Raw genomic sequence first — 251,330 nt, 5'->3', positions numbered from 1 at the left:
TAAAACAACCAACCAACCAACCAGAACTTTTTCAGTACAAATTGTGACAGCTTAACTGGCTAAAGTAATCGAACACATAACTTTAAATGATATGAATACTCTAGATGATTCAATTCCTTTTATAAAAGTATCTTATACTTTATGCTTCAATGGAGACCATTTTCTTCAACATATATTGATAAAATTATCTTGCATTATATACGTACAGACTTTTGTTTTACATAAATATGGTACTACACAGGAGCATGTTTAAGTCGGCCAGTTACAACTAGACATTAATTCTCATGTAAAACAAAGGGTTTTACTAAATATGTACGGTTGCCGCTGACTAAAGCAACTTAGACACAGGCGATCAACTGGGTCCGTCAGCGTAAAATATCGTAAAACAATGCTGTAATGAACAATAAAATGAATTTACTCAGAAGTTTCGAGAGGTTATGTTTGGCAAATATCTTTTCACGTCAATACCTAAAGATATTTACTAAAGAAAACTCCCGATTTTTATTAAATATTCTATATAGCGTTCTACTAAGTCTGTCAGCGAAAAAAATGTCATTAAAATAAACAATAACACTTGAGTCACAGGCACGATTATTTTTCGCAAATTCTTAAGAGTTTTTTTCACCCTAGCGTGCCATTTAATTTTTTTAGTCTTTGTAAAAATAAAAAATAAAAATACAAATGTATTTCTTTATTAGTTAAATAAAAACTAAACAAACAACTTTTAGCCGAGTTTTTTTTGCAAATTAAATTTTACAAGTGACCTTAAATTTGAATTTGTTTAACACAATAACGTAACACTAGAAAATATTAAAAAGTAGAATTCGTTAAGAGTCTTTGTCTAAAATAAGTTTTTAATTTTTTATTAGGGGAATTTTTTTTAAATATGAATAAAAAAAAAAGTTTCCTTAATTTAAAAGAAAAATATTTGATTACTTTTTAAATGATGTTAGTTTTTTTTATAAGTGTTTTCTTTTTAGTGCATTTTTCTTTCAAGTTTATAAAACCTGAGCTAATTTTTGACAAATAACAGGTTTTGCCAAAATAGGGGTGGGGGATCTAGTTCTCCCAGCCATGTCATACTGGATTGGGGGGGGGGGGGAATGTTAGTCTTTAAGAATTTCAATATATATAAATAGTTGTATTTCTATTTTGTTTGGTATTTTTTTGCATAAGACTCATCTCCACAATTTTCTTTAAAATGATGACTTCTAGGTTTTCAACTATGCTGAATACGAAAACCTTATGTAAATTTTGTGGAGACAAGTAGTTTTTGAGATATAAAGACCTGTATTATGCTCGGTTTTTCACTGGCGGCCATATTTGTACACTCGCAATAAACAAATCTACTTTACAATCGACACTGCCACCTAGTGGAAACAAATCCACATTGTTTTTTCACAACCGAAAAATGTGTGTACAAGAAAACAATTACGACTATTTTCACTTGTTGAAGTAATTTCAAGAACAGCTTTCGGAATAAAAATCCCCCCAAACCTCCCCATGTTAAGAACAGCTTTCAGAATAAATATGCCATTGTTTTTGGGGGGGAGGGGGGATATTTGCCCCAAATTTACCTGCGGTAATTGTTAGCATACCCAAAAAACCTATAAAAGTTGACATTTCGAATGTAAACGGCGAGTTGGTGCGCGTACAAACATTGCGGTGCATAATGCAAGTTTATATCTCTAAAACTACTTGTCTCTGCAAAATTTACATAAGATTTTCGTATTCAGCGTAGTCGAAAACCTATAATGGTCGTCATTTTAAAGAAAATTGTGGAGGTGAACCTAATGTAAAAATTTTACCTTTTGTTTACTTTCTGGCTTAAGAAAAAAAAGTTTATTTTTCGCAAATATCTTGAGGTATGAAGATAAAAAAATATTGGAAAAACCTTCACTGAAACTTGAGTAAATTCATTTTATTGTTTATTTTTATAATACAAGATTTTTTGCACTGACAAATTGTGTAAATCACCTGTATCCAAGTTGCTTTGACTAATTAAACCCTTAACGACTGAGACAACTATTTTTTTTATATAAATCTAAAAATATATTTGCCAAAAATAACCTTTCAATTGACATGAATTAATTCATTTTATTGTTTATTTTAATAATACCACAACAGATTTTTATGATATTTTGTGCTGACAAACCCAGTAGCAATCTCGTGTAAAAGTTGCGTTTAATAGCAAATCAGCAGCAGGAACATATAATCGTACATTATTTCATCGTAGAATTTCAGTAAACCTCCTTGTACAATCAAAATCCGGCACAACTAAATGTCCGATTCGGCTACTGCTGATTCAAGCAACTTTACACGTTTCTATATGACAAACAGCAAGAGTAGTCAGTCATATTTAGTGAAACAAAAGGTATATCTTGTCCTACTTCGTTATTGAGCAATTTTGTATTAACCTCGTAAAAATTGACAGACAATGGATACCCACTGTAAGGGTGCCTGCGCGTGGAATTTTTTTTTTTGTGGCAAGAGTTGCTCAATCTCCAACCGCACATCTCCTGAGTCTGCTGTTTAATACCAGTGGCAAGTGGAGGTTCAGGCCGATTGGAAATAATGTAGAGGTAAGTGGAGAGCACATACAGCACCTAGTCAAGCTCCATCTGCTACCAGCCAGGCTCAACGTTGCTTAACTTTGGTAATCTAACGAGAATTGGCGTGTAAAAATGATTATGCCGTATACACACAGACTGATTGATTCTTCTTGACAGAAGTTTGCCATCTCTTCAGTTTACTGTTGTGTAGCTATGTGTACGTTGGTGACTTTTTAATCCAGCTTCAGTTCAACAAAACCATTCACATACGGCATAAAAACTTTGTTACGATGAACACTATGAATCCTCGAGTGTCATATTAGACCATTTTCAGGTTAGACCACAGGATTATATATATATATATTAGGCACCACCAAAACTGGGGGGGCAGGTCAGTACTTTTTGACGGACCGTCTTTTTAAAAATCTACCAAAAATCAGGTAATTATCTGATCAATAAGAAATTTTCAGCGATTATTAGAAGAATGAACTTTATAACAGTGTACTTATTTTTCATAAACGATATTTATATATATATATATATTTTTTTTTTTGCTTACAACCCCCCCCCCCCCTGTTTTGAAGTGGGAACAAATATGCTTAAAATAATCATCTGAAACTGAACAAAACATATTGTGTTGTTGTAAGGGACAGAATTATAGATTAAAAAAAAAATAAAATAAAATTGTTTGCATACCTTATTTTGACGTCTGAATATCAGAACTTCGATTGTGTTTAATTATCCCGCTTTTGAGTTTTGAAGTGTGAAATTCGGTGAATATGTTAAGTAAAATAATTAATTTAAGTTAAGTAAAACAAAAAAAAATTTTTTTTTTATATTTATACGAAAAAAGCCATTTTAAAATTTTTGACAAATAAATTAATAATTTTTTTTTAGCGAGCCGAATAATGCATGACCATTATTAAACAGAGCATGCTTTGAATAATCGATACCAAAAAAAAAAATTCGATAAATATTGTGCCCTTTGTGTTAAAAATAGCATCATTTTTTTCGATCTCGTTTGAAAACGTTTGCCGCCTTTCGACTACGGTGGACCAAACGCGCTGAAATAATTTTTTTTTTTATTCTGCTTTAAATTGCCCCCTCCCCCCATTTTGGGGAGCCTGGCCCCCACACACATACACATTAAAAACCAAACTCGTACAAATGGTCACCCATCTGGTACTGGCCAGCCTCAGCTTAATAATACATTGAAATTTTCGTCACTGAAAAATAAGTTTTTTTGGCCTGTTTGGTCTTCCATAGTTTTCGTCTCATCAAAAGAAAACGTAAACAGAGTCGATCTGAACTCTACGGCGACGCGAAATATCTGGTTACCTATATGAATAAGTGAAATTATTTGAAATTCAGGTACTTATATTATAATATTTTAGCATATTCTCTTAGAAAATCATCCTAAATCTTAGTTAGACAATAAATGAATAAATAAATTATTTCAAAAACCCTTTTTTTTAAATATTTAAGTACGTTTTTTGTGCAAGACAAAAAATATCAATTGTTAACTTTTTGGGAAAATTTAACATTTAAAATTGAATTAAAAAGAGTAGAAAAAGTTTTACATTATTCTGTTTTCTATATGATAAAATTCAGGGTTTTATCTTTCTGGAAAAAAAAAAGTTACTCAGAAATAATGGATTTTAATAAATGTAATTTAGTTTTAAAAAACAACAACTTGATTTTGCGGCCATTTTTGGCGGTGCCTAATATATATATATATATATGTATATCTCCACATGAAAGAAAAATGGTAACAAAAAAACAATTACATATGAGTAATGAAAAAAAAAAAAAAAAAACAATTTTTTTTTTCTGGTTTTTCATTTTCTAAGAAGCTGAGAAAAGAAAAAAATGAAAATAATTATACAGAAACAAGGCAAGTTCATTAACATTCTGTATATATGTGCATTTTTTGTCTATATGTAATGAATTTGTCCTTGCATATTTATATATACACGTTTGTGCGTGCGTATGTGTGTGTGTGTGTGTGTAATGAATTTGTCCTTGAATATATGCACGTTTGTGGGTGTGTATGTGCATATGCATACACATATATACACACACAAACATGTGCATGTAGATGTGTGTGCAATTAAGTGGAAGGAGAGAAAATAACAAGATTCTAGAAACAACCCTTCATTTTTATTCAGTTTTTTAATTTTTTTTTTTTTATTTTTGTTTAAATATTGTTTTTCTTCTCTCTCCATTTCTTTTATTTTTTTTTTTTCCAAATTTTTTTTTTTTTTTTTAAAGGACTTGATGCTAATTTATCATTTTCTGTCCAATTTTCTAGTTCATAAAAACAATCATTACCCTAAAAGGGAAGAGACATCTTTTATTTTAAAAAGGTGACAGGTGGGCTCTTCCCTCTGCTCCCCCTTTATTTTTTTTTTCTTACTTTTGTCAACTTCTCTTACAGAGGAAATTATGTTTGTTTCATATATATATATATATATATATATATATATATATATATATTCCTCATGAAAAGGTGGAAAGCTTACTGTGAACTTGCTTGTCCATCAATCTTGTAGAAAGTCCGAAGAGAAAAAAAAATAGAGCAAACGCAGTTTCCTCACAGTTTAAAGAGATTAAGAAAGTTAATGGCTGGACTTGCTTCTGCAAGAGAGAGAGAGAGAGAAAGAGAAGGGGTAAAAGGAAAGGAGGGGGGGGATTGAATCTAATAAAAAAAAAAAGGTGGAAGGGGGGGGGGGCAACTTTTCTCCATTTCAGATTTAATGTCCTAAATTTTCGATCAGGTTTTGAAAAGTACAACAGGAGAGATAAAGTATGTTCTTTATGTAACCGAACGAGTAGAAATCGAAGAAGGGGGATGTCTTCATGAATTTTTTTTTTTTCTTTTTTATTTTTAAATATAAACATGATGTATTTCAACTAATTAGGGGTGGGTGGGGGAGTGATTTAAGTCCTTTCCAGGAGTTTTTTTTTCTTCATTTTATTGTGTGTCAACATCTAAAAAGGAACAAACAAAAACCAACATTTTTTTCTTTTATGTACAAAAAGTGTAGAAAAAAAGAAAAAAAAAAAGCCTATCAAATATGTCCGATTTTAATCCACAAGTAACCAGCAGGGGGAAGGGGAGAGGGGAGTAACATTGCTCTGCACTTACAGAGTTAACAAGAAAAAAAAAAAAGAAAAGAAAAACGTCATAAGCACATATTCAGCCAATAAATGTGTATCTGTGCCTTGTTTTTTTTTTGTTCTTGTTATTTATTATTCCTTTAGAAATAAAGGAAAAAAAGAAATTTAAAAAATTGAGGGCAGGGTGGGAATTATTGGTTGGTTTATAGAAAGTTTTTAAGTGGCTTGATGTCGTTTTGGGGGCGTTTATCTTTTTATTTTTGCGTGCTTGTTGTTGTCAACATGATGAGTAGCACATCATTAGTTTAAAGCATGCGTCTGACAAACGGGCCGGGACGTGGTGGACGGGGCTGTTATAGAGTACACGCATGTACGCACGCAGACACTTCCCAACGAATCGACAAGAGACAAACGTGCAGTAGCCAGACTGTCTTACAGTTTATACAAATAAAATCCAATCAATGTTAAAAACATGGGCTTGGATTCTTATACTGTTTTCCTCAGCATCATTTCATAGCTGTACCCTACGTGTGTGTGTGAGTGTGGAGTGTATGTGTCTCCCTGTGTGTGTGTGCGCGCACGCCATCGTGGCAATCAGAGTTACAATCCAGGCAATTAGCCAGATTAGACAGGCCAGCAAATCATAGTGCAAGTCTAGAATTCAACCAATTAACAACAGAAATATAGAAAAATCCTTATGATGTATTTAACCGGTACAGATCAAAAATGGCATGAAAAAAAAAAAAAAAAAAACAATTTAACTGAGAAAGCAATAAAGTGTCTTGATCCACCATGTTGAGTACAGGGAGACAACTCAATTCGAACTACCGATATTTTAAAATTAACATTGTAATGTCTACAATACATCATGAATTGTTAAATTTTTATATTATATATATATATATATATATATATATATATATATATAAAGACTAAATTTGCTTGAATTTTAGAATATGACATTTTCATTCTTTTGTAGGGATTATTCTGTATTTGATTTTTTTTTTTAATTAGATCGAATTCCTAATAAAAACCAATCACACTCGTCAGGATAAATTGATATTTTGTTTTTAACAAAAAACATCAACATTTATTTAAAAACTGTCCTTAGCTGTCATTTCAGAGAAGAAGAAAAAACTTAACCAGAGAAACAGTAAAATAATAGTTACTCAGGATTTTAAAAAAGTTGGGGGGGGGGGGTAGAAGAAGATGCTAACATAAGCTGCTGATCAAAAAAAGTAGAATTGAATTTTTCAGGCAGAAAGTCTCACTAATTCGTTATCAAAATTCTCGTTTCTATTTTATCGTTTAGATGCATGGTTCTTGAGTGAGTCTGCAGATATAATTTGTCATCCGTGTAAAATAAATGTTGCTTGATAAGTGTTTATTTCAAGAAACTTTTTTTTGTTTTTTCCTCTACTGCGTAACAGACTAAGAATAATATGGTGCTCGTTTAAGATTTTAAATAAATGTCCTCATAGATTTCGGATTTATTTCATCCTTAAACATTTTCCCATCAGGTTTAAACTTTATGTGCAATAAGTTTTAAGTTTTCTACAATACACAGAATTTTTTATACAATTTCTAATATTTAATCATCAAGATACAAAAAAAATTTTTTTTTTTTAAACAATGCATGGGGTAAAAGGTTTAAAAAGGAATTTGAGAACCACTGGTTTAGATAATGAAGAGGTGAAAAAAAAGGGAAGGGACATTAACTGAATTGAAAAGGGGAAAAACGAGCAACTAAATGAGAAGGTAGAATAATGGATGGACAGCAAATGGACAGCCGATTCAAGAGTGAAGGGTTTTTTTTTATTGCTTTGTATTTGTCTGTGAGAGGAGGAGGAGGATTGATGTGAAGAGTTCATATATTAAATTGTTGCTTGCATTGCCATTCAGTGTTTGGCAATCAACAAGTGAGGCCAGCGTTGGTATATATATATATACACATATATATGTGTGTATATATATATATATATGTATATATAAATAAAATGGAAACACAAGACACAGATTTCTGCAAAGAAATAACTGATGCCATCGTCGCAGCCATTGCAATTGGCAGACTTCATTTTTCTTTTGTCGTCTTGTCACGAGCCACTAAAAGGAGGAAGAGTAGAAAGAGGAGGAGGAGAAATGCTCTGTAACAGTCCGGATAGTGCTCATTAGTTGTGAATCTTAATGGCCTTTTCAAGGTAGTTATAACGTGATCGCTTCGGAGTTTTATTAACATGATCCAATCCTAACCAGGGACGAGTTTGAAGACCGCCACCTAAAAAATAAAAGTAAAGAATAAGGACATTTTTTTTAAATAACATTTTTTTTAAATAACATGTTTTTAAATAACTCATGAAAAAAAATTTCTATTCACCAAAAGAAAATCTTTTCTAGATTCAATGTTAGAATAATGAAAAAAAAAAATGTTTTTTTTTCAAAATATGAACACAGGCCATTTCAATCTGACATTTGACGTTTCTCATCATTGGTTCAGCATTCGTTTTTACATGCTGGCATGAGTTACACCAATGGCTTTTAGAGATTCATTTCCAAACTAACTTATCTCTGGCCAAGTCTTTATTCCTTTCTCCCACATCTCTTTTAGCTCACTCCTGCAAACTAACCTTGCTATCTTAACTGTTCTACAACCAAAGAACTTATCCATTCTTTCAATGTGACCAAACCAACAAAGTCCTCTGTTGTGCACACATCTATATTATACTGTCCAGATTTAATCTCCCTCTGATCCATGTTTGTCTTCAAGACTCCCATCACATATCTACTGCACCATTTTCATCATTTCACTTCATGCAAAGCTCTTCCAGTTTGCGCTTCCATGCAACATCACACGACATACACGTCTAATCATGCTGGTTAGTAATGGCAGAAGTTCCCTGAATGCATTTCCATCCACTCAAAACTCTTGCAATCACATTAGCACCTGTTCCACCCTGTATTCCAATGTTATCAAGATAAGTATGGGTCAGAAAGCTGAAAGCTTAACTGGCCTACAGCCAGACGTTCATTTCTGCACCTACGTGATATTTAACTTAATTACCAACTCATTCATTTCTTTTTCATTGCTAAATTAGAACACTTCTGATCACGTCATGGCACAGCGGTAAACTCAACTTTTCTTTCACTTTCTTTTCCGCCTTTGTGGGTTCAAGCCCGCCTGCCTACTAAGCCCCCCCCCATCTACAAACACCTAGGTACCCCTACTAGTATGTATGTATATATATATATATATATATATATATATATATATATAAATATATATATATAATATACTAATCAGAAGGATGCGATGGAAAGCATATTTCTTTCTAAAGGGAAAAGATGAAAGGAACAACCCGACGGACGACCACGGATTCATCAATAAGGATACAGCTCCAATTGTTGACCTCCTGAACAACTTCAAACTCCAAAACTAAAGCATTACCGACCGACCAAGCACCCCACCTCCACCCTTTTCTCTTTCCACTTTTCTTGCATTCCTCCCGACATCATTCATTCCACCATAAACTTTTCTGTAAAGTCTGAGGAGGCTACATAACAGCAAAAAAACGGTTGCGTAGCTGAAACAAAAATGTAACAGAAAAAAAAAAAAAAAAAAAAAAACGGTAATAAAAATAAAACGTATATATATCAAAGGAAATTTACCTGAAATCTGGTGAGGTAAAAATTTTGACAAATTTAACTGGAAATCTGAATCCCCATCATCTGGGATGTAATCTTGTCGTCCCATAATCACAACTGCAAATTTGTACTGTAGAGAAAATACAAGAAAAAAATTAAAGCAAAATGTTACAAAATTAAAAATGTTACAAAATTAAAAATGTTACAAAATTAAAAATGTTACAAAATTAAAAATGTTACAAAATTAAAAATGTTACAAAATTAAAAATGATTAAAACAAAAAAAGCAGATTAGGAAGCAATCTATGAAATGATGAAATCTTTGTTGGCTTTAAAAAAAAAAAAAAAATAAGTGGGGGGAATCAGTAAACAATTGTTTTATCTTAAAAAAAATAAATAAAAATACTTACTTTCTCAAATTCCTTATCAACAACATCCAATTTTTTCCGTATTCTTTCTTTCACGGTGGAAAAAGGTTCATTCTATAAAAATAATAGAAATGACCAAATGAGGTAATTTCTCTTAATAGACACTTGGCGAGGAGGTTAGGGTTAAATACTATTTCTAATAATTATTAGCTGTGTCACGGTATTGCTCCAAGGAAATATTAAATGAGTAACCATGTTATATCATATGGAGAAAAAAATTGATATATAGGGTATTTAGATCAATGAAACACATTCAACTTAGTCTTTAGCTGAAAAAATAAAATAGCTGGTAAAGGGTCAAAATTGGTTGATTGGCAAGTGTAAATGCACTTTATATCCACCACACATGCGCAAATATACGGTTAATTACATTAATTTCATAAGTTTTGATATTCATACGTCCTTAGGCCATATGGTAGTGAATACCGTTGGAGAGCTATAATATTTTGGTTTCGATTGTAGCCATCACATTGTTGTTTTTTTTTTTTTTTTTTTTTTTTTTTTTACTTCAAATCACAACTATATATATATTGGGTACAATATAATAATCTATAGAAAATTTGCTTTATAATAATAAATATGAAATATGCATAAATTAAAATATATTTAACCATATTTTATGACTGAGCAATGCTGGGCAGATTACTAGTTGAAAATAAATTCAAGGCATAAATAAAATTTAAGTTTTTCTTACATGTTTGATTTTTAAAAGAAATGGTGTTCCAAACGTGCAGAAGAGATCCTGAAAAGAAAATAGAAAATATTTGGTAAATCACAAATTGAAGATTACAAAGCTTGTTGAATTTACTTAAAAAGCAAAACCTGGGGTAGGGGGGGGGGGGGTAGGTAGGAAAATAGAGTTTTACAAATAATAATTGAATAAAATTAACTATATTAAAACAACTTTATTGGTAAAAAAAAGATTAAATTAAAAAATATTTAAAAAAATAACCATCAACAGAATTTGTTGAGCAAATAATTTCTTTAATCGTTTGGATTTTTCAAACTATTCGTTTTGGTTATTATCCTAGTTTCAGGCAATTAAGCCCCCGACGGTCTCCAGATGTGTTCAGTCAAACTTGGGAATCCTTGAACTCTTACACACGGACAAATTAAAAATGTTAATTAACAATCATTTTGAGATGACAATGTCCTGGATATTAAATGTGTAATCCTAACCAGACTGGTGATAAGAGTAACATAAATAAGCACGTCCATCAGATCATGGTTGATAGAATGAGAACAATCTACCCTTGTTAATTAAAAAGTTCAAAATTCATCACACGTTCAGAGTTTGAATAGAAAATCCGCAAGTTGAAAAAAAAGACATCTTATGATAGTTGAAGGTTACATCATCAACCAAGATGAGAATTGTAGTTTGACTAACGCAATAATTAAATGGTCATTTCAAAAGTTGAAAAAAAGAAAAGAAAAAAAAAACCTTGTGAAAATGAGCAACTGGAATCATCATTTCATCTTCAGCCAGGGTAACTTCATCTTTTGGAATCTCTTCAATTCGATAAGTTTTTGCTGTTGCTGATGTATTTGTAAGATTCTCCAGCAAAGTTTCTTCTTTCTGAATGGCATGAATCTTGTAACTAATAATTTCTAATAACCTGCACATGACAAAATAAATAAAAATAAAAAAGGGTCCGAACATTTTAAATTATGGAAAAATTTTTTAAAAACTCGAGAAAAAGATGCTGATAGAAATATTCTAGAATTTTCTGATTTTAAAATATGAAAACTGATTACTAACACTTTATGTAACACGCTTTAACGTTACATTGCAAATATTTTATTAAACATTGAATGAAAGAGGAAGGTGATGAGCATCAACTTACCGCAATCGTTTGGATCCATCTTCAGAATATTCTACTTGTTTCTTAGCTTCTTCCAAAAGATCTGCTACTTTACCATTTTTATTAGGATATAATACAAGTTCTTTCTATAAATTGAAAAATATAGAAATGGAAAAATTTCTTTGAATAAATTAAATATAAATAAATACTAAGTAATGAAGTACAGTCTGTTCATTTCTTTTCATGAATGTCTCAAAATTGGAACAATTCCAATTTTGAACAAAAATTCCAAGTCCATGCCTCAATATACTAAAATTTTGATTCCCAAAACAGATGAAATGTTAATTCTTCTGGCTTTCAAAATCAAAATCTGAATTTTCATTTATTTAATCTAGTTTGGTTTTGTTTTCTTACTAACTAAATTTAAAAAATACATGCTAAATTTATTTTCAAATATTAAAAACTGTAACAAAATGGTAAAAATATACACTGAAGTTTTAATTCACGGAGAATATTTTTTTTATAATGAAACAAGGTTTTCTATAAGACAGTACAGTTAGCATCAAAAACAATTGGTGCTTAATAATCTATATATCTTTAAAAGTGAGAATGTGTGTGTGTTAGGACAACTCAACCTATATACTGAGCGAATATTTCATATATAGGCTATTCAGACATGTGGAAAACTTTTTAATCAGTTTTCATCTGGAAAAAAGGGCGGCTAAGGGGTTAAAATTGAACAATGAGTACTTGGAAGCCATCGGATTTTTATCTGTTAACTGTTTCACGAATGCGCAAGCACAAATCGTTCACATGACAGCTTCCTTATGTTAAGAATAAGTAGGTTTGAAAACGCTTTTTAAAGATGGTGTCAAGCTGACCTAATGACGATCGTATTTGACTCACTGTCTAGATTTTGACCTCAGAATAATGGGTTTTTTTTTTTTCACTTACAAAAAATGAACAATTGTTTAGAAAAAAAACATAATACTTGCATGCACGTCTCAGTTTCTTTCTAGTTTTTAATTTATTTTTAAAAGGAATTTAACGTTACATTTAATACTGGACAATGCTGGGTAAATATGCTAGTTTTGTATATCAACGTGTTCAATTATGTCATCCAAAATTCCTAGAAGAAACAAAGGAAAACTTACCTCTTCTTTCAAATTATAATTCACCCATATACATTTAATCTGTCTCTTATTTTCCAACTCATTGATTCGTATACTGAGCTGAAATGAAGTGAAATATACAACCGCATTAGCCTTTAATCTTCAAATATTAAATTTAGAAAAAAATTTGAATTCTTTTTCTAAACTATAAGAATTTTTAAAAGCGAAATCAATCTTTTAAATTACCTGTTGATAATAAATTTTTTTGGGCTGCCTTGGTTTAATGTAGAATATCAGATCTTTCAATGTTCCATCGAAGGTACATCGAATTGGATTACCAGGTCCATCTCTATATCTGAAAAAATGATTAATTATAACAACTGTTCGACAGAAAAGGTAAAATCGTTACAAAAAATGTTGAATATTCTCACTTTTTGTATGCACAACATTTCAATCGATATAATCTCTGAACTCGGGAATCTTTGTCAAGCAGTCATGGCATTTCAATTCAGGTCATGTCTATTATAACCTTGAGTAAGGATCGAACCTTCAAACCTCCAAAAGACTCATTTAGAAATGATTGTTAACACTTCATGGCCGACAGAATGAGAATATTTTACCCTTAGATTAAATAATTGGCTCAGTTCAGAATTCTATACAAATACACAAAGTCAAAACAATGCAATTGAACCTCAGAGGTTACGTTATCAATTTTTCACTATTATGCCAGAGCTACCCCCTCCCCTCACTAGATACCCAAGTTCTTCTAGATGCATCCAAAATGTTAAAGATCCTGTGAACACAATAATCAAGATTTGCATTATAACTAATTCCATCAATCCATGTCTAAATAACTGTGGGACATAAAATTCAAATTAACTCCGCTGATGTTATCTCCCCTTCTCATTCACACACAACCTGCATCACGAAAAATGCAAAAATTCATTTCATGAAAAATTCTTATTTACATGGTTTCTCTTCAAATGTGTCCTCAGGCATCAATATAGCACAAACACCCTGAAAAGAGTTCCCCAGACGTGGCTGAACATTACCAATGGAAACATGAGCCATACACAGTTGATTATTAGGGTTAGGCGGACATTGTATTTTGTGTCTAGGGCCGACTCGTCCATGTCCAAAGCAGCGGCCATTTGAAATTGTAACGAGTATCAATCAATTTACTTGGCTTCCCACAAAGGCTAAGTTACACACGAGAATAGGATACACTGGATTGTCACAAAAATATTACCTAATATCAGAACAGTTACTACACTGTGCTCCTAGTCAAAAGGTCATGACAAGAAGGTTCCGTCTATAAACTCAGCTCCAGTACTACAGCAAAAAGGGAGCATTTAGTGTGCATGCTTTATGGAATGGACTAGACAAGGACATCCCGCACTACGACAGTTGCATCTTGATGATGCAGAAGTGTTCATGAAATAAATGTCAACATAATATGGACGAACAACAATACGGTTTTAGGCAAGTCCATTCTATAGCAGATATCCCAACTATAATCTCTGAACGTACATACCATACACTAGACAAAGCAGGGGACGTTAGAGCAGTAGTCCTAGATATATCCAAGGCTTTGGCACGATCTTCTCAGGAAAATCAGATCATACAGTATCACTGAACGAATACTTATATAATTAAATCCTTCTTAAAGAAAAGAATCCAGGTTGTCCCCGACGGTTGTACGTGTAAACAATGAAATAAATGCAGGTGTACCTCAGGGATACATCCTTGGAACTCTTATTATTCCTAATATTCGTAAATGACCTCCCTGATAAAATTGTCTCTGAGATGGGTCTGCTGATGACACCACGCTCTATAACTCACAAGAGGAAATCAAATAAACACATATCTAAGGAAACGGCAGAAACAGTAGAGGAAGACCTCCAATCTGTAGTGGAATGGGGACATAAATGGATCGTCACATTCAATGCTGCCAAGACCAAGACCAAGCTTGTTTCCTTCAATAATTACAAGAAACCTTCTCAACCACCAATAACTATGGCTAAAGATATATTACCTGAAAGTACTTCTTTCAAACTCCTTGGCTTAATGCTCACTGGGAATTATAAGTTGGAACAGATATATCAAGAGCATTGCCAAGGCCGCTGCGAGGAAGGTGGGCTCTCTCTATCATGCTAGAAATTTACTTGTGCCTGAAAGTATCCTGTACATCTATAAGGCCACCATACGTCCATGTATGGCTTATTGTCACATTTATTTGGGCTGGTGCATTTGCTACTATTGTATCAGTCTTGGAAAGGGTTCAAAAGAGTCACCAACCTGATAGGCCCTGAACTGTCATCTAAGCTTCAGCCTCTGTCGAATCGATGAAATGTTTCATTCCTCTGCCTGTTCTACAAGTATTTTAATGATGGATGCTCTGATGAACTACTAGCCTTTGTACCCTGTCGACGTAAATACCCCGACAAACCCGAAAAGCAGCAAAATCCCACCCCTAGACAGTAGAGATCCCTAGATGTAAGAAAGCCTTCTACTCTAATAATTTCTTCCCCAGAATTGCTGGACTTCGGAACTCTCTGCTGGATTCCTGCTTTCCCAACTGTACTGACATGCAGAAGCTCAAGTGTAATGTGAACAGACATCTTGCTGCTGAGCTCCCTACATAGTACCCTACAACCTATGACCCCAATAGTAACCACTTACATCAAAGTGGCACTGTGCTTTGTTTGGGGTAAAAAAAAAGAATAAAAAATAAAAAAATTAGCTAATTTAACTACTGTAATTAATATTCATTTAAATATAGGAGAAACCATCGCTGTAAAAATGAACAATAAGTCTGCCGTCAAATTAATGTTGTCAAAATAAAATTATAAACAAATGAAGGGGAGGGGCTTAATATTTATTTGTTTAAATGTTCAAGAACATATTTAATCAATCTGAAGTATTTCATTAAAAAAATAATCATTTTTATTGAAATAAAATCATTACAAGAGATTGTCCAATTTAAAACTTAAAGATTTTTTTTTTTTTTTACAATTCTAGTCAAACAATTAACAATATAATTCAATTAAATTTTGCAAAAATAATTTTTTTTTTTTTTTTTTTTTAAATCAAAAAGTCGGGTCAAAAACAACAATCTTACTTCATACTCATGTTTATTTCTATAAAAAAAACAAAAAAAAAAAACTTTTCTATAAATATAAAAGTGAAAATGCTTGTGTGTGTGTGTGCGTTTTCGTGTATGTCCAACAAAGGCTTTTTTTCCAAGAACCGATCGGTCACCTCACAATTTCTTAAAACTTTTTATATCGCACCTAAACGATAGTATCTACGAGTTAACAACCGGGGTCGCCTGTCTATTTAATTTGCAGACTTTCAAAAGATAAATATTCAACAATTTTCGATCACCGCATGTGCATTAAGCTTTTTCGTATAAAAAAAAAAAAAAAAAAAAAAAGCGAACAGACTCACGGTAAATAAAACACTGTTCCACACTCAAAGTGGACGTCATTAATTCGTCAAAAACGGACACCTGCCAAGTCGCACATTTTTTGCCACACTTTATTTTCCAACTGTGCGTCAAGGCTCCGTTTTTTTTTTTGTTTTTTTTTTAAACAACCAACGATTTTTGTTTTCATTTACCCAAAAACACACACACCTACAAACACCCGGGCAACACCGGGTACTCCCCGCTAGTGCAAAATAAAGACCAAGCTATCCTCAGAATTTTCTGAACAGTTTACGTGAAATGCCAGAAAGCTCCGAATGAGAATTTTGAGATTTTTTTTCCACGCAAATAATGGCCAATTTTTTTAATGAAAACTTATTGCTCGTCTTAACGAAGATAATTTAATTAAAAATTAAGTTGAAGACATAAAAACAATATTGTTTTGATTGTTACAAAGAAAATACAAGGAATAATCGGACAGTAATTACAAAACTTAAAGAAAATTCAAATTATAAAAAGAAAAAAAAAAAATCATTGTAAGGTAAGTTTCATGAATAATTTTTGAATAACAATTTATAGAAAACCCAATTTTTTAATGTCTTTTTGTTCAAAATCAAGATAATTTTTTTTATAAACGTTTTCTTAAACGTTGGCTGCTACGGTTTCATTGACTCAATGTTTTAACTTTCAGTGTTTTAAAAAAGCCCCCAAAATTCTAATAAATCTTTATTCTGCATAGTACCAAACAGTTTAATTTTTAGAAATTTAAATTTCAACATTTTTTCATAAAATTTATTACAGCAAAGCAAGTTTTTTGGAATGATTTTTCTTACAAAAAATTACATAAAAAAAGGGGTTGAGAGGAAAATAATGAAATAAAAATACAAGTAAAAATGACTCTTGGACAACACCAGGCTAATAAAGCTGGTCCTTTAATCTATATATATAAAAACAAAAATCTATGTATGTATGTTTGTTCGCTTTTTGTGTATGTCTGCAAAAGGCTTTTTTTCTCGACCTTCTCACTCGGCTCACTTCTTAAAACTTTTTATATCATGTCAAAATGATAATATCTACGACTTAAGAACGGGAGTCTTGTGTGTATTTAATTTGCCCAACTTTCATGCGCTATTTTTTCCAGATATTTTGATCGCATGTTTCTTTCGCTTTTCAGTATAAAACAAGCGAAAACTGGCTTGCAGCCGCGTCATGTTTCAAGGTCAAACATCACGCGACCTAAGTTTCTCGCACCTGTCAATTTGATTTTATAAACATTAAATTAAGATGATTTTCATTTCTCTTCTCTCGTGGCTGAGATGGTTAGGTCCCAGGGTTTTTTTTCCATTTTGTTTCCACCTCCACGTCAAAGGTTCGGGGTTCAAGCCTACTTTCCTACTAGAAAGTTTTTTTTTTTTTTTTACACCTCCAAAACACACCCGGCCAATGTTTTTTTTTTTTTTTTTTTTTTTTTTTAAAACCGGGTTGTTTTGATCACCCCCCAAACACACGCCGCTAGTCTATAATAAAGACCAATGTGCTCCCATCAAGTCATACAAAAGTTTGCAAATAAAGAATGTGCTTTTTCTAAAAAAGCTTCAAATAATGAAGGGGTGAAAGCAAATAGTAATTCACACAATCACCTCAGCCTTACTGTGCCATCTGTAATCTGAGGATTTCTTTTAGAAATCATCCACTGTGATATGTCAATGATCGGCATTTTGTTTACTTTTTTCTTCAAGTCATCGGAAAAGATAATTTATATATGAAAAATTAAATTACTGATTTAATTCTATGATCTCCTGTAATAGTAATACATATTATACACATTTAGTGTGTGTGTGTATATATATATATATATATATATACATACACACACACACAAATTCATACATACATACATACGTACGTATATGGTAGCTTCCTCGCGTCATGACAGACTATGGATATCCATTGTAAGGAGGCCTGCGTGTGGAATAATTTTGTGGCAAGAGTTGCACAATCTCCAACCACGCCTCTCCTGAGCCAACATTGTTAAATACCAGTGGCAAGTGGAAGTTCAGGATGACTGGAAACAATGCCAAGATAAGCGGAGAGCACATACACCACCTGTTATGCCTAAATGGTCACCCATCTGGTACTAGCCAGGCTCAATGTTGCTGAAGTGTCAACATGATTATGTTATGTAGATACATATATGTCAACAAATAGTGAATGTGAACACTGGCTAAGCATACACCCCTACCCTCTCTGGAGATTTTGACTGTACACTTGTCTGTTCCACTTTTCCTTGGAAACTACTGGCCAATCTGGATGAACTTTATATGGACTTTTGTCATAAGGTGCAGCGAACTAAGTATTATGGTATCAATTTGATGCATAGGGATTAATAGGGATGAGCATTTAATGCAAAAATAAGCAAAAAATGAACCATATCTTACTATCATTCAAAGTCAACAGGCTCTAACTTTTGCCAGTTTATTTTATTTTTTTAAAATTTAGTTTTAAATAAATTAAAAACTCATTAAAATGAAGTGTTTGATTAGTAAAGTTAAAAGGTTAAAAATATTTTCATAAACCAACGAAGCCGTTTACCCTTGCGTTTTGAAGAACTGGAGCAAATATGGATCCGTGGCCAAATGTGCAGCCACAGCATTTGCCATCTGATCGTAGTTCATGCGTGAGGATAACTCCAACGTGAATCCGGGATCGTTTGGAATAGTTTTATCACAGAAGTTTACTTCTACTCGATAGAAGAGGTCCCTTTAAAAAACAAGAAAAAGCAAACATAAAATAGCTTTAAAAAAAAAAAAAAGTGTAATATTTAAATATCGAATGACCTTGAATATTCTTTTTTATTAGTTTGATTAAAAATACGATGTCTACCTGAAATAGTCTTTGGCTGTGGCGAGTTCATAATTTTCTAAATCTGGTTCATCCCTTTGAAAGACAAAGATATCACCATCCATAAGTTCCTCCATCTTCTCAAAATATTGATCCACATCAATTCTTTCCATCAGATTTGGTTTAATTTCCTGCAGAAAAGAAAATTTACAAACATGATCATTCTTTGTTAATGAAAAATAAAAATTAAACCATAACCAAAGGAAGAGAGAGAGGGAGACGAGGGGTCGAGAGAGAGGGAGACGGGGGGGGGTCGAGAGAGAGAGAGAGAGAGAGAGAGAGAGAGAGGGAGGGAGACGGGGGGGGGGGTCGAGAGAGAGAGAGAGTGAGGGAGACAGGGGGGGGTCGAGAGAGAGAGAGAGGGAGGGAGACGGGGGGCGTCTAGAGAGAGAGAGAGAGAGAGGGAGACGGGGGCGTCTAGAGAGAGAGAGAGACGGGGGCGTCTAGAGAGAGAGGGAGACGGGGGCGTCTAGAGAGAGAGGGAGACGGGGGCGTCTAGAGAGAGAGGGAGACGGGGGCGTCTAGAGAGAGAGGGAGACGGGGGCGTCTAGAGAGAGAGGGAGACGGGGGCGTCTAGAGAGAGAGGGAGACGGGGGCGTCTAGAGAGAGAGGGAGACGGGGGCGTCTAGAGAGAGAGGGAGACGGGGGCGTCTAGAGAGAGAGGGAGACGGGGGCGTCTAGAGAGAGAGGGAGACGGGGGCGTCTAGAGAGAGAGGGAGACGGGGGCGTCTAGAGAGAGAGGGAGACGGGGGCGTCTAGAGAGAGAGGGAGACGGGGGCGTCTAGAGAGAGAGGGAGACGGGGGCGTCTAGAGAGAGAGGGAGACGGGGGCGTCTAGAGAGAGAGAGAGGGGGCGTCTAGAGAGAGAGAGAGGGGGCGTCTAGAGAGAGAGAGAGAGAGGAAGAGGGGGCGTCTAGAGAGAGAGAGAGAGAGAGGAAGAGGGGGCGTCTAGAGAGAGAGAGAGAGAGAGGAAGAGGGGGCGTCTAGAGAGAGAGAGAGAGGAAGAGGGGGCGTCTAGAGAGAGAGAGAGAGGAAGAGGGGGCGTCTAGAGAGAGAGAGAGAGAGAGGAAGAGGGGGCGTCTAGAGAGAGAGAGAGGAAGAGGGGGCGTCTAGAGAGAGAGAGAGGAAGAGGGGGCGTCTAGAGAGAGAGAGAGGAAGAGGGGGCGTCTAGAGAGAGAGAGAGGAAGAGGGGGCGTCTAGAGAGAGAGAGAGGAAGAGGGGGCGTCTAGAGAGAGAGAGAGAGAGGAAGAGGGGGCGTCTAGAGAGAGAGAGAGAGAGGAAGAGGGGGCGTCTAGAGAGAGAGAGAGAGAGGAAGAGGGGGCGTCTAGAGAGAGAGAGAGAGAGGAAGAGGGGGCGTCTAGAGAGAGAGAGAGAGGAAGAGGGGGCGTCTAGAGAGAGAGAGAGAGGAAGAGGGGGCGTCTAGAGAGAGAGAGAGAGGAAGAGGGGGCGTCTAGAGAGAGAGAGAGAGGAAGAGGGGGCGTCTAGAGAGAGAGAGAGAGAGGAAGAGGGGGCGTCTAGAGAGAGAGAGAGAGGAAGAGGGGGCGTCTAGAGAGAGAGAGAGAGGAAGAGGGGCGTCTAGAGAGAGAGAGAGAGGAAGAGGGGGCGTCTAGAGAGAGAGAGAGAGGAAGAGGGGGCGTCTAGAGAGAGAGAGAGAGGAAGAGGGGGCGTCTAGAGAGAGAGAGAGGAAGAGGGGGCGTCTAGAGAGAGAGAGAGAGAGAGGAAGAGGGGGCGTCTAGAGAGAGAGAGAGGAAGAGGGGGCGTCTAGAGAGAGAGAGAGAGAGAGGAAGAGGGGGCGTCTAGAGAGAGAGAGAGAGAGGAAGAGGGGGCGTCTAGAGAGAGAGAGAGAGAGGAAGAGGGGGCGTCTAGAGAGAGAGAGAGAGAGGAAGAGGGGGCGTCTAGAGAGAGAGAGAGAGAGGAAGAGGGGGCGTCTAGAGAGAGAGAGAGAGAGGAAGAGGGGGCGTCTAGAGAGAGAGAGAGAGAGGAAGAGGGGGCGTCTAGAGAGAGAGAGAGGAAGAGGGGGCGTCTAGAGAGAGAGAGAGGAAGAGGGGGCGTCTAGAGAGAGAGAGAGGAAGAGGGGGCGTCTAGAGAGAGAGAGAGGAAGAGGGGGCGTCTAGAGAGAGAGAGAGGAAGAGGGGGCGTCTAGAGAGAGAGAGAGGAAGAGGGGGCGTCTAGAGAGAGAGAGAGGAAGAGGGGGCGTCTAGAGAGAGAGAGAGGAAGAGGGGGCGTCTAGAGAGAGAGAGAGGAAGAGGGGGCGTCTAGAGAGAGAGAGAGGAAGAGGGGGCGTCTAGAGAGAGAAAGAGGAAGAGGGGGCGTCTAGAGAGAGAGAGAGGAAGAGGGGGCGTCTAGAGAGAGAGAGAGGAAGAGGGGGCGTCTAGAGAGAGAGGAAGAGGGGGCGTCTAGAGAGAGAGGAAGAGGGGCGTCTAGAGAGAGAGGAAGAGGGGCGTCTAGAGAGAGAGGAAGAGGGGCGTCTAGAGAGAGAGGAAGAGGGGCGTCTAGAGAGAGAGGAAGAGGGGCGTCTAGAGAGAGAGGAAGAGGGGCGTCTAGAGAGAAAGGAAGAGGGGCGTCTAGAGAGAAAGGAAGAGGGGCGTCTAGAGAGAAAGGAAGAGGGGCGTCTAGAGAGAAAGGAAGAGGGGCGTCTAGAGAGAAAGGAAGAGGGGCGTCTAGAGAGAAAGGAAGAGGGGCGTCTAGAGAGAAAGGAAGAGGGGCGTCTAGAGAGACAGAGGCATCTAAAGAAAAGTGTGGTCTAGAGAGAGAGAGAGAGAGAGAGAGAGAGAGAGAGAGAGAGAGAAAGGCCTCTCTCTAGTCCTAGATAAGTATTTTTATATAAAGATGTACCAAATAATTTCGAACATCTCATACTGCACTTGTAAAAAACTTTCACTCTTTAATTGCTAGGGAAGACAAAAAAGCAAAACTTACTTCATATAGAATCAACGGTGTATGAGGGGAGAAACCAGCTTTTCTACACAATTCAGGCAGGATTTCAGCTGTTAAAACAATTGAATGATGAGAAAAGATTAAAACAACTTTTGAACAATAAACAAAAATACAAATTTGAATCAAATGCAAAAGTCCTTACCAACTCGTGTTGAAATTGGTACATAAAGATGACCACAGTATGATATGCTTTTTGATCGAGGATCGTACAACTTGAGAAAAATAAGGACATCAGCTGAAAGGAAGAAAAACAATTATATAAATATGTCACATGCTAAAAGTTATTTTAATGCAATTCCTTATAAAAAAAAAAAAAAAAAAAAATCATAAAAGTGTGGAAAAACAAAAACAAACTGAATAAAATTGCAGCTTGCATGAAGACTGACTATTGGATTCTTTCTAAAAGTTCTCTTTCGCTTTTCGGATTACCTTTGAAAGAGTCTTTAGGCAAGCTGTAATTTTATTCCCAGTTTGTTTTTTTTCTATATTTCCTTTTTCAAAGGAAATGTACATTTTTTGCAATTAATGACTATCATAAATTACAGTTTCATCTAATGCCTTAACCAACATATTCTAGCTTTGCTACAATTATAATTTGCTGATTTCTTTCTGTCCTCTAATGAGAAGAATAGCATCTTTTTTTTAAATTCTGCGGAATAAGGACTTCGGAAAATGTTTTTGGAGTATTCAGTCGAACAATAAATTTAATTGTAAATTTTAACTTAGTCTTAATTTCTTTTCTCATACACACACACACAAACACATATATATATATATATATACACACATACATACTAGCAAGTAGACCCAATGTTGATAGGAATTGAATGATAATCAAATCGATTGCCTGCTCTAATTGGGGACCTACTATGGTGCACTATAAGGAAACCTCATATGTCTCCCTGCAGTGATCTTGTCCACAATACATTAGTCTACATTGCACTGTAGAGAACCTATTGTTGATTTTATAACAATACTTTTATATAATGGCTTTGATTTAAAAATTAAATTACAAAAGTCAAGTATCATGCTTCAATTGTGCTCTAAACAGAAACAATCATTCTGAACACACCAGTCATATCAAAGAACCTACTGTTGATTTTATATGCCTAGCCTTTCAGCTTGTGCGGTAGTAAAACTTCTAAAATGCATGTGATGTTATGCTGTATAAGGCGTCAACTTTAGTCCAAAGTCACTTGTTCCTGCTTTCATCTGATTTTTTTCAATTATCGATACTTATTGAAGAGAATTTTTTTTTTTTTTTTTTAAATTCAATTTTCACCCCAAACAAGGCACAGTGCTACTTTGAAGTAGGGGCTACTATCGGGAACATAAGTTGCGGGAGTATTGTAAAGGAATAGGAGTAGCAAGATGTCTGTTCACATTACACTTGAACTTCTGCATGTCAGTACAGTTGGGAAAGTAGAATCTCGGAAGGGAGTTCTAAAGTCTAATAGTTCTGGAGAAGAAACTATTGGAGTAGAAGGCTTTCTTATACCTAGGGATCTCGATTGTGAAGATGTGGGATTTTGCTGATTGTCGGGGGGGGGGGGGGGGGTATTCGCGTTGAGGGGGTACAAGGGCTTGTAGTTCGTTGGAGCATTCACCATTAAAATACTTGTAGAACAGGCAAAGGGATGCAATATTTTATCGATGGGACAAAGGCTGAAGCCTAGATGACAGTTCAGGACCTATCAGGCTGGCAACTCTCTTTTGAACCCTGTCCAGGAATGAGACAAGTAGCAGATGCACTAGCCCAAACATGATAACAGTACTCCATACATGGGCGAATGGTGGCCTTATAGTTTTCTAGCACAGTAGAGAAAGCCCACCCTCTTCACAACAGCCTTGGCAATGCTCTCAATGTATCTATTCCAGTTCATGTTCCCTGTAAACGTTAGGCCAAGAAGTTTAAAGGAAGTACTTTTGGGTAATGTGTTTTTGGCCATTGCTATTGGTGGTAGAGAAGGTTTCTTGTAATTATTGAAGGAAACCAGTTTAGTCTTAGCAGCATTGAATGTGACCATCCATTTTTGTCCTCATTCAACTACAGATTGGAGGTCATCCTCTAGTGTTTCTGCCATTTCCGTAGATATGTGTTTATTTGTTTTCCCTTCGTGCCTGTTATAGTGTGGTGTCATCAGCAAACATATCCATCTCCGAAACAATCAGGGAGGTCATTTATGAATATCAGGAATAATAAAGGTCCAAGGATAGACCCCTGGGTTACTCCCGCATTTATATCATTGTTTGGATTTTTCTCTTAAGGATTTAATTACATTATGTATTCTTCCAGTGATACCATCTGATCTAATTTTCCTTAGAAGACCATCGTGCCATACCCTGTCAAAAGCCTTAGATATATCGAGGGCTACCGCTCTATCCTCCTCCGTTTTGTCTAGTGAATGGCATATACATTCAGAGATTACAGTTAGGATATCTGCTATGTAACAGGCTTGCCTAAATCCATATTGATTGTCAGTCAGGAGTTTAGCAGCTGTAAGGTGGTGGACTAGAGCTTGATTAATTCCGCTCTGCAAGATCTACCGCAGATGTGCTAAAGGTTATATCCCACAGGATTACTGAATCTCTTGACAAAGGCTTCCTTTCTAGGACAATTGCTCTTAACATATCAAAGGCCTTCGACAAGGTATGGCATAAGGGTCTACTTAGCAAGATTTCCAGCTACGGTATAACTGGAAATGTTTTCTCAATCATTAAATCATTTCTCTCCGATAGGCTCATAAGAGTAGTGGTAGATGGACAAAAATTGGAGGCCTGCAATATAAATGCTGGAGTCCCTCAGGGGTCAATCCTGGGCTCAACTCTCTTCCTGATCTACATCAATGACCTCCCTAAACACATACTTAAATCATTCGTTGACATCTATGCTGATGACACGACCATCTACGGCAATACATCAAAGGCTGTAAATGACAAAGTTCTGATTCTCTCTCCTCTGATCTCGAGCGCGTGGTTCAGTGGGGGAAGATGTGGCTGGTTACCTTTAATGCATCTAAAACCAAACTCCTATCCTTACATCATCAACGATCTGATCCCCATCTGGCATCAATTGTGATGGATGGCTCTCGTCTGGGTGAGGCTCCGTGTTTTGACAAGCTTCTGGGTTTGACCTTTACTCCTGATCTGAAATAGAACACGTACATCAAGTCTGTTGCCAAGTTCGCTGGAAAGATGGTGGGATCCTTCTACCGCTCCAGAAGATATCTCACTACTGATGCAATTCTCTATCTATATAAAAGCCAAGTACGTCCAAGGATGGAATACTGTTGCCATATCTGGGCAGGAGCTGCTAAAAACAGCCTATCCTGCCTTGACAGAGTACAAAATAGACTTTGTGGCTTAGTGGGGGATGTCCTTTTCTCTACTCTGCAACCTCTCTCCCACAGAAGAGACGTTGCGAGCCTATCCTTGTTTTATCGTTATTTCCATGGCAGGTGCTCCTCTGAACTCCAATCTCTGGTCCCCCCCTCACCAATCTTTCACGAAAAACACTCGTCTAGCTGAATCCACTGTGAAAAATTTTCCCCACTCTATATCTGTGCCTAAATCAAAACGCAGATTCCATGAACAAAGCTTCTTTCTTAGAACTGCATGCCTGTGGAAGTCTGTTCTGTCTGCCTGCTTCCCACCGGACTACAACTTGGATGTCTTCAAGTCCAACCGTAACAAATTCCTAATGAACCGCCCCCTTAGGTAGACACTTTGTCAAATCTCCACACTAACGTAATGTACTTGCAATAACCCTTATCCTTGAGTGGCTTCCGGGCCTTGATAAGTGGTGATCACTGTATAAAAAAAAAAAAAAAAAAAAAAAAAAGGACTCAAATATTTTGGTGAAAAGCGGGAGAAGATTAATGGAGAGATAATTTAATGGGTCAGTTCTTTCGCCAGAATTCTTGCAAACTGGTACCACAAAAGCAGTTTTTCAGCAGTCAGGAAAGCAAGATTCATTAAGACATTTGTTGTAAAGTTTTGAGAGAACTGGATCAACTTCAGTGGAGCATTTTTTTTTAATAGCACAGCTGGGATGAAATAGGGTCCACATGTTTTTGAGGTGTCTAGGTTTTTTATAATACCATGAACATAAGAGATGATTTTCAAATCGTCTAGTGTGGCGTCTGTCCGCAAAGGAAAACCAGTTTGATACAAACAAAACCTATCTTTCTTAGATATGTTTTGTATCAGGCGCATAAAGTACACTTGTGTGAAATTTCAACAACAAAAAATGTCCCAGTTGTTTAGGAGTACATACGGAATGAACTCATATATCCAAAGTTTCATATATGAATGAGAGGATAGATGGGAGCAGCCATTTGCTTTTTATGTCAATCTTAGCAACGAGCTGGAGGACATTTTTCCACATTTTATATTGAAGAGTTGCATTTTTCTCATTAAATACTGGCTTTGTGTCTCCTTCCTACCTAGACTCATGGAGATACCAATAAACACTTACACTTCTTATCAAACGGAGGCAAACCAGAGCTGGTACTTTCGGGTGTGAGAGTTTCAACAAACACAGTCCATGGGTTATCATTTTCAGCCAATTCTTGCACCTAAAAAAAAAAAAAAAAAAAAAAAATTTAAACAATCCTTTAAATTATTAATCATTTAAACATGATGGAAATTTTTTTTGGAAAAGGAAACATTCTAAATACATTTTTAACATTAGAATTGACATAGATTAAAAAAAAAAATCCTTGGAAAATTTAATTGGTCTTTCAACTAAGTGACAATTCATTTTTTTGTTTACAGTTTTTGATAAAACATTAATACTTAATTTTTAATATCTCGCAATCTTTATACACCCGAAAAGAACTGCATAAAATAATATTTATTTTTAAATAAATGATTTCCAATAAAAATTTGAATGAGTAACTTCTGCATTTTTCATAAGACACACCTGAAGAAGGTTGGAAATTACATTGGCTGAAATGTTGTGAAAATAACATCAGAGATAGCAGTTTTAATGATCCGAATTACCAATCCTCATTCCAAAACAAAGCATAAAAATATATAAATAAAAAGTTACATTTTTAAAATGTACGAATGCAGATAGTTTCTGAAGACAAATGAAGTCCGGAGGAAAAAAAAGAGAGAGGTACTTACAGTTTTATTAATATCTCCTTCCAAGTCCAATATTGTTGGCCGAACTGTTAAATTCTCTCGAGACTGGAATGGCCATGGCCGAATTTTTTCAATTGGATATTTCTGATGGGCCAAAAAATAAAATTAGGTGGACATTATTCAACTTTATCTCAAACTAAAACATCTGTTAAAAGTTTTTTAAAACAGCAACATCAAATATTTCCAATATAAGCAAATAGCATAAAAAATAAAAGTAAATTTTCCTTCACTTTCAAATCATAAAATGAGAATCAAAATGGACTTACTAAGTTTTCAGACAACATTTCCATAAATTCCATGAGTGTTGCCGTTTTCTTGACTTTGAAAATCCTACAAACAAAATTTTGTCATCATGAAAAGAAAATTTTGAATTAGAACTTTAATATTAATTATTTATGAAAAGAAATAGAAATTTAATATTAATTATGAAAAGAAATAGAACTTTAATATTAATTATGAAAAGAAATAGAACTTTAATATTAATTATGAAAAGAAATAGAACTTTAATATTAATTATGAAAAGAAATAGAACTTTAATATTAATTATGAAAAGAAATAGAACTTTAATATTAATTATGAAAAGAAATAGAACTTTAATATTAATTATGAAAAGAAATAGAACTTTAATATTAATTATGAAAAGAAATAGAACTTTAATATTAATTATGAAAAGAAATAGAACTTTAATATTAATTATGAAAAGAAATAGCACTTTAATATTAATTATGAAAAGAAATAGAACTTTAATATTAATTATGAAAAGAAATAGAACTTTAATATTAATTATGAAAAGAAATAGAACTTTAATATTAATTATGAAAAGAAATAGAACTTTAATATTAATTATGAAAAGAAATAGAACTTTAATATTAATTATGAAAAGAAATAGAACTTTAATATTAATTATGAAAAGAAATAGAACTTTAATATTAATTATGAAAAGAAATAGAACTTTAATATTAATTATGAAAAGAAATAGAACTTTAATATTAAAGTTCTATTTCTTTTCATAATTAATATTAATTATGAAAAGAAATAGAAATTTAATTTTTTTTTCCAGGGCTTTGTTGGTTAATTTGTTCGAATCATTTTTTTTTATTTAGGGCTTCGTTCTTCAATACCATTACCATAAAAACTTTCCACACCCGAGCAACACTAGTTACCCCTGATAATACATTTATATACTTGAATCAAATGCTACTCTTATTAACTCCTTTGAATATATATATATATATATATATATATACACACACACACACTCCTTTGAATATATATATATATATATATATATATATATATACACACACACACACACTCCTTTGAATATATATATATATATATATATATATATATATATATATACACACACACACACACACACACTGAATTACTTTCCCTTATGTGTTACATGCAAAGTAATAGCTTTTAACAGACGGTGAAACCATAAGTTTTGAGTTCATGGTGTATATATATATATATATATATATATATATATATATATACACACACACACACACACACTACTAATAAAAACACTAATTAAAATTTCAAAGTTGGATCTAAATTGTATTATGAATCAAATTGATTCTGAGTAACCAATTTTCGGTTTACCCTATACTTTATTACAATTTATTAATAAAAAAAAAAAAAAAAACTAAATCCCATCCAATAGTTCTAGAATATTTAGAAATTCATAAATTGTTGCTTTATAAAAATAATCAGTTTAAAAAAAAAAAAAAAAATCTAATAGAAATCTGAATTTGACATTAAAGCAGAGATAAAAAAAATGTCACTCACCTGAAATTAGTTTTTTCTGGATCGAATAAGTCGTTACCCTGATGACCACAGAAATGATCGGCAGTGACCACCTGAACATTCATGTAGAGATGAGCTTCTGTTCGTTCCTTGCGTTTCTGAGCTTCCACACGTCTTCATATGTTGATTTAAAAAAGAAAAAAGATTTAAATAAAGATATGTGAAACAATCAAGTCCGATATTGAAAACGTAAAGGGGATTATGATCACGTCAAGGAAACATCTTAAAAACTGGCAAGATAATACCTAAAGTTTTAGTTCCTGTCTATTTACAAACTCCTTTTTTTACGATAGACACACATAATTGGATATATTTTAAAGTAAATTAGTATTTAGATAAGCTATTTCATTTTGATTAAAATGGAAGGATAACACATTGTGGGATCAAAGTTTGCACTTGACATTCATAAAAATAAAATTTTCTACTTTATACGCCGGTTTTAGTACTAGTGATACTTGTGACTAACCTGGTAAGCAGCTAAATCACACCCCTTCACTGCTGGAAAGCTTCTACTTTAACAGTTTCTTCCTATAAACTACTGAACTTTGGAATTACCTCCCTGCTTCCCTTACAGTACTGACATGCCAAGTTTAAATGTAATGTGAACAGATATCTTGCATCTCAACTCCCTTAATAGTGCCTTCATAGACATTGCCTCCTCATATAGTAGCTGCTTATATCCAAGCGACAATGTTTCGTTTGGACTTAATAACAGTACCAAGAAAAAAGAAAAAAAAATGTTAACAAGTATTTCAAGAATTGAACGAGTGCACAGGATTCTCCGTTATAACCTTAAGAAACGTCGGTTGTCCATTGAAAAACTTCAAAAACAAAGTTAACATTTCAATGTTGCTTCACTTATATCACGTCTCATAACTTATATCGCGTCTCATCCAATTCTTTTTTTGTACAAAAACCTCAGAAAATGACATTCAGTCTGAAGTGGAATGGGTATATAAATGGTTGGTAACATTTAATACTACTAAGACTCATTGTTCAAACTATTAGGCTTATTAATCTTTATAGGTAACATGAATTGGAAAATATACATTGTATATATTGCCAAGGCTGCTGCCTAAGTAGGCTCCCTATACTGTGCTAGAAAATTACTCACACTAAAGAGTATCCTATCTATTTATAAACCCACAATTTGCTCAAATATGGAGTCTTTGCTACCACATCTGGGCTGTAGCATCTGCCACTAGGCTTTCACTCTTAGACACGGTTCAAAGAAGAGTCCCAAATCCAAAACTATCAGCCAAGCTATTGCTGCAATGTTGCATCCGTGTGTCTGTTTTACAAGTACTTTAATGGAATCTACTCTGATGAACTCGTATTTGTGCCCTTACGACGTACATACTCCAGACAAACAAAATCCCACCCCTTCACTGTTGAAGTCCTTAAATACCGGAAAGTGTCCTACTCTAATAGTTTCTTCCCTTGACCTGTTAGACATTGGAATTCCCTCTCATACTAATAATCCGCAGAAGTTTAAATGTAAACAGACACCTCACTGCTGAACTTCCCAGACATGATCTCAAATAGTTGCTCCTTATAGCCAAGTGGCAATATGCCCTAAAAAGATAGTGTTAGGGGCCGAGTACATGAGGACAGATGGGCTCCTTATTCAATCCTGGACAACGTCAGTTTATCCTGCTATTCTATATAAGAAAATATTTTCCATAGATCACATGATTTAGTAGATTTGTGTTGTCAATTATGCACAAAACTCAATCAGAAAGTGTTAAAATTATAATTAAATTACGGTTTTCATTTAATTTTTACACAAGATGTGCCAGTTCAACTTGAAAGTAATTAAAAAAAAAAACTAGAAAATATTCTTAAAGAGTTGAAATGGAACTTACCGTTCTTCTGCTAATCTGTTCTTTAAACTTTCAGGAATGTCGGTTTCTATTACTTGTTGTAAAACTTCTTCTAGGGAAAAAGAAAAAAAAAGGTTGCCAAATAGATGCAATAAAAAAGATGATGTAGGGATAGGGTTATTATGACTTGGTACTGGCCTTCTGAAATTGTGAATGTAAGACAAAAAATGTCCTTAATCTTTAAGTAAAATACAGCTATGTTCACAACAGGTATACACTGAGTATGCACGTCTCCTAGATCTTTTCCCCACAACTTGCTCCGAGCTATGTTCATTTTCCGTTCTGTTTCTATTGGGATCTTCCGACCATTCTGTTGTATCAGTTAAGATAAAAAAATGTAATAAGTCCTCATACATCGTACAGTATACAGATACTCTGTGGCTGACTGGGATAATTTTAGTACATTTATCAGCTTTACCTCTGCGTTTCAAAAATATATTAATGTCCTCTATAGTATCAGACCTGACAGAATGGTTAATTGTAGGTATAGATCGTTTCATACCCTCAAAAAAAATTCCAGTAAAACCTAACAGCCAGCCGTGGTTTTCTCCAGAATGTGCTGCTGCCATTGCGCCCGGAAATCCCTTTTTCCATTGCTTTCAACATAACAGATGTACTGAGACTAAAGCTGCTTTCAGGACTGCCAGCAACTACCGTAAAAGAGTAATGAAGAACGCAAGAGAGTTTTCAGTCTGTCAAGTCCAAAGCGGTTGAGCAGCGGCTTGGTTCCCACCAGTTTTGGCAAATAGCAAACCGGATCCTAAACAGAAGCGTGTGCTCTATTTCAACCATCATCAATGGACCTGTCAGCATCAGCCAAAGCCAAACTCTTAACCAAGAACTTTACAGCTAATTCTATCCTATGCGAATAAGGCTGCCAACCCCCAATATTTCCTCCTGTATCAGAAAACACGCTATGCAATATACAAATATCTGTGTGATGTTGCCAAGTTAATCAAACACCTTGATTCCAGTAAAACAAAATATTCATTCAAACGATAGTGCTGAAAAGTTTCAACCCAACCTAGCTCTCATACTTACAAAGCTGTTTAAATATTGACTTAAGAATTATTTCCCAATAACCTGGAAAATCTCATCTGCATGCTCTGCATTTAAGCCTGTTGAACTCTACCGCTTACCTGTTTCCCTCCTGACTTCAGCATGGATGTGTTCAAGTCCAACATAAACAAATTCCTGACAAACCGCCCCTTTAAGTAATGACACTTTATCAAATCTCCAATACTAATGAATACTGCAACACTATCCCATTGATTACTGTACACAAAATTACCCTTATCCTAGAGTTGAACACTACAAAACTAGTGAAGTAGTTGGTCGTCAATTACAGAATCAGGATTCGTTAACCTTATGTGACCTAACTCGGACGTTTTTGAGAAGAATCCGTCTCAACCTGACCAGCGTGATATGTACAAGTGACTAATAGTCACAAAATTCAAATTAATATTCTGTAAATTTTTTTATGGTTGTAACAAAATTAAATTACCCCGACCTCCATTAAAATGAAAAAAAAAAAAAAAAAAAAAAAAAAAAAACTAAAATGCATTGTGGTTGATTTATTTTTGTAATTGATTTCAACAAATATTGAATTAACAGTGGATAAAATTAGAATACAAGTCAGGTAGAGACAACAAAACACATACGAGAAGTGGAATATTTAAATTTAGTGGTTGTCCAGAAACACCTGGCCCCATATTAAACAAAAACACAGATCTTTATGATGTACGTACCATGATGGAACAAAAAGATCATATTCCAAAAATTATATTAATCGATGAAGTTGTTTTATTTTTTTATAAAGAAAATCATTTTTAAATAACTGATTGATAGGAAATCGTAGGCATTACAAGAATGATTTTTTTTTTTTTTTTTATTGCATTGTTACCCCAAACAAGGTGCAGTGCCACTTTGATGTAGGGGGCTACTATCAGAAGCATAAGTTGCAGGAATATTGTGTAGGAAGTTGAGCAGCATGTCTGTTCACATAACACTCGAACTTCTGCATATCAGTACAGTTGGGAAAGCAGGAACCCAGAAGGGAATTCCAAAGTCTAGTAGTTCTGAAAAGAAATAGAGTAGAAGACTTTTTTACATCTAGGGATCTCTACTGTGTATGGGTGGGACTTTGCTGCTTGTGGAGTTTGTTGGGAGTATTTAATCGAGGAGCTTGTAGTTCGTCCAAGCATCCATCACTAAATACTTGTAGAACAGGTAGCGGGATGCAACATTTCGTTGATGGGACAGAGTTTGAATATTAGATGACAGTTCAGGACCTATCAGGCTGGTGAGATTTTTCAACCGTCCAGGAGTGAGAGACTAGTAGCAGATGCACCAGTCAAATGTGACAACAATACTCCATACATGAGCGAATGGTGGCCTTTTAGAGGTACAGGATACTTTCAGGCGTAAGTAACTTTCTAGCATGATAGAGAAAGCCCACCTTCTTCACAGCGGCCCTGGCAATGCTCTCAATGTATGTTCCAACTCATGTTCCCTGTGAACGTTAAGCCAAGGAGTTTGAAAGTACTTTCAGGTAATGTATCTTTAGCCATACTATTAGTGGTTGCGAAGATTTCTTTTTAATTATTAATGGAAACGAACTTAGTCTTGGCAGCATTGAACATTACCTTCCATTTTTGAGTCCATTCAACTACTACTTCCTCTAGGGTTTCTGCCATTTACTTGGATGTGTGTTTGTTTTCCCCTCGTTCCTGTTTTAGAGCGTGGTGTTGTCAGCAAATATACCCATTTCAGAGATTATTTCATCAGAGAAGTCATTTATGAAAATCAGGAATAATAACGGCCCAAGGTCTAGCAAGTCTGAATTATTATGGAGTTATTTACCCTTGTTTTTTCAAGATGGTGACGAGACTCCCTCTTTTGCTTAATCATAAATTTGATTTTCTAAGTTAAAAATGAAACTAATTGATCAATTTACTTAATTTTTGGAATATGACATTTTCATTCCGCCATGGGTACATACATTATACATATTTTAATTTTTGTTTTTTAAAATAGGGGAAATTCTGAACAGGGGCCATAAATTTTTTTGTACATGTATTCCTCAAATTTTATGAATAGTGTAAAACATTTTGCATTTACTTTGCAACAATTGCAGTTACTTGCGTTAATTTGTGACAGCTTTTTGCATATCGTTTCATCTTGTCTGACAGGAGACATTTTTGAACAAGATAAAGCCACAGATATGCCAAGTATGTGGTTTCAGAAAAAAAAAAAAAAATGGTCTTATTTGAAACCAGATTATAAATACAGACTACAAAAATCATAAAATGGTGGCAATCACAAATCGAATTTGTAAACAATTTAAATGTGAATAACATTTTTATAAGTATTGGTTTTTATTTTACAACAAATTCTATCATTTTATTTAGAACACGTCTATTAGATATCTATTATAGAAAAATCTTGATTCTGTGTGTGCATCCAGAAAGGTCAGAAACTACACATGATGCAACTTACGAATCACAAGATTCAGTATGACCCTGATCAGGTTATGGTGATAAATAATTTTTATTTCATTTAGAGGTTCCCATAAACAAAGTTGAGATTTTTTTTTTCTTTTTCATTCTTACAAAACTCAACCAGTCTACTGTGAAAATTTTTTATCTCGTAAAAGGGCTTCTGAAACATACCTTCATTTATAGAATCCAGTAGTGTATCTTTGCAAAACGATATTTCTTGCATAGTCATGCTACCACCAGCTTTTGGGCAGTCTATCTTTTATAACAAAGACAGTTCATAAAGCTACAGTATCAATACGATAACCAAGCTGTAATAGCTTTCAGGTAATCCATCTTTCATGGCAAAGAACATACAGTAAAATCACCAAACTGGTCTTTGCAAGATGCATTACATGCTAAAGTAATAATTTTTTTTTTTTTTTTACTCCATGGTCACTAAAAAGTGGAGGAAGATAGAGTAATAAGAAGTCTTTATCACCCCTTCTCAGGTACATGCTATTATAAAAAACCTAGACACCTCAAAAGCATGTGGACCAGATCTCATCCCGGCTGTGCTATTAAAAAAATGCTCTGCCGAGGTTGCTCCAGTTCTCTCCAAACTTTACAATGCCATAACGAATCTTGTTTTCCCGACTGCTGGAAAAACGCCTCTGTGGTACCAGTCTTTAAGAATTCTGGTGAAAGAACTGACCCACTAAATTATCGCCCCATTAGCCTCCTCCCACTTTTCGCTAAAATATTTGAGTCCTTAGTTAATCAAGCCCTAGTCCAGCACCTAACAGCTGCTAAACTCCTGACTGACAAACAATATGGATTCAGGCAAGCCCGTTCAACAGCAGATATCTTAACTGTAGTTTCTGAACATATATACCGTTCATTGGATAAAACAGGGGAGGGTAGAGCGGTGGCCCTTGATATATCTAAGGCTTTTGACAGGGTATAGCACGATGGTCTTCTAAGGAAAATTAGATCATATGGAATCACTGGAAGAATTCATAATGTAATTAAATCCTTCTTAAGTAATAGAAAAATCAAAGTTGTCCTCGACGGACATACATCCAAACAATATGACAAATGCGGGAGTACCTCAGGGGTCTATCCTTGGACCTCTATTATTCCTGATATTCATAAACGACCTCCCTGATAATATTGTTTCGGAGATGGGTATATTTGCTGATGACACCACTCTCTATAACAGATATGAGGGGAAAACAAATGAACACATATCCAAGAAAATGGCAGAAACACTAGAGGATGACCTCCAATCCGTAGTGGAATGGGGACAAAAATGGTTGGTCACATTCAATGCTGCTAAGACTAAGCTTGTTTCCTTCAATAATTACCAGAAACCTTCTCTACCACCAATAGCAATGGCCAAGAACACATTGCCTGAAAGTACTTCTTTTAAACTCCTCGGCCTAACGTTTACAGGGAATATGAACTGGAATAGATACATTGAGAGCATTGCCAGGGCTGCTGCAAGGAAGGTTGGCTCCCTCTACCGTGCTAGAAAACTACTTACACCTGACAGTATCCTATACCTCTATAAGGCAACCATTCGCCCATGTATGGAATACTGTTGTCACATCTGGGCTGGTGCATCTGCTGCTTGTCTCTCGCTCCTGGACAGGGTTCAAAAAAGAGTCGCCAACCTGATAGGTCCTGAACTGGCATCTAGGCTTCAACCTCTGTCCCATCGACGAGATGTTGCATCCCTCTGCCTGTTCTACAAATACTTTAATGGTGAATGCTCTGACGAACTGCAAACACTTGTACCTCCCCGACGTAACTACCCCCGTCAAACCCGACAAGCTACTAAGTCTCATCCCTTTACAGTAGATATCCCTAGGTGCAAGAAAGCCTTTTACTCCAATAGTTTCTTCCCCAGAACTGCGGGTCTTTGGAACTCCCTTCCGGGATTCTGCTTTCCCAACTGCAATGATATGCAGAAGTTCAAGTGTAATGTTAAACATCTTTCTACTCTTCTCCCTTCATAATGACCCCGCTAATTAATTCCCTAATAGTAGCCCCCTGCTTCAAAGTGGCACTGTGCCTTGTTTGGAGTGAAAATTGAATAAAAAAAAAATTTAAAAAAAAGATGCATTACATGCTAAAGTAATAATTTTTTTTTTTTTTTTTTTTTTTTTTTTACTCCACATGGTCACTAAAAAGTGGAGGAAGATAGAGTAATAAGAAGGTGCCATGCATAAACTCAATGGTGCTTTTTTAACTACTTCATTGCTATTCAATTGAACATGGAGACAAGGAGGGGGGGGTCGTTATGGAGAGAAATAGAAAAGACAGGTTCTTGATTATAATAGCAAAATCCAACGGCCAGAAAATTGAGTCATTATTAAAAAGCAATAACTACTCATTTTTTATGTCATTTTCAAATATAAGCAATGTTATTTTCTTAACTGTCATGTTGCAATTAAATATTACTGTATTACTACAGAAAATAAGTATTTCCATAATTCAAAGAAAATATTTCATCACGTTTACCGTTAACGTATGTAAATACAAGGGAAATAACTCATTTCTCCCAAATTGGCCAAAGTTCTTAAAGTTTCAGAAATCAATTATCACCCCTGCTTTGTGTGCTATTCAGTATATTATAATGTAACTTGCAAATATCTCGAAAACTGTTTTCTTTAATAATTTTCTACTTTATCGTTTTTCATAATTTTTGGATGTTTTCATTACTGTGACATGACAAATACCATTGGTTTTACTTGAAATTCAATATTTCAATTTTTAAATTTTGCTATTATAATGAAGAACCAAAAAGATGGATGGTACAGCAAATTTTTTTTTGTTATAACTGGGATGGACGGACGGACGGACACACACACACACACACAATACAAAGCAAGTACAATGAGATCTTACCCATTAAACTTTCCCTGATATAGACCAACATGTATGCATTTGTACAATGTCTCACTGTAATATCGTCATCATGGCTACCAAAATTATGATCAATTGCTTCTGGCTTTGTACACTTGGAGACAACATCATCATCAAATTTGCACCACTGTAAGAGATGAAAAAAAAACAAAAAAAAAAAAAAACATCACATTCAAATTTTTGAAATACTAAAGAGAAACTAATGTGTGTGTGTGTGTGTGTTTGCATTAATATTCATATAAAATCAAACAGTTACATTTGTAATTTTATTTCTCATATATAGAAATTAAAATTTCTAAAAAAATATCTCAATAATTACATTATATTAAGAGCTTGATGCTCTAAGAATCTAAAAAATTGTAAAAATCTATTTTTTGGTCTCGCATGAATTTCACCTTTTTAAGACCAAATACTGAATTATCATGCATTTTATGTACAATAAACTGAAATCTACTAGATTCGTCTTAAAATGAATAGAGTGCAAGATTTCTTTGATATTATTATAGATCAACTCTAAAATATTAAATTCTACCAATCAAGAGTGCATAAACAAAGGGTTGGCTCCCAACAGTTTTGGCGCTCAACAGTTTCCTGAATCAATGCGTGGCTTCTATCATAACCATTGTCAATGAACCAGAGGTGTGATTTCTACAGCAGCCGATAAAGTCAAACTTTTACACAGAAAATGTAAGATTCCATTTTCAATCAGAACTGCCTACCACCTAAATTTTCTATGACGGAAAACATTGAGCGGAATCCCGATATCGACATTTCTGAATTTTTTTTAATGAGAATGGATTTTTTTTTTTATTAATGTTCTTATCCTGTGTTACTTTGTATTATTTTTGGCGTAGTGGATAAAGTACTTGGTGAAACTCAGGATTACATTCTTCTGTGTGGATGATATTTAAAATACAGCTGCTAATTACTTCGGACTTCTACCCCAGTCATGGCTGACGGACGGGGAGAATGCTACTTCCATGAATTAAATAAAGGGTTCCATCTTAAATTCTGTGCAGATTCCCAAGTTCGACAAGATAAACTGAAAGTCGTAGGTTACATTCATACAAATAAAGCCAATGCCATAACTGGAAACGAAAATTAAAACAGATTTTCATGGTTTTCTACTACTTTCTTATAAAGCTTAAAACATTGTAACAAAACGATGATAGTTTTAGCAAGACATTTAATTCTAGTCTTTATTTTATAAATAAAACAGTATGTGCATAAATTTTTAACCTATAAACGATTAAACTACTAGTCACATAACACTGAAAGAAACAGGAAATAGTAATCATACACCAAAGATGGTTCATAACGAGTAAAATCTTTGTTTGGATGGATGAATAATGCATACAGAAATACGTTAGAAAGTTGAAATGTAAAATATACATTTCAACTTGCCGACATTTTTATTTTTTTTGCAGATGTACAAATTCATTGATAACTTTAAAGTTGTTTAATTTTAAATCTTTATCTGTTGATAGCTCAAATGTTTTTGTTTTGATTTGTTATTTTTCAGATAAGTTTTAACGTTCGTTTTTCTGTTTTCTTTTTTTATTTCGCTTATTCTTAGGTTTTCATTAACAACCACACACACCTTCAAACACTCGGGCAACGCCAGGTACCCCTCCGCTAGTTAAATTATAAATTAAACTAAAAGCTATAACTAATTTTGGTAGGGTAATGTTTAAATCTAAAATTTTTGGATGTAAATAGCTTTTAAAACTTTGAATCTTAATTAAATGACGATTTGGTAAAAATGATAAAACAGTTTAAATCATTTTCTATTTCACAGTTTAAATGCTTCCAAATTTCATTCATATTTTTTTTTTTTTTAAACAAAATATTAAAATGGTTTAGTTGTACAATAATTGATATTGTTTTTACTTTTATGACACGCCAACCATCTAAATTATTTTGCGCCATATAATATATTTATGAAATAGTCATTTGATAAGTTCCGGTAAGTTATGTGATTATATCTTTGGTTTCTCCTATAGAAATTGAAAATAATTTCAATGAAACAGAAATGCATTCTAGTGGAGTTAATGTCATAAAAAAGGTATTTATTTTATTTCACACTATCAAATTTTTTATTTTAACAAATATTCAATTAATCTCAAAACTCACTATATCTGTCATTTTTTTTTCAAACCAGGTCTCGTCTCATACAGAAGGTCGCAGAGCAATGCAAGTCAAATGATAGCATTTTTTGTGGACTGTTTTTTTATAAGTCTTTACGCAGTTAAAACAGTTGCTAATGGAAATAGTTGATGCAGTTCTGATTTGAAAGCTTGGAGGGGAAGGGGCTAACTATTTTTTAAGGAGCTAAAATGTTTTTTTGTTTTTTTTTTCAATCTAATCCTAACGATAACAATCCTTCACATGCTTAGTGTCATTTGTTTGTTTTTTTTCCACAGTATACAAATCATATATTACTTTTGCTAGTTCTCCGACTGATTTAGAATTCTCCAATATTTTGGATCGACTGTTCTGTGAGTACTGAAATCGTTCAGATATTCATTTATTGCATGTATCCCCCCCCTTTAAGTATTAGAAAAAGTTTTGTTTGCAAATATATTTTGATTAAATTGTTAATTTTTCTTTTAATCACATAAATTAGAGTAACACTTAAAAAAAAAAACAAAAAAAAACTTCTTACCTAAACCATGTTTTAGTAACAAATTTAAAAAAAAAATAAAAATGGCAATACGGCATATTCATTCATTTATAATCTAATTTATAAAACCATGTCTGTCTGTCCCCACTTTTTCCAAACTGCATTTCATGAGTTACAAAGTGGCGTAAGATGGGTCAAATGTCTGCATTTTTTGTTGACCATTTTTTAATGAGTTTTTAGCAGGTAAAAATAGCTGCTAAAGGGTCAGAATTGAAGGAAATTGGAACGTGGCAGGCATAAGTGAACCGAAACTTCTCTTGTATGCACAACTATATATTTATACGTTAATGTTAATTCATTTAACTATTTCTTATCCAACTGACAATAGCTTAAATGATAACGACTAAGGCTGGAACACTATATGTTTGGGTTTTGATTCTAATTGATGGCATGTTTTTTTTAACTTTTGAAATCACTACTATATATTGGGTACAATATAATAATCAATAGAGAATTGGCTTTATAATAACATATACAAAATCTGCATGAATTAAAATATCATTTAAGCATATTAACTGATTGGACAACGCTGGGTACCCCCTGCTAGTAGTAAATAAATAAGATTAATTAAATGCCTAAGTAACAGTTATTTAAAAATATCTTTTCTTATAATTTTCCTAATCTACTAATTGTCAACACTTACCTTGCCATCTCCTTTCGGATTTATATACACGACATAATGGCCTCCATGGTTGTCACCACTATGTACCAGAACTGCATGTAAAACATAATTGGCAGGGGTTTTCTCTTTCTTTTGTAAAAAAGTGTCCAAGTTCAATCTCTCTGGAAATTCAAACCTAGGTGGAGGCAAAAGACAGTTTTGTCATTTTTTAAATTCTCAGAGTAGAATCAGAAAATATACACGAGCTAATGTTATTTTAAAATATTTATATATTACACGAAAGGGATTTAAATTACACGATATTAAAAATAAATTTTAATTTTTTTTTTATTTAAAACAAAATCCCCTAAATCACAAGTATTCTATGCACAAACACCTTTTACTTCTTATCTCGCTTGTTAGTGGATGGTGATGCAACAAACATCTTTTTAAATATTTTCACAAATTTTTTTTTTTTTTTTTTTAAATAAATAAATAAAAATTAAAGTAAATAAAAAAAAAAAAGCTAAGATCTGGAGAATAAATTGATATGTTCCATTAATTTCCTCTTATCATTATTCATAAGTATCTAATCTTTTATAGTCTCAAATGTAAATGCCTTCTTCATACATATCGGAGAGTGAATAGAGGAAGGACTAGCTTAATTTTTAGACTTCATTCAAAATGCTGGATGCATTTTTATGAACTCTGCCTCTGAAACGTTTCAACTGTTCCTGAACTTTGGTTTCTTTTTCACAGAGACTGAATCTCCTGAAACTGTTTAAACCATTAACACATGTTGTACGGAGAGAATGGATCAATGCTGAATCACATTTGAAAACCATGTTACACAATGTGATCAAATTGATTCTGCAAGTGTCACTTGTTGAGGACTCGGCATTACAAAGGAATATAACTGAACATTGCTGAAGAAATGATGCAACAAGATCGTCAAAATGATTATGAACTAATTTTATTTTTAAATATTCAATTCTCTTGAAATTTTGCACAATTGTGTGATAAACGTTTTTGGGTTTTATGTTCATTCACTTTTGCAAAGAGTAAACTTTTGCTTTCCTTATTTTGTCCTTTAGTCCTCGCATGAGCAATGTTTCTGACAAAGGGAGAAGAATTGCTGTTTTCCAAGTCTAAATCTATCCATCTAACACGTGAAGCATTTTCTTTCCTTTTCTTAGTTCCGTACAAATTCAGTGATTTTTCTTAAAAAAAAAATAAAATAAAAAATATAAATTTTTCTAACCTGTCATTAATTTTGATATTAGCATCTGCTACAGGATCATACATAAATCGCATCAATTGAAGATGCAACACGGGAGGGAAGTTAAGGAATATCACCCCTTTCTCAGCATCCTGAAAATCAATAAAACAAGAGAAAAATACATTTTTTGCCTAAAGCATTAATTTCTCAATGGAAATCATTTTTTTGAGGGAACACACAAAATATAGAATAGGTTGTAGCAAATAATTATTTAAAATTAAAATATTAAATTTATAAAGTTCACTGTTAAATAAATCTTACATTTTATGAGATGCTTTTTTTTTTCTGGTTTGGAATCTCTTAAAATTTGAAACTCTTTTCCTTTAAATTCACCCATTTGTTGATAAATCTTTCAGCATCTTCGTGGGGAAAATAAGTTTATTCAAATAAACTATTCACTCACTTCCCTCTTTAAGTGAGGAATGGGTGATAAGAATTCAACAGGGGTCATAAATTATTCACATTGGATTGAAGGGAGCCATGATCAGCATAAGATTGAGAAACACGCTAAATTAGAAGACGATAGAACTGAAGAGAATCACGTTAAATATAGGTCACTTATATACTTACTTGTAACCCATGTTCTCCTGCATCATATTTGTTATCTCCATCAAGGCTTTCTACTTTAACATAATCATTAAACGATTCAAAAACTGAAATGAAAATATTTTATATGTCAATTTTATATAGAAACAAACATATCAGGTAAGAAAATAGAAGGAAAAAAATGTGCTGTGTTTAATTCTTGTAAGTTATTTTCAAAAATAAAAATCTAATTTCAAAATCTAATGTGTTTCTGACTTCATTTTGCCTGCATCTATCATCTGCAGCAGTTTGTATAAGGTTCTGCCCGCCACCATACATGATAATTGACCAGGGTGAAGCTTGGTCATTTTGAGATGTTGGTGAAGGGTATCCAACCACAATTGTTTTGGTCATCCTCTTAGCCCCCCCCCTCCCACATCCATTATTAATTCCATTTTCACAAGACTGAAAGCAGTATATTGTTGCATCAGTCCAAACAATTTCCGATTTTGTCTGAGATCAGCGTAACATTACAGACTTCACTACATTTGGCCCAAATTAAAGTCAGACAAAATCTTTGTCTCCATAACATAACCTACCCTTCACAGATGGCAAAGCCAGATCCATAATAAATAACAGATTATGCTAGTCTGGTGAATCTTGGATTAGTCAATTACTCATCTGTAGAAGTGATTTCACTGGGGATACTACACCTGTTATTGTTTTTTTTTTTTTTTTTTTTTTTTTTTTAAATCAGCAAGTGAAAGAAGTAGATTTTTTTTTTGTCAGTCAATTCAACTGTTTTCATATTGTAACCATGACTAAGCTAAAATAAAAACATTAAGATCCTCCCTTGCAGGTTTGGTTAGAAATAGTCAAAGGTCAAGAAGAAGCCCATGTCAGTCTCATAACCAACTGCAAACCGGTGAATTTCTCTGGAGCTCTGATGACAGATGTGATTCATCAGCCAGAGCATAATTATCATAAACTTGTTTGTTACTTAAAAAGCAGCTTAAACAATCTGCTCAACTGTCACAGTAAAGGGAGACAAACATGGTCAATTACATTACATTATATAGAAAAATCACATTTAAAATTTTAATATTTTACCTTCAAAATATTTTTTGGAAGCCAACTTAAATGACGAGACCATAAAGAATATTATATCATCATATACAGAAATAAAACATTTTTTTAAAAAAAAATTTATGATCTTCATAATCTTTGCATCTCTTTGAAGCATGTGGTAATACAAAAGTCTTTTTTTTTTTTTTTACATAGTTCTTTTTTATTATTGTATCCTGCAAAATCTTTCAAGGTTGAACAGTAGAATAAGTAGGTAAGCTTTATGATGACTACAATGTTCTTTGCATTTAAATATGTATGTTTGTATTAGTTTTAACTTTTTAATTGCTAAAAACATGGCAACATTTAACGTGCTTTCCATTAACAATTACAAGAAACTTTCTTAATCGTTGATTGAATGAAGAGCTTTCAGGTAGTGTATTATTAGTCATGGCAAACTCCTTATCATTCACAGGCAACATGAATTAGAACAAATATATTGAGATTACCAAGGCTGCTGCAAAGAAGATGGGCTCCTACCATGCTAGAAAATTACTCACACTTGAGAGTGCCCTATATCACCATTTGTCCATGTATGGAGTATTGCTCATGCATCTAGAATTAATCTTTTACTCTTAGACAGGGTTACAAAAAAAAAAGAAAAAAAGAAAAAAAAAAGTCCCGCACTATCAACTAAACTCCAACCCCATCACTGATATGTTGCATCCCTGTGCCCGCTTTACAAGTATGGAGTGTGCTGACAATCTCTTAGTACTTGTACTCCTTCAACATAAGTACCCGACTAATCTAACAAGCAGCAAAATCCCACCCCTTGCACTGTAGAAATCCCTAGATACCTGAAAACCTTCTACTCTCATAGTTTCTTCCCTCAAACTAGTAGATGTTGCAATTCTTTCCTGCTTCTGACTAATGACGTGCAGAAATTAAAGTGAATAGACATCTCACTGTTCAACTCACTACATAATGTCCTTGCAGATTTGATCCCAAATAGACATCCAAGTGACACTGAGCCTTGTTTGGGGTGAATAATGGTAGAAAAAAAAAAATGCAGGTTTGATTTTTAATGTTTAATATAAAAACTTTTGAGTAGGATCCAAAGAAAAATAAATGTTCATAATGTCACGAGGGAGATAAACCTGCCAGTTAACATTTTATTCGAAAATCAGTTCAGATGTTACCGAGATTATTTCACTCGTGGTACACGAAAATAGGCAAATTAAACAGATTTTTTTTTTTTTTTTTGCTGTAACAATCAGTATTTACATTTCAACTTGTGATATATTATTAAAAAGAAATGGTTTAATGCAATAAGTTGTTTTAAACTAGTATTTTAGGATTTTCTCAACATTAATAATTCATCTTACAGCATATCAACATTTGGATTATAAAAAAATTCTAACTAAAAATGTTTGAGCTTCTGATCTTTCATTGTTTGTTCATCAAGTGAAATTTATTCACTTTTAACTTTATAGAATTTCATATTTTCACGTATTTCACGTTTCTATTCTTCATAACAATTAAAAGGTTATCGTATTCACGTTTCTAAATCGTAGTGAATCAAAGTTTAAAAGTCGTTCTATACACACAATGTTTGACTGAAGCTGTTTTCAGTATTTACAGCTAAGTGTTCTATCATTCCCAAACAAAATGGAACAACTATACAAATAAAATTAAAAATGCTATCTGAAAATTATTTTCTAGTTTACATTTTCATGTTAAAAAATACAAAATTTTTTCATAAAAATAAAATATTAGTATTAAGAGTGAAGAAAGGTCTACAATTGTTCGACACAATGGTAAGAGAAATTGCTGTAGTGATCGATACTATAAAGTGGTGTTTTTGCAACATATTTTTTGTTATTAAATATAAAAATAAGCATAAGTAAAAAATTTGAAGAAAATAAATAATTTCTCAGCAAAATTTTAAAGATGAGGATGATAACGTGCGTAAAAGACGAAGTACCAAGTAAAGTTCAGTTTTAAACGAAACTTTTCTACAACTTGAAAGTTCAATCCTCAGTGTGACCGATACTAAAAATACAATAGCAAATTATTTAAGATTTCTAACCAGCCATAGCGGATAGGATGAGAATAAGAATGTGAATTCAATAAAACGTCTCATTCAAAATTCTGTGCAGACTTTAGAGTTTGATACGATGCACCTGAAGATGATCAGAGGTTACATTGGCTGAAGAATCCAAATCTAACATCTTTAATTTGAACAACATTAAAACATTTTCTGGATTAAAATATACTTTTATGCTTGTTTATATTGAAGGATTTTAATTTTTAATACAATGTTATCAATAAAATTGTCATGTTTCATTATAATAAAACCACCCACTTCCAAGTAAAAATTGACATTTTAAAAGAAATTTATTATAAAATATATTTCCGACTATTTAATGTTCTGCTATTTCTCCATCTGAACGACACTGATGATGATTATAGAATGCTAAAACTGCACTCGTATTGAAATATACAAATTGATAATGTGAAAACTATCCTGAACTTTAGATAAACTATTTCTTTTTTATTGACATGTAACATAACAGCTAAGGTGTTGGTAACAATCAGTTCTAAATGAGAATTTTCTCTGGGGTAAAGATTCAATCTTTAATACAACTAAGAATAACAAATTAACACTTCTGGAATGGAAGTAATTTACCTCCATTGATTAAATGAACAGTTCAGATTGAAATTTTAAAAACATTCAAGAGTTTGACATAAAAATTTTAAAGTTGGAAAAGATGTACCTGAAAAGAGTTAAAATTACACCTGAAAGCTTGTAAAAATAACTAAGATGAGAATAATAGTGCCCCTTTCTCATATATATATATATATATATATATATATATATATATATATATATATATATATATATATATAAATAAAAACACTATTATTCTCATCTTAGTGGTTATTGTTATATCATGGATTTTCCCATCAGTCTCGACGTACGAGGTTCTAACAAACATCTCTTTACGATTGTTTCTACGAACAATAATTCAGGCGAAGATGGCACTTGAGTCCTGCTAGAGACTTGCAAACATGGCCATAGTTGACGCAGGTGTGAGGATTGAGAAAATTTGGGAGAAATCGTTGCTGGTATATTTGCATTTGCTTATTTTCTTAGCTTAGTTTCCTTTAATTTGTGAGTACAAGCTGTGGAGAAGTGTTTGATTCACCGGTGACAAATACTCTTCCAAGCACTTCTATCACTAGCACCGAGTTCAAAATTTCTGCCATTGATCTGGACAGCTGCAAGGTTAGCTCTCAATTAGTCTTCCTAACGAAGCGAAGGTTGTCCAACATTTCGGTTACCACCCTCAAGGTTACTATACATGAGTTGTTTCAGTAACCTTCTATTGCCTATGCGAATAACATGGCCTGTCCAGCAAAGTTGTGATTGAATCAGGAAACCTATTCCACTGATACCACAAAGTGCAAACAAGTTTGCATTGGATATCCGGTCTTTAAGAGTAAAACCACGAATAATACAGAGACATCTCATTATATATATTTATTGCATTTTCGCTCCAGATAAGGCACAGTGCCATTTTGATGTAGGAGGCTACTATTTGGGACATAATTGCAGGGATACTATGTAGGGAGTTGAGCAGCAAGAGGTCTTCACATTAAACTTGAACTTCTGCCTGTCAGTACAGCCAGGGAAACAGAAACCCAGGAGATTCCAAAGCCTAGTAGTTCTAAGGAAGAAACTATTAGAGTAGAAGGTTTTCTGGCATCTGGGGATCTCTACTGTATAGGGGTGGGATTTTGCTGCTTGTCCAGTTTGTCAGGGGTATTTATATCGAGGGGATATAAGGGCTTGTAGTTCGTTGGTGCATCCACCATTAAAATACTTGTAAAACAGGCAAAAGGATGCAATATTTCGTCGATGGGACAGAGGCTAGCGGATAGTGCAGGACATTAGGTTGGCAACTCGTTAGAACCCTTTCCAGGAGTGAGAGACTGGTAGTAGACGTACCAGCCCAAATGTGACAATACTCCATATATAGGCGAATTGTGGCTTTGTAAAGGTACAGGATACTTTCAGACGTAAGTAACTTTCTAGCACGGTAGAGAGAGCCAACCTTCCTCACAGCAGCCGCGGCAATGCCCTTGATGTATCTGTTCAACTCCTGTTCCCGGTGAATGTTAAGCCGAGGAATTTGAACGAATTACTTTCAGGTAATGTATCATTAGCCATAGCTACTGGTGGTTTAGAAGATTTTTTGTAATTAAAGGAAATAAGCTTAGTCTTGACAGCATTGAAGGTCAGCATCCATTTTTGCTCCCATTTAACTACAAATTGGAGGTCTTCTTCCAGTAGGGTTTCCGACATTGCCTTAGATATGTGCTCATTCGCCCCCCCCCCCCACATGCTTGTTATAGAGTGCGGTGTTATCAGCAAATATACCCCTCTCAGAAACAATTTTATCAGGGAGGTCGTTTCTGAAGATCAAGAATGATAAAGGTCCAATTGTTACATGAAAGGGCTATCCCTTTCTCATGTAAGCAAGAAGATAGACGAGATAAGTGAAAATGATATTAGGAAAAAGTTAGAATCGGACCCTGTAGGCAAGTGGATAATTGAAATCCGAGGAATGCAGTCCCTTGTTAATTCTTTTAGAAATAGTTAAATATTATTTATGTTGGAAAAAAGCGATTGTACATTCTTTTAGAATAACTGGATATTAAATATCTCAGTTAAAAGAATGGACAATACGATTTAAAAATATTGTTTAAAAATAGGTTAGATATTAAACTTCTGACGTCATAAACAAAGGAGATTTCTCAATATATGAATAGAGAGTTCGAAGTTAGGATTGATTTGGTTTTGATTTGGCTTAACGGCATATCAACCTTTTTCAGGTTATTCAATGCCAAACTCAGGATTTAAAAAAAAAAATTATGTATTTAAAGAACTTTATGACGTCGAGTATCAATCAATTCTGTATAGTTCAATAGTTTTGTTTGTTTTAATATCTAACAATCTTTTTTTTTTTTTTTTTTTTTTTTTTAAGTTTTATATATCCTCATATATTCATAAGGTTTAGTTGGGTTGATTCAGAGAATGATTTATATTTTTGTAAAGATCCTTGTTACTCTTAAAAAGGATAATATTTCCTCTAGACAGTTGTTTTCGAAAAGTTTCTTCATGCTGTTGTGTTTGAGGTATTGTTTTCTATCTTTATCTAGAGCTCTACATTCCACAAAAAGATATTTAATGGTGCAAGTTTTCTGGCAGAATGGGCATTGTGGTTGTTGTTCTTGTTTTAGAATGAAGGAGTGTGTGAGTTTTGTATGGCCAATATGTATTCTAGTTATAACGACTTGTTCTTTTCTGGATTTGGGGGGAGTTTGTCTCCATTTTTCCAGTATGGGTTTAATTTGGTATAATTTGTTATTTGTGTTGTTATTCCATTGTCATTGCCATTTTGCATGTATTAATTGATTAATTTTGGGTTTGAAGTCAGTATATGGTATGTTTATTGTATCTGGTTTTAAGTTTAGAGCTGATTTGGCCGCTAAGTCGGCTCTTTCATTTCCTCTTATCCCAATGTGACTTGGGATCCAACATATAAATATTTCTTTGTGTTCGGATAATGAATCAATTCTATTTGTTAGTTTGATGATTAGTGGGTTTTCAAGTTTTTTGTTATTCAGAGATGTCAAAACGGAAAGTGAATCTGAAAAAATTAGGAATTTCCTATGTTCATCTTTTTCTATAATGTTGAGTGCGAGGTCGATGGCACATATTTCGGCAGTAAAAATAGAGCTTTCTGTTGGAAGAGCTTTTTTAAAGAGTTTTTTCATTCGACACTGCAGCACATGCCACTCTATTATGGTCTTTAGAGCCATCGGTGAAAATAGGTAGATGGTCTGGATATTTTAGGAGAATATCATAGGCTTTTTCGTGGTAGATATTAGGGTGGGATTTCGCTTTTGGGAGTTCATTCAAGTTTAAGATTACTTTTGGTTTTTTAAGTATCCAAGGTGGGGTTTTAGGTAGTATATGTTCTTGGATATTTTCTACAGTCATTTCTGATTCCTGCAGTATTGCTTTCATTCTAAGACTAAAGGGCTTCATGGCCTTTCTTTTTGCTTCAAATGCCTCTTTATATCTCGGATTGAATGTAGCTTCATATGCTGGATTATTTCGTTGTGCTTTTAATTTAGTGTAATATTGTGCACCCAGTTTTTGACTCCTTATATTTATAGGTATTTCGTTGGCCTCTGCATGGAGGCTTTCAACTGGGGATGTTCTAAAAGCACCGAGAGCTAACCTCAGTCCTCCATGGCAGATTGGATCTAAAATCTTTAGGTAGGACTTTCTGGCTGATTGGTATATAAAACTACCATAGTCGAGTTTTGATCTTATCAAAGTCCTATATAATTTCATTAGTGTTTCTTGATCGGCTCCCCATTCTGTATGGGCTATTACCCGTAGTAGTTGCAGTCTTTTGTTGCAACTATTTCTTAGATTCTTCAGGTGGGGGATGAATGACAGTTTTTTGTCAAATATAAGGCCCAGGAATTTGTGTTCTTCTACGGTGGGGATTATTGTTCTTCCAAGCTTCAATGTAGGATCATTATGAAGTTTTCTCATGTGACAGAAATGAACGCATTTGGTTTTTGATTGGGAAAATTTATATCCATTTTCCATTGCCCATTTGTCTAATTTATTTAAGCAGTGTTGGAGTTTGAGTTAGGATTGATGAGGATCAGATAATCCGAGAAGATCACACAGTGATAGAGTCAGTTGGAGAGTGGGAGCCCCTTAAAGGCGAAGGGAGAAGAGTAGACGATGTAGTCAAAAAGACTTGAATTCCTGACTTCATCAATCGGCCGACAGAAGAATAAAGAAATCAACAATTTCGTAACTGTTGTCTCATATTGTCTTTACAATCGAAAAGGTAAATGTGTTTTGTCTATTCATCTATAAACGAACTCTTGTATAACCCCCTTACAAGTAATGCCCCTCCTCCATCATCAGTAATGTATGTGTTAACAAGAATTATCCCAGTCTGTTAGAAATGTCTCCCTCCATATTTATCATCACAATTGTCATGATGTACAAAGAATTGTTATGTCTTCCCCTCATCATCATCTGTTCTGAGTCCCCGTTATATATGTCTGCGATATGAACCCGCTACACAACACAAGGATTGACCCTTGAGGATTATATCATTGTTTTCACATACGACCATCGAGAACAACCTGGATTCTTTTGTTATTTAAGAAGGATTTCATTAAATTAAGTAATACCATATGATCTCATTTTTCCCTGAGAAGACCATTATGCCATACGCTGTCAAAAGCCTTATATATATATCTACGGCTACTGCCCTACTTTCCCCTGCTTTATCCAATGCATGGTATAAACGTTCACAGTTAGGATGCTGCAATAGAACGGGCTTGCATAAATCCATATTGTTGATCGGACAGAAGTTTAGCAACTGTAAGGTGGTGGACTAGAGCTTCATTAATTATGGACGCAAAGCATCAGTTTTGTGCGATTCAGAATATATTCCTCTCCAATTTTTTTCCAGATTAAAAACATTATTGATGTCTATACTGGTTTCAATCTAGGGAGGGAATAATAGAGTTAAAATAAAACTTCAAATCAGTTAATTATAGCCATCAAAAATTTTAAGAATTATCGTTTCATCATGTGATGCTCAAGTAATCAAAGAAATAATGAACAACAATTCCAAGTAAAATTTTCTTTTTGTATTTGCTGTGAAAAGCACTTACCATTTTTCTTCTCTTTGACATTAAGTTGGATATCATAAAAAGGTTCAATCCTTTGGGAGCCATAATCTACATGTTTACACTTTATGTAAGACTGAAAAGAAAAGCATTTTACAACGTTAAATAATCTCAATAACAATCTTTAATAATTTTACATTTTAATGAAGTAAAAGATAAATCTTAATTTATAGAAAAAAAAAGGGTGGGGTTACTTCAAACAAGACAGTCCTTATACTTAGAATATTTATAATTGTTATACATCCAGAGATGTGGAGTCTGAAACCCAAACAACAAACTCCTGATATTTTTCAAGGTCCAAGTCCGGTCTAAAATAAATTATCTCTAGAAAAGTTTGGCAAGTTATATATATATATATATATATATATGCATGTAAAGAATTCATTCCTAAACTAATTAACAAATCATTAAGATTTTTGGAAGCAAACTTCAGTGTAAATAGTTCAAATCTGATGCACAGTTTAATTGTACAGATCAAAAGGAATGGTAGTCATAAAAGTTAAAATTTTTTTGGAAATTTCAACAATAAATATTGGACATCAATTAATGATGTGTAAAGTTGATTTTTTGTAAAATTCAAATATTTGCATCAAATTTAATTCATAATTGATCAACAAAGCAAAATTTCCTAAGTTTAAATTTCTTCATGTTTGAACCTTAAATTTGGAACATTTTCTAAAATCAGAATCATTTAATGGATTTTAATAAAAATTATACATAGGATCCTAAACATAAGAATGTACAAAAATTGAATGTAATGTAAGACATTGATCCTAAACATAAGAATGTACAAAAATTGAATGTAACATAAGACATTGATCCTAAACATAAGAATGTACAAAAATTGAATGTAATGTAAGACATTGATCCTAAACATAAGAATGTACAAAAATTGAATGTAACATAAGACATTGATCCTAAACATAAGAATGTACAAAAATTGAATGTAATGTAAGACATTGATCCTAAACATAAGAATGTACAAAAATTGAATGTAATGTAAGACATTGATCCTAAACATAAGAATGTACAAAAATTGAATGTAATGTAAGACATTGATCCTAAACATAAGAATGTACAAAAATTGAATGTAATGTAAGACATTGATCCTAAACATAAGAATGTACAAAAATTGAATGTAATGTAAGACATTGATCCTAAACATAAGAATGTACAAAAATTGAATGTAATGTAAGACATTGATTCTAAACATAAGAATGTACAAAAATTGAATGTAATGTAAGACATTGATTCTAAACATAAGAATGTACAAAAATTGAATGTAATGTAAGACATTGATCCTAAACATAAGAATGTACAAAAATTGAATGTAACATAAGACATTGATCCTAAACATAAGAATGTACAAAAATTGAATGTAATGTAAGACATTGATCCTAAACATAAGAATGTACAAAAATTGAATGTAATGTAAGACATTGATCCTAAACATAAGAATGTACAAAAATTGAATGTAATGTAAGACATTGATCCTAAACATAAGAATGTACAAAAATTGAATGTAATGTAAGACATTGATCCTAAACATAAGAATGTACAAAAATTGAATGTAATGTAAGACATTGATCCTAAACATAAGAATGTACAAAAATTGAATGTAATGTAAGACATTGATCCTAAACATAAGAATGTACAAAAATTGAATGTAATGTAAGACATTGATCCTAAACATAAGAATGTACAAAAATTGAATGTAATGTAAGACATTGATCCTAAACATAAGAATGTACAAAAATTGAATGTAATGTAAGACATTGATCCTAAACATAAGAATGTACAAAAATTGAATGTAATGTAAGACATTGATCCTAAACATAAGAATGTACAAAAATTGAATGTAATGTAAGACATTGATCCTAAACATAAGAATGTACAAAAATTGAATGTAATGTAAGACATTGATCCTAAACATAAGAATGTACAAAAATTGAATGTAATGTAAGACATTGATCCTAAACATAAGAATGTACAAAAATTGAATGTAATGTAAGACATTGATCCTAAACATAAGAATGTACAAAAATTGAATGTAATGTAAGACATTGATCCTAAACATAAGAATGTACAAAAATTGAATGTAATGTAAGACATTGATCCTAAACATAAGAATGTACAAAAATTGAATGTAACATAAGACATTGATCCTAAACATAAGAATGTACAAAAATTGAATGTAATGTAAGACATTGATCCTAAACATAAGAATGTACAAAAATTGAATGTAATGTAAGACATTGATTCTAAACATAAGAATGTACAAAAATTGAATGTAATGTAAGACATTGATCCTAAACATAAGAATGTACAAAAATTGAATGTAATGTAAGACATTGATCCTAAACATAAGAATGTACAAAAATTGAATGTAATGTAAGACATTGATCCTAAACATAAGAATGTACAAAAATTGAATGTAATGTAAGACATTGATCCTAAACATAAGAATGTACAAAAATTGAATGTAATGTAAGACATTGATCCTAAACATAAGAATGTACAAAAATTGAATGTAACATAAGACATTGATCCTAAACATAAGAATGTACAAAAATTGAATGTAATGTAAGACATTGATCCTAAACATAAGAATGTACAAAAATTGAATGTAATGTAAGACATTGATTCTAAACATAAGAATGTACAAAAATAGAACATTGGATTCAAAACATATCTTGATTAATTATCTGCCCTATAATGTTTGATGTATTACATTCATCCTAGGCAGGTTGAACCAGTTTCCTGGAAAAGAGGAAGTGTCAAGGGAATATTCAATTCACAGGTGGTCGCCTGTAATGCTTGGTGCATTTTTGGCCAAGATTGGTTGTTTTTGTGTATCAACATTTTTCACGTTATTTAATGCTGAATCTAGTTATTTTGAGGAACGATTTTTAATTGAGTATATTTTTTTTTTACATCAGATTCTATTTAACCCATAGTTAGAACTCTAACAGGTACTACCACTCCGGGTCAGAGTGGACCTGAGAGCAATGGCAATTAAAGGGTGGCTCCACACTCCCCAAAACCCGCAAGGTGGGGCCTCACCATCGGATATAGTTTTAGGTCATATCCAGGACCTTTTGGCCAGGAAGCCAGTATCTTCAGACAGCCAAATCTGGTAGCACCAGATGCCCTAACAGGTATTATCATTCTGGGCCAAAGTGGATCTGGGAGCAATGATAACTAAGGGGGAAACTCCACAGCCCCCAAATGGAGGTTCACCACTGGATGTCTTGAAGTCATACTCAGAATCGATATGTCCTAGGATGGGTATTTTAGTTTTATAGCTTAAAAAAAAAAAAAAAAAAAAAAAAAAAAGTAAATAAGCATGTTTTCAATACTCTGAATTTAAAGTCATGTTTTTGAAGAAAATCAAATGGAAAATATGGAAATTTTTTTGTGAAAGAAAACCACATTTTCAGAGTAACTTCATGAACACTGAATGTGTTGACCGAACAATTCAGGTTATAAGAGAATAAATATATAAATAAAAATTACTTGAGCTTTCATTACAACCTCAAATGTGAACACAAGAAAAGGAGATAACTGCTACTGATCATCAATGCTAATTTGTTTATGCGTCCATTAAAACCGATTAAATAACAAAAAACAATTCTGGTTCAGTTTATTTTTAACATTTTAATAGAAATTATTTCTCTATCACACTGCTGCAAAATACGGTTATGTTTTTTTATTATTATTATTATTATTCTGCCAATTTCTTGCTTATTCTAGTATATGATGAGTAGACCCTAATTTAGAAATATTAGGGTCTACTCATCATATACTAGAATAAGCAAGAAACTGGCAGAATAATAATAATAAAAAAAAAAACTTAACCGTATTTTGAAGCAGTGTGATAGAGAATATGTGGTCTGATTAGGACTATTTGACATTGGAATAATAACAGGTATGTCGTATTTGTGAAATGTTGGAAATCTCCAATGCTTCATCCGTGTTACTTGTCCCTCTTACTCAAGCAATATGGAAAATAAAAGAAAAGATGTTTTGGACTACATGCAAAAGCACATACGCTTTCTCATTCAATGCCAGGTCTTCCTCCTAGTACAGATTATGTAAATAAATTTATATTTAATACCTAAGCATTGCAGAGTAAGTTTTTATAATCTGTAAACGTCATTACGTATCAATTTTATACATCTGAAAAAGAACAAATCAATTTTAAATACTAAATAAAATGTTCAATGGACATTTAAAGCTGATAAAATTTATTGTAAAAGTCTGAACAACGGGAAAGAGAGGCAGGGAGGCCGTGTAGGCTGGTTTCAAGTTATGTCATGCTCTTTTTATTTTGGATCGAGTCAGATTATTGAATATGATGACTAAAATCAGTAACTTTTTTTTTTACATGTTGGCTGATAGACTAAGAAATTAAGTTATTTTCTTAAGTCGATAGTAGAAATAATAAATAAGTTATAAGGAAAAGTGAAATAAAATAAAAACTGGCTAATGAGACCCATTGTTGCAGGCAACATTGGGTCTTCCTATTAGCAAACTTATATTTTTTTCACTGAATGAGGAATCCAATGTTCTCCCCATCTCCCAACACAGATCACCATTTTCAAAATAATTTTTATTAAATTTTTCAGGTAGAACCAAGGACGGACTCAACAGAAACTAGGTGAAAAAAAGATTTAAAATTTTTTATTTGAATTTAGTTTTTAACTCCTTAGACCCAGAATTTCTAGCGAATGATTGAGGAGCTTTTGTAATGGTGTTTCAAGCTGAATCCCATATAACCATTAGCATACATGTTTGAAATTGTTTAATATCTCAATAATCGCATAAGCTTGATGATCTAAGAATCTTTTTAAAAATAAGTTATGACTATTTTGTGCCATATATACTTTGTCAATATTTCTTTAAAAGATTATATTTTTGTTAAACAAGATAAAGCAAAAACATTTACCATATAAGTGTAATTTTGTTCAAGGAATCAGAATATACCACTTAATCTTTTAAAAATTAATAGTTTGCAAGTATTCTGCAATAAATATGATGCAATGCCTTAAAAATACCTTATATAGATTTAAACAGAAGTTAGAGAACTGAAAGTTGAATTGTAATGTATTTTATATACAAGAAACTAAAATTGAATACTAAGACTATTTTAAAAATCTATTACAAAAATTCTTTGGTATTATTGTAGATTAACACCTTCTGCTATGCCCCTCCCAAATTGAGATTCTACCTTTTTAGGTAATTATGTGTGAACACGCTGAAAAAAACTTGGCAAAAAAAAAAAATAAATTATTTTAGAATTTGATTTAAAATAATCCCAGATTTCAAGGCCATTCTAGCATTTTAGCACCTTTTTTTCCACAAGATAAACCCTGTCTTTTTTGTTGTTGTTTTTGATGGGGGAGTGTCTTTTTCCAAGATGATTATATGGTTTTAAGAGTCTTTGTCAAAACGAAGGTACCTGCAACTAACTTAGTGATAGGATTAAGGGCAATTATGTGTAACAGACTAAAAACTTCAAAGTAAAAAAAAAAGAAAAAAAAAAAAAAAAAAAAAAATTTTTTTTCCAAATTTAGAGTAGGAAATTAATTTCACATTTATTTAATGTGAAATAATCCAACATTTATAAGGCATTCTAGCAGTTTAGAGCAGTTAACCAATTCTTTTCTTTGGAAGATAAATAATGTTTTCTTAGAGGAGGAAAGGCCTGTTTTTATGATTGATTTTTATGATTTAAGAGGGTTTTTGTTGGATGAGGCTTGCAACTCATACTAAGGGTTAGTGATAGAATTAAGGAAGTTATTTTTTTTTGGGGGGGGGGGGCACTCCTATCTATGTTAGAAGAAGCATTTTTTTTTTCATGTTGTGGGTGTGTGTACATGTGTGTGTGTGTGGGGATATTACTCAGATGTTAAGTCAAGATTACAAGACATTCAAGAAAAGGCACTTTTAAGAGATGAGCTTGTCATTCAAGCCTAGAGTTAGTGGTTGGGTAATTTTTTATACTGACTTTTCAACTTGACAAAACATCAAAAGTAGAAACTGCTCAACCTATTCCCACTCTAAATTCTAAATTTGTATTTTTTTTCTTTTTTACGTCAAGATTGTTAGAGTGTTCACACAGTCACCTAAAAAAGTAGAATCATCAACTTTTATTTGGTTGCTAGAAAGTAATTTCTGACTAGAATTAAAGTTAAAAAATTTGAAAACCACTATTTCTCAAACCACAAATGGCATTAACTTAAACTTTAAGCAAAAAAAAAAAAAAAGTATTGTCTTTTTTTTTAGCGTGTAAACGAATTAGCAGCTGATGATGAATTATCAGCGTTTAATTTTAACAGTCAAAACTGAAATGAATACAAAGTTTTTTTTTTCTGAATAGCATATTAAAAATTGATAGTATGAAAAAGAAAACATGCAATTATAATTTTAATCAATAAAGAGAGAAGAAACATCGATTTTGAGTATGAAATGGAAAAAAAAAAAAAAAAAAAAAAAGATTTTTTTTTTTTTTTTTGTAATGTTTGATACTCGTCATGTCAATATCTTATTTTATGCTTAAAAAAAAGGAATAAGCCAGGTTATCTCGTACTCCAAAAAAGATTGAAAGTAACGCTTTTCCTGATAAGTTTCCAAATTTCATGAAAAATTTCTTATGGGGGAATGATATGGTGCTTTTTAAGCATCGTGAAGGTAAAAAAAAAAAAAAATCCTGACCAAAAATGTCTGTTTCATAATGCTAACATTTTTATCATTAGTTTGCTAAAAACCCTTCAAATAAATCATCTAAATTATTTTGTATTATAACATGAAAATTTTCTAAATGGTCTAAACCTAATATATTTAAAAAAAATTCCCTTTAGAAACTGCATTAAAAAAACAAACAAACAAACAAAAAAAAGGGGGTTGATTTCTATGAAGAGGTTAAAAATTTCAAATCTGTTGAGGGAATCATACAAATAAATCAGCTATATTAACAACAGCAACGATATTTGCACGCGTGCAGATCATTTTTTATGCATTATATAATAAAATTTTTTTTTAAAATGTGCTTCGTTAAGAAAAACTTTTATACAAACTTACCAACATTTTCCCTTCAAATAGCTTTGGTATTGTACCCTCAACGCAGGTCCCTTTCATTTTGCTTTCCATGTTGTCTAAAAGCTGAGAACGGAGAATGAGGAAGTCATTTACAAGGTGTAATTCAAAACACATTTGACAAAAATAAGCATGATAAAAGAGAAAATAAATTCAAAAGAAAAAAAACAACAAAATAAACTTACCACTCTACAGAGTTCTTGCACATCATGTTGCATAAAAGAATCCAAGGTTTCCCACCTGGAAAAAATAGATAAAATAGGGTCTGTAAAAAACTTGATACAATATAGTTTTCAAATCCAAATTCAACAAATACTGGTTATGAACTGTCCTCAAAAGTAATAAAATTATGTTCATTTTATCATTTTAAATGGCTTCCTAATACCCTTCATTGTCCTGGAGTGGGTTTTATGTCTTACTAGCATGGTTGTTTGGTTGTTTTATGACATATCAACCCTTTCCAGGTTATTTAATGCCGAATTCAATGATTTTGAAGAACAATTTTTTAATAGAATATATTTAGGGTCTTTTTCAAGTTTGTTTCTATTCAACCCATAGTTGGGACCCTAACAGATACTATCACTCCGGGTCAGAATGGACCTGGGAGCAATAGCAATTAAAGGGCGAGTCCACACTCCTCACCGTCCGTAAACTGGGGCCTCACCATCGGATATAGTTTAAGGTCATATCCAAGACCTTTCTAGCATGGGTACCCAGCATTTTTTAGTAAGGCTTATTGAGCCACCAATCCCCTAAAAGAAATGAAAATAGCAAGTACCCGTGCAAGCGCAAAAAAAAAAAAAAAAAAAAGCTGTAGTAGCCAGGCTTGAACCTGTAACGCGAAAGAGGAAAAGGTGAGAAAAAAGTAAGCGTGTTACCCGTCTCGGCCATGTGACATCACAAGCCTTCAAAATAGTGCCTTTTATACGTAGTTCAAGATCACGAGGCGTGAACGACTTTATTGACACAAAAACTGACCACTCTTTACAAAAAACAGCCCAGTTGACTGTCTAAGAAATAATCTTTTTGACCAATTTTTCAATATTGGTCATCAGAGAAATCGATCTTTCTAACGATATCGACTTTGTCAGTGTTCGTTGCATGTGTTGAAAGTTTTTACGAGACACCGTACTGTATACTGATACTCTATGGCTGACTGGGATAGCTTCCGTACATTCATATCTGATCTACCTCTCCATTCCATGTTTAAAAAGGATGTGTCCTCTATAGTATCAGACCTGACCGAATGGTCAATTGCAGGCATAAACCAATTCATACCATCCAAAAAATTCCAACAAAAACCTAACAGTCAGCCATGGTTCTCCCCTGAATGTGCTGCTGCCATCGCGCACAGAAATCACTTTTTCCATAGCTACCAATGTAATAGATGCACTGAGACTAAAGCTGCTTTCAGGAACGCCAGCAACCACTGTAAAAGAGTAATAAAAAAATGCAAGAGAGTTATATGCTCAGTCCGTTAAATCCAAAGTAGTTGAGTAGTGGCTTGGTTCCCACCAGTTCTGGCAAATAGCAAACAGGATCCTGAACAGAAGCATTCGTTCTATCCTAACCATTATCAATGGACCAGAAGTCATCTTGCAGCATCCGACAAGGCCAAATTATTTGCCAAGAATTTTGCAGCAAATTCTACCCTATGCGACGAAGACCATCAACTCCCCGTATTTCCTCCTATAACACACAACACGCTAGGTAACATACAAATATCTGTGCATGGTCACCAAGCTAATCAAGAACCTTGATTCCAGTAAAGCAACTGGCCTTGACGGTATTCCAATTATAGTGTTAAAAAAAAGCTTAAACCTGAACTTGTCCCCATACTTACAAAACTGTTTAAGCATTGCTTTAAGGAGAAGTGCTTTCCAACACCATGGAAAACCTCATCAGTATGCCCTGTATTTAAGAATTCAGGTGATAAAGTGACACTATCCTGTTTAGCGTGAATTAACAGTAAAAAAAAAAAAAAAAAAACGTTAACTGCATGCATGGGAAATGAATATCAAATTGTAATTGTTTAGTTTGAGTTCGGATTCTGTCGCTGTAAACCATGAACAGAAGACAATTAGAATATCAGGTTGTGAAAGTCAAATAAGATAAAGATATAAACAGAGAGAAGAAAACTCTAGAGAAAATTGAAAGGAGAAGCAGAAGACAAAGAAATTTGTACTATACTCAGATAGAGCTAGCTGTACACAGACGACATGTGGCATGATGACGTAACCCCTTCTAAGGGAGCTAAGGGTTTCTACATTAATAACCCCTATCTAGCTTCTAACCTTGTGCCTCACTTTGAGATGAAGTTAAAAATGTTTCATGAAGGTGTTTTGTGGGTTTGGGAATGTTAGATCATGTCGCTTGGGTTTGAATGACAGGTGTTATGAAACTTAGCAGTGTTAAAATCATTCCAGAAAAATTTACACGCGGATATCTGAAGTCAAAAAACAAAGCATTGTGTGAAAACGCATATTTCTCTCTCTCTCTCTCTCATATATATATATATATATATATATATATTTCTCTCATTTTCTCTCTCTTTCAATGAAGAAAGAAAAATTAAATATAATTTCATTGTTTTTAAAACAGTTCAGGTTTGGTCGCTATATGCAATGGGTTGACTAAATGTTTCCTACTCGTTAACTGTTTAATAAATTATATATATTTTTTATAAAAATGCATTCGTTCGCTATTTTCATACAAGTGTTCAATTTCAGCATGCTATTAATGCCGACGACAGAAAGCTGCCTGTAACGAGACAATGACTACACAAGAAGTGACGATGAGAAGATGCCTTTAACAGCCACACATAATGTGACCCATGCCAGACAATTATAGCTGACAACGTATCAACCCGTTTTTGTTGATGTTTCCAGCAGGTGTCTATCGTTGGATATCATTTATTCCCCAGGCAGTTGGTTGCGTTCCCAAGACGTTCATCAACCAAGTAACCCTCCCGGGAAGCAATAGTATCACAGTTCACTCGTCGGCTATGAACAGACACAAAGCTTACACAAATAAATAGTAGAATAATCAAACTCTGTGTCTGCATGTTCACCTAAAAAAAAAAAAAAAAAAATTTATGCATTTGCTTTCTTTTGAGTCGCAATAAGAACCCCCCCCCCCCACCTTAAGTCCAACACTAGCTCACAATGGTAGCATCAGAATTGCCTGGCTGACAGAATTCTCAAAAATCCAGGAAGCATCAGCATCACAAGTATTGATAGTTGTCTGCCTCAGTACATGGCAAGCAGAGACATCTCAGACAAATCATTAGAATGAAAGTAACGTTGCTTCTGCACTGTTCTCAGCCAAGCCATCCACCAACTTTGCATGTAACCATTAAGTGTAGCTGTTCTATGTCAGGGCAAACAATGCCAATTAGCAAATAGTTGCGACCAATGAGGAGATTTCATGCCAATCAAAAGGTGTGATTGTTGTAAGCTCTATGCAGAAGTTTAACTTAACAGACAAGCAACGGCAACATTATCAAGCTGTAGCTTACAGATTTTACCTTTATTACCTCCCTTGCATCCTATAACCTACTTGCTTATTATCCTCACCACACTACATCTCTGAAGTTAGGATTAGGAAAATAAACTACCTTCTTATTGGCTGCTTAAAATATACCTTTGTTGGTTTTTCAACAAAGGAAAACTGGAGTGTTTTCAATGACTGCTATATATCTCACATAGAAAAGGTTTCTTTTTCTCCCCTTTAAACTTTAAATGTTTGCTACATAGTTGTGCACTCTGAGACTTGTATGTTCATATCCAGTTTTAAAAAGACTTATTCTTTGCTTGCACTGCACCACTATCGAATCTGCGCATTTTCTTCAATACCAAACACTAGCAATCATACGTAATTCAGTAAAATTTAATTTTGGGATCAACAGGTCCAAATTCTTTTCCGTATCAAATTGTTATGAAACATCAATAGTTAAAGATGAATTGTTTTGACTATTTAGAATTCTTATCAATTCATTCAAGCTACTGATGTTTATCTGTTTATTACTGCCTATGTTTTAATTTATGTTTTGAAACCTGACACAAATCATAAATTTATGTCATACCAAAACTATAAATATTTTGTTAAGATAATGGTTTTAACTACTTATGTGAAAGTCTAAATAGCTCAGACTGAAGATCTTAAGGTTTCTATTTGGTTGGTTGTTTTACGGCACATCAACCCGTTTCAGGTTATTTAATGTCAAATCCAGTGATTTTGAAGAACAATATTTTAATAGAAAAATTTGTTTTTTTTTTCAAGTCGGCTTCTATTTAACTATTGGGACCCTAACAGGTGTTACCAGTCCAGGTCAGAGTGGACCTGGGAACAATGGCAATTAAAGGGTGTCTCCACACTCCCCAAAGCCCGCAAGCTGGGGCTTCACCATCGGATATAGTTTAAGGTTGTATCCAGGACCAGTTTCTATTTGGACTTTCAATCATGGCATCCACTTTATTTGTTGGGAATTATTTTACGATCAATACAATATTTTATATTTCTACGGGTTGTTAGGATTGTTGAGATTTTGAAAATAAGACAAATTGACAGACGCACAGACAAAAAGATGAGGAATCCAAGCGGCAGTGACTGACGTGAAAAAGTATTTTCAGTCTTAAGAAAATCTCAGCATAAAAAAAAAATTAAAAAAAAAGTAAACTTACCCAAAAGATTTTGTCAACTTCTTAGTGCCAACTGGCTTGTCACTGAACTGTAATTCATAAAATACCCGTTGTAGTGCCAAAGGCACACTTTTCGAGCTGTCGTCGCTCTCTGTTGGCATTAAATACACAGCCTAAAAAGAAGAGTCCAAATTCTTTTAAATTTCAAAAAATAGTTAATTTTTAAAAATTAAAAAACGTTTGTTTCTAATTTACACAAAATGTTTTTCTTAATTTAATGTCAATTGTGATTAGAAAATTTTTTTTTGACATGCATTTTATTCAAACTTAATAGAATACGTAAAAAAAGAAAGTTTATCGCCTGATTATGACAAACGTCCTCGTCAGGCACAGCATTTTCCCTAAGCAAGTGAGGCCAGTGCGCATGTAAGAATCTTTGGTTATAAACAGGACAATCTAGTAGTTAGTAGATATTGGCAGTTGAGAAAGATAAATTGTTATAATACATTAATTCCATCTTAAAATGGAATAAACTATTGCTGTTTTTTTTTTTTAATTATCTGATTGAGCACCTTGTTAAAACGTTCATCAATTGGTTAATAGATCAAGCTTTTTATTTGTCTTGACAATAAGCTGCCAGATGGAGAAAGACTAGAAAATGTTTATATTTAGAAATGCTATTATTTTGAAAGTTGCAATTAAATCACATTTCTTTTTGTATTTGCTGAAATGCTGCAGTAGAAAATCAATACGAGTTTGAATAAATATTTTAAATCAGCTTTGAATTCTTTATTAGGTTGAACAAAAAAATAAATAAAAAGCAACATATATATATCTCTCTCACTGTGAATTATAAAATGCAACCAAGTCAAACTATTTACCTTTCTAAGTTCATTAGTGAAGAACAAAGTCTGGAGCAAGGAATTCATGTAGCAAGTTGCACCTTGGTTCTTTAGGCCTACGTAGCCTGTATGTTTCTTGGAGTCCCAACTGAAAAGAAGAAAAAAAAAAGAAAAAAAAGTCAAATTCATTTCTAATATCATAAGAGACTAAACTTTACAGTAAATATTGAAGAACTGTCACTAATATATTTGCTCAAGAATGTCAAAAAGAAACATTCACATCAGAAAAGATTAAACCATTTTTTTATATTCATGAAATCATAAACAAGAAATTATGAAAACCAAAAATTTTTTGAAACTTTCTTTTGAAAATTTTTAATCAATAAAAAAAAAAAAAAAAAAAAAAAAAAAATGATGTCACATTTAAAATATCAGAATCACCAAATTATGTTAGTTTCTTAGAGCAGTTATTTTGACAATTTGGACATTTTTTTTTCAATAAGATAAGAAATCTTCCAAGAAAACAATTTCATGATCAACTATTAAGAGCTAATGGAGAAATGTATGGAGCAGCAAGTGCCTTTGTATGAAGATTTTGTCAATCTGACAAAGGCTTTTGATAACATTAATCATAATGCACTCTGGAAGATTCTTAGGAAACTAGGCTGTCCTACAAGTTTTGTGGAGATGCTTCAGCAGTTGCACCATAATATGAAAGCCCAAGTGAACTTTAATGGGTCTCTTCTGATCCAATATTAGTTAAAAACATTGTGAAACAAGGTAAGATACTTGCTTGTACATTATTTTCCATATATTTTTTGCCGTGATGCTGGTGTATGCTTTTAAACACTTACAATATTGGGGTGAAGTTTCAGTTTCATACATCAGGTAAACTTTTTAACCTTAGATGTCTCAACGCAAAGTCGAAAACTTTTCAAAACCTTGTTCTTTTCTATGCAGATGATACAGACCTTGTTTCACATTTTTCTATGCAGATGATGCAAACCTTGTTTCACATTTAGAAGAGGACACACAGATGATTATGGACAAATTATCAGGCTTGTAAAGCTTTTGCACTTACCATCAACCTCAAGAAAACATGTTATATATTTCTCTCATACAGGAATGCCACACATTAAATCAAACATCTTGGTTGATGGTAAGAAGTTAAATGTTACGGGCAACCGTGTTATATCATGGTAGTATACTAAAAATAAACTGTACGCTTGATGCTGAGATGAATCACAGAATAGCCAAAGCTACTTCTGCTTTTGGCAAACTGAAGAAACGTGTGGTCAGATCGGAGAATCAAATCAAAAACAAAGCTGCATGTGTATGAAGCATGTGTTATCACTACTGATATATGGATCAGAGACTTGGACAACATACAGAAGGCATCTCAAGCTATTGGAAGGGTTTCATCAAAGTTGTATTCAGAGAATACTTAATATTAACTAGAAGACTAACATCTGACACTGTAGTTCTTGAACGATCAACTATCAGACTGACACAAAAGTTTTTGTAATCTTCATTTTAAATTCAAATGCACATATCTTGGCTCAAACAAAAATTTATTGATCGAAATAAGCACACATTTACCAATGCAAACAAGCGTATTTATGCCAGTGATATAAAAATCTTGTGTTTTGATGGCAATGAAATTGCTGAAGGCGTTTTTTATATCACTTAGGTTTTTGAAGCATTTATCATGCAGAAAGTTGTTGAGATGCTTGAAAATTGAGAGGTCTGGAGTGTAAGGCGGATGAGGCAGATTTTCGTGGTCTAATTCATTCAACTTTTGTAGGGTCGGTTGTTGTGGAGGAGAATTGGGCCTTTTTTGTTGCCTAGTGCTGGGTGTTGTTGGCAAAGTTTCTGATGCATTCCATCCATTTGACAGTACTTCAACACCATAATGGTTTCGCTCACATAAAAAAAAAAAAAAAAAAAAAAAAAAAAAAGTAATGGAGGAGACCAGTTGCAGACTGCTAAGCAATCAGCATGACCTTTTGGTGCAACTGGCTTCAGGAAGTGTTGTAGAGCTCTGTCAACAGCTAAACACCGAGTTAAGTGCCGCCGGTTGTCATAAAGAACCCACTGTTCATCGCAAGTCACAACTGTCAAGAAACGAGTCATTGTTGCGTAAAAAAAGGGAAGATGACATAACTGCATTTCTTTTGGCTGTCGTTCAATTCGTGAGGCATCCATTTCTTAAGTTTTTTGTTTTTCTCATCTCTCTTAAGTGATTGGAAATCGCTGTACATGTCTAATTCAGAAGAAAATTCTTGAGTGGAAATCGCTGTACATGTCTAATTCAGAAGAAAATTCTTGAGTGGAAATCGCTGTACATGTCTAATTCAGAAGCAAATTCTTGAGTGGAAATCGCTGTACATGTCTAATTCAGAAGAAAATTCTTGAGTGGAAATCGCTGTACATGTCTAATTCAGAAGAAAATTCTTGAGTGGAAATCGCTGTACATGTCTAATTCAGAAGAAAATTCTTGAGTGGAAATCGCTGTACATGTCTAATTCAGAAGAAAATTCTTGAGTGGAAATCGCTGTACATGTCTAATTCAGAAGAAAATTCTTGAGTGGAAATCGCTGTACATGTCTAATTCAGAAGAAAATTCTTGAGTGGAAATCGCTGTACATGTCTAATTCAGAAGAAAATTCTTGAGTGGAAATCGCTGTACATGTCTAATTCAGAAGAAAATTCTTGAGTGGAAATCGCTGTACATGTCTAATTCAGAAGAAAATTCTTGAGTGGAAATCGCTGTACATGTCTAATTCAGAAGAAAATTCTTGAGTGGAAATCGCTGTACATGTCTAATTCAGAAGAAAATTCTTGAGTGGAAATCGCTGTACATGTCTAATTCAGAAGAAAATTCTTGAGTGGAAATCGCTGTACATGTCTAATTCAGAAGCAAATTCTTGAGTGGAAATCGCTGTACATGTCTAATTCAGAAGCAAATTCTTGAGTGGAAATCGCTGTACATGTCTAATTCAGAAGCAAATTCTTGAGTGGAAATCGCTGTACATGTCTAATTCAGAAGCAAATTCTTGAGTGGAAATCGCTGTACATGTCTAATTCAGAAGAAAATTCTTGAACAGTTGTGCATGGATTGACTTCAACTAAGGCTCTTGATTGTTATCAACATCTGATGGCTAATCAATACGCTCATCTTCAAGACTCGTCGCCACCATAAAATTTCTTAAACCACCATTGCGCTGTACATTCAGTAGTGGTTTCTGAGCCAAACACTTAGTAGATATCGCAAAATGTTTCTGCAGCTGTTTGGCTTAGCTTGAAGAAAATTGTGCGAATTTGCTTTTTTCCATCTTATATTCAACGTTCTAAAAAGATAATTGTTTTAAAACAGTTGTAATTTAAACGATTTGATAGAGCAAAAACCGTTCTTTAAAATGATATGTAAAGTAAAGGTATTATAATGAAAACTTCTTTGAAAATACATCATTTGAAATCAAAATTAAAATTTCTCCAAAAACTTCACACACAATTGGAATATTTAACCAAATTATTTTTTTTTTATAAAACAATTACCAATAACTTGTTAACCATTTTTAAAAACTTTTTTTTTTTATAAGAAACCAATCACCAATAACTTGTTAACCATTTTTAAAAACTTTTTTTTTTTATAAGAAAACAATTATCAATAACTTGTTAACCATTTTAGAAACATTTTTTTCCTTTTTCATTTTTTTCAGACATGATCAAACAACCGTTCCAATGACAAAGATTTTCGGCTGAATGATTATCTTTGGTGAGAGAAGAACCCACTAGCAATGACCAACCTTTTAAACGTCTTAGAGAGCAAAAATACTATTTTAGTACTCCTGAAAACCTGGCGATGTGAAAAACTGTGTTGCCACACAGACTTAAGGTCTGCACGTTTTTGTACTACGACAGTATATGCGTTGTTCCAATGTCCAGTGAACGCCCAAATATATTTAAATGGGTCCAAGACGAAACAAAGTTACATTTGAAAGCATGCAATTATGGATCACATTTAATTTGTAATCCACCATGACTGAACAGTAGTCCGTTGGAGGTAAGGGGTACATTACCACTGTGTACAGTTACTAGAAATCTTGAACAAAATTTAAAGGAGGGAAGGATCGTTTTTGGAAATGTTTACTGTTTAAAATGGCAATATTCGCAATACGCTTTGTTAACAAGTCGTGACAAAAAATCTTTGAAGTTCGAACAGTTGTGCTCACAAGTTTATTTTTTCTTTTTAACAGAAAAAAAAAAATTCTCTTCTATTTTAATTGTAGACAATTATTTTTGTCATTTTCATAGTTTATTAGAAAAGCCGTGACTCACTGAGTGAATGTTGGTACATTGTACATTAATTTATACAGTTAGTGCCTTTAGATTTTTAGAATACGTTGAATGATAGTTTATGGAATATGCATTCAATTTGAAAAAAAAAAAATTGCATAAATATTTAAAAAACATTCTTATTGAGAATTAACCAATTTTTATATATAAAAAAAAAAAAAAAAAGGAATTTCAAAAGACATCATCATGCCATAGTAGACACTCTTTCCTCTTATTCTACATTATTCAATTTCTCTCACTGATATCATTAGCCCTTCCTTCCGCCATCTAAAACATTCATGTACAGATGAAATGTGCACGGTTACAATTACACAACCATTCTTAAAGTATGCTGTATTTTCGTGGACATTGACAATATTACATACCTAATGTGCTTCAACAAGTCATATCCTTATTTGTTGGTCGATTTTTAAAAGAATTATATTGATGGAAAGAGAATAGAATAAGCATTCCAATGATGTTAATTTATTTTGCTTTTATGCGTTCAATGTTTTTATGCTCCAAAATAAAAATGAAAAAACAGTAAAAAATTACGACAGCAAAAAGGGAAACTTTTTTCAATGTTTGTATTTCATACATTATGTTAGGATACATATGCGTGGGGTTAAATTTTATTGGATATGGCTGAAATTTTACAGGCTATATAAACAAAGTTTATCTCTACTGGTCTTTGATTTTTTTTTTATGACCACAGGAAGCAAAGTTAGGACTGAGCAAAGTTGATCAAGAATATTTCAAAATTGATAAATCGGTATATATCATCCATTTTCATATAGATAATAGTTTCAGAATTATTTTCATGTATAATATGTAAATATTTGATAATTATTAATTGTGCGGAAATATTTTTGAAATGTTATCTTTTATAGAAATTCAAATCGCTTAAGGGAAACGGCTCGCTATGCGCTAACCATCGCTGTCAGCCTATTAACGAGTTTGTATTCTCTTATAAATAGAAGATTTTTTATTCTGACTGTCAATTAAAAAAAAAATTATCAAGTTTTTTTTTTGATTTCCAAACATACTATTTTGTTTTTAATGCTTTTAGTGCACATGTACGTTAAAAACAACAAAATATACTAAGTACATGCGTTTGTTTTTTAGTGGTAAAAAAATAAATAAAACAAAAACAAATATATAACAAATAAAAAGTACTTGTGCACTTATGCTACCATGCTGAAATAATAACATTATGTAGAAACCTATTCTTAACATGGGAAAGGAAGGGTGTTTATTAATTATTCTGTACTTTCACCTAACAAATAAAATATATCGTGAAACTTGAAACTCATTGTCAAAACTTTTTTCGAATCTGTAAAACAAACCGTTTTTTTTTTTTTTAAACTGAAGATATCTTAATAATAATTAGACGGCTCAATAAAGAATTTCATTGTGATGCATTTTGTAAATTTTTTACCTTGTTTGCACCTTAACATTTTTCTTTTAAAATGTTAATCTTTTAAGGTTTTCGGGTATGCTGAAAACGAATATCGCATTTAAATTTTCCGCAAATAAGTAGCTTTCTGGATATTAAGCAATGTCATTTATGTTATTGCTGGTGACCGTCTTGGTACATGCGCCTGCACAGTTTCTCGGGGTTAGGTTTGCACGCTCGCGCGTACCAATATAACCACCAGCAATAAACATAAGAAATGACATTGCTTAATATCCGGAAAACTGCTTATTTGCAGAAAATTTAAATGCGATATTCGTTTTCAGCATACCCTAAAACATATAAAAGTAATCATTTTAAATATTAAGGTGGAAACAAGGTAAAAAATTACCGTTTTATTTCTTTGTTTACATAGTTGAATTTTCAGTGAAACAGAATAGAAATGACGAAAATTACCATCAACTGATGAATATATAGTTGTTGCTTATCAGGATTCCTGGTATCCTGGTACTATGAAAGCTACACGATTTATGGTTGCATCTCAGAAAATAGGGGTATATTTTGGGCCAAATAGAGAGGATTTACAAAATTGAAAATTGGGCTGGTCCCAAAATGCATAAGCTTTGGTTGACTATAGGAATTTCCATCTTTTACAGAAATTCAAAATCTATATGAAAAATTTTCTTTGATTTATTTCTGAGATTAATTCATATCTACTCAATTTTTTTTTTCTTTAAGGGGAGTAGTAAATACCAGCCATGAATGCTCTACATCCAGATTAAACTCTCCTTTGGTGAGGAGGCAGGAAAATGCCTATTCTCAATAAAGCTATATTTAAATATCACTATAATACTTAGTTTTTTGTTCATGATATAATACCATACGCCAGTTTAAAAAAAAAAAAAAAAAAAAATTGAAATTTGTACATCTGATTTTATAATTCATGGCTTATGGTAAAGAGGTACATCAAATTTGGCTGCATAATCAGAAAGAGCACACAATTTTACATAAGAGTGCCAAGTTTCATGAGAATAGTTTGAAAAATAAATAAATGGTGGCAAAATTACCGAATTTCTTGAAATGTTGAGGTCCATAATTTAGACCACTTTTTCTAAAGAAAAATGTCCAAGGAAAAGCATAAATTTTGGCACTTTTGACTGGTGGTACTTGCATAATTCAAACGGTTTTAATCATCTTTTACATAGCTCTTTAATGCAAGTTGATAAAATAATTATCTAAAAAGAAAAAAGTCAACTTGTAATGCTAAGTAAAGTTAAATGGCTGCACTGCAAAGTCGTATAATGTGGAATTGTTCGAGTAAACAGAAACAAAATAAATTTAGTTAAGTATTTGATTGATGACTAAAATCACATCTAAACCAATTCATGTTGGAAGCCAAGAACCTGTTAGATACTTATTTAAGCAAAGATCAAAGTATAATAAACAGAAAAACTAAACAGGAGACCAAAATTGAGAGAAACTCACTCATACTCAAGTTCACATATACTGACTAAACAAAAAGGGAAAACAGGTATACAAACATTAGTCTAGATTACCACAAGCAATCTCAATAGCAAACAGTCAAAACAACCACGTCTGCTAAACTTTTACGTAAAAAAAAATTTGTCACCTAAAATGTTCTTTGACACTTAACTCTTATTACTATTAATACTTTACTTTTGGATTTTCTAAAATCTGTAAATAAAATTGACATAGATTACCATTCCTTTGATTATCCTCTGCAATACGCCAGTAATTTATTTTAATTTCAGAAACATCAAGGGGGTGAGATATATCATCAGGTTGTATTTGGGTTTTGTTTTTTTTCTTTAATTACTTCTGAAGAAGGAGGAGGAACTGTCCTGGTATCGTTTCCACCTTGTTTTATCTCTGGCTAGATGTGATCAAACAGGACTGCTGACTGTCAAGGTCGACTCTCCACCAGGTTTTTAGCTTTCCTCTAGGTCTTTTCTATTGAATCGGGGTTACTTCTATCACTTTATATGTCCATTTGTTGTTTGCAAAGGTGACTTGCTCATTTATATTTTGTTGTTTGTATAGTGGTGGTGGTCATGTCATTTACTCAAGTTTGCTGTCTGATCCAGATCATGTAAATTGATGAACAAAAGGCAACCTATCCTGCTACTCTTAGCTTTTCTATCGCTGCATTATTGTGAGCCCATGTTTCACTACCATAAGCTATAGCATGATGTATTCATTGAACACTTTCTGCTCAATGTTCATAGTGGACTTTTTAATTTTCATGATGTCTACTTTGGAAAGAGGCTGTCCACCCAAATTGCACTTGGGATATTATATTTAGGTTAGATTACATCCAAGAAAATATGGTACACCTACCTGACACCGTGGGGAGCATCTGCAATCACTTTGACTTCGAGCGTTATTCTATCATCCTGAACGTAGCCTCGCTCGGCATCTAGCAAATCCTGAATCGAGACAAACAAGCAAGTTTTACACAAGTTACAAATGGAAAGCATGCCGTCATAAACAGCAAATAAAACTTAATAGGTTTAGAAAAAAAAAAAATGTTCAGCCTGGTGGGCAGTTGGCTGCAAACACCATTTGACCATGGCTAGAAGAGCAGAGACATAAATAACTTATCTCTATGGCGACAACAAAATAGCCTTTCACTCTAATCAAGGATTTGGATTAAATAATACTCAACCGATAAACAGATTTAAATTCCAATGAATACTTAAATGACAGATCAAGGTCCCAGAAAAAAAAAAAAAAAAGTAATTTAGAAACAAGATTATATTTAACTTACCTAAAGAAATCTATACTGAATTAACAGTCATTATTCAGTATTGCCTGGAATTTTTTTTTTTTTTTTTACTTCCATCGTTGAATTGTTTTTATGGCAAGGTTTTCTACCAAAGGATTTTTAGTATTTTAAAATCGTTCATGTTATGTTCTAAATCAAAAGATAAATAGTAGGCACGGCCAAAACTGAAGGAAGGAGTAGGTATTTTTTGACGGAGTGTCTCTTTAAAAGTCTACCAAAAATCAAGTAGTTATCCAATCAATACGAAATTTTCACAGATTATTAAGTGAAGAATGAACTTTTTAACACTATACTTTTTTTTTTTTTTTTTTTTAAAATCGGTGTGTGTATATATATATATATTTTTTTTTTTTTTGCCTACAATTTTGCCTTCATTATTTGTGGTTACAAATATGCTTAAAATAATCAGCCAAAACTGAACAAAATATACTGTATTGTGGGGAAGGTGAGGGTTGTCGGTTAAAAAAACAAAAACAAAAAAACTGTGCATATATCAGATTTTAAGGTTAAAAACCCGAATTTTGAACGTGTTTAATTTTTCATTTTGAAGTGTGAAATTCATTGAATATGTTATATTTTTTAAGATTAGCACAAAAAAAAAGGATATTTCCATTATTTTTAGGAAAAACACTACTTTTTAGATTGAAAAAATTAATTTTCTTTTAGTGAGCCCAATATTGCTAATATACCATTAAATAGGAAATGCTTTGACGAATCTTTACAAAAAAAAAAAAAAAAAAAAAAAAAAAGTGATATTTCCTCACCTATGGTAGACCATAAAACCTACAAAAATTGTTCGTATTTACAAACAGTTATTTTCCTCTTTTCCTTTTTGTTGTGACTTGCGCTTGACTTAGTTTAAAGTGTGTGGGACTTGCATCTACCACACACTTTCTCATCCAGAAACACTTGGTCCTGATGGCAAGACAGGGTCAAGACGACCAACCATGATACTAGATTTAGGAGTTATTGCCAACAAATACGGTGCCTGGCATTCCCAAAATGGCCACCCATCTGGTAACGACCAGCCATATCATTGCTTAACTTCAGGAGTTATGTAGGCGACAAATATATATATATATATATATATAATCTCTCGTTTATAAAGAAAAAATTAAACCTTTATAAAGTTGATTCTTCACTTAATCGTTAAAACAAATGTTAAAAATACATGGAACTTCATATAGTCCTGTAAAGGCTACCATAGTTTCTTCCAAGCTATCATTAAATTTTGGATTTCTTAATTTCGCCACAAGTGAGAAAAGATGGAATTATTTGAAATTTATGTACTTCTGTTATATTTTTGCATATTCTTAAAGCAAATCATCCTAAATATTATTTAGACAATATTAATGGATTCAAGAACCTTTGAAAAAAAAAATAAATAAATAAATATATAAAAAAAAAATAAATAAATGTGTTATCTATTGAAGCAAAAATGTCTGAGATTTTTTTTGTTGAAAATTTAAAATTCTACTAAAAGTAGAATAAGTTTTATATTATTCTGGTTTTCATATAAAATTTAGGCTTTTATCTTTTGGGAAAAAAAAAAGCTGCTCAAGAATAATGAATTTTAACAGATTTTAATTTGTAAAAAAAAAAAAAAAAAAAAAGGCATTTGTACAGTTTAATCAAGACATTAAAAAATGAAAATGTCAAAAAAAAAAAAAAAAAAGGTTATATTGTAAGTATCTGTTTTGAACTGAAGATCTCTGAAAACCATTTTCACTTAATTTGATAGAGTAGATTATTTTTTTTTTTTTTTTTTTTTACAGCAAAAAGACATGTTTTAATGACAGTACGTTAAAAGGTAGTCATCTTTGAATTTTTAAAATTTTTGTTTGAATTTTTAGACACACCACGAGGAGATAACTCAATTTAGAGCGCCGACACTCCCTCCCCATCTTTATTACTAGCTTTTCTTCCTAAAAATCGAACCTTTTGCTCAGTATCATGAATTGTTTTTTCGCTGTGTAAAAAAAAAAAAAACTACTTGATGAAATTCAGTGAAATTTTTTTTCAGAACTTCATTCCATAACGGATACGTACAATTTAAATTCTTTGATATTTTTATTTTTTAATGTCTTGATTAAACTGTACAAGTACCAAAAAAATTATTTTTCCTTCCATTTTTTGACCGTGCCTAATAAATAACAAAGGAGTAACTACGTTTAAAGGAATTAAGAATTTACTTGTTTAAAATTGATTGCTCACCAAAAAAAAAAAAAAAATCCAAGGTGGAAAAAGCACTTTTTTTTTAAAACCAAACTTAAACAGATGACAATTTGCTGTGCTGCACAAATCAGCAATATAAACTAATCAATCAGAATAATTGGGTTATTTGTTATTTTATTTCTTTTATTTATTTATTTTTTTAAATCTTTTCATGATTTGTGTATTCATTTTTTGTGAACTGTTATCTTCATCTTCATTGTTGTTGTTTCGCCATGTTTTGGGCAACTCATCTTCTGGCCTTCTTTAGATGATTGATCGCAATGGGATAGGATGAGCCTTGTAAGTGCATCCCAGTAATTACTGCCATCCATAATTGTCTCACCATGTTTTGGCCAAGTAACCCTCTGACCCACTTTGGGTAGGATTAAAACCGCTATCTTCAGACAATACTTGCCAGGAAACAGACTTAACACCTCTATCCATGCACCACAGGCCCTTGAAGAAGGCCGGAGTTAAGTTGGCTGAAACAACAACTATTAGGATGAGGACAACAGTCCACAAAAAAAATAAATAAATAAAAAATACACAAATAATTGGGTGCTTATACCGTATGGTGCACATACTAAAATCACATCCCAAGTAAAAATTATTTTATATGGTATTCAAGCAAAACTAAGTATCCTCACCAAAAATTAGGACAAATTATTGAATAAAAATCAGTTTTTGGATTTTGCCAATTTTCTATTGATAAAGATGGAAATCCCACAAAGAAAAAAGAGAAGATGTCATTTAACCATTAACAATTTAATAATAATAATAATAATTTAACCAGGTAAAAATGATTGGTGCATCTACAAAACACAGAAACTAATTTTTTTTTTTAATTAAAATTCTTCTTGATAATTTTTCCTAATTATTTTGGCAAGGATACTTTTTTTTTTATTTACATAATACGTAAATATTGAATTTTTACTTTGAATACAATTTTAATTTTTTTAAAAGTCGTTTCAGATTTTTCATTGAATAAGATTTCATATATTTTGATACATCTCATTGTAAGAAAGCATATTTAGTATTTTCCATCTTTTTGGTTGTTTTCCTCATCTTGATTGTTCTTTACATTTTAACTGATGTATTCATCGTTTTTCTGAAGATGACTTTCGTCGTAATCAGTATTAAGATTCAAAATGAGGCTAATATGTAAACAATAGCATATCTCTAATTTTGTCAAAGATTTGGGGTTTTTACAAGACTGACACAGAATGATCATTTTCAATATGAATACAGGCAACTACAAAAACATGTTAATTTGATTAAAATTATGCCACCAACTTTATTCATAGCCTGTCTGAAGATAGGGTCTACATTTCCGTTATGTATGCGTGTGAAGTCAGATTTCCTACAATATAATTTCTACTGTACGCAGTTTTCAATACTTGATACAGGAAGAAGTTGCACAAAAAGTTATTGAACTTTAGTCTGCACAAAGTTCCCCACATGTCATGAAAACCAAGTTACTTCAAACTGTAATGATAGTTGGAGGTGTTTCCAACAAAGATTACATCATGCCACCTCCACATCTTTGAAAAGAGACTCAAACTTATTTCAAATAGCTATATTGAGTTGCTGTCAAGCACTAAGAGAAGAGGGCTGCAGGCTTCTTCCTTATCACATTTCTAGAAAAAACAAGATGTGCATGTATGGTCCCCCTCTAGTGCTGCATGTGAGATGACGGCACAAAAAAAAAAACAAAAAAAAATAGTGAAGAAATGATGAATGCAACAAGCGTGAAGGGCCAACGTTGTCTTCACATTTTCACCAAGTTTCAGAAAAATCTAATGGATGGAGCAAAAGTTATGGGGCAAAAAGTGTCATTTTTGACCATTCTGACCTCTTGAGCCCCTGTGGACGCAGCGGGAATTTTCGCAAAAAACTTTTTTTTACTGTGCACATGTATTTAATGAAATACAATTTGTGGCAAAATTTCACAAAAAACTAATGGACGGTTATCTCTAAAACATATGGCGACATACTGAATGTAAATAATGGACAGTTGCAATCTAGAAATATCTGGCATCTACCAACATACTGAATTAATATGTACAAGGCGTGCTTGAATCAATTTCCACTTTATTTATGTCGTTATATGCATTTATTTACAGCTGAACAAATTAGTTCAACCAGGTTATAAAATGTTAAATATATTTCAGGATTTTACCGAGATCAGGGCTGAAAATTCTTTTCTAAGCAAACTGGAATTTTTATATTCAACTGAGAAACCGGGATGGAATTTCAAACAGAACTTTTTACAAGAACTATTGTTATATTGTAGTTCGACAGTCAATACACTCAAAATACAAAGTTAGAAATCAACTATTTAACATATTTACAGTTCATTCTTGCAAGACTGGATGTTTATCCTTCTCCGCAATATCTACTTGCGTGGATTGATGGTTTAGCTTGAAATTCCTTCCAGATTCACAAATTTGAAAAGAGGCATCAGAACGGTCCGAAAATTGAGATTATAGAAACCAAGATGATAATAGTATCTCAAATACAAATTTAAAAAGCATATTTTCAATAAAATAAAATGTTTAAGATTTGAGCAAATACTTACATTCCAAGAAATAAAATTGCTAAATCCCCAATCATTTTCTTTGGTGTAGAACACATGTTGAATTTCTGAAAGAAAATACAAATTGCAGAGAAATAATAAACATTAGTAAAAAAAGTTAAATCAAACTGATATAAAACTATAAAGATGTCTTTGATAGAAGTTTAAAACCATAACATTTTTTTAATGAATAAATTTGGTTAGGCAAGACAAGGACTTACTTTAAACTCCCTTTTCAAATGAAGTTTGTTTTTTTGTTTTTTCCTTTTTTTTTAAATTTTAATCTTAGGATGATTATCTTAGAAATATGTCCGATGTTGCTGATGAATATTTTTAAAGTCTGGTTTCGATGTGCATAGTGTGGTCAATCACATTTTTAAAGCTGATCACATTCTTAAAAACATTGTTTTTATATTTTTTTTTAGAAATTTCAAAACCACAATATATTTTTTTAATGAATAACTACAATTTTAAAGGTAGTAAAATGAAAAATGAGAAAAGTCTTGCCTTGAAAAGGATACCTGTGCCTAAAGTCTAAGCCTTTAAAAGTAATACATTTAAGAAAATTCTGGTTTTCAAATTTCTATAAAAAATATACTCGAGCAAGATTTCTAAACCTGTGACCAGCGTCCTTTGTTGTATAAAAAGACTAATAATTAGCCATTCAGTATGACGATAAAAAAGAGAATAAGTGAAATTTACGCTTAGAGACCATCATTTGAAATAGCATCTTGCTATGAATAAAAACAAAAAGACCCATGACAATTAGGATAAAATTATAACAGATTTTCTGAGAATAATTTTAAAACAAATGCCAATAGTTTTAAAATAAATGCCAATAGAATAGCTACAAAACGCTAAAGATTATCTGTGGAAATGTACAAGACTATTAAGTTATTTGTTTACAAATTTATCCTTTATGGTATAAGAATCTCAAACATATATTCTGCAAGTGCATTACACATGGGATGAAGGTAAGTATATTTTATTTTGATCAGAGCAAACAATATTGTAGAGTCTGCATGTGCACACAATTTTATTCTATGTAAAACTTAAAAAAAAAAAAAAAAAAAAAAAAAAAAAAAATGGGGATACACCCCAATAACCACCTTGTAATAACAGTACTCATTTGGACAAGTATATTTCATTTTGATCACAGAGCCAACAATATTATCGTATGGTTCGTGTTTGCAATTAACAACCATAAAACCGATATGGAACATTTAAGCGGTTCGAGGTTTGGATTAAAAATACCGAGGTCCTCACCAATTCCTGAAATAGGGCAGGTGTGCTTAGAATATAAATTGACCAAAGTGTATTTCAACTATATAACTATAAAACTCCTTCTCACCCAAATCAACATTGGATGCATCTTTGAGGCTCCATCCTCAAAATTGAGCATTTTAAAATGAAAAATAATAGGTTGCTATGGACCAGGTGCACACAATCTTCATTCAACACTAATCACGAAATATAAAAATTAAAACCACATGAATTAAAGAAGTTAGTTTAACAAGAATTACTTCTTTGAAATGGTTCTCCATCAGGCAGGAAGTTCAGAATCCGGAGTTCAGCTGCAGCATTACAAGACCAAGATCTAAAAGAGTAGAAAAGAAAAAAAAAAGACAAATTAATTTTTAATTAAATCACCCATTAAAAACAGATAAAAAATAGAAACAAGTTATTAGATCAATAGATATGAAAGATTATATTAAATGAACAAAAGAGGTGAAGATATCCACCTGTTTTTTATTAATATTTAAGCATAGAAAGATAAAACATTTTAATAATTTACAGAATTCTAGTTAATTTTGATATTTCTCAAAAAAAAAAAATAAATAAATAAATAAATAAATAGTAAGTTATGACAATACATTCATGGCAATTAAGCTACACAGATGCATCCAAATTTCATCCAAGCATTTCAAAGTACAATTATATCAGATAAAAATGACCTGCTGACTGAGATTACTTACACAGACTCGGAATCTGCATTACATTGTAAAAAGAAACCAAGGCTTTTCTGATTATTTCGATCAGCTTGCTGGTTCAGCCGAGGCATCGCCATGATCTTCCTGAATTGACAAAGCAGAAAATAAAAATTGAAGGCTGAAATTACAAAGAAAATTCTAACAAATTCCGTTTACAAACAGAAAAGCATTAAAAAAACATTCTTATGCTTTTGTAAGGTGTACAAGCATTTTCCAAATTCATGTGAACAATTTTGTGAAAGTGGGGAAAGCTAACAATATGCCTGTTATATTCTCTCATACTGATATTTCTTCGATTTTATTCACATAAAGGTTTAAAAGGCACAATTTAAATATTGTGGCTCATTTCAAGTTAAAAACGGTTCCCATATTGGATCTGTAATTACATAAATTTTGCCAAGATTTCATTCCCTAACAACTCCAGAAAAGATTAAAAAAAAAAAAAAAAAACATTTGTAAGAAATGTGTAAACAATCTATGATCGCTGGCAGATCACAAGAAACAACTCTGGATTGTCAATGGAATTTCATTTTTGTTACCCATACTTATGAGAGCAGGGAATGGGGGTGTCTATAGTTTGTTTTTTTTAACACCCGCATCAATGCTGCGAATGGAGAAATGTGAATTTCACAATTAAACTGGAATAGATTTATTCCACTAAAATGATGCAAATATGGAAATCAAAGAGGCATTCACTTAGATTTTAATAAAAATGGTAATAAGGAAAAGTGAAAACTTATTACTTACCATGGTAGATTTCTGACCATACATGGCGAACTGAGAACTGTTTCTTTCAGTTTACTGATATTTTCAATAGTGTACTGAAACTGGGCTTCAGCGCGACTTTCATCTATAAGGAAAGGAAAAAAGTGAAAAGGTATTAGAAATGTTTAAAGGCCTCCAAAAGATTGTACAAAACTAATATAAATGGCTTATAGTTCAGATTTAATTAAAAAAAAAAATCCACTCCTTAATGAAATATACTTTGTATGAATTTCAAGTATCAAAATAAGTTAATAATTTCTTTGATAAAATTGTTAGGATTTTGTGTTTCTTGCTTGAATGCGACTTACATTTAAAATTTATTCATTTATTGAAATGTAAAAAAAAACAAAACAAATAGTATTAAATAAGAAATAATTAAGATTATATATATATATATTACATACATACATTGCAGGAGAGAGGGGGAGATTACTGTGATATTTTGAAATTAAAAAAAAAATTTGAGCACCATTAAGCTGTCAAATAGAATAAGCTGTCAAATAGTTAAACTGACTTGAATATTTAGTAAAAACTCCTGCATCAACAGAGTGAACATTTTAGAAACTATTTTACATCCAATAATTTTATAAATTAAAATTAAAACAGTCTTAATAAAATTACAGTACTTGTACAGTTTAATTAAGACATAAAAAAAAAAAAAAAAAAAATGATTATATTGTACGTATCCGTTTTGGACTGAAGATCTCCCCCAAAAAGATTTAATTTAATCTGAGTATTTTTCTTCTTTTTTTTTACAGTGGAAAAACATGTTTTTATGAGAGCGCGTTGAAGTCAGCCACAAGGAGATAACTCCATGTAAAGCACCGAAACTCCCTCCCCATCTTTAATACTAGCGTTTCTTCCTAAAAACCAAACCTTTTGCTCGGTATCATAAATTGTTTTTTTCACTATAAAAAAAAGAAAAAAAAACTTGATGAAATTAAGTGGGTTTTTTTCCCCCCCAAATAACTTCATTCCATAACGGATATGTACAATATAACCTTTTTTCAATGTTTTCATTTTTTAATGTCTTGATTAAACTGTACAAGTACCAAAATTACATATAGCTATTAAACAATTCATAGAATAAAAACTAGCCACAGCTACTCAGCTTTGCTAAAGAAAGTTTTTTACTTTCATTTTTGTTTGATGAAAGAGAAAAAAGTGAAACCAAGCTAAATATCTAACCAAAAAGTGAAAACCTTAAAGTTTTTTTATTTTTTTTTTTATCTTAAATTTATTAATAAACTAAAAAAATCCTTGCTACTCAGTTTCTTTAACCAGATTAAAAAAATTTTTTAACCAAGATATTTGACATTTTCATTTTGACCATTAAATTCTTTATATAAATAATTTTGTTTACGTGTCAACTCAAGCTTTTTTTTTGGGTCTTAATTTTCTACTCTTATCGATTGATATTCAATGACAGAATTTTATATTTTATAATAGCAAATACGGGCGAGCATGGGACGATGGTAACATGGCTAGTTATTTTACTTTTTTGTTTCACAGCATATCAACCCTTTTCGGGTTATTTATGCCAAATCAAGTAATTTTGGAAAAGTTTCTACGCTTCAAGTTCATTATGTCAAATATTTATTCATAGTGTTTGGTTTGATTGTTTTGTAGTGGATTCTGTTTTTAGCTGTGCAGAATGATTGAGTTTTGCAAAGGAAAAAGAAATAAACAATAACATTAATGTTTGGTGCGTTTTAAGTCAAGAAGCCAGTAGGGAAGAGGGAGGGGGGTTTGCTTTACAGAACATGATTAAGTTTAGCAAAGAGACAACAATAAATGTGAGATGTATCTGATTCAGGAAGCAAATATCTTCAGACAGCCTGATCTGGTAGCACCAGGGTAACATGGTAAATGGACAGATATTACACTACTTCTTTAAAATAGAAATGAGAAGATCGCTTATGAAAAGGAAAAGTATGGTATAGCAACTATGCCCCACCCTCAATTGTCTCACAAGTACTACATTACCTCTTCCCCCAAAATAAGATGTAATACATGAGAAGATTACTTCTCCACCCGCTTAAAAAAAGGGGGGGGGGGTATTTACTTGGAAAATTGTCTTACAAGAACAGAACCAACCATCTAGCCACTTCCATTGAAAGATAATACAATAAGAAATCAGTTCTTTTGTTCATTTAAAAAAGCAAATCATAAAAACATTGTTTCTTTAAAATCAAGGTGTTGTATTCAGGTTTAGATCAGTGCAAAGTTTTCGAAAACCATTGCTTTTTGACATCTTTTAGAGACTACCTGCAAATGAACCTCTCCTCTGTATCACTTGTCGATGGCAGCGGTACAAGTAAATAGAAAGCATTTGCAATCCCTCACTATCTCCCATTCAGTGCATCAAGGCTGTTTGCTGTGGTCCCTACTCTACATCCTTGCATTGGAGCCACTAGTAGGAGCTGGGAGGCACGCTAGTTTGATCACATGCAGAAGGCGCAAGCCAAAGTTTTCACATTCGATGAGATCACTATCTGCGTCATGTTTCGAAATGGCGACAGAGGTACTCACACATTATGAAATAATCACAGTAAATAAATCTGTCTGCGTTTCATCACTTGCAGTGGTGACACCACCCTTCTGGCTATCTTCAGCTGGACAGTTGGCTGGTTCAAATCCACAACATATGGTTCAAACTGCCTCCAGCTCGAAAGGAATTGGCCACAGGTACAAAAGTGTTGGCTAATGTTTGGCTTTGAAATAATTTCTCTTTCAAAGGTAAAACTGAGGAGTGCACCACCTGTCTTTTTTTTTTTTATTTTTTTTTTTTTTTATTTTTTTACAAACTGGCAAAACTTCCACTGCTTGGTCTTCTGTCCTCACTTCGAGATAGGTCTGTATTTAATGTCCATATATCCTTGGGGATTCCTGACTTGATACGTCATTACATCAAAAGACTGGTTTTTCCCAATCAAACTTTAAAGGAATCTGCTTGGATTCTCACAGTCAGTATTGACTCTTCCTATCTCGTTCTCAACCGTTTGGTCGATGGCCATCAGAAGCAGTCCTAGTTTTTCAGAGAATATCAAGCTGTGCTCAAAAAACTTCCTCAATCCAGCGACTTTTCTCAGTCTTCTAGAAAAAAGATTAGTGGGAAATAGGATGTTATGTCTGATAGAAGATCAAAAGGTTGAATCTTTTGCTGATCAGGATCTGATAGCGTTCAAGTACTAGTTTAGCTGAAGATCAAGATATTTTATGTTCCCAGAGACAGAAATAAGCCAATATATACATAATGCTAGATTTAACTCCTGTCCAATCGCCACAATGTTGCATCTCTGTGTCTGTTTTATAAGTATTTTAATGGAATGTGCTCTGATGAACTCTCTGCACTTGTTCCCCCTCATCTTACATATGCCTGACAAACACGCTTAGCAACACAACCACACCCCTTCACTGTTGAGGTTTCTAAATGTCAGAAAGCTTTCTATTCTAATAGCTTCTTTATTTGAACAGCAAGGCTTTGGAATTCCCTTCCTGCTACCTGCTTTCCTGACTGTACTGATACGCAGAAGTTCAAATGTAACACAAACTAACATTTTGTTAACCTTTCTTAGGAATGGTCCCATCAGTAACATCTTACGTTCAAGTGACGATATGCCTTGTCTAGGGTGAAGGTAAGTTAAAAAAATAATTTTGTTTGAAATGAATAAAATTTTCATTATAAAGTTTGATTCTTTGATAAAATAAGCTAAAAACAGACCAGATAATTACAGCATCCTGTGTAAGCCACAAATTGTAATGCTTTTTGATAACAGACCTGTATTTCTAAGATGCGCTCCTTCACTCTGCAAGGGTGACAGACTGCCCAATGGACAGAGCCTGTTATAGAGGTGCTTGGACACATCTAAAACATGTTCCCACCCTACTTCAACCTGTATGTTTAGATATGATAAAACTATTGCCACTAAACAAGCAAACTTAAGTATTACAAGTAAATTATGAAATGTCAAAAAAAAAGAACAAGCTCACTTTTTTTCATTTATATTAGGGATTGGATGATTCCAATAAAATTCCTGATTCTTTATCTCCTACATAATAAAATGACTGCAGAAATTCCCTTCTGAACCAAAGTATCGTAGATTTGCAACAACAGATGCCACATACAAATTCAATACATCTAGCCTAATAGCCACTATCTCATATAGCTTTCAAACATCATTTTAGACACATTCAGTCGTAATAATAAAATACTACATTGCATCTGAGGAGCAACACCACCACAATTGCAACATCTAAAGAGGAAGGAGTCCCTATTTTTCTCTCTAAATATTTAGTCATACCACTGCTACCATTTGCACATGTTCACAAATACTGTGACTACACCGACCGTAACTGGCTCATAGATACATACACATAACAATCTTTCCTATTTCGGATTCATAAATAATGAAGTCTCCCTTTCCAAATTCCATCCATTCTGATTGAAATTCTCATATTGCGGAATCCAGTTATTCGCTGTATAAACGAATGCTTTAAATATGGCGTTACGAAGAGACATTTTTTGGCCCAGAGTCAAATTAATTTACTGCCCAGGTCATTTCAGACATGTAAGATGGAAAAGAAAATCTTCAAACTAACGTTAATTTAACCCATTTACTTGCTTTCTTTTACAAAGTTTAAAGTAAGCTATATTATATAATATAGCCTATTTTATATAAAAATATAAGATTGTTCTTTGTCGTAAGTCATCTAAAACAATGTCTTCGTCAAAACATAAAACATTATACACACTGTGGGTATATTTGTGATGTTTAAAAACAAGGCATTTCATATGTATTTACATATTGAAGAATTTAGCTCCCAAATATTTGCGACTTTTACATTAAGATTTTTCCTAAAACCATTAAAAAAAAAAAAAACAACGATGTCCTCATCATACCTAAATTGAGGAGGTTAGCTCCCGAATGTGTTTTCTTTATTATGCCTAAAGAAAATTAGAGAAATTTATTTAATGAAATAAAACAAACTTATTTTTTGCCAATAATTTTATTCATACGACATATTTCTTTATATAAAATTCCATAATTTTTTTTCGAAACAAATCATTAGAAAATATATTTCTTTAGAAGCTAAACTCTTCAATTTATAAATATAAAATGCGTTGGTACTTTCCCACAGTATATTTATTTTGACCATGAGCACCAGTGTCTTATATTGGACTGGCAGTGGCTCACACTATTTTTTTATTTATTTTTTTTTTTACAGGAGTGTGTGTGGGGATGGGGATAGTTCCATGCAACTTCGGTACACAGGTCCTGCTAGTAACTAAAAAGTTATCTATATATTAATAGTGTGTGTTAGTTTCTGTGTCACGCTTACATCAGAGTCGTTTACTTGTTATGGACTTCCATCTCTTGTAATAAATAATTTTACTAAAAATTCTTCATAAGTTTTGGTTTTGATTATAGCTGATAGCACTCCAGTAATCTATACTTTTAAAAAATAATTTTATCAAGAATTCTTTAAAAGTTTTTGTTCTGCTTTCAATTAAAGCTGATGCACCTAAGTCATATGGATATATTTTTTTGGAAATCGCAACTTTATAATATATAAAAATCGATAGCACATTAACTCTACAATAATATATACAAAATTTGCAAGAATTAAAATATCATATTTAAGTGTACTTTACGACCTGGGCATCCCTGCTAGCTTAGATAAATACTTCTGCAGTTTTAACAAAAAAGCTACGATAATATCAGAGCATCTATTTACGCTGAACATCTACAGAATGCCAGCATCAATATATTATATATGAAGGAATTTCCACAGGTCCTGCTAGTTTTTCACAAATACCATAAAAACATGTTAAATGTGCAGATATTTTCTCAAATATGAAAATACACCAGTGAGGGATTATCTATCAATTTTATTTTTACTAATAGTTTAAAATCGATAGATATTCATTTTATCATTATTATTATTAGCAGCAGTAGAAGAAAAGCAATTAAAAATGCCATTTAAAAGAATCGTTTTTGGCATTGGAAAATACGCACAAATTTTTCCGATTCCGATAGTCCAAAAAGTTCAGATTTTTTCGATTCTGATTAGTCGTCCCAGCACTAATTTAGATACATAAACTTATGGGAAGTAAATTTCACTGAAAACTTGAATAAAACATTTCTAACTGAACAAGTTTTTTTTATTTATGATTATGAAATGCTTGTTTGAAATGTAAGTCAATTATAAGAAAGCTATAAAAATGGAGTTAAAAAAAAAAAGCAAATGTTAATAGTAAAACTGTCTACCTCTTATACTGTTAAATACGGTTATTCATTAAAAAAAAAATTTAAAAATAGAGATAAATTAATCTTTCAAATAATTCATCAACCCAACCAACCTCACAATTATCAAATATCGCTGTGAAGGTCCCTAAATAGCAGAGAACTTATTCAAACCGCTTCTTTCCTTGAACTGCTAGTCTTTGAAATTCCATCCCATCCCCCATTTCTTCATGCAAAAAATTAAATGCAATGTAAACAAACATTTTGCTGCAAATCCTCAATTAGGATGTCCCATACATCTGGTTCCTAATCCTCAGTAGCCCGTTACATTCCAGTGACAATATACCTTGTTTTAAACGGTTAGGTGGGAATTAAAAAACATATGAACATCAGAATTATAATTGCCATGAAACCATCATAACAATTCCATAGACAAAACGCATTTTTGTGAAAGATTTAATACTTTCAAATGATACAACCAGAAAAAGCAAAACATTGTATTTTCAAAACATTTGCTTTTTTGATATACGCTTAGATGACACCAATCTGCGATTTTTGGTGGACTTGATCTATAACTTAAACAACATTTCCACATTCACATGTAGGTGAACAACACAATACACATTTTGTTCAGTTTTAAGTGATTTCGAATGCCTTATTTCAATCCTCTGAGCATGTAGAGTGAGACTGTTTTGGAACTTCAACCGTTGCATCTTTGTCAACATCGCATTTTAGCTAACCACAAGTTGAAGGTCCTGGATATGACCTTAAACTATATCCGATGGTGAGGCCCCAGCTTGCGGTCTCTGGGGAGTGTGGAGCCACCCTTTAATCGCCATTGCTCCCAGGTCCACTCTGACCCGGAGTGGTAGTACCTGTTAGGGCCCCAACAGAAACCGACTTGAAAACAAATATATTCTAAAAAAATTTTCTTCAAAATCACCGGATTCAGCATTAAATAACCTGAAAAGAGTTGATATGCCGTAAAAAAGTTGAAATTTAAAATATTGAAGTGATTTTTGGCTCTGTGCCCATTACCTATAATACAAGCCGAGCACGCAGGGTCTCCTTCCACGAATAAAAAATTTACTTTCACTATGACTAATTTTATTTATGCAAAAAAAAAAAAAAAAAAAAAAAAAGTGAATGATGAGGTTCAAAAGAAAAAGAAAAAAAATGTACATTTTGAAAGTTTTTGTTTCAAAGTAAATTATTTAAATAAGAATAGCTGCCTATTTTTAGTTTATATGATTAATAAAATTTGTTTGCTTTTTTTTTTTTTTTTAAACAAATACATTTACGCCATGAAAATTGTTAAAAAAAAAAAAAATGACGTCAATATATTTACATGATGATTTCAAAAAAAGTGTCAGAACTCACCCTCCTCCATTTCTTCATTCCTGTTCATACCAACCCCTATTTCTTGAATGTCGCCATTTACAATATTCATTGGAGTGTCTCCTTGATGCTGCGTCTCTTCTGAAGAAAGAAAAGATGGTAGAAAGTATAAATACCAAAAAGATAAAAATCAGAAAACATCTTTTAGAAAAGAACAAAATGAGCATTTAACAAATTTGCAGACAGAATTGCATTTCTTTTAGTGCAACTGATGAAGTGCAAGATGAGGATGAGAGAGAAGGGATGTACAGAAAAGCCTCGGATTAAAGTCTATTGAAAAATTTGTCCATTTTCTTTGAATTCTTGATAGAAATATAATCATGTAATTACTACAAGACAAGTTCATTCCCAGAGAGCACCTCAAATTAAATCGTGGACAGAAAGAAAATCAATTTTTGCTTCATTAAATGTTGCTTGTACCAGCTGCTCTAACATCGCACCATGTCATGCAGGTGTGAAAGACTAAAGGAATCAGATTTTTTAGGGAAGGCAAAGGACGACAGAATCTGACACAAGGATAAGTCGAAAACAAAAGTCAATCATGGCCAGGCTCCTGATTGAGAGCGATGAAATTGGTTCAAAAACGTAAGAAGTCCGTCAAACTTACTGAAAAGTCAGATAACAAATGAAATCATTAGTTTTATATCATCCTTCTCTCCACAAATTTTGATAAGAAATCTTTATTTTTTTGGTATTCCAATTATATTTAGCTGCACAATTATTCAAGCTATTTATAACATTAATAACTGTAAGACAGGTTTCTTTTGCACACAGGCATGGACATTTTTCAATTTTAGTAAGCAATACTTTAAGATTTAAGCAAAATTTTGTTCCAAAAAATTAAAATAAAATTTTCAAATTTTATTTGCAAAAAAATAATGACTTCAACGAGAAGAAAAACTTACGATTTACAATAAATACATAAGCTTTTAATTGCAAATCAAATTCAATAATTTTAGTGAATAAAGTTCAAATATAGATATGTTTATGTGCTAACGTTAGAAATTTACAGATAGGTGCAGTATAAAAAAATGTTTGCCAAGAAAATTTAAAGCTTAAAGAAACGTTTATCATCTAGTATTTTTTAAAACATGTAAAAAGGTTTTAATTGTTAGTTTAAAATGCATTAAAAAGACAAAAAAGTCAAGAATTTATTACATCAAGTTGCAAATAGTCTGCTTCAACAATATTTATACTAACCATTTTTTTTTTTTACATTGAAATCAGTTTAGTTTCTAAAAAGATTTTTTTACTATTAAAAAAAAAAAAAAAAAAAGGTAAATTGAACAAGAATTTTCTCCAAACTAATAAAATTGCAGATCTATTATTTACTATTTATACGTTAAAGAAATTCTGCAAATGATTTTCAAACTTTAAGAAATACTATTTTATTAATGTTATGCCAATTATTTGGGATTTAATGAGTGAACATGTTTTACTTTTGTTTTTTTCTTCATCTATTAGCCATTGTGTATATATATGTTAGTATGTAAAGCAACGGAGGAAGTGTTGATCATCCAAGTTAATAGGTTGAAAAAGATTCAGCTATTGGTAGTGAGCAACAGCAGCAGTCAAGGCCAGACACTAAGCAGTCTTTATTCGATACAGAGAAGGTCAATAAGAAAAACAAACACTAACCCTGGATTTGGTGATATTGATCTGAAATTACTATTGTATCACGGAAGGGGGAGGGGGCACTTCTGAAGTTCTTTAAACAAGAGTTGTAAAAGAAGTTAGGTGTGCCAAATGAAGAGAGACATTGAAAATATACACATTAATAAAATCATGATAACTTTATGTGCATGAGTGTGTATTTCTCGCATTAACGTAACTTTGATAATTATATTCAAGTATATTTTTTTACCATTAATCAAATATTTTTCTTAAATAAAAAACGTGGAATATAAAACAATTTTTAAAATCCTATTAAAAAATAAAAAGAATCTTGTGAGTTTGTTCCCTATGAACTCTAAAACGGCTGGACCAATTTTTATGAAATTTCACGTGCCTGGCAGTGTTCTTATCGTATTGGAATATCTTTAATAAGTATCAATAATCAAAATCCAATAAAAGGAATAGGCAATTTGAACTGAAGGTAACATCTTACACCATCTCACATCAAGTGCATTCGAGAAGTTTTAGTACAAAAGTTGAAAGGCTTGACCTATAAAATCAACAATACTTTCTTTGATATGACAGGTGCATTCAAAAAGAATGTCTTTTTTGTTTAGAGCAAAATTGAAGTATGATACTTGGCTTTTTGCATTTTAACATTAATTCAAACCATTATATATAAAAATAATTTTATAAAATCAACAGTAGACTACAATGTGAAATAAGTCTTAGCGAGAGGCATGTGAGCTTCCTCCCAGTGCACCATGATGGGTCCCCAGCGAGAGAGCAGGTAATCAATCTGATTGAAAAAATGGTTGATTTCACAGATTTCAATGATAATAAAAATATGGGAGTGCGAAACATTCGTTGATCATCATTCAATCCCAGGCAACGTCAGTTTACTATGCTAGTTTAACTAGAAAATTAAATTCACCAGAATTGATTTCAGTTTCTATGCAAGACATTTTTATCTTTTGTTAATCGAAAAAGAACAAATTACTTAATGACTTTTCAAAATTTGAAAAGCAAATAGAAAGTTATTTAAATTAACTTTGATCGAATGTTTGGGAATATTTTACATTCAATTATTTTATAGAGATTAAAATATTACCTTAAGAATTAGTTTTTTTTAATAATTTGGTTCAATTAAGTTAATGACCAAATAATACCAAAACAAGTAAATTAAAATTTCAAAATCTTATTTAATAAAAAGGTAAATGAGCAAAACATAAGTACTTTTTTTGGAAAAAAAAACTGCCGACACCATTCCATTTTAGTATATACTTTTTAAATACTCATACTAATAAATGCGCCACCTAGTGTCAAATGTTAGCAAAAGGGGTAGACAATTTCCATTCAAATTAAGTTGGGAACTCAGAAATTAGCCAAGTTGCTCAAGAATTACATATGTTAACTTTGCCAACTGAATTCTTTATTTCAATGAGAGCGGAACCTATTGCCATACTTTCCCTTAAAACCAGTCAATTGAACTCATTAACATATGTGCTTTCGGATTACACTTGCTTACACCACTGCATTTATATTTGCCCTCTATCGCCCCCATAACAGCAGAGTTATTATCTTTAAGAGCATATCTGAAAAAATTGACCACATCCTGTCTGCTCATCCTTTGGCTAACAATCACATATGTGGAGACTTTAATGTCCATGTGGAATGGTTAGCCCACTCAAACAGGACAGATGATGAGGGGAGGTTCTGTCACAATTTCTCCATTGCTTATGATCTAACTCAATGTGTTCACAAACCCACTCATGTGCCCGAAACTGACAATCATTATGTAAGTCTCCTAGAAGTTTTTCTCACAACTTGCCCTGAGCTATGTTCATCTTCCGTTCTGTCTCTACTGGGATTTTCCAACCACTCAGTTGTATCAGTTAAGATAAAAACAAAATATAAGTCCTCCACATACCTTTCCATTGTACAGTATATTGATACTCTATGGCTGACTGGGATAGTTTTTGTACATTCATATCAGACCTATCTCTGCATTCCATGTTTAAAAAGAATGTGTCTCCTATAGTATCAGATCTGACAGAATGGTTAATTGTAGGTATAGACCACTTTATACCCTTAAAAAAAAAATAATAAATAAATAAAAAAAAAATAAAAAATAAAAAAATTTCAGCAAAAACCTAATAGCCAGCCGTGGTTTTCTCCAGAATGTTCTGCTGCCATTGCACACAGAAATCACTATTTCCATTGCTCCAAATTGAATAGATGTAAAAGACTAATACAGAACTTGACAGTTGTACACTAAGTCTATCCCAGTCCAAAGTAGCTGAGCAGCAGCTTGGCTCCCACCAATTTTGGACAAATAAACAGAAATAGAAATGTATCCTCTATCCCAACCATCATCAATTGACCTGAGGTAATCTTGTCAGCATCGGACAAAGCCAAACTCTTTTCAGTTAATTCTACCGCATGTGATCAAGGCCACCAACCCCCTGTATTTCCTCCTGTGTCTGAAAACAGGGTATGCGACATACAAATATCTGATGTTGCCAAGCTAATCAAGAACCTTGATTCCAGTAAAGTAACTGGCCCTGATGGCATTCCTATTATAGTACTCAAAAAGCTTCAACCAGAACTAGCTCCCATACTTACAAAGCTGTTTAAGCATTGTCTTAAGGCAAATTGCTTCCCAACACCCTAGAAAACCTCATGAGTATGTCTCGTATTTAAAAATTCAGGTGATTGCTCATCTCTCTCTCAATACAGATCAGTCTTCAGTGCGTTATAAATTGCTGGAATCTGTTAAACAGGGTTCAAAAGAGAGTCGCAAATCTGATAGGCCCTAAACTGGCATCAAAACTTCAGCCTCTGTCCCATCGTCGAAACGTTGCATCCCTCTGCCTGTTCTACAAGTATTATAATGGTGAATGCTCTGAAGAATTGCAAGCACTTGTGCCCCCACGACGTGAACACCTTCGACAGACCCGACAAGCTACAAAATCCCACCGCCACACTGTAGAGATCCCTAGATGTAAAAGATCCTTCTACTCCAGTAGTTTCTTCCCCAGAACTGCTAGACTTTGGAATTCCATTCCGGGTCACTGCTTCCAACTGTACTGACATGCATAAGTTCCAGTGCAACGTGAACCAACATCTCGCTGCCCTAATCCCTACATAGTACCCCAGTAGATGTTTCCCCTGATAGTAGCCCCCTACACCAAAGTGGCAATGTGCCTTGTTTGGGGTGAAAATGTAATAAAAAAAAAAAAAAAAAAAAAAAAAAAGTAAACCGCCTCAGCAACATGGTTTCCGTTCTGCTAGATCTATAACAAATGTGCTAGCAGTTATATCTCATAGGATTAGCGAATCTCAACGGAGGCTTCCTTTCTAGGGTAATTCCTCTTGACATATCAAAAGCTTTTGATAGGGTATGGCATAAAGATCTACTCCACAAGCTCTCCAGTTATGGTATAGCTGGAAATATCTTTTCAATTATTAAATCATTTCTCTCTGATAAGTTCATAAAAGTAGTGGTTGATGGGCAGAAATCAGAAGCTCACAGTATTAATGCTGAAGTCCCTCCTGAGCCCAACTTTCTTCCTGATCTACATCAATGATCTAAATGTACTACTATAGTACTTTCTTCCCCAGAACCGCTAGACTTTGGAATTCCCTTCCGGGTTCCTGCTCCCCCAACTGTACTGACATGCAAAAGTTCAAGTGTAACGCGAACCAACTCCCCACATAGTACCCATGTAGCTTATGTCCCTGATAGTAGCCCCCTACATCAAAGTGGTAATATGCCTTGTTTGGGGTGAAAATGTAATAAAAATAAAAAATTTTTTAAAAAATCACATTTTCAGATCATTCGTAGACATTTATGCTGACAACACTACCATCTATGGCAACACTTTAAAGGACGTAAACGGCTAAGTTTTCTGATTCTCTCTCCTTTGATCTTGATTACATGGTACAATGGGGAAAGAGGTGGCTGGCTACTTTTAATGCATCTAAAACCAAGCTTCTATCTTTACATCAACGCTCTGATTCCCATCTGGCATCAATTGAAATGAATGGCTCTAGTCTTGGGCAGGATCTATGTTTTAAGAAGCTTCTAGGTCTGACCTTTACTCCTGATCCGAGAGGGAACACGCACATCAAATCTGTTCAAGGCTGCTGGAAAAATGGTGGGATCATTCTATGACGCCAGTAGATATCTCATTGCTGATGCAATTCACTACTTACGTTCAAGTACGTCCAAGGATGGAGTACTGTTACCACATCTGGGCAAGAGTTGCTAGAAGCAGCTTATCCTGCCTTGACAGAGTTAAAAATATACTTTGTAACCTAGTGGGAGATGCCCCTTTTCTCTTCCCTGCAACCTCTTTCCCACAGGAGAGACGTTGTGAGCCTGTTTCTATTTTATTGTTGTTTTCATGGCAAGTGCTCATCTGCGCGCCAATCTATGGTCCCCCACTGTCCTGACTTTCACAAAAAATACTCATCTAGTTGAAACCACTATCAATAATTTTTCCCCCACAATCTGTGCCTAAACGTAAACGTAGATTCCATGAACAAAGCTTTCTTAAAACTGCACGCCTGTGCAAATCTATTCAGTTTTCTGCTTTCCAAGTAACTACAATATGGTCTTGAACAAGTTCTTGAGCTGTCCGCTTAAGTAATCCAATTTACAAAATTTCCATTGCTAACGATTACAACATTTTCCCATTAACTACTGTCAACCCATTAACCCTTATCCTCGAGTGGCCTCCAGGCTTTGATAAGTGGTGACTCTTGTAAAAAAAAAAAAAAAAAAAAAAAACTACTTTATGCCAATAATTGATATCAGTCCACTTCAATCAATTTCATACTTTACATTAATTTCAGCAAACATAACTTACAAAACAGCCAACGTCGAAGTAACTTTTACTCTCACTCACAAAACTACTACCACCACAACCATGTTACAAAGATTTATTCGTCAGAGGATATTTTTTAAAGCTAAATCTGTCATGCTTTCATTATTTAGTTGCATACTATTGTCTTTCACCCATTATACCATTACTAACTAAATATCTTTTCTTTTTTTTTTTTAAAGATATACATACAATATAAAGGGGGGGGGGTAATTACCAAATACCAATAAAGCCACAAAGTTTGATTTATTTTAATGATCTAATTTACTGGGTTTTTTCCCCTCTTTTCTTCAATTATCCCAACATTTTAAATTCTATATTTTACCAGGTCAACGCGAAAACAGATAAATCCTATTTTAATCACCTAAATTACTTCTAGTGAAATAGGTTTTTTCCTGCCCTTTTAAAAAGAATTTTCCGATAGTTGTACTTAAATTTAATTTTTTTTTTTTACATATAAAAAGAATTCATAAAAATTACTTGTATATTTTCTCTACATAACTTATATTACACAAATAAGCTTCATTTGAAATTCAGTGATTTAAACAATGGATATACATCATCATGCATAATTTAATCTCAATTCTACATACTCATTTGTGTTGAAGGGCTTTTAGAAACTGACTTTGAAATTAACCAATCCCTCAAATCCATCTTTATCACTCCCATGTTTTCATTGGTTTTCCCAGACTTCAACTATTCTACATTTAACACTCATCCATTCTTTCAATGTGACCAAACCAATAGTCTCCTGGTCTACACATTTTATATTGTCTAGATTTAATCTTTCTGAGATTAAAAATTCTGAACTTTTCTGTAAAACTCACATCAAATCATTCTTATATTATCAACCCTCACTTCATAGGTTTCATTTCCACACATAAGACTTCTGATAAACTGGTTTTCAACCAAACAAAGCTCCTACACCTCATCTCGCAATGCATTTTGATTCATTAATAAACAAATCAAACATTTTGTTTCTTATTGTAAACACCATAGACAAAAAAAAAAAAAAAGTCAGCGAGTACCCCTCCCCTGACTAAAATTTCATTACAAATTTTTAAATCAAATACGCAATACATTTCGGTTCATTCATATATCAATTAGCAATTTCATTTTTTTGGGTAGGCGTCTAATAAAAAAAAAACAACAAAAAAACAAATGACAATTATTAATGATTATATTCGGCACAATCACGTTGACACATCGGTTCTCGCCAGATCACCAAAGTTAAGCAACAATGAGCCTAGCCAGTACGAGATGGGTGACCATTTCGGAAGGCGAGGTACTGTATGTACCGCGAGGTAAAATATCGGGTTGAGAAACTGGCGCGGTCTATCCTCCTCTCAAGGGTAGATGGGACTCTTAAGCTGTGGTAGGCATTCCATCTAGTGATGGCGTCACGATAGAAAAATACCCTTGATAGCCCTGACAAGACTTGAATTACACTACAAACTTATGTAGTGAGTCCAATCTCGGCTACGGCCACGCTGGCTGGAAACGACACAATCACGTCGACACACTGGTTCCTGTTACATCACAAAAGTTTAGCGACGTTCAGCCTGATCAGTACTAAATGGGTGACCATTTGGGAATTCCAGTATAATGGATGTATATGCTCTCCGCTTATCTCTGCATTGTTTCTAGTTATCTTGGACTTCTCCTTGCTACCAGAATCATGCTGTGTCAATTCAAGAGGGGTGATTGTGCAACCCTTGCTTCACAATTACACACAGCTACTCTTGCACAAGGTATCGTCTCAAAACAGAACGGGGAGGGGGGGTAATGAAGTAAAAAATAAAATAAATATACAAATACTAAATTTTATAAGAAACTAGCTGTACCAACCCAATATTGCTCACTGATCTTTAAAAAAAAAAAAAAATTATTACTTATGGTTGTCATTTAAATTAAAATGATAATCTTGTTTTAATCTTTATAAAATTAGATGTGAATAAAATTCAAGAACTTTTAATCTTAATTAAATGAGGTTTTGCTAAATATTTTAAAGTAAAAAATTCTCTTCAATAGTTTAAAGGCTTCCAAATCCTGAAGGATCACAAATTCATTCTTTTTATATCAACTATCAAGAAAAGATAAAAATGAGAGCCTTGTTTCCAAAAAAATTGAGATGCATTCTGATGGATTTAATTTCATAATTAAATTATTTTTGCTTTATTTTACGCTATTGCATATTTTATTTCAGATATTCAATTAACAGTAAAAAAAAAAAAAAAAAAAATGAAGCCATTCAAGAGGATAAGACACACATGAGCGATTACAATTTTATTATAGTTATAAATGCAATTAAAAAATGTAATGAATGCTTTTATTAGTAAAAAAATAGTGGTGAGAAGAGAAATTTCTTTTAAAAGGGAATTATTTTAACACTTCATCCCCATAGCCATCTGACAAGATGCTTATTATAAATACCAGAACTGTGGGAATCCTGGTTAGTGCAAATCTATTGAGATAGTGAAAACCAACTCCTAACTAAAACTTACATCTAGAGAATATTCTTTGTAAAAGAAAACTGAAACTTAAAATCAACAAGCCGAGCACGCGGGTCCCCGCCCACAAACGAAAAATTTAATTTAGCCATGAGTGATGTTTGTGCAAAATTTAAAAATGAGAAAAGTGCGAACAAACGGACCAACGATTTTGGGGTAATTTTACCCCTATAAAGGGGGGGGGGGGGCGAAAGTTATCCCGGAACATATGTTCTGGTAAAAAATTTACTGTCACCATAACTAATATTTGCGTAAAACTTCCAAAAAAAAATTCAAGGAGTAGTCATTGAAAATAATGTGAACAAAATTGAATTACTAAGTCCTATCTCTTCTTTATCGTTTGGGGGGGGGACACACACACACACACACAAAAATAAACTAATAACATTAATAAGTAAAAATAAATAAAAAGCTTGCACCTGTCACCATAAACACTGAATGACATAAGAAAATGACAAGTAGTGGGAAAAGATGGATGATGTAAATAATTACGAGAGAGATGGAGTAAAGGAGAAGGATTGAACGAGGAAAAGGAGAAATGGGGGAAGAGTGGATAAACAAAAGGATTATTATCTAGAAATTCATACATAAAAAATTAAGGTAGCTAAAAAACTTAAAAGCTCATATTTGGAAATTCCAAATGGTTTTCATGATTCTATTAAAACTGGACATTGCGTGTTGCTTATCAACATTTCAGGATTATTAAGAAACAAACATATTTGAAAATGGATGGTGTCGAAGGATAAAATGGTAGTTAGAAAAAGTTGTATATTTGTTTAAAAAGTGATAGCTAGCAATTAAGAAATTATATATTTAATCAGACTTATGATAGGTTATTGCCTGGTGACTTAAAATGAGTGCTTTATGCTAAATCAATGGCTGAACATGGTTAAATTTGTGCTCAGTTTCACATTAAATACTAATTCCTAACTGTGCATTGATAGATACGATAATATTTAGTTTGCTACACCTTATAATGATCTATACAAAATTTCAGCTAGATCTGCCCAGTAGTTTTTGAGAAAAAGTAAAACGGATAGACAAAGAGAAATACACTAGAATAATATCCACCCCAGGACACGTAATATTTCCAGAAATTTTATGTCCTCTTACAAAGATTAAAATCAAAATATAAGACGATCTAACCTTATGTCTAAAATTCTTATTCAAAAATTTTGATTCTAGAAAATGTTTAAAATTTAAGGTTTAAGTTTAAAGGGTCTTAAAAAATTGAAGATGTCCAATGACTGGGAACAAAATTTTATTCAAATCTGAAATATTTCATAAGTTCTGCCCATATACATCCTTAAGAACCTTTAAAATAAATTGAAATTTGAGAAATATTTATTTTTAATACCTAGTGTTAAAATTTTCACAAAAGGTTTCTTTGCTCTTTGCTCCATTTACATAAAACTAAATATAGCTCACATTACGATACCTTAACAAATTTGTTCTAAGATTTTAATGATCAGTTAATTAGTTCACGAGCGAATCCTGTGCAGATAAATATTTAATTATATGAATCGAGGTAATATATAATATTGACCTGACAAAATAAAAACATCTCACATTTTCATAAAACTCCACTGTTCAATGAAACCTCAAAGAAAAATGTCAAATCTCATCTGTTTGAAAAATTTTCCATAGCAATTTCTCCCACTAACATGTACCAGTAATTGTGTTTATTGCAAGCTTGAAAAAATTAAATGAACACCTCAGTTCAAAGACAAAACTATTTTCTTTTTGCTCAACATTAATCTTTTTCAATGTTATGCGACTAAAAAAAGTTACTAACAATATGATTATTTTTCACAAGTGGGGGGGGGGTTACATGGAAAATGGTTTCCAGGATTTGAAAAAAAAAGTAATTTAAATAGCATTCTTAATATATGTATATTCGACGCGATAAAACTTTGGAGATTGAAATTTATAAAAATCCTTACCTCACTATAAAGGCAAAGTTAGACACAAGATGAGTTTAAATAGAAAATCTAGCTGCTCAAAAAGAAATATTTCGAGTTGTTACAAAAAATATAAAAATTGCCTTAGCCTAAGAGTTATCCTATAGCAGAGGACAAAACAGACACTACACTTTGATCTTAAAGGCCAATCTAAAGCTTAGACTACCAAATAATATTTTTTAAGAGTAACTAAAATTTGACATTTATTTTTTGCTTGAGAAGTTTCCAGTTGTTTCCAAATAAAACATGAGCTGTGCGTAAAAAAAAAGTGTGTATATATATATATATATATATATATAAAATATATAAATAAAATCATACTAAAACAGAGTTAAACATTAGTTTTCCTATAACCCTTTCCTACGAAGACATTCCTCAGTTTTGAGATTGAATTGTTAGAAAAACCTATTTTGATCAGTTGTAATTTGTAAATAGCTTAAGTAACCCATCTTTTGCTAATTTTCACACTGTGCCCCCCCCCCCACCTCCAAGCACTCTCATTCTGTCTTTGGTTCTTATTTCTTCAGTCATCTAATATATATATATATATATATATATATATATATATATATATATATATATATATAAAAGGCAAAATGTGTGTGACCATTTTGTGTATGTCTCGCAAAGGCTTTTCTCACACGCGCTCCCGGAGGTGGGGGGGTGTTACCATTGCTTAGAACTGTTTATATACCCCCTATATAATAATATCTACGATTTGGGAACGCATGTAGCGTATAGATTTATTTGCGTCGACTTTTACAAAATTATTACTATTTTGGCTTCTCACGTGTTGATTCGGCTTTTTTGTATAAAAAGCGAAACTAATTCAAAGTTAACAGCCTTCTCGGTATCGTGCCGAGAAACGTCCAGAAGCAATCAGTTTTGATCAATGTTGTATATCAGACAGTTGCTATTCAATATGGACAATTTGGAGCTGGTTTCCTCCTCCCCTACATCTGTTGGGGGAAAAACAGTCAAGTTTGAGTAAACAAACCCAAACGCTGCGTGACTTCTATTTGACCTTTTTAATTAGGTCAAATGGAAGCAGCAGAGTTAACTTATTGCGGACACCTGTTTTTAATAGTTAAATAAATTCAAACGTGTCTCCGTTGTATGTTGCGGTGGCCCAATGGTTAACGTCACTTTTTTTTTTTATTACTTTAATTTCCAACTTTGCCTCAAGGGTTCGATCCTCATACTCACCTACCAAAACTTTTTTTTTTTTAATTATTTTATCCCCCCCCCCCCCCCAGTTTTGATTTACCTCAAAACATCCGGACATCGCCGGGTACCCCCTCCCCCCGGCTAGTTGTTTATAAACAGTAAAAAATAAAGGAAAATAAAGATTGGAATATTACAAGTAATACTATTTAATCCGTACTTGAAGAGCAAGCGAGCAAACAGAAAGAGGCTAATTTTGTCTTGATTTTTTTTTTTAAATATACTTCACTGGTTTTTACACTCTCCAACATTCAAACAATTTAACTGTAGCTCAATAGATGAACATATCAAGTCAAAAATCTACTACGAGTATATCTTATGACCAGTTGTTTTGTAGGAGACAGAAAAAAATATCAATCATGGAGATTTCAGGTTTGACCAGACCTGACTATAGATGCAACACTCCTTACATATCAACACCCAAGTACATATATTTGGTGACTTTAATGCCCACCACAGTAATTGGCTTGGTTTCTCTAGTTTCACAGACACAGCTGGTAGCGTCACATAAAACTTTTCTATATTCCATTCTGACAGACTGTAATGTTCCTGACTCATCTTCCAGATAGACAGGATCAACAAGCCTCACTTCTAGACCTATTTCTAACCACAGTTCCCAAAGGATCGTGTAATAAATGGCCATTGCCGACTTGGGAATGCTGATCATGGGATAATGATAGACATCACAAATTGAAAAACCATTGTTCAAAACGACATGGTATTACAAGGTTGATTGGGAAGCCATCGGAGATCATATCAGAGATGCTCCATGGGGAGATATCTTTTTTCCTGTGGCACAGTGCGCAAATGAAACCACTGAATGGTTCAAACTGGAAGTTCTCTAGCAAACACAACTTTCCCAAAGGTTCACTTCTATTTGCGCAGCTGCCTTCGCTAAAAGGCAGCACGTTTTATGTAGACTTATCCAACACAAGTCCCGTACAAATAGGTAAAAGTATATAGAATCTAGAAATAATTGTAAGAACAAAATAGTTGCATCTAAGAGAAGATATAGTGAAACCACCAGAAAATGCATTGTGTAGCAGAAATTGCGAACTCGTGATTTCTGGAAAAATCTACAACAGTGTAGCAAATAATGCCCCCCCCCCCACTATCCAACAATTATGAGGTTGTTTACACAGTAACCGAAAAGACTAATTTGCTTGAACCCAATCACTTCGGACTCAGAAAACCACTCCCTCACAGATTTTCCTTTGCGGACAGAAACCACACTCGATTTAAAAATTACCCTTTCTCAAGTTCCTATAAAAACCTAGACACCTCAAAGGCCTGTAGACTTGATCTCATATCCTGGCTACATTATTAAATGCTCTGCTGAAGTAGCCCCATTTTTCTCCAAACTCAGCAAATGCCTTACTGAATCTGGTTTTCCTGACTGCTGAAAAATTGCTTCTGTGGTACCAGTTTACAAGAATTCTTGCTAAAGAACTGCCCCATTAAATTATTGCCCAATTAGCCTCATCCTCTCTTCGCCAAAATCTGTCCTTAATCAAGCACTAGTCCACCACTTTAGATACTCAACTTCTGACTGACTTTAGGCACGGCTACCAAGAGAGTAGGCCAGTAAACATGACAGCTTGACGTCATTTCCTGATCAACATGTAGGTACAGAAAGTTTCCGGTGTTCAACCATGTGGTCATAAAAAATATTTTTCGTTGCCTTAGATTGTACATGTTTTTATTTTCCTAAAGAGAAAAAACAATTTTCCATTTGGATAATTATATAATTGAAATTATTATAATAATTGCACATTGGGATAATTTTAATCTAACAAAATATAACAGTAAGTGGGTTGTTTTTGAATTTTTATATCGAAGGAAGTTGAATATTTCATTTTATTTTTTTAAACGGCAAAACAATTTTTATGAGAATATTTTTCAGTCCATTCTTTTAATAACAAATAAAACTTTTCATTGAGTATTTCCAAATATTTTAAAGTTAGAAGCATTTTTCACGACATTTTTTTTCTTTTAACTAAAATAATTGATTTCAATATTTTAACACCGGGCATAATTTATTTCTTTGACATACTTAAATGTTTGTTTGTTTGTTTTATAACATTTTATCTGTAAATAATTCACATGACTCAAATGGGAAATAAAATAGATTTTCTATTCTCTCGAACACATTCACTTTATTCTCTTGAACACAAATTAATCTTAAAAATTCATAACTAATCAGTTTTAATTAAAGTTTTGACATGAAATAAAAATAAAGAGTACATTAAATTTTAGTTAACATTTTGTGTTTATCTTATCAATAAATATTGTTTGGTATTTATGCCGTGTACTTACCGCACTGAAATAATGTTATTTAGAAAGCCATTCTTTATAGGGAGAGGCTTTCTAACTATTCTGCACTTTCACCTAAAAAAAGATACCATAAAATTTAACTCCAAAATTCTATCTAAAATATAGCACGGTGCATACACTGCACAAGCACCATTATTATCATTATAACAAAAAAGGTATTTCAAGAGAACGTGGACCCTGCGTGAACCGGTTTTAATTTAATGGTTGCTCCCTAAAAAGGTTTTCATTGGTTTATTTAACGACAAAAACTTCAGGCAAAAAAAAAAACATTTGACTGTATGAAAAAAATGCAACAAAAAAATTAAAATATTTAGTGTGGGCCGTCAACAGGGTATAGCACAACGGTCTTCATGAAAATTAAGTCACATGGTTATACTGAACGAATACTTAATAAAATCAAAGTTTTCATAAAAAGAGAAAATTTCAGGTTATCCTTGATCACAAGTCAAAACAAATGTGGGTGTACCTCAAGGGTTGATCCTTGGAACTTTATTATTCCTCATATTCATAAATGATCTCCCTAATAAAATTGTTCCTGATATGAATATATTTGCTGATTACACCACGTGTTCATTCATTTTCCCCTCGTGTCTATTTGTAATAGACACGAGGGGAAAACGAATGAATATTTAAGGAAATGGTTGACACTAGTGTTGGGACGATTCCTAATTTTTATACGATTCCGATTCCAGGAAAATATTGATTAACGATTCCGATTCCTAGGGAATTATTGTTTTGAAATATACCAGGTATACTTATGGTTGGTAGTTCCCAAATATGTTCCCTAACTTTGGAAGAGATATTTTATGTCTACACCGTCGTGTTTTGGTTTAAATAAAATTATTATATAGTAAACTAAACGGAAAAATTAGCAAAATTTATTTTAGAGAAAATTTATTTTACTTAATTCGAATACAGAAAAAAAAACTCAAAGAAAATAGAATTTATCCTTCAGAGCAAAAACAAATAAAATAGAATTTATATAACAGAACAAAAACAAGAAAATTAGAGAATAAATACACACGATTCATAATTTTGGTCCTCATAATTAACAGATTTAATGAATTAAATAAAAAAAATATAGCGGAAGAGAAAGAAAATATATACTAATTAAATATAAAAAAGATAAATATTTAATTTGATAATTTATAAATGAACGTGCGTAATGAAAAAAACAAAAACAATATACCACATGACATGGCGCCGTAGATACAAAATAACCTTTCCAAAGTTAACGACCATATATGAGAAATACCATTAATCGAAAGTTTTTGTGTTTTATACCAAAAGGTAGGTATAGTGAAAAGTTACAATTAAAGGAATTTCAAAAATGATTTTTGTTTGGCTATTGATAGTTGTATTTGCGACGGCAGTTCTTCAGACCTCCATAATTCACAAGGAGTAGTTAACACCTATTATTTTTTCTTACTTTTTCATTGCTTTTACACGTTGTTTCTAACGTGAAGAATAAGTTTAGCCAAACTAATTTTGAAATAGAGTATATCAAAGGAACACATATAAAAATGATACCACTATAAAAAACAAATGAAATACTAGATAAAATTGAGCAAACATAATTACCAAAATTACAGAAAAAGATTAAAAAAAAAATAAATAAAAAATGGTGAAGTTTGTTGAGTGAAATGAATTATTGAAAGAAAATTAAAATAGAATTTATATAACAGAACTGCTGTTGGAAAACTGCTTCTGTGGTACCAGTATTCAAGAATTCTGGCGAAAGAACTGACCCATTAAATTATCGCCCTATTAGCCTCCTCCCACTTTTTGCCAAAATATTTGAGACCTTAATTAACCATGCTCTAGTCCAGCACCTTACAGATGCTAAACTTCTGACCGACCAACAATATGGATTTAGACAAGCCCGTTCCACGGCAAACATCCTCACTGTAATCTCTGAACGCATATACCATTCACTGGACAAAGCGGGAGAGGGCAGAGCGGTAGCTCTAGATATATCTAAGGCTTTTAACAGGGTATGGCATGAGGGTCTCCTCAGGAAGATTAGATCTTACGGTATCACTGGTAGAATACTTAACATAATTAAATCCTTCTTAGATAAGAGAAAAATCCAGGTTGTCCTTGACAGTCGTACATCTAAACAATATGATATAAATGCGAGAGTGCCCCAGGGATCTATCCTTGGACCTATGCTGTTCCTGATATTCATAAATGACCTCCCCGACAAAATTGCCTCTGAGATGGGTATATATGCTGATGACACTACACTCTATAGCAGGCACGACAGGAAAACAAATTAACATATATCTAAAGTAATGGCAGAAACACTAGAGGATGACCTCCAATCAGTAGTAGAATGGGGACAAAAATGGATGGCAAAGTTCAATGTCGCCAAGACAAAACTGGTTTCATTCAATAATTACAAGAAACCTTCTCTACCACCTATAGCAATGGTCAACGACTCTTTATCTGAGAGTACGTCTCTCAAGCTCCTTGGCCTAACGTTCACAGGAAACATGAGTTGGAACAATTACATCGAGGGCATTGCCAGGGCCGCTGCGAGGAAGGTGGGCTCTCTACCGTGCTAGAAAACTTCTAACACCCGAAAGTATCCTGTACCTCTATAAGGCCACTATTCGCCCATGTATGGAGTATTGCTGTCATATTTGGGCCGGTGCATCGGCTACTAGTCTCTTGCTCCTTGACAGGGTTCAAAAGAGAGTCGCAAATCTGATAGGCCCTAAACTGGCATCTAAGCTTCAGCCTCTGTCCCATCGTCGAAACGTTGCATCCCTCTGCCTTTTCTACAAGTATTATAATGGTGAATGCTCTGAAGAACTGCAAGCACTTGTGCCCCCACGACGTGAACACCTTCGACAGACCCGACAAGCTGCAAAATCCCACCCCCACACTGTAGAGATCCCTAGATGTAAAAGATCTTTCTACTCCAGTAGTTTCTTCCCCAGAACTGCTAGACTTTGGAATTCCATTCCAGGTCACTGCTTCCCCGACTGTACTGACATGCATAAGTTCAAGTGCAACGTGAACCAACATCTCGCTGCCCTAATCCCTACATAGTACCCCAGTAGATGTTTCCCCTGATAGTAGCCCCCTACACCAAAGTGGCAATGTGCCATGTTTGGGGTGAAAATGTAATAAAAAAAAATAAAAATAAAAATTGAACTAATAGAAATGTTAAATAAAAAAATGTCACATTTCAATATTGTTTAAATAATTAAATTCTCAGGGTTGTCGAAATTAAAAAGTAAGTGATTTTTTTTATTTTTTTTATTAGACTTCTTTCGAAGCTTGTTACCTTGAAAAATACATTTAAAACCCTGTTTTTTTTTTTTTTAAATAAATTGAAAAATAAACGCAATTAAAAAAAATTTAATTGATAATTGAAACTTTAAAAACATACTAAACATTGAAAAATTACTTATCTCACAAATTAACGTCCAATAAAGTAGATCCAGTCTTCATACAGGAATTCGGTTATAATAAATATATCTTTCCCAAACTTAAAAATTAAATATTTTTTTTTTTAATTTTTTTTTTGGAGAGAGAGAGAGAGAGTGCTTTAAAATCGCCGGGAAGTGCCGCCTAAAATTTTAGGAGTTTAGTGCCTTTCAAAGACGGTTATCATAATTTATTATCATTTAATTTCCTTTTTTTCTCCCCCCCCCCACACCTTTCCACGTGGTTCAGTAGTTAACCAGTGCTCCTGTTGCTGTCAGTCAGCTATCTTTACCTAAGTTTTAATTTCTAGTTAAAAGAATTTTTCATGAATAGAATCAGCATTTTTAAAAATTATTTTTTTAGTTGTATATATTGTATTTACTCTTTGAAGTTAAGAAGGGTTAAAAAAAAATTGGTGACACCTAGATGGTGACGTAGGCAAAAAAAAAAAAAAAAAAAAAAAAAAAAAAAAAGACACTGCGATTTCGACCCTCACGTATAAAACTGCTCTGAGTGACTAGTTGGTAATTTTTTGTTCCTTTTCTTTTTTATTTTGCTCCTCCAATTTATTTGGATGCTTCATAGTTAAATGTTTTAACATGTTGGTTGTGATCATGTTAGATGGTTTTATTCCTCGCGATAATTCAATTTGACAGACTTTGCAAATGGCTTTCAACTCATCATCTTCAACTTCAAAAAGTTTCCATGCAAGACTTTTTTTGGACTTTGGGCCATATTAGAAAATTCAGTTTATCTGTAAACAAATAATTTACTATTAAATTTTGTTTTAAAGCTAGTCACTTATTTGGATAATTAATTGAAAATAATCCGCTAAAAAAGACAAAAAGAAAAAAATATAAAGGGATGGGGCAGTAAATTGTACCAACCGGTAGTTAACAAAAAAAAACTTATAGAATTTAATTTTTGAAACCAATGTATAAAAGTTTACATAATGAAATGCAAATATGCATTTTCTTTTGAATTTTTTTTTTGGTTGACTGTGTTTGATGCGGTTCAATATTGCTAAACTATAAGTCTTAAGTAAAATTCTATTTATAAATACTTTTTAAAATGAATTTATTTAATTAATCGTAAATATTATTTAGACATAAAAATTAATTGATTACAAAACCTTTTAAAAATATATATATTAATTTCTTTTTCGTTCGGCAAAAAACTGCGCAGAACACTTTTAATTTTCAATTTAAAATTCTAGGAAAAAGATTATATTATTCTGCTTTTAATATAATCAAATTCAGGTTTTTATCTTTCTGGAGAAAAAAATAATGGATTTTATTTCAATGAAATTAAAAAAAAAAAAAAACTTGACTGAATTGAATTAATTACCCTTAAATTAACGAAGGGGTTATTTAATAACTTTAGTTTTGGAAGAGATAGGTATGGGGTCGATTTTTTTAAACTTCAAAAGAAGCCGACTACTGTCAAAATTTTGCGAAATAATACGTGATCAATTTCATTTTAGAGATATTTCTTTCAAAAGCCTTCTTTTAAAAAAAGAAAAAAAGTATATTGTTCTATTAAACCTTTTACTGTTTAAATAATTTGACTTTGCTCGTTTTAAAGCATTTTCATTCAGTATTAGAAGATTTGTCAGTAAAAAAAAAAACAATGGCCAAAAAGATAAGCGTTTTTTTTATTTTTACTCGCAATATAGAGCCCTGCATACTTCTTTTCAAGTTAACTCTTTTGTAGTTTTGATTACAATAGATCTGAATGAATGAATCTTGTAAGGGAGAAGGCACTAAGCATTGCCCTGTTAATAATGAATTTCTTTGGTTTCTTTTTATAACATGCTACATTTCTCTCTTGCTGTTAGAAATATCAGGAAATTTTTTTCTTTTTTTCAACATCAGACTAAAAGAATCGTAATGAAGTAATCGGAAAATTAAGGTATTTTTTAACGATGCGATTCCGATACCTTCCAAAATACATGATTCTTACGATTAACAATTCCGATTAATCGTCCCACCACTAGTTGAAACCTTAGAGGAAGATTCCAGTCTGGAGTGGAATGGGTCTGTAAATGGATGGTCACATTCAATGCTGCCAAGATTAAGCTTTCCTTTAATTAAAAGAACCACTAATAGTCATGGCTTATGATATATACTACCTGAAGGATTTTTGTTCAAATACCCCAGCTTAACATTCACAAGCAACATGAATTGAAACAAGTAAATAGAGGACATTACTAAGGCTTCTGTGAAGGTGGGCTCTCTCTCTAACCGTGCTAAAAAAAAAAAAAAAAATTCACGTAAAAGTATCCCGTATCTCTACAAGGCCACTATTCACTCATGCACAGAGTATTGTTGCTACATTTGGACTGGTGCATCTGCTACTAGTCTCACTCCTAGACAGGGTTAAAAAAAAAAAAAAAAAAAATAGGTTCCACACTGTCAACAAAACTCCAACCTCTGTCCTATTGCCAAACCATATCCCTGTACCTATTTTACAACTATTTTAATGGAAAGTGCTGACAAACTCAAAACTGTTGTATCCTATCTATTAAATACCCTCGACTAATGCTACAAGCAGCAAAATCCCACCCCTACACAGTAGAGATCTCTAGATGCCAGACAGTTTTCTACTCCAATAGTTTCTTCCCTTGAACTGCTATACTTTGGAATTTCCTCCCCAGTCCTTTCTTCCTAGACTGTACTTATATGCAGAAGTTCAGGTGTAATGTTAACTGCTCAACTCCCTACATAGTATCCCTGCAAATTTTGTCCCAGATCCAAGTGGCACAGTGCCTTGTTTGGAATGGAATAAAATTTTTTTTAAAATGTCCAAAAATGTTGATAAATCACCGTTATGAGAATCGCAGACAAAATAGTCTGTGCCGATATGTACAAACAACAGTTATGAAAACAAGATAGTTTGCTTAACATGATTTAATAAAAATATTAAATAATCCTCAGCTTTTAATATAATTGGAGAGAAATGTTAATTCAACAATCGGACCTTGAATTGGTAGAATTAGATGATGGTTTTAAATGTTATTGGAACTGAAAAAGTATAAGAAAATAGTACAAAAGTTAAAGATTAATTTGATGTAGACACAAACGAAGTTAAAATATTTAAATGAAATTCTGCTAGATCAAGAAATTTTTATGAAAAAAATAAAACTCATTTTCAAATGAATTGGTCATGCATGAAGATATAATGCATTCATGAACAATTTTTAACAATTACAAAGTTTTAAAATAGACAATTGTAGTTTACAGTTCAAAACATCAATAATTCAAAAACACTTTTCGCTTTGATGGAATTATAAAAATAAGATTATTCTCAGAAAAGAATCTTTTCATTAAAGATGAATTAAAATATAAGTAAATATTCCGTTGTCATTTAAATTGTAGAACCATGAAACATTGTGCTATTTATAATTATTAAAAAAGTATATTAACTTTATATTTATAATTATTAAAAAAGTATATTAACTTTATATTTATAATTATTAAAAAAGTATATTAACTTTATATTTATAATTATTAAAAAAGTATATTAACTTTATATTTATAATTATTAAAAAAGTATATTAACTTTAGCCAAATCCGTGTTGGCTTACAATCAACGTTTCTTTTTTCTTCAAACATAACAGTTTAATCTAAGAATAAATCTTGATTAAAAAAAAAGTTAAAATAAAGGTTCACTTTAATAAATTGAAATATGAAGACCTTTGAACCATCATTCAAAAGATATTAGATTTTCAGCAAAACATTCATAAAAAATTCAGAATTTGATTGAAAATATAATTTGGATATTTAATATCACAGAAATTCTAACAATACTGATATAGTTGGGAGCTTTTAGGATAAAACTTAGTATAAATTAATCAGTTTTTTTTTTTTCGTGCTTATTAGACATCTTATGATTTGTTGCATAAAACGTGAAAAAAAAAAAATCCAACAATCCACCAAGGAGAGGGGCTATATTTTGCCTTCTATTTTATTTAAAACTTGATTACAAATATGGCCAACATGGAACCCAATTCATGCAAAGACAATAGAGCAAGAGATAATAAAAAGTGAAGGTTGTAGGGTTCTAGGTAAATAAAAAGTGAAGGTTGTAGGGTTTTAGGTAAATAAAAAGTGAAGGTTGTAGGGTTCTAGGTAGATAAAAATAAATAGTTCTAATCCTGCACTTTTTCAGCCTTTTGTCCTTTATTTACATTTGCCAGTTTTTCCACCATCTAAAACATGTACAGAGGAGGTGTTCATGCTGACACACAATATAAAAGCTTTCAGAGTTTTAATAAAATCCATTAAAGTAACTATTTTTTTTAAAGATATTAAATGTATAATTTAACTTTGTTGCTTTCAAACAAAATCGCACATCCCCAGTTTTTGGCAACTACCATTGATTCTTTATGATGTCATCCATTTTCAAATAGATATTCCTTGATAAAAATCTAAGTGTGCCTGGTGACAAGCAAGCAAGACTCAGAGCTTTAGTGTGTGTGTGTGTGTGTGTGTGTGTGTGTGTGTGTGTGTGTATATTTTTTAGAGTTAGTCACTATAAATGAAATGTTAATATTATAATTGGAGAAAATTCCCTTCTAATATATATACAAATAAAAATGAGTTTTTGAACGTTCAGTATCAAATCTGTTAAGCAACAAACTTCGCTATGGATCGAAACTTGTAACAAAAAATAATTCCAACTAACGAGATCATTGTGAGGGCATAATTGAGGAAAATAAAACTTGTTCGGTCATGGTAGATCTATATGCTGGGATGGTCGTTTTGCTTTCAATTTAAAAAATTGAATAAATAAAATATCCAACTTGTATATGAATGAATTGAAATAAATTTTAGTGGAATTTAATTTCATAATGAAAATATTTTTTTTTTTTGGGGGGGGGGGGGGTCACTTTTTTTTTTTTTTTTTTTTAATTTATTTATACTCCTATAAATTTGTGTATTGATATTCATATTAAAAAAACCCCTTTTTTCTATTTATTTAAAAAGGAAAATAAAACTTGTATACGGGTCATGGAATTGCATTGATTAACAAAAGAACTAATTTGTATATTCTTTTAAACATTCATTTAAATTAATTTCCTATTTGTTTTTTCAGTTTTTTCATGTAATGATCATCTTTAGTTAACTATTACGTCTAATTATATTCATGCAGATATTCTACATTTCTACTTGCATAATATTTGCATAAAAAAGGTCATAGTAAACAAACCTCTTTATATATATATATATAAAGCTGAACGTCTGTGTGTGTGCGCGTGTGTCTGGTCATGAATAGGCTCCTATATGGTTGACTATTATAGAAAACTGATCACATATGGTAGATGTATCGAGACACAGGAATGGGTATGTTTGATCTGGTATAATAATGATTCATTAAAATTGTGGGGTCTGCGTACGCGCCTGGTCCCCAAAGTATGGAAATAAAAAAATTTTAAATTAAAAAAAAAAAAAAAAAACGTTTACAAGTGTTTTTGATATAGATGTACATAATACTTTGATAAGTATGTTTTAAGTTAAATAGGGATGGTATAAAATTGTGAGGTCTGCGTTCACGCCTGGCCATCATAGAATGGAAATAGGCCACAAACTTTAATAAAGACTTTTCATATCTATCTCCGTAAATATACTTTGATAATTATGTTTCAGTTTGAAGAAATATGGCATAATAAAATTATGGGGTGTTCATTCACGTCTGACCTCCATAGAATGGAAATATGTCCCAAAGTTTTACAAAGGTTTTTTTAATATAGATCCACAGAATATTGTGATAAGTGTGAACAGGTATGGTATAATAAATTATGGGGTTTATCTATTTTATTTTTACTTTCATCATATTTTGCTTTGGTTTTGATACCCCCAAATTCGAAGCTATCTCTTTACAACCCTTCCTTTTCATAACCTATCATACTTTCATAAATCAGAGTCCATTTTCTGTAGGCTGTTTTTGAACCCAGTCAACGGCGGGTACTTTTGCTAGTATATGTATGTATACATATTTGTTTAAAAAATTTTGCCTACCAAACTCTTGTCAATTTCTGGTCTACAAACATGAAACTTAATATATAGGGTATTCAAACACATGCAAAACTTTATATTTGGGTTTCAATCGGGGAAAATCAGTGTAAAAGTGTTAAAATTTAAAAAATGAAATTTGCCAGGTGATGGTCGAACGATGGTATTACGAAAATGCATACGTAACACAATAGCTATTAGTACCGGGCAGCTTGCTAGTAATGAACTACAATAATAAAATGGTGGACTTGTGTACAAATGACCCAAAATGCATTATAGTAGAATTCAATTTTGTAATTAAATAAATTATGATGGTGGTGAACTAGTTGCTGAAACTTTTGCTTGGGTGGTGTGTGTTATGGGAGGGGGGCTTTGTTTTTAATTTACAATGTAAAAGATTGAAAAGACTTTTACCTAAAATGCTCAGTTTCTACTTAATTTTATACCCACGATATAAAAACATGTAAATTAAACTAGGTATAATAAATAAAAATCGTTAAACGATAACAAATAGTGAATTAATGAAATGTCCTTTTGCAATGAAATATGAAAATGAGTTAACCATGAGATGCGAATTGCATACACATGATCATTATATTGGATAGTTATTGTTCTTAATTTTTAATATGCATTTGAATCTCACTGTCAGTGCAATAAACTTTATAAAGAGACAATGAATAATGACTAAGAAAAGCAATCCAGCGAAAATACAAGAACGGATATTTGGAGATGTATATTTTTGATTCGTTCCATCTGCGCGTTGAATCATTCAAATCTGTACGACAAATATCCTCTTATAGTGTGATACAGTCACGAATCTAAAAAATGACAGACAAAACTTAAGCAGGACAGACCGACCATCTCTGGAGAATGTTCAGTTATTAATTTGAAGGAACTTTTGTAACTTGTCAAGAAATTTAAGAAACATAAAATTGAATAGGAAAGCCAACTATTTTTAAAATTCTCCACATAACCTAGTTTTTCTTATCTGAAGAAGAGAAAGTTATTTAATCCAAGTATAAAAAAGAAAAAAAAAAAAAAAAAAAAAAAAAAAAAAAGAAAAGAAAAGAAAAAAAAAAAAAAAGAAAAAAAAAAAAGAAAATTATACAAATTCCAAAGAGTAATGGCATTCATTTCTAAATGAACCGTTAATTGGATTAACCATATCTTTGGTATGTGATAGTCTTTCGTTTTTTTTTTTTTTTAACAAACGTAGACAATTAATCTAAGGAAAACTTAATATAATACAACTCATAAAATAAAAAAAAACATGGTGGATAAAAAAAAAAAAAAAAATAAAAAAAATCAGTTTTACTGCAAAAAATAAAAATCTAACAAAATGATTACAAATTGAAAAATTAATGAAAATGCTGTTATAATCCCAGTTACATTTGTCTTAGCAAGACGAGGAAATATAAACGAACATTTCTGAGCTTAAGCTAAATTGAACAGGTGTCTAAATAAATACTGTTTTTATGTATCCTCATTCAATAAAAAGAAAACTAATCAAATACAATAATTCCTGACAATCTAAAGCAACAATAAACTCAAGTGTTTCACATGTAGATTTATTGGATATAAAAAAAAATCTGGATTTAGAATTGTTTTGGTGTAATCTATATACAGAATTTCAAACATCATTTTTCTAGTGAAAAACTTTATTTTAAATTAAAAAAAGTTACTTTTTTTTTTTTTTTTTTTTAAATATTTTATTTGTATTTCCTACCGATCTGCCTGCTTTTCAATGCAATTAAAAGTTATACAACAAAATCAAATGCAACCTTTTTAAGGTTAACTTTTACAAACAATCAAATGACTATTTCAAAATTCATTTGGGAATTACCAGGCCAAATGTGAGGCATGCAGGGGATTAGCAGGGCTTCTAAATAACAAATAAAATGTCTAAGAAAAAAAAAAAAAAAAATTACATCATAAACGGCAAAGACAAAGTTTTACTTTATAAATAAAATAGAAAAGCTCTTTAGCAAGATCAAGTAAAACTTTTGTTAGACAATTTTTAAAAAATTATCCAAATGCTGATTTCAATGCAAGCACTTGATTAGGGTTCGTTTTGTTTTTAATTAATATCAAAAATAAATTTATATCCTAGATTTTGCTTTAATCTCTGATATAACAATTAGTTTCATAATAGTTTATATAAGACAGTAATGATAAAACGCATGTGAACATTTTTAAACCAATTTAAAAAGAAAATAAATATTGATGTTCGAAGGTCACGAATAATAAGCAAAACAAGAATGACCAAAGAAACAAAAAAGAGCAAACCTCATCTGCAAATGGCATCTGGTAATGGTTGTTAAAAGTAACGTTCCAGTCAGCATGGCTGTGCACTCAACAGCCAACCATGGAAAAGGAAAGAGAGAACGACTTATGTTGCAAATAGATGAAGAAATTAAAGAGAAAGAAAAGAATTCCATAGTACCAGCAAAGCACCATTGCAAATTCCACCAACACGCAGCCATTGTGAATCCATCGATGCCATACCCAGGGGAGTTAAAATTAAAAAAAAGCTGCAGCACACATCAATGAAAATGGAATTATTATTTTTGACAGCCGACCAATAGTGTATGCAGTGTCCATAATTATAATAATTGATCTTATACTACGCTTCACATCAATGAGGCCAATATAAACAATGATGGATATAAATGATAAGAGAAGTAGAAGCGGTCATAATGGAAAACCATAGATTTTGAATTGGCCGTGCATGTTGGCTTACGTGAAGTAAAAACAAGGAAGGAAGGGAGAGAGCTATTTGGCATCGCTTGAAGTTTTTTTTTTTTTTTTTTTTTGGTCAAATTATTTTCACATTATTTCTTTGAAAACTTGCAAGGTTAAAAATACACACGATATATATATATATATATATATATATATAGTAATGTATAAAAAATATATAAGCTACACATAGGTGCTTGTGGTTCATCGTCACAAGAAATCGTCAGGTTAAGTGTATGGACTTTTGTTACTGTTTTTATATAACCATGTGGTGATTAGCTAACCAATGAGTGAGACTAAACACCACGTGGACATATATAAACAGACAGTAAAAAAAAAAACTGCACACATAGCCTAATGATTCCCTGTAGGGATGAAATGCAAATACCCCTTTCATATCTTATTGTTAAAGTAAATACTCAAAATCTATACATACATATCAAATACATACATGAAATAATGTTATCCAGATAGCTGTTTTGTCCTTCATAACTCAGTGTAATGAGACACAGCAAGTGTATCCACCCTGACACTGGGTCACTACCAATCTTGACTACTTAATGTTAAATGTCTTGCCATTTGAGCTTAATAACCTTTTACAAGTGGAAGACATCCTTTTTAAAAGAATTTTCTTGACTTGTTTACATTTTACGATATTGGTAATCAAGAGGACAATTCTTTTCCATAAAAAGAATAGAGTTACACTAAATAGAAACTATCATTTCACACACACACACACACACACACACACACACACACACACACACACACATCGTTTTAACAGACTTACATAGGCTAGCCATCACCACTCTCACTGCAGTTACTGGATGAATCGTCAGAAACACTACCCTGAATTTCAAATCGCGTTGCCAAATGCATTCTTTCAACATTTCAAAAACAACACTGCAGATAACAGCAGGCGAACTCTTAACTTTTTTCTTCAACTTATAGTGAGGAAAAAAATAAAAATTCTGACAAAGGAATATAACTCAGAAATATATTAATTTTAAACAAGTAAATTAATGTTTATTTTTCATAATAGTGCATTGTAACTCAGCTTTCAAACATATTTCAATTTAAAATTCAATCAATTCTTCTAACACTGAAAATACTACTCTGAATAAAAAATATTTATTACTACTACCAGCAATGGAAGATTTTGTTTTAAACAAAAAATAAAAAATGATTAAAGGAATCGTTTTTGGCATCAGAATTCAATACCCCACTAAGTTCAGATTTTACCAAGTCTCAATTCAGATTAATCGTCCCAACATTAATACACACAAATTACTTTTACTTAATGATTACATAACAGAAATGTATGTTAAAAAAAAAGTACAATTTCATGAAGTGGTAGTATAAGCATTTTAACAGTTTTAAAAATTATCTGATGTGCAATTGTTTCAAGTTATTTTTATCGAAACTAATTTTTCAATTTAAAAAAAAAAAAAAAAAAAAAAAAAAGACAAAGATTTTGGTTGGTTGTTTTTGTTTTACAGCATATCAACATTTTCCAGGTTATTTAATGCAGAATCCAATGATTTTGAAGAAAAAATTTTTTTTAATAGAATATACATTTCTTTTTTTTTTCATGTCGGTTTCTATTCAACCCATAGTTGGCGTAGTGGGCCCAAATGGCCAATGTTTGAAAAGAGATGAAGCATCATCACAGATGACTTATTAGATTTTTTAAAGACTTTTGAAGCATATGATCAACTTAGGTACAATTTAATGAGATTTTAACTGATATTTGGGACAAAATTGACCTATTTTGGCTATGTTGCAAAATTTTGCGAATCTACTGAAATTTACTAAATTCAGAGAAATATTGAAATAGGCATTATTTCAGTTTGGATCAAGATGGGAAAGTGGTTGAGGGCTCGTTGGAAGCGTATAGCCAAGAACGTAATGGAAGCATGAAAATTCATGTTGGGTCAATGTATCAGTTTATACGTTGGCTCTTGTGCATTTCTGTTGAAAATTGCACAGGTAAGAATAAAAACATTACAGAATAATGCTCAGGTATCTTGGGTGTATTTAATTTTGTCACAACCTCACATAAAGATAGAATATAAATCAAGAATAATGTCTTCAATGAGGCTTGCATACCACTTCTTGGGCAAGCCAAACAACTGATTATGTTAACATATGGTATGATCAGTACCACCACATTCCATACAGAATGTTCTTGGCCAACTTTGTGTACCGAAATTATGAATGACAAGATTTGATCTTTCCAGCAGCCTTGCCATCATATCGATCATTTGGTTCACTGGGTCAGTTTTTCTTGACAACTGCAGGTAGTTACGAATGTCTTTGTTGTCCGATTCCAGGCATTCTTCTGACAAACTGCCAAGACCATGGTCATCGTTCAAACTCATCAGTTCTGTGGAATGATGAAGGTCTCATGGAAGGTATGGTTCATCTTGACCCAAGGAAAATTGTCACAAATTAAAAAAGGTTAACTTATAAAGTTCTTTGAATTTCACCAGGTTTACTTTGCGTGAAGATGAACTGCTGAAAGAACTGTTGAAAACTGACGATGATGGAGTAAAAGATTGTCTTGATGCTTCACATTCGCAAACTTTTTAACAGTATCAATGACCTTCGCCGAGAAGAAGCAACGACTATTGGTTGAGGTCCCACCTTTTCCACCAACACTGTGTCAAGGTACAGACCTGTGTTTGTGTAGATGGCTTCAAGAACACGATCTTTTGCCTGACGAATAGGTTCCCCTCGAATGTCAGACTTCTCGACCCACTGTGGAAAGTCAGCATGACAATGATACAGTACCTTCAGAAACCAAGTTGTTCCATTGATATACGAATGTGTAATGGTGATGCTTGATTGATCCGATGTTGTTATGGGCTTTTGGTCGAGTCCTTGACAAGTCTCAATCTCCACTTTTACTTTCGATTTCTCCATCCTTGTCAACGAGTTTATTGTACAATGAAAGAGTATCGCTTGCAGTTCTGTTAATAGGAAAGCCATCTTCAACTTCCTTTCTATCCATCCAATCTGCTGCTTTAGTCTTGCAAAGGATACAATCAGCACCTCCCAAGCCTGAGATAATCTTAAACTTTAGATCCTTCATAGTGTTGTGTGATCATTGTGACATTGTATCCGTTATCATTAACAGTGGCATATTCCTTCCACTGACAAATCGTCTAGAGCTTTATCTGTGGTAGAAATGACCATACTAAGAAGGTCTTCAGTTTTTTTTCTCCTAGACGAGAAACAGTGGCCTTGGTGTTCTGCAGTTGTTTGGTGTGCAATTTTGCCACAAACAGACAGTGGAGCCATCCTCAAATTGCCAGAGTAGTTTAAGTGGAGTGATACCGTATTGAAACATGTTCTCAGCTGCATCTGCCATGATTGTAGAGTTCCACACAACTTGTTGACCAGCACCATCACCTCCATCCTTAAACACCATTTCAAGAACACCACCATCATCTTTTTCCTCCAAATCTTCCTTAGGAATCAAAGAGATAACTGACTCGATTATTATCTCCAACTCTTTATATTGGACATGCACTCCCCTGTCATCAAGCACTGGGGAGATCACAGGCTTTCGTCCTTCCAGTAATTCATTGCTGGTGGGGAAGTAGATATCCTTTGCAGCCATTATGTGCCTCATCTTTCTCATCTGTTCTTTGCTCAGTTAAGAAGTGCATCAATGAAATCGCTTCATCAACCTCAAAAGGAGCGGGTGTCTGTAACTGATTCAGTGAAGATGTATCCAACTTGAACAATCTTTTTCTTGGATTGGATGTCCACACGATGGACGAGGGAGCCAAGCAACTGGGTCACAGAGTTCAGGACATTCTTGGCCAACAAATCCTATATGGTGGAAAAGGGACTCCGGTTTTACCTTCTGCATCCTTTCACCCAGTGTAACAAGATTTTTCCTCCATTTCTTGATTGGATCTGCAGGTGCTTAATCTTCAGGTATTGTGCAGCTTTTTTCCATTTCACTTGATTTCTTTACAAGCAAGCTGAAGTACATTGTCATAGGATTTTTCTTCAGTCGAAAGAAACGTGCCCATGAAGTTTTGAATATGTCACCAGCTTCTTTTTCATCTTTGAGATTGTGGTCTTTCATGAATTGACTCAAAACATTTTGCATATTCAGGACTTTTGTTACAAAGTTTTGTCTGAGCAATAATGGTTTCAAAAATTCAGAAACAAGGACAGATTCATGCTTGATGCCATCTTGACATTAATAGTAGTCTCAAAAACAAAACACACCAATGTTAAAACATACACCCACACAATAACAATCAAGAAAATCAAAGCCATTTCTGAAAGTCAGTATTTTGAAATTGCTGAATTTAACTAAAAATTGGCTGCAAGAGCAAATTTTTGTCATGAAATAAGATTCAAACCGCTAATAGTCACAAAGTGAATTTGACATATTTGGAATGGGTTTAATCTAAATTTTTCAAAACGTATGGTTTAGTATGTGACTATTAGAGATTTAAGATAATTGAGGGTTAAGAGAAAAAAAAAAATTGGTCTAATTTTTCAGAAAAAATGCTAAAATTTGATCGAAATACTTTACTTTTTTGACTATTGAAGGTCAACTTTCACAACTTTTACTAAGTTTTTTCTTTTGTGTGAATAAATTAATTTTATTAACAAAAAAGTAAAACTAATGTTAAATTGACATTCTGTCATTTTCATCACTATTGTTGGCCCATCAAGGAACAAGGGTATTTTTCAGATGCCAGGGTAATAACACTGCTTGCCGTGTGACAAACTACTATGTTTTCCAATATTCAAATTATTAAAAAAATTAAATAATCTTTTTTAATTTAAAAAAATTAAATAATCTTTTTTAATTTAAAAAAAATCAAAGCGATAACAATTCATGAAATTCATTCTAAGTATGGTACACCTACAAGCCTCAAGTGGATCAGATTTGAATTGTATAAATTTATAGCAGATTTTTGAAATTTTGAACATCTCCACAAATTGTACGGATGGTAAAAACTTAATTGGATAAACTGTGGAAGTCTTAATGCTGTAGATTTAGATGAAAGGCATTATTGGCAAATGAACCAATCAACAAATTAGTAATGGAAATGTGTGTGTGTGTGTATATATAAATAAAAGAAAACAATTGCAACTTTTCTTCTGATTTTGTAATCATGCACATATTCCTTTATTTTCTTCTAAAGTTGATGAGTTCCTCTTCTGATGAGTAAGAGTGAAATAAATTTAAAATTGACATAATTATATGAATAATCCTCAGCTACGAAACAGGTGCTGCCAAGAATTGAACATTTTAACATGCTTAAAGAAATAAACGCCAAGATAAACATCTTGAAATTTGGAATATAGACCTTTTGTCATTTATTTCTATATGCTCTGTAGTTACATTGAGCTTTATAAATTAAAGGATTTGGTATAAATAAAAGGTGAAATAATTGAATAAGCATCCCAGCAAAAATGAACAAACAGTGCAGTTTCATGCCTTAAGACATATATTTGAACTCCGCACCATGGAAACCCACTATATAGATATATATACCAATGTTTTTGAGTAATATGAAAAAAGAGCACAAAAAAAAAAAAAAAAAAAAAAAAAAAGGCATGTTTTTTTAGCCCTAAAAGTCCCAGAGGGATGTGAACCAGAATTTTGCCAGGGTCACCCACACTGAATTTATATTAAGAACAATGGCTTCCACATTTTGGCCAAGTTTCAGGAAAATCTAACGGATGGATCCAACGCTATGGGGCAAAAAGTGTCATTTTTGGCCATTTTTTTACCTCTTGAGTCCCTGGGGATGCCAAATCCTAGTGGAAATAGATAACTGTGCAGTTTAAAACCTTAACACACATTTGAGTTGACCACTGTGAAAAAACACTATATAGTCAGACATATCAAGTTTTGACAAATATGAAAAAAAGAGCCACAAGAAGGGGCATTTTTAGCACTAAAAGTCCCTGGAGACACGAATCAGAATTTTGCCAGGGTCACTCATACTGGATTTATATTAAGAACAATGGGCTCCACATTTTGTGCCAAGTTTAAGAAAAATCTAATGGATAGATCAAAAGTTATAGGGAAAAAAAGTCATTTTTGGTTTTTTTTTTTTTTTTTTTTACCTCTTTGGAGCAACAAGAATTTTTGAAAAAATTTTTTTTTTTACTGTGCACATCTATTTAATGAAATACAATTAGTGGAAAAATTTCAGGAAAAACTAATGGACAGTTATCTGGCAATTGTCCAGAATAATGGACGCATGGATGGATGCTACTGAAAACATAGGTCCCTCTTCGATAAATCAGGGGGCCAAAAGTGTTAAGGAATTCAGTACTTGAAGTAAAAGTGCACCGAGGTCCTCACTTATTCCTGAGAAATGCAAGAGTGTCATAAAAAATTAAAATACATATCCTAAACTAAAGTTATTTTCATTATATTTAAAAACTATACATGTCCACATAAAACTTTGCAAAACAAAATAAAATCTATTTTGGTAACATAATTAGCCACCAAATTATGACCGTTCAAAGTTTAGAAAATTTGCCTTTTAGTGTGATATTGATCCAAAACTAAAAATATGGATTTTGCAAAAATAAAAAGTTGTGAAAAACCTAACATCTTGCAGTAAATGAAAAATTAATAAGCGAAAAAAATATTAGATCAAGCTAACCCAAACACTAGGCAAAATCCTATTAAAAAACCCAAAAAAACCTCAGATTTGAACCATGATAGTAAAAAGTTGGGGTTTTTTTTTTTTTTTGCATTAGTCCATTTAAAATTTCCACATTATTGGTCTGGGTTTTATTTGTAGCTTTTGGTTATGCATCTGTGAATTACCAACAAATCTGATATATAAAATACTGTTGCTTTTCTATACATAAACATTTATCTCTTTCTCACACTTGCACCTTTTCTTCCTCTTCTTTCCCTAAAGATTATATAAATAAAGATTCATACAAAATTTCAGCAAGATTGGTGCAGTAGTTTCAGAGAAAAAATAGAACAGACAAAGAGAAATATAGGTTTAAGTAGGCAGGAGAAAACCTTCATGACAATAGAAAAAATTATATTTTATTTGCATCTGAATTTCATCAAAATAATCCCAAACTAAAAATATTTTCAGTTGAAATGGCGAATTCCAATAGATTTTCTCATTTTCAACTGTTTGCGATGCCCATTTTATATGTAAAAATAAAAAAAATGGGATTTGTTTCTCCTCATACGTTGACTTATTCCAAATGGAACAAAAATGGCAATTTCTATTGTTCTACATGCAAGTTAACATTAAAGAGATTTTACCTGGTCGATCCGTCTGTGACGCAGACGTTTGAAATCACATTTTTAAAGCTAAACACATTAAATGGAGATACAAAAAGAATACCTCAAGCTTTTTTTGTTTCGTGGTATGATGGTTAATTCCAAGATTTCAAAGTGAAAACTTTAGATCAAAATTGATAAAAATAAACTGCCTCTTCTGGATGAATAGCACATAAAACCATAAATTTTCTAACTTCCAACAATCTTTGATCAAAATTTGGTGGCCAAATAGGCTGCCAAAATGAATTTGGTACCATCATGTTTTGCAAACATCCACTGAAACACTACAAAAAATAAGTGACAAAGAAAATACAATTGCGGCCTTCATTTACCTAATGATGAAGTAAATAAGGAGTTACGTTCCAAAAGTAATGCTTCCTATTTTTTTATTTTTTTTTTATTTCGTCCAAATGGATCAGAGGGGATTGTAAATTGCATTGTTATGATAATTGTACTTATGCATTTATGATCTGAAAGTTACATCTCTGTTGCAGATATTGATGGTGTGCCACTAAGAAAGCAACCCATTATGGACTTGTGTCACAAGCAGAGATACGTCATTGAATTCCTGGCAAAAGTACATTTAGAATAGTAGTGACTATGTAGAAAAATAAATTCCGGAGCACAGGAGATCACTCGTTTTTATGGTACGAGGGACGTGCAATAAGTAATGCCCCTGACCCACTTCCAGTTGTCTGATCTAGCTGAAATTTTGCATGTGCAATGATTTATACCATCTCTACGGGTTATATGGCAAATTACAGTTCTGAACCAATTGTGGTTTCTGTTTTACAGGTGTTTGAACTGAGTCAGATGTGAAATGGAGCCTGTTGAATGTCGAGCAGTGATCCGGTTTTTGTATTTGAAAGGACGCACACCACAGGAGACTTTTGATGAAATGAAAGAAACTTATGGTGATAATGCCCCATCATATGACCTTGTAAAACGCTGGCATCATGAATTCAAACATGGCCGGAAGTCTGTGGAAACAGCTTTCAGACCTGCCCCCCCCTTCTACCATTGATGAGGCATCTGTCCGTCAAGTTGAGGCTGCCATTTTGGAAGATTGGTGCATTACTATTCGCCAAATAGCCCAAGATTAATACAGGGTCTGTGGAAACTATCATTCATGACCATTTGCATATGCATAAGGTGTCTGCCAGATGGATTCCCAGGTTGCTCATACCATTCCAGAAGCGAGAACGTGTCGAGTGCTTAAGGATGAATTTGGAGATGTGCCAAGAGGAGTCAAAGTTTTTCAAAAGACTGATTACACAGGACGAAACCTGGGTCCATCACTATGATCCAGAGACCAAAGCCCAGTCAATGCAGTGGAAGCACTTAGACTCACCACCTCCAAAGAAGGCAAGGGTGCAGCCCTCTGCTGGCAAGGTCATGCTCACAGTCTTCTGGGACCAGGACGGAGTAGTGATGACAGATTTCCTGAGAAAGGGTACCACAATTACAGGAGCCTATTATGCTTCACTTTTGAGGAAATTAAGGGAAGCTATCAAAATCAAGAGGCGGGGCAAGATCAGCAAAGGTACCCTCCTCCTGCAGGACAACGCTCCTGTCCACAACTCGCATGTCGCCAGATCAGAAGCATGGGCGTGTGGTTATGAAATACTCTCCATCCTCCCTACTCTCCTGACCTTCCACCCTCTAACTTTCACCTCTTCCCAGCCATGAAGTTGTTTTTGAAAGGAAAGCGTTTCCCAGATGATGCAGCCTTGATTTCTGAAGTCACGTCGTGGTTGGAGGACCAACCTGGGGTGTTCTACAAAAACGGTCTCCAGAGCTGCATCAAACGATGGGAGAAATGCATAACTCTGGGTGGTTCCTATGTAGAGAAAGATTACTGCTGTGGGAAGTGGGTCAGGGGCATTACTTATTGCACACCCCTCGTACCACTCATCTTTGTAGATCCTCAACTTTTTGAATAAAAAAAATAGGAAGCTTTACTTTTGAACTGACCCTCGTGACAGAAATAAATTTAATATTTTAGATATACTTTGACCTAAATCAGTTTCTATAATTGTACAGTGATGTATTTTTTAATTATCAAGATTAGCTTTCATTTTGTACGATGTAAAACATTTTGATAATGACACTATTGGTATTTGCTTCCCTACAAAAGCAAAATGTGACACAAGGTCGTTTTTTTTTTGATGTGAGGGAAAACTAGCCCCCCAAAAAGGGGCAATCTTGAACATGAAAGTATTTTATAACTAAAGATTAATTCAACCAATTATGATGAAGCATCGAATTTAGAAAGCGTGTTTGAAAAAGATTCAAGATTTTAATCTTCTGAGAATTGAAGAAAGTGAGGACATGTTTTTTAGCAGATTCTGATTCTCCATCACATATGAACCATTTTGAAAATTTTGTTTTAACTTAAGGAACCACACAGCAAACGTTTAAAGCATCAAACAAATGCAACATTTTCAAAAAAGAATGGACGCAGTTTTCTATAATGATGGCTGATATTAACACCCAGCAAAATGTCTTTCCCAAAAGCCTTAATGGCAACAAAGTTTCACAACTCCCTACCCCCTGTATTAACTTGTCACAAATTCATAATATTCTATGTATGCAGTTTTAGGTTTACACTAACAGGGAGACCCAATGTTCTCCAGGATTTAATGGTGATCAAATTTTCCACCCTCTTATACTTTTGTAATCGAAATTGATAAAATTGTCTATTATTTTTTAATTTTTTTTTTTTTTTTTTTTTTTTTTTTTAAATCAAATCAATTGATTGCCTGCCCTATTTGGGGATCCACTGTGGTGTACCAGGGAGGAAGCTTCACATGCCTCCCTGCAGCAAGTTAGTCCACAATACATTGTTGCATTGTAGAGAATCTATTGTTGATTTTATAAAATTATCTGTAAATAACTTCATTTAAAGTTTAACATGCAAAAGTCAAGTATCATGGTTCATTTGTGCTCTAAACAGAAACATTCATTTTGAACATGCCTCTGTCTTATAAAAGAATCTATAGTTGATTTTATAGGTTGAGCCTTACTTTGATCAATCAAACTTACTTCTTTAACCGGATTTTTTCGATTATGGATACTTATCGAACGCATTCTGATACAAAACCTAGGTAAGAACACTCCCAGATACATCAAGTACCCCTGTGTGAAAAAAAAAAAAAAAAAAAAATCGACCAAGTCATTTCAGAGTCCTTAGGGGACGAACTCACAAAGTTCCTTTTTATAGCAGAGATTAAGTTTTTTTTCATCAAATATTTGTTTTTTATTATAAATATACTAGCTAAATCGATTAATAATTTTGTTTTTCAAAGCCAATTTTGAAACTGTGTTACCTCACTTCATCAACACCTCAAAACCATGAACGAATCCGCATTGTTTTGAACTGTAAACACACAGGTTTATTACACACCAGCTAGCACATTGCAAACCGTCAGCTACATTCAGATTTGCATATCAAACATTAGGGGCATTGTTAATCATTGTGTTGTTTATGATACACTGATAAACATGAGAATCGTTCAAGTATTACTGATCTCTCCAAACAATACGACATGACATAATTGACGACATGTTGCAATATTTTGGGCATAATGCCACAAATGATAAACTAATTAAGTACCAAAATCGTATAAAATATACTGAATCTCTCTGAATTTTTCAGTCATCTTTTCATATTGACATGAGAAAGAAATTACGCTCTGCTGATCATGACAGGATTAATACTACCATTCTTTACTAGGAATTCTTTACAATTCAAAACTTCTCTAACTGGATTGGTGCAGCCAATTTTTACTTGAGACAACTACATTTAATATTTTCAATTGAATTGTTTTTTCTTTACGATACATTTCTTTCGCTAATCCTTTTTGGATTATTTTTTTTAATTATAAGAATGGCTATTCTCAAAATTATCTTCAAGAAAGAAGATGTTAAAAGCGGGTCCGATGTAGTTAAAAAAAAAAAAAAAAAGGTTTAAAGTGTTGGAAATAAGGAAAAATTAAAAGCATAAATTAATGTTTATTTCTGGGGCAAACAAATTAGTTTTACATTCATTTCAAAAGGAAAATTCTTTTGACTAATAAAAGTAATTAAACAATGAATTTGTAATCTGAGACACTGATTTCATCGATAAATTCGAAGAATGATTTTATAAAGAAATTAAATATTCATTTCCGTTAAAAGATTTGTGAATTTAATGGTTCGAGTTTCATAAAAAATATATCTTCAGTCACAAACATTTTCAGAGATTTCATACTATATATATAAAAATCTTCTCAAATCTATTTTTCTAACTGCAATAAATATTGTAGATAGACCAGCTAAAAGAACCTTTCCCCCAAATGGCATATCTTTAAATGAATATTTGACATGGTGAAAATAAATTGATGCCGACAGACTTTGCTCGAGATATATATTGAAATACAGATGCTATGAAAAGCTGAGCTAGTTACAAAAATTACATTTGAAGATTTTAAATGTGCAAAAAACCAAACATACATTCAAAATGGTATACAGTCAAAATTATTTTATGAAACTTGGTACTTATTTTTAAATTTTTTTTCCAAAGATTTAAAAAGAAATGCTTTTCTTTGAGAATCTCATTTGTCCTTTTTTATTGTCACACCAAATTAATGCAATGTATGTACATATCGTTTATTTGTGACACCATTTTGAATCAGATTTTTTTTTTATTGCTTTGAAAATTTTCTTGTCATGAAAATATAAAAATAGCTATGCATACACTTGTAAAAAATGATTTATTTTTAGTTTGTCACGCGTCAAAAATGATGGCAAGAATTTGCACTGATATTCATATAAAAATGTCCAAATCAATGAAGTCTAAAAGAGAAATAAGAAAAAGTTAAAATATAACAATTACTATAGAAAGAAAGGAAAATCAAAGACTTTTCATAATGGAAACCATGAAGGATTTTTCTAAATTCATTTCACCTAATTATCGAATTTGCAATTTGCTTTCTCCCTTTCCCAAAACATTCAAAACCATTTCAACTGGCATTTCTTACTTTCATGACAGAATGGCAAGAGAAGTATATATATATAATACATAATTTTTTTTTTTTTTTTTTTTTTTTTTATTACATTTTCACCCCAAACAAGGCACATTGCCACTGTGGTGTATGGGGTTACTATCAGGGGCAGCAGCTACTGGGGTACTATGTAGGGATTTGGGCAGCAAGATGTCGGTTCACGTTACACTTAAACTTCTGCATGTCAGTACAGTTGGGGAAGCAGGGACCTGGAATGGAATTCCAGAGTCTAGCAGTTCTGGGGAAGAAACTACTGGAGTATAAAGATCTTCTACATCTAGGGATCTCTGTGTGGGGGTGGGATTTAGCTGCCTGTCGGGTTTGTTGAGGGTGTCTACGTCGTGGGGGTACAGTCTGCAGTTTATCAGAGCATTCACCATTAAAATACTTGTAGAACAGGCAGAGGGATGCAACATTTCGTCGATGGGACAGAGGCTGAAGCTAAGATGCCAGTTCAGGACCTATCAGATTGGCGACTCTTTTGAACCTTGTCTAGAAGCGAGAGACTAGTAGCAAATGCACCAGCCCAAATGTGACAGCAATACTCTATACATGGGCGAATGGTGGCCTTATAGAGGTACAGGATACTTTCAGGTATCAGTAGTTTTCTAGCACGGTAGAGAGAGCTTACCTTCTGCGCAGCGGCCCTGGCAATGTTTTCAATATAATTGTTCCAACTCATGTTTCCTGTGAAGGAGTTTGAAAGATGTACTCTCAGACACTGGCCATTGCTATAGGTGGCAGAGAAGGTTTCTTGTAATTATTGAAGGAAACTAGTTTAGTCTTGGCAGCATTGAATTAGTCTTTATTATATATATATATATATATATATATATATTATATAGCGAAGGATTAATATCTTCATCGTGACTCCTATCTAAATTCATTATTTTGGATGTGCTTGTGGTGTATACAGAGACATATGGAAATTACGCGTCATCCTTTCTCTAAATGCTCTCAGATGTTAAAGTGATTGAATCAACGTAGACATGAGACAAATGATTTATTCAATTTTAAAAAAAATTTTTTATTCAACTTTCACCCCAAACAAGGCACAGTGCCACTTTGAAGCAGGGGGCTACTATTAGGGACTTAATTAACGGGGTCATTATGAAGGGAGATGAGTAGAAAGATGTTTGTTAACATTACACTTGAACTTCTGCATATCATTGCAGTTGGGAAAGCAGAATCCCGGAAGGGAGTTCCAAAGACCCGCAGTTCTGGGGAAGAAACTATTGGAGTAAAAGGCTTTCTTGCACCTAGGGATCTCTACTGTAAAGGGATGAGACTTAGTAGCTTGTCGGGTTTGTCGGGGGTAGTTACGTCGGGGAGGTACAAGTGTTTGCAGTTCGTCAGAGCATTCACCATTGAAGTATTTGTAGAACAGGCAGAGGAATGCAACATCTCGTCGATGGGACAGAGGCTGAAGCTTAGATGCCAGTTCAGGACCTATCAGGTTGGCGACTCTTTTGAACCCTGTCCAGGAGCGAGAGACAAGCAGCAGATGCATCAGCCCAGATGTGACAACAATACTCCATACATGGGCGAATGGTTGCCTTATAGAGGTATAGGATACTGTCAGGCGTAAGTAGTTTTCTAGCACGGTAGAGGGAGCCAACCTTCCTTGCAGCAGCCTTGGCAATGCTCTCAATGTATCTATTCCAGTTCATATTCCTTGTAAACGTTAGGCCGAGGAGTTTAAAAGAAGTACTTTCGGGCAATGTGTTCTTGGCCATTGCTATTGTTGGTAGAGAAGGTTTCTTGTAGTTATTGAAGGAAACAAGCTTAGTCTTAGCAGCATTGAATGTGACCAACCATTTTTGTCCCCATTCCACTACGGATTGGAGGTCATCCTCTAGAGTTTCTGCCATTTCCTTGGATATGTGTTCATTTGTTTTCCCCTCATATCTTAGAAAGTGGTGTCATCGGCAAATATACCCATCTCCGAAACAATTTTATCAGGGAGGTCATTTATGAATATCAGGAATAATAGAGGTCCAAGGATAGACCCCTGAGGTACTCTTGTATTTATGTCATATTGTTTGGATGTATGACCGTCGAGGACAACTTTGATTTTTCTATTACTTAAGAAGGATTTAATTACATTATGAATTCTTCCAGTGATTCCATATGATCTAATTTTCCTTAGAAGACCATCGTGCCATACCCTGTCAAAAGCCTTAGATATATCAAGGGCCACCGCTCTACCCTCCCCTGTTTTATCCAATGAACAGTATATAAGTTCAGAAACTACAGTTAAGATATCTGCTGTTGAACGGGCTTGCCTGAATCCATATTGTTTGTCAGTCAGGAGTTTAGCAGCTGTTAGGTGTTGGACTAGGGCTTGATTAACTAAGGACTCAAATATTTTGGCGAAAAGCGGGAGGAGGCTAATGGGGCGATAATTTAGTGGGTCAGTTCTTTCACCAGAATTCTTGAAGACTGGTACCACAGAGGCGGTTTTCCAGCAGAAAACAAGATTCGTTGAGGCATTTATTGTAAAGTTTGGACAGAACTGGAGCAACCTCGGCAGAGCATTTTTTTAATAGCACAGCCGGGATGAGATCTGGTCCACATGCTTTTGAGGTGTCTAGGTTTTTTATAATAGCATGTACCTGAGAAGGGGTTATTAGAATTAGTTAGAAATCACATGTTTTAATGGATTAATTTACTTGCCTCCCCACAAGGGCAAAGTTAATATCTAACAAACCCCAAAAGGGGCATTCTGCACGAAACAAAAAGTTTCAATTATCCCAGTCAAGAAGAACTGACCGAGGACAACAAATACATTTTATTCCTAGCCCAAAGACCTTAGATAACGTCATATGATTATAGAGCTTTATTTCAAAACCTTAGGAGGAATTCATGAACAAAATACATATAGGAACTAGAAATTTATTATATAGATAGAAGATATAACTCTAAAATCTTCTTCAATGAGAGTAAAAAACATTTTGAAACTATTGGCGTTTTATTCAGTAGATAGATTTGTTCTGTGATGGTTATACTTCCATGACATAGAAAAGATTTTAACTTCTATATGATAATGATAATGGCCTAAATAAAGCTAGTCTAAAATTTCTAATAGACAACACAACATAATTGTGATAATAAAAATATAGAAGACCACGTTTAATGATTCCCAAATTTATATAAGAATCGTCCGCATTTTTCTCTTGTGCAACGGTTAAAGGCATTGATAGACTTAGTAACAATCTTCTGACAGTTAAAGGTTCAATTCTTACTACAAGCAATAACTAATAACAAATCAACATTTCTACCCGGTCATGGCTGACTGAACAAGAACAATATATCCCTGTAGAGTAAAGAATTCAGTTTAAAATTGCTTATTCAATATAAAGATTCCTCAGTTTAAAAAGATTCACCCAAAGAAAGATTGTGAATATTATCAAGATGAGCATAGCAATGCAAATAGTCTAAACTGTTAATTCATAAAAAAAAAAAAAAAAAAAAAAATGAAACCATTTCAATCGATTGTATATTTTGGACAAGTTCTCATGGGAGTCGAAACTATACGAAGCACACACTTAGAATTATTACCGCTATCTAAAAGCACAGATAAAGAAACATGGAAATCAAACAAGAGTAAAAATGTAAGGAATTTATCTCAAACTCGCAAACAGCAATACATAATGTTAACAAGTGTATAACTGGAAAATTATTAAATCATATTGTCTACATGCTTCATAAAATAGGACATTTAAATACAATTATAAACAAAACAGAAATGGAAGTTTTAAAAGGGAATAATATAGTGCATTTCTTTTGTGTAGTGCTTACAAGTGCAGACTGTGGGTTTAGTGTGCCAAAATTGTAGAGATATTGGTTTTGGGTTGTGTAAAAATAATGTTAAGAACGGTATATTCTGCATAAGGATAGATTAACAGAGTGGAAAATTCTAGAATTAGGATGGCTAAATGGCAGGATATACAACGTGATGGCAGGATGTACGTTGGTAATAAAGCATAACAATTAATGCATCTATTATTCCAGCCATGAATGAAAAAAAAAAAAAAGATTTCTACACCAATTAGATTGCCATTACAATCATCTTTGCAACTAGATGTCATCGAACTCTACAGAAAGATGAACGAACAGTTTCACTACTACCCTGGGTAAAAATACAAATTAATACCCTCCATGACATAGTGGTTAGAGTACTTTAAAATATCCATTTGTAAAAGTGACATTCTTCTGAAGGTTGAAGGTTCAATCCCCAGTACGGGCAATTAAAGTACAATCGCAAATTACTTATAACTTCTATCCAGTCATGGCTGAAAGAACAAGAACATGTTACTCCTATTAATTAAAGGCTTCTGTTCAAAATTACGTGCAGATTCCAGAGTCTGACAAGATACACCTGAAGGTCAGAGGTTACATTAACCAAAACATTGTGAAAACGACATTCAAGGAATTGAAATAATAAGAACTAATTATCTCAAAAATTCAGAAACATGGATTTTTAATTTGAAGAGACCCACTCCGAAAAGTTCCAAGATCATCTGAGAACCACTGGCGTCACAAATAGCGCATCAAAACAGTCAAGAACACAGCAGAAAGATCATACGTTTTGTTGCGAGAATTTAACAATCAAATATCTGAAAACTCGTAGACGACGGAAAAGTCTGGCAAAATAATATCAGATCCATATACAATGTCATGAAACATCCTAATTCATAAAAAAAAAAAAAATAAATAAATAAAAGTTTGGTTGATGTAGATTAAATTCTACAGCCTTACTTGTGCAACTCATCTAAGAGAAGGAAAGCTTCTAAAAACTTTTCTTTGCTCATCTCCATATTTCCAGTCGACATGAACTCAAGCCATTGCAGGCAAATTGTTGGAGATTGCACAACCAAGCCATTGCAGGCAAATTGTTGGAGATTGCACAACCAAGCCATTGCAGGCAAATTGTTGGAGATTGCACAACCAAGCCATTGCAGGCAAATTGTTGGAGATTGCACAACCAGTTTCATTCCAAATTCCCTGTGCAGACATCCTAATGAAAGGATGTCCATTATCATTCGAGAACACCTTTTTGTTTATAATACATGCTCTTGTATGATACGACCCGATAGTTTTTCCTTCTGTAAATTGTTTATATATATATATTTCACTAAAATATTAATTTTTCATGCAATTGATTAAAATAATGTTTTTTATCCATAGCGTTTCTTTTAATTTCAGTTTCAAAAGTGATTTTCATATTTTCAAGGAAACGCTTTCCCATTTACTCTATAATACATGTTAAGGTGTCAATCAGATGCGTTTCATTTATGCGGCTATATATTAACCTAATACACAATTATGTGCATTATCTATTAAGCCAGACGTATTTGGAATCTGGTCATTTCAGGTAAGGTTACGAATGGATGTACTTGTATATAATACAATCTTTCTTGCATTAAATTTTCTTTCAAAAGGTTTTCTTAGTAAATAAATTAAATAATTTCATATTAAAACCCCTTTCAAATAATATATTCTTTGCCATTTTTTAAATGTTACTGAATTTGTTATTTGGATTGCCCTCTCGAAACACGATCCATGTGTGTAGAGGGTAGCACAAATAAACTTTTTTTCTAAACCCCAATCAGTTTCAACCAAGTCAAAATTAAAAAACATCAAATGCTTATGTAGAGGAAAGGAAACAGGAAGTCATTCTTTGAAACTAGTTGTCTTACGCCTCTAACCCAGTTATGAATCTTTTGAAGTTAGGACAAAATATTTTCAGTTCTTAAAGAGACCGGCTACATAAAAAGAAAAGACAGCAAGATGAAGAAAAAAAACAAAAACAGGAAAAGTAAGAGAAATAAAAGCTAGTCAAATAGTGGCAAAAAAATAAGGAGGCAAGGCTCTAGCCATCTGACAGAAATTCAATTTTAACTTTACAGCCTTAGTTACACTAAAATTCCATATCATGAACGTTTAATAGCAACTGATCCTGGTTTAATATGAAATTTTACTGTAACTCAAGTTTCATTAAAATTCCATATGCCATGGTTAGGTGTTATTATTGGTTATGAAAAGAGACAAAAGAAATCCAGAAAAAAAAGCTAATATGCTTCTTTTTTTTTCTTGCTAAAATAATTGGAATCCGGTTTTCAAGCTAGCACAACCCATTAAGTAAATGTGGTATTTTGGTGAATGTTGAAGCAAAAGTGATCAACACATGAAATGAAACAATGGATGAATATGCATAATTAATAGTATAGACAGAAGCTGACCAACGACCCTGACCTTTCCTGCACACAATTTGCAATTAAAACAGACTTAATTTGCAAATAATTCAAAATGTAGCATTTGTTTTGTCTTGGGAGAGCATTCCCATTGGCATTACATCTTCTGTTTGGAAATGGCAAAGGATTAATTGCCACAGATGCGCTCAACTGTGTGGCAATGCCAACATGGACTACTAAGCCATTTTTTGGCACTGGGAACTGAATCCCCATCATAAACTGACACTGCACCTAATCTTGTTGCTGTAGTGAAACAAGATACGCCTGAAGGAGGTCGGAGATTGCATCAACTAAAACTTTGTCAGAATAACACTAAATGGTGAGAACAGTAGCCCGAATACTACAAAAATTGCAGATGTAGTTAAACTCCAACATCCTCCATACAAATTTAGAGACAGTTTTTAATGTGTGGGATTTCCAACTCCTCAAACAGGGTCACTAAATAGGGTACAAATAAAATCACAATTTACGGATTACTGTCCTTTGTAGACACAACCGATACTACATCTCACAATTGGAATAAATAAGTCACCAAATAGAATTTACTATTGTCAAACCCATGTAGAATTGCTTTAAATAATCGTTTTCTATGCCACCCAAGTTCTATAATAAACACAAAATTTCACAAATAGAATAAAAAATAAACCATACAATTAAACTAAATCATTAAAAATCCAAGTTGAAAGTACAATCATTTGTGAGTTTATAAAATTCAAATTTGGAAAAGATATCAAATGGATAAAGTAAAAAAATAAAAATAAAAGAAATGACTTCACAATTGAATTTTAGATTTTGGCAACTTTTGAAAAAATAACATTCATTTATGACATCACAAGAGTTCCATAAACATTTACATTTAAAAGCAACAGCAACTCTTAACTTGGAATTTCAAAATAGATTTAAAATGTATAATCACTGGAGTCAATGTGGTTAGGTGTGTCTAGTATCAACACAAAAATTAATTCTATTAAATATATCATCTAAAAACTCTAAAATTTCTTCATTTTCTTTTTTTCAGCTGTTATTCCATCTCATTCTAAATATTCTACGTAATTGTTTCATCTGATAATCAAAATTCATATCGAATTTCTAGCAAGTTGGATGATTCAAATAATAAAAAAAAAAATTACCAATAATGACAATCGGAAAATAAACAAAAAATACAAAATGAAATCCAGAATTAGTCAAGTCAGCAGTTTTGATTAGTTAATAGTCGAAAGAAAAAAAAATTACTTCGTCTTTTCGAAACTTAAGTCTTTAAGCTGCCGAATAGAACGTCGTTTAAATAGCTATTAGCTAATATTCATTTAATTAAAAGATTGAACGTTTTGGAAGCTATTTACAGTCAAATTTATAAAAATTAAAACATTATCTTCATTTTTTATAACGATTTCATAATTTAATTATCAAACGATACAGTAATAATATATAAGCGAAAGACAAATTTAAAGTAAAAAGACACCCGGGCAACGCCAGATAGCTACAACTATGGAATAAAACGAATAAGATGGCGAAAACAGTCCGTTTCAAACTTGAAAATATAAACAAAAGCGGAAAAATTTTCTTAATTTTGTTAACAGATTTATTTTAATAAAAATAAAAATCGTGAAACAAAATTAATCGAAGGTTAAAAAAGCTAAAAACATTTAAACTGAAAATATTGTTGTGGGTGGAAATTATAACCGATTATTGTTCGTTTTTTTTTTTTTTTTTAAATGATTTTTTTTTTTATTTTTTAAAAAAACAAAAAATAAAGATTAAAATATATTAAGTATTATGTAAAATGTCGAGGATTAAAAATACAATAAACTAGGAATTCCGTTGAAAGCAATTAAAATATGGATAATTCAAAAAGGCTGAGATAAACGACCAAGAGGCCATTGAATAAGAGGAGGAAGATGCCGGTGCAGTAGGAGTGGTCATAAAATGAGGGATCAGTTTATTTGGTAGTTTAACTCAATAAATGACCCCCCACTTCTTGGCCACCTTTGATGTCCTGCTGTAGCAGACACGGGTTATGGACGAAACGGAAAAGTTGTCCAGTTTTGGGTTGCAACTTTAGACAAAAACAAATCGGACGAACGAGAATATTTTTAGAATTAAATAAAGAAAAAAAAAAAAAAAAAAAGCAAATAAAAAAAGCAAATAAAATTCATGAATATTTTTTTTGTCTCGACTTTTTTTTTTTTGTTAATAAAAATTAACTGATGAAAGATGCTATACATTTAAATTTCATTCTAGTTTTAAATATTGGGTTAAAAAACTACAATTAATGAATTTACAAGCAAAAGATTTTACATTAAAGACGGAAAAAAAAAATAAAATGACGGGGGAGGCTTATTTAAAGCGCATTAGTTAATCAGACCTCTCTACGTGTGTATATATGTATATAACAATATTTTAAAGTATCTATTTATACTCATATATTAGTTGACCCCCCCCCCCTTATCTATCTAAAACCATACTAGCATAAAACAAAAGTGAAACTAGTCTCCTATCGATAATAATAAAAAAATAAAAATAAAAGTGTAATAGTGTTCTTCACATGCGAAGTTTAAGTATCCCACCCCCGGGGTATTTGGCCCTAAATTGCATTTTTATCGGAGGGGGGGGGGCATAGCCATCGTTATTTAAGCATTTAAAAAAATATATATATTTCCAGAAAATTCGAGATAAAACAAATTCGAACGTTTTCTACAAAAACAACAAATGATTGTTTTGCAAATCGAAAGAAGGACCTACTCGGATGAACACACGCATTCGTCTCAAAACATGGACGATATGGAAAACGCATTTCCACATTTAAAAAAAAAATCCTATTAGGAGAGTGTGACAAAAAGAAAAAATAACAATATTAATCTAGAACAGCTGTCAAAGTTATTAATATTATTAAGTTAAAAACATTTTTAGTTAGAATGATGAAACCTTGAGTTAGTTGCACCTCTTCCCCATAGACAATATTTTTAATCTCATACAAAATCGTATGTCATAACACGATAACATACAATCTTGCATGTATAAACAAATCATACTCCAAATGTAAATATTTACACTATTGAGTTGTGTCATTTTTTATACAGCGATAATTAAGACGTTAGAAAAACAAATCCAGCAAAGTTAGAAATAAAATTGTATTATAATAAAACCTGGCCATACGATGGTTTAGTCTGGTGGTTTGTGAAAGTGATAGGTTAAAATGATGAATGATAATAAAAGTAATAAGGTATCATTGCTAACCCTCTTTGGATTCCATTTCGACATCATGTTGTTGCTGCTGCTGCTGCAGTGTTGGTGCCTCAGTTTGTTGTTGGTCCTGTTGTTGGTTAAATGGCGGTGTTGTGATTGTTGTTGTGTCCGTTGTTGTTAGTGCCTTGTCGTTATTAACATGGTTCATCGTGTCCGCGTCGTCGCCGCCGCCGCCCGCCGTCTTCTGAGAAGGGCGATGGTGATGATGAGGATGCTGGTGTTGCTCTCTCCTCGGGGTCGAAGGAGGACTCTTCTGCGACACAGTCACTTTGAAGTGTTTACTAGTGATGCGCCCAATGTCTGCAGAGTTTGGAAACCCTTCCACCACCGCAGGGGGAAAAGGGCGAAGCACTCCCGTATAGTTTTATTTTTTTTAAGGGGTATTTTTTTTTTTTTAATTTTTTAGATATTAAAAAAAAAATACATAAGGGGGAGGGGGGAACAAAAGCTGGGTTTTTTTTTCTTTGAATTTGTTGGGCTTTCAAGTTTTTTTTTTTTCCTTCGTTCTAAAAATCCAAAGTCATATATGGGAAGATAGTCAGTAACACTTTAAAAAAAAAAAAAAAAAAAAAAAATTAAATAAACAAGTTGTGAAAAATTGCAAACTAAAACTAGTGTTCTGTGCGAGGAATATAAATGTGTGTGTGTATAGTATTAATTTTAAACTATACAAACATTTGTTGATGTATAAAAAATGTATACGTTACTAAATACGACGACTCTACTTGTAATTGAGCACTATTATATGAACCGAGATTCATGGGATTGTTTATTCAATTTACCAAGACAAATTACCGAACTACTAATATATATATATATGTTTAAATATTTGCTTGAATAGTGCTCAATATAGGAGTAGAGTTTAGCAGTATAAAAATATACTAATGACGCGCGCTCGTACGTGTTTCTCGCCTATATGTAACTTTGACACATAACCTATGTAATTTATAGAATTGTTATTCAATCGAGTATTTGAGAAAAATAAATATTCGTTTTATTTTTCATCCAAGACTTCCATCCGGACAACGCCGGGTAAATACAGTTATGGCGAAGTAGTGGTCTTTCGAGTTGTTCAGAGGTAGGCAAGCCGATTTATTTTCAATCTGAGATATCAATAATATAAAACAACATTGATATAATTAATACAGAAAAAATATATAATAATGATAAGTATAAAAATATAACAAAACATCGAAGAAAAAAAAAAAAAATGTTTCATTTATTGACCAAGAGCATCTATCGCAAACAAATTTAATAACTCCAGATTTTTTTTTTTCATATATAACTTATGTAATTACTTGAAGTAATTATTTAAATCTCAAAAAAGTTTACGTAAAACAATATTGACAATAAAATAAGAGTTTGAAGGAAATAACGAACTTTTTAATTTAAAATTATGTATTTTTATTTAAAAATAAATTTAGTTTTACAAGACACATAGGTACGAAAACGTGGTCAAAAACTAAAGTTATCAAAGGCAAGATAATTTACTCTTCTACCTAACTGAAGAACTTTTTCGTGTTGTTTTACTCACTTTAAAACGTTTATTCGGTCCGAAAAACAAATAGTGTCTACTAGTCTTACCTGGGGGGGGGGGGGAAATGGCCGCGAATTGACACCTAAATATTTGCAACCTCGGTTACTTAATAAAACAAAATACTGTGAAGAAACCCAACCTATAAATGTTACCGTGACATTTATTGGGTGGGTTTCTTACAGTAGTGAATTATTTTCAAGTCATTATCAAGTCTTTAAAAATGCAAGTGTCAAACTGGTCATTTTTTTGTTCTCACCTAACGCTCGACACTATTTGTTTTTCAGACTGAATAAATGTTTTAAAGCGAGTAAAAACATTAAAAACTTTTTCGGCTAGGTAGAAGAGTAACTTGCCTTTGATAAATAAGGTTATATATTTGAGTTTTTTTTTTTTTTTACCCCTTTTTTTTTTTTTTCGTACCTCTGTCTATTGTAAAACAAACTACAAAAGAGTTTACGCAAAATATTGATTATGAAGCTCGAAATTTCAGGAAATAATGAACTTCTTAATTTATGGTTCTAAAATTATGTATTTTTATTAAAAAAAAAAATAATTGTTATTCGGGGGGGGGGGGGTTAATCGTTGGTCGTGTATTTGAAAATTAATGGCTTATAAATTTATACAGGAGAAATTTTAAATTTCGATGCACGCAGAATTGTCATCCCATACAAACAGAAGCTCGCATTTTAAACCTTCAGTTGAATTTTTCTTCTTTATGCAAAGAAATAATTATTGCAACACTAATGACAACAATAGGAGACAACATTGAAGAAAAGGGTGAACTAATTAAAAATAACGCGGCCAGTACAGCACGTGTTAGAACCCCTTTTGGACGTAGTCTTTTTGAAGCGAAGATTAGGGTTAAAAATAATAAACACGAACAATCGACTAAATAAATTACATTTATGTATAAAATACTTTATGCAAAACTATTTATCAAATTTTAACAGACTATAAATTATATAATTTAATCGAATAGAAAATAAAATGCAATCAAAAATAAGTTAAACATACAATTCTAGTTTTAGGTTATTTTTGGCGCAAGAAACAAGACATATATTTACATGGAATATAATACAATATAAAATAAACTTTGCAGGGAGAAAACAGCAAAGTGAGAAAAGAAATTAAATAATTGGTAATTTAAAGAAAAAAAAAGCGGTCTTTAGGGCTTTTATTAAAGGGTTTGCTATATGTAAAAAGGGCTTCTTTTGTGTGTGTGTGTGTGTATGTGTGTGTGTTTTAGGGTCTCAACTAGACGTATAAAATAAACATTAAGAGTTTGTGCATTTTCTTATTAAACAAAATGCAAACAAAAGAGTTTTTTTTTTCTTGGTCAGTTTTTTTTTTGTTGTTGTTTTTAATTTAATTGCAGGCCGACACACAACAAAAATAAACAAAATGGCTACCTACCATGCTCGAAGAAGGTCGGGTAGCCGCTTTTTTATATTTTAGTAAAAAAGACAAAAATCGCGATCCTATAGTAATACTCACCGTCCGACGGGGAGACCTTGGCTGTCATGTCTGTCTTTGGACAGAGGCGGTTCCGTTCGCTTTCGGAAAAAATTGAAGGGGGGAGAAGGAAGAAAAAAACACGAAATCTTGCACTGCCAAAGTTGTGGCGGCGTCGTCGCTTTTCGACGTACTAACACGGATTCGGTTCTTTCCGGAAAGACTCGGCAATAATCGGACGATCCGCTCTGTCAATTTAATCCGTTTTTGTTTTTATTATTATTTTTTTTTCTCGATATTATATCAATAAATATAAACATTCATCCGTTGCATTAATAGAAAGGAAAAAACAGAATCTGTGATCAAAAAATTAAATTCGATCAATTCCGCTAATTCCGACGTAAAGCGATACTTTCTTCCTTATTAATTAATCAGTTGTAATTTTTGCTTCGGTACTCCGTTTAAATTCGGCAAATTTTATTAACATGCGGAAGAAAAATTAAATTTTCTCTCTTTTAATATTTTCTAAAAGATATATTTATTTTATTTCGTTTACATTATATACGCAAATTGAGTTACAACTAAAGTGAATTCAACCGTTTAATTATTTTATAGGTTCTTTTGCATTTCAACTTTGTTCGGCTAACTTCGTCTATCATCGGAATTTCTCACCGGCTTTCTTTAATTTAATTTAACTAAAATATTTTTCTATGTTAGAAACTCTTTCGTACTTTATGCATCAAAATATAAGTATAGATTTATAATTCTTAATATTCGACTTACTTTAATTCTGCTGGTAATCTTCGGTTTGTTCCGGTACCGGATGTACGAAAAACAGAATACGCATGCGTTTTAGTCTACTTCCGGAAGATGACAACTTTTCAAAAAAGTAAAACAAAAAAAGTACAACAACAAAAAGTCTCCTACAAAAACTCTGATCAAAACAAAACAAAACTGGAAGTTAAGAAAAAATATATTTATTTCTGACAGCTTGAAATATTTTATGTATTTCTTTCTATTTTTTTTTTTTAATTTTTTGTAAATATTTTTTACGGGTTTACTGCACAGAAGTTGTTTTTTCTAAACTGTTAAAGAGGTTATTGGAAGGAAGAATCTATTATTGAAGAGTTTAATAGTAACTTTTTCTACCTCTTGGTGATTATATATACGATAATATATTACGTATATATATAATTTTTAATTTCAGTGTTTACTTTAACAACACAGCTGGAAATACTTAAAGCAAGTGAACTAAAACAGAAACGCTTGTGTTTCTTTCCACCAAATGAATTCATCAGGCTAACTGCAATTATCCCCCCTCTCTCTCGTATATTAATTTTATGGCTTTAAAAAATGTCAGAATCGTAAATTTAAGAATTAATATATATGAAAGAAAAATTAAGTGTTTGACGAAGTACTCCTAAAAAACAAAGGAGTATAATTTTAATTTACCTACTTTTATTATTGTATAAACTGCGTGTATTCGTATATAAATCGAATTCACTCTCTCTATTTTATAGCTGAGACGTAGAGAGTCTCCTCCTACTTTCTTTCTCTTGTGTACTCTGACTTCTACTCTTCCCTCTTTCTTTCTCTCTCACCAGAGTCGTGCGTTTCTGTACCATCATGCCCCTAACGAGCTCCGAAAGGTTTCCCCAGAACTTTTAATGTAGCTGAGTATTTTACTTTATTTATTTTTTTTTTTTAACAAATAAGCCGGGGTGTTTTTACAACTACTGGCGTTTAGCAGTAGGGGGGGCTCCCCTCTCTCTGTCCAAAAGGACCACGCATCGGAGATGGCGCAAGAGGAGAATGGCCAGCAATCGGACCAGCTGGGGTCTGAGAACTGGCTGAGCCATTTCGAAAGCCAGTGTCTCCAAGAACTGGACACGGAGGCCAACATGGACGAACGACTACAGACGGAACGAGAATATGCCGCACAGAAATTATGGTCGGCTTTTCAAAATTCGGCCACTGCTATTGCTCAGATGTATCGAGGTAAGTGTGTTTTGCTGTCGATCCGCTTTTTCCCATTTATTATACCTCTCTCCCAACAGAACCGTCTTCAATTTCGAGATTTCCCTCCAAGTAAAAACTCTATTAAATATATTAAATAATATTAATATATATTTGTGAATCTTTTTCTAATAAGTAAAAAAAAAAAAAAAAAAAAAAAAGTATTAAAAAATATCATTATATGTTGGTGTTTATTTGAACGTGCACTTAAAATAAAAATATTTAAGTAAAGAAAATATAGATAAGTATTTCTGATGTCACATTCCAAAAATCACAATTTGATCAAGTAGTTTTTAGAAAATAAAATTTTATGGCTGGCTGTAATATTTTCACTTAATTCCATTTAATCGAAAGAAAATGATGTACGTCTTATTTTGGGTACGAGAATAAAAACGAACACGTTATTAGGATATGACTCTATGGGTAAAAATAGATAAATTTTAACAAGAATTTAACTATAAAAAATTCGCTACAAAATATACGTTAAACAATAATGTAGTAATATTTTTGTTAAAATATCTAAGTTAACCAATTTTTATATATTAGACATGTGTTTTATTTTACGTCCTTTATTTTTTTTTTTTAACTATTGCGCACTGAACTTCGAACGTTCTAAACCATGTGTTCTGTTATTTTTGGCGACGAAATCCATAGACAAGCCCCTTTTTTTTCTGTTTAAATAAATTTTCTATTTTCCTAATTTAATTAATGTGAATGGGCAAATTATATATCAGAAATTATGTTAACAAGAAGATTTAAACCGGCAACCCTTCCTGCTACTATGGTTTGCCTTTACGGATTCTTATTTTATTTTTTAATTTATTTGGCTATTTTTCTAAAATTAAAATTTAAGAAAATATATAAGTATGGTTTTATTTATTATTAATTGTTTTATTTTATTTATTTTCTTTTTTAGACTAACGATCTCCCATTTTTATTGGGTCCAGTATTTTTCTCTTAAAAATTCGGTCTTTGTTTGAAAATCTGTAGAACCCTAAAAAAGAGAAAACGGAAAACTCGTGTTTATAATACAAAATGTCTAATATCGAATTGTTTATGTGGAAGATTTTGAAGATACACAATTTTTATTTATGTGTAAACATTTCACTTTGTGATTTTTTTTTTGTTAGTTTATGTAAAAATATTTTTCTCGCCTCTACGTGACTTTTATTTTGATATTTATTATTGATCAATTATTTATTGAAATCAAAATACAATAGAATAAAATAAGACGAATTAAAATATATATATATATATATATATATATATATGAAATTAAATCCACTGTGCAATGCATTTCAATCTCTTGAGTTTAATCATGTGTTGATATTTAGAAAGAAAAAAAAACATTCAAAATTTGAATGGAATTTCGAAGCGTTTGAACTGTCGAACAGAAAATAATCGAAATAGTTTTAAATTATTAGCAGATCGACATTTAATGGAATTTATTGAATTAAATAATTTTATTTTTTAAATTTTTATTAAAAAAACAGTTTTATAACAACTTTGTTCAATGAATAATAACCAAACAATTCTATAATAATTTCATTTAACTTAAAATCTGACTTTTTTTTTTATTGTGACGTTTTAATTTTTTCTTCTTCTCGGGAATCAAAAACATAACTTTTAACTTTTAAAATGTTTATTTTTCATATTTTTAAATTCTGTCAAAAAAGTTCATTTTAAATGTGTTAATATAATAAATAATTTTAAAACAATTTTTTTAAAAGTTTGATTTCAGAAAAATTGTGCCACATTCGTGTCACGTGACTTAACCGACCAAAAATCAAGTTGAATTGAAAATATGGTCATCACAAGTTTTTGTAAATAAATATTTGTTTGTTTACTTAAGTTAGAAAGCTTAAATATGTGAAAATAACCTCATTCGAGGTTCTCTCTAGTAGAACAATACTCATTGTGTTTTTAATTTATGGAGGAAGGAAATTTAGAATTAAACAACTTTTTTTTCCTTTTGTAGTCCCTTAAAAATGTACTCTTGGTATTTTATATTGAAATCTTTTAGTTTTCTGGGGTTTTATTACGAAAACCAAAACTTAAATACATATTTTGGTACTCCTGCAGTCCTGCACCTGCACTTATTGACCCGTGCTGAAATAATGTTATTTAAAAAGCCATTCTTAAGATGGGGAGGGTATTTTGTACCTATTCTGTACCTTACAATTGAATAAAAAAAAAAAAAAAAAAACTTTAATTAAACGTGGAAATACGATTTAAAAAATAGCGCGGATCAGTAAGTGCACTAGCACCCATATTTTAAAATATGGAAAGAATAGATTCAAACTATGAATGATGCCATGGAAATTTATATTTTAAGATATTTTTATTGATGACGATATTTTATTTGTTTACCATTTTAAACTGGGTTAGTTTTTTTTGTTTTTTTGTTTTTTGATATAGATAAACCCTTATGGCTAATAATATTGGTTCATTAAACTCCAGTAACTAGTCAAAAGCAACCACACAAAATGAAATTCGGGTTCCTAAAACGAAAGTTTTGTCAATTGTTTTTGTGTTCTTTTTATAATTAGGCTATTGTTTCTAGTGTTATTTGTCAATACACCAATAAATAAAAAGCTGTCCATAAATGACTGAAAATTAAATAAAAATGCTGTGTAAATTTTGGTGCTTCTACAGAATTTGAACCGAATCAAACCGGTTTTTGCTGAGTAAAATCTAAAGCTTACAGTAACAAAACAAAAAAACCCAGTTCAGTTCAATTTTTTTTTTTTTTTTTTTTTTTTTTGTCAGAAGCCCTATTTTATTTTGTGTGGTCGCCTTTTAGTATTATGAATCGCCTTAGTTGTAACTCATTATTTTATTTTTTTATTTTACAGAGCTAGCCATTGGGACTGATGTTTTTATTTTCATTCCTACCACCGAATTTTAATTTAATCTGATAATTTTAATTTTTTTACACGTCTCGAATTATATATGCCATCATCCAGGATTTAAAAGAAAAAGTTGCTAATATCAAAATTTTAAGCTCGAAAATATTTTATAAAATATTATGTTATCTTCAATTTTAGCATCCCCGTGACCCCGTGTTGAAAAAAGCTTTCTGCAGTCCTGTTGGTTGAGCTAAAAAAAAAAACATCTTTAAAAAATTCCCCCCAAAACATCTTTTTTTAAAAAAAAAACAACATTTTTATGATATATATATATCCAGGTTTGAGATATTCAAAAGTAGGAACTAATGAAAACTAGGTTGTTAGATAGTGCTCAATAACAAGAGCGGAAATATATTTTTTTATTTATTCGAATGTAAAAAATTACATTTAGTCCCTACAAACAGCCATCTGTTTCAGTCCATGAGACTACGTCAGCCGACCCTGAACCAATAATAGCGTCGAATGATTCAGGGTCGCTTGTTGAAGTCTCATTGACTGAAACAGATGGCTGTTTGTAGCGACCAAATGTAACTGTTTACCCTCGAATAAATAGTAATAATATATATGTATTAATTATATGTTCTGTAATTAAATTGAGCTTCTTAAATAAGGATTGGTATATATAAAAAGGGAAATATAAGTGAATAAAGAATATTTCCACATATATAACCGCTTGTTCCATAAATACATTTAGTACTTATGCACTTATGTTACCGTACAGAAAATGTTATTTAGAAAGCCATTCTTAGGCGGGGAAGGGAAGGTGTTTTGTAATTAATCTGTACTTTCATCTAACAATTAAAAAAAAAATAAATAAGACATCGTCAAACTTAAATACTAATTAAAATAAAAAAGAAATAGCACGGTAACATCAGTACATAAGCACCAGAAAATTTTATTATAAAAGTTCAGGTAGGCACTTTTTTTTTTTTTTTTTTTTCTTTTCTTTTCCGTCCAGCTGATAGGACCGCAGAAAGCCTGTGTCAACACTGGGATGCTGAACTTGAAGATAACTAATTATTATTTACTAGTTGCAGAGTTGCATTTACCCGGTGTTGCCCGGGTGAAGGACGTGAAGAAAAATAATTTTAGAAAAGTCATGTCCTATATTTTTCAAATTTTAAAAGGAATTTGAAACGTTCGTTTTGACTTTCTCTTTTGATTTCTTTCAATATTCGATTAATAGTAAAATAATTAAATGTATATCAAAGTTACGTATAGGCGAGAAACGCATTTTTGGTTTTAGATTAAAAAACTTGATAGTGTTTAATTAATGTAACTATGTTTCATTATATATATATATATATATATATAGTAAGTTGTAAAATATATATGCCGATTAAGCTAGTACACTGAATATTCCGCGTTTCATCCACTCTAGGACTCTTCAGGCTTGAGCACTTTTGAAGTACTTGGTTTACGCATAAATTTATACTTTCGTATATTTTATGTGAGTAAATGAAGTAAGTAGTTATATATATATATATATATATATATATATATATATATATATATATATATGTATAAGTTCGCATTATTTAAAAATCAAACGCTAGTAAACGGAAAGCATATCATTGTAAAGAAATTGTTTTTATCAAATTTTCATAATTTGTAAAAATCAAGTTTTTGTTTGTTTTTTTTGTTTTTTTTATCGTCATATGTACCGTCGTGTGCAAATGAGTACACACAAAAAAACAATGCGTAGTTTCGTATCTTTTTTTTTTTTTTTTTTTCCTCTTTTATCTTTGCAAATTTAATTTTCTGGGAATATTGATTTGATTTTTACTCGATCTTGTAAATATTTTAAAAACCGAATTTCTACGATCTATTTCTTAAAAATTTTATTTTTCATTTAAAAAATAAAATAAAGCTGGATGACAACGAAGCAGCCATTTTTTTTTTTTTTTTTTTGTCAAAAAAGAAACGGTCACCATTTTTATTTGTTTTGAAGCTTTTCAATATAAATTGTCAACAAAAATTTGAAATAATATTTACCGAAAAAAGTCTTCTACATGCAAAATAGAAAGACTATGCATCCATTAATGTTTGCTTAAGATATGGCTGTCATTTTTTTTAATTGACCCATATTAAAAAATATATAAATTGTATTTTATTTTTATTCACTTTATAGATTTACATTGTTTTTTCTTTTTAATTCTCAAATTCTTTTTTATTCCTTTGTCTGAAAAAAAAAATTTTTCACTAAATTTTCCTCATTAAATAGAAGACAATTTTTTTTTTTTTTTTTTTTTTCCTCCCCATAAAAATTTTTTTTATTTTATTGTGTTTACAATTGTTTACGAAAATTCACCCCCCCCCCGCCTCTAAATGGTCCGGGGGGGGGGGGCAACGTCTCGTGTAGAGAAATAAAAATTTGGATGTTTGTACCCTTCTTCCTCTCTAATATGTCGGTTACATTTTTCTAGATTTCATGAATTCAATACATATCTATTTACAGGGTTGCAGAATCGAAAGGTATATGGTCTGTGTCCTTAGATCCACAAAATTCTGATTCCAATCCCTGGTATTCTTACAACTCTGACTCTGCAACCCTGATTTACTGATACATAGTGGTGTTTTTTATCCAGGATCGAATGTATATCTATTTAGCATTATGTTATAATGTAAGACTTCCTCCCCCTCCATCTTTGTATGTATGCATTGCTATGAGCCTTGGTTGTACGTGACAGGACTGTAATGTTCTCATAGCTTTTTGAGCCAACAGCTCTCCGACCTCACTTGAAACAAAGTGGCATTCACCTTAGGCAAGTTGAATCGACTTCATCTGAAGGAGTAAGTTTCTTGAGAATATTGAATTCACAATTGGTCCCCAGTCTCATACATATCCGAATCAGGGGAGATAACAATGTTATACTTTTGCAATTCTTGCAGGGAGATCTTGAGATTCTCCTACATACAGTATCCATGTGAACTCTAAAACATTTCAAACCGTTATGCAGAAGCTCCTTTTTATCTTTGCAAACATTGTTGTCAACACGTTGGCTGTGCAAGAAGTAATGGATCTTTTCTGGAGAGCATACCATACCTTTGCTCTTACCAACAAACTAAAGAAAAGTAAGTTGATCCTCATCAGTGTTTCAAACATTTATGTCAATGGGTTCATGTTATGTGTAGTTGAATCCTTCCTATATCTTGCCAGCAGCCTCCTGAAGTGAATCCCTTCGCTCTGAAATTCTTGTGATCCAGAATGCCCAAAAATGCTTGAAAAACTTAGTCAGACAAGGCCATCACCATCGAATGAACCTTAGTATTATAAGGATTGTGTGTCTTATTCTTATTAGATCATGTGCCAAAATAAGATGCCAAAAATTTTAATTCTGACTGCTTTTATTTTTACAAAGTCCAAAGATCATAGTATCAACACTGATGTGCCTCAAATATCCACCCTGGGCTCAACTTTCTTCCTGATTTTCATCAATGCATCTGCAAATCATTCTTAACTCCTTCATTGACATGCGTACAGACGATACTACCATCACTGGCATTGCTTCAACGGCCAACAATAACCCAAGATCTTTCTGATTCTCCAACTGTGAGCGGTCCTGGATATGACCTTAAACTATATCCGATGGTCAGACCCCAGCTTGTGGACTTTGGGGAGTGTGGAGCCACCCTTTAATTGCCATTGCTCTCAGGTCCACTCTGACCTGGACTGGTAGTACTTGTTAAGGTCCCAACTATGGGTTAAATAGAAACCGACTTAAAAAAACAAATATACTCTATTAAAAAATTGTTCTTCAAAATCACTGGATTCAGCATTAAATAATCTGAGAAGGGTTAATATGCCATAAAACAACCAACCAACCAATTGTTAGCACATGATGCAATGAAGAAAAATGTGGATGGTTACTTCTAAAGCTATCTTTTCACCACCAATGCTCTGATCTTCACTTGGCCTAAACTGAAATAAATGGCTCTCGTCTTAAGGAAGCACTCTGCTGGAACTGACCTGAAATGGAAGACTTGCATCAAATCTGTTGCGAAGATCATTAGGAAAATGGTTGGATCATTCTACCACACCAGAAAGTATCTCCCTCCCGACACGATTCTTTACCTTTGAAAGTCAAATATGTCATAAAATGGAGCACTGTTGCCAGGTTTGAGAAGGGGTTGCTCAGAGCACCCTATCCTGCCTTGGCAATATAACAAAACCTGGCTTTGAAATCTAGTGAGTAATTTACTGTTCTCCTCTCGACGACCTCTGTCTTGCAGAAGAGACATCAAAAGTTTATCTCTGCTTTGTTATTTTTATGACATATGTGGTAGAATGATTCAATTAAATTTCAATTTTTAATAATCCCTACCTGTAAAACAATCCCATCAAACACTCCTCTAACTACAACCACTGCCAATAATTTCCCTTATTTTCTATCTGTACTTAAAACTAAATGAAAATTCTATGAACAAAGTTTCTTTCCTAGAACTGCCAGTCAGCAGAACACAATACCACAAAGCTACTTTACAGCTGAATCTAACATTTTCAAGTTCAATATTAACAAGTTCTTGTTGAGTCACTCACTTAAATAATGAAATCCTACCAATTTTTCCACCATTTTTGAGTTGTTTTACTGGCCACCTGGTACTCATTGTTATCCTCGGGTGGCCTTTAGGCCTTGGTAAGTGACAAGCCCTGTTGTAAAAAGAAAAAAGTCCTGAAGATGTTCCAAGCCTGATTAAGTGGAATTTTAAACGTTGTCAATCTCTTCAACTAAATACGATTGTTCTACATCCAGCTGGTGTGTCTCCTAGATGTGCACGTCTTATGGAGTCGGATGCACTAGGTTTGGAACTTAGCTAGGGTGGAAGAGGACGGCTTTCCTGAACAACTATTGGATAAGAACATACACAAGCCAGAGATATTTTAAGGATGTTGAGAAAGACGATCTAAAGGCACTTGTCGTAAATGTGGAGAAGGCTTTGAAATAATCTGTCAGAAGAAAGTCTATGATGGGTGTGAGATAAAATAAAAAAAATTGTAGAATTCTTTAAATTTGTGGATCTAAGATTAACTCTTAACTACCAGATTATTTTTTATGCAATAAATTTTTTAATCATGAAACCTACACGTGACGGAAGTTAGCGTGCAATCGATGCACAAACATAAACAGACCTCTCGTTCACTGTACTTTGAAGACCAGTTGGGCTGGCAAGCCATAAGAGTAAGAAATATTTTTTTGAAAGTACAGTTTAGTTGTAAAGCATTAAAAACCTATTAGTGTTGAGATGATTGGAATCGGGAATCTGAAAAATTGGAAATTTTACAGGTATCAGAAAATTTTGTGCCTATTTTCCGATGCCAAAAACGATTCTTTTGGTTTTTATTTTAAGTAAAATTTTTCACTGCTGGTAGTAGTAATAATAATATTTATTTATTTTTAAATTACCAGTAAAACTAAAATGTACACACACAAGAGTATTTTTACGTTTGAGAAAATATCTGCACATTTTACATGTTTTTACGGTAATTGGAAAAAATGGCAACTGTATAGTTAAATATTCTAATTTATAAAGAATCAGAATCAATAATTGTATCTGAATCGTCCCATCACTACTATCAGCATCACTGTGTATTAGATATTAATCTCTAAATAATCCTTAAATTCCAGTTTCATTTTATTTTAAATGGTTTTAGGGAATGTAATATTGGTAAAATTTCTCACTTGAAAATTTAGATATTTCAGATTTGCATTAAATCTTTTTTATCCTCTCCTCCTTATTGCTTTAAGCTCAAAAACGAACTTGGTTAAATAACCTATCTTCTTATAAGAATATGATGGTTGATTGATTAATTGCTGTATCAAAGCTGGTAGCGTAACATATTTCTATATCCCATTCTAACACACAGTAACGTTCCCGACTCCTTTCCCAGATCGTCAGGACTAGCAAGTCTCACTTCTTGACCTATTTCTGACCACAGTGTAACAAATGCCTATTGCTCTCTCTCAGGAATTCTGATCCTGCTGTGATAATGAGACATCACCCTGAATTGTCAACCCCTTGGTGAAGAGCCATTGCTCAATACGACAAGGTACTACAATAAGGCTGACTGGAATGCCATCAGAGATACTCCATGGGGAAATATCTTTTCTCTTCCTGCGGAATAGTGTGCAAATGAGATCACTGAATATGTTCCAACAGGGAAGTTCTGTAGCAAACCCCACTCTTTCCAATGGTTTACTTCTACTTGAGCAGATGTCATTGCTCAAAGGTTGTATACATACCGCAGATTTATTTAACATAAGTCCAGTACAAATAAACAAAAGTTTATAGAAGTAATTGTAAAAAAGAAATGACCGCAGCTAAGATAGAATATACCAAAACCCTCAGAAAATGTATTGAAGTACAAAAATTAGGAACTTGTGATTTCTGAAAAATCTATAACAGTGTAGTAAATAATGGACAATCAACAATTCCCCTACTATCCAACAATCTTGAAGTTGTTTGTATAGCAACTCAGAAGGTTCACCTGCTTGCCTGTCGGTTTGCCTCCGACGCTATTTTGGACCCAAGCAAAGCACTCCTTCCCAAATTTTCCTTTTACAGACAGAAACCACACTAGATGATCTGAAAATTACCTCTTCTCAAGTACATATCAGAAAAACATAGACACCTCAAAAGTATGTAGACCTAATCTTATCTTGACTGTAGTATTTATAAAAAATGCTCTGCTGAGGTTGCTCCAGTTCTCCCCAAACTTTTCAACAAATGCCTTAACAAATCTTGCTTTTCTGACTGCTGGAAAACTGCTTCTGTAGTACCAGTTTACAAGAATTCTAGCGAAAGAATTGACCCATTAAATTATCAAATTATTGGCCCATTAGCTTCCTCCCTCTTTTCACCAAAATCAATAAAGCACTAGTCCACCATCTCACAACTGCTAAACTTATGTTCGGTCAACAGTATGGATTTAGGCAAGCCCCTTTTATGGCAAATATCCTAACTCTAATCTCTGAACAAATATATAATGCACTGGATAAGGCAAGGAAGACTAGGGCAGTAGCCTTAGATATATCTTAGGCCTTTGATGGTCTTCTCATGAAAATCAGATCATATGGTGTTACTGGATGAATACTTAACATAATTAAATCCTCCTTAAGTAAGAAATAATCCTGGTTGTCCTTGATGGTTGTACGTCAAAGCAATATGATATAAATACGGGTGTGCATCAGGGGTCAATCCTTGGACCTTTATTATTCCTAATATTCATAAATGATCTCCCTGATAAATTGTCTCTGAGGTGGGTGGTCTTGGATATGACCTTAAACTATATCCAGTGGTGAGGCCCCAGCTTGCGGGCTTTGGGGAGTGTGGAGCCACCCTTTAATTGCCATTGCTCCCAGGTCCACTCTGACCCGGAGTGGTAATACCTGTTAGGGTCCCGACTATGCGTTAAATAGAAACTAGCTTGAAAACAACAAATATATTCTATTAAAAAATTTTTGGATTCGGCATTAAATAACCTGAAAAGGATTGATATGCCATAAAACAACCAACCAACCTGAGATGGGTATATTTGCTGATGATACCACCCTCTATAACAGAAACTATGGGAAAATGCATAAACACATATCCAAGACAATGGCGGAAACCCTAGAGGAAGACCTCCAATCTGTAATGGAATGGGGACAAAAATGGATGGTAACATTCAGTGGTGCCAAAACTAAGCTTGTTTCCTTCAATAATTACAAGAAACCTTCTCAGACATTAATAGCTATGGCTAATGATACATTACCTGAAAGTACTTTGTTCAAACTCCCTAGTTTAACATTCACAGGTAACATGAGTTTGGAACTGATACATTGAGAGCATTGCAAAGGCTGCTGCAAAGAAAGTGAGCTCTCTCCCATGCTAGAAAGTTAGGTACTTCTGCAGTTTAAAGCCTGTTTTCCCGTGAGTCTCACTCAGCAACGCCCATCGGATGATGGAAACTGCCAGCTTATAGCGAGCAAACAGAAGTCACACCTCCACTTTTTTTTCCGCCTTAATGCCACGGGTTTGAGCCTGCCTACTACAACTTTTTTTTTTTTTTTTTTTTTTTTTTTTTTTTGCTCAACACACACCTCCAAACACCTGGGCAATGCCGGACACCCAGGCTAGTTTAATAAATAAAAATATCAAAAAAAAAAAAAATCGTGAAACTTGAATTTAACCTGATAAACTATTTAAAAATAAATAAGCACCAGGTGTTTTTATTTTTTTTCTTTTCATTAGGTATTTGTCCATACTGTTTGACATACAAGTTTGCATTTAGTGTTTGGTTGTGGTCTAAAAACTCATGATGGATTATGCCATAAATATCCCACTAAACTCGCAGTAAAATCTTTCTTCCACAGATCTTGGAAGGGTATGAATATTTACCTTTAACAACACCTTGTCTTTTTTGTTAAATATTGTTATTAAAAGAAAATATGTTTCATCTGTTATGACTCCTTTCGCATGCTGAAGAGATGACTTTTTACAATGATCTGCCTTATTTTTCTCACTTAAGGAATGTGGAACTTTGATACTTTGTCCAAGTGACAGTGTATGGGGGGGGCATGAAGTACAGTTCTTTTGCCAATTCATAATGTTTAGATGCGGGTCATTCTCCACTAACATGTTTAAAATATGATGGCCGATGGGAATTCAGATTTAGATCTATTTTCCAAGTTCAAATTTCTATAATGGAACTTTATAATTCGAATTTAGAATTCAGGTGATAAGTCATCTCCCTCTCGGTACAGACCAATAAGTCTCCTGTGTGTCATGAGTAAGTTGCTGGAATCCATATTAAATAGAGAAATAGTCAACCACCTCAGCAGAAATAACCTTCTTAGTGACACAATATGGTTTCCGTTCTGCAAGATCTACCGCAGATGTGCTAAAGGTTATATCTCACAGGATTACTGAATCTCTTGACAAAGGCTTCCTTTCTAGGGCAATTGCTCTTGACATATCAAAGGCCTTCGACAAGGTATGGCATAAGGGCCTACTTCACAAGATTTCCAGCTACGGTATAACTGAAAATGTTTTCTCAATCATTAAATCATTTCTCTCCGATAGGCTCATAAGAGTAGTGGTTGATGGACAAAAATCAAAGGCCTGCAGTATTAATGCTGGAGTCTCTCAAGGGACAATCCTGGGTCTAACTCTCTTCCTGATCTACATCAATGATCTCCCTAAACACATACTTAAATCATTCGTTGACATCTATGCTGATGACACGACCATCTACGGCAACACATCAAAGGCTGTAAATGACAAAGTTCTCTCTGATTCTCTCTCCTCTGATCTCGAGCGCGTGGTTCAGTGGGGGAAGACGTGGCTGGTTACCTTTAATGCATCTAAAACCAAACTCCTATCTTTACATCATCAACGCTCTGATCCCCCATCTGGCATCAATTGAAATGGATGGCTCTCGTCTAGGAGAAGCCCCATGTTTTGACAAGCTTCTGGGTTTGTCCTTTACTCCTGATCAGGAATGGAACACGTGCATCAAGTCTGTTGCCAAGGTCGCTGGAAAGATGGTGGGATCCTTCTACCGCTCCAGAAGATATCTCACTACTGATGCAATTCTCTATCTATATAAAAGCCAAGTATGTCCAAGGATGAAATACTGCTGCCATATCTGGGCAGGAGCTGCTAAAAACAGCCTATCCTGCCTTGACAGAGTACAAAATAGACTTCGTGGCTTAGTGGGGGATGCCCTTTTCTCTACCCTGCAACCTCTCTCCCACAGAAGAGACGTTGCGAGCCTATCCTTGTTTTATCGTTATTTTCATGGCAGGTGCTCGTCTGAACTTCAATCTCTGGTCCCCCCTCGCCAATCTTTCATGAAAAACACCCGTCTAGCTGAATCCACTGTGAAAAATTTCCCCCACTCTTTATCTGTGCCTAAATCAAAATGTAGATTCCATGAACAATGCTTCTTTGTTAGAATTGCATGGCTGTGGAACTCTGCCTGCTTCCCACCTGACTACAACTTGAATGTCTTCAAGTCCAACGTTAACAAATTCCTAATGAACCGCCCTCTTAAGTAAACACTTCATTAAATCTCCACATTAACGTACTGTACTTGCAATAACCCTTATCCCTGAGTGGCTTCCTGGCCTTGATAAGTGGTGACCATGTAAAAAAAAGTAATTTTTTTACTGGTCAGTCTTATATTTTGGCCTTGTATGTTGCATATTTTCCATGCTTTCTCCGCAGCACTGTGTTCTTGTTTCGATGCCCACAGCATCACATGTCAAATATTCAGCTTTCATCCTTTCACATTAAGGATGAGAAATTTATAATTTTTACTGCAGTACACGTGATAAAACAGCTCTGAAAAAATAGAAAGTGAGACTAGTAAACCAAAATTCTTAAAATGGTCAAAAAAACTAGTAAACCAAAATTTATGATTGTTTAAAATGGTCAAAAAACGCTTCTAAATTGTATCAACAAATTCGGAAATTATTTATGAATCTATCTAATCTATATAATTATAAAACTCAAATGACCTTGTAACAAGTGATGTAACCCACTTTCCAGTTTACGACATCTGGTGGCGCATGCGCGCATAAACATTAACTCATAACAACGTAAACAAATAAACACAAATCGCTTCTTTTGCAGATTTTGACCTGCGCACTGAAATATTAACGTTATTATTTCGAAATTATTATTTAACATGAGAAGAGTGGGGGTGTTTGCAACTATTCTTTATTCCAACTATACTGTGGCTATTTTCTTACAACTAAACAACTTTGTTAAGAGTGGAGATAAAGGTTTTCAGTTTATTAAAAAAATGGAGAAGAAAAAAATTGCATTAAAATAACTTAAACGTAATACAGAAATGAACGATGTAAAAAAAAAAAAAGCAGACAGTATTAACAATTTATTTGGATAATTTAAACACAAACAAACAAAAGAACAATTGGGACGCTGAAAACGTATAAGTATGGCCAACCACTTATAATTCAGTAACTGTAATTTTAAAAAAAATTTTTTTTTTTAACAATCAATTATAATAAACAGAACGACTCATAAAAATTTATCTATATTCTTTTTTCATTTTAATATACTTTCATAGAAATGTTTCTGTTATGTAAAAAAAAAAACCCTATTTTTTTTACGTCACAAGTGTCACACTCATACATGAATTCCATAGTTAATATAACATAGTGACCCAACGGGTCATGGGTAGTCTAGTATATTTATAAAGTTAGGTATGTGTACTCATAAATGCACTTGTATATGGGCTTTGAAATGGCTGGACTGTTGTTTCTTTTTTTTTTTTTTTTTTTTTTTTTTTTTTTCCTCACAAATGTATTTTGTATCTGAGTATTCTTAGCTAGGTATGTGAAACGTTTTCCCGGTGCACAGCAGTGGGTCTCCAACAGCAGCAGGCAAACAACCAATTTGATTGAAAATATAAGTATGAAACATACTTTGATCCTCATAGAATCACAGGCAATGCCTGGTCTCCCTGTTAGTGTGTATGTATATTTATGTGTGTGTGTTTGGATTCTTAATCCGGCAGGGGAATGTGATGCGTCTAGTGTGTTATGTATAAGTTAGTATTAAGTTCATGCTTGCATGCCTTCTCACTTCCAGCTAACACCGCTGGCTACCCTTCTGGTGAAAAGAGAGCAGCTATGCTTAAGTCTTCCCTGCCAGTACATAGCCTCTCCATCATCAAAACTCCTACAGTGCCTCCACGTTGGCCACACATAATAACTGGGTGCCTTGTGGTCCCAGGCTAAACTTGTAGGAGATTTCTGAGTAGTAGGGGACCTCAGAGATAGTGCATTATGGCCCACTGATGTGTGGACATGCCCTAGCACACTACCAACCTCTACCCCACTGTCTTGTGGGTGCCCTTGATTGGGCGAAGACTAGGGGAACCAACTCCAAAATCAAACCCCACTGCCTTGTGGACCTTATCACAGCAAAAAGCTAAGAGATCTGAACTCTGACTTCAAATCCTACTGCTGCCTTGCAGTTTTCCTTAAAAGGCTATGAAACCTCATCCAGAAAGAAAAGGCATAGTAGCGGACATGATAGGGTGACTGTTTACCTCACTGAGATTACGTTCGGCCAGAAGCTGCATCCTCTTCTGCTGCTAGTCGTCGTGGGTTCACTCAACTGGACATGAGCATTGGAGGTTCAGAAGGTGTCTATCTGATGCGCAACAGATACTGCACCTAAACTGCGCAAGCAGGTTTGGAGCCAAGGATGAAACTCTCTGGACAATACTTCTGACACAAATGAAGTCTCTGTACAAAACTCGGATGCACTCTTAATTTAACATTAAAGATGTCACTGTCATGGCATAATCACGTTCTAACATCTGTTCCTGTTAGATCTTGGAAGTTAAGCAACATTGAACCTGGACAGTACTAAAATGGGTGACCATTTGAGAATTCCAAGTGCTGTATGTGTTCTCTGCTTATCTCGGCATTGTTTCTAATTATCTTCTTGCCACTGCACTCAAGCAGTGCCAATTCAGAAATGGTGTGGTTGCAGATTGTGCAACCCTTGTGCAATTATACGCGCAACAACCTTACAGAGGGTATCTATTGTTTTTCAGGATTGAACAGAGGCGTTTTTTTTTTTGTTTTTGTTTTTTTTTTGTTATGCACAACTTTGTGCACAACTTTGAACATTTTGGTACATTGCTCAAACAACTTTCACCAACCACTTGTTTGTTTACATAAAAACCATCAAACAGCATCTCTTCGTACTCCCTATCCACAAAAGCAAAATGCAGGTTCTTATCAAGATACTTCTCTTGCCTTTGCCACAAAATGAATATCGCACTAATGATACTTTACGCGAGCATAAAACCAAACTGGATTTCATCTATGCTTATCTGATTTCTTATTTGCTCTTCAGTTATTCTCCCAATTGCCTTCAAGACTTGATTCATTTTAAACCTTTATAATTCTATCTAGTCCTTTTCATGTTTATAACGATTCACAATCGTACCGAGTCCCCAGTCTTTCAAAATGACCTCGTCTTTTGTGACCTGATTTGTCAAGTCTGTTATCATCTCAATTCTTGTTTCATCTGCAGCCTTCAACATTTCTGCAACAACGCTTGAGGGTCATCAAACCTTAACCTTTTTTTCATTTTACTCAGACATTTCTGTGCCATTTCTCAAGTCTTGTAGAGACAGCAGATACTTCTCTGCCACTTCCAGATTTTCTTGCTTCAATCAGAATTCGATATTTAACACTCTCATAATAGCATCTTCAAATATCCCTTTTGCCCTGTTTATTTGTTGCTTACCCTCTGTTGTTTAGAATGGCAACAATATGCATGTGTTGAACTAGTCTGAATACGTCATTCATTCTTTGGCTTATTTAAAAGGATATATTTGAAAACTTGGTTTGGAACACAGCATCTTTTTTTTTCTTTTAACACAATAAGATGGCACCCAAGTCCCCTTTTTTTTTTTTTTTTTTCTTTTTTTTTACCATATTTTATGACCAGGCAACGCTGCCCCCCCCCTCTGTGTGTGTGTATAAGCCAGATTAATTTGAATTTTCTCTGCCATATTTCTACTGATAACGCCATTTTTTAAATACAGCTAGTTCTGTGTGCGTTTCGACTTGGCTGAATTATGCACTTCAGTTATGTCTTGGATATTTTGGTCCAACCCCCAGAACTTTACATATGTAGGTTGGTGGGAGGGGGGGGGGTTCTATTATTTAAAAGTGATCTCACTTTTCTTTTTTAGGTGTTAACAGACTAAATAGTTGGACATTTTCCCAATTGTCTGCATTTACAGTGTCTAATTTATAATTTTAATTTTTTTTTAGCCCGTCACGGCAAGAAATTGTCTGAAGGTGAAATATTAGAATTTTTATTTTTTTTATTTTTACTACCACAAATATTTAAGGTATGTGTGGTATTGGGGATGTAATTGATAATGTGTGTGTGTGTGTGTTACACTCTTCCCCAAATGTACAAATTATAATGTTGGTAATCCATCGGTGGTTTTGCTCTATAAGCAAAATAATCTCTGTGTGTGTGTTACACAAGTGCCTGCAATTTGTATTATTTGGAATGTTCGGATTATGATTCTGATCTTATGTTTACAACATTTCAGCCAATGTAACCTCCAGCCTTTAGGTGCATCTTTTCAAACTCAGAATCTATACAGCTGAATTATAAAAATAACAACCAAGATGAGAACAGTAGTTCAAATAATACAAGTTATGAATCCTCATATTACATGTCTTAATTGGACTATAGTTCTCATCATGAGTGTTATTTGTGCAACATTTCGGTCGATGTAGCTTTCGACCTTTGTCAGGCATGTTGGTTGCCATCTTGAAAAAGAAAGGAAAAAAGTTACTGACAAGTAACTTTTTTCCTTTCTTTTCCAATATGGTGACCAACATGCCTGACAAAGGTCGAAGGCTACATCAACTGAAATGTTGTACAAAATAACATTCAAGATGAGAATTATAGTTCGATCAAGACAAGTAAAACAATCAGCCCTCGTCTAAAAAATTCAGAACTGTTATGAATCCTCATTTTGAAAATTTCTGAAACAAAATATCTGTAATATTTAATTTTAAAACTGATTCACTAATATAAGTTAATTTAATAAGTTAATATTTAATTTTAAAACTGATTCACTAATATAAGTTAATTTAATAAGTTAATATTTAATTTTAAAACTGATTCACTAATATAAGTTAATTTAATAAGTTAATATTTAATTTTAAAACTGATTCACTAATATAAGTTAATTTAATAAGTTAATATTTAATTTTAAAACTGATTCACTAATATAAGTTAATTTAATAAGTTAATATTTAATTTTAAAACTGATTCATTAATATAAGTTAATTTATATACATGAACTTTAATAGATTTCTTTATTTGATATTTTCATAAATTTAATTTTATAACTGACAATTTAAAAGTGCACCAGATGGAATTTATTCTTGCCCTAACAAATTAAATATTTCTTTGAACCTAAGGAAATATGAGAATGTGTAACAATAACATTTTAAATGTGTGTGTGTATACACACATACACACACTCTTAATGCAAGTGTTTCCCTTATCATGCTTGTCAAATAGAAAAACTATGTATGAAATTTAAAAAAAAAATATTTACTGGTCAAGGTAGACTGCCAATTAATCTAAATTGTTAAATTGTGTGACCACTTTTTGTATGTGGTTGTTGTTGTTCACGGATAATATCAGCATTGTTCATAGTTAAAGGAAGACAACAAAGACGGTCACAATGGAGGACTTGTAACGATATCTGATCTCCAATTAAAGTTGCATATTTTTCAGTAAGAATATGCAACTTTAAAAAGGACAAAACTGTCCAAAATGTTAAAATTAGAATAAGACTTATAGTTTATATATTCTATACTACCTGTCGCTGTGTTGCCTGGTCCTGCTTAAATATATTTTAATTTATGTAGATTTCGGATTATTGTAGAACCAATTTTCTAGCGATTATTATATACTAGCGGGGGTGCCTAGCGTTGCCTGGGTGTTTGTAGGTATGTGTGTCTTTTGGGGGGGGGGGTGTAAAGCAGAACAAAAATGAAACTTAACCCTGATTAAATATTTAAAAAAACGATGTTAAACTTTAAAAAATTAAAACAAAAAAACAGCGATTTTTAAAAATGGAAAAAAAAATCTTTTGTAGGTGTAAAAGAAAAAGCGGGGGGGGGTGTTAAATTTAGCGATTAAAAGGTGAATGAGTTCAAATTGAGGTCAAACATCATGCTATTCTGCAAGACAGTTTTTAAGTACGTGTTTAATGAGGTCGAATCCGCACTTAATTTTGCTGCGGGATAGTTTTTTGTTTTTTTTACCCAACTTTGTCTGGTTTTATTTCCCCAACGTTATTAGGGGAGTGTCCAAATGAAAGCAATTGTCTGATATGACAGTGAAAACCAACATTGACCAAACGGCCATCGCTTTCTGGACATTGTTCCTGGGATTGCCGAAAACCGCTCATTAGTTTCACATTAGTTTTGCTTTTATACGAAAAAGCCGAATCAACACGTGAGAAGCCAAAATAGCAATAATTTTGTAAAAGTCGCTGTAAATAAATCTAGCCACGACGCACGTTCGCAATTCGTACATATTATGATCTACGTGGTATATAAGAAGTTCTAAACGATAGTAACCACCCCTTCCCTCCCACCCCCAAGAACCCCGGCGAAAAAAGCCTTTCTTGGACATACAAAACTCTCGCGCGTTTTGCCTTTCATATACATAGATTGTACCCAATATATAGTAGTGATTTTAACAGTAAAAAAAAAAATAGGTCTTAGGTGTCATCAGCTAGAATCAAAACCAAAATAGTGCTCTAGCTTTAGTCGCTACTGTTTGAGCTATCATCAGATGAATAAGAAAACATTAAAATTTATCTGACTTTAACGTATAAATGTATATTTGGGCATGCGTAAAATGACATCTTCATCAACAAGGAGTCATGATTAGTTAATCCAAGGAAGTGGGGGGGGGGTAATTAATGACTACTTATAGAAGACTTTTATTGAAAGTTCTTAACCAAAATAACTATACCACTGAGCGACTATTTACAGTATTATCTGGATTGGAATAAATGTTGTTCATAATTGTATTCTATTGAATACAGTTTATAACAGCAGTTATTTAAAGAAGAAAGAAATAAATTCCAATCAATATGGATTATTACTAGGGTTAGCACAACAGCATATTCTTTTTGTTGTTTTGACTCGTGTGCATCTGTTGATATCTTATATGCTTTTATATAGTGATGTGGTTTTCGGTTGATTAACTGTGTCGGATATATACTCTAGTCAAATCCGTGAAAAGAATATGCTGTTGTCATAGCCTTAGTTATTACCATGAATCTAAAGTTATGAATTGAAAAGGTAACAAAGTTGATGAAAATTATAACAAATGTTACCAACGAATAAGTTTTCCTTATAATATTGATAGATTTTGTCATTACGGTATAAAGAAAATCTTGGGCTACCAATTCCACAAGCATCACTTTTAGCATAAGAATTGAATTTGAATTTTGTTCATTAAAAACAAAAAAAATTGAAATGCACACCTATCCACTTTAAAATTCTATAAATATTATACTGTGAAAGTTGTACCAATACAGCACAGTTTTTAATTTTTATTTGTTTGCATATTTTTAAACTTTGGTATTATATTCTTCAATTGAAAATGAGTTGAACCCCTTGCTGATTTTTGTTTTATATGATTAATTAAAAATAGTTTATTAATTACTTAGTCATTGCTGACATGAAATAAGTAATTTTTGGAATAAATCCTGGCTAAATGTTATTATATTGCCAATAACATGGTGCAATAATAATAAATGGCTAGTTAGAATCAAATTTTTAATTGTCGGCTTAAATATTATCTGACTTTGAAAATCCTACAAGATACAGGGTGGAACGATAAATTTGTCACCTTTTTTTTTAAAGTAAAAATAAAAAACAACTGTAGCTTTATTTTAAAACTTTTATTGAAAAAATCAATTCAGATAACTTGATTATGTAGAAGAGCTGACATCTATTCAATGTAGCCGTCTTTAATCTCAATCACCACCTCAACACGGGTCCGAAACTGGGAGCCTTTTCCACAAGTTCCAGTGAGAGCTCGGTGAATACTCAGCGGATGGTAGCAATCAGGCTGGCTTTGGTGTTGTGAGAGAGAGGTCATGTTGGTGTTGTTCTCAATGTATAACCAAACGAAGTAGTCCACCAGGTTCAGGGGAGGAGGAGGGGCAGTAAGAAAAGGGTACAAAGTTGTAGCACTCCTTCTAAAGCCAAGCCTGGTTTCTTTGGACTTGTGGAGCTGTGCCTAGTTCCATTGCCACACCCAGGGTCTGCCAGTGGCCGCCTGATTGCCCCAGGGGATCACCACACTCTCTAACACATCCAGGTGCACTTTGGTGTTGACTTTCAAGATGACTTCAAAGATGTGCGGTGGCATGATGTGGCCCTCTCTTGAAACCACACCAGAGACCATAACCATGGCTGGAAACTTTGTTGAGCTGTGCCTTCAAGCGTTGAACTATCCAGATTTGCATTTTCAGGGTACTGGCAACGGTCCTGTTGACATAACTTGTATTGGTAGAGAGCATGAGTTGTACAGCGGTGTACTTCTGATCTCGCTTTGTTGAACATTGTGTCACTTGATAAAAGGCTATCGCTTTTGAGATTTGTACACAGCTGACCAATCTGCAACAAAAAAAATGCTTTTCATCGATCAGAAATGAGATGTCTTTTCTAGGCTGATAATTTTATCATTCTACCCTGTATCTTTGTTAGCCCTTTTCAAAATTCCAGCAGTCCAAGTGTAGCGGCCCTGAATTCTTAAAAGTCTGAACTTAATGGAAGTCATAATGCTGTGATAAAGAAAGTAGAAGTAAAAACAAATGTTTGAACTTATGCATTTTTTTTTTTTTTACTCGAGACGGCCAATGAAAGATAACACTTAAATAATTAGATTGTCTTTTGGCAAACAAAACAAATTATGTAGTTTTGATGGACAGTCTTTTTCTTCCTCCTAAAGATTTCTGCAAATTTCTTATCTGTCTATATATATATAAAAATGTAACTCTTGGTTCGTTCGTAATTAATAGTCTAAATAACTAAATAAATGATTGCTTCGCCATTTTGGTATATGTTTACTGTACCCATGCATGTTTTTATATCTCTTTTTAATTATAACATTATACTTAATTTTTCTATAATGAATAGGTGGTTTTCTTTGTACCGATAGGCCATTTTTTTTATTTATGGACAATTATTTATCACCGCTTGCCGTCATGTGACCAGTGTTTCCAATTTAGCGGTTTTCCTGCTAAATCTGGAGATTTCGTTTGAAATCTAGCGGGGAATTCTAGAAAATCTGGAGATATTTCGCACCCACACACCCGCAATTTTAGATTAAAAAATAAAGAAAAGCGCTTGAAAATACTTTAGAACATAAAATAAACTCATTCATGTAAGTAAAAAAAGTAGCATTTATTGCCTTTGGTAACAATTATTTATTGATTATTTGTTTTATTTTTCACCCTTTTTTTTTTTTTTTTTTTTTTTTTTTCGGCTAAGCATTCTTAAATCTTGCTATAAAATCTATTTTTCCAAGTACATTTTGGGGAGGGGGCATTCCAACCTCCGTAGTTTAGTTTAAAATATGATCTAAGCAACCCCCCTTAATTTAGAAGTATTTAGTTGAAAATTCTAAAAAGCAAGAAACAGAAAAAAAAAAAAAACTTATACCAAACACAGTAGAATTTAATTATCTACCAACCTAAATACTTTTAACATACTAAAACAAAGTTTTTTTTGTTTTTCTAATTTCCAAATATGTTGTTCAAAGTGGATTTTACACACTGAATAAAAAAAAAAAAACAAATGTCCGCTTAAGGAGTAAGAAAGCTTAATTTCTCAAAAGTTGTAAACAAATGACTAGGTGTATCAGAATTTTTGTATGAATTTTTGACACCCCTAACACAAAACTGCGAATAAAATATAAAAAAACTCATAATTTCTTTTAAAAGTGGGTTGTTTATTTTCTTTATGGATTATACTTCCAAAATAAACTATTAAAGTTGTATAAAAAGTAATAGAATTTCGGGGTGAAAAAATGAACGCTTTTGGCCAATTTTTCAATATTTTTCAAGCGAAGGATGGAGCTTCAATATGATACCGAGTTTGAATTTTTGTTCTGTCTGTTGAAAGTTTTTAGCAGACACACAAACATACATACACATATACATACATACATTTTCGCTTTTATATATATACTAGCGAGGGGTACCCGACGTTGCCCGGGTGTTTGTAGGTGTGTGTGAAAAAAAAAGCCTTAACGACGCGCAGTTGGAAAATAGTAAAGTGTGAAAAAAAAAAAAAACAGGTGCGCGTTTTTGAGTAACGTGACGGCGATAGGTATTCAGCAGTTAGCATTTTGTGCGGGACAGTTTTTAATGAGGTCAATAAATCGGTTTTTAAAAACCCGCTCCCTCGTCTCGAAATGAAAGCTACCGTCTGATATGACGGAAGTCGACATTGACCAAACGTTAATTAGCTCTCTAGAGACCACTGGCTCTGAGCCTGTGATTAGAGTCGAGTTTCGCTTTTTGTTTATACCGAAAACCGAATGTAACGCGTGCCGATGCAGGAAATGTGGAATAATTAACGTTTGAAAGTCAATAAAATTAAATAGACAGGCGAGCTCCGTGGTTAAGTGTGAGATATTACAATTTATAGATGATATAAAAAGTTTTAAGAAGTTGCGAAGCGAGCGAGCGCTTCTCTAAAAGAAGCCTTTTGTGGACATTGAGGAAAAGCGTGCATACATACATGCATTTTCGCTTTTATATTTATAGATACTAGCGAGGGGTACCCGGCGTTGCCCGGGTGTTTGGAGGTGTGTGTGTGGAAACTCCGGGGGGGGGGGTAAAAAAAGTAAGTATGAGGATCGAACCCGAACCCTTGAGGCAAAGTTGTAAATTAAAATGTGAAAAAAAAAAAAACGTGCGACGTTAACCATTGCCCCACCGCGAGATGCTAACGGAAACACGTTTGAATTTATTTAATTACTTGGATTTGGCAGGTGCCCGTTTTAATGAGTTAATGAGGTCAAGTTTGACTGCGGGATAGAACGCTTCCGAAGATGTTATAGGAAAAAGACTAACCCACATGCGGCGAGCGACAAATGTTGAATATTTATCTTCCCGAAATCGAGCAAATTAAATAGACAGGCGAGCTTCATTGTTAACTGTGAGATATTACGATTTATATGTGATATAAAAAGTTGTGAAGCGACCAAACGCTTCTTTGAAAAAAAGCCTTTTGTAGACATACAGAAAAAGCGAACACACACACATACATACATACATTTTCGCTTTTATATTCATATATATATATATATATATATATATATATATATATATATAAGCAGTAGTGTTCATATGTGTGTGTGCAACTCTTTTACAACATACACCACTGAACTAATCATGATCAAACCTGGTATGAAGATGGTTCCCCACCTAGGGATGGTGCACACCATTTTCCAAAGTTAAGGTCAAAGCCTATGTGCATATCTATACTCCTATAAATTCTTTTTTTTTTTTCTTTTTGTGTATATATTGATATTCATATTAAAAATGCTTTTTTCTATTTATTTAAAAAGAAAATACAACTTTGTTATATATGGGTCATGGAATTGCATTCATCTGCAAAAGGTCTAGCTAATTTACATATCCTTTTAAACATTCATTTTAATTAGGCACCCAAGCGTACAGCATGTATCTTTGCTAGTAGGCATATAATTCAATATATGTCGACATTTTCACGTTAGTTCTTGTTTAAAAATGTTGCCATTAAAATATGCTCTTATTTAAACCTTTTGAAGATCATTTATCAAAATATTGGGATGCCATATATGGAATTAATTGTAGTTCGTAAACAATTATTTGCATAACAAATGCAGTCATTGCACAACTCGTATATAACAGGTAAACGCAGTAAATAACATTTGCGTCATTCAAACTCCTCTTCTCTTCTTGGCTTTAGATTATTTACAATATTTCACTTTACATAACCTCCAATCTTGTCGAATTTAAAACTTGTACATAATTTAGAACCAAAACTTTGATTTAATGATTCTTATTCCATCAACCATGATTGCTTAGATGTGATGTTTTTAGTTATTATCGCCTGTGGTGAGCATTGACCCTTTAACCTCTAGAAGATTCACTTTAAACTGGTTATCCAATGGTTTTAATTAGGTCATGTGTTCATGTGGGCAAGTCTGGAAAAATCAGTTACTTCCTTTTATTTAGTGGCTGGAAAACAGCCTACATGATAACATTAAAATGAGTGTATACGTCTTGATAACATTAAATGATATAAATGGCCATTTGACCCCTAAATAGTAATTTATTTTTATTTTTTTTTTTTTTATATAATACCAACTTTGTTGGCGCTTATGTATTTTTTAAGTTTTAGCTGTACAATCAGATATTTGCCCTTTATACATGTACTAGCGAGGGGTACCTGGCGTTGCCCGAGTGTTTGTGTGTGTGTGTGAAAAAAACCCGAAGCCTAAAATGTGAAAAAAGACAGGTGTCCGTGAAAAAAAACGAAGCCTTGGCGACGCGCAGTTGAAAATTAGTAAAGTGTGAAAAAAAAAAAAAACAGGTGCGCGTTTTTGATTGACGTGATGGCAATAGCTATTCAGCAGTTATGATTTTGTGCGGGACAGTTTTTAAATAAATAAATAAATAAATAAATCGGTTTGCTTGTTTTTTAACTAAGTTCGGGGAAAACCAGCTCCCTGTTTATTAGGGGGAGTGTCGTCTCGAAATGAAAGCTACCGTCTGATATGAAGGAAGTCGACATTAAACAAACAGTACTTAGCTCTCTGGAGACAACTGGCTTTCGGCCTATGATTAGTCGAGTTTCGCTTTTTTTTTTTTTTATACCGAAAACCGAATGTAACGCGTGCCGATGCGGGAAATGTGGAATAATTAACGTTTGAAAGTCAATAAAATTAAATAGACAGGCGAGCTCCGTGGTTAAGTGTGAGATATTACAATTTATAGATGATATAAAAAGTTTTAAGAAGTTGCGAAGCGAGCGAGCGCTTCTCTGAAAGAAGCCTTTTGTGAACATTGAGGAAAAGCGTACATACATACATACATTTTCGCTTTTATATATATAGATTTCTCTTTGAATAATAAACTATTTACATCTTCACGTTAAAAAAAACGACCCTGGTGTCTAACTCTGTCTCGTGGGGAGGCATAGTAAATAGGTACATCATACTTAGTTGGCTGCTCCTGATATTACATACTAAGTTACTTCCCTTGTTTTAACATGCAATGTGCATTATTATGGTTGAGTAATTAAGACCAGCATGCAATGCTATTTTAGAGAAATCTGCCACTAGTCTCTCGCTCTTAGAGGGGGTTTAAAAAAGAGTCGCCAACCTAATCGGTCCTGAACTATCAACTAAACTCCAACCTCTGTCCCATCATCGAAATATCACATCCTTGTGCCTGTTTTACAAGTATTTCAATGGCATGTGTTCAGACGACCTCTGAGCACTAGTACCTCTTCGACGACAATACCCTCAATGAACCTGACAAGCAGCAAAATCCCACCCCTACACGGTAAAGATCCCTAGATGCCATAAAGCTTTCTACTCGATTAGCTTTTTCCCTCGGACTGCTGCATTTTGGAATTTCCTCCCGGAGCCCCTGCTTCCCTGACTGTACTGACATGCTGAAATTCAAGTGTAATGTAAACAAACAGCTCGCTGCCCAACTCCCTAAATAGTATCCTCGTGAATCTGGTTCCAAATAGTAGCCCCTCCGACTAAGTGGCTCTGCGCCTTGTTTAAAGTGAAATAACAATTTTAAAAAATAGAAACCTTATTGAATGCATAAATTAAAATGATTTTTTTTTAATCTTGCAGATTAATGAGTAATTTCATAATGTCACTTATTTTTTCAGTTTGCATTCTTTCCATTAAAAAAAAATTCCAATTGTTTCATTGATTACGTATTTTAACCCGATAGTTCTTTTAGTAGCAGACACTTAAGGTTCACTATTTGTGAAATTGGGCATTTATTCATAGAATATATTGCATATGGCATTAAAAATTTATTCATAAAATATATTGCGCGTGGCATTAGAAATTGGTTGATACATATTTGACCTATTTTATTTTTAATTTCTGTTTAGCTGTCTTTATAAACTTGACAAGAATACATCTATTCGATTAAATACAAGAATTAAACTTGATACTTCTGTAATTGCTTTTTTTTTCTTTATTACATGCAGGTGCTTAATATATATAAATGGTAGAATTAACACATTTTATCTTGATCTCTTTTTGTAGTATTGAAATATTATTACTGCATTTAAAAAGCTGTAATGTTTATTGAAATCAAAACAATCATTTTTATTTCAATTGACGATTCATATTTGAAATTTTAACCTTTTTTTTTTGTGTTTAATGATACAATTTACTGTAAAATGACATTAAAAGGTGATAATAACCGACTATGACAGTTGGAAAGGTAGCCAGTGTCCACCAGTAAACACAAGTAGACAACAGCACTTACTGCCAGTAACCATCGGTACCCACCATAGGCATCCAGTGGAGGTCAGTGCCCAACAATGGCCAAAATTGAAGACGGACAATTTCAGGGCAAATCTCTTTTTGCTTATTGCCATTTTTCTACTGGGCAATGCTGGTACACAGGTCCTGCTAGGTTAAAATATTTTCACAAAGCACTACCATTAAAAAAAATCATAATTATTAGTGTACTTCGCGGTTCTCTTGTAATCTGTACCTTGTATTTATCTTGCATTTTGAATTTTTACTTTGAATTTTTTTTTATTTTTCTTAACTTTTCCCCGCGCTTTTTTTTTTTTTTTTTTTTTTTTTTTTTTTTTTTTTTTTTGTAATAAAACCTTTTGGAAAGATAATTTGAAAGAATATTTGAAGGAGCTGCAAGTAATTAGACAATACAATGAACAAAATGTCAAAGGCACTTGAGCATTGTCTCTTTATCTGAAATAAATTGGGTAATGTTAAGGCTTGATAAATGTATCCGACATGAACTGAGTGTTTCTATTTACTTACCTCCCCACAAAGGTAGAGTTATACATAAGGTCTGTTTTTAATGTGAGGAAAATTTAGTTGTCCAAAAGGGAGGGAACTCTGGAGTGGCATATTGATTAAAATTGCCTTTCTAAAAGAACTTCTCCTTCACTGAACGAGGACGGAAAAGACTACATATCCAAACAGATACTACACTGTTCTCATAGCAAAAAATTACAGGGGAAAACATGAATAGATGTTTCTAAAATCTGACATTTTCCGTACACTCTAATATATATAAGTTTTGTCATGTAACAATACAACTTGCATGTTTCATAAGAAATTTTATTTATTCTTCGTACTGTTTTATGCCATTAGCATTGGAACATAATAAACTAATTCTCAAAAGCTTTCAAGCAATGGATGGGTTAATGCTGGTTTTCGACTCCTATTTGATAACCTGCCGTTATTTAGAGCGTTTCAACGACGGATTTGCTTTATTTTAACTCCTTCATTTTTAACCATATCGAATATTCATTTGATTAAAATTCTGAGATATATATACTTTTTTTTTTTTTTTTTTTTTTCATTGATTTTACCAAAAGACTTCATTTCACTCTGGAATTATCATTTTCGGTTTGTTTTTCATTTTTATTCATTTTGATAAACATTTTATGAATATTTCTCATACGATGCTAAAATCATCTTTGGAACTCCGTGGAATAAAGATTTATTATCTTCGTTTGAGGTATTCTGTCGAAAAATAAATTTTACATGTAAATTTTAATTTGTTTTTCATTTGTGTGTGTGTGAAACTTTTTTTCTGCAAAAAACAATGTTGCTTTGTTTTCCAAACAGAAATTGATGTTATTTCAATTTTTTGCATTCCTGAACATTTCAATACATCTATGAATTCTTTTTTTACATAATTTCTATATTAATAAAATTGTTACAATTTTGAGTATGTGTGTGCATGTTTTTCACCAATATGATTTGTATTAAAATCAAAAATGCTATAGAAAAAAAACTTAACTTAAATCAGACTTAAAAATCAAGAAATTAAATCCACCATAATGTATTTCCATTTCTTTGTCAAGAAGTCTGCGATTTTAATCTTTTAATACTTACTTGTAAAAAAAAAAAAAATTCTAAATTAAACAGGTAAACTGGCTTTAAAACATCTTGGCAAATTCTTGTGTGTAAAAAAGACAGTTTTGCAAGCTATTTACAATCAATAGTTTTATAGCGATGAAAACAGTACTTTAAATTGCTAATAGTTTTATAACAATTTGGTTCAATTTATAATTTAATGAATACCCAAGTTATAAGTTAACTTTCAAAATTTTATTTAAAAATATATAAAATGAAAACAGCACAAGCAAAAAGGTAGAACAAGAATGGAAAAAAAAAAATTCCAGGCATTGCAGAGTACGTGCATATAGGTCTGGAATTTGGATTTTTGTTAAATAAAAAAAATATTGAAATTCAAAGAATGCTTGCCGTTTTTAAAACCAAACTATGAAAAGTAGTACAGCTAAGTTATTAGCAGGCAGCCCAATCATAAAATATGCTTTAATGTTTTAATTTATGTAGATTTCATATTATTATAGCGCCAATTCTCTATTGATTATTATATTGTATCCAATATATAATAGCGATTTCATAAGTTAAAAAAACAAACTTTGTTTAATCTATAAATGTATATTTGTGCATGCATAGAAGAGCACTTTAAGTCAACTTAGACTTGCCAAGCTCCTTTCTTTTTTCAATTTTGACTCGTTAAGTTATTTTTACTGGTTAAAGACCAAATCAAATTTGTTCCATAGGTCCAAATCCCCTATATATCAAGTTTCTAATCTGTAGAACCAAAAATTGACAGGAGTTTAGTACAGACCATTCTTCAGACAGATATACATGGTCACTATATATATATATATATATATATATATATATATATATATATATATATATATATATATAGTGGTTTCAGGTTATAGTATAGTCTCATTAATCTGAGCCAACTGCATTAACAGTATTTAACAATATGATTGGCGAAGTAAAGTAACTTTTATTTAGCAAACGCTTTGTTTTCTGATGGTGATAACCTTGTTTGTTCTCTTTGATCTATGGTGAAATATAATCAATATAAAGTATATTTATAACAATCAACTTACAAAGTTTAATAAAAAAGCTTTGTATGACATGTTAAAATAATTTGAAAGATGAATTATGTTTTTGGAACTTGAAAAAAATTCTTGTACTTTGAACTTTTATTGTTTAAGTTTACAATTAACTTTATTATAAACTACACAGGTCTTGTTTGGTGGAATCACACTTTGTTTCAACAAGATAATAGAAAACTGCAAATATTACGTTGGGTGTTAAGAAACTGTGCTCAAACTACAGGAGAATCTGCCTCATGTACACGTAGTAGTAGTCAAGGGTTTTGCAGTTTTCTTGTGTAGGTTATTGAGCACATCAGTTCCAAGGTGGCTCTGATCTGGGTAGAGACTGTACTGATCAGATCTTTAACAGTGCTGGATATACCAACAACTCACGTCTAATATTTTTGTTTAGAAGACCGAGTAAGAGAATATTGAAATAATTTCTTTGGTCAAAGAGGAGGATAAATCTTTATATTTACTAAAAGTCCAATTTTTCTTCGAAGGATCCAGGTAATTGATTCTTTTTAAATGGATTCCTTTCAGCTGGAGAATTATCTTAGGAATTTTGCCAGAGTCAACAATAATTAGCGACTGACAGCTCTACTCACTGATTATCTGCTTAGCTTCGACCAGAATTAGCTCCCATACTTACAAAGCTGTTTAAGTGTTGTCAAGGAGAATTGCTTCCGAACACCCTGGAAAACCTCATCAGTATGCCTCGTATTTAAAAATTCAAGTGATTGGTGAGCTCCCTCTCAGTACAGGCAATCACTCTCCTGTGCGTCATGAGTAAGTTGCTGGAATCTGTTAAATAGAGAAGTAGTCAACCACTTCAGCAAAAATAACCTAAGGGACATGCAATATGGTTTCTTTTCTGCTAGATCTACAGCAGATATGCTTTTTTTTTTTTTTTTTTTTTTTTTTTTACAAAGGCATCACCACATTATCAAGGCCCAGAGGCCACTCAAGGATAAGGGTTAAAGAGTGTACAGTAGAAGTTGGTCAATATAGTAATCATTAGTAATGAAAATTTGGTAAATTTAATAACTTATATGGAACGGCTCATCAAGAACTTATTTACCTTAGACTTGAACACAACCATATTGTAGTCAGCCGGAAAGCAGGAAAACGGAAGACAATTCCACAGGCGTGCAGTTCTAAGAAAGAAGCTTTGTTCATGGAATCTATGTTTAGGTTTAGGCACAGATAAAGAGTGGGGGAAATTATTGATAGTGTTTACAGCTAGACGAGTGTTTCTTGTGAAAGTTTGGCGAGGGGGGGACCATAGATTGAAGCTCAGTTGAACACTTTCCATGAAAATAACGATACATCAGAGACAAACTCGCAACATCTCTTCTGTGAGATAGAGGTTGTAAGGAGGAGAAAAGGACATCTCCTACGAGGCTACGAAGTCTATTTTGAACTCTATCAAGGCAGGACAAGTCCTTTCTAGCAGCTCCTGCCCAGATGTGGCAACAGTATTCCATCCTTGGACGTACCTGGCTCTTATATAGATAGAGAATAGCATCAGCAGTGATCTATCTACTGGATGGATAGAAAGATCCCACCATTTTTCCAGCGGCCTTGGCAACAGATTTGATATACGTGTTCCATTTAAGATCAGGAGTAATGGTCAAGGCCAGAAGCTTGTCAAAACTTGAGGCCTCCTGAAGACGAGAGCCATTCATTTCAATTGATGACAAATGTGGATTAAAATGTTGATGATGTAAAGAGAGAAGCTTGGTTTTAGATGCATTAAAAGTAACCAGCCACTCCTTTCCCCATTGTACTACATGCTCAAGATCAGAGGAGAGAGAATTGGAGAGTACTTGCTCGTTTACTGTCTTAGATGTGGTACCATAAATGGTAGTGTCGTCAGCATGAATGTCTACAAATGATGTAAGGATATGATTTGGAAGATCATTAATGTAGATCAGGAAAAGAGTTGGGCCCAGGATGGATCCCAGAGGGACACCGGCATTAATACTGTGAGCTTCTGATTTTTGCCCCTCAACTACTACTCTTATGAACCTATCAGAAAGAAATGATTTAATAATTGAGAAGACTTTTCCAGCTATACCATAGCTAGCGATCTTATGAAGTAAACCTTTATGCCATACCCTATCAAAGGCTTTAGATATGTCAAGAGCAATTGCCCTAGAAAGATTGCCACCGTCGAGAGATTTGCTAATCCTATGCGATATAACTGTAAGGACATCTGCTGTAGATCTAGCAGAACGGAAACCATATGCTAATGATTATCTCGTATCTTGATCGATCTCGACAGAGGCTCCCTTTCTAGGGCAATTGCTCTTGACATATCAAAGGCCTTTGGTAGGGTATGGCATAAAGATCTCCAAATACAGTATTGCTGGATATGTCTTCTCAATTATTAAATCATTTCTCTCTGATAGGTTCATAAGAGTAGTATTTGATGAGCAGAAATCAGAAGCTCACATTATTGATGCTGGGGTCCCTCAAGAATCCATCTTGGGCCTAACTCTCTTCCTGATCTACATCAATGATCTCCCAAATCACATTCTAAGATCACTCGTAGACATTTATGCTGATGACACTAGCATCTATGGCAACACTGCCGTAAATGACAAAGTTCTTTCTGATTCTCTTTGATTTTGATCACGTAGTACAATGGGGAAGAGGTGGCTGGTTACTTTTAATACATCTAAAACCAAACTTTTCTCTTTTACATCATCCATGCTCTGTTCTCTGTCTGGTATTAATTGAAATGAATGGCTCTCCTCTTATTGAGACTCATGTTTTGATAGGCTTTTGGGTTTGACCTTTACTCCTGATCTGAAATGGAACACTTACATCAAATCTGTTGCCATGGTTGCTGGAAAAATGGCGGGATCGTACTACTGCTCCAGTCGATGTCCCGTTGCTGCCATACCTGTATAAGAGTCAAGTATGTCCAAGCTTGTCACATCTGTGCGGGAGCTGCTAGAAGCAGCCTATCCTGCCTTGACAGAAGTCAAAATAGACTTCATAGCCTAGTGGGGGATGCCCTTTTCTCATCCCTGCAACCTCTTTCCCACGGAAGAGATGTTGCGAACTTGCATAACTAAAGAGTTTACACGAACAGCATTCTTTTATAGTTTTGGTGGGTGGAAAATTCCAGAATCGCTCCAAATGGAATACCTTAACATTTCGTATTTTAGAATGTTCAAAAAGAACATTTTTATATTCTACCAGCAGGCCGCCTGGCATTGCCCAGTCGTAAAATATGCTTAAATATGATATTTTGATTGATGCAGATTTTATATTTATTGGACCCAATATGTTGTAATGATTTAAAGTTTAAAAAAAAATAAAAAATAAAAAAAAAGACTTGTGCACCACCGAGAATCTATTACGTTATGCATACATATTCGTAATGCCGTTGTTCAACCTTCACCTGGCAAATTCCATATTTTTGATTTTCATACTTGCACCAATTTTCCCTGGCTAAAATCCAAGTATAAGGAGTTTGGTAGGCAAAATTTTTTAAACAAATATATATATATATATATATGCATACATAAATATATATAGAAAGAGGTTTGTGTTTACCATAACCTATTTATGCAAATATTACGCAAGTATAAATCATGTCGAATATCTGCATGAATATAATTACACATAATCGTTAACTAAAGATGATCATTCCATAAGAAAACCGAAAAAACTAATAGGGAATTAAAATGAATATTTAAAAGAATATGCAAATTAGCTAAATCTTTTCCAAATGAATGCAATTCCATGACCCATATATAACAAAGTTGTATTTTCTTTTTTAAATAAATAGAAAAAAGAGTTTTTAATGACTATCCATATACACAAAAAAAAAACATTTATAGGAATATAGATAAGAATGCAATATTTTTAATAGTAATAATTATACATTTTTAATATTATTAAAAGAAATTGGAATATCTTAATACTTTTGAGGAAAATGTCGTCTCATCACATGACCTGACATCAATTTAAATCACACAAGTAGTTGGTCTTCATTTATATGATCGAGATTGGCTAGCTATATCATGTGATCTAATTTGGGATCGGCTGAAATGGTTAGGATGTAATACTAGTTTGGGAGAAAGCCAGTTGGAACCCAACAAAGGTGACATCCGTTTAGAAATTCATGCAACATAAAATGAAGGATGACCAGTTTATCATTCAATAACGTTAAAGAAGCCTGTCATTTTATTTTTTTATTCAAAGCGGAAAGATTTTTACTGCAAACAAATTCTGAAAATTTAAAGGTCATCAACAATGACTGTTTTCATTTTGAAGAATACTTGTTTTTTAATTTCTTGCATAATGAATCATTTAATTCTACAAACATTTCCTCAAGTTGATATTTTAGTTAACATGGACAGAGTAATGTGATAGTTTTAATTCTTTATTTAGATATTAGTGTTCAGACGAGGAATTGGAAAAATCTGAACTTTTTGGAATATCGGTATCGGAAAAATTTGTGCCTGTTTTCCGATGCCAAAAACGATCCTTTTAATTATCTTTTCAATTTGATTTTTTTAAAGACAGTCTTTCACTGCTTGCAATAATAATAAAATAAATATTTATTGATTTTAAACTTCCAGTAAAACTAACATCTATAGAGCATTCCCTCACAAGTGTGTTTTTACGTTTGAGAAAATATATGTACATGTGTTCTAACGGTAATCAGGACAACAAAAAAAAATACTTTAAAATATTTAGAAATTTATAAAGAATTTGAATCTGTATTCGTGCAGAATCCGTAATTGTATTGGAATCGTCTCAACAGGCACCCAGTGTTACCCAGCTGTAATATACGTTTAAATGAGATATTTTAATTCTTCTCCTTACACACATTTCTTATTATAGTGCCAATTCTGTCAATTATTATATTGTACCCAATAGTGATATTAAAAGTTGAAAAAAATAAATTTTGACGAAAGACTTGGATGTCATCAGCTAGAATTGAAACCAAAACATACAACTCTCTAGCCTCATTCCTTAGCTTTTGGTCCACACCCATATGCTTAAAGAGTTTTTAAAAACATAACGGTAATCTATGAATGTAGATTTGTGCATGCAAGCAGGTTTAGTCTACGATTCCTGCCAAGGTCAACTGTTTTGTTTTCAATTTTGATTCTTAGCAGCAATTTTTGCCACTAAAAACCAAACCCTATATATTAAATTTAAGCTCTGGAGACCAAATATTCAGAGAGGAGTAGTTTGGTAGAAACTTTTCACACACACACACACACAAGGTCACTTATATATAAATATTTCCTTGTGTTAGAACATTTTCATCTTAAATTTTATGCAATTATGTAGAAACTCGGCATAGTAGTGAAATGAAACGATCATCTAATAAACGATGAAAAATGAATTAATGAATGCTAGTTTTTCAACAGAATATGCAAATTAGTTAATCTTCATGTAGTTGCTCACATATCCATGACTGAGTATATTAAGAAGTTCGTTTTAATTTTTAAATAGAAAAAATAGGCTTTTTAATTATCTGTCAGAATAAGAAAAAAATATATATTAGACAATTTAAAAAAAAAAAAAAAAAAAAAATCACTGTGCATAAGTGAAGTTAAAAAAAAAAAAAAAAAAAAAAAGGAAAAAAAGTCACAGGTCAAATCCAGAAGTCGACATACTTTTTCTTTTTTTCATCCAACTTTCCGATTAAGTTCTATTAAAAGTACATTTATTTTATTGCAACATTCTTGGACCGATCTCCTGGGAATTACCAGAATTCACATCCATAAATAAATTAATGTATATATGTGAACTTAATAAAAATAAAAAAATGACTAGTTTTATGCATGTTTTCATCTTTTTTCTTTTTTTTTTTTCTTTATTCTAGTTTTTCAAGTTCACAAGGCAGATAAGTTCACTTAAACTTGTCGCAAACAAAATTCTGTTGATACTCACATTTCAAAATTGATAATACATTGCGACTTAGGTTATATCTGGTAATTGAAGAGCATCGTTTCCAAGACATTTGTATTTTTAACTTGCCCTAAATCTTTTTTGAATTTAAAATAGATTTTAATGTAACAGAATTCAAATGGTTGACTGAGAAATCTTAGCCATCTGGCTAGGATTAAAATGTAAAAAATATGTATCTGTTCTCGGTCAGGAGAAATCCTTCATTAATGGGGGTAGTTTTTGGTTTCCCAACAAAGGAGGAATTGGACCTAGTAATTCACTCCCATTCGTTTATTAGCACTTTTCTCAATAACTATGCCTTGGATGTTTTCAAAGTTTTGCACAAACATTAGTTATGGTGAAAGTAAATTTTTGCCAGAATGATTTCCCGGGATAATTCTAGCTGCCCCCTTAGGGGACATTGTAGGGGTAAAATTATTCCCAAATCGTTCATTTGTTTACACTTTTTTCAGTAACCACACCTTGAGTGTTTTTGAAATTTTGCACAAACATTAGTCATGGTGAAAGTAAGTTTTCACTCGTGGATGGGGGGGGGGGCAGATGCTCGGCTTTTTATTTTTTATTTTATTTTTTTTATTTTTATTTAATTTTTAATATTCATAGTGCCCCTTCTTGGCGATCTGCATCTCCCTCACATAAAAAATGTCCTAAAAAAATTTAAATAATGGGAGATTTTGTTGCTGCTGTTGCATCAGTTAATTTGATAGTTTTTAACAAATTAGTTTTTATTTATCCAACGCTTATTATAAATTTTTGTTGAAAAAAAAAATGATTGGTTCTGTTATGTCATTGCTTGATTACATCAACAATATATGAAATCTTGTTTTCCTAAAATAAAATTAAAATTGTTCATGTAAATATTTAACCATGATGCCAAGTGTGTTTTTGTTTTCTCCCCCCCCCCCCCTTCACAAACAAGGCATATTGCCACATGGAACATAAGAGACTACTATTTGGGATTGTGTTTAGCAGGTGACTGAGGAATTGAGCAGCCAGATGTTTGTTCATATTACATTTAAACTTCTGTGGGTTAGTACAGTCAGGGAAGCAAGAAAAAGGGAGGGATTTTCCAAGAGAAGAAACTATTGAGAGTAGAAAGTTTTTCAGCATCTAAGGACCTCTGTGAAGAGGCGCGATTTTGCTGCTTGTTGAAAGTATGTACATCGGGGGAGTACAAGTTGCTAATCCTTCCTAATATTCAACAAAACTAAATCCATTTTCTCCATGATACTGTAACGGTTTCATATATATTTCATTAAATAAAAGAATATACTTTTTGTGGTTAATCAAAAATTTGAGAAAATATATCACCCAAGAAATTAAAATTGTTGAACATTTAATGTCAAAACTGATTAATGTTACCATAAATCACCTTAATGTCAAATATTCAAATGTCCTGATCAGAATCTTAGAAGCATGTTTTGTTCAAATGTTTGATGTAACATTAATTTATTTAAATAAAAAAAAAATTTTCTTAAAAAGAAAAAAAAAAATACTTGTATGTATATCAGCTCTTTAGCATTTAAATGTACATTTTTCAAAGATTTTGATCCAAACATTAAACTAATTCTGTTAAAAAAAATCAACAGAATGGACTAGTGACTGTCCCATTTATAACATGTTACTGCTACCACAAAATACTGTTGGTCGATTATTGGGCAATAAATTTTCAAAACTGATAATTATTTTTCTAGAAACGAAGCTAATTTATCATTTTTCATATTTGGTTGAAGACTTGGTATTAAAATTGATGGCACATTTTAATGGGGTTTTTAACTAGGATTTCATATTCAGGTGAAAAATACTTTCACAAACGTTTAGTTTGTCAAGGGTGTGGTTTCTCAGTAATGTCTTGCTCAGTATAGTCATGAAGGAGACGGAAACCACTAATCTTATTTTCACCATATATGACTAACCATCACAGCATTATTTGACCATTATGAAAGATTTTGGAATACTGAAAAAAAAAAAAAAAAAAATTATGTATACTATTTTCTAATGTGTAAAACGTTTGAATTCCAAGGCCTGGAAACTTTTAAATTCGAAATTTAGAATTTGCAATGTAATGTTTGTATGGATTTGGGAATTGCAAGCTAATTAAAAGTTGCAATCTTAGAATGAAGGAATTGTTGTTCATAGACTCCATAGCATGCTAATTACGTTTCTGCATTAGAATTGCCTCCTGTAAATAAGCTGTAATTTCTTATTTTATGATTTTTAATAAGTTACATGCATGGATTTGTAATTGTTTTATATTTTAATACGTCTTATAATTTTATGGAAAAATAAGGAAAACAAAATGATAGTGTGTATTTTAGTTAAACTTAGTAAATTGTGGAGATTATTTTTTTGTAGAAAGTTGTTTTTTTTTTTTTGTTTTTTTTTACTATAAATTTATTTAAAAAATCTAGCATGTAGGTTGTCCTGTCCTTATCTAATTTTTTTTTACAGAACATTATCTAGTTAACACTAAAAGTGGACCAATCCCCTTCCATCCCTCTAACTTTTATTCATAATACTATTGATTAATGCACACATTTTTTTTTATTATAAAGATTCCAAGTTTTAGTCTTTTTTTCTATGTAAGTTTAACTTAAAATTATTTCTTTGAAATTGAACAGTGAGTTTTAAGATTATTTTGATTGGCATTTGTTTAATTGATTAGTTGTTTCCAAAAGAATTAACATCAATTTTTGCAGCATATGGAGAAATTCTGGGTGATTGTTTTATATTAAAGTTGATTTTTGTTTTTTTGTTTTTGTTTTTTTTTTTTCATATGAAAATATGACACTTAAAAATTTTCTTTTTTAATTATTTTCTTAAATATTCCATGAACTTCTACCAAATATTCTATCATTTATTTTTTTTTTTCTGCTCGATTTTATGAATGGTAATCTATTTTTTAATTAAGAGATTTAAAGTAAGCAACACATTGGATGCGATCGAAGGAAGGGGATATATTTCCTGGTGTATATAATTAGGATACCTTTTTTTTTTTATCTTTTCTGATCTCCCTTTTCTACAAGTATTACAGTTCCAAACACTGTTGCTACTGTGTTTAATGTTTATATAGTTAAGTTTTGTTTGATTTATTTATATCTTTATTTAGATTTAAAGTTTTATGATAAAATGATTTTATTTTTAACATATCTTGATTATTTTTTAGTATTTACTTTTTGAGATTTTTGTTTTAGTATAAATTTAAAAAAAAAACTTGCAATTGCTTTCCTTTTTTATTTTTATTTTTTTTATCTTTGTCTATAAATGCACTGTCGAACATTTCTGTTTTATGTAATTTCTATTCATTTTTTTTTCTTCTTGGACTTTTCTTTAATTTATATTAAATTTATTTTCCAGATCGACACCAGGGTCGAACCTTGTGGGGTCCATTTCGAAATGCAGCTACAGCAGTTACTGATATGTACAAAGGTATATTTTTATTTCAACTTTTATGTTAGGAGAGGGGACATTAGGTTTTGATTTGGGATTTTTTTTTTTTTTTAGGATAAGGGTTATTTTGTGTACAGTAATCAATGGGATAGTGTTGCAGTATTCATTAGTATTGGAGATTTGATAAAGTGTCATTATTTAAAGGGGCAGTTCATCAGGAATTTGTTTATGTTGGACTTGAACACATCCATGTTGAAGTCAGGAGGGAAACAGGCAAGCGGTAGAGTTCCACAGGCATGCAGTTCTAAAAGAAGTTTTGTTCATGGAATCTACATTTTGATTTAGGCACAGATAAAGAGTTGGGGAAATTTTTGACAGTGGTTTCAGCTAGACGAGTGTTTCTCGTGAAAGATTGGCGAGGGGGGACCAGATATTGGAGCTCAGACGAGCATCTGCCATGGAAATAACGATAAAACAAAGATAGGCTTGCAACGTCTCTTCTGTGGGAGAGAGGCTACAGGGAAGAGAAAAGGACATCCCCCACTAAACCACAAAGTCTATTTTGTACTCTGTCAAGGCAGGATAGGCTGTTTTTAGCAGCTCCTGCCCAGATGTGGCAGCAGTATTTCATCCTTGGACATACTTGGCTTTTATAGAGATAAAGAATTGCATCAGTAGTGAGATATCTTGTGGAGCGGTAGAAGGATCCCACCATTTTTCCAGCAACCTTGGCAACAGACTTGATGTACGTGTTCCATTTCAGATCAGGAGTAAAGGTCAAACCCAAAAGCTTATCAAAACATGGAGCTTCCCCTAGATGAGAGCCATCCATTTCAATTGATGCCAAATGGGGATCAGAGCGTTGATGACGCAAAGATAGGAGCTTGGTTTTAGATGCATTAAAGGTAACCAGTCACCTCTTCCCTCACTGTACCACACGCTCAAAATCAGAGGAGAGAGAATCAGAGAGAACTTTGTCATTTACAGCTTTTGATGTGTTGCCGTAGATGGTCGTGTCATCAGCATATATGTCAACGAATGATTTAAGTATGTGTTTTGGGAGATCATTGATGTAGATCAGGAAGAGAGTTGGGCCCAGGATGGACCCCAGCATTAATACTGCGGGCCTCTGATTTTTTCCCATCAGCCACTTCTCTTATGAACCTATCAGAGAGAAATGATTTAATGGTAATTCAATATCTCCAGTAAAAAGTAATCACGTGATTGGTTGGGTCCTAATCGAAAGCAGAATTGTTGTTTTCCAGATACAAAAAGATAGTTCAAAAATGTTTCCTGAGAATCTTGCCCTAGATTACCATATTTGGAATTTGATAATTTTGGAAATGGAATAAGACACTACTGAATATATATCTGCCTTTTCGGGTTCAGGTCCTTTGGAATTGTTAACCAAAAATAAGTTCTCCGAAAAGTGGAAAACAAGACAAACAAAAAAAAAAGATCTGCATTATTGAAACTAGTGGAACAGACGAGGATATAAAAGTAATTGAATAAAAGTGAAATGTGATTCTTCAGCGTTTCATCAGATATGTGCTTTTTGAAATGAAAAATGGATTAATTGTAAAGTGGAATGAAAGTCCATTGGAGAACTGGAACAAACATGTGAGGTTCTTCAAGAATAAACCTGCTGCAAAAGCTTGTCAATTTTCAATCAAGAACAACATCCATGGAATAATGTGCATCATGGCATACTCCTAAAATCGCTTTGAAACATCTTAACTCTCCCCCTTTTTGATATATGGTGAAGTTGACAACGGATAACACTGTCTTTATAATAAAGTGTGGTTTCTAATATGGCTGAGGAATCCTCATCATAAGTTTCCAATAAATCCTCAGCAATTACTTTTAAACCAAAATCGTATTCACAACCTTAAAATAAAAGCTTACCCCCCCCCCACACACACACATCTTTGAATTCCTCAATGGGTATGGTAAAACACTCTCCCTTTGTTTGCTGAATGAAATCAAAAGTAGAGGTCCTAAATAATTTGCAATTGTATTTTCGATCGGTCGCGCTTAATTTTTCCGAGTACTCTAAGGACCTGTGACACAGTGGTTAGAGTGCATGGAAAAATTCAGTGCTAAAAGTTACCTTCCTTTGAAGGTTCAATTCTCAGTGTGGGTGACTGAAAATAATGAATTTATCAAATAACGTCTGCAATAATCCTTAGACCACCTCTTATATACCTAATTATTTGTTATTTTTTATTATTAGATATATAAGAATCCTTATATACCTGTAATAAGATCTGGGTTACTCCTGGAAACAAACTATTAAAATTAAAAAGAAAAGGTTCAGGGTAACTCACAAAACTACAAACAAATATTATTAACAGCTGCCTATGTAAAACCATGGAATGAATGATGGAAAATAGTCTGGTACCTAGAAAAAAAGCAACTAAATATCAATGTGGCTTCATGAAAAAAAAAAGAATACAAATAACTATTTAACTAGATTGGAAACTTTCATGAAAAAAAAATGAATACAAATAACTATTTAACTAGATTAGAAACTTTCATGAAAAAAAAAAATGAATACAAATAACTATTTAACTAGATTGGAAACTTTCATGAAAAAAAATGAATACAAATAACTATTTAACTAGATTGGAAACTTTCATGAAAAAAAAATGAATACAAATAACTATTTAACTAGATTGGAAACTTTCATGAAAAAAAATGAATACAAATAACTATTTAACTAGATTGGAAACTTTCATGAAAAAAAATGAATACAAAAAACTATTTAACTAGATTGGAAACTTTCATGAAAAAAAAAATGAATACAAATAACTATTTAACTAGATTGGAAACTTTCATAAAAAAAAAATGAATACAAATAACTATTTAACTAGATTGGAAACTTTCATGAAAAAAAAAATGAATACAAATAACTATTTAACTAGATTGGAAACTTTCATGAAAAAAAAAAAATGAATACAAATAACTATTTAACTAGATTGGAAACTTTCATGAAAAAAAAAAATGAATACAAATAACTATTTAACTAGATTGGAAACTTTCATGAAAAAAAAAATGAATACAAATAACTATTTAACTAGATTGGAAACTTTCATGAAAAAAAAAAATGAATACAAATAACTATTTAACTAGATTGGAAACTTTCATGAAAAAAAAATGAATACAAATAACTATTTAACTAGATTGGAAACTTTCATGAAAAAAAAATGAATACAAATAACTATTTAACTAGATTGGAAACTTTCATAAAAAAAAAAATGAATACAAATAACTATTTAACTAGATTGGAAACTTTCATGAAAAAAAAAATGAATACAAATAACTATTTAACTAGATTGGAAACTTTCATGAAAAAAAAAAATGAATACAAATAACTATTTAACTAGATTGGAAACTTTCATGAAAAAAAAATGAATACAAATAACTATTTAACTAGATTGGAAACTTTCATGAAAAAAGCTAATATAAAAAAGAACACTTTTTTTGTTGACACAGAAAAAGTGCATGACATTGCGTGGAAACACGGGAGCCTAAAAGATTAATACTAACTCGGATTAAGAGGCAGGCTACGAATGTTTATCTAAAACTTCCTATCTGAAAGAATAATCAGAGTGAAACTAGGATCGACCTTTTCAGAAGCAAAAGATTAAAATGAAGGAATTCCACAAGAAAGTATATATTCAATAATATTATTAATAATATTACACATTGTTTCAATTCTCGTGTAAATGGCTCACGATATGATGATGACTTTGATTTGCTAGCGATCAAAACTCACAAACGTCTACAGAGGAGCAGCTACAATAATCTATCAATAAAATACTTTAATAGACCACAACAAATGGCTTCACAGAATCAAGATGCATTCACTTTTGCTGACAACGCAAGTTACTTGAACTCCGTCTTGAAACTTTATAATGACAAAATACCAGTAGTAGAAAAATTCAAAGTTCTTGGAATAATGTTTGATTAGAAACTTTTATACCTCATATTAAGAAACTTCAGACAAAATGTAATCAGGCTCTACAACTACGTGTGGTGGCCCACATAGAATGGGGAGCAGGTCAAGAAACCCTTTTAAAACTTACAAAGCAATAATGCGATCTCAATTGGATTATGGCTCTATGCCAGAGAATCTTATTTACAAACATTAGATACAATACACTATCCGAGACTTACACTCGGTGCTTTCCTCATCTTCCCAATAGAAAATCTGTATGTGAAGACAAATGAACAACCATTAAAACTAAGACGAGAAAAGCTGGCCTGCAATACTTCATTAAATTAAAATCCTATAACTTGAATCCAACCTATCACGGCACACTAAATTCATCATACCAAACATTGTTCAATAAAAATTAAAACAAAATAAATCTATTTGAGCTTTAAATGGATCAAATCATTAAAGAATCAGATATCCAACTAAACAAAATTCATAAAACCAAATTAATAGATATCGCTATAATCGACCATCCAAAAACCTAATACTGGACCTTAGTAAACTCCCCAGAATGAAAACCCATCTCATCACATACTTGGAAAAATATCAAAGATTAAAGACAAATTTTCAAACCACCAAAGTATTATTGACAACTCTAATAGCACTGGTGGCACTGCATTAACAGAAAAAAAACTATTTAACCAAATTTTTCCAAAAAGATTACCAAATGAAGCAATTGCCATAGATATAGCCCTTGATATCATAACAGAAGACCATAACCAAAAATTTATTATCTATTCCGACTCATTGTCTGTCTTAATAGTTCTAACGGAAAACAAATTGGAATACTGTCTAATAAAACTTAATTAAAACGAACAACCTAGAAGAAAAAAGGCAAATTATATTTTGCTAGATACCAATTCGCATAGAAACAAGGAGAGGTGGCAAAGCTGGTCTAGCAGCAAAGGCATCACTAAAAACGACTATAGATAAAAAAAAAAAAAAAATCAAAATCTTCTATAGACATGAAACCAACAAGTATTCAAGAGAAATGGCAACCGTCATGGGAAGAAAGAAAATAAACTTTTTGAAATAACTCACCCTCCAAAAATGAACATAGGAAAAATAAACGGAAGTCATGTTAAATTGACTTCACATAGGACATTCACACCTAACCCACAATTATTTATTAAAAAAAAGAACAACAATCAAAGTGCCAATGTGAATATAAAAAAAAGTTTTTTATAAAACTTACTTGAAGATTGTAAAATGCAAACTTTTAAAGAGGAAAATATTTTAACAAAAAAAGATATTAGAAAAACTATTTAAAGAAATCGAAACCAAAAAGATCATGAACTTTTAAAAAAAAAAAAAACTGGAATTTTATTTTTTTTTATATCATATTTCTATATTTTTTATATCAAATTTCTATATGAAAAGTTATAAAACCTCTAAAATACACATAGCAAACAAAACATATAATCACAAACTAAATACTATAAACATCTATTCACAAAATATCTTCTCTGACAGGAAATAACACCTAAGGCTGATATGCCGATAAACTAAACAAACAAAAACAATTTTCCTTTACAAAACAAACAAACCAAACACCATGAATAAATATTTGAAGATGTAACTATAAGAACTTAGAGCATAAACTTTTCCCAAATTACTGGGTTTTTTGTTTTGTTTTTTTTACATAGGCATCACCACATTATCAAGGCCAAGAGGCCACTCAAGGATAAGGGTTAAAGAGTGTACAGTAGAAATTGGACATTATAGTAATCATTAGTAATGAAAATTTGGTAAAGTTGATAACTTATATGGAACGGCTCAAGAACTTATTTACGTTAGACTTGAAGACAACCATATTGTAGTCAGCCGGAAAGCAGGAAAACGGAAGACAATTCCACAGGCGTGCAGTTCTAAGAAAAAAGCTTTGTTCATGGAATCTACGTTTAGGTTTAGGCACAGATAAAGAGTGGGGGGAATTATTGATAGTGTTTACAGCTAGACGAGTGTTTCTTGTGAAAGTTTGGCGAGGGGGGACCATAGATTGAAGCTCATTCGAACACTTTCCATGAAAATAACGATACATCAGAGACAAACTCGCAACATCTCTTCTGTGAGATAAAGGCTGCAAGGAAGAGAAAAGGACATCTCCTACGAGGCTACGAAGTCTATTTTGAACTCTATCAAGGCAGGCCAAGTCCTTTCTAGCAGCTCCTGCCCAGATGTGGCAACAGTATTCCATCCTTGGACGTATCTGGCTCTTATATAGATAGAGAATAGCATCAGCAGTGAGATATCTACCGGATCGATAGAAAGATCCCACCATTTTTCCAGTGGCCTTGGCAACAGATTTGATGTACGTGTTCCATTTAAGATTAGGAGTAATGGTCAAGCCAAGAAGTTTGTCAAAACTTGAGGCCTCCTGAAGACGAGAGCCATTCATTTCAATTGATGTCAGATGTGGATCAAAATGTTGATGATGTAAAGAGAGAAGCTTGGTTTTAGATGCATTAAAATTCGGTATTAAATAACCTGAAAAAGGTTGATATGCCATAAGACAAACCAATCTGCATCTGTACACATATCTCTATACTGTCCAGATTTAATCTAAGCCAGTCTTTACTGTAACCCAGTCATGCCAATGACCGACCCACGTGTTACATTAAATGTTCTGGAAATGTTACCATACTGTGACAATTGGCCGGTCAGTATCTATCATTAGACATATTTTTGTCTAGGTCAGGTGTTCTCAACCGGGGTCCACATGGACCCTAGGAGTCCATGGAATATTTCTGGGGGTCCACAGGCAAAACATAACAGAATGGGGGGTCCACAACGATATTTTGGTGGTCCATGAAGAAACCAACTCAGAATAGTTTTTATTATTAAAAATTTAATTTCTACTGTCTGATCTCCATCGGCTTCACCATGGAAGAAACATTGTAATACAAGATATTGGTAAAGAATTATTATCACTCTAATTTAGATTATTATTATAATTACTACTTATTATCATAATTATTATAGTTGTTGTAGAATACCTTATTTGCATTGAATTAGTTTTCATTTAAAAATAAAGCTTAATTTTATATTATTTCTTTGATTATTAAAACCTCAAAATTTATATTAGTGAAAAATAGAAGATTGTCTTATGACCAATAGTTATGAAGGGGCCCACCAAGATAAAAAGAAGGGAAAAGGGGTGCATGGGTAAAAAAAAGGTTGAGAACCACTGGTCTAGGTGATACCTGGGATGTTGGGTGTGGCTGGCTACTTCACTCTGGAGTATGCCTTCGCTCTGGTGACTCCCTTTTGATGGAATCGTCTTGATATTTTGAGGCAGGCACAAAACGATGCACAACATGCAATTGTAATATATAAGATCTTAACTATTTTATTTTATAAAATTTACACAATATATTACAATAAAAAAGATAATTCATAATAATTACACTTTTAAGTAATTACTTGCTTAACTAGTGCTTGGGGGGGGGGGGGGCTCCTCTCATTTACAGAGAGACAAAACTATACGTCTTACTCCATGGCTGACAGAATGGAAAGAGGTCGAGGAAATCAAAATTGCATTGTTTCCTTTTTTTATGCTGTATTACTTCGAGTGAGACCCAATCACCTCCCGGCAATGCTGGGGCTGGGGAGAGACCACGACGGCCCCGTGGTATTTTCAAAACATAGTTACATTACACTAACATTACACCTCCATCATATCATTCTCGTATATTTCTCCATGAAACCTGTATCTTCAACCCTAGCTACCTAGCTTTACACATCTCTCATAGACTTTTTTCTTGCTTAAAAATTAATTATCTATCATAGTATCTTTAACATATGTACATGTTACAGTTTCCAGATTATAAATTATGAGACAATGTAAAAAAAAAAAAAATGTTGCTTTTGGGCTATACATGAAACTAAAATATACCTTCTTATTCTTCTGGCTAAGATCCAAGAGTAGAATCTATTCTATCTAAAGATTGTATAATATCGCGGGATCTCCATTCACTCTCAGCGTCCACAAAATGCCCAGCAGCAATATATGAAAGCTGCTGCTGTGGAATTTTCACAGGTCCCACTAATTTTTAATGAATAAAATACTAAAGAAATTTTTTTTTCCTGTTATCAAATTGTTTTTCTGTTTTTACATAGTCTAAATTTAAATTTTTTGTTTTTTCTTCATTTACTGTTAAAAGAAAAATTTAGTTTTTATCTCTAATGTGTTCTGGATCATATTAGGAAGATTTGATATGTTAATGAATCTTAAACAAAGTTGCATTTGTGTCATTTTAGTATTTTTTAATGTTTTCTTTTTGTTAGGCTTGTTTCATCCAATAACTACTGCTTGCATGACAATTCATTTCCATTTAACACAAGATAACATTTCATTTGAAAGAATTCTTCACTTCAAAACTCATACAGTGCAAAAAATGACTTCTGACCAATAGCACATCAGATAGTAATTTTTTTTTTTTTTTTTTTTAAATTCCCAATAAATTTTGAATATTTATAATTTGGTGGCTAATTGAGCTATCATAGTATATTTGGTGTCCTTATTTATATTTTTGCAAAGATCTGTCTACATTAAAATTTCTGATGATGAAAATAGAACTTTGGGATACCTAATAGCAGAAGACTAGTTCCGTAATTTTATCAAACTTTGGTACTAAATTGCTTGTACGATTATTTCTCAGTTTTCTTTTAAAAGTAACGATTGTTATTGATCACGTCGGCATAGGAATGTGTTAGACTTTGTGAAATTATTTTACCTCCTTTTGCAACGAATGTGTTTTTCTTGTTTTCGCAGATAGTATAGATACGTTAAGAGTGTGTATTGATGTCGGCGTGCAATGCGGCAAGCAACACAGAACAAAGGACATAATTGCTTGGGCCAAAAAGAGACGGCGTCACATACGCAGAGAAGATCTTTTGGCTTTTCTCTGTGGAAAGAACCCGCCCCTGCGCAACAGAAGTACATCGACTGGCAAAGCGAGCCCTTGGATGACAAAAGACTGGCCCTCCCAACGGTTAACTCACTGTGGTAGCAGAGGATTGGAAGAAGATAACGACACGGAGTTACAGGCATTTAGTGATGCTTTGGCATTGCAAGGTCAGTTATTTTCCTTGTGTTTTGATGCTCTCAAAACGTACGAGTTCACGTTGCTTTTGATGTGTAATATAAATATATATATATATATATGCACACACACACACACACACACACAGCATATGTAGGCTGGATTTGATTTTTAGATAACCCATAGTAGTTGATATACCATAGAACCTAAAGTCTAATTAAAATTGTTTATAAAATATGTATCTAGTGAAAATTTATAATGGTGCAGCCCTCAACCAACGCTTTCACCAGGTGTTGTTTTTTTTTTTTTTCTCTCTCTCTCTCTCTCTTTCTGAGACACTCTCATCTATAATATAAATCTCATCTGTCTGTATGTCTGCCTAAAACTTTCGACAGTCAACGGATTTTTACGAGATCAGTATCATCGAAAAATTGGCGAAAAATATTGATTACTTCACCCTCAACTCGGTACTTTTCTACAAGCAGGGGGGTCGCTTTTTTTGCCGATATTTTCAAGTCATCCCCTCTTTTCGATTGACTAGCCTTAATTTAAACCTTTGCCACTTCTGATTTTGCGATGGACGCAACGGCAAAGACGTCACTTTTTTTTTTTTTTTTTTTATGTTCTTTTCCTCCGCGGTACGGGATTCGGGCCTGCAAACCAGTTAACTGGATTTTGCCTATAAAAGAAATGAGTTCTGCCTTTTTTTTTTTTTTTTTTTTTTTTTTTTTAATCAATGCATTTTTATGTTAATGTTTGAATAATCTCATACATTAGCGTAAGTTTTCCGTAAACATTCAATAAGGATTTCTTTCTCCAAATATTTTCAGTTTTCTTCAATGTGTTGTAAATTCCTGTAATTTTTATGGTGAGTCACTCTCCAAAAATAATCATACTTTAAGAAGGCTGGAGGTGTTTTTACCCTCTTTAAAATATCTACTGTTACACACTTCGAAGAGACCAGGAACTTTTCTTACATTAGCTTCATAAGACTGGTTGCACGATCAGTGTTTATCTTCTCATTCCATATTTTTAACATTTACTGCACCTACCATGCATAAATACTGAACGCTCCCTTACCATGGCATTATTAAACACGGGGCAATTTAATTGGTTACTTTAGACCTAAACTGGATTACTGGAATGTCTTTTTTGAATACTGCTCAACAGCACTTTGTATCATCAAAAACACATTTTCTTGTATAAAAAAAGATACTTTTTTCACTTCTATCATTTAATATTTTTATGTATTTACGTTATCGACAGATTTTATTTTAACAAAAACAATCGTCACCCTTGACAAGCCAACCTTATTTGTCAGCTTCCTTCAACAATATTGACCTGATCAGCTAAGAATATATTAAATAAAGCACTCTACACTGAGTCATGTTCTTATTTGTCTTCTGTCTTTTTCTTCATCTGCTTCATCATCGCTATAGTCGCCGCATTCTAAATGTAAAAGGGTTTTATTTGAAGTAAAATACTACTTGAAAAAAAGATAAAACACAAAATAATTATTAAAGTTTGTAGAACAACTTTTTTCGCCGTCTTTGTTGGCTATTCTAATAAATTCCCATTACATTTTAGATTGTCCATAATTTTAATGAATCAACTTAGAATTAAAAAAATTATGCCAACAATTATAGCTTTTCCGTTATGGTGAGTGAACATAGTCGATGACTTCTTTCCAGTTCATTTTTAAACTAATAAAACAGTTTCTATTTCAGTTACCTAAATTATTAATTTTGTACATCAATATTCATTAATAATAATTAAAAGGCAATTTAAAATATTAAAAATCGGTATTTATGCAGAATAAGGACCATTTTCTGGATAGTTTACATAAAGGGTCAAAAGGTGCTGAAACGCTGAGTCAATGAGATCGCCAGTGTTGACATCCCTTAAGAAATATTTAGCTACTAGCATTGGTTTATTAGACAAAAAACAAAAAGTGCGAAATTATTTTTGATTGTTATCTTTATTATTCAAAAAATAAATGTCTATTCATGACCAATGATTTTTCTTTTTCTTGATTTCACATTGTTTCGTAAATTATTTGGCATAGGTATCAATAATTTCTACTCTACTCATATTTTTGGTATTTGTGCATTTACAAATTATTTGTACATTTGCAAATTTTTTGTATTTGTACATTTACATATTTTTTGTATTAGTACATTTACATATTTTTTGTATTTGTACATTTGCAAATTTTTTGTATTTGTACATTTGCAAATTTTTTTTGTATTTGCATATTTTTTGTATAACGATTAGTTATTATTGATAATTAAATATTTTTCAGTTACCTAATCATTTACTTGTGTACATATTATTCTGTATTACATATTTCTCATCAATTCATACAATCAACATTATTCATTTATTTATAAATAAAAAATTTTAATTCCTATTTTTACTTTTTTTACACATTAAATTTTTCTTAGTATTCATGTGGTTTCGATTTTTCATTTTGTTTTTGGGTGCTCTTCTACAACAATTTCGTCAATAACTTTAATTTATTGCATTTAAAGATTACGTAATGTGATGGATAGATACTGAAATAAACATTAATTTCTTTCAGCTTCCAACATTTTTATATATCAAACTTTCTAGCAGTTTATCCACAGTATTTTGCTTGACTCGCATACAATAATGCGGCAGATAATTATAGTTGAATTTGTTTCTCCGGATGAGGGGGTGGCGGTCCCTTCCTGAATTTGCTCTGGTTTGTGCCATCTTTCTACTGGGCAATGATGGCACACAGGTTCTGCTAGTGTACAATAAAATACAATTTCGAAATATTTCTGTGCTCAGGAAAACAAAACATACAATCACATTTCAAAGATATCGACAGTTACACGCATTGAACGATGCCTTTGTGTTTTCAGATTTACTCTTTAAATGTTGACACTATTGAAAGTTTTATTTTTTTGTGTTAAAAGAATTATTTACATTGTTTTTATCATTGGTAGATTTTTATGCAGTAGAATCCTGAGATGCAGCATTAAAAATTAGTAACAAAATACAGTATATAATACACATGTATATAATACACATCTATATAATCAAATAACATAACACCATAAGGTAGAGGTAAATGCCATAACCAGGGGCTGGAAAAAGATTGTATTCCACATCGTAACCTAAAAAACTGTATCCTAAGGCCACCGTATCTTGGGGTTCTGTTGGGGACCCTGGTAGCTGTTTAGTTACCTGGTTATAGGCTGGGGTCTCCACTTTGTAGGCTGCGTTGAGGAACCGGTTATTGAGAAGGTGATTACTAGAAAAGTAGGTCACCGTTTGCAGATCATACAGCATAATGAAACCGATCAATAATAAGGGCACGTGTTACAAGTATATTTAAGAAAACATTAAAATGAAGCCAACCAAAGCAGGATTACATACATATGTACAAGGAATATTTATTTACACAGAAAGGTTACGAAAATTAGTGTGTGTATATGAACTAGCATGCATGTAGATAAATGTTCGTTGCATGTATGTGTGTGTGTGAGTGTATATGGGGGTTCGTTGAAGTATATATTGGAAGTCCAGTGTGTGTGTTTAAAAGTTTAAGATATAGCGAGTATTCATTCTGATGCAAGAATTAAAGCATACGCGTGTATTCATTGAATGTTCATTTCTACCTTGAAAGAATGCACAGCTGTCGAGGTGCATGTAGAAAAATAGCTTGCTTCACGTCGTAGCTAGATGAGAAAAGGAAACGTGTTGGAACGTCGATGTCTCTAATAGAAAGAGGAAGAGAAACAGAACAGGAAATAGAGAACGCCACCTGTTAGGCAAACAAGGATTAACCGGTGCTTATCGTGTGTGTGTGTGTGTGTGTATGTGAGCAACGCATGTTAGCATTTAAAAGGCATGTGCCTATGGTTCTACTGTATGTGATAATATTCTCATTTTGCTTTAAAAAAGAAAGATGCGTTCATCTTTTTTTTTTTCTCAATATATATATCTATATACTATTCAGCTTTTTTTTTTTTGTTTTTTATGCAAATTTACATAAGCAGTGCAAGCTTGCATTCAGCGTTTTTATTGAATTGACTGTAAACTTTTTTTTTTTTTTTTTTCTCAAAGGGAAGTAACTCTGGATAAATACAATTATAACCCTACAATGAAGACCTTTGAAAATAATTATGACCTAGACAAAGTATTTTCTGGAAGGAATTTAATTGAATTTGATTCTTCTTGACAAGATTCTGTATGAAAACTTAGCGCACCAGAATCAAATATTGATTTTGGAAGAGATTTTGATTACAAAGGAAAGATAAGCTTCTTTTTTTTTTCCTTAGTGAAACTTATTAGATATAAAGGATAAATTATTTTTAGGGTGTAATGTGTAATGTAATTAAAACAAAAAGACCTTATCAAGGCTTTATTCAACTGACTTATACATAATTAATTTAACTGAGGCAAAAAATAAAAAGAATATATACAAGAATAAAATGGGTGTTTTTAAATAAAGATGATGTAATAATATGAGCATGAATTATAACAGTTTTTTTTTGTTTTTTTTTTTAACATAGGCATCCCCACTTATCGAGGCCCAGATACCACTTGAGGATAAGGGTTAAGAGTGTACAGTAGTCAATTGGACAATATAGTAATCGTTAGTAATGGAAATTCAGTAAATTTGTTAACTTAACTGGAACGGCTCATCAAAAACTTGTTTACGTTGGACTTGAAGACAATCAGATTGTAGTCAGCTGGAAAGCAGGAAAACGGAAATTTAAACAAGAAAATTAATTTTTACAGACAGATGAACAACAATGCTATTGCAAAAATCTGAGAAATAACTTTAAATAATTCAAACTTGCTAAGATTTTAGGAAGCCATTTTTAACATGAAGACATTCGAAAAATTTGTTAAAAATGATTTACTTTAAAAATAAAACTACTTAATCAATTTACATGATTTTTGGAATACAATATTTTCTTTCTGTCACGGGTACGTACATAAAAAATTTTGTTTTTTTTAATAAAGAGGAAATTCTGAACAATCATCTTATTTTTTATTTAAAGTGCTTGGTGTCTTAATTTTAAAAACAACAAAAAAAAGTCAATTGTTTCTCACTTTTTTTTTTTTTTTTCTTTGCAGGATTGAACGGTGCTATGTCGAATGTTAGTGTAGGTTACCTGCCTCATAGTGGTGGTACATTAAACAGCAGGAATATGGAGGACCTTAACAGGTTCATACTTGATGAAATCTCCAGAAATTCTGACTCCCGCAAGAGAAGTCCTCCCACAGATGGAAAGGATTCTCCTTCTCGGAAAAAAAGCCGCATAATTTAGATTGAAATATAAACAATTTTTTTAAATTATCCAAAATGGACGACATAAACAACTGCCTGCCATTGGTAGGTGCTCTTCTATATACATAAAAAAAATTACAGGTGCATACATATGTATGTAGATATATAATATATAAAATATACACAGGGGGGTATCCATTGTCTTTAGAGGCTGAAAGGAGGCCTCTCTATATAAGTGTGTGTGTATGTATATATATGTATATACATATATATCACATATGTAATAAAAGAAAGTGGAACGTGTATATATATGTATCTTTTTAACTATATGCATACATAAAAATATTTGTGTGCATGCATGTATATATATATATATATATACACATATGCACACACATATGTAGGTATATATGTATATACATATAAGAATGGCATGCATACACATTCGGACATGTGTACAATTAATTAGCTTCTTAATGAAGCTACCTTTTTTTTTTCTTTTTCTTTTTTTTTTTTTGCGTGTGTGTGACCAGTGTTGAACCAATGCTGTTTGCGTCAGCCGATCTGAGACAACAAACCCTAAACCCACTGAACGGACACAATCCTGTGAATGACGCAGCGGGGGGAGGGGGTTATGTTTAAAAAGAAGGAAGTTTTAAAAACAGGTACTCTTAAACTTGCACACACATGATTTAACCATGTATTGTTAAAAACTTAACCATTTTCATTTTTTTAAGCGGGGGGTGGGGCTTTTTATTTTGATACTCCTGTTTTTTTATTAGTTTTCTAACAATATGATCGAAATTATGAGGGAATTGTCTAAAGTATGTTTCCAGTCTAATGTTAGCGGTTTAAAAAATATAGATTGTTCAGGCTGTTGTTCTTGTCATGTTTAGGCTAATGTAATATTCAACTTTATCCGGGTTAGTCTTTTTGAATTCCAAAATCTAGGAATTTCAAACAGTTAAAAAAAAAAAAAAAAAAAAAAATATTCTGTCCAAAATTATTCCATAAAGATTCCAGAGTTTGACAAGACACATGTGAAGGACGGACGGAGATTACATCGACTTAAACATGAACATGACATCCAAGATGAGGACAATTGTCTGAATAATGATAATAATAATAATGCAAATTATTGATTTTTAGAAAACCTTTAATATATTCCGGTTTACGTTGCTACTTGTGTTATTGATTTCGTCATCACAATGTTAAAACTTTAGCCGTCACAAACAGATCCAACAGTACATGTACATGATTGACTAAACCCAATATATACTTGGCCTGATCGCAAATCTCGACTTGGTTGATCATAGTTATTGCAATGGTGATCATAGTTATTGCAATGGATACCAAACAACAGACTGGAATCAGCTGAGCAGATTTCAAATCCAAGTGCGTCTATTAATTTCATCTTGTAATATAACTAGAAAATGTATGGACCCCTACTTGGTAGATTTTGTTTTGGTTTTGCAATGAGTATGGTGTATAATGCTTAAGCATTAAACAACTCCAAAAAGGGTCGGTATGCCATAAAAAGGACTAGATTTCTAGTAATTCCTCAATAAGTTTGATGTTAGAAGAGTTATTAAAACCGGTGTTTGAAAATGAAGACAAAATTAATTTAAAAACAAAAAATGGGTGATTGGTTTTCAACTGTACATGTTTGAATTAAACATTTGTCTTGATATATATATAATTTTTTCTTCTGTATAAAGTTTGTCGGAGAAAACTCTAACAAACAGCTCGATTATAAAGAAAAATTCAATATAAGAGAATAATATTTACTTAAATATGTTACAGAAAATCATAAAAACATTGGTACTGTCGCTTTCGAATCCAATACAAAGGGAAACCATCTATGGCTGTCCACATCATTCTCTTTAGCTTCTGTTTAGATCTGTCTCACCAGAAATGGTCTCCTTTCTGGTGAGGCAGATATAAACAAAGACTTCAGAGAGTCTGGCCATAAACTTTTTCCCTTTAAATTGGATTTGAATCAGACGGTATCAATGTTTTTCTGATCTTTTGTAACATATATATATATATAGCAAAACCTTATCTATTGTACACACAGACATCTAAACACGTACACTTGTCTTTAGATTTACTTCGCAGCAATAGCTACAGAAGGCTGAAAGGAAAGGAAATTACCATAGTTAGATTTCGCAAACATTTTTTGTGATTGAGAGCCATTTTATCTTGTAGGAAAAAGAAAAAATGAACAATCTTATATAATTTTGTAATGATAAAAAATGATTTCTGATACAGAAATTTTATTTATTTATTGCTTTTTTATTGCATCTTAATAATTACAAAATCCTGTTTTCTCTTTCTTTTCAATAATTTTATTCGTGTTTTGTTTTTTATGAGAGCCGGGCTGATATACATTTGTTAATTTCTATTTCTGTTTATTTAGTAAACATTAAATGTATTTGTGTGTATATATACATATATATATATATATAATGTATATATATTAGTGATGAGACGATTCCAATATTTTTCTCAATTCCAAAGTAATTACCAATTCTGATTCTTTATAGATCTCTAAATATTTAACTATGAGATGGTTATTTTTTCCCAATTACCATCAAAACACATGCTAAATGTGCAGATATTTTCTCAAACATAAAAATACACTTGTAAAGGGATGATCTATATATTTGAGTTTTACTATTAGTTTGTAATCAATAAATATTTATTTTATTATTACTACCAGCAGTGGAAGATTTTACTTTTAACAAAATCAAATTAAAAAAAAAAAAAATTAAAAGAATCATTTTTAGCATTGGAAAATGGATAAAAAAATTTTCTGATTCTGATACCCCTAAAAGTTCTGATTTTTCAGCTTCCTGATTCATTGTCACAACACTAGTGTGTGTGTATGTATATAATGCATGCATACATACACGGTGGGGGGTAATAATTGTCTTTAGAGACTGAAAGGAGTTATATATATACTGGGGGGGAGGGGCATTCGGCCTTGCCGGGTTATAAAATACGCTTAAGTATATTTTAATTCATGCAGATTTTGTATTTATTATTACAGAGCCAATTTTCTATTGAATATTATATTGTATCTAATATATAGTAATAATTTTAAGTTTAAAAAGAATAAAAATGACTTGGGGTACCATCAGCTAGAATTTAAACCAAAACATTTAGTGTTACATCTGTCCCATATGAATGTAGCTATCAAGAGATGGATAAGAAAGATTTAATGTTGAATGACTTAATGAATTGAATTTGGTCATGCAGAAAAAAAGTAACTTGTCAGCGAATTGAAATGAACAGTTTGCATTTTAACTTGACAATATGTCTGTTTTTCATCCAAACAAAGATTTTACTCGTTATAAACTATCTTTAGTTTATAATTACTATTTCTTGCTAATTTCAATGTTATGTAACTAGTAGTTTAAGAGTTTATCTGTTAAATATTTACACACACACACACACACACTCATGAGCAAAAAAAAAATGGGCCAAGTGTGAAAGAATATTTTTCTATGAATTTTTGTTTATTTTAACTGAAAATTCCTATTTTGCAGATCATTATAATTATAGCATATAATAATAAGTGAAAAAATGAATCCTAAAAATGGTAAAACCGCATCTTGGCGAGGATATAAAAAAAAAAAACGAATTGCAGGGTTAAGGCAGTTGAAAATGATTTACAAGCAGATTTTTTATATATTAGGAAAAGAAAATGTGAAAAGATCTTTCTGTAGTGAAGCGAATTGGTCGAAGGTTCAAAGTCGAACACTTGGTAATAGGGAAATCTGGATCTGGTCGCCCTAGAGCATTGGGGGAACTTTTACTGCAGCAGAAGTTGGGGAACTTCTTAGATGTGAGAAGTCAATCAATGCAAAGGAATACATTCGAATATTAAAAACAGGACTGTTACCAAGTATCCAGAAGCTGGGAATATCTCTGAACATTATTTTTCAAAATGATAATGCCCCTGCACACACTGCTGAAGTCACAAGAAAATGTTTTTCTGATAATTCAATTAATGTGGTGTTTTGTCCAGGTCAAAGCTCCGATTTTAAAGCTAATCGAGAATATTTGATCCATAATATCTCGTGCATTGGCTGGAAGGACTTTTTCGAAAGCTGAGTAAAGCGAATGGAATAGCATCTTCTCTTCACAGTGTTCCACTTTGGTTGAGAACATGTCTAAAAGGATTGATCTTTTAAAAAAATCAAAAGGAATGCAATTCCATACTAAGCATTTATTAAAGTAAATGTCTTGTTCTGTGTTATTAGTCTCGTTTAAGTTTCCTTGTTCATTGTTCAATATAGCTTTTAGTACAATAAAATTTGTTTGGTCCCTTTTTTTTTTTGCTCACGAGTGATATATATATATATGATGGATGCTCCTGTCAATTTCGCAGTATAAGGTCTGCTACAATTAAATTGTTTGGAAGTCAAATTATTATTATTATTATTTTTTTTTTTTTTATAGTGGTGAAGGCTTTATATAGAACCAATCATTTGTTTGCAACAACTGCTAATTTAAGTCTGTGTAATGTCTTAACGAAGAAATACGAACCTGGAAATTTCTACATCCCATGTACTTTCAAAAGTATAAAAAGTTGGTTTAGTTTTTATGCAGCGATGACAATAAACGGATGCTGTTGATCTTTTTGCTGTTTTAATAATGGTCAGCATGTTTATTTGGTGAGCATTCAACCTTTTGAAAGTGATTTTGAAGGTATATTCTAAATTAATTCTACACTAGCGGGACCTGTGGAAATTCTACAGCGGACTTTTTCATATGTAATATATTGATGTTGGCATTCTGTGGATGTTCAGCGTAAATGGAGACGCCCTGATATTATTGTAGCTCTTTTGTTAAAACTGCAAAAGTATTTATCTAAGCTAGCAGGGACGCCTCAGTGTAGCCAGGTCGTAAAATCTTAAATATTATATTATAATTTATGCAGATTTCCTGTATATTATTATAGTCAAAAGTTATGAAGAATTCTTGATAAAATTTATTACAAGAAATGGAAGTCCATAACAATTAAACAAGTCACTCGGAAGAAAAAACACATGTAAGCGTGACACACAAAATAACACACTCTATAGAATTAATATATAGATAAAATAAAAGTTTACAGATTAAGCTCAGGAATTTGTCTTTGTTTGTTTGTTTTTTTTTTTTTTTGTTACATAGGCATCCCCACTTATCAAGGCCCAGGGGCCACTCGAGGATAAGGGTTAAAGAGTGTACAGTGGTAAATTGGACAATATAGTAATTGTCAATAATGGAAATTCAGTAAATTTAACTTAAGGGGAACGGCTTATCAAGATCTTGTTCACAATCAGATTGTAGTCAGCTGGAAAGCAGGAAGACTGTTCCACAGACATGTATTTCTGAGAAAGAAGCTTTGTTCATGGAATCTACGTTTATGTTTAGGCAGAGATAAAGAGTGGGGGGAATTATTGATAGTGTTTTCAGCTAGACGAGTGTTTCTTGTGAAAGTTTTTCTATTAACACGTATTATTAGCCTCAGCTTCGTGATTCTCATCAGTTTGACGCTTTTACATAAAAATGAATCGAAAATATTGGTTCGTATTTAGAATTCAACTTAATTAAAAAAAAAATGCAGATTACAGAAAAATCTTTATGGTGTATGTACCTGTCACAGAACTAAGATGTTATATTCCAAAAATCATGTAAATTAATCAAGTAGCTTTTTTTTATTATTTTTTTATATATAGAAAATCAAATTTTGGCAATTTAAACAGTAGATTGCATCCTTTCTTTTGTTTTGATAGTTTGAATTGTCTCCCTCTTTTTATAAAACATTAAGGATAAAAACCTAGCATCTTGCTTCGTAATAAAATTTGATTTTTTTTCAATTAAACAAAAAAAACTACTTGATCAGTTTACCGGGTTTTTTGCTTTTTTTTTTTTTTTTTTTTTGTGCTCCATAAGTATTTACATCATAAAGATTTGTTGGGTTTTTTTTTTTTTGGTTTGGTTTATTTTAGGCTGAATTCTAAATAAGAACTGAAATATTTTAATATTCAGCATCTAAAATGATTTTATGCCATGTAAACACTTAAAAATTCTTTTATTCGGGCCAATGTGGCAGGGTTGATAAAGTGATTTTTATTTTGTGGTCCGAGTAAAAAAAAAAATGAACAGTTTACATTTTTGCTTGTCTGTGTAAAATTAAGATGACAAAAAGGGGACACAATTAATACCTTTTTTTTTTACTATATACATGAGGGTCTAGGCTGGACAAAAAAAAATTATTTTACTTTTAATAGTTTGAACTTCTTGCCAACTAAATATAAATTTGAGTTTTTTGAGTATTGATATTCATATTAAAAACCCTTTTTTCCGTTTATTTAAAAAGAAAATACAACTTTGTCATATATAGGTCATGGAATTGCATTCATCTGCAAAAGATCTAGTTAATTTGCATATTCATTTAAACATTCATTTTGATTAATTTCCTCTTAGTTTTTTTTTTTTTTTCTCTTATGGGATGATCATCTTTAGTTAACCATTACATGTAATTATATTCATGCAGATATTCTACATGATTTATACTTGCGTAATATTTCTGTAAAAAGCTTATAGTAAACACAAACCTCTTTATGTATGCGTGTATATATTTGTTTGAAAAATTTTGCCTACCAAACTCCTCTGCCAATTTTTGGTCTACAAACTTAATATATAGGGTATTCGAACCCATGCGAAACTTTGTATTTGGGTTTTAACTGGGAGAAATTGGTGTGAAAATTTTCCAAAATGAAATTTGCCTGTGAAGGTCAAACGACGATACAAATATGCATGCGTAACGTAATAGCTATTGGTTCATGTTTTACTTTTTAGCCTTGCAACAAACATGTCTTCATAGCTCAGGCATTAATGTCAAAGTAAAAAGAAAATCGTAAGCTAAATGTTTATTTCGGTTCTTGGTAGTGGCGCACGAGTCTTAACTTTTTAAATGATTATTATAAATTGGATCAAATATAATGAATATAAAATCTGCATTAATCAAAATATCATATTTAAGTGTATTTTACGACTGGGTAATGCCGGGTGGCCTGCTAGTGTGTGTGTGTGTATGTATATATATATATATATGTGTGTGTGTGTGTGTATAATTAGCCTGCTGACTGATGGTAGCGATTATCTCCCCTTCCTTCACAGGCTATATTTACTACTTACTTTGAAGCATCTCTATTGCTAACCGATTTATCCTGTATAGTATCATATCTAATATATATGTATATTGATTATATATACACCCTTTTGTTTTTAATCTTTTATTGTACAATAAATTATGCTGATCACCGGATCCAGTTGCTTCTTGGAGCATACAAGACTTTCATGTTTTGTTTTTGTTTGTTTTGTTTCTTTTTCAGGGATACATAAGAAAAATTGTACATGTTGGTTTCATCAAACCTCTTGATAAAATTTCATATGCCACAAAAATGATTTTTTTTGTTTGAGAAATTCCAATAATCCTAATCTTATTTCTGTCAAATCATTTTGACAAATATATCCACCTGTCTCTTTGAACCCTCTCTCTCTCTCTCTGCCTCTTCTGCTTTACATGCAAATTTTTAGTGAATGTCTTGGTTGTTACTATTGAATGCTGGCTCCTCTATCCACTTCACCAAGTGTAAGCAAAGTTATACACCTACAAAGGGTGGCTGATTACGATACAAAATTTAATTACAATTTACAATATTCTTTTGAACCTTCTTCCCCAAAGTGTGCTGTGGCGGCTTTTGAGAGGTGGGGGTAGAAAGAAAATATTAGCATTCTTCAGATGATGCTGGTTGTATGTGATACTGCTGGTCTTATTTTTACATGGAAAGTATGTATGTATATAAATATGAGTGGTGAGGTGGCTCAGATGAGATCTTGTTTTCTCTGGAAACCTTTGATCAATCATGGCAGTGTCCAGTTTTTTTGGGGTTTTTTAATGTTATTTTAATGCATTTTATATATCTATGTATATAACTTTATGCCAACATGAAATAAACAATATATACTCAATTTCCAGATAACATAATTATAATTAACACCTGCAAAACATGTGTATTGTTAGTTTGATGCAGAGGTATTTGCTCCGCACACAACCATGACTGCTTGTAGTAACAAAAAAGAAAAAACAACAACAAAAAAACGCTTATTTTTACAAGTAAAATTTTTATCAACTGTATATTATGCATTTTAAAACCACAGCGATTATAAAAGCCAAGTTGTTTACCTCCACTTGCTCGTTGGCGGTTGCTGTTTGGGCGCTACACATGACCTGTCAACTAGTCCTCTCCATCCTTACCTGTCCTCTGCACATTTGACCACCTCACTCAGCTTCTATCTTGCGATATTGTCTTCCGATCTCTTCCTCTTTTTCTTCCTCCTCAGACTTCCCTGGAGCACTGTCTTGGCAGACCTCTCTCCTGTTGTTATGTGGCCGAACCATTTTAGTTTGCGCGCCTCCTGATTGTGGTGAGAAGATCTTCATAAGACCAATGGCTTCTTATTCTGTTTTTGACTTCCTCATTCATCATGTGGTCTTTGGAAGAGACGCCAAGCAGTTTTCTGAAACATTTCTGAGGCCTGAATCCTATTCTCTAATTCTGCTGTAAGTGTCCATTGTTTCACCAGCCACGTCAGCAGAATGATGAAGAGTTGTGGTTTGAATGAGATTTCCATATAACAAATTTTAATCATAAAATGATAGCGAAGGGATTCACAGCTAAATGGATGAGTGTTCAAAATGTAATAGGGTATTATATCTGTATGGAAGGAAATGATTTGAGTCATCAGTTCTACGATGGTTCTCAAACCTCAGTGGTTTGGTGCCATGATATATAAGGTCAATAGCACAGGTTTCACATCAGTTTTCCTTCTTGTAGATGAGTGATCCGATAAAATCTACATGTCCAAGTAATCCTGCACCTGGGTTTTAAATTAAATATAGCCCACCTTCGTTATGTCTAGCAGATATGTTCTAAAACTCATTAATTCGTTAATTTAGAAATAAATATTATCCATACAAATATATACCAATGCCTCCTTTCAATCTCAAAAGACAAAGGATAGCCCCTGTAGGGGCAGTTGCGCGTATAATTATGAGGCAAGGGTTGCACAATCTCCAACCACACCTTTCCTGAATCAGCACTGTTTGAATCCCGTGGCAAGGAGAAGTCCAAGCCAACTGGAAACAATGCCGAGATAAGCGGAGAGCACATACAGCACCTGAAAGTCCCAAATGGTCACCCATTTAGTACTGACCAGGTTAAACTTTGCTGATTTGACGGGAATCGGTGTGTCAACGTGATTATGCCGTGTGTGTGTGTGTGCATAGACACACACACGCACTTAATTTTTGATTACGACAACAATATTTACTTATGTTCGAATAATTTTATACTGGTGTCACAGTTCTTGCAGTGGGAGGGAACTAATCATGTCCGATGTACATTCCACATTCCTATTTTCATTAAAAATTCGTCTTAGCAAAACTTAAAAAGAAATTGGGTGCTTTGCTCAAGTTAAATCAACTAGTATTATTTCCTTAGTGAAACCTAAGTCATTAAAAATGTATATCTAAAGAGTAGGAAGTCTGCGTTTTGAAAATCCTACCTGCAACAAAAACGAAAAGATTATGATTGTTTGTAAACTTTTGAGATGAAGATTGTTAATTTGGATAATTCAGATTGTCATTTTGATTGTTATTTTCACAACCTTTCATTCGGTATAACCTGAGTGTTTCTAGGTGGCTGTATGGAATTTAAAACTAAGGAGGTATATTGTTCTAATCATTGTCATCCATGACATGGTAGAAGTGTTGGTTAACGATCAATTCTGAGTGACAGTCTTCTTAAAGTTGAAGGTTCAATCTTGACTGCAGGTTATAATTACTAAGAATAATATAAATTTACAATTCATCTGGTCATGGCTGACAGATTGAACAGTTTATGCCTATTAACTAATTAATTTAATTAGTTTATGCCGATTAACTAAGAATTCAGTTTAAAATTCTGATAGATTCTAAAGTTTTATTGATAGCTTTCTAAGTGTGAAAAATGGACGTTTTTTTTTGGGGGGGGGGTCATCTTTAGAGTGGAAAAGTAAGAGATTACTCTTTTTTTTTCTTTTTTAAGCAATTTCTTAAAAAAAAAAAAAATATTTTAAGATACGATGAACTATTATTCTCAATTACGTTGAATGATACACAAAAATACTTCCATTTTTTTTCTTTTCTTTTTTTTTTTTGTCACTATCACATAATTTCAACCAACCTTAACAGAAAAATGTCCTGTCAAATTTCTTAATTTTTTTTCCTTTTTCCATGTTCACACATACATGTAAAATTGAAAAAGTTGGGTTTTTCTTTTGATAAAATGCTTTGTTTTTATTTTATATATATTTAAATATGACACACTTTTTTTTAAGTTTTGATCATTCTATTTCAAAACAAATTAAATCTTAATACAAATGAATTTTTGAAAAATAAATCTTTGTTAAAATAAAGTTGACAAAAGATTATCTGAGTTGTCTCCCTTTGCCAATCTAAAATTTAAAAAAAAAAAGTGCTAAAGTGCAAAAAAAATGTACTTTAAAAAGCTCTGGCGTTTCTGAACTTTTTAGATGAGCACTGGTTATTCGCATTTTGATTCTTCAGATTACTGTTATCTTGTGTGTCATTTTTACAAGGTTTTGGCTGCCGTGACCTCCGATCTGTTCCACAGTTATTACAATACTTGGAAAAATTCATGTTTAAAAGCGACTTTCTGAACGTTGAAGGTTCAATCCTCAGTTTGGGTGCCTGAAAATACAATTGCAAATTCTGAAAGAACGAGAGCATGCTACAACCGTGAATTAAATGAAGGATTCCGTTTGTAATCCTGTGCATATTCCAGAGTTCAACAAGATGCACCTGATATGTTGTGAAAATAATACTAAAGATGGGAGCATTCGTCCGAAAAATCCAAATAATAAAAAGGAGATCTGGGTTTACATTAACTGAAATCTTGTGAATATAACAATCAAAATGAGAAAAATAGTCCCAATAAAAAAAATTATAATTCCGTTTGTAGGTCTTTACAATTCAATCATAAATATAATTTTTTTTTTTTTTTTTTTAACAATATGGTTCTCTCATTACAAAAATGGTAAATAATAATTTTGAACATGTATCGACCAAATATAGTAATTAAAATTGTCTTTTCAGAAATTAATGCATAATTCTATACCACTTTTTTCTTTCTTTTTTTTTTTTTTTTTTTTTTTTTTTTTTTTAAATACAAAAAATGAAAGTGAAGTGTTTTTGTATTCAGCTAAAATATTCTTCAGTTCTGTTAACATGTTTTTCTGCCACAAGACGCTGAGGTAAAAAAAATTTGTGTGCATCAATACACAAGTGTAGTTGGATTTGCATTGTTTTGCTCATACCTATGTTATATATATATATATATATATATATATATTTCTTTTCCTTAAGAAATGAACACGTCTTATCTAGCAGGGAAATAAAGTACTTTGTAGACCTTCCCAAAAAAAAAATCTAATTGCATCTTTTATAAAAAAAAAAAAAAAACTTTCTTCTGTCATGGTGCCCAACTTTTGTTAAAGTCTGAATTTTATTTGTCCTTGTCGGCTCAGCACCATTTTATCTAATTCATCTCTCCATTTAACTACCATAGAAGCAGAAGGCCCCTGAAAAAATTTTTTTAAAAATAGAAAAGATTTTGAGAGCTAGTAGTTATTAAAATAAAATATGTCTAATAAACTTTCTGATTGTGATTTCAGTGGACAAAAAAAAAAAATTTCACACCACTATTTTTATTTCCCGTCAAAAATGAATAAATTCTATGCAAAATGTTGACTTTTTCATCTGAAATTGCATGATTGATTCTTTCAAACCTCTCTCTCCAATTGCTTGGTTTTCAAGATTGTTTTCAATTTTGTAATATATTTTGTTCGCTATTTACCTACTCCGGCCACACTTGAGCTGTTTAGACCATTAATTGATTAGTGTATGCTAAAAAGGCAATCTGCCATGAATTATGTATCTCCTTGATGATGATGAAATAAGTTTTTTTTTTTGAGGGGGGGGGGCTTTTATCCCATTTATCCTTTAAAGCTTCTCACTCCTACCCTTATTCTTCTATTTCTCTTTCGGTAAAATCAAACTAAGCGCAAATCTCTCCTCTCTTCCAGTATTTCCATGATTCTATTTTGCATTCCTTTTTTCAAATCCTGTGATTCATTTCTTTAAGGAAAAAAAAAAAAGAAAAGTTTTTTAACATTGAATTGACTTGATATATATATATACACACACACACACACACACACACACAAGAAAATGGCTTGAATACATGTGTTTTTCTATCTAATATATACAAATAACAAACTTATGCATACATTAAATGTACATATACAAAACAAATAACTCATGACATATTGAAAAGTTTGTAAAATATATGAATAAAAAAATTTAAATACAAGCTAAAATATTAAACAAAACATCTTAAAAAGAGTTTTTTTTGGGGGTTTTTTTTTTTCACTTTTTCTCAGCAGTGACAAGATTAGTTGGGTTTGGGAGAAAAAAATTTTTAAATTTTTATTTTAATTATTTTTTTTTTTTTTTTTTTTATAAATTTTAAAAAACATTTTTATTGAAAGATTTGCTTTTATTTTTTCTTTGTAAGGTGGCCTTAAAATAATTTCCTTGTTGTCACTGCTTAAAATTTTGGAAAGGCGTTTGTGAAATTTTGGGGGGGAAATTTGGTATATAGGGTATTCGGACATGTGGAAAACTTTTTAATCGGTTTTCATCTGGAAAAAAGAGCTACTTAGGCGTCAGAATTAAAGTGTTATTTGAGAATTATCAGGTTTTTATCTGCCAACTGTTTCATGATTGCGCATACATGAATCGTTCACATTATGTTAAGAATAAGTAGGTTTCAAACAACTTTTTAAAGACCGTGTCAAGCTAGCTTAATGGTTATCATACTTGACTCACTGTCTTTTAGGGTTTGATTTTGATCTCGAAAATTGATTTAAATATTTTTTTTTACTTACAAAATGAATTGTTTAAAAAAAAAAAGATAATACTTGGATGCATCTGTGTTTCTTTCTTTTTTTTTTTTTTACGTTAAGAATTAAATGTTACGTTTAATACTGTTGTATCTAGCATTAAAATAAATGTTTATAAGCTTTATATATATATATATATATATAAAAAAAAATGTAATTCTTGGTTCGTTCAAAATCGATAAAACCATATTTCTACATTACTAATTGATTTGAAATTTTCAGACGATCCATATTTAGAGTCGAGGGATGTTTCCATGTTATTAAAATAAATTAACTTCGCCAATTATAAAAATATTAAATAAAATAAAAATATTTTCCGTAAGCCGATACTGCGGACCTGTTTTGTTGGTAGAACTGAACTTCCGTTTCAATTCATTTCATACACCACAATTTGACGAGACAAATTAGATTTCATTTTCTGTTTACTCCATAAGTAAAAAAAACAAAAAAAAAACAATTCATTTGTTTATCTTCCAAATTTTTTAATTTAAAATTTTTTCTTTATTATATCAGGCAAAAAAAAAAAAAAAAAAAAAGTTGCTCGCTTGCGTTTTGAGTTGAAGCATAAAAGTCAGTCGTTTTTTGTTTTTTTTTTAAACAATTGTTTCAATATAAGAAAATATGAACTTTTTATTATTAAAATTATAAATTGTTAGGTGAAAGTACAGTTTCTTTTTGAAGAAAATTTACGGATTGGTAACGTGCTTAAATAATATTTGGTGCTAATGCAGAGAGTGATCTGCGCTATTTTTTAAATCGTATTTCCACGTTTAATTAAAGTTTTATGTTTTTTATTCAATTGTAAGGTTAAAGTACAGAATAGGTACAAAACACCCTCCCCTCCCCATGTTAAGAATAGCTTTTTAAATAATGTTATTATTTCCGCACGGATCACTCTCTGCATGAGTACCAATTAATGTTTTTTTCTTTTTTTTTACAGAAGTTATTTTTATATAAGAAAATATGAATGCTTTTTCTTTATTAAAGAAATTGGGTACTCATGCACTTATTGATCTGTGCTGAAATAATAACGTTATTATTTAAAATGCTATTCTTAACATGGGGAGGGTGTTTTGTACCTATTCTGTACTTTAACCTTACAATTGAATAAAAAACGGTAAATCTTTAGATTAGGTCCACCTCCACAATTTTCTATGCTGAATATGGGAATTGCATTGAAATTTTGCAGAAATAAGTAGTTATCGAGATATAAAAAGTTGTATAATGCATTGTAATCTCTAGCGCCCATCTTTTTTACATGCACGCGCGTCATAAACAAATCTATGTGCGTAATAAAGATGGCCGGCAAAGAATACAATGCATAAAACAACTATTTATATCTCGATAACTACTTATTTCTGCAAAATTTCAATGCGATTTCCATATTCAGCATAGTCGAAAACCTGTAAAAGTCGTCATTTAAAAGAAAATTGTGGAGATGGACCTAATGTAAAAAAATACCAAAAATAACATAAAATTTTAATTAAACTTGGAAATACGATTTTAAAAATAGTGCGGATCAGTAAGTGCATTAGCACCCATTAATCGACTAACATGACCTTATTGCAAAATAAGGTTCAGCTCCAATGTTGAACGTGCAGTTCACGTTTTTTTTTTTTTTTTTTTTTTTTCCCCAAGTTAAATTCAAGTTTCACAATATCTTTTTATTTTTTTATAATTTTATTTAATAATAAATTATTAGTTGAAAGCACAGAATAGTTACAAAACACCATCCCCTCTCTATGGTAAGAATGGCTGAAAAAAAAATATTAGGTACTCATGCAGAGAGTGATCCGTGTTGAAATAATAACATTATTTAAAAAGCCATTCTTAACATGGGGAGGGTGTTTTGTACCTATTCTGTACTTTAACCTTATGATTGAATAAAAAAACATATCATAAAACTTTAATTAAACTTGGAAATATGATTTAAAAAATAGCATGGATCAGTAAGTGCATTAACACCAGAAATTGTTAGGTGAAATACAGAAAAGTTTCTACCAAGAAAACCATTATTTTTTTCAGCCATTCTTACCAAGGGGAGGGGATGGTGTTTTGTCACTATTCTGTACTTTCAACTAACAATCTATTAAAAAAACAAAAGGTAAATGTTCACATTAGGTCCACCTCCACAATTTTTAATATGGGTAGGTTGGGGTGTTTATTCCGGAAGCCATTCCTAACATAGGGAGAATGGTGGTATTTATTCCAAAAGCCGTTTTTAACAGACGAAAGACAGGTAAAAGGTTAAAACACGTGGTTAGGCATGGGTGTTGTTTATTCCGAAAGCCGTTCTTAATATGGGGAGGTTGGGAATGTTTATTCATGGCCGCCAGTGAATTATAGTGCATAGTACAGGTCTTTATATCTCGAAAACTACTTGCCTCTGCAAATTTTAAGAGATTTTCTTATTCAGCATAGTCGAAAATTGTGGAGGTGGACCTAATGTAAAAAAAATACCCCCCCCCCCCCCCCAAAAAAAAGGTATTGTGAAATTTAAATTTAAGCGCAGTACTAAAAATAAAATTAGACAGAAAAATACCCCCTTCGGGTTTGTACTTGCATAAAAACTTGAAAAAGTTGTCAACAAAAACAAATATATAACAAGTAAATATTTTCAAAGGCAAGATAAGTTACTTTTCTGCCTAATTGGATAATTTTTAGTGTTTTTATTGGGTTTCTACTACTGTACATATAGATTCGAAAAAGTTGTCAAAAAATACATGTATAACAAATATTATCAAAGGCAAGATATGTTACTTTATTACCAAAATGAATACTTTTTTTGTTTTTTTTAATGTAAAATGTTTATTAGGCTTGAAAAACACAGCGTTTACTGCTATATTTGAAAATTACAAATGGTGGCAGAACGTGTTAAACACGTTAAGTTTGGGAAAATGAGTTAAAACTAAAAAACTATACAAAATTCTGTTAAAAACCACCGAATACATGTCTGCCTATGTCTCAGTAACATTGAGTGAGTTCTTAACAGTATTTTGTATAGTTCTTTTAGTTTTATCTCATTTTCCCAAACTTAACGTGTTTAACAGAGTCTGCCGCCATTTGTATTTTTTGAATATACCGATAAACACTACATGTTTTCGAACCGATTAAACATTTTACACTAAATAAAAACACTTAAATCTTATCCAGTTAGGTATAAAAGTAATTTATCTTGCCTTTGATAACATTTATTTGTTATATTTATTTTTGACAACTTTTTCGTTTCTGTGTTTGTATTAACAAACCCGTTTTATTTACTGTAACGTTTAGTCGGCTCAAAAAACTGTTTATCAGTGTGTTTGAAAAATACAAATGGTGGTGGACACTGTTGATGATGTTAAGTTTGGGAAAATGATTTAAAACTAAAAACTATACAAAATACTGTCAGAAACCCACCGAATATGGCAGTCTGTCACAATAACATATAATCAGTGGGTGTCTGACACTGTTTTGTATAGTTTTTTATTTTATAACTGATTTTCCAAACTTAACGTATTCAACAGTCTGTGACCATTCGTCTTTTTCCAATACATCGTTAAACACTGAGTTTTTCGAGCCGATTAAACATTTTACATTAAATAAAAAAACATTAAAAAATTATCCAGTTAGGTAGAAACGTAATTTACCTTACCTTTGCTTTCATTTATTTGTTTTTGGAAAACTTTTTCGAATCTGTGTACCCCCACCCTCATCAAAATATTAATTAAAATTTTTTAATACAAAAAAAAAAAAAAAACTCTATTTAGCGTTTCAACGTCTTAGCAACGTTCGGCTTAATCCACTCAATGTTGGTCGAGCCCAAGCCATGATTGACTCCCGAGGATCCGGATCCAATTATGCAAGAGTACCATTTTTTTTTCATTTTCGCCCCCTTTTTTTTTTTTTTTTAATAACTTTTTGGAGTGGATTGCTGTACTAAGAATATAAGAAACATGCATTTTCTCTTTTTATTAGAATTTTCCATTACACCAAGTTGAGCCACAGCAACGTGTGGCAGGGTACAGCTAGTTTAATTACTAAATATCGAGCTTGTCATTTGATATTGAATTCCCATGTGAATTGATCTGAACTACAATAGAACCCCGAGATACAGAATTAAAAATTGGTAACAAAATTCAGTACAAATATATAATCAAATAACACCATAAGGCGGGGCAAATACTGAAACCAGGGGCCGGAAAAACATTGTTTTCCGCATCATAATTTGAAAAAAAAACATATCCTAGGGCCACTGTATCCCAGGGTTCTACTGTATATATATTTGATTTAGATTTTCATAAGCTCTTTTTAAATATAATAAATCTATATATATAAACTGTGTCGATCTCTTTATTGCAGATTAGTAAAATATTAATATTTCACTAGATATAAGTCACAACAAAATAAAAATTGTATAATCAAACGACTGCTTTAAGGTTGGTTATTTGCCAAAATTTTATTCAAATCCATGCGATATTCACAAAGTTATGACATTTTATCTATTATCAAGTAATTTATACTGTCCATCGCTTTAGTGCAGGTCTTTTAAAATTCAAGAAAAAAGAGCGATTAATGTTTATCGAAAAGGAAAGGATTGTTGCTACACTCGCAAAGGGATTGTCATCAAAGATTAGCTATGGAGCTGGAAAGGAATCCAAGAACTTTGGCTTCATTCGTGAACAACCCCAACACCAAATCCAGGAAGGATAAGGGCACCAGGAGAAACCTTTTACATCGTGATATTCGGAAAATTTGGAAATCAAGTGAAACCCAAACAGCACCAGTGCTTCCATTTTTGCAAGAGCTGAAATTGCTCCAAGATCCAGACAGGTCCGATGTAATGTGTTGAATGAGATGGCAAGGAACATCAAAACTATTCCAAGGCCTCCATTGAGCAAACAACATAGGGAAAAAACGTTACATGAACATAAATTTCCAATGTGTCCTATTTACGGATGAGACCTGTGCTACTCTTGACAGTCCGGATGGATGGACCAAAGTTTGGAACTCCAACCCTTACAGAGTTCGTCGCCAATGAGGAGGTGGAGTCATCATGTTTTGGACGGAAATCATTAAGGATAAGTTGGTTGGACCATTCCAAGTTCTAGAGGGTGTACAACTTATCAGCAATGCGTACACAGCCTTTTTGGATAAACATTTGTCACCATGGCTAGATAACGTACCCTGTTCACGTAGCTTTCAGATGATTTTTCTGCATAACAATGCGCCATCTTATTCTGTTAGGGAGACTGCAGCCTTCCTTGAATTCATGGGCTTCTTTGTAGAAACTTTCATGACCTGACCATTGTGTTCTCCAGACCTTAACCCCATTGAATATCTCTGGTCAATATTAAAAAGAGGAGTTTATGAGGGAGAGCAATTTACTTCAAAGGATGCATTGTTGAGAACATAGTTGATATTGCTAGAGCCATAACTCCTTTTTGAGATGAAACAATTGACCTCCCCGGGGAACAAAAAGTTGTTTTAAGTTATTTAAAAAAAATGGTGGATATGTCGATAAATAATTTATTTGAGGCTTAGCACCTAGGATGTGCTTTTTCTCATTATTCTTTGGCAGAAAAATATAATAAAAAATGAAGTTCGCATGTAAAAACAATGTATTTTTGCCCTAAAACATTTTAAGAGACCTGCAATAAAGCGATGGACAGTGGAAATTCCACAATAAAGAATAAAATGTCATAACTTCGTGAATATCGCTTGAATTTGAATAACATTTTTTGGGAAATAACTAACCTTAAAGCAATCGTTTGATGATATAATTTTCATTTTGTGTGACGTATATTTAGCGAAATATTGATATTTTACTAATCTGCAATACGAAGATGTAACTTAATGCATAAATTTTCAGTATTTACTTCAACGGTGCTCAGTACATAGAGCTAGGTAGTAAGTTATAAAAATATATATGGTAATTAAGCTACACAATATTTTGCATTTCATTCTCGTGAGAATTCATTAGGCTCATATATATATATATATATATATATATATATATTCACACTCACAGTAATGCCTTGAGAGATACAAATGTACTAAGATATAATTTTTGTTAAGTACGATGATACATTGTGTCCGTTTATGCCCAAAGATAAAACAATTGTTTTTAAGTAAGATTTCGAAAATTAAATGAAAAGCCCCAAAAAATACAAAACGCAAAGTAAAAAAAAAATAAATAAATGGTACGTCCAAGGATGGAATACTGTTGTCACATCTGGGCAGGAGCTGCTAGAAAGAACTTGTCCTGCCTTGATAGAGTTCAAAATAGACTTCGTAGCCTCGTAGGAGATGTCCTTTTCTCCTCCTTGCAACCTCTATCTCACAGAAGAGATGTTGCGAGTTTGTCTCTGATGTATCGTTATTTTCATGGAAAGTGTTCAACTGAGCTTCAATCTATGGTCCCCCCTCGCCAAACTTTCACAAGAAACACTCGTCTAGCTGTAAACACTATCAATAATTTCCCCCACTCTTTATCTGTGCCTAAACCTAAACGTAGATTCCATGAACAAAGCTTCTTTCTTAGAACTGCACGCCTGTGGAATTGTCTTCCGTTTTCCTGCTTTCCGGCTGACTACAATATGGTTGTGTTCAAGTCTAAAGTAAATAAGTTCTTGATGAGCCGTTCCATATAAGTTATCAAATTTACCAAATTTTCATTACTAATGATTACTATATTGACCAATTTCTACTGTACACTCTTTAACCCTTATCCTTGAGTGGCCTCTGGGCCTTGATAATGTGGTGATGCCTTTGTAAAAAAAAAAAAAAAAAGAAAAAAAAAGTGTCGGGACGCTGAAAGCGTACACAGTAAAACAATACGTTTTATTGTCGTGTTGATTATTTGTTTATGTACGCATGTGCAACCGGATGTTGGATTACAGCACTCGTTACAAGGTCATTTGAGTTTTATAATTATATAGATATGTGTGTGTGTGTTTTATTATTTAAGTCCTGATTAATTAAGTATGTGCGTGCTTAATCTAACTTGTATAGCTTTTATATGAAAAAAAAAAAAAACATATACACATGTGCATGTACGGATATAAAAAAATGCAATTTTGTGACTATTATTCTTCCTGAGTGTTGTGTTTGCAACGTTTCAGTCGATATAATGTCCAACCATCTTTAGGTGTACCTTGTCAAACTCGGTAATCTGCACAGAATTTTGAATGGAATTCTTTATTTAATTTACGGGGGTAGCATGCTCTCATTCTGTCAGCTATGGACTAGGTAGAAGTCCTAAGTAATTTACAATTGTATTTTTAATGTCAGCCACACTGAGGATTGAACCTTCAACCTCCAGAAGTGTAGCTTTTACGACTGAATTTTACCAACTATTCTATCAACTACGTCGTGGACTGAAATGTTGCAAAAATAATACTGAAGAATCCAAATAATACAGAAAAATCAATCGTTATTTCAAAAATTCAAGAACGTAATCTCATGTTTCTGTTGACTTTTCAAATGATGCCAGTCTAAGACACCTCTAATGCTTGATGATATCTGTAAAGCCGCCTAAATAGAAAATGGTCGTGGGATTCAAAGTTTATGTGAAAACAAAAAGAAATTCTCACTCGATATGTAAATTAAAAAGTTTACTCAAAAAATTTTATTACAAGGCACATAGCCACTTTGATGTAGGGGGCTACTATCAGGGACATAAGCTACAGGGGTACTATGTAGGGAGTTGGGCAGCAAGATGTCTGTTCACGTTACACTTGAACTTCTGCATGTCAGTATAATTGGGGAAGCAGGAACCTGGAAGGGAACTCCAAAGTCCAGCAGTTCTGGGGAAGAAACTACTGGAGTAGAAGGCTCTCTTACATCTAGGGATCTCTACTCTGAAAGGGTAGGATTTAGTTGTCTGTCGGGGGTATTTACGTCGAGGGGGGAAGGTATAAGTGCTTGCAGTTCGTCAGAGCATTCACCGTTAAAGTACTTGTAGAACAGGCAGAGGGATGCAACATTTTGTCGATGAGACAGAGGTTGAAGCTTAGTTCAGGACGGCGATTCTCTTTTGAACCTTGTCCAGGAGTGAGAGACTAGTAGCAGATGCACCAGCCCAAATATGGCAACAATACTCCATACATGGGCAAATGGTGGCCTTATAGAGGTACAGGATACTTTCGGGCGTTAGTAGCTTTCTAGCTTTTTCATCTTGAATGACAAAATCCATTTTTTTTTTTTTTTAAACAATGGGGCAAGGGAACAGTCCAGGAAGATGGTAACAAGCCGTGCATGCGTGGTTCCCCTCTTGTGCTCATGTGAGATGATGCCACAAAAAATAGTGAAGAAATGATGAATGTGAGAAGTGTGAAGGGCCAACGTTGCCTTCACATTTTCACCAAGTTTCAGAAAAATCTAATGGATGGAGCAAAAGTTATGGGCTAAAAAGTGTCATTTTTTGCAATTTGGGGGCGTTTATGATCCCTTTTGACTTCCTGGAATGCCGAATTCCAGTGAAAATGGACAAACGATGCAGTTTCATGCCATAAGACATGTATTTTTGAATTCAGCACCATGGAAAACCACTATATAGACATACATATCAAGTTTTTGAGTAATATGAAAAAAGAGCTCCAAAAGGGCTAGATTTTTTAGTCCTAAAAGTCCCAGGGGGGTGCGAACCAGAATTTTGCCAGGGTCACCCATATTGAATTTATATTAAGAACTATGGCCTCCACATTTTGGCCAAGTTTCAGGAAAATCTAATGGATGGATCAAACGCTATGGGGCAAAAAGTGTCATTTTTTGGCCATTTTGAAGCATTTTTGACCTCTTTTAAGCCCCTGGGGATGGCGAATTCCAGTGTAAATGGATAACGGTGCAGTTTCAGGCCTTAACACATGTATACTTGAGTTGACCACCGTGAAAAAACACTATATAGTCAGACATATCAAGATTTTGTTGAAAAATATGAAAAAAGAGTCACAAAAAAAGGCGTTTTTAGCACTGAAAGTCCCTGGGGGTGTGAACCAGAATTTTGGCAGGGTCACCATACTGGATTTATATTAAGAACAATGGGCTCCATATTTTGGCCAAGTTTAAAAAAAAATCTAATGGATGGCTCAAAAGTTATGGGGCAAAATGTGTTATTTTTTACCATTTTGGGGCATTTTTTACCTCTTTTAAACCCCTGGGAATTTTTGTAAAAAAATTTTTTCACTGTTCACATCTATTTAATGAAATACAATTTGTGGCAAAATTTCAGGAAAAACTAATGGACGGTTATTTGGCAATCGTCCAGACTAATGGACGCCACTGAAAACATGGGTCCCTCTCCGATAAATCGGGGGACCAACGATGCAGAGATAAGCGAAGATCACGTACAGTACACAGTAGTCTGAAATGGTCACCCATTGTTACTGACTAAAGACAATAATCGCCAACCTCAACATTGTATGCTGTGGTCTTTTTCTCCTATGACTCTTCTTCTGGTCATGTCATCTGGCACATTTGGAGCTGTTGAGTTTGGCCCACATAGGTTCACGAGTTTATAAAAAAAAACAACTCAACAGGAAACACAGACTCTGACACTTTCTGTTAATATTAGCAGTGCTGAGTGTGTGACATGATTGACCCTCTGCACAATAAGGTCCACATCTTAGTTTTCTGTGGAGTTTTATGTTCGTCAGTTGGTTGATCAATTCATTTCTCCATCTGCTTTATGCCACAGCATGCATTTCATTGTAACTCTCCGATCTCTCTCGGGGGACCGACGAGCTATCAACTGTTCCAAACTAGACACCGTTGCAAAACTCATAGGCACTCCCCAAACTGCCTGCAAAGTAACTCTAAACATATAGATGGTTCTTTTGTTCCTGTTCACTGCCATACCTTGATTAACAATCCTATTTTAGCTTTCTTTTGTGTTTTTTTGGTGAACAACTTCCCATCCATTGTCTTTTCACTAACCCTATTTCCTATAGATTTGTTTATACCTGATAAACTTATTTCACCATTTTTTTTTTTCTAATACTTTTTCCACTTTCCTTTTTATTTCTTCCTAACAGTTGGGAAGGGGGTGACGTCAATAGTATCACATAAAAATTGAAACTGAAAGAAATCTGTAAGTCACATATAAACTATAAAAATGATTGTTCGTAAGGAAAGTTTTTGTAAAAAAAAAAAAAACGTTTCTCGTATTCAACAACGAAATCCATCTTTTTTAACATTTCCATTTCCAAACTTCAATTACAGATTTAACACCTTCAAGAATTGACTATTAATCGACACTTGACAATTCATTGAATCATTTTGAAATTATCAGACTGCTTCATGACAAGTTGGAATATTGTTATTTCTTCAGTCTGCATAAAATCATTTATAAAACTTGTTGGACGCATTCTAAGAACTCGGCGGACATTTTCTTTCTAGGTCACTGTTTCTACACATTACCCTGTAAGATTAAGTATGAATTAGAAATTATTAGATTTAGTGATAGGAGAAAGTTAATTAAAGGTAAGAAATTTGTATCAATTGCAAGCATAAAATATGCTAGAAAATATTGAATATTCAGAATTTTTTAAACCTATTTCAAATTTCTATAATTTCAAAAAGCATTTTTGTGAAAGCTTATTTTATTGGGTTATTTTATCTTTAAATTAATTGAATATAATTGTTTATTTACCCCTTCTGGTTATGAAGCCAGCACACGAAAGAACAGTTGGAGATGACTTATATACCATACATTACAACCATGTAATCCATACAGCCACCTACCTTGAAAATGCTGCTGTGAAACCTGACATAGTTATATGGAATACGTCAGAAAGAGTTGCAACCTTGGTTGAAGTGAGCGTCCCTAATGGTGGAAGTTTAAACAGAGCTGAAAGAGAGAAACAGACCAAATATCAATGTCTCCTGTATGATATGAAAAGAAACTGGAATCTTAGGGAGATATCAATCATACCAGTTATTATAGGTGCTACCGGGCTTATAAAGAAGAACCTGAAGTCCTACCTAACTAATATTCCTGGTGAACCAAGGGCAAAAGAGATCCAGACAATTGCACATAAGGGAACAATGAGGATACTAAAAAGAGCTTTCGGTTGGTTTCAATAAAAAGCAGGGGAATGTTGGCAGCTGGTTTGGCTGCCTCATACCCAGTGTTACAATCTTCAAAGAAAGAAAATGAAAAAACAATTATGAATATATTCATACATGATATATATATAATCAAATGAGAATTCCGATTCAGATAAATCCTTTATTTATGGACCTATCAAAGAATCTCAACACTTGAGGGTGGAGCATACCATAATAATATATTCAATACAAAATAAATATATTGTTGCAATATTTTTGAGTTATGATGGGGTATGGTCCCTTGCAGTTGGAAGATTCTATTTATAAACGCTGCTGCTGGGAACTGACGAATCAAATTAATTTACGTTCTGCTATCAGCCAATCAGAAACCAGAATTGCTCCATAAAAGTTGCAACCTTGGACATATTTTTTTTTTTTCATGTCAACACGAAAAGGATTTTTTGCATTTTTGGCTGCAAAATTATAAAGTCCAGAATCTGTACAGAACAGCTGTCCACTGAGAATTCGTCATCTCCAGGACTTTTATAGAACAACTAACTTTCGGGAACTGTTCGGAAACTAAACATGGCTTCCAACTCAAGAGGTTATGCGTCCAGCATGAAACTTTACTTCGATCGATCAGAATCAAAATTCGAATTGTGGCAAGTGAAATTTTTAGGATATCTACGAATCCAAAAGTTACACCAAGTAATTCAAGCACAACCTGAAAACAGAAACAACCCCCAACTTGTATAGAACAACTAACCATCGGAAACTGTTCTGAAACTAAACATGGCTTCCAACTCACGATATATATATATATATATAAGTGTTTTACGGTACAAAACTTATAAAGGTTGGGAAGACTCTAGGGGCCTCTTTCATCAACAAACTTATCAGGAGTCAATCGTTGAATTTCTATCAAGTGTCACACAAGAGCGAAGACTTAAGTGGGATTACTTATAAAATTATAACGAATGGATGAAATAAAAAAAAAATTATACAAAAACTGATAATCCGTACTAAAGCTGCAGAATTCAGCTTTGATAACATCATGTATAGTCAGATTGATGGGGTTCAGATGGGAAGTCCCTTGGGCCCGGCATTAGCCGACATTTTTGTGTGATATTATGATTCTGCGCTATTTAACAGTATATCGAAACCATCGATATACTTTAGATAAGTCGACGACACCTTTGCAGCTTTTGCATCAGAAAACAAGGCATTAGCTTTCTTCGATAAACTTAATTCCCTCCATAAATCATTAACATTTACTATGGAGGATGAGAATGACGGTTGCTTGCCCTTTCTTGATGTTTTAATTGAACGTGGTAAGAACTCTTTTCTTACGACTGTTTATCGTAAGCCGACATTTACCGGCCTCTACACAAATTGGCATTCATTCGTCCCTACTTCAAGAAAAATAGGGCTCATTCAGACATTGGTGTATAGAGCTCTTAGAATCTGTTCTTCTAGTAAACTGGATTGTGAATTAAAGAAGATTAAAGATATTTTTATTCACAATGGTTATCCAGAGAAATTGGTTGATAATATTATTTATAATAGAGTTAAAGCTCACAATTCTCCTAGAGTTTTTCGTCCCTCCAAGTGTCCTGTTTATTTAAAAATCCCTTGGATTGGTGACCCTGGTCAGTGTTTGGGTAGACTTGTTATCACGTCTGTATCAAATTGCTTCCCATCTGTTGCTCTTCACTTGGTGTATCGTGTTAAGTCTGCATTTCCCTCAGTTGTGAAGGATGGTTTGCCCTACATCACAAATAGTAATTTGATTTATAATTTCAACTGTCAGTGTGTTGCTGTCTATGTAGGTTGAACCCGTTTAAATTTGCAGACAAGAATAAACCAACATGTTCCAGCAAGCATCAGACTAGGTAAGCCTCATCACTCCTTGTTCACCTTGGAATCTGGTATTGGTCAGCACCTCGCTGAAAATCCAGCGTGTGCCAATGCATATAAAATGGACTGGTTTAGGATTTTACACTGGGCTGACTCTTCGAATCATCTGAGGATTCTGGAGTCAGTCTCTATCCTTTCACGCAGGCCCTCTCTCTGTCGACAGAAGGAATTTGTAAAATCTTTGGACTTGGGATATATTTAAAATTTTAACTTCCCCACATATCCCATTTTGTACATATATTTTATACAATTGTATATATTCTACAACGTATAATTTACTCGTAATTTTTTTTTTTTTACTCGTAATCTCACTCGCCCTTCATCTAATTATATATATATATATATATATATATATATATATATATTTTCAAGCACATACAAAAAAAACCCCCAAAAAAACCAATGTACATTCACATTAGACCCTCTGCATAATCACACTGGTGTTTGCTCGGATGTTCAAGTGAACTCCTTTCACATTGTGTTCTGCAGTCCTGAACGTGCTGCCTCAGCATCAGATACATGAACATATATCATTGTTACATTTTCGGAGTTCTGTATTGACTATCATGATGTTCCTAAGTTTTATGCATTCCCTAATTGGCTTAGTAGCCTCTGTCTATTGCTAACGGTTTTATAACGATGAGTTAATGAAGGGAAAAAGTATTCTATCAAGTATTAACAACTTTTCATAGTTTAATGCAGAAAAAAAAAGTATGTTTAGGGTTTTTAAATGCTTTTAGGGCACAACCTAATAAAATGAATAATTCAATACAAGCTTCTGAAATGACGAACGCAACAACTTCATAAAAGGTAACACAGAAAAGGTTTATTAAGGAGAATGTGATATGTTCCTTGTCAAAAGCTGGACTCTGACTACCTGGTGCTATCGTGGTAGTTATTCCAGTGGAATCATCGATACCGGTAGAAATAACACTGAGGTGGAGAGAGCGAAGAAAAGAGGGTCTGTTCCGTTTGGTGTCTTTCTCAGTAAGGATGAGTTCTTCTTCCTCAAACCGAATGCTGGCCGAATTCCTTAGGGGATAGGAAGGATCAATGCGCCGTACCCTGATTGGTCAGTATGTGGGCAAATAGCACAGGGGAGAGGCATTGATTCGAGGAAGAAAAAAGTTCCATTTGTTTCTGCTACATTACCCCCTGATTAGGCTGAAAGCCGACAGAGAAAAAGGTAGCATAACAAATAGTGAAAAATAAAAGTCATTTTATTGTATTTATTTTTACGAGAAAGAAAAAAAATGTTCTTACTTTTGTGTGAAAAGTTGGGGAATATTTGCAACTTCTTGTAATAGAATATACTTTTTTTTTTTTTGAAAGAAGGGAAAACAAGGAAAAAATATTTTCTTAACAGAAATACAAAGTTTTACACAGTCTGTTCGGGCAATGTACCCGTCGACCACTACGTGTAGTGGTGACATGATTGTCTTCATTTGGAACATTAACTTCAGGTGTATGCATATTTTGATGCTGTGTGAAAGTAGGGGGGATGTGTGGCTCGTGTGTTCTTGTGTCAAGAAAGGTTTTTTTTTACTCTATCAATAGAAAGTTTCTCTTTTACCACTGATATCTAAAGTAAAAAGTTTATCGGTACATGAAAGCACGCAATAGGGGCCAGTATAAGGTGAAGTTAGGGTAGATTTCATGGTGTCCTTTCTAAGAAAAACATGAGTCCAAGACGAAATGTCCTTTGGGACCGAAGATCTAATGGTTTGTTCCCTAGTGTGCCTCAGTGGGAGCTTATTAAAATAAGTTTGCAGTCTGTTGACATACAGAGCTGAATCGTTTGTTGTTAAATCTATCGTGCTCAGAATTTGGCCTAGCAAGGATAGAGATACTCCATATACGTTCGGCTGAAGAGTATCCCAGGTCCTCTTTGATAGCAGCACGACAGCCAAGAAGGACAACCAGTACATATTCGCTCCATCGCTGTTGGTCAGGATAAGCATGTAATGCTGCTTTCAATTGGTGATGGAAGCATTCAATCATCCCGTTAGAACCAGAGTGATAGCTTGTAGTGAGAATACATTGGATCCCTAGAATCCTAGAGAGTTCTTGGAAAAGGTGGGATTCAAACTGTACGCCACGATCAGTGGTGATGGTGGTGAGAACTCTGTAACACGATATCCAGCCTGATATAAGGGCTCGGGCTACAGACTCAGCCGAAATGTCTGTGAGGGGAATGGCTTCAGGCCACCGTGTGAAACGGTCTATACAGGTCAGAAGATAAGTAAATCCCTGACTGACTGGCCAAGGTCCAACCAGGTCGATGTGCACATGGCTAAACCGAGCGTCTGGGATGGTGAATGTTCCAAGGGATGCACGGATATGCTTGTGCACCTTTGACTTTTGGCAGGATACACAGAAACGTGTCCAGGCAGTGATATCACGCTTCATATTTGGCCAGAAAAATCTAGCTGTAATCAGCTTCACTGTGGCTCTGCATCCGGGGTGTGCCAGATTGTGTAGGGTGTCAAAAATAACTCTAGGATGAGTCAATGGAACGAATGGTCGAGGTGAATCCGTTGAAGTGTCACAAATGATCTGCGTGTCCGAGGTAGGCACGGGCAGGTATGCGAATTTGCAAGTTGCAAATTCAGGTGACGACGGATCCAACGTGTCAAGACTTGGCTGGTCTAAGGCCATCTGCTGCAAGTCGATATCCGATGGTGAAGACAGAGAATTAATGGGAAGGCGGGGCAAATGCTCACCTGAGATATGTTGGATATCGCTGGTGAATTGCAAATCAAAATCCAAGTGGCGCATTTCGCAGGGAGAATATTTGTCTGGCTTAGAACGCAGTGTGTATGTAAGCGGACGGTGATCGGTGTAGATCACAAATTGATGGCCCTCGAGTGAATGTTGGAAATATTTCACTGTGAGGTACGTTGCCAGGAGCTCACGGTCAAACATGCTGTAATGTTGTTCCGCCGGTTTCAGCTGTCTTAAGAGGTTGTAACTGTTGTTGGTGCTGCTGTTGCAACACTGCACCTACAGCTGTGCCTGATGTGTCAACGACCAGAGAAAACTGGGCATCGGGTAAAGGATGTGCAAGTAAAGATGTTGTCGCAAGTTTTGTTTTCACTTCATTGAAAACCTTAAGCTGGATCTCATTAAATGAGATTTGCTCATTTTTCTTTTTCCTGTTACATAACAGGTCGGAAAGAGGAGCTAGGAGCTCTGCGCAGTGTGGGATAAAGTAATAGTTTAACAGACCAAGGAAGTGCTTTAGTTGGCGAAGTGAAGTGGGTGGTTGAAGGTCTTGTAGAGCCTTCACCTTTTCCGATAACAGAGATGTACCATCTGGGCTGATAATGTTGCCCAGCAAAACTAGTGACGACGCACCGAAAACACATTTACCAGGGTTAATCCTAACCTGGTATCGCTGAAACTGTTCGAATAGTAGGCGGAGGTGAGTGACATGTTCCTCAGGTGAGGCACTTGCCATGAAAATGTCGTCTATATAGTTATAGACGAAGTCCAAGTCATGCACTACTTCATCCATGAAGCGCTGAAATGTGCTAGCCGCGTTTCGTAAACCAAAGGACATAGTTAAGAATTGAAACACTCCGAATGGAGTCGTTACCGCAGTCTTGGGTATGTCGGCCGGATTCTCTGGAATCTGATGGTAAGCCTTAACTAGGTCTAATTTGGAGGAGGTCTTACAACCATGTAGAGAGGAAGCAAAGTCTTGTATATGTGGGATTGAGTCATCATCATATCCTTTCGCTCCATCTCTTCAACCAGCGGCGTGCGGTTTCATTACCAACACTGAGGTCTTCGTCCATGCAGTTGGGCCCCAGTGGGCAAGATGTTAAAATGTGCTCGATGGTCTGAACTTGGGCACCACAGGGGCATTCAGCAGTTGTAGAGTAACCCCACATGAGGAGCTTGTCGCCAGTTTTTGCAACTTTTGCCCTTGCCCTATTCAGAGTGACCCACTCCGAACGGGACAGGTATGTGCCAGGTGGTAAGGTTTCATTGGGCTCTGGCAGTGCTATATTTGTAGACTGAGGGTCTACCTCTCTCCACATCTGCAGCCGGTAAGAGGATGTAGGAGTGTCCGGTAGTTCCTCCACTGTGGCAAAGCTTCGCCGGGACACAAGTTGTCTAGCCACCTCCGAGTAGCCATAGAGAAGGTGTCTGTGGTCTTCGAGTTGTTTAGTACGCTCAACTCTGGCAATTATATCCCGGCGGACTTTAGGTGGTGGTATGCCACTTAATCGGTATAGGGCTAGTAGAGATGTGCGTTTTAAGTTTCCGGTTATGATCCGGCAAGCTTTGTGGAGATCTGCGTCAATGCGGTGAGCATGGGCTGAGCGAGACCATACTGCAGCGCCATATTCAGCCGTGGAGTAACATAGGGCTAATGATGTTGTCCTTAGCGTGTGTGGGTCATGCTCCCCAACTCGAGTTAGCCAGTATGTTGACTAAGTTAATTCGAGGCGCGATCTTCTTTCGGAGCTTGTCTATGTGTGTCTTGAAGGAGAGAGTTCGGTCCAGTGTGATGCCAAGGTAGACTGGATATGGTTCATTTACTAGCTCCTTACCTTCCCATTGGATCTTCAGCTTTCTGTTGGCTATGTGATTGTTAAGGTGGAAACTACAAACTTTTATTTTCCCAAGATTGGGATTGAGGAACCATTTCTTATAGTAGGAGGCTAGGGTTTTTAAGGCACTGGAGATTCTTTTCTCAATTGCTTCAAAGCTCTTGTCTTGTGTCGCAATACACGTGTCTTCCGCATAGATGAATCTACGGATGTCTGTAAATTCTGGTAGGTCATTTGTATAGATGTTAAACAAAGTCGGCGCCAAGACAGAACCCTGGGGCAGACCATTCTTCTGTGACCTCCACCGACTCTGCCTACCATCCATTTCGACAAAGAATCTTCGATTCCGGAGAAGAGATTCTATAATGGAAACCATTTTTCTGTTCTTCAAGGTCTGGCCAACTTTCAGCAGAAGTGCTCGGTGGTTGATGGTGTCATAGGCTGCAGTGAGGTCGATAAATACAACCCCTATGATTTTTTTCTTTCATACCCATCCTCTATGTACTGAGTCAAGTTCAGAACCTGACCAACACATTAACGCCCCTCCCGTTCATGTGTTGGAATTGGGTAACGATCAGGTACCGTGATGGCATTCAGTCGTCGGTAGTCCCCAGTCGGACACCAATCTCCGTCCCGTTTCGGAGCCATATGCAAAGGGGGAACCCATGGACTGGACGAGGGCGTATTATTCCTAGCTGCAGCATATGGTTAAATTCTGTCTTCGCTGCCTTAAGTCTATTTGCAGGGAGGTGGCGAGAGCGTGAGAAAACAGGAACATCGATGTGGTGTTTTATGGTGTGCGTGGGTTCGCTTACCACAAAATTTAAATTTGTTAACTCCAGGTAGAAGTGTAACGCAGTCTGATACGGGTTATCTGAAGCTGCAATGAAGAATACTGGGTTGATAGAGGGGGTGTTTGTTTTTACACCAGAGACAGAAAGTTCTGTATTTGTGTCTATCAGTCGGTGTCTGTGCATATCCACTATCAGGTTGAAGTGGTGCAGGAAGTCCGCGCCTGGTATGGGGTAGGGTAAAGCTGCTATAGTGAAGACCCACGTAAAGTCTCTCCATAATTCCGAGTTCAGAGAACGAGAAATTTGACCATACGTGGGGATGGGGGAGTGATTTACCGCCTGCAGTGTGATGGACGACACTGGAGGCTTCTTTGTGAGAAGTTTCAGTGGCCAGATACTGCAGGCCACTCCGGTATCAACCAAGCAACGTGCTTGGGATAGGGAGTCAGTGATGAAATAGACACGGTTGTTGAAAATATCCCATGGAGAGCCTGCCGTGCTCAGATCCCCAGACCTTAGTTTCCCTGGTTCATGTATGAACAGGGGTTTTGCATTTCCGCACCTCCATACCAAACGACTGTGATAAAAGCACAGTTTTGGCTTGTTTGAGTGGTGGTGGTGGCGACAGTAGTGCCGTAAATGTAAGGAGTTAGCCTGGAATTGGTGCCTGCGCAACTGTGCCTCCAGCTTGCCAAATTTTTTTACCTCGTGAGTGAGTCTCTTAATGGCTTTTAAAATAACCATATCCACGATGTCATTAGGTTGTGACATCATTGCAAAGACTCGCGGCAACTATTTTATATACTCGTTTATAGAAAGAAAGCGACAACAGACCAAAAAAAAATTAACTATCCAAAATATAGATAGAACATTGTCAAAGGACCACGTGAAGAAAAAAAGGGGAAATATTTAACACTAAACAAAAAATACGAGAGAAAATACTTAAAAGGCGAAAAAAGAAAGAAGATTCCATAAAAAAATAAAATAGAAAAATATACTCTTGAAAGGAAAAGGCAGTGGTAAAAGAGTTAATATATGCGTGTGTGTTTTTCTTTTTTTTTTTGTAAGTCTGTGTGTCTATATATATATATATATAGAGAGAGAGAGAGAGAGAGAGATTTTTTAAATGTATATACGTAAAGCCTGAAGTTAAATCTTTTTAAAAGGGTACTTACGTTTTCTTTGGCCTAGAGATGAAGAGCAATGTTATATATATATATATATATATATATATATATATATATATATATATATATTTGGGAAAAGTTCTCTTTTCTGTATCGGTTGTCTCTTGCTTGAGTGTGTATGTGTACACACGTGTGCGTGCATGCTTGCGTCCTTCTTAGTCAAAACAAAAAAAAATGTTTAGTCACTTTTTTTTTTGGCTTTTTTTAAAAAAAAAAAATGTTTTCGGCAATTGACTTTTTGTCCTGTTTTTGTTGTTGGTGTGGTTATTCCAAAAACGGAGTGTGTTCATAAAAAAAGGTATTTACCTACGCGTGGAAAAGGCGTTTACTCTTTTTTTTTTTAGGGCTGTCATTTTTTAATGCTCTCACAGTCTGTCGCTTACGTGATGTGGCAGCACGTGTTTTCTTCCGAGAGAATATATCGACCACGTGCATCAAAAGCTGTGGCGCTGACCCCTTAAAATATTTTTATGTATATATTTATTCTCGGGTTAAGAAAACAGCAAAGGTCCAGTGCATAACAAGGAAATAGCGCCTTTTTTTTTTATTTATCGAGCTCGATTTTTTTAAAATTCGATATGAAATCGACAGCTCTATGTTTATTTTTCTTTGCCAAGTCTGACAAGGGGTTTTGTCATTGTTGTTCGTCCGCTGTCAGCGAAATTCTCTTTTTCCTCGCCGTCTGTATACCCAACGTTGCTTGTCTTTAGTCAAATAACGGGGTGATGTGCCGGTTGTCTGTAAAGGAAAAGAGTTCTGGAAAAACGTGGTCCATTAGCGCAAAGAGGAAAAAAGGCGGTTCAATGCCATTGTTGCTTGTTGAGTTACTTGTCAGTAGTAGTTCACTTGTTTTTCTCTGTTGAAAAGTTTGCTTTCTGGGGCCGAATTTTAGCTCGCTGGTTTTTCTGTGCTGTGTCGGGTTTTATAAAAAATGAAGAAAAAAGGTTCGCCATTCAGAATTATTTGTATATCACGAGGTGGGGGGGGGTCACTATTTTAGGGTTTAGAATGCTTTTAGGGCACAACCTAATAAAATAAATAATTCAATACAAACTTCTGAAATGACGAACACAACAGCTTCATAAAAGGTAACACAAAACAGGTTTATTAAGGAGAATATGATATGTTCCTGGTCAAAGGTTGGACTCCGGCTACCTGGTGCTATCACGGTAGTTATTCCAGTGGAATCGTCGATACTGGTATAAATAACACCGAAGTAGAGAGAGTGAAGAAAAGTGTCCGTTCTGTTTGGTGTCTCTCTCAGTAAGGACGAGTTCTTATTCTTCAAACCGAATGCTGGCCGAATTCCTTAGGGGATAGGAAGGATCAATGCACCGTACCCCTGATTGGTCAGTATGTGGCCAAATGGCAGATGGGAGAGGCATTGATTCGAGGAAGAAAAAAGATACAGTAATGAGACTCAGCATCCCTATCCTATCGCAGTTAATCACCTGAAGAAGGCCAGAGGATGAGTTGACCCAAACGTGGTTAAACGACAACAACTATGAAAATGAGGATAAGTCTGTAAATAAATAAATAAATTTCAATATTTGCTTAAAAAAAATTTTAATTTACAATTGTTTCCGCCCATCTCAAGGACATATTTTCATTAAATATAAAATATCCTGGTTTTAATGAGGCTTCATCAATGTATAAAAATTCTTCAGGCAGACTGAAAACATTTTAAATGCTTCCAACATTCATTTGATTTTTACATATTTTGTTTTCCCTCACAATTTTTTAAAATGTAATAATCATTAAAATTTAATTAATAATCATTAAAATTTAAATCAATTAATAATTTCTGCTACTGGATATTTTTATACATTTTATTTAATCTGTTTTTATTGGTTTAAGCGCATTTGAATCAAAGTTGAACACATATCTGACGAAGAGATCTTTCCCAAAATATTACAGAACACAGATATTCCATCAGACCACCTGACACAGATAATCACGGTACAAATATAAATAAAATGTGTGTATGAAAAGTATAAATATATACGCATGTATTTGTAGTTGCATTAATAAAACTATTCTTCATCTGCTCCAGTTTGTGTCTTTCTGTTACACTTCTGCATTATACTGCCTTCTGCATATTACATTTAATTATCTCATTTTTAATAAAAAAGTTCCATTTGTTTCTGCTACATAACCCCCTGCTTAGGCTGAAAGCCGACAGAGAAAAAGGTAGCATAACAAATAGCGAAAAATAAAAATGTTATTTTATTGTATTTATTTTTACGAGAAAGAAAAAAAATGTTCTTACTTTTGTGTAAAAAGTTGGGGAATATTTGCAACTTCTTGTAATAGAATATACTTTTCTTTTTTTTTTTTTTGAAAGAAGGGAAAACAAGGAAAAAATATTTTCTTAACAGAAATACAAAGTTTTACACAGTCTGTTCGGGCAATGTACCCGTCGACCACTACGTGTAGTGGTGACATGATTGTCTTCATTTGGAGCATTAACTTCAGGTGTATGCATATTTTGATGCTGTGTGAAAGTAGGGGGGATGTGTGGCTCGTGTGTTTTTGTGTCAAGAAAGGTTTTTTTTTACTCTATCAAGAGAAAGTTTCTCTTTTACCACTGATATCTAAAGTAAAAAGTTTATCGGTACATGAAAGCACGCGATAGGGGCCAGTATAAGGTGAAGTTAGGGTAGATTTCATGGTGTCAAGAAAAACATGAGTCCAAGACGAAATGTCCTTTGGGACCGAAGATCTAATGGTTTGTTCCCTAGTGTGCCTCAGTGGGAGCTTATTAAAATAAGTTTGCAGTCTGTTGACATACAGAGCTGAATCGTTTGTTGTTAAATCTATCGTGCTCAGCATTTGGCCTGGCAAGGATAGAGATACTCCATATACAAGTTCGGCTGAAGAGTATCCCAGGTCCTCTTTGATAGCAGCACGACAGCCAAGAAGGACAACCGCTGTTGGTCAGGATAGGCATGTAATGCTGCTTTCAATTGGCGATGGAAGCGTTCAATCATCCCGTTAGAAGCAGGGTGATAGCTTGTAGTGAGAATACATTGGATCCCTAGAATCCTAGAGAGTTCTTGGAAGAGGTGGGATTCAAACTGTATGCCACGATCAGTGGTGATGGTGGTGAGAACTCTGTAACACGATATCCAGCCTGATATAAGGGCTCGCGCTACAGACTCAGCCGAAATGTCTGTGAGGGGAATGGCTTCAGGCCACCGTGTGAAACGGTCTATACAGGTCAGGAGATAAGTAAATCCCTGACTGACTGGCCAAGGTCCAACCAGGTCGATGTGCCCATGGTTAACCCAAACGTCTGGGGTGGTGAATGTTCCAAGGGATGCACGGATATGCTTGTGCACCTTTGACTTTTGGCAGGATACACAGGAATGTGTCCAGGCAGTGATATCACGCCTCATATTTGGCCAGAAAAATCTTGATGTAATCAGCTTCACTGTGGCTCTGCATCCGGGGTATGCCAGATTGTGTAGGGTGTCAAAAATAACTCTAGGATGAGTCAATGGAACGAATGGTCGAGGTGAATACGTTGAAGTGTCACAAATGATCTGCGTGTCCGAGGTAGGCACGGGCAGGTATGCGAATTTGCAAGTTGCAAATTCAGGTGACGACGGATCCAACGTGTCCAGACTTGGCTGGTCTAAGGCCATCTGCTGCAAGTCGATATCCGATGGTGAAGACAGAGAATTAATGGGAAGGCGGGTCAAAGCGTCTGCCGCAGCATTCTGCTCACCTGAGATATGTTGGATATCGCTGGTGAATTGCAAATCAAAATCCAAGTGGCGCATTTCACGGGGAGAATATTTGTCTTAGAATGCGTATGTAAGCGGATGGTGATCGGTGTAGATCACAAATTGATGGCCCTCGAGTGAATGTTGGAAATATTTCACTGTGAGGTACGTTGCCAGGAGTTCACGGCCAAACATGCTGTAACGTTGTTCCGCCGGTTTCAGCTGTCTTAAAAAGTATGCGAGAGGTTGTAACTGTTGTTGGTGCTGCTGTTGCAACACTGCACCTACAGCTGTGCCTGATGTGTCAACGACCAGAGAAAACTGGGCATCGGGTACAGGATGTGCAAGTAAAGATGTTGTCGCCAGTTTTGTTTTCACTTCATTGAAAACCTTAAGCTGGATCTCATTAAGTGAGATTTGCTCATTTTTCTTTTTCCTGTTACGTAACAGGTCGGAAAGAGGAGCTAGGAGCTCTGCGCAGTGTGGGATAAAGTAATAGTTTAACAGACCAAGGAAGTGCTTTAGTTGGCGAAGTGAAGTGGGTGGTTGAAGGTCTTGTAGAGCCTTCACCTTTTCCGATAACAGAGATGTACCATCTGGGCTGATAATGTGGCCCAGGAAAACTAGTGACGACGCACCGAAAACACATTTACCAGGGTTAATCCTAACCTGGTATCGCTGAAACCATTCGAATAGTAGGCGGAGGTGAGTGACATGTTCCTCAGGTGAGGCACTTGCCATGAAAATGTCATCTATATAGTTATAGACGAAGTCCAAGTCACGCACTACTTCATCCATGAAGCGCTGAAATGTGCTAGCCACGTTTCGTAAACCAAAGGGCATAGTTAAGAATTGAAACACTCCGAATGGAGTCGTTACCGCAGTCTTGGGTATGTCGGCCGAATTCACTGGAATCTGATGGTAAGCCTTAACTAGGTCTAGTTTGGAGAAGGTCTTACAACCATGCAAAGAGGAAGCAAAATCTTGGATATGTGGGATTGGGTCATCATTATATCCTTTCGCTCCATCTCTTCAACCAGCGGCGTGCGGTTTCATTACCAACACTGAGGTCTTCGTCCGTGCAGTTGGACCCCAGTGGGCAAGATGTTAAAATGTGCTCGATAGTCTGAACTTGGGCACCACAGGGGCATTCAGCAGTTGTAGAGTAACCCCATATGAGGAGGTTGTCGCCAGTTTTTGCAACTTTTGCCCTTGCCCTATTCAGAGTGACCCACTCCAAACAGGACAGGTGTGTTCCAGGTGGTAAGGTTTCACTGGGCTCTGGCAGTGCTATATTTGTAGACTGAGGGTCTACCTCTCTCCACATCTACAGCCGGTAAGAGGATGTAGGAGTGTCCGGTAGTTCCTCCACTGTGGCAAAGCTTCGCCGGGACACAAGTTGTCTAGCCACCTCCGAGTAGCCATAGAGAGGGTGTCTGTGGTCTTCAAGTTGTTTAGTACGCTCAACTCTCGCAATTATATCCCGGCGGACTTTAGGTGGTGGTATGCCACTTAATTGGTATAGGGCTGGTAGAGGTGTGCTTTTTAAGTTTCTGGTTATGATCCGGCAAGCTTTGTGGAGATCTGCGTCAATGCGGTGAGCATGGGCTGAGCGAGACCATACTGCAGCGCCATATTCAGCCGTGGAGTAAGATAGGGCTAATGATGTTGTCCTTAGCGTGTGTGGGTCTGCTCCCCAACTCGAGTTAGCCAGTATGTTGACTAAGTTAATTCGAGGCGCGATCTTCTTTCGGAGCTTGTCTATGTGTGTCTTGAAGGAGAGAGTTCGGTCCAGTGTGATGCCAAAGTAGACTGGATATGGTTCATTTACTAGCTCCTTACCTTCCCATTGGATCTTCAGCTTCCTGTTGGCTATGTGGTTGTTAAGGTGGAAACTACAAACTTTTGTTTTCCCAGGATTGGGATTGAGGAACCATTTCTTATAGTAGGAGGCTAGGGTTTTTAAGGCACTGGAGATTCTTTTCTCAATTGCTTCAAAGCTCTTGTCTTGTGTCGCAAGACACGTGTCATCTGCATAGATGAATCTACGGATGTCTGTAAATTCTGGTAGGTCATTTGTATAGATATTAAACAAAGTCGGCGCCAAGACAGAACCCTGGGGCAGACCATTCTTCTATGACCTCCACCGACTCTGCCTACCATCCATTTCGACAAAGAATCTTTGATTCCGGAGAAGAGATTCTATAATGGAAACCATTTTTCTGTTCTTCAAGGTCTGGCCAACTTTTAGCAGAAGTGCTCGGTGGTTGATGGTGTCATAGGCTGCCGTGAGGTTGATAAATACAGCCCCTGTGATTTTTTTCTTTCATACCCATCCTCTATGTACTGAGTCAAGTTCAGAACCTGGCCAACACATGAACGTCCCTCCCGTTCATGTGTTGGAATTAGGTAACGATCAGTTACCGTGATGGCATTCAGTCGTCGGTAGTCCCCAGTCGGACACCAATCTCCGTCCCGTTTCGGAGCCATATGCAAAGGGGAAACCCATGGACTGGACGAGGGGCGTATTATTCCTAGCTGCAGCATATGGTTAAATTCTGCCTTCGCTGCCTTAAGTCTATTTGCAGGAAGGTGGCGAGAGCGTGAGAAAACAGGAACACCTGTGGTCTCGATGTGGTGTTTTGTGGTGTGCGTGGGTTCGCTTACCACAAAATTTAAATTTGTTAACTCCGGGTAGGAGTGTAAGGCGGTCTGATACGGGTTATCTGAAGCGGCAATGAAGAATACTGGGCTGATAGAGGGGGTGTTTGTTTTTACACCAGAGACAGAAAGTTCTGTATTTGCGTCTATCAGTCGGCGTCTGTGCATATCCACTATCAGGTTGAAGTGGTGCAGGTGTAAGTCCGCGCCTGGTATGGGGTATGGTAAATCTGCTATAGTGAAGACCCACGTAAAGTCTCTCCATAATTCCAAGTTCAGAGAACGAGAAATTTGACCATACGTGGGGATGGAGGAGTGATTTACCGCCTGCAGTGTGATGGACGACACTGGAGGCTTCTTTGTGAGAAGTTTCAGTGGCCAGATACTGCAGGCCGCTCCGGTATCAACCAAGCAACGTGCTTGGGATAGGGAGTCTGTGATGAAATAGACACGGTTGTTGAAAATATCCCATGGAGAGCCTGCCGTGCTCAGATCCCCAGACCTTAGTTTCCCTGGTTCATGTATGAACAGGGGTTTTTGCATTTCCGCGCCTCCATACCAAACGACTGTGATAAAAGCACAGTTTCGGCTTGTTTGAGTGGTGGTGGTGGCGACAGTAGTGCCGTAAATGTAAGGAGTTAGCCTGGAATTGGTGCCTGCGCAACTGCGCCTCCAGCTTGCCAAATTTTTTTACCTCGTGAGTGAGTCTCTTAATGGCTTTTAAAATAACCATATCCACGATGTCGTTAGGTTGTGACATCGTTGCGAAGGCTCGCGGCAACTATTTTATATACTCGTTTATAGAAAGAAAGCGACAACAGACCAAAAAAAAATTAACTATCCGAAATATAGATAGAACATTGTCAAAGGACCACGTGAAGAAAAAAAGTGGAAATATTTAACACTAAACAAAAAATACGAGAGAAAATACTTAAAACACAAAAAAGAAAGATTCCACAAAAAGAAAAATAAAATAGAAAAATATACTCTTGAAAGGAAAAGGCAGTGATAAAAGAGTTAATATATGCGTGTGTGTTTTTCTTTTTTTTTTTGTAAGTCTGTGTGTCTATATATATATATATATATATATATATATAGAGAGAGAGAGAGAGAGAGAGAGAGAGATTTTTTTTTTTAAATGTATATACGTAAAGCCTGAAGTTAAATCTTTTTAAAAGGGTACTTACGTTTTCTTTGGCCTAGAGATGAAGAGCAATGTTATATATATATATATATATATATATATATTTGGGAAAAGTTCTCTTTTCTGTATCGGTTGTCTCTTGCTTGAGTGTGTATGTGTACACACGTGTGCGTGCATGCTTGCGTCCTTCTTAGTCAAAACAAAAAAAAATGTTTAGTCACTTTTTTTTTTGCTTTTTTTTTAAGAAAACGTTTTCGGCAATTGACTTTTCGTCCTGTTTTTGTTGTTGGTGTGGCTATTCCAAAAACGGAGTGTGTTCATAAAAAAAGGTATTTACCTACGCGTGGAAAAGGCGTTTACTCTTTTTTTTTTTAGGGCGGACATTTGTTTTGTGCTTTAGTTTTTTTAATGCTCTCACAGTCTGTCGCTTACGGACTGCTATGTGGTGTGGCAGCACGTGTTTTCTTCCGAGAGAATATATCGACCACGTGCGTCAAAAGCTGTGGTGCTGATCCCTTAAAATATTTTTATGTATATATTTATTCTCAGGTTAAGAAAACAGCAAAGGTCCAGTGCATAACAAGGAAATAGCGCCTTTTTTTTATTTATTTATCGAGCTCGAATTTATTAAAATCGACAGCTCTGTGTTTATTTTTCTTTGCCGAGTCTGACGAGGGGTTTTGTCATTGTTGTTCGTCCACTGTCAGCGAAATTCTCTTTTTCCTCGCCGTCTGTATACCCAACGTTGCTTGTCTTTAGTCAAATAACGGGGTGATGTGCCGGTTGTCTGTAAAGGAAAAGAGTTCTGGAAAAACGTGGTCCATTAGCGCAAAGAGGAAAAAAGGCGGTTCAATGCCATTGTTGCTTGTTGAGTTACTTGTCAGTAGTAGTTCATTTGTTTTTCTCTGTTGAAAAGTTCGCTTTCTGGGGCCGAATTTTAGCTCGCTGGTTTTTCTGTGCTGTGTCGGGTTTTATAAATAATGAAGAAAAAAGGTTCGCCATTCAGAATTATTTGTATATCACGAGGTGGGGGGGGTCACTATTTTAGGGTTTAGAATGCTTTTAGGGCACAACCTAATAAAATAAATAATTCAATACAAACTTCTGAAATGACGAACACAACAGCTTCATAAAAGGTAACACAAAACAGGTTTATTAAGGAGAATATGATATGTTCCTGGTCAAAGGTTGGACTCCGGCTACCTGGTGCTATCACGGTAGTTATTCGAGTGGAATCGTCGATACTGGTAGAAATAACACCGAAGTAGAGAGAGTGAAGAAAAGTGTCCGTTCTGTTTGGTGTCTCTCTCAGTAAGGACGAGTTCTTATTCTTCAAACCGAATGCTGGCCGAATTCCTTAGGGGATAGGAAGGATCAATGCACTGTACCCCTGATTGGTCAGTATGTGGGCAAATAGCAGAGGGGAGAGGCATTGATTCGAGGAAGAAAAAAGATACAGTAATGAGACTCAGCATCCCTATCCTATCGCAGTTAATCACCTGAAGAAGGCCAGAGGATGAGTTGACCCAAACGTGGTTAAACGACAACAACTATGAAAATGAGGATAAGTCTGTAAATAAATAAATAAATAAATTTCAATATTTGCTTAAAAAAAATTTTAATTTACAATTGTTTCCGCCCATCTCAAGGACATATTTTCATTAAATATAAAATATCCTGGTTTTAATGAGGCTTCATCAATGTATAAAAATTCTTCAGGCAGACTGAAAACATTTTAAATGCTTCCAACATTCATTTGATTTTTACATATTTTGTTTTCCCTCACAATTTTTTAAAATGTAATAATCATTAAAATTTAATTAATAATCATTAAAATTTAAATCAATTAATAATTTCTGCTACTGGATATTTTTATACATTTTATTCAATCTGTTTTTATTGGTTTAAGCGCATTTGAATCAAAGTTGAACACATATCTGACGAAGAGATCTTTCCCAAAATATTACAGAACACAGATATTCCATCAGACCACCTGACACAGATAATCACGGTACAAATATAAATAAAATGTGTGTATGAAAAGTATAAATATATACGCATGTATTTGTAGTTGCATTAATAAAACTATTCTTCATCTGCTCCAGTTTGTGTCTTTCTGTTACACTTCTGCATTATACTGCCTTCTGCATATTACATTTAATTATCTCATTTTTAATAAATAAAATCTCCCAGTCACCAAAGACGCAATGTAAAAAAAAAAAAAATTAAAATTAAAAAAAAAAATGATGTCGCTTTTGGGCCGTATGTGAATCTAAAATATACCTTCTTGGTCTTCTGGCTAGGATCCAAGAGTAGTTCTGTCTAAAGATGGTATAATGATATCGCGGGGTTTCCGTTTGCGCCAAGCATCCATACAATGAACACCAGGTTGAAAAAGTAATTTGTTGTTTTGTTTTTCACTGGCAGAGAACTCCAAAGATCTGGCAATGGTTAATTTCTTTTTAGCATGTCTTGTGGTATTTTTGCGATTTCAAGTCCGTGTAGATAGACAACCGCTGGCTTGTGTCTACAAAGATTCCAATGATATTGATTTCTTCTTCTTCTTCTTCTTCTTCTTCTTCTTCTTCTTCTTCGCTCAATTCTATTTCCATTCAAAACTGCAAGTTTGGATCGGCGTGGTATGTGGTACAAGTATGGAGGTGGCTGCAAGGAAATTCTTCGGAGCGGAAGACTAAAAAGCAATGTGGAGAATATAAAGCAAGAAAATACGTCATAACCGCGTTGAAACATTGGTTTTTTTATAGATCACTGAAGTTAAGCAACATGGAACCTGACCAGTGTGAGATGGGTGACCATTTAGGAATTTTAGACGCTGCATGTTATCTTCCCATGACTGGGATAATACATGTGCCTGAGGGTTGCTTGTTAATTTCATCTTCCCTGTAAACTTCCTCCTTTAAAGGAAGCCAGATAATACCCCTGTTAAGTTTTGAGACATTGTATTGAACAAAGATGGTGGCGTAGTTCAGATCAGTAACCAAGATGGCGGCCAAGAATCAAATGCGGTCCGTGGCGTAGTTAACCTCTTAAGTTCTGAGATATTGTGTTGTGCTCGGAAGCAAAGCACACCGCACTGCATTACACAACTATGTCTCCTCTTAGATAGCTTTGCAACGCTAATACGAAACTGGACCAATGCTCCTTGCTATGCTAAATGTCCATAACTCTTACTTGAAAGCTGAAATTATCTTCTCTCAATAATAGAAACTCACTTTGTATCTTCAACTTTATTCGCACCTACTAAAACCTGCCCATATATCTATTTACCAAATTACATATGACTCAAAACTTACTGTTTTATCCGTACTATATTGCACTCGCATCTCATACCCTGCTGTCATCTAAAATATAGTTTGGGCACAACTCGTAGTTCAATTCTTAACACCTACTCACACTTTAATGTTATCCTAGACCCAAGCTAACATGAATAAATAAATAAAAATATATATATATATATATAAAGGGAAAGCCTCAAACCACATTATCTCCTAACAAGCCTTCTTACAATCATAGTTGCTTACACTGCATGAGCTCTACTCAACCCCTTTATCCAGTAACAATGAAATAACAATGTCCCTAATTCACTTTGAGGAGTGTAAGTATTTAGCAGATATATAACCTCTACAAACTAACTATTCAGCAGATATATAACCTCTACAAACTAACCCAGTAACATTAACTAACAACGCGGGGTCGCAGAAATACCTGGATTAGAACCCAGGCGCGGAGCAAACCCTCTCAGTGGTGACGGACCCAGTAGATCTTTCCAGATCATCCGTCTAGAAGAAGGAAAACTCTGAAACTAAACCAAAGGGGAGGGAGGCCTCTTCAGTCTTGGATGACAACCTTCCTAGAGCTGGTGACTAAAAACAAATTACCGGTTTGCAAACCTAAATTGCTTAAGGAGTAGATAGGTTCTGTCTATCGCCCGGCTTCCATACTCCTTCTTTGCCTATTAGTCAGGCGCAGAGATACTATCACAGTGATTCGACAGAAACACCCAGTGGTAGATATTGTTTCTTGTCTAGGGCAATGAACACCGTCTCCCCACTCCCGACACACCCCACCCCTAAAGCTGGGCACTTGAGAGTGCTTGAGTACCATATATGCCTGAGCAATGAGATTGGGTTGACCTTCCTCTGATGGGTTGAGGGTACCGGATTGACAGTTACTGGCTGCTGTTTCCGACTGGTAGTACAGGAGCCCTAACTCTTTGGTAGCGCTTAGAGCAGCTGCTCCATCAACAGTTGTATAATATCGGGATGTTTGCAGTGCCATATCGCGCATGGAAAGGGACCCTGCACTCATCCCTGGTGGGCTTTCCTGAGGCCACAGTCCTTATTGATGGAGGGTCAGCTGATGGTCTACTTGTGATGCATGTGTGATACTCTGCATAACTTTCTGTTCGGCTCCCCCTAACCTAACTGAAACTCGTTAAAAAATATGATGACAGTACAATCTAAAAATAAGCTTAAACCAGGCTTAGGGTCAAACAAATCCAACTTGCCTCCTCCCTTGAGGCTTGCATTCACGAATATCCATGGGCTTAGAACTAATTTAGCTGATGTTGAAGCATTTCTCCTAACAAATACCCCAGATATCTTAGCAATAAGTGAGACTAACCTACACTCCTACATCCCCTCTAACTACTTTAACATGCCTGGATATCTCCCACTCTGCCGTAAGGACTCTGACAGACATATGCACGGACTTGGAGTTTACATTCGTAATACCCTTCCCTTGACTAGAGAAACAAACCTAGAAACGGATGATCAAGCCTTTATGTGCTTTAGACTAATTATGCAGCACAACATTAGCTACTTTTACTTTCTCTACCGCTCTCCCTCGACCCAAGACTGTACCATAATAAACAAAGTATCTGACAGCATAGACACAGCACTCTCCTTCGACACTAGCGCCCAAGTACATGTATTTGGTGACTTTAATGTCCATCACAAAAACTGGCTTGAATTCTCTACTTACACAGATGCAGCGGGTAGCACAACTCATAGCTTCTCTATATCTCACTCCCTATCACAAATTGTTACTTTTCCAACCCGTTTCCCTGATCAGGAAGAACAACACGCATCACTTTTAGATCTGTTTTTGACCACAGTTCCTGATGATTGTATAACGAAAGCTGACAGCCCACTTGGGAACGCTGATCATGCAGTGATAATGGTTGAAATCGCCCTAAACTCTAGACCCAAAACTGAAGAGCCAGTGCTCAAAACAATGAGATATTATAAAAAGGCTGACTGGGAAGCCATCAGAGATCTTATCAGAGATGCCCCATGGGAAAATATTTTTTCTCTTCCTGCTGAACAGTGTGCAAACGAGACCACTGAATAGTTCAAAACTGCAATCGAAGCGCATGTTCCCATGCGGAAATTTTATAGTAAGCCCCACTCTCCCCAATGGTTTACTTCGACTTGTGCAACAGCCATTACTCAAAGGCAGCATGCATTCCGCAGGTTTAACTGATATAAATCCAGTTCAAACAGACAGAAGTACATAGAAGCTAGAAGTAACGTTAAGAAAGAAATAGCGACAGCTAAGAGGGAATTTACGGAAACCACTAAAAAACGCATCGAAGCACAAAAACTAGGAACTCGTGACTTCTGGAAAATCTATAACAGTGTAGTAAATAATGGGCAATTAACAATTCCCCCACTAACTAACAATCATGAGGTTGTTTGCTCAGCAACCGAAAAGGCTAACATGCTTGCCAGTCGGTTTGCCTCAAACTCCACACTGGACCCTTCCAACCACCCCCTACCTCAATTTCCTATGCGGACAGACGCCACGCTAGACAATCTGAAAATCACCCCTGCTCAGGTGCATGCTATCATAAAAAACCTTGACACTTCAAAAGCATGTGGACCCGATCTCATTCCAGCTGTGCTATTAAAAAAGTGCTCAGCCAAAGTAGCTCCAGTTCTCTCCAAACTCTACAACAAATGCCTTAATGAATCTTGCTTCCAGGCTGTTGGAAAACTGCTTCTGTGGTACCAGTATTCAAGAATTCTGGCGAAAGAACTGACCCATTAAATTATCGCCCTATTAGCCTCCTCCCACTTTTTGCCAAAATATTTGAGACCTTAATTAACCATGCTTTAGTCCAGCACCTTACAGATGCTAAACTTCTGACCGACCAACAATATGGATTTAGACAAGCCTGTTCCACAGCAGACATCCTCACTGTAATCTCTGAACACATATACCATTCACTGGACAAAGCGGGGGAGGGCAGAGCGGTAGCTCTAGATATATCTAAGGCTTTTGACAGGGTATGGCATGAGGGTCTCCTCAGGAAGATTAGATCATACGGTATTACTGGTAGAATACTTAACATAATTAAATCCTTCTTAGATAAGAGAAAAATCCAGGTTGTCCTCGACGGTCGTACATCTAAACAATATGATATAAATGTGGGAGTGCCCCAGGGATCTATCCTTGGACCTCTACTGTCCCTGATATTCATAAATGACCTCCCCGACAAAATTGCCTCTGAGATGGGTATATATGCTGATGACACCACACTCTATAGCAGGCACGACAGGAAAACAAATGAACATATATCTAAAGTAATGGCAGAAACACTCGAGGATGGCCTCCAATCAGTAGTGGAATGGGGACCAAAATGGATGGTCATGTTCAATGCCGCCAAGACTAAACAGGTTTCATTCAATAATTACAAGAAACCTTCTCTGCCACCAATAGCAATGGCCAGTGACTCCCTGTCTGAGAGTACATCTTTCAAACTGCTTGGCCTAACGTTCACAGGAAACATGAGTTGGAACAATTACATTGAGGGCATTGCCAGGGCCGCTGCAAGGAAGGTGGGCTCTCTCTACCGTGCTAGAAAACTACTAACACCCGAAAGTATCCTGTACCTCTATAAGGCCACCATTCGCCCATTTATGGAGTATTGCTGTCATATTTGGGCTGGTGCATCGACTACTAGTCTCTCGCTCCTTGACAGGGTTCAAAAGAGAGTCGCAAACCTGATAGGCCCTAAACTGGCATCTAAGCTTCAGCCTCTGTCCCATCGACGAAACGTTGCATCCCTCTGCCTGTTCTACAAGTATTTTAATGGTGAAAGCTCTGATGAACTGCAAGCACTTGTGCCCCCATGACATGAACACCCTCGACAGACCCGACAAGCTGCAAAATCCCACCCCAACACTGTAGAGATCCCTAGATGTAAAAGATCTTTCTACTCTGGTAGTTTCTTCCCCAGAACCGCTAGACTTTGGAATTCCATTCCAGGTCACTGCTTCCCCAACTGTACTGACATGCATAAGTTCAAGTGCAATGTGAACCAACATCTTGCTGCCCAAATCCCTACATAGTACCCCAGTAGTTGTTTTCCCTGATAGTAGCCCCCTACACTAAAGTCGCAATGTGCCTTGTTTGGGGTGAAAATGTAATAAAAAAAAAAATTTTTTTTAAATCTTTCCAGCGACCTTGGCAAACCCAGAAGCTTGTCAAAACACGGGGCCTCTCCCAGACGAGAGCCATCCATCACAATTGATGCCAGATGGGGATCAGAGCGTTGAGTATGTAAGGATAGGAGTTTGGTTTTAGATGCATTAAAGGTAACCAGCCACGTCTTCCCCCACTGAACCACGCGTTTGAGATCAGAGGAGAGAGAATCAGAGAGAACTTTGTCATTTACATCCTTTGATGTGTTGCCGTAGATGGTCGTGTCATCAGCATAGATGTCAACGAATGATTTAAGTATGTGTTTAGGGAGGTCATTGATGTAGATCAGGAAGAGAGTTGGGCCCAGGAATGACCCTTGAGGGACTCCAGCATTAATACTGCAGGCCTCTGATTTTTGTCCATCGATTACTATTTGAGACATGAAAATTACGTAGATGCCATTTGTTTAACTTCAATTCAATTTTTGTTTTTGTTATAATATAGAAGCAGCAAATAGATTTACCTCCCTTTGAACAATGACAACAAATTTATTTTTTCATAACAAATGCCTTAATGAATCTTGCTTTCCTGGCTGCTGGAAAACTGCTTCTGTGGTACCAGTTTACAAAAACTCTGGCAAAAGAACTCACCCATTAAATTATCGCCCAATTAGCCTCCTCCCTCTTTTTGCCAAAATATTTGAGTCCTTAATTAATCAAGCTCTAGTCCACCACCTTCTGTTTGACGACCAATATGGATTTAGGCAAGCCCGTTCTACTGCAGATATTCTAACTGTAATCTCTGAACATTTATACCAAGCACTGGATAAGGCAGGGGAGGAGAGGGTATTAGCCCTAGATATATCTAAGGCTTTTGACAGGGTATGGCACGATGGTCTTCTCATGAAAATAAAATCCTATGGTATTACTGGACAAATGCTTAGCATAATTAAACTCTTAAATGAGAGAAGAATCCAGGTTGTCCTTGATGGGCGTACATCCAAAAAATTTGATATAAATGCGGGTGTACCTCAAGGATCGATCCTTGGACCTTTGTTGTTTCTGATATTCATAAATGACTTACCTGATAAAATTGTCTCTGAGATGGGTATATTTGTTGATGACACCATGCTCTATAGCAGGCACATGGGGAAAACAAATGAACACATATCTAAGGTAATGGCCGAAACCCTAGAGAAAGACCTTCAGTCTGTAGTGGAATGGGGTAAAAAATGGATGGTAATGTTCAACACTGCCAAGACAAAGCTCGTTTCCTTTACATGAAACCTTACCAACCACCAATAGCTGTGGCTAAAGATACATTACCTGAAAGTACTTTGTTCAAGCGCCTTAGCTTAACGTTCACAGGAAACATGAGTTGAAATAGATACAGTAAGATCATTGCCAAGGCTGCTATAAAGAAGGTGGGCTCTCTCTACCATGCTAGAAAGTTACTTACGCTTGAAAGTATCCTGTACCTCTACAAAGCCACCATTCGCCCATGTATGGAGTACTGCTGTCACATTTAGGCTGGTGCATCTGCTACTAGTCTCTCGCTCCTGGACGGGGTCCAAAAGAGAGTCGCAACCTGATAGGTCCCGGACTGTCATCTAAGCTTCAGCCCCTGTCCCATCGATGAAATGTTGCATCTCTCTGCCCGTTTTACAAGTATTTTAATGGTGGATGCTCTGACGAACTACAAGCCCTTGTGCCCCCTCGACAAAAATACCCCCACAAACCCGACAAGCAACAAAGTCCCACCCCTACACAGTCGAGATCCCCAGATGTAAGAAAGCCTTCTACTCTAATAGCTTATTCCCCAGAACCGCTAGACTTTGGAATTCCATTCCGGATTCCTGCTTCCCCAGCTGTACTGACATGCAGAAGTTCAAGTGTAATTTGAACAGACGTCTTGCTGCTAAACTCCCAACATAGTACCCTGGCAACTTAGGTCCCTGAGAGTAGCCCCCTACATCAAAGTGGCAATTTGCCTTGTTTGGGGTGAAAATGTAATAAAAAAAATAAAAAATTAAGCTTCTGAATGTCCTGTCATTTTTTAGGCTTCGGCACTTAAACACCAAATATAGAGCTGCTGTAATAATTTAATAAAATACATAAACAACATGATATATATGTGACCTGTTTGTTATTGAAATTGCACATGCGAGTTTATTGGTGTTATGCACATTAAAAAAAAAAAAATGGGACTATTTAATACATATAACGCATTGAAGAAGAACTCATTCAATATAAATCACTTTTTTGTTCAACACCTGTGTTGTTGGCAGACTCATAAAATATCAATGGCGAATTTGTCAAACTAATTCAATTGTTATCCAAATAACCACGAAAACAATAAATTTGTATTTGTTTTGAAACGTGATATGCGAGCACATATATTAAATTTCCAAACTGACCACAGACAATCGATACGTTCTGTTTTTTTTAAACTGAAAAAAAAAAAAAAGATATAAAAGTTTTCAGTGCTTCTTGGAATAAAAGCGATAAATCAATTTTTTTAATATTTCATTTTAAGCAAAAGCAATATTACATACTTAATTGGCATGTCGAAAATAGTAATATATCCAAAAATTATGAAAATTAATCGAGTAGAACAACTGCTAAAAATAAAAATCTTGCTATAGGCTAAAATGTTAGTCACTATTAAGATGTAATTTAAAATATGCATTCCGACTTATGTCCCCTGTATGAACTCTTTGCTGTTTACTTTAAACATCTACGAAAAATGAAATTTTACCCAATTTTCCATAAAAATTACTTTTAACTATAAATAACTTTCTATTTGATGAATTTTTGTAATTTTTAGATATATTACTATTTTCGACATGATAATTAAGTATGTAATATTGTTTTTGCTTAAAATGACATAAAAAAAAACATCTGTCGCTTGTATCCCAACAAACACCCAGTTTTCTTTGGCATAAATTCAGCTAAATAACTTTTAGAAAATAACATTTATTTATTTCATTTTTTTTTTTATATTTTTATAAAACATTTTAGAAAATTTTTCTTTTTCGTGTGTGACTTTTTTTGTGTGACTTTATTTTAAGACATTTTATAGTTTTACTTTTTTGTGAATTTTTATGACGATTCTATTTTATAACTTTAAAAACTTTTGCATTTTAAATTTTTGGGTGACATTTTTCAGATTTTTTTAATGACATTTTTTATGACATCTGCTTTCTTTGTGACTTATTTATTTTTTATGGTATAATGTTGCAATCAAAGGGACATAAATCTCAAAGAGTTACCTGCCCCTTAAGCTACCACAAACCCATGCACGAAAAGGACAATATCTGTGTTCTGTTCTCTCTCTCTCTTTTTTTTTCTTTTTGCAATCTGACATGGATTATCCGGCGAAGGCACATACTTGAGTTTAGGGAGTACAGCAAATTTGGGGTTAATCTCCTCCATGAATTTATTTATATCCGATATACGATTTTCCACAAAAGTATTATTTTTTGGAACCCTTCCTGTTTAAAACCTACGACAGGGCTACTTGTGCATCTGACACAAGAAAAAGGGCATGGATATTGATAGGCATTAGGGCCTCCAATACCTGAGGAATAACTTGAAGAGTTAGATATATAGCCATCAATTGTAAAGTAGGGAGTGATCTCCCTTTAATCGGAGCCACTTTGGTTTTTGCAAACATCAAGGAACATTGGATCCCTTGTTTTGCATATAATGAAAATCCTTAGGCATGCTTGGATGCATCATAGAAACAAATGATTTCAACCGAGGAGTCTTCCAAGAATAAAGATCTTGGAAATTCAAAGTCTCATAAATTATTTAATTCTTTGGCATGCATTTGTCACCAAGTAAGAAAACTTTCAGGGATCTGCTGATCACATGATAAATTGTTTTTCCAGTTGACTGACTAGAATCTTCCCCTGAATAGTGACAGGGCGAAGCAACAACAATGGGTCGTATACACTCGAAATCTGCAATAGAACCCCATGCTTAGTTTTGGCATTATCGTTTATAGCTGTGGGAGTAAGTTTAAAGGACTCTAGTTGTGGGGAATATCGATAACCCAACACCTTTTCATGGGTGAGATGTGGAGATGTAATAGGATCATCTCCCATCATTTTAACTTGCAAGTTCATTCAATTGGAATTGCACGACCAGAGCTCGAACCCTACTTCACTTAACCTGTCACGGACATTGCTAAAAGTAAAGAATTACGGTCACAACTAGTGGTGAGCAAATTTTTTTACATAAAACTTGTTGGAAATTGTATAAAAGGCCAACTCAGTCTGATATTTTTCAGCATGGAATTTGAGAATAAAACTCAAATTCAAAGGACTGGCATTAAAGCCAAAAATAATAGTATTGTATCTATAAAGGTGTACAATTTATCGGCCACCTTAAAGACAAAAACAAAATCAATTCTTGTTTTGAATAGATTTCAGGTAAATCTGTAGAAAGGCCTTACGCAAATCGCCTAAAAGAACATAATTATTTTTTCTGAAGGCTAGTAATAGGTCTAATAGTTGAGCAGTTAAATTGACACCAGAGCAAGTGGCATGATTGATTGAAGTACCCCCCCAACATTTCAATGAAGAACAGGGCGGCTCTTCTTCAGACCCTCCTTAATAACAGGTTTGTGGGGGATCCAGATGTAATTCTCGTATTCAATTATTCCATGGTCTTCACATTCTCTGAAAACTTGCAGATAGTCATTATACAGACCTTTCTTATTTAAGGACTCTACTATCCTATGTGTTATTCACAGAGAGGACACATAATTAGACTCTACTTTAGAAAGTTTCTCAGAGTCCCACAGCAGATCCATATAATATTTTCCGTTGCTGAGGAGGATAGATTTTTTAAAATTACTAGGCTACCTGTGACCCGTTGGGTCAGTATGTTATATTAGATATGGAATTCATGTATGAGCCTGACACTTGTGACGTAAAAAAAAATAGTTTTTTTTGATATAACAGAAACATTTCTATGAAAGTATATTAAAATGAAAAAAGAATATAGATAGATTTCTAGAAGTCGTTCTGTTTATTATAATTGATTATTTTTTGAAAAAAAAATTTACAGTTACTGAATTATAAGTGGTTTACCATACTTATAGGTAAATGTGCACTGAACAGATACCATAATACTTATTATAGTTACATTCAAATTTTGATATATCTGCTTTTTTTTTTTTTACATCGTTCATTTCTGTATTACGTTTAAGCTATTTTAAATCCCACTCTTCCCATGTTAAATAATAATTTCGAAATAATAATGTTAATATTTCAGTGTGCAGGTCATGCGCGCATGCACAACCGGATGTCGTAAATCGGAAAGTGGGTTACATACATCGTTACAAGGTCATTTGAGTTTTATAATTATATAGATTTATTTTATTTTCATCATAGGATGACAACCTATTGTTCTCATCAATTCCAATGGAATCGAGAGAAAAAAACCTCTTGATTCCATGCTCTCTGGAAGATTCATTAAAGAACGGTTGAAGTGCATCCTCATAAGAAACAGTAGAATGCAGCACACTATCAATCAAATAAAAATTGTATGTAGGCAGAACATTTAGCATTTAACTTAATCAAAAGTTTGAAAGGTTGTTATATATTTAAACCATAATTTTTAACAAATTATTTAGTAATAATTTCAAGTTTAAATCTAAATTTAACGTACCTTTCCTTTTTTGCAAAAGAAAAACAAAAAACAGTATGAGATATTTTATCTCACCTGTTTTTTGCTCCTATACAGTGGCAAAAAATTAACACAACAATTACAACAAAGTATACCTCTAAAATTCGACACAAATTTTATTCTTTCTTCATTGCAAAAAAGAAAATGCCTAATTTGCCTCAGAAATAGAGCTGGCAACAACCTTGAAAGGTAATAGTTCATTATCTTCAGCTGGAACTCCGAGTCTAGCACTGTTTGAAGAGTGGATTAATTACAGCCGTTTGAAGGGGGTTAGTATGATGCCTTTTGATGTAAAGATTCAATTCTCGACTTGAGTCGACATTACAGAAGTTCATAATTTATGTTCATCTGAAAGAAAAGTCACTAATGACAGTTCGACAATTCAGACCTTAAAAAGTCTCTCGGAGACGCATATAACTGAGCCTAATTATTTAAGTTTAATAATAAAGTTTCAAGGAAGCAAAAAAAAAAAATAAATAAATAAAAAAAAAAAAATAAAAAAATAAAAAAATAACAACAACAACAACAACAACTTAACTTAACTTAACCTAATCATTTAGGCTGAAAATTAAAGTCTCAAGGAGAGGAAGGTAGCGGCACCCAAATGCTTATTTTCCACAGAGAGTTGAGTTCCATGTCCTTCTACATTGGCTGCATGTCTGAACTCTGGAACTAAAGAAAAAGCATTCAACTTCCTGTCAAGCACATTGCTCAGCAGGTAAAACAAACAACCAATTTGAGTGGTCTAAACAAAGACAGTGGGTGGTTAAATCAGCCAATGAGAAGCTTGCTTATAATTGTAGAATTTCTCACATTACTTCAGTAATTCATAAACAAATGAAACTTTAGTAATTCATAAAAATGAAACTTTAGTAATTCATAAAAATAAAACTGAAAAAAAAAAAAAAAAAATCCGAGTCGACATTTTTTCTTTTTTTAACAAAAAAAATATATTACCATTACTCTCCTGTCTCCACACCACTTGCAAAGTCTCTTGCTGCCACGTCTCATGTGGTGGTACACATTTCTCTCTCTTCCAACCGCACACCGGCCACAGCGGCCCATTCTGGCCTTCACTCACACGTCCATTTCCTTCAGCACCAATTTTGTTTCTCTCGACCACGTGGTGCATTTTTACTCCTTTCTTTTTCTTTTTCTTCTCACGCATATTTCCTAATCTGCATATGCGTTTTTTTGGCTACTGCTGCTACTGATATTTTCCCACGTGATCATATGCGCTACGTTATATCTATTTGTTGCCATCGATAATGACAAAAAAAGAAAGTGACTCTTCTTCATTACATGGGGGGGGGTGAAGTTTTTGACATGTTTCACAACTTTTCGGATCGCCAGAAAGGAATAGGCGCAGCGATCATTATCACGGAAGATGGCAAATATGAAGTAAAAAAAAAGTTGCTAACTGACCATTTCACACCTCAGAAAAAAACACTTCATATGAAATTTTCAAACTCAAACTATGTTGTTACATTCAAACCACTAAAACATACACGTTCTCTAGTACCGTCGCAAAGGAACAAATAAAAAAAAAGAAATAAAAATCCGACACGGCATTTATTTTTTAAATTGCAAATAAAAAGCATTTATTTGTGATTCTTCCAACAATAACGCATTTCATTATCTTTCAAAAGTGTTTGATAATACTCTGCCATATAACATGTGCTTTTTAAAAGTCTCTCTCTCCGCCACCTGACATCAGCCATAGCTATTGTTTTCTTGTCCTCGTTTTCACACGTCCATCTTCCCCGGTTGCAACTTGCTTTTCTTCTTGACCACATAGTGTATTTTTCTCTTCTTTTCTTATCACACAAGTTCGTACACACTTGCTAATTTGTATATCGCTAAAATGACTGCTGCTGCTGATGATATTTTCGGTAGTCAGCTATTCTATGGCTGCTGCTGATTTTCTCGTTCGTCGACACTCTGTTACAATAAGAGTGCACCGCTTTATTACATACTTTCTATTCCCCAAAAAATTCTTTACAAGAGTTTGAACAAATCATGCTTAAGGTAATAAAAGAAAGAAAAGGAAAACTCGAAAATTTTGCACAATAAAACATGAATAATTAAATCCAAATAAAAATGTCTTAGTATATAGTCTGTTCGATATTTCCATTTTATATTGTTTGTTTTTTTTTTTTTCAGAAATTCCTTGTCATTATATTATTTGTAAAAATAAGGGAATTTCAACATAATCTCCAAATATTTAAAGGCACCATTTTAATACGTTGAAAAAACTCAGTGAATAAATAAATAACAAGAATGTATGGTTTTTTTTTTCAGAAATTTCACTGAAGCAGTGCTGAAGTGTTTCAGCTTTTTAATTTATTTTATTGCGGACTATTATCCTCATCATTCTTAATTGTTGTTTCACGATGTTTCAGCCAACTATTCCTCTGGCCTTCGTCAGGTGGTAACCGCGACAGGATAGGAACTCCGAATCTCCTAACTACATTCTCAGCAATTACTGCCTTCCATAGTTGTTGTCTCTATTCATTGTGCCATGGGCCCTGAAGGACAACATCTCTACCCAACTGCACAGTGGATAGAGATATTGAATCTCTACGGTTCCAGTCAGAATTGTCTTAAGATAACAGTTTCAATCCTACCCAAAGCTGCCCAGAGGCTTAATGGGCCAAAAACGTGGTGAGACGACAACAACTACGGATGACAGTAATGTCTTAGTGTATAGTCTATTCAACATTTCCATTTTATACATTTTTCTTTTCCTAGTCAGAAATTCCTTCATTTATTTATTCTTTCTATATTTTTTCTTTCTTAGAACTACACGCCTGTGGAACTCTGTTCCGTCTGCCTGCTTCCCACCTGACTACAACCTGGATGTCTTCAAGTCCAACGTTAACAAATTCCTAATGAACCGCCCTCTTAAGTAAACACTTCATTAAATCTCCACACTAACGTACTGTACTTGCAATAACCCTTATCCCTGAGTGGCTTCCGGGCCTTGATAAGTGGTGACCACCGCGTAAAAAAAAAAGAAAAAAAAAAGAATTCCAACATATTTTTCTAAATATTTAAATGCAACGTCCTAATACGTTGAAAGGGGAAAATACTCAGTTAATAACTGACCAATGAGGAGCCTGCTTATTTCTGCAGAAGTTCTCACAAAAAACCATCCGCGTCTATAAAACTTAAAAATCGAATCGGGAACTGGAAAACAAAATGAAACGAACTTCATTTTTATCATTACAAGAAATTCTTAATTCTTTTTCACTTAAAATGAAATAAATAAAAAACGAAATGATAAAAATAATCCAATTTCTTCTTGGTTAAATAATACGACAAATAAACAATAAATTTTTTCCAAACATAAAATTTGAAAAGCAAAACATTTATTGAATCAAAATCAATATATAATTGTAAAAACATTTTATTTAAAAGTCTGCCTAAAAAAATATAATTTTAATAAAACAATTTTGTAATGAAAGCAACATTGGATGAAATTGTTTTTTTTTTGTTGTTTTTTTTTTGTTTTTTTTACGAATTAATAATTTAAATGAAACATTTAAATGAAATATTTTAGTAAAAAGGATAACGAAATAGTAATTCGTTCTTAGAAATACATCTTTTCTGGTAATAATAAAAATAAGTTCGTTTCGTTTTGTTTTCGAGTTTCCGATTCGATTTTTTAAGTTTTATAGGCGAGGACGATTTTTTTTAGCTGTGATTTGAGCAGGGTATTCCG

General features: G+C 33.6%; 2 protein-coding genes across 9 annotated transcripts; one reads left to right on the top strand and one right to left on the bottom strand.

The window, feature by feature from the left end:
* Positions 1-7,757: 7,757 nt before the first annotated feature.
* Positions 7,758-139,921, bottom strand: LOC145252466 (ubiquitin carboxyl-terminal hydrolase 7-like). 8 transcript variants are annotated; one of them, XM_080111885.1, is made up of 34 exons: positions 139,801-139,921; positions 136,020-136,575; positions 87,434-87,532; positions 79,788-79,890; positions 79,026-79,124; positions 78,573-78,646; positions 77,053-77,117; positions 71,813-71,901; positions 63,742-63,850; positions 62,903-63,033; positions 58,406-58,460; positions 58,206-58,286; positions 51,108-51,198; positions 42,303-42,385; positions 41,715-41,824; positions 40,496-40,649; positions 37,152-37,296; positions 30,745-30,814; positions 28,862-28,993; positions 27,331-27,394; positions 27,047-27,148; positions 26,394-26,493; positions 22,059-22,151; positions 21,899-21,966; positions 18,963-19,111; positions 18,672-18,839; positions 12,899-13,007; positions 12,695-12,772; positions 11,583-11,686; positions 11,180-11,354; positions 10,433-10,480; positions 9,721-9,792; positions 9,336-9,441; positions 7,758-7,947 (listed from the first exon to the last, which is right to left on the bottom strand). In XM_080111885.1, exons 2-34 carry the CDS (start codon positions 136,174-136,176, stop codon positions 7,841-7,843), a joined length of 3,390 nt encoding a protein of 1,129 aa, XP_079968011.1. In that variant the 5' UTR covers positions 136,177-136,575; positions 139,801-139,921; the 3' UTR covers positions 7,758-7,840. The 8 variants fall into 8 exon arrangements, with proteins under 8 accessions (XP_079968011.1, XP_079968010.1, XP_079968013.1 ...); XM_080111884.1 differs by lacking the exon at positions 139,801-139,921 and adding an exon at positions 139,060-139,217; XM_080111887.1 differs by lacking the exon at positions 139,801-139,921 and adding an exon at positions 139,060-139,217 and having other exon boundaries at positions 12,899-13,001.
* A 3-nt stretch (positions 139,922-139,924) lies between these two features.
* Positions 139,925-195,415, top strand: LOC145252468 (HUWE1-associated protein modifying stress responses-like). The gene is made up of 4 exons (XM_080111892.1): positions 139,925-141,015; positions 180,008-180,079; positions 188,815-189,117; positions 194,201-195,415. The coding sequence occupies exons 1-4, from the start codon at positions 140,814-140,816 to the stop codon at positions 194,392-194,394; spliced, it is 771 nt and encodes a 256-aa protein (XP_079968018.1). The 5' UTR covers positions 139,925-140,813; the 3' UTR covers positions 194,395-195,415.
* The last annotated feature ends 55,915 nt before the right edge of the window (positions 195,416-251,330 follow it).

The sequence above is a fragment of the Euprymna scolopes genome, chromosome 29, assembly GCF_053919585.1.
Source record: "Euprymna scolopes isolate OS-2025 chromosome 29, ASM5391958v1, whole genome shotgun sequence".
In the NCBI taxonomy this organism is placed as follows: domain Eukaryota; kingdom Metazoa; phylum Mollusca; class Cephalopoda; order Sepiida; family Sepiolidae; genus Euprymna; species Euprymna scolopes.
Note: the sequence above shows the minus strand (reverse complement) of the source record. Positions and strands in the feature narration are given on the sequence as shown.

Bases quoted from the DNA above. Each gene is read 5' to 3' on its own strand.
- LOC145252468 (XM_080111892.1), top strand. From the start codon at position 140,814: ATGGCGCAAGAGGAGAATGGCCAGCAATCGGACCAGCTGGGGTCTGAG. The intron at 141,016-180,007 runs GTAAGTGTGTTT...TTTATTTTCCAG, and splicing joins TATTGCTCAGATGTATCGAG to ATCGACACCAGGGTCGAACC. The intron at 180,080-188,814 runs GTATATTTTTAT...TTGTTTTCGCAG, and splicing joins AGTTACTGATATGTACAAAG to ATAGTATAGATACGTTAAGA.
- LOC145252466 (XM_080111885.1), bottom strand. From the start codon at position 136,176: ATGAACCATGTTAATAACGACAAGGCACTAACAACAACGGACACAACA. The intron at 63,851-71,812 runs GTAGGTGTACCA...TCTTCTTTTCAG, and splicing joins GATGCTCCCCACGGTGTCAG to TTGGGACTCCAAGAAACATA. The intron at 11,687-12,694 runs GTAAGTTTTCCT...TTCAATTTATAG, and splicing joins ATTATAATTTGAAAGAAGAG to AAAGAACTTGTATTATATCC.